The sequence below is a fragment of the Lynx canadensis genome, chromosome E2 (genome assembly GCF_007474595.2).
Source record: "Lynx canadensis isolate LIC74 chromosome E2, mLynCan4.pri.v2, whole genome shotgun sequence".
NCBI lineage: Eukaryota > Metazoa > Chordata > Mammalia > Carnivora > Felidae > Lynx > Lynx canadensis.
The window spans coordinates 41,156,966-41,445,323 of record NC_044317.1 but is presented as its reverse complement, the minus strand read 5'-3'; the positions used below and the strand labels follow the sequence as shown (position 1 = coordinate 41,445,323).

Sequence of the window (288,358 nt, the reverse complement as noted above, 5' to 3'; positions counted from 1 at the left end):
TTCTTCATGATTCAGTATTTGGTAGGTTGTGTGTTTCTAGGAATTTAAACATTTCCTCTAAGTTACCCATTTTGTTCGTGTACAGTTGTTCATAGTACTCTCTTATAATCCTTTTTATTTCTGTAAAATCACTAGATATGTCCCCTCTTCCATTTCTGACTTTAGTTATTTGAATCTTTAAGTTAGTTAATCTAGCTAATAGTTCTTAAATTTTGATCTTTTCAAAGACCAAGCTGTTGGTTTTATTGATCTTCTCTACTGTTTTTCTGTTCTCTATTTTATTTACGTTTGCTGTAATCTTTATTATCTCCTAACTGTTGCTAGCTTTGGGGTTAGTTTGTTCTTTTTCTACTTCATCGAGGTGTTGATTTGAGACGTTTCTTATTTTTAAATGTGTTTATGGCTGTAAATTTCCATCTTAGCACTGCTTTTCTTTTTCTTATTTATTTATTTATTAAATATAATTAAAACATTTTTTAACACTTATTTATTTTTGAGAGACAGAGTGCCAGTGGGGGAGGGGCAGGGAGAGGGGGAGACACAGAATCTGAAGAAGGCTCCAGGTTCTGAGCTGTCAGCACAGAGCCCGATGTGGGGCTTGAACCCACAAATGGTGAGATCATGACCCAAGCCAGTCGAATGCTCAACAGACTGAACCAGCCAGGTGCCCCTGTTAAATATAATTTTTTGTCAAGTTAGCTAACATACAGGGTGCTCTTGGCTTCGGGAGTAGATTCCTGTGGTTCATCGCTTACATACAGCACCCAGTGCTCATCCCAACAAGTGCCCTCCTCAATGCCCATCACCCATTTCCCCCTCTTCCCCGCCCTCCCCAACAACCGTCAGTTTGTTCTTTGTATTTAAGAGTCTCTTATGGTTTGACTCCCTCTCTGAGACTATTTTTTCCCCTTTCCTTCTCCCATGGTCCTCTGTTAAGTTTCTCAAATTTCACATATGATTGAAAACATATAATATCTGTCTTTCTCTGACTGACTTATTTCACTTAGCACAATACCCTCCAGTTCTGTCCATGTTGTTGCAAATGGCAAGATTTCATTCCTTCTCAGCACTGCTTTTCTTGCATCCCGTAAGTTTTGGTTTTCATTTTGATTTTTCTGAAGATATTTTCTACTTTGCGATTTCTTCTTTGCCCTATTGGTTGCTTAACGATGCACTGTTTGAGGGGCGCCTGGGTGGCTCAGTCGGTTAAGTGTCTGACTTCGGCTTGGGTCATGATCTCACAGTTTGTGAGTTCGAGCCCCACGTTGGGCTCTGTACTGACAGCACAGAGCCTGGAGCCTGCTTTGGATTCTGTGTCTCCCTCTCTCTCTGCCCCTCCCGCCCGCCACTCGTGCTCTGTCTGTCTCTTTTTCTCTCTCAATAAATAAAAACATTAAAAAACAAAAGAGAGAATGCATTGTTTGGGGTGCCTGGGTCAGTCAGTTGAGCATCCAACTCTTGATTTTGGCTCAGTTCATGATCCCAGGGTCCTGGGATCGAGTGCTGTGTTGGGCTCCAAACTGAGTGTGGAGCCTGCTTAAGATTCTCTTTCTCTGCCCTTCTTCCCTGCTTACACACACGCTCCCTCTCTAAAAAAATGTGTTGTTTAATTTCCACATATTTGTGGACTTTCCAGTTTTCCTTCTGCTGTTGTTTTCTAGTTTCATTCTATTGTGATCAGAAAAGATATTTTGTATTATGTCAGTCTTTTGAATGTATTAAGACTTGTTTTGTGGCCTAACATATGGTCTATCCCGAGAATGTCCTGGGTGCACTTGAGAAGAATGTGTTCTCTGCTCTTACTGGCTAGAGTATTCTGTATCTCTCTGTTAGGTCCAGCTGGTCTGTAGTGTTGTTCAGGTACTCTATTTTCTTATTGATCTTCTGTCTGACTGTTACTTCCATTATGCAGAATGGGATATTGAAGTGTACCATTCTTGTAGAGCTATCTCCCTTCAATTCTGTCAATGTGTGCTTCAAATATTCAGGAGCTCTCGGGTTTGACACATGTATTTTTATAATTGTTATTTCTTCTTGGTGAATTGACCCTTTTATCATCGTGTTATGCCCTTCTCTGTCTCTTGTAACAGTTTTTGACTTCAAGTCTATTTTGTCTGATAGCCACTCCTGTTCCTTTTTGGTTACTATTTATATGGGATGTATTTTTTCATCATTTCATTTTCAACCTGTTTATGTCCTCAGCTCTAAAGTGACTCTCTTACAGGTAGCATAGAGTTGAGTCCTGCTTTTTATTTAGCACTTACTTTTACATTTTATTTGTTTCATGTATGTTTTACAACATTTTTGTTTCTTATTTTCTCCATGACTGCTTTCCTTTGTGCTTAGTTGATTTTTTTTGTAGTGACACATTTTGTTTCCCTCAGTTATGATTTTAAAATATTGTTCAACACAGAGCCAAGTAGTGTACTATTTTTCTTGTTCAAATTTTTGCATTTGCTAGAGTTTCTAATTGTGTCTATTTTCCTTTTCTTTTTTTAAGCTTTGCCTATTATTTTTTTTTAAGTTTATTTATTTTGAGAGAGACAGAGCAAGTGGGGGGGCAGGGAGAGAGGGGAATTAATTAATAATTAAAAATGAGTTATTTGATATTTTCCTTTCCATATTTGTTATGTATTGGTAGTATTTTTTAAATTCCTTACTTTTCTGGGTAATGAAAAAGTGCCTGGATGGCTCAGTTGATTAAGTGTCTGAATTTGGCTCGGGTCATGATCTCATGGTTTGTGCATTCAAGCCTTGCATCAGGCTCTCTACTGCTCTCTCTGTCTGTCTCTCTCTCTCTCTCTCTCTTCCTCTGACAGCCCGGAGCCCTCTTTGGATCCTCTGTCTCCCTCTCTCTCTGCCCCTTCCTTGCTCACTTTTCCTGTCTCTCTCTTCCTCAAAAATAAACACTTAAATAAAAGTCCTTACTTTTTTGTTTGAAAAATATCAAATCTGTAAAAAATGGAAGGAGTGATACAAAGAACACATGTATCTGTCACATAGATTCACTAATCTATAAGATTAAGGTTTTACCAAATTTCTTTATCTTTTTCTGTCTACACACACATGAGTGCATTTGTGTGCATGTGTACACACACACACATACACACACACACACACACACACACACACACACAGTTTTTCTGCACCATTTAACGTATCTAGCAGGGGGTGCCTGGGTGGCTCAGTTGGTTAAGCATCTGACTCTTGATTTTAGCTCAGATCATGATCTCACAGTTTGAGTTCAAGTCCCATGTTGGACTCTGCACTGGCAGTGTGGGGCCTGCTTGAAATTCTTTCTCTCTTTCTCTTTCTGCTTTCTCCCCCACCCCACCCCCCGCCTTCTTTCTCTCTCCAAAATAAATAAATTAAAAAAAAAAAAAAGGAACTGGAGCACCTGAGTGGCTCAGTCGGTTGAGCATCTGACTTTGGCTCAGATCATGATATCATTGGTTCGTGGGTTTCAGCCCCATGTCAGCTGTGCTGACAGCTCGGAGCCTGGAGCCTGCTTCGGATTCTGTGACTCCCTTTCTCCCTGCCCCTCCCCTGTTCACGCTCTGTCTCTGTCTCTCTCAAAAATAAATAAACATAAAAAAAAAAAACCACTACCTTGCAGATATCATGTCACGTCACTCCTGTGTATGCATATCCCAAAAACAAAGACATCTCATACATAACTAAAGTACAATTATTGTACCCAGTAAATCAATATAGATAAAACAATATCTTCTACTTGGTGTACAACCCACCTTCATATCTCTCCGGTTGTTCAAGTGGCCTTCACGAGAGGTGTTTCTTTTCTTGTCAATCCATGACTCAGTGGTGTGCGGCAGTCAGTTCCCCTGAAGTATGAAAGTATGGCTCCTCTGTTTTCTAACAGTTGGTGTTGGTGATAAAAGACAACCTGATGTATGTTCCTTCAGAAGTGGTGTTTTTTTCTTGAGTTGTTAGGATCCTCTCCTTTTTTCCCAATGTTCTAACATTTTACAAAGATACGGGTCTACTACAAGTACTTAGACTGTTTGCTTGGTGGGTCTTTTAAACCTGGACCTTTGCAAGGGCGCCTGGGTGGCTTGGTCGGTTAAGCGTCCGACTTCAGCTCAGGTCATGATCTCACGGTCCGTGAGTTCGAGCCCCGTGTTGGGCTCTGTGCTAACAGCTCAGAGCCTGGAGCCTGTTTCAGATTCTGTGTCTCCCTCTCTCTCTGCTCCTCCCCTGTTCATGCTCTGTCTCTCTCTGTCTCAAAAATAAATAAATGTTAAAAAAAAAAAATTAAAAAAAAAACCCTGGACCTTTGCAGAATTTTGTCATATTGTTCATCTGATGATTTTCTTTTCTTTCTTTCTTTCTTTTTTTTTTTTGTTTATTTATTTTTGAGAGAGACAGAGTGTGAGTGGGGGAAGAGCAGAGAGAGAGGGAGACACAGAATCGGAAGCAGGCTCCAGGCTCTGGGCTGTCAGCACAGAGCCCGATGCAGGGCTCGAACTCAAACCACGAGATCATGACCTGAACCAAACAAAGTCAGACGCTTAACTGACTGAGCCACTCAGGTGCCCCTTCTTCTTTCTGATTTCCGCTTTTCTGGAGCGCTTGTCAAACCGGACCTCCGGGATAGATCTTCTGTGTCTCTTTTCTTTCATGTCTTCCGTCTCTTGGTCTCTACATTCTGGCAGATTTCTGCTGCTTTATCTTCTGAACCTTCTGGTCAATTTATTTCAGCATATTTTTATTTTATAAGAGCCCTTTCTTGTTCTCTGCACCATTTCCAGAGTGTTTTATTCTTGATTTTGAATGCAATAACATTGAATATAGTTACAATAATAATTGGAAAATATGTTTATTTTATTTATTATTTTATGTATTATTATGCCATTTCTTGAATAAGTTCTCTTTCCTTAGTTGAATTTGTTTTTGCTTTTAGTGGAACTGTTTTTTATGGCACCCCTTATTAAACTAATACACATTTGTCTCTTTCTCTTTTTCCTTCTCCCTTCTTCCCCCTCCTCCTCCTTTTTTCCTTTTCTTCTCCTTTTTTCTTGAGTTATTACATTTCCTCATGGAGGGACTCTCTGATGTTTCATGGCCCTGCATTCTGAACAAGGGGAGGAGGGGACGGGACTGGACTGTTGAAGGCAGTCTTTCAAGTAACCCCCATATTTCTGACCCAGTGTCTTGTACCCCGTGTCTTGTGCTTCTCCAGAATTCCATAGGGAAGATCAGCAACCCCCTCAGCGGTGTTTCATCTGTTGTCCCTTCTGTATCTGCCTGACGTGGTCTCAGAAACTTCTTTTAAGCTCCTTCCACAGATTGACAACTTTCTGTTATTCTTTGTCATTACGGATGTTATTTCCGTTTTAGTTCTTTACCACCATCTGTGTAGGGTCTGAGGAGGGAGAGGGGAAAAATCGAGTGGTCAGTCCATCGTTTTGAAAATAGCACCAATTTTCTAGTCTCTTGCTCACAGTTTTGATGTTCTTGGCTGAGGGCTCACTTAGGAGCCCCGTTATCAGTTGAGACGGGCTGGCTATGCTGTAGTGACAAAACTCTCAAAATCCGAATGGCTTAAAACAGTAGAAGTTTCTTTCTTGCTCATTCTGTCTGTGCACCGACATTGGCTGGGGGCTCTGCTCCACGTCCCCCCACTCCGAGACCCTGGCCAACCGAGCGGCTGTATCGTGGTGATACCGGTTGCTGTGGTGGAGACAGCCTGGGGAATGAACGGCTCACTGTCCCCTTCAGGCTCTGCCCCAAATGATGTCCATGATTTTTTTCGCTCCACGTTTCATTGACCAAATCATTAGATGGTGCCCATGAAAGGGGGGTAACATGCAGTCCTACTCTATGCCTGGAAAATGGAAAGCTGGGAACGTTTGTTGAAAAATACTATGGCCCACCAGAAGATTTCAAGGGACTGAATTCTTTTAACTCTTGGGTTGTTTTTTTTTTTTAAATGGCATTGGAGTCAGAGAATGTAAGCTTGTATAAAATCCTGAGGGTGTTTTTTCCCCACTGTCTTATTTATCATTAATTTTGATGAATGTTTTATGGGATTGAATGTTTTATGGGATTGGAAAACAAGAAGGATTCTTTTATTGGTTGTGGACAGGTTTGATACAAAATAGGAAGCTATTTATATCTTCTATATATCTATTAATTTTTAATTACTAGATCTATCAAAGACTAAAGAAGTAGGAAGTACTGAAAATTCTTACGATAGAGTTGTGTTTCTATAGATTTCTCCTTGTTTTTTTTATTAATTTTTTTAATGTTTATTTTTAAGAGAGAGAGAGACAATGTGAGCAGGGGGAGGGGCAGAGAGAGGGAGACACAGAATCTGAAGCAGGCTCCAGGCTCTGTGCTGTCAGCACAGAGCGTAATGCTGGGCTTGAACTCACGGACCGTGAGATCATGACCTGAGTGGAAGTCAGACAGACACTTAAGCGACTGAGCCACTCAGGCACCCCTCTCCTTGTTTTTATAAATAGTTTTACACCTTTTTTACTTTGTAGCAGTTCATAGTAGATGTGCATTTTCTATTTTGTTTAAATAACCTTCTTTGTCCCAATTAATAGGACTTAAAAAATTTTTGTTCCATTGACTACGTGCCTTCCGTACTCTATTAGCATCTCCAACTGCTTCTTAATTATTTTTCTGGATTCTGCAGCAGCTAATTTTCAGAGCAATGGATGAACTAACTGTTGCTACTCCTACTTAGACCAACTCCTCCCCCTGACTTGAATGTGTTAAAGAAAAAATAATTCTGATACTTGTTAAAATGGTAAGGACTTTATTATTGCAAATTCGAGCTCAACCCTGAATACAACAAAGACTAGTGGGGATTTATAGCCAAGGAGCTATGTGAGGAGGTCAATGGATGGGAATTCTTAAGAGGAAACAATGAGGGTGGGGGATTTTTACTAAACTGGCCTGACAGGATTCTGGCTAAGTGCAGGTCAAGGGCTTAGACAGCAAGGATGGGAGATGAGGAATTTGGTAAGATAGGTAAGTGATGACTTAGCAGGGTTCTTTGCTAAGACTGGGCTGGGCAGGTCAAAGACAGGAAGGGGGCCAAGCTCAAGACCTAGTCAAAAAGAGGGCTCAGAGGAGCCTGACTAACACGTGCTCAGGGAGAGAGTCTTTTTTTTTTTTTTTTTAATTTTTTTTTTTTCAACGTTTATTTATTTTTGGGACAGAGAGAGACAGAGCATGAATGGGGGAGGGGCAGAGAGAGAGGGAGACACAGAATCGGAAACAGGCTCCAGGCTCCGAGCCATCAGCCCAGAGCCTGACGCGGGGCTCGAACTCACGGACCGCGAGATCGTGACCTGGCTGAAGTCGGACGCTTAACCGACTGCGCCACCCAGGCGCCCCAAGAGAGTCTTTGTTAAACGCTGCATTGCATCCTCTCTCACCCACTCCAGAACTTTTCTTCTACAAACACTCCCCTTTCTCCTGCATATAGTTTTTCTCTCTACTCGGTCACTTCCGTCAGCACAGAGACATTCTATAATACGTTCCTTCTTTAAAAAAACAAAAACAGGGGCGCCTGGGTGGCCCAGTTGGTTAAGTGTCCAACTTCGGCTCAGGTCATGATCTCACAGTTCGTGAGTTTGAGCCCTCCATCGGGCTCTGTGCTGACAGCTTGGAGCCTGGAGCCTGCTTTGGATTCTGTGTCTCCCCCTCTCTCTCTCTGCCCCTCCACCCCTCCGCCCCTCCCCGCCGCTTTCAAAAATAAACATTAAAAAAGTTAAAAAAAAAAAAAAAAGCAAAAGGGTGCCTGGGTGGCTCAGTCAGTTAAGCGTCCGACTTTGGCTCAGGTCATGATCTCACGGTTCATGAGTTTGAGACCCGCATTGGGCTCTCGGCTGTCAGTGTAGAGCCCAGTTCATATCCTCTGTCTCCCTCTCTCTCTGCCCCTCCCCCCTTCTCTCTCTTCCCCCCACCAAACCAAAACCTATCTTTACCTTACTCCAGATAACAAAAACTAACTCAAAATTCATCCAAAAACCAAACATAAGAGTTAAAACTATAGAACTTTTAGAAGAAAACTTAGGGGGAAAGCTGCAGGATATTGGATTTGATAATGATTCTTAGATCTGACACCAAAAGCATAGCCAACAAAAGTAAAAATAGATACACTGGACTTCATCAAAATTAAAATCTGTGCATCAAGGGGCGCCTGGGTGGCTCAGTTGGTTGGGCGTCCGGCTTCGGCTCGGGTCATGATCTCATGGTTTGTGGGTTCAAGCCCTGCATCGGGCTCTGTGCTGACAGCTCAGAGCCTGGAGCCTGTTTCAGATTCTGTGTCTCCCTCTCTCTCTGCCCCTCCCCTGTTCATGCTCTGTCTGTCTCTCTCTCAAAAATAAATGAACATTAAAAAAAATTTTTTTTTTAAATCTGTGCATCAAGGGACACTATCAACAGAATGAAAAGACAGCCTGCAGAATGGGAGAAAATGTTTGCAAATCATATGTCAGATGAGAGGTTGATATCTAGACTTCAGAAAGAACTGTAACTCAACAGCAAAAAAAACCCAAACAACCCAGTTCCAAAATGGGCAAAGTACTTGAATAGGCATTTCTACAAAGATATGCAAATAGCCAACAAACATATGGGAAGATGCTCAGTACCACTAATCATTAGGGAGATGCAAATCAAAACTGTAATAAGATACCATCTCACACCCATTGGGATGGCTGCTATGAAAACAAACAAATAACAAAACCCAGAAGATAACAAGTGTTGGTGAGAATGTGGAAAAATTGGAACCCTTGTGTACTGTTGGTGGGAACGTAAAATGCTGCTGCTGCTATGGAAAGCAGCTATGGACAAAATTAAACACAGGATTACCATATGATCCAGCAACTCACTTTTGCGTATATACCCAAAAGAATTGAAAGCAGGGTCTCAAAAAGATATCTGTACGCCCATGTTAATAGGAACATTATTCATAATAGCCAAAAATGGAAGCAATGCAAGTGTCCATTGATGAACGAATGGGTAAACAAAATGTGCTATGTACATGCGATGGAGTATATTTAGTTGTAAAAAGGAAAGGAATTCTGACACATGCTACAATATGGATGAACCTTGAGGACATTATGCGGAGTGAAATAAATTAGTCACGAAAAGACAAATACAGGATGATACTGCTTATAAAAGATGTTATGGACTGAATTGTGTCCCCCTTGAATTCATATGTGGAAGTGCAATCCTCAATATGACCGTATGTGGAGATAGGTTCTTTAAAGAGGTAATTAAGATTAACCGAGGTCTTATTAGTGGGGACCTAATCCAGTATGATGAACGTCCTTCTAATAAGAAGAGACACTGAAGAGGCATACACACAGAGGGAAGACTGTGTGAGGCCACAGCGAGAAGGCAGCCAAGGGAGAGACCTCAGGAGAACCCAACACTTCAAACACCTTGATTGTGGACTTGTTGCCTTCAGAACTATTAGATAATGAATTTCTATTGTTTAAGCACCCCCCCCCCAGCCTGTGGTAATTTGTTATGGCAGCGTGAGCAGACACATACACTAGAGTAGTCGAATTTCTAGAGACAGAAAGTAGAATGCTGGTTTTCAGGGGCTGAGGGGAGAAAGGAATGGGAGCTGTTTAGGGGGTATTTAAGTTTTGCAAGACGAAAAGAGTTCTGGACATTGATTGCCCAACCATGCAAATGTACTTAACACTATAGAACTGTACGTTTAAAAATGGTTAAGATTGTACATTTTATGTATGTTTTACCACAGTTAAAACAGAACACCGCCCTTGATGCGACACACCCCTCCTACCGTGGCACTATTCTTCCGCCCTGCTTGAGAGCAAAACTCCTGGAAAGAGTAGTTTGTTTGCTGTCTCTACTTCTTCACTTCTCATTTTTTCCTTGAATCCATTCCAGTCAGGATTTTCTGAAACTGCTGTGTTGTGAGTCATTGCCGAAACTCCCACCCATCAGCATTTTTTTGGATCCCTCGTTTCTCGAAATACTTGCCCCTTGGCTTCTTGATTTTCCTCTTCCTTCTGCCTTGTTGGTTGTGGTTGGCTCTTCCTCCTGATTCTGTCTGTGAGATACCCCAGGGCTCTGCCTCAGACTTTGCACACTCACTCTGTGGCAGCCTCACCCAGCGCTGGCTGTACCCTGGTGAGTTTCAAGTCCCATCTCCAGCCCTACCCACCTTTGGAACTTAATGCTGGGACAGCCACCTGCCCACTCAACATTGTCATGAGGATGTCTAACTGGCATCCAAAAGTTAGCATGTCCAAAGTAAACCCTTGACTTCTTTAGAATCTGCCACGTCCATTGTTCGCTCTCTCAGTAAATGGCACCACCTTGCAGCCAGGTCAAAAAGTAGGCACCCCCATCATTGCACACCTGACTCCCCTCTTCCCATCTCACCCCACATCCAACTCACTTGAATATCCTGTGTTCTCTCTCTTTAAAAATCTCTCCAGAATCCTACCCCTCCTCACCTCCTCCTGCATTACCTGCCTTGGCCAAGCCACCTTCTTCTCTCTTCTGGATGATTGTGGTGGCTTCCTTCCCAAATAAACAAATGAATAAATGCTATAGGTGTTGGAATTAATGATACAAGATATAAATGTACATTCCTGAGGACACCATCAGCAATGTAATTGAACATTTTTCTATGCAGGTTGCAGGTGAGAACGGGTGTCATGTGTCAGCATATATATGTGTATATATATATACACACACACACACACAAATATGATGTATATATATATGTATATATATACACACATGCAAATATGTATGTGTATATATACATATATTTATGCACAGGTTTTATATATATATATACGCATATATATATGCACAGGTTATATATGTCAGCATATATACCCCAGAGAACTAGCCAGTATCTCTGCTCCCCTGTCACCCAGCATCTAATTATGTCCAGTAAAATAGTGCTGGTATCACCAGGAAGTCTGCAAACACACATGGCATCTCTACTGACTAACTGAAAGGAAATTAGCATGGCCATTGTAAGAGGGAAATCAGAGAATTCCAGATACCGACCATGCAAATAACCAACTATCAGAGAAGTAGCCGTTTTGCTTAGGATGGTTGACAGTTCTCGGAGGAGCGAGCGTGGTCCTGTTTCAAAGGGTATGTCTGCCCCCACCCCTGAGCGCATCCACTTACCCCACGCCAGTCCATCTCCTGGGGTCAGGGTTTGTGATCTGTCACTTACCTCGTGCTGATAGGAACAGCTGGAGTTTAAGCGTTTATTTTTGGTTTGGCCAAAACGGACACATCAAAGGTGTGGCATTAAAATGTTTCTGACCCACAGGGGCGCCTGGCTGGCTTAGTCGGTGGAGCATGCAACTCTTGATCCCCGGGTGGTGAGTTGGAGCCCCATGTTGGGTGGATGGATTACATGAAATTAATTAATTAATTTAAAAAAATAACACGTTTCTGCTCTCCTGGAGTTACTGATGCATTAAAGTGTCCTGTTGCCAAGGGGCGCCTGGCTGGCTCCGTCGGAGGAACACACGACTTTTAATCTCGGGGTCATCAGTTGGAGCCCCACATTGGGGCTTTAGTGTTTAAATAAGACATTAAAACAAATAAAAGTCATGTTGCTGAGAAGCGACCATTGAAGTGGAACCATGGTGGGGGCTGGGAGGGAGCGGGCCAGGCTCTCTGGGACACATCCCCTGCTGCTGTGTGGAAGGCGATAAACCTGGGTGGTGCAGTCTCCTTGGTGCAGTGAGGCAGTCCTCCTCGGACAAAGCAGAACGCAGGGAACTAGCAGAAGTATCGGCAGCAGTCTGAAACAGAACCGGAGGGGCTCCTGGTAAGGCCATGTGGAGAGACAAGAAGAGAGAGAGAGAACGGGATAGAGGGGCCACCCTGGCTGGGTACCATGTCTTCACTTCTGTGCCACATTTCACTAGGGTCACAGGTGATGTGGTCAGTACAGCTGATGGCTCCTTTGTGTTTTTCTGTTGTGCCCTCTTCTTGCTCCTCCTTGCGGGAGCTGCACCGATAGTCCTGATCTCCCATTGAATGGAGTCTGTCCCTCCGCAACGTTCAGCCCCCTCCTTTCTCCTGCCAGGACAGGCCACCTGCTCTGCTGCAGTCCCCAAGGATTCCCCGTGTGCCTGGAGTCCTGGTGTCTCCTGTCAGCAGCAGAGGGAGCCCACACTCTACGGAAAGGGATTGAGTTCCTCATCATAATACAAAGCAGAAAATACAATAATTGTTGTTTTTTTGCCACGCAGTATGTCCTTACAGATGATGCTTTAATCTCCCTCGTACATCTCTGTTGCTGTAAATTCATGCTCCATTATGGCACCATATGCCCGGATTCGCTTGGAGAAAGCCACAGCGAGCTTGACGGCAAGCTTGGGCTCCAGAGCTGTTTATGCCTCATGTTGGATTGCACATTGTTACTCACACATTTAAGGGTTATGTCTTAATAAGTTCTTTTATACCAGTGTATTAGCCACGATCCTACAGTTGATTAGTTATATCATGGGACGGTACCACCAGACTCACTGACAATTACAAGATGCCAGAGGCAGAAGGAAAGTGGGGCCCATTAAAAAAAATCTAAAGGCACGAAACACAACAGAGTGGGGTTTCATCTCATTGCCTAGCAGCTGCCGATTTGCCTTCTCATCTGTTTCTAAGTAATAGATATTGATGCTTCTTTGCTCAGCGCAGGCCTATTTTACATACAATTGCATGTGGTACATGGAATGGCATTTTTTCAGACCCCTTTCGGGGGAACTGTTAAAGCTAGGCTTGATGTCAGAAATCAGGATTCGGGGTTATTGCTGTAACCAAGCCGCACCGCGGGTGTTCCTCACACTGCGCTCTTCCTGGGCAAAGGAAAACGTTCGCTTTTTAAATGAAACACTCCTGCCACTTCATCTCCTTCCCAGAATGACGGGCCAAGTTCTGAAAGCACTCTTAGGAGGGAAAAAAAAAAAAAACCCTCAGCTCCTGTATCCTGAGCCACAGAGCAGCTGTGGCCATACCTGGTGGGGACGGGGGGCGGGGGTGGGCAACAGGAAATGTTTAGAAAAGCATTTCTCATCTAAAGCCTGTTGTAGAGCCCTTTCCTGCAGGAGTGGGTCCCCCTCAGGCTTTTGTGACCACTTGCTGAATGGCAGCTTCCTTCTTAGCAGGAAATCTCTGTGCTGGAGGCCTCGGCTGTGTCACCCTATCTAGGACGCTCTTCATAGCTGGAAAGCTAAAAGGCACAGGACCAATCTAAGAGCCTCCTGGGCCCCAGGGGCTTTTATTTGGGACACAAAATGTCAAAAATGTAGAAATGCACTGCCATCCCACAGCAAGATAGTGATATATGAGTGAATAATAGGTGACAATACATGGGTGTGGAAACTAGTTGACATATTATGTGTCATCAAGTGCCTTCATCTTGACATTGAATTCTTTCCTCTGTGGTTCTGCCCCAGTACATTATTTCCTCCCAGGCTGTGTATACCCCCTTGGGTCTTTGGAGAGCTCTGGGTTCTGGGTCCTACTTCTTGGGGATTTGATGCAGATGGTGGGGCCTGAATGGTCGGAGGCCCTAGTCCTCACCTCTCTGATCCAGAATGAACCAACCTTAGAGGAAATGAAGAAAACCCTTACCTGCCCTTCAGTAAACCGGAAGGACTCTCACCTGTGTGCAAAAACGTACTGAGAAGGAGATTCCTTTTCTTTCTCTGTCAGCAAGCTCACTCACTTATTGACTCACTCATTCAAGAAACATTTCATTGAAAAACTACCAAGTGCTAGTTATAGTGCTGGGCATTCAAGAAACAAAGGCAGATAGGACATAGTGCCTCCCCTGAGGAGCCCAGAGTCCCTCAGTCCCTCTCTCCCAGAGCTGGCTGCTCTCAGTCAGCCCTCAGGATCCCACCTATGCCTCCAGAGTCTTCTCGGACACCCTTAGCTATTGGCTGATTTGTATCCTCCAGAATTCATATGTTTGAGTCCTAACTCCCAGTACCTCAGAATGTGACTGTATTTGGAAATAGGGCCTTTAAAGAGAATTATGGTGGGGCGCCTGGGTGGCTCAGTCGGTTAAGCTCCCGACTTCGGCTCAGGTCATGATCTTGCGCTCCATGAGTTCTAGCCCCGCGTCGGGCTCTGTGCTGACAGCTCAGAGCCCGGAGCCTGCTTCGGATTCTGTGTCTCCCTCTCTCTCTGGCCCTACCCCCGTTCATGCTCTGTTTCTCTCTGTCTCAAAAATAAACGTTAAAAAAATTTTTTTAAAAAGATAATTAAGGTTAAATGATGTCATCACGTGGCCCCTAATCTAACAAAAGTGGTGTCCTTAGGAGGAGAAATTAGGACAGACCCATCTACAAACCAAAGAGAGAGACCTCAGAAGGAAGGCATCCTGTGGACACGTTGATCTTAGATTTGTAGACTTCAGAATCGTGAGAAGTAAATTTCTGTTATTGAAACCACTTGGTCTGTGGTGCTCACAACAGTGAGTTGCCTCACACACCAGCCCACTCGGAGGCCCAGAAGACACTGGGGTGTTTCTCAAGAGAAGGAGGATGCTCAGCCAGCTCCCCCTCCATCTGGCAAGAGCTTCTGCCGGAGGGCAACCCCATGGTGCCCTTGCCCACACCTTCTTCAGCCTCATTCCTTCTCGGTCTGCTTCCTGCAGGTGTAGACAGACAGATTAGTAGTGCTTGGGGGATTTTGCTGAGGATACTGGGTTGGGTCCGGGTACCCTTTCCTTGGCGACAGTCATGGTTCTCTCTAGAGCTTCCTCTTTGTTATTCCTTGAGGGGAGGGGGCTGCCCTCCCCTGCAGCTGAGGCTGGGAGGAACTTTCACTTCTCATTTTCCTTGACCCCCCAGGTAGTGCTCGGGTTCTGTAAAGCTCTCAGGCTGGCTCCTGCCCTTTGCTGCCTCTTGCTGCTCCGAGGGTCTCTTCAGACTGTCCCCTCTGCTATGAGTGTCTTCTGCCGTTCACCAGCCTATCAGCTGCTCAGCCAGCGCCTGTCCCATGAGAGATACGCCTAAGGCCCAACAGGCTGGTGGATGTGTGACAAAGGCTCTTCAAAAAACCAAGCAAAATAAAACCCCAAGTTGTCTCCTTTGGCACTTTTCATGGTGTAAATACACCCATCGTGGCCAATGTGAGGTCACTGAACGGGGAGCTGAATTGGGAAGAGAAGTCTAGTAGCTGTGACAACAGTCATAAGTGGCCTCAAGAGGAAAGGACTTCGTGAAACATGGTAACTAGGGATGATGTTTGGGGTCTTTCTTACCTTTGTATTTTAATACAATTTAATTGTACGCTCATATGAGCGTATTAATTTTTAATAATGACCGTGTTTAACAACCAGCTCGTAAACTTTCCAGAAATTTAACAGTTGACTCTTCCAAGCCAGTAGGGGCTGGGTCCAGCACTCAGCTAGGGGAACAGCCCTCTGGGTGAAATAGAATGGTATGTGGATGCAGCAGAAGGGGCGGGCATGGTGAGCAAATGACCCTGGTCTTGTAAGACTGTGCGTTGTGAATAAACAAACGAACCATCTGGAAGCTTCCAGTGGGACAGAGTGAGGAGACAGTGCCAGGGACATGAAACAGTTGCTGGGTTTTTTTTTTTTTTTTTTAATGTTTATTTTTGTAAGAGAGAAAGAGAGACAGAGAGAGAGCACGAGTGGGGGAGGGACAGAGAGAGGGAGACACAGAATCCAAAGCAGGCTCCAGGCTCTAAGCTGTCAGCACAGAGCCGGATGAAGGGCTCAAACTCACGAACCACGAGATCACGAACCGAGCTAAGTCCGACACTTCACCGACTGAGCCACTCAGGCACCCCAACAGTGGCTGTTTTGAACGAGCCCTATGGCCACAGCCTGATACCTAGACAGCTCTAAGCCCTGTCACCATGCCCTGATGGTGCGTTTTTCCGCGTAGTTCTAGGTGGACTCCTGGGTGCACGTCTCTATCCAGGTGGCCATAGGACAGCCTGGGCTTTGTCCGGGGCCTGTGTGAGTTTACGGGCCCAGGGAACACATGGGACACTGTGCAGGACTGGTTTTGAACCATAAGGAGCAGCAACGCTCTGTGTTGGGCTCTCCCACTCTCCTGTGTGATGCCACAGAGCAGGGTCACTTCCGGACTGACTTGTCTCCCAGCAGTCCACCCATCTGCTTCTTCCCGGGCTTGCATTAAAATGCTTTATTCAGGATAAATCTATCCCTTACTCCTTACATAACAGAGCATTTACTAAAATTGGCTATTGTAAATTCACCAAATTCATAATTGTATATTAAATCATTACTATTAATTAAAAATATAAAGATTCCTTTGTGATAGAATTGTGTCACAGTGAAAATCCAAAGAGCAGCCCATAATTAAAATGTATATATATGTATATATAAACCAGTCTTAGCCAGTATGTATTAATAGCAATAAAGCCACAATTTCAAGGCCCGTACTTCTGCTGGGTCTAGAAAAGAAATATGATGGAAACAATAGGCTGGGATTACCTGCGTCAATTAAAGAAGCACAAAGCCATAAATGCCCATCTTTCCAGGAAGGCATCATAAACATGTAGCCTGTATTCTATAAATGCCTGCTGATTGATTAACTGATACTAAACCTCAAGCCCCTCAGCTTGGGCTGCTGGGGACAAGTGTAGGATTTTAATTCACAGGGACCGTGGGCAAACCAATTTGTCTTCTTTCCCAACAAGCATTTATCTTGATACGTGTGCTTACACGTATGATATGGATCATATGTATGCTTACATACACATGTATATGACATATAGGTCACATATGTACAAACATGTAGGACAGAGGGTTGGGGGCAGTGAAATATCTGGCTGAAAAAAGGAAAGCTTCAGTGAGCCGACTCTTGACAAACACACTGTGAACGTTTCACTTCGTGAAGACAGAGCATCCAGATCTGTGGCTTTGACCTTCAGACTCAGCTTTCCTGTCCGTGCGGTGGCCACGGCACCTCCATGGTGAACGGGCTCGTGCCTGTTCACCCCCTGCACCATGTGCTGGGACCAGAGGGCCGCTCTGTGGGTGATTCATAAAGACCCAGATAAAAGAGGCTTTGGAAAGTGCAACACACACATTTCCTTTACTCCCAACTCCTGCAAAGGCATTCCTCTCAGGAGTTATTTTATTTTTTATTTTTTATTCCGGTATCCTTTTAATAGACGAGTGAGTTCCTGGATATTTCCAGAGGATGAGGCGAAGGTGTGCTGGGCCGGACCAAACGACCCAGGGTCCCAGCAACGTGTAGGCCTCGGGACCAGTAGGTGGTGGGAGGAGCAGTTTCCGACTCTTGTCTCTTCTTTTTTTTTTTTTTTTCTAAATGTTTGTTTATTTTTGAAAGAGAGTGCCAGCAGAGGAGGGGCGGAGAAAGAGGGGGACAGAGGATCCGAAGCAGGCTCTGCGCTGATAGCAGAGAGCCAGCTACTGGGTTCGAACTCACAAACCAGGAGATCGTGACCTGAGCTGCAGTAAGACGCTAAACCGACTGAGCCACCTAGGCGCCCCTTGACTTTTGTCTCTTCTAGGCGTCAAGTTAAGAAATAAAGTGTGTTATGACCCCTGAAATGTTTTCTCAAGGACCAGCTACTATGGAATTCGCTGAGGTTCATGAGTTTATCAGTCAGTAGTCCTCATTTTGTGTTACTTTTCAAGAATCAAATTTATTGAGGTACAATTTACATACAATAAAATGGACACTTTTTTTTTTTTTTTAGTTTTTATTTAAGTTGCAGTTATTTAACAGAGTGTGATATTAGTTTCAGGTGTACGATACAGTGATTCAACACTTCCCTCCGGTGCTCATCACAGAAGTGCACTCCTTAATCCCCATCACCTAATTTACCCATCCCCCCACCCACCTCCTCTCTGGTTGGAACCATCGCTTCTGTATAGTTAAGAGTCCGTTTCTTGGTTTGCCTCTCTCTTGCTTCCACCCTCCCCATGATTGTTTTGTTTCTCAAATTTCACGTATGAGTGGGTGCCTGGGTGGCTCAGTCATTAAGCATCTGACTTTGGCTCAGGTCATGATCTCATGGCTCATGAGTTCGAGTCCCACATCGGGTGAGCTCATGCCCCACTTGGGGTGAGCTGGAGCCCCGCTTTGGGTGAGCACGAGCCCCGCTTCCCTCTCTCTCCCTCCCTCTTTCTCTGTCCCTCACTTAGTTGCACGCTCTCTCTCTCAAAAAAAATTCCACCTATGACTGAAATAAATCATATGGTATTTGTCTTTCCGTGACTTACTTCACTTGCTGTTATCCAGTCTAGCTCCATCCATGTCGTTGCAAATGGCAAGATTTCATTCTCTTTTATGGCTGAATAATATGCCATTGTACACACACCACATCTTTATCCATTCATCTATCGGTGAACACTTGAGCTGTTTCCATAGTTTCGCTATTGTAGACACTGCTGGTATAAACATCGGGGTACATGTATCCCTTCATATTAGTGTTTTTGTATTCTTTGGGTAAATACCTAGAGGTACAATTGCTGGGTCATAGGGTAGTTTCATCTTTAACTTTTTGAGGAAACTGTATACTGTTTTCCAGAGTGGCTGCACCAGTTTGAAAATGCACACATTTAAAATACATGGTTCGGTGAGTTTTGGCAAATGCATCTACCATGAAACCATCACTCTAATCAATATATAGATCACTTCCATCGCCTAAAATATGCCTTGTGTCCAGTGGTATACTGGTAAATATTTAACAGCAGGCTCTGGGAAAAAATGTTTTACTTTAACATCTGTTTATTTAACATAAACAATTGAACATACTAAAAGTATAAACTTTACTGATGTAGAGGATGTTTGTTACATAACTGATAAATAGTAATAAACTGTATGATATTCTTTATTGTAAATTGTACGTATTCAGTTGATTATCACAAACTGTTTTCACTGAGTTTTGCCAGAGTCTTGTATCTCTAGCCAACCAGTGGTTGCAGGGAACTGGTGTAGTTGCTACTTTCATTTACTTTGAGGAGGAGTAAGACAAAAGGGAAACACAACGTTTGTTGGAAAAATCGCTTGTCTGTCAATGACATAAGCTACTTCTTTGCTGAATCAGATTATAAGTTCTGAACGTTGGAAGACTATTTTCTCAATTTTGTGGTGCAAGTCACAATGTAACAGCTATACACACTACTCACTTTTAAGTTCAAATGGCATGATTAGCATTTTTCCCATCGCTTTGTTTGGTCTAGACAATTTTATAAATTAAATCAAGGCATGATTTGTAAAGCTTGCCCGTTTCCAGGCAGAGAGATTTCTGTGTATCAGAAATCTTTGCCTACTCCATGGTCCCAAAGGTTCTTCCTGTATTTTCTTCTAGAAACTTTCTAGTTTCAGCTTTTACATGCAGGTCTCTGATGCGTTTCAAGTCAGTTTTTATGGACAATGTGAGGTAAGGATAGAGCTTCAGATACCCAATTTTATCAACATCATGTGGGTCTATGTCTGGATTTCTGTTATGTTCCATTTATCTATACATCTATCTTTATGCCTCCATAAATCCTCCAACTTTGTTCTTTTTCAAAATTATTTTGGCTCTTCTAGATCCTTTGAATATCCACATAAATTTTTGAATCAGCTTATAAATTTCTACATAAAGGCCCTGTTGGGGTTTTGACTTGGATTGCATGAGTCTGTAAATCAATTTGGGCAGAATGGACATCTTAACAAATATTGGGTCTCCCCATCCATTAGAGGTAGGGATTTCTGCATGTATTCCAATCTTCTTTGAATGTTGCAGTTTTCAATGTAGGTGTCCAGCACAAATTTCATTCCTAAGTATTTTATGTTATCTTGATCTGATTTCTGTCACTATAGATTATTTTTGATGCTATTTTAAAATATCGTTTCCCAGTTATTTGTTGTTAGGTCCTAGAATGGGACATGGTGACGGTAAGAAGACAGAGAGTCATATTCACCTTTGTGGGTTTCCATTAAGCACGGCGTCTGTAGTGGATGGCAATAATGTCTGTAAAGCGAGTTAAATTCTGCTCTTGTGTGTATGCATGTGTCAGACACGTTCTGTGATTTCAAGAATTTTGTTCGGTAAGACTGCTTATAAAGAGTGACTTTCCAAGAAAGTGGATCCTCTCTCTTTTCATTCTCCTCTTTCCTGAAGGCAAGAGATGCTTGGATGGACCCAGTTCTTCTGTCCCTTTATCTGTTTCTGAGCAAAATGAATGTGAATGGAGTATTACAAAGAAAAACCGGGATATTCTCAGTTGAACCAGAGCACTGGAAATATGCGCAGACTTTTCTTTATCCTGTGTTTTTCTGATAGGCTCCGGGTCTTATTCCAGGAACTCAGCCTAGCAGGACAGCCAGCTTTCAGAGGGCTTTCTCTGGCCCTTGCCTGAGGTCATTGGATATCCTACCATTTGAACACGTTATGTGATAAAATCTTTCAGGAGCGATAGTTCACATCTATCACCTGGAACCCTTTCTGTCTGCCATAGTGGAGGCTCCAGGATGTGTTTACCCTTTGTTATGGTTTCCAATATGCAGGGAGGTCAGTGCTCTGTGTGCCTGGAATGCTGGGCTGGTGTTCTCAGAACATCTTGAAGACATTGGAGAGTCATCCCATGATAAGAACTTGATTAGGGGTTGGAGATAGCCCAGGAAGCTTCCCAGGTACCAGTCCAAAAGCAATGGGAAGATATTACTGAAACACATCAGAAATGTGCTGCCAGCGAACTTAATTCTTCACATTACTGGCAACATGTAAATTGCTTCTGTCGTGGAGGGAATCCGCCTGATGCAGGGGCAGCCTCCCATTATGCAGCTGTCGGTGCAGAGCCCCCTGAGGCCAGCTGGACGGTGCCTGCACTCATCTGGGATCATGCCAGATGGGGCCCCTTTCGCTGGAAACAAATGAGTTATTTATGATCCACATTTTAATTGGTATAATAAGCCTCCAAAGAAGTTGTGTGGTTTGGAAATAGACATGAACTTATTTCTGTTTCTACAGAAATTTCGTATTTTTTATTTAAAAATCAGAGAGGGCTCCTGGGCGACTCAGTCAGTTGAGCATCCAACTCTTGATTTCGGCTCAGGGCATGATCCCAGGATCATGGGTTCGAGCCCCGTGTGGGGTTCTGTGCTGAGTGTGGAGCCTGCTTAAGATTCTCTCTCTCTCTCTCTCTCTCTCTCTCTCTCTCTCTCTCTCTCTCTCTCCCCCCCTCCCCCTCTACCTCCCTCCCTCCCTCCCTCCCTCCCTGCCTCCCTCTCTCCCTCTCTCCCTCTCTCCCTCTCTCCCTCTCTCTCTCCTCCACTGCCCCTCTGCCCTGCTCCCACACTCTCTAAAAATAAAAAATAATAAAAATAAAAGAGTATCAGTTTGGAAAGCTACCTATTTATCCACCACGCCCAGGTGCTCAAGAAAGGTGACGTCTGGTGTGGGTCTCCTGCCTGCCCTAGTCTTCAGGTCCCCGAAAAGGGAAGCGGTAGGTTACACGGCCAAAGGGGTGGGGCCTGAGGAGTCACCACAGTCTTTCTCACTGTCCACTTCTGCCTGGAGGCCCCCTCTCATCTTCCCTTCGCCTCCCACCCACTGAGGACAGGGAAGCAAGTGCTGAATGAGGGACAAAAGGTCTCAGATCCTTGGCTCTCCTGCTTTCTGGCTACTGGACAGGAGAGCTCAGTGCATGCCAGGCCAGAGACCCCACTGGGAGTTAGTTTCCTCTGTGGTAAGGACTCTTTCCCCCAGGGGTCACATGGTATTGGGCAGGGGCGGTGCCTAGCAGTTCCCTGGACTCTGCCCAGGGCACGTAGGTGTGTGGTCTAGGACTCTGGCAAGGCCTGGAAGAGGGAAGGGGCCGGGACCCTTGGCCAGGTGCTGGAAGTGGTGGGATGTGGACTGAGGGGACTGGGAACAAGCAGACACCCCCCAAGTTGCACAGTGACATAAAGCGCTGGTGTCACTTACCTGGAAGGCACGCTCAGCACTTCTCTTTACCAGCCATTTTTGGGATTAATTTTGTAACAGAGGCATTGGCACAGTAGACAGCACGTTGGGGGGCACCTGGGTGGCTCAGGCGGTTAAGTGTCTGACTTTTGATTTCGGCTCAGGTCATGATCTCAAGGTTCGTGGGTTTGAGCCCTGCCTCGGGCTCTGCACTGAAGCCTGAAACCTGCTTGGGATTCTCTCTCTCTCCCTGTCTCTCTGCCCCTCCCCCGCTTGTTCTCCAAACAAACAAACAAACGTTGGGGCGGGGGGGTGGGGGGGAGAAAGCACATTAAGTTTTATGTAGCACCTGTTACTCTCCCAAGTCATAAGATCCAAAATGTCCAGTGGTTAATCCAGACCTCTCAAATGAATGGGGGTTAACAAACTCTCTGCGGACAGAATCTCCAGAATGTGGGTGGTGCTCAGTTTTCCGTGTTCAGCCCTCCCTCCGCCAAGTGGGGGTCAGAGGTTCTGCACAATGCCCCCTCCCTCCAGTGGGAACCCCAGCTCACCAAGTTGGGGAGCCAGGCTCTGTGGGTGCCACCCCGATTCTGTCCTGGGCTCAGCATCTGCAGTTCTCTGCAGGAACGGGCAGGAGAGGCTAGAGACCTTAACACACAGAAATGTCCAAAGGTCTGTCTTTGTTTAAATAATTTTTAAAAATTTATTTGTTATTGGGGCACCTGGGTGGCGCAGTCGGTTAAGCGTCCGACTTCAGCCAGGTCACGATCTCGCGGTCCGTGAGTTCGAGCCCCGCGTCAGGCTCTGGGCTGATGGCTCGGAGCCTGGAGCCTGTTTCCGATTCTGTGTCTCCCTCTCTCTCTGCCCCTCCCCCGTTCATGCTCTGTCTCTCTCTGTCCCAAAAATAAATAAAAACGTTGAAAAAAAAATTAAAAAAAAATTTATTTGTTATTGAGAGAGCGAGAGGGAGAACAAGCTGGGGAGGGGCAGAGAAAATGGAGACACAGAATCCTAAACGGCTCCAGGCTCTGAGCTGTCAGCACAGAGCCCAATGCAGGACTGGAACCCACAAACCAAGAGATTGTGACCTGAGCCGAAGTTGGACGCTTAACTGACTGAGCCACCCTGGTGCCCCCAAAGGTCTCTCTTTAACATCGGGGCTAACCTTCTCTGGCCAAACTCTTGTTTCTGAGTTGCCCTCAGAATTATGGCTCCTGCCAGTCTTTCTTCTTCTCCAGGCTTCTGCTGTGGTCGGGGAAGCAGAGGCTGGGCAGGTGAGTGGGTGCCCCCCTCCCACAGCCCTGCCGCACACAGGGGGACCATCTTCTTGCTCTTTGAGGAGCCTTCAGCCATATGGGGCACAGGCTCGTCTGTAAGGAGACTGAGACAGGGAGGAAACCCAGAGAGAGGCAGTATTATTTGGCTGCTTGGTAGCTACATAAACATCCTTTTCGGAAGGAAAAAGAAAAGAAAAAGACAAAAGTATTTTTCCCAGTACATCTGCATTTTAGAGATAGCAGTTATTTGTCTAGGAATTGTTTTACCAGAAGTGGAGTGATGACATCCACCATGTAAGTCCCGTGTCCCAGCCCCCAGAGAGGTAAAAGTCAGGGACGCGTTGAAAGGGACCTCCTTGTTGCCTGGAAAACCAACAAAGTGTTTTCCAGGTAGTAAGATCATATAGATAATAATACATGGTGAAAATGTATAGACCTAAAACTCAGTAAAATGGAGCAGCGAGGCTGGGAGGGGGAGCCTTACCACAACATCAATTACAGGAAGAATTGTCAATTATAGAGCCCCACAGAAAAATCCTCAACAGGAAAGAATGATCAATTACAGGTCCCATCAGGGAAAGATGTACATGGCATCTCTTACAGATTCTGTTATTCCCAAATAAACCCATTTTTTTTTTTTTTGCTAGTAAAATAACTGTTCTTATTTATTTATTTAGCCTGACTATTTCACTATTAAGGTCAACTACTTGATGGGCTGTGAGCTAAGAACTCCACCCTCAACTCCAGGAGTGCACAGAGCCTAGGACTGAGCTAGCCTGCAGGTGTCCAGGCCACAGGGACCCTCCTGGGGCCAAGGAGGAAAGGTGAGGCTTTCCTGAACTTGGGAGGGCTGCACCTGCTGCAGCCCTCTTGCCCTAAGGTGAAGCCAGATGCTAGGAAGTGTCCAGAAAAGTTTCAGGATTCACTGGTTGGACCAACTTGGGTTATTGGCCAAAGCAGCAGATGTCCACCGTAATTCTTGGAATCTCCATAATTTATAATAGAAACAGAGTTCTCACTTGTTTAACTATTACTGTAAAACTTACGGCTTAAACTTTCAATAGTTTATTATGTCTTATAATTTTTTAGGTTGACTACTTGGTACTTTCGCTGATTTCACTTGAGATCATTTATGGGGCTGTATTCAGCTGGTGAGTCAGGTGTGCTGATGGCCAGCAGGTGTCAGGCAGTTAGTGCTGGCCCCTCGGTTCTTTTCCAGTGGCCCCATCCAGTGGCTTGTCTTTCTTAAGTGGCAGTGTTGAAACTACCTTCCAGGAGAACAAATATTGAAATTGCTGTGCTCAAGAATCACACAATGTCCCTCCCACACATTCTATTAGCCAAAGTAAGTTAGAGGACAGCCCAGGTATTAGGAGCTGAGCAAATGAACACTACCTCTTTATGGAAGGAGGTATAAAATATTGTGGCTTTGCTTTTAGTCTGGACAGCTATTTTTTTCGAAGTATAGCTGTGTTCCCAAATTTTGACATATAATGCTCTTACTGTCCTCTCTTTATAGCTGGTGACTTTTGTTGATTTCCAGTTGGACCAGGGAAGTGACTGTATGTTTACAGGTTACTGGTATTTTTGTTGGTTTAACTAATCATTTTGCTATTTTTTTTTCATAGTGGTAAGAGCATGAGCCCTGTTATTTGGGGGAATTAATTTAGGTGTTTTTGTTTTTGGTAGCATAGTATATGGTTATTTTTTTTTCAACGTTTATTTATTTTTGGGACAGAGAGAGACAGAGCATGAACGGGGGAAGGGCAGAGAGAGAGGGAGACACAGAATTGGAAACAGGCTCCAGGCTCTGAGCTATCAGCCCAGAGCCCGACGCGGGGCTCGAACTCACAGACCGCGAGATCGTGACCTGGCTGAAGTCGGACGCTTAACCGACTGTGCCACCCAGGCGCCCCAGTATATGGTTATTTTTTGTCTAGTACCATGGACTTTTGAAAAGATTGTGGGTCTTTTGTTGTTGTTGAAGAGATAAGGAAATTGATAGATTTATCACTTTGTATTTTTCAAATATCCTATATCTACTTGTCTAGTGTATCCTGGCACTTTCCTACAGGACTCTTGGGATGCATTACGTCGGGTAGGTGAGGAGGAGCTAAAAGGAATCAAGAAATGGTTTCCATTTGGGGGATGGAGGAGGATCTCTAGAGTAGAGGGGAGGTACGTGTGTTTTATACTCTTAACAGTGATCACAGCTGGGGCACCTGGGTGGCTTAGTCGATTAAGCGTCCGACTTCGGCTCAAGGCATGATCTCACGGTTCGTGGGTTCGAGCCCCGCGTTGGGCTCTGTGCTGACAGCTCAGAGCCTGAAGCCTGTGTCAGATTCTGTGTCTCCCTCTCTCTCTGCCCCTCCCCCACTCGTGCTCTGTCTCTCTCTGTCTCAAAACTAAACATTAAAAAAAAATTTTTTTTAAAACAGTGATCACAACCAGTGTAATAGGAGGGCTTATTTCCAAAGAGATAAGCTGGGTGGCTCGGTTGGGCATCCGACTCTTGGTTTTAGCCCAGGTCATGATCTCCTGGTTCATGGGATCGAGCCCCACGTTGGTCTCCATGCTGACATTGAGGAGCCTGCTTGGGATTCTCTGTCTCCCTCTCTCTGCTTCCCCCCTGCTCATGCACACACTCTTTGAAAAGAAAGAAAAGGAGGGAGGGAGGGAGGGAAGGAAGGAAGGAACGGACCCAACAGTCATTTGTAACATACTGCTCTAAGTAGAAAAGACAGTTCATGAATGACTGGTAGAAAGAATTTCAATGTCAAACTTAGAGCTGCCTTAAAAAAATCCGCATTGAGACAGTGAGTTGATGCAAACATTCTGTATCTGGGAAGAATAATCTTCTTGTGACTTCTAACACTCAACAAAATAAAATTGTGCTTTTGAGAGGGACCATCCTGTGCTGGACTTGTGCCAAGGTTCGGGTTAGGTTGACTGGAGGGAGGGCTTCAGGCAGGAGAAGGAATGGGACTTAGAGGTGGGATAACTTGGCAAATGCTACAGGCAACGAGACCTTGTTGGGAGCACAGTTACATACCAGAATAGTAGGGATTCTTAAGGGTGAGCTACTCTATTGTGTGGACAATGGAATGCTGGTGACTTTTTCAAAAGCAGAACCACTTATTTATAATGAATAGTATTAGTTCAAATATTTGGCCAGATAATACCTCTTCAGCATCACATGGGCTTTCAGGTCTATATCTCAAGTATTCATAAGAAAGAGTGAGGAATCATTTCTAATTCTTTCTTATTATTTCTTAGATTTCTTCACATTATAAGAAAAATTCTTTTTCAGAGGTTGCTCACTTTTCTAGATTAAATACGTAGGCAATACTGCAGCTGCAGGAGAAACCAAGGGATCGCTTCCCACGTAAGCCGAGTGGGACGAAAACCTATAACGATCTGCTACGAACTGCAAGGCAAAAAACCAAAGAGCGCCGTGCACGGTACCCTCACTAAGTGAAGTGTAAGGTGTCATTACCCACTTGACATTCCCACTATGTCATGAGAGCAATTCAAGTTTGGGGAAAATAGTTTAATGTATTGCTCAGAAACAAAAGTTGTTTCTATCTTCCCATCTCCAACAAGGCGGTGGCTCTGAGGTCCAGCGCCACCATGCAGCCTCCATTCTGTCCCACACTCACGAGAGAGGGTCCAGAGCGGGCCGGGCGTCCAGGGTGGTGAACTGGTAGTCCTGTTTGACCTCACCGCCATCGCAGTAGCCGATGACCTATCTGACTTCTGGCCCACAAGGGTGGATGTTCCAATCGTGCCTGTCAAAAGGCAACTTGTACCCCATCCAGGAATGAATTCTTGCCCTTGGTGAATACTCTTTCTCTTTACCTCCGAACCGGATGAGTGATGGAGCACGAAGGATGTTCGGCGGCATGAATGGCTTCCTACTTCCGGATCTCCTTCCGGGCTTGCTCATTATTCTGATTGTGAATTCTGATGATATTATGCTATCTTTCTGACTAATATCCTCATCCTTCCATTTCCACCCTTCCCATACCATCGCATTCCAGAGCATCTGTTCTGAAGGATAAACCCACTTATTCTCTGAATCTGCTCTCGGAATGGATGAGTCCTCTCTCACAGTAAACAGTGCAAATGGCTGATCGGTGGGCGGGGTGGGGGGGGGCAGCGTCCGATCAGGTGGTGGCATCAGATGAGAATCTAGGTGCTCCTTATTCTCGGCCACAGCGCCCGTAACAGGACATCCCATGGACTCACACACGTGATCCTGCCCTGGTGAGCAGGCACGGGGCTCATTTTGTTCTCACAAGATGGGTCACATGCTCTGCACTGGACAGCCTTTCATTTTCCCTTCATGCATGGGACATCCTGATGGTGGGGATGCCATCCGATGATCTGAAGCATGTGAGGTCTGATCTGTAACAGTGGGGGTAGATGCAGACAAATCCGCGATTGGAACCGTGGCGCTGAATCCAAACAATTCTGACTCCTGTCCTGGGCCGCTGTCGGGAGCCTCTAACTGCCTTCTCTCTCGGTCACCGTTGTCGCAGTCACTGCTGGCACTCGAGTACACCTCTCCAGAGTTTAGTTTTCACAGGAGAGGGACCGCATGGCTTGTCCTTGGTCCTGTGTCATGATTTCTGTGGTGTCCCCGGACTCTTCATGAGTGAAGAACCTTTTATGGAAACACTGGAGCACCGCTCCAGTTGTGGCAAACCGTAATTCATTTTTTTGTTTTCTGAAAATGTTGGCTCATTGATGGTTCAATTTGACCTGTTTACTTGCCAGAGAGATGCAAATCTTAGGCCGCTTAAGAATTCAAGAATGAATTCCCTGGGGGATGTCTTTCTGTGGTCAAGGTAATGACCAGTTCAATAAAGGGCCAAGCATAATCATGATGTAGAATAAAATGCATTATGCAGGGTGGTCCAAACCCTGAAGGTCTTGAACTACTGTGCACATCTTGATTGCTAATTGGAAAAAGGTGTTTCAGCCCAGAAACCATTGAAATATGCGAACTGAGAGGCATCGGTTATGGAAATTAAAATCAAAGGCATCGAGCTTCACATTTCTGATTACATATTCAAACCACAAAATTACAGTGTATAAAATCAATTTTTATTATAGTCATAAGTAGTAATTAGACATAGACTTTTAAAATTCAAATCATATTTGTATTAGGCGAAATTTCTCTACTTCTTTACCCCCATGCAGAAAAAGATCTGAATGGGAAACGGCTGCCAGAGGCTGCTTATCTTACAGGTAGTCCTTAAAATAGCTCAGCTGTAACCCACTCAGTTTGATGGGGACACACTGGGGAAAAAAATGAAGAGGTTGTCTCCCTTCAAATATTGTACCATGTATGTTCGCAGCTGCTAGTTTTTCGAGCTTCCGACGTTTCGTCAAGGAACTGATGCCAGAGAAAGGGGAAAAGAAAATGAGGGTGGGGTAGAGAAGGGGTAGAGAGGTAAAACAGCAAAGACCAGTTCTTCACCAGAGTAAGTAAGAGGGGCCGGGAAGCAGTGAAAACCCTAGCACCCAGATTGTGGTCTCTAAATACCATTCCCTACCTAAAGGAAACAAGGCTACTTGGAAAATAGTGGATTCCAGTTCTGGAGCAGAAAAGGTACAAACAAAACCTGGAATGCCTTGTTCCCAAATGCAAGGACATGCCCCAGGATTGATGGGAACATGGCAAAAGGACACAGGAACTAGCTTTGGAGACATCCCCCCTGGGCAGATCTGGGGGTTGTAACACATTGGATGAAAAATAGTTTGAGTCGTACTAATACTGATCCTCATGCCCCTAAAATGAATGACAATGAATAAATGTAGAAGAAATGGTAAAACTAGGAAATCACTCTTTTGCAACAAGTTTTTGTCGTAATTGATTCATAGAAAACTTACTGGTGGATGCTAAACCACTGAGTTTAGAGAGGGAGAGAGAGAGAGAGAGAGAAAGAGAAAGGGAGAGAGAGAATCCCAAGGAGGCTCCACAGCCAGAGCCAGCGTGAGGCCTGAAGCAGGGCTTGATCCTATGAGCCTGGGATCGTGACCGGAGCCGAAATCAAAAGTCAGATACTCAACTGTCCTTTGTTCTTAGGATTCACAGGCTGAAGTCCTTAGGAGTAAAGGGTCGTGGATGTCTGCAACTCATATTGGATACTCTAGCCTCCCTAAAAATGTGTGGGTGCTTGGGTGCACATGTGTACAAACACAGAGAGAGTGATGAAGCAAATGTGAAACATTAACAAGTGGTGAACCTAAGCGAAGGATATGTGGCTGATCATGATACTATTATTTCAATTTTCTGAAGGTTTGAAGATGGTTAAAAGTAAAGATTGAGGGAGAAAAGTGAGCCGAATCAATGGGATTCTATGTTAGATGAGTTTTAAGTAAAAAGAATGAATTTCGTGGCGCCTGGGTGGCTCAGTCGGTTAAGCGACCGACTTCAGCTCGGGTCATGATCTCACAGTTTGTGAGTTTGAGCCCCGAGTCGGGCTCTGTGCTGCTTCAGATTCTGTGTCTCCTTCTCTCTCTCTGCCCCTCCCCCACTTGTGCTCTCTCAAAAATAAATAAAGGTAAAAAAATTTTTAAAAAAAGAATGAATTTAGGTGCAATCACATTTTTAAACTAATGTCAATAGGATTGCAATTCATTCTTATTTTTCTTAAATGAACAAATTTTTAGGCATGTTAAATTTAAAAAAAATTTTTTGTAACTTTATTTTTGAGAGAGAGAGAGAGAGGGCAGCAGAGAGAGCGGGAGACAGGATCCGACGCAGGGTCTGCACTGTCAGCAGAGAGCCCAGCACAGGGCTCAAACCCACGAACCCTGCGATCATGACCTGAGCCGTAGCTGGATGCTTACCTGACTGAGCCACTCAGGCGTCTCTAGGCATGTTAAATTTTAGAGCAAAAATATGCTCACCTGATTTACAAAAAGGTACATAGAGAAATTTCCTTCCATCCTTACCCCCAACTCCTCTGTTTCTGCCTCAGTTGCCCCTCTGCCTTTGGTTTCTTATGGACCCTTTTAGAGATTGGGTATACATAAATACGAAACATAAATTTTGCTTTTCTTCCTTTGCTGTTCAGGATAGCTCATTCTACGTATAGTTCTGGATCTTACCCCTCACCTAACAGTATCTTAGATATTGGGTCACCTGAGTGGCTCAGTCAGTTAAACATCTGACTTTGGCTCAGGTCGTGATCTCACGGGGTTTGTGAGTTCAAGCCCCACATGGGGCTCTGTGCCGACAGCTCAGAGCCTGGAGCCTGCTTCGCATTCTGTGTCTCCCTCTCTCTCTGCCCCTCCCCCACTTGCGCTCTATCTCTGTCTCTCGCTCTCAAAAATAAACATTAAAAAAAATTTGTTTAGACCTTAGATATCATTCCGTGTAAATAGAGAGCTTTGTCATCTGCATCTTTTACTGTAGCTGCGTAGCATCCACTGTACGAACATACCGTCATCTGTTTCGCTCTTGACCGACTCTAGATGGCTTCTTGTCTTGTGCCATTTCAAACAATACTACAGTCAGCACCGGTGCACGGACACCTTTTCACACACACTTGCTGGCACGAATATCCTCAGAAGGGAACAATCAGATGGGAACTGGCAAAGGATGTGCTGTTACAACTTTGGTGGCTATCGCTAACGGAGACACGGCGCTCCTTCACGTACGGTTCCACCCCCAGTGCAGAAAATTGTCTTCCCCGCAGCCTTGTCAACAGCCTGTGCTGCCAAAGCTGTGGAGTTTGGCCAGTTGGATGGAGGAAAAATGTATCTCAGGGCAACGTTCATTTGCTTTGCTGTAAGGTTGAGCATCGTGTCCTGTGTGGAAGAAGCACTTGGCAGTACCTTTTCTGTGAGCTGTTTGCTCGCATCTTTTGCCTCTTTGTTATCTGATTATATTTTATGGGAACGAGGAGTTTATTAGAGGAATTAGAACTTCCTCAAATGTGTGGGAAGATAAAGGCCTGGACCAGAGGTGTTGAAAGCCTCTAATGGCGACAGGCAGAAACGCTGGTGCAGCCGGGGGATCAGAGCCTGCGGGAAAGTGCTTGGAGCTGGGTGCGTGAAGGAGGAGGTCTGAGAGAGCCAGGCTGTGCGGGCACTGTAGCCCAGCACTCTGCAACGGGCTGGCCTTTGGCTGATGGTGCCCGAAACCGGCAAGTGTTTCACCAACGACACCTTTCAAGGGAAATGGCGTCTGCTTCACTTCCGTCCTTTCGAACCTCTCTTGGCCACCATTAACCCTGAGCCATGCAGGAAACTGGTTTCCCAGCCTTGGACCAGACTGGTGGTTTCAAGTTGAGAATATCCAGCACGTTCCGCCCCTTTGTCATCTTGGCATCCATACGCACTTCCTTTCCCTACACTTAAGTCTCAAAGAGGAACAGAACCACAGTCACCCAGCAACTATCCCTCATGTACCCATCTTTAGGTGATGTTCGTTCCTCTTCTCTCTGAGTCACAATCCACCTTTGGTGCCCTGTAACTGAAGTACTGAGATACAAGGTTCACTGCTTATTGTAGTCAGTTCCTGCTGCTCTAATGGAATAGTCATAGATGGGGTGGCTTAAACAACACACGTTTATTTCCCATATTCTAGAGGCTGGAAGGCCAGGATCAAGGCACCGGCAGATCTGGTGCCTGGTGAGGCCCCTCTTCCTGGTTTATAGATGACTGCCTTCATGCTGTGTCCTCAAGTGGTGGAGAGAAAGGGACAGAGAACCAGAGCGGGAGGGGGATAGGAGGGAGAGGAGGAGGGAGAAGGAGAAAAGGAAGGGGAGGGGAAGGAGGGGGAGGGAGAGGGAGCCTGGGAGAGCTTGGTGTCTCTTCTTACATAATCCTATTCATGAGGGTGGAGCCTCGAAAAGTCTCCACCTCCAAATACTGTCACACTGGGCATGGAGTTTCAGCATAGGAATTTTGGTGAGACCCACTGTGAAAAGTCTAAAGGTCTGGCTTTCTCTTGGGAATCTGTAGTTCATTTATAGTTCTTTCCAGTCCAGATGCAGTTTACCCACCAGGGATCATTCTTATTGTAAGCAATGTTGCCTAGAAGCATAGTTAACAGACCATCATATCAGGCTTCCTCAGCGAATCAGTTATAATGAACCACCCCCAAACGTGGTGGCTTAGAACAACAGCCTTTTATTTGCTCATGATTCTGTGGATTAGCAACTGGGCTGGCCTCCCCTGTGTGGTTCTTCTGTGGGTCACTCAAGTGGTTGTAGTTATCTGGTGTTCCACTGAGGCTGGATGGTCTAAGATGACCTCGTTCTCGCATAGCTGGTAGGTGCTTATTGAATTCTTATAGTTTTCAATGAATTCCCTTGAAATTTCCAATTATGCCATCTACAAATAGTGATAGTATACATCTTCCTTTCTAACTTTTATGCTTCAGATTTCTTTCTCTTAACTAATTGCATTGGCTAGTACTGCCAAGACAATGCTATGTGACAGCAGTGATGGTATATTCTTCATGATTCTAGTGGGAATGTTCTCAGTGCATCCGCACTATGTTGATACTTGGGTTGGCTTTGGGTTGAGATTTAAAAAAAATCACTTTGGAAGTAGATGGATATCCCCTTGTTTCAGTTGTTTATTAAGAATGGCATTCTGGGGCGCCTGGGTGGCGCAGTCGGTTAAGCGTCCGACTTCAGCCAGGTCACGATCTCGCGGTCCGTGAGTTCAAGCCCCGCGTCAGGCTCTGGGCTGATGGCTCAGAGCCTGGAGCCTGCTTCCGATTCTGTGTCTCCCTCTCTCTCTGCCCCTCCCCCGTTCATGCTCTGTCTCTCTCTGTCCCAAAAAATAAATAAATGTTGAAAAAAAAAATTAAAAAAAAAAAAGAATGGCATTCATTGAATGTATCTTTTCAGCATTTAGGAAACAATCATAATTTCTCCTTAGGTTCAATGACATGAAAACAATTCCCATGGTCAGAAATCTATTCACAGAATTCAAATCAATTTCCCATTTGATATTGGCTATAGAGTATCTTCTAGGGAGCTAAGTCCAGGGTGTCCAGGATCAGGATAATAGGAGAAATAGATGACTTTGAGTCACATTTTGGAAATAAAACCAATGATGGATTCAGTGTGACAATGTGGGGTGTGAAGGATAAGGAGGAACTAAGGATGATTCCTGGGTTTGTTCTTGAGAAATGGCTCAGGCTGAGGTCCCCACCTTTCTCACCTTGCCCGACACCTGAGATCTGTGAGTCCGCTGACCACTGTCTCCACTTTCTGTTCTGCAACCTTAGGGCCTCTTCCTTCACTGTTTCTTCTCTGTCTCTTGGTGGGCTCTTCTCGACCTGCTTTCACCTGGATGCCCAGGTGGAAACCCCCACCTTGGCTCTGTTCTTAGCTGCCTTCTCTCCCTGAACAGACTTGGAAAATCTCATCTCTAACACAGGGTATCGCCTATGATGTACCACTTGTGATGCTGATGGCTTCCACACCTGTGCCTGTAGCTCTGTCTTGCTCCTGGTTCCCAGCTGAAGATCCACTTGCCCGTGGGACTTCTCTCTACATGGATCTTCTGCAGGTGTCTCAAAGCCTTCAAGTCTAGAACCACATTCCTTACCTGCCCCGATTCTTGGTTCTGATTGCGTTTTTGTCCACACCACCAAGCAATTCTTCGACACCAGCTGAGTGTCCTAAAATTCAACTCCATTCAGACACTGTCTACCTGGACACAGCATCAGACCCCACAGGTTAAGGGCTCAGTCCCACAAGACTGCCTCCTGACTCCTTCAGACACAATCGAGAGTTCAGGGTGTCACCTGTGCTTCTGACTGGCTGTAGATCAGAGGTCCCACGCCCTCCCTCCTTGGGTTTGATTAACTTACCAGAGTGGCTCACGGAATGCAGAGAAGCATTTTACTTAACGGATTACCAGTTTACGATAAAAGGATAGAACTCAGGAACAGCCAGATGGAGGAGACGCATAGGGCAAGGTATGGGGATGGGTGTGCCGCTCTCCCCAAATCTCCACTTGTTCACCAACCCAGAAGCTTCCTGAACCCCATCCTTTTAGGGTTTTTATGGAGGCTTCATTACATAGGCAAGATTGGTGAAATCATTGACCATTGGGTATTGATTCAACACCCAGCCCCGCCCCTTCCTCTCCTGGAAGGTCAGAGGGTGGGGCTGAAAGTTCCAACCCTCTCACCAGAGTGGTTCCCTTGGCAACCAGCTTCCAGCCTCAGGCGTTTCCCCCAAATTGCCTCATTAGCATAACAAAAGACACCTTTATTTCTCTCAGCACTTAGGAAATTCTAAGAATTTTAGGAGCTCTGAGGCAGAAAAGGGAAGAAGACCAGTATGTTTTCCTTATTACAAATCACAGTATCACATCTACCTTTCCCCAGACATGATGTGGGGGGCCGGTGTATCCTAGGTTCCTTTCCCTCCTTCCTTTTTCCTGATCACGAAACAAATCCTGAAGATTCTACCATCTGTGATCTGTTCCTTCCAGCTTCTTAGTCCTGGGCATCTGTGTTGGGACGCCCCTGACAGCATCCTCCGTGCCCTCTCCACTCCCTTCCTGCATTCCTAACTTCTTTGTTTTCCTCAAGTGTCTTTAAAAAATCTGTTCAGAGGAGCACCTGGGTGGATTAGTGGGTTGAGTATCTGACTCTTGATTTTGGCTAAGGTCATGATCTCACGGTTCGTGGGTTTGAGCCCCACATGGGGCTCTGCTCTGACAGTGTGGAGCCTGCTTGGAATTCTCTCTTCCTGTCTGCCCCTTACCCTCTCTCTCTAACTGAAAATAAACATAAATAAACTTAAAAAAAAGAAGCATATTCCATACATTTATAATATATAGTATTACATAATATATTCATACATATTATATATATGTGTGTATATATACTTATATATGTGTATATGTACTTATATATATGTGTATATGTATGTATACATATGTATATATATACATGTATACATATATATGTCTATGTATACATATATACTTTATATATACATATATACACATATATACGTGTATATATACATATGTATGTATGTATATGTATGTATGTGTACATATATATGCACATATATATACATATATATACTTTACCAGTCTAGAATGATTCAATACACATTTTTTTTCCTATTTGTATATTCATAGAAGATACCTAACGTTTATTGAAGGCTCTGTGGGCCTTCTGTGTGGTGTGCTTCCGGAGCCTTTATTTCCTTAATCCTATCACAGTCCCATTTTACAGATGAGGAAGTGGAGTCCAGAGAGGCTGAGCAGCTGGCGATAGGAGAAGCTGGTATTGCCTCTAGGGGCTGAGATGTTTACAGCTTCTCTGGACAAAGAGCAGTGGCTGATGTTTCGCTAGTTGTGCAGGTTATTCAGGGGTACTTTTGACAGTCCTGTTCAGTTTCTGATGGTGATGAGTTTGGAAAAAAAATGATTCACGGAGGCGGCGGCTGATTGCTCTCCTGTCCTTGCTGCTTATGTTGTACGTGGGGCTGTGACGGTGAAGCCTGTTGAGCAGGTGGCCAGACAGTAAGTAGGTTACAGACATTTTAAAATAAGGTGTTCAATCCGGTGTGAGACACGACATCCTCACCCCTCCAAGGAGCTTCTGATTAAACTCACTTGAGGGATCAGCTCTTGATAGGAAGCCAATAGCCATCTTTTTCTCTCCATCAGTGAGCTGGAATTAGGAAATGGGACTTAAAATCACTAGTGAACTTTATAAGATTTTAATGTCTGAGAATCCAAATTAGCATGTCTCTGTCCAAAGGGTATGAAAAACTAATCTGAGCATAATTATCATATAATGTGGTACCTGGGAGGGACCTGCTGCCGGCTGCCTGAGATCTGGAGTTATTAACGAGGAGGGGGCGTGGATGCCTCCTGACTCCCATCAGTCGGACCCCACCTGCAGCCACTTAACAGAGCAGCTCAAGGGTGACCCCTGCAAGGTCTGAGAGTTCGAGGCCGCTGAAGGTTGACATCGTTAGAGCAGGGCCACAGAGTGGTTGTGTGCTTGGAGTCCTGGAAGAAAATGCACATTTAAAATTCAGATTTGGGAGGCTGTCAGGGGGAACGTGCTTGTACACAGGAGGGGAGGGGCCGTGCACGGTGGGTGGAATGATACCTGCCTCCCTTCCATTTGATTCTAAGGGGTGGGGCCACTTCTAATAGGGCATCAATAAAGCTTCAGGATAATTGAATGCCCAATTGAGTGTCTAAATTCACCTGAAGCAATTCGTTCGGAATTGTGCCGTGTCTGCGATGCATTGATGTCTAAGAAGTCACATTTTTGATTTTTTATTTCGTTTCTTAAATTCCTTCAATATGATTGTGGCTGCCTTGTGCATATTTATGACATTGGGTAGTTTGCTGTGGCCACACCGTGCAAGTCAACAAATAAATGCGGTAGAAAAATAATATGGAAAATCTGAAAGGTAAACAATGAGAAATGAGTTTAGACAAGAGCCCCAGAAATTCCTTTAAGGAAAATTCACTCAGAGAAGTGACAGTGTATTTGGATTATTGACACTCACTCCTGCCAGGGAACCCTTGGCTTTTTGCTAGAAATGATGTAGATTTTTTTTTATGGCTTTTCTCGACAGACCTCTTCGTTCACCTCTGGGAGAATGTTACTGCCTTTCTTCAGTATCTGCGCTTTGGGTTCCCATCCCCTCTGGCAAAACATTTATTAAGTGCCTACTGTATGCACTGTTGCACCCTGGTTCTTGCTCCCAAATTTTGCCCCTCACCCTCTCCTATTCTTTTTCCTCTCCTCACCCAGAGAGGCATACTGGCCCTACACAGCCAGCCGGGCAGACAAGTGAATCGAGCTGGACCCTAGGGGTAGGGGTGAGGTGGGGGGACTTGGGCTATTTCAGGAGGCTCCTTGGAGCTTTGGTCTCTGTTCCACATTATCCAAGAGCCAGAGTACTGCCAGTGAAGCCCACACTTCAAGCCTTCAGTTCAGAAATTTATGTGCAAATCCCTCAGAAGGGGAGAATCTGCCCCAATTAGGGCTTTATCTTAAAACTCAGCATGCATTTATTTATTTATTTATTTATTTAGAAAGAGAGAGAGAGAGCATGCCTGCAAGCAGGGGAGAGGCAGAGAGAGAGAGAGGGAGAGAGAGAATCCCAAGCAGGCTCTGCACTGTCAGTGCAGAGCCTGATGTGGGGCTTGATCCCAAGAATCTGACCAAAATCAAGACTTGGACATTCAACCAACTGAGCCACCCAGGTGCCCCTATTATTATTATTATTGTTTTTTAAATTTTGGAAATAGTGCAAGTGAGAGACGGGGGCAGAGGGAGAGAGCAAGAATCTTAAGCAGGCTCCACATTCAGTGCAGAGCCCAACATAGGGCTCAATTCCATGACCGTGGGATCATGACCTGAGCCAAAATGGAAATCAAGATTCGGATGCTTAACTGACTGAACCACCCAGGAGCCCCTCGAGCATTATATTTAAAAAAACTTTTTTCATGTTTATTAATTTATTTTGAGAGAGGGAGATACAGAACATGAGCAGCTAAGGGGCAGAGAGAGAAGAAGAGAGAGAATCCCAAGCAGGCTCTGCACTGACAGCTGCCCGCTGTTTGGGCTCGAACCCACAAACTGTGAGATCATGACCTGAACAGAAATCAAGAGTAGGACACTTAACTGACTGAGCCATTGAGGTGCCCTCTCCAAGCATTATTATTTTTTTAATGTTTATTTATTTTTGAGAGAGCAAGAGAGGGAATACAGAGTCCAAAGCAGGCTCCAGGCTCTGAGCTGTCAGCACAGAGCCCGACACGGGGCTTGAACCCAAGAACCGCGAGATCATGACCTGAGCCGAAGTTGGCCGCTTAACCGACTGAGCCACCCAAGTGCCCCTATATATATATTTTTTTAATTTTTTTTTCAACGTTTATTTATTTTTGGGACAGAGGGAGACAGAGCATGAATGGGGGAGGGGCAGAGAGAGAGGGAGACAGAGAATCGGAAACAGGCTCCAGGCTCTGAGCCGTCAGCCCAGAGCCTGACGCGGGGCTCGAACTCACGGACCGCGAGATCGTGACCTGGCTGAAGTCGGACGCTTAACCGACTGCGCCACCCAGGCGCCCCGCCCCTATATTTTTTAATAAGAAGTATAAAATGTGAAGATGTGTCTGATGCTCAGTGTACATATGCCTATTCTGTGTCTGTCTTTAACATGGGAGATTTCACACATACACACAAGTTAAGAAAATAGGATGAGCCCCACATTTCAGTAACTATTAGCTTTCAGCCGGTTTGGTTTCATCTGTACCCTCTTCTCCCTGGATGATTTGGGAGCAATCTCAGACATCGTGTAATTTCATCTGTAAGTATTTCAATATGTAATTCTAAAAAAGAAGGGCTTGTAAACAAAAATTCACAGAACCATCATTCCATTAATCCCCTTCTGCCATTTCTTAAGATCAAATATCTAATTAGCACATGCTCAGATGATTCAAGTGCTTTTTTTAGTTCATCCGTCGTAACTGGTTTCCAGATAAGGTCCATGCGTTGGAGCTCACATTTGAGTACTTCCGATCGGAACAGTGCTAACCACGGTTCCAAGTGTTTTAATGAGTATCAGATTTAATCCTTTGTCCTGTGAAGTGTGTGATATTATTATCCACATGGTACAGAGCTGTGTTGCTCATCCAGGCAGGATCTGAGCCCCTGGACATGCATTCTGAAGACAACCTTTTACTCAAGGCGACAGCTCCTGCCGAGGACCCCTCACCTACAGCCCGATTCTCACAGGGTTCCAGAAAGACCACTCCCTCCCCTGCCCTCTTCGGGCCCCGGAATAACAGCTTCCTAGTGTTGCTGGTTCCCCATACTTTCACCACTACCCCCCCTTCTCCCCCCACCCCCTGCCCCCTGCCCTGCTTGCTCTGCACAACCCAGCTCACACCTCTGTAAAGAGTTCATTAAACTGCTTTCCTTAAACTCTTTGAGCACCCAGCAGGGATTGTGACTGATGCTGTCACGTCTGGGGAGGGCCAGGGCTTGGATTCAGCTTGTTTCTGGCAGGCTCTGCCTGCCTGTTACCCAGAAATAGGTTAAAGACATAAGAAGACAATAGTTGAGAAGCTATAGAAGATGAGGATCGAGAAAGTTTAGGTTGGTGTATTTTTTTTTTTAAGTTTAGTTATTTAGGGGCGCCTGTGTGGCTCAGTCTGTTGTGTCCAACTTTGGCTCAGGTCATGATCTCACAGTTCATGAGTTCGAGCCCTGCATCGGGCTCTGTGCTGACAGTGCAGAAATAAAAATTAAAAAAATTAAAATAAAGTTTATTTATTGAGGGGGGAGAGAGAGTGCATGGGGAGGGGAGGGGGAGAGAGAGGGAGAGAGAGAGAGAGAGAGAGAGAGAGAGAGAGAGAGAGACTCTCAAGCAAGCTCTGCACTAACAGTGCAGAGCCCAATGTGGGGCTTGAACTCATGAACTGTGAGATCGTGACCTGAGTCAAAATCCAGAGTCGGACACTTAGCTGACTGAGCCACCCAGGTGCCCCTAGTTGGGTGTATTTTAATTTAGTATTGAATATCCCCTTGTTTTAAAAAAGAAAAAAAGTTGTTCTAACATTGTTATAATTATCACACTATTCATTGTGCCATTTTATCTATTACCACTTCATATCAGTGTAGTAAAATAGTTGATCTAAGCAACTATCTTTTTCAAACGGTGTCATAGAACTTTAAGTTCTTGTTGTACCACTGTTGAAGTGTTTTGAAAACCAGCGAGGCTCTCTGTGGTTCCCCCTGGGGGCTGCCAGCTTCAGCCTCCCCATTGGGTTTTTAATTGTCATCACAGAGGAGAATGCTTATTCTCCAGAGTTTAGACAGCTGGTCCATGGTGAGGACATTGTCTTTGAAAGAGTTACCATGACAACCTCCCTCTTCAAGGTAAGCATTTGAGCTTTATCAAAACGAAGGACTTGGCTTTGTGTTAAATTGGTCCCCATGGCAGTGTTCATCACAGCATGCATGCTTTATCAGCCGCCTTTGCTCCTGGGGTATATTTTTCCCAAGATCAGGGGGCTCAGCTCATGACTGGGTGGCCACCTCCTTGCATGTTTGACTCAGGCCAGAAGCCTGGTGTCTTCCATGAAACAAGAGCTGTCTTCCCTAAATAAAGCTTTCTGTCTGTTGGCTGGGTATGGCTCATTATGTCATTACCACTTCCCCTTGGACTATATGCTCTTAGAGTGGAAAGAAAATATAATGCACTGGGACAAACAGTTGTTTTTTCCTCTCTTCCTTCTCCTTTCCCCCTTTCTCTGGGAATAGTATTTCACTTCTCTTGGTGGACTGGTCCATTGGTTATTCAGCGATTTTCTTGGGACAGCTGGTTCCCCATTGGGGAGAAGTCATTTCTCTGCTTTCATGTTATTCACAAAAGTCTGTCTGGGTTAAAAATCCAAACATAAAAGAACTAGGGGCACCTGGGTGGCTCAGTCGATTAAGCATCTGACTGTTGGTTTGGGTTCAGGTCATGATCTCATGGTTTGTGGGTTTGAGCCCTGCATCCGTGCTGTGCTGACAGCACGGAGCCTGCTTGGGATTCTCTCTCCCTCTCTGCACCCCCCCCCCAATAAATAAACATTTAAACATAAAATAACTAAAGTGCCAAAGAATATCTAGAAGGATGTTTTCATAATCTGAGAGTTGGAAAGAAATCTAGAAGCAACAGAAGAAAAAAAGAGGGGAATCCCATATTTTAAAACTTGTGTACACAACCACGTTATAAAGTTAATAAATAACAAAACTGAAAACATACTTGTGATACTTGGCAACGTAGTAGTATCCATAATGTCTGAAGGGCTTCTTTTTTTTTATTAAAAAATTTAAAAAATATTTATTTATTTTTGAGACAAAGAGTGTGAGCGGGGGAAGGGCAGAGAGAGGGAGACACAGAATCTGAAGCAGGCTTCAGGCTCTGAGCTGTTGGCACAGAGCCCGACGTGGGGCTCGAACTCGTGAACTGTGAGATCGTGACCTCAGCTGAAGCTGGACGCTTGACCGACTGAGCCACCCAGGCACCCCTGAAGGGCTTCTGAATATAGATAAGACAAATATGTGGTAAAAGGTACTTACATTTATGAATCAAATATGAATAAACTAGCAAAAATATGATTGTCACCTCTTGGGCCAGCTTAAATGTCAAAATCTAGAGAATTTCCCATCTTTGGGGATGGTAAATGTGGCAGGTTGTATCCATTTAAAATGCCCCTGACTGTCAACTCCCAAATTCCCTTCCTAATAATACAGGAATCCTCTTACAGATTGGAGTGTGTGAGGATGTGTGAGTGTGTGCATGCAAGTGTGAATCTAACATCGTTGGTAAATTTGCTCACGAGTCTCTCTCCTCTACTAGAAGCAGGGACCCTGTTGGTGGTGTTCAGCCCTTTGTCCCCAGCACTAGGTTTGGTGCCTGGCAAATGGTGGGTGCTCAGATATTTGAATGAATGACACTCAGACAGATGCAACTAAAAATAACTGGGATTGTGTTATTAATATGTGATATGGATTTGGATCAATGTCCGAATGATACAGAAGGTATGATTCATGATGACGATCATACCCCTCCCACAGATGTAGCAAAGTACTGAAGTTGAAATACATAAAGCAAAAGTGCAAGAAATTCAAGAATAAATTGTCATAAGGAAAATCAGAGTGAGACTCTGGAACACACTGTTCTCAGTCTTTGACAGGTCAAACAGGAAAGACAGAAGAGTCAGACGGGCACCCAAGTGGCTCAGTCGGTTGAGCATCTGACTTGATTTTGGCTCAGGTCATGATCCCAGGATCCTGTGATCCCATGCTGAGCGTGGAGTCTGCTTGAGATTCTCTCTTTCTCTCTCTCTGTCCCTCTCCCCCGCTCACACACTCTCTCTCTCTAACAAAACAAAACAAAACAAAAACAAAAAACCAGAGTCCGAGGCTTCATAATAGTCTGACTTACAGATCCACAGATTTTGTGCCCTGTGCATAATCACCTTCTTGCCTCAGAACCCATGAAACTCCCCAGTTCCACACAGCGGGAGCAGGACAGGGCACATGTTCTCACAACGATGTAATAAAACTAGCAATCAATTACAAAAAGTTTATTAAAAAAATTCAAGACCTGGAAGTTAAACAAACAAGGGTTAACCTCTGCCAACAAGCAGTTAGGGGCTCCTATAGAGAAGTTAGGAACATGGAAAGCACGGAGCCCCCAGACCTAGGAGAAGTGCGGCCAACACTTAGCTCTGAGTAAGAGAATGAAAGGTCTCCATTATCAGGCAAGAAAGGGTGAAAATCAATGAACGATTCAACATAAGCCTAGGAAAGCACTAAAGCCAAGAAGAATACAAAGGTAACTACTGGAGACAAAGTGAGAGGAGAGATTAAAGAACTAGAGTAGAATTTTTTTTTAAGATTTTCTTTATTTTTTCTTTACTTTTTAATTTTAAAGTTTTTAAAAAATTTACTTTGAGAGAGACAGAGACAGCGTGAGTGGGGAAGGGCAGAGAGAGGGAGAGAGGGAAGCCCAAGCAGGCTCTGCCCGACATGGGGCTCAAACACATGAACCGTGAGATCATGACCTACATTGAAATCAAGAGTCGGACACTTAGAACTGACTGAGCCACCCAGGCGCCCCTAAGATTTTATTTTTTTAAAGCAGTCTCCACACCCAACATGGGGCTTGAACCTACAACCCCGAAATCAAGAGTCGCATGCTCCAGTGACGGAGCCAGCCAGGTGCCCAAGAGTAGAATTTTTAATACAGGGAATGGTTCTCTGGAAAAGATAAAAGGGACTCAAATTTTGGCAATGCTAATCAAGGAAAAGAAAGCGAAAGCACTGTGATTGGTGGAGGGGCATGAACCACAGCAATAAAGGGGAATGAATGGCATTTCAACACAGTCTTGGTCCCTGTCCTCATTCTGTACTCGGGCCTGGCTCTGGCGCATGGGCAGAGAGAGAGAGCTCTGGGGCGCCTCCGCTGCTCTGGGGGGAGGTCCACTCCCGTATGTCATAATGCATAGGCAGGGACAGCAGTGTCTTCATCTTCCAGTCGTCACAGACCACAGGCTGGAGTAGAACTGGAGAGGACACAGCCTCCCTACTGGAAGTGAATTTAAGATTCTGTGGCTCAGGTCAGTCTGGGTTCTTCCTGGAAATTGAGAACATGCAAACTGGAGAGCCGTGGATGGCCATTTTCCATAAGGGTGTGGAGGGAGCCATTCTTCCCAGGGGAGATGGCAGCAGGTGTGGGGACCACAGGGAGAGACAGACAGACAGACAGACATGATGTCTCAGAGTGACCCAGACAGAGGCTGCTTCTGGAGGCAGAGTGGTTCCTCCCATCCTTGGGTTGTCTGATACCCATTTTCACCATATGTTAACATATCATTTATGAAAGATCAAATAATAGAATAACAGTAAAAAGAACAGTGTCAAAGATTTTCTTTAACACCTTAATTAGTGTAGTGACCAGGAAGATGCTAAAAGTGACTCAAAGTGTATTTGAGGAACCAGGTACTTTAGGCATTTTCTTTTTCTTTCTTTCTTTCTTTCTTTCTTTCTTTCTTTCTTTCTTTCTTTCTTTCTTTCTTTCTTTCTCTCTCTCTCTCTCTCTCTCTTTCCCTCTCTTTCCCTCTCTCTCTTTCCCTCTCTCTCTCTCTCTTTCCCCTCTCTCTCTCTCTTTCCCTCTCTCTCTTTCCCTCTCTTTCCCTCTCTCTCTCTCTTTCCCTCTCTCTCTTTTCTTTTCTTTCTTTAAGGTAGGCTCCATGCCCAGCGTGGAGCCCAACATAGGGCTTGAACTCACGACCCTGAAATCGAGACCTGAGCTGATCAAGAGTTGGACCGACTCTTAACTGATTGAGCCACCCAGGCTCCCCTGGGTGATTTTAATAACGGAATTAGGGTAGGATTGCTGGTTTAGATAGTTATCTGGTTAATTTCTTACTGGGCCATAGCCATATCACCTGGGATGATTTTTCCACTGGTCAGCAATTATTTGCGTATCTAACTGAGAAAAGTCTCTGAGTTCACATCTGCCCGAGCAGAGCTGTAAAATAGTCAAGTTCAATAGAAAGGCAATAGAAGGACATCTAGCAAATCTCTTTCATCTATTTTCAAGTTTTGAGTAGCTTTCATAGTGCTTAAAAATAAATCCCCCCTTTAATCTTACCTGAGAGGACTTTGGGTGCTCAGAGCCTACAGGACTGGTGGGACAGAAGGGGAGCCAGCAGCCAAGCACGAAAGACTTTCTGAAGGGAGAGGGATTCTCAGCTGACCCAGCACCAGCCCCAAGAGAACATTCAGACAAATATCAGTGGTTTTTAGGTCATTATAAATTAACCCATCAAAGTATCAAGCAACTGGTGTATTTGAGAATGCGCCTCGTGTTTACAGCCAGGTTGGAAGTGCAGTTGGTCCTTGAACAACACGGGGGCAGGGGCTCTGACCCTCATGCGGTTGCAAATCCACGTATGACTTGTGGCTCCCCCGCACGTAACTGCTAATCGCCTACTGTTGACTGGAAGCCTTACCGATGAGGCATAAACAGTCCATGTACACATATTGCGTATGTTACGTACTGTATTATGACAATAAGGTGAGCTGAAGAAAATGTTGTTAAGAAAATCATAAAGAACAGAAAGAAAATGCATTTACAGGACTGTACCGTATTTATTTTAAAAAATCCGGGGGCGCCTGGGTGGTTCAGTCGGTTAAGTGGCCGACTTCAGCTCAGGTCGTGATCTCGAAGTTCGTGGGTTCCAGCCCCGCACCGGGCTCTGTGCCGACAGCTCAGAGCCTGGAGCCTGCTTCGGATTCTATGTCTCCCTCTCTCCCTGTCCCTCCCCCGCTTGTCCTCTGTCTTTCGCTGTCTCTCAAAACTGAATGGAAAAAAAAAAAAGAAAGAAAGAAAAGAAAAAAATCCTAGTAGGACGGACCCATGCTGTTCAAATCTGCATTAAGGGTCAACTGTGTACCTGTGTGGAAGTTCTCTAAGACGGCTCTGCAGGACTTCACCAGTGTAAACAAACACCCTGAAATTCATTCTGCCCGTATCGCCCCATCTGCAGGCAGCGAATGGCAAGGAGGTTGTGGAAATGGACCAGACCTCCACCACCTGGACTCCACGGATGATACTTTCTGTGGCCAGTTTGCTACAGGCTCTGTCTCCATCCCCTGGCAGAACGAGATGATCGAACCGGGTTGCTGTAAGGACATCAACGAAAGTGACACTGAAGAGTATGTGGCCTTAGAGCTAGAAGAGAAACTGTGTCACCCAGTTCCCAAACCAAAGAGAGGCTTCTTCTACAGAGTCCTCAGTAGAGGGGCCCCAGGAGCGCGCGCTCGGTGTATGGCCCCATCTGTGAACAGCAATAAACATGTGACACCTCATAAACGTAAAAAAAGAGAAAAAAAGTGTGTTGCTTTGTCCTAGAAATCTTTATAATCATAGAGGTTATTGTAACTTAGGGAGAGAATGAGATACTTTATGAGAACTAGCAGCAATAATGACTAGGGCAAAAATAAAAAGAGAAAGAGGCACATTTGTGCTTTCAGAGATTATTTTTAAAATTTTATTTACTTATCTTAAATTTGTTTTACTGTTTATTTTTGAGACAGAGAGGCAGAGCGTGAGCAGGGGAGGGGCAGAGAGAGAGGGAGACAGAATCTGAAGCAGGCCCCAGGCTCTGAGCCGTCAGCACAGCACCAACCATGAGATGGTGAGCTGAGCGGAAGCGGGGCGCTCAACCACTGAGCCACCCAGGCGCCCCTATTCTTTTTTTTTTTTAAGTTTATTTATTTATTTTGAGAGACAGAGTGAGCGGGGTTGGGGCAGAGAGGGGGACAGAGGATCCGAAGTGGGCTCTATGCTGACAGAAGAGAGCCCACTATGGGGCTCAGACTCAGGAACCATGCGATCATGACCTGAGCCGAAGTCAGATGTTTAACGGACTGAGCCGCGCATGCGCCCCCATAAATTATTCTTGATAGTCATACCCAGTGTGGTGGTTTCTCCTACCACAGAGACTCTCTCCTGGAAACCGGGCATTATGGGATGGTGTCAGTTACCACGGCGGCTTCACAAACCAGCCCCCAACACTATGACTTCCTATTTCTCATAGTTCCAGGGGTCGGCTGCGTTCAGAGGGGGGATTCTTCTCCAGGTGTCACCGGGGCTTTCCCACGTGCTGTAGTTCTCTGGCAGCTGGAGGGTCCCAGATGGCCTCCTCAGCGGCTGGGGCCTCGGTGTTGGCTGTCAGCGGGGGTCTCGCTCCACTGGGTCCCGCGTCGCTTGGGAGTCTCGTGCAGACTTGCTCACGTGGCAGCAGGAGCGTCCCAAGAATTGAAGAGGAAGCTGCAAGGCATCTCCCCCACCGCCCCCTCCCCCTACAGCTGCTGCATTCCATCAGCCAAGCTTGCAAAACCAGCCTAGGTCTCAGTGGTGGAAAAATAGACCCCACCGCTTGATGGGAGGAGCCACGAAGTCACATGGAAAGGGGGCGTGGCCCCAGGGAGGAAGACCCGGTTCTCAGGGTTGGAGGGGGGGGGTCTCATCCTCGCCAGTTGGTGGTTATGGGGTTGAGCATGAACCAGGCATTAGGCACTTAGGCTACTGCTTAATTCAGTCAGGGCCACATATATGGGAGGATTTTAATAAACCTTTACTGTACTGAACCAGACTGAATGAATTTAGACCCAAACCGAGTGTTTCTTCTTGTTTTCTAACCTCCAGAACCTTACCTTGCACCCTCGATGGACCACGAGCCCTGGAAAAGGTATTTAAAGGACTGGGTAAAACCCTTTCCAGAATTTTTCATTCTACTTAATTTTAACAAATAGTATATATCTCAGCTAATGAATATTTCAGTCTTTCACATATGAACCAAAAATGTAATTATGGATTTGATTTTACCCACGTTTGCTGCCTGCAGTAGTCAGTGATCACAAATCGCATTAAATGAAAGGTGAACTCCATTATAGTATCTGCAAAATGGAGCTTAATAAGTTTTGTAATTATGGGGCAAATCTATGCAAATTGCAATTTTTATTAGGCAATTTTCCATCTTCATCTAGACTCTAATAGTCTATTAGACTGGTGGCAGTTCAGTGCTTTTATTAAAGAAGTTCTTTAACTTCCTTTGTGTTTGGTTCCTTATAATGAAGAAATTGCATTTTGGGGTAAAATGGTCACAGGCCTGATTTACTTATCTTTTTCAATCTTATTACAAATAGGAAACTGAATTCTATGTTAATTATTCAGCTAAAACTCTATAGAGCCAATTCAGGTCCATCTTATACAGAGACTAAGAACTTAAGAGAATTTTGTGCCAAAAAGAAAAAAAAAAGAAATCTTACAATCAAGGTCTTTTCCATTTATTGTTCCATGTCGGAATGTTGGCCAAAAGAAAAGGACTTAATTTTAAAATCTTAACCAGGTCAACTTTTTTTGTCTTAAAAGTGCTTCACCTGTTTGGTGATTATGAAGCTATAAATCCTTTTATAAACTGGAAATTCAAAGTTGACAGATAAAATTCACCATCACACTACCCTTTTCTGTACTACTTTATGGCTGTGCTAAGGTTTTATGATACATCAGATCCAGAAATTCTATGTTTAGCTATTGGCTATTTCTATGTGCAGTATGGGAGGTGGCTGAGGTAGGACAGGGCTGGGCTCTGTCCCGTGCTCAGTTCAAGATTTAGAGCATGAACCTGGTCTAGAAACAGAGAGCATGACAGATGGGGCTCATACTGAATAACTCCCAATGCCGCAGAGCTCACCTGACTGGGCACATTCATGTGCATACTCTTGGTTTAACTTAAAGAAGATTTTGTGCCAGGGGCCGATGTCTCCGTAGCGCTTCAGGCTTTCAGTATGACTGTCTCATTCAACAGAAGACTGTGCAGACAACCTCTCCCTTGGTGATCTGGGCTTCCTTGGGATCCATGATCCAAGAGAATTATTAAATTCACCAGTATCCATATTGTTCCCTCTTTCAAGCTACGACTCTTGGAAGCTTTTGCTTCCTCCTTCCTGTCCTGTTAAGGTCATAGGGAACATTAATTTAATTGAGACTTAACTCGACGTGTGTTAGTGTATTAGTATTGTGTGTTAGTATCTTTCTTCACTGATGTGTTCGCTAATTTCAGCTGGTCTAAAATTTCACTAGTGAATTCTACCAAACATTTAAGGAAGAAATTAATACCAGTTTTCAACAATCTCTTCCAGAATACAGAAGTAGTGGAAACACTGTAATTCATTCTACGAGGCCAGCATTAACTTCATATCAAAACCAGGTCTGCGGAGCCTGGGTGGCTTAGTTGCTTAAGTGTCTGACTCTTGATTTTGGCTCAGATCATGATCTTACAGTTGTGAAACTGAGCCCCAAGTTGGGCTTTGCGCTAGGCATGGAGTCTGCTTAAGATTCTCTCTCTCCCTCTCCGTCTGCCCCTCCCCCGCTTGAGCTCATTCGAAAACAAAATAAACCAGGTGAAACATTACAAAACAGGAAAACTGTAGGCCAATATTTCTCATGCTTATGGACTTAAAAATCCTTAACCAAATACTAGCAAGTCAAATTCAGCGATAAATAAAAAAAGTTATACGGCACAACGAAGCGGGGCTTACTCCAGGTATGCAAGGCTGGTTCCACATTTGAAAGGAAATCAACGGTATTTACCATATCGAGAGTCTAAAGAAAACAAAATCATGTGATCATATCCACAGATGCAGAAAAAGCATTTCACAAAATCTAACACCCTTTCATGATGAAAATTCTCAGCAAATTAGTAGAGGATAACTCCCTCCCCCAATGAAAGACATCTACCAAAAAACCTACAGATGACATGATACTTATGACGCTGGAGAAACTGGACACCTGCCCCCTTAAAATGGGGAACAGGGCAAGGGTACCTCATTCATCACTCCTATTCTACAGCATATTGGAAGTCCTAGCTAGTGCAATAAGACCCAAATGGAAAAAAGGATACAGATTGGAAAGGAAGATATGAGATGATCTTTATTCACACATGATATGATTGTCTATGTAGAAAACCCTACAGGGGCACCTGGATGGCTCAGTCGGTTAAGCATCTGATTTCAGCTCAGGTCATGATCTCTGAGTCTGTGAGTTCGAGCCCCGCGTTGGGCTCTGTGCTGACAGCTCAGAGCCTGGAGCCCGCATCAGGTTCTGTGTCTCCCTGTCTCTCTGAACTTCCCCTATTAATGCTCTGTCTCTCTCTCTGTCTCAAAAATAAATAAACATTAAAAAAAAAAAGAAAATCCTACAGAATTTACAAAAAACAAAAACAAAGCAACATAGACCATACGATCCAGTAATCGTGCTGCTAGGTGTTTCCCCAAATGACTCGAGAATGGATGCCCGCACAGAGGCTGGCACACTGATGTTTATAGCACACTGTAATCATAATCACTCAAAACTGGAAGCAACCCACTTGGAATACTTTCTGTTCACCGGTAAAAGGGAACGTACTATCCAGCCACACAAAGCTATGGCTGAATCTTAAAGGCTTATCACTGAGAGAAGACAGTCTGCAAAGGCTACATACTGAATGAGCCCAATTGCGTGACGTTCTGAAGGAAGCAAAGCTATAGAAATGGTGAGCAGATCGGTGGTCGCCAGGGGTTTGAGTGGGGGTTGGACGGGTGAAGCACAGGGGATTTTTAGGGCGTGACACTCTTCTGTGTGACACTGTAATGGTAGTGGGTGGATATATGACACTCTGCATTTATCAAAAACCACCAGGTGGTTTCTGTCCACTTTTAAGTTTGAAAAGTGCAGGTTCACCATGACCCACATCCCCAGAGCGCCCTGCCCCTCTTTTGCAGCCCCAGGACAGAGGGAGAAGGGTCCTGTCCAACCATCAACTGTCACATCCCTCCAATCCTTGTCACCCCAGTTTGGGTCAATGGCACATCAAGGACAGGAACCCTTCAGGTGATCAGTCTAAAAGCCAACCTGTGCTTTTTAGAGATCTTGCTTAGGCGGGAAGCCGGTTTGCATGTTAGTCCAACTACTCGGAGACCACCGAACGGCCAGAAAGCCCATGAGCCATGTGGAGCCTCTCAGCCACTTGGAGAGAGAAGTGCCCCACCAGCGCCTGGCTGCCGTAGCCATCCTGGCCCAGGTTTGCCACACACGCGAGTGGAGAAGTCCTCACAAGATGCCAGCCCGAGACATCACCTCATGCAGCAGCGTGGGGCTAGAGGACCAGGCAGCTGAGCTCAGTCAGCCCACAGACTGTGAGACATAGAAATAAATAGTTGTTCACTGCACTTCAGTACTGGGGGGATCTGTAAGGCCGCATCGGATAACCAGGCCAGGGCTCTCAGCCTTTACCGCGTTCTGGGGACACCTGCAGAGTTGCTCTGCTTCCCCCAAAGAGAGAAATGCCTGAAATATCAGAGAGCAGTGGAAAACATCTGCAGGCGGCACTCGCAGGTCACCGCCGACCGTCGCTCCAGGCCACTCCTCGTCCCCCGCGCCCGTGCTCCGGCAGCGGAAGGAATGAACAGCTATTTCATTGTCAGTGGCCCGTAGCTAGTTCTTCACCTCTCTTTCTGCCGGAAGAGGGAAAACAGTGCTGTGGTTATCGGGGAAAGAAGGGTGACGACGTCATGCGGTTCTGGGGCAGGCGCAGATAGAGCCACCTGTTCGGCGAGGACCAGAAAGGACCCCACGTGGGTCGTAGGCATGCATGTTATGAAAATGGGGGCGGGGAGTGCAGATCGAGGACGCACCCTTGAACAGGAATTAGATCACACGACTGAAGAGACACTGAGATGAAACCTCCCCAAACCCTCCAAGAAATTAAGCAAGGCACATGCGTCTGTGTAGCAGGAGTTCAAACAAGAGAGGGAACAATACAAGAGCATCAAACAGCAGAGAGAGAAGGAAAGCAGATCTTGGAGAATGAGTTGGGAGGGGGGTAGCTTTATGAGGTGAAAACTGCCTCGGGAGCGCCTCGGAATCACATCAGTGCGGCTGCCACGGGGATGCAGGGGAAACCCAGGAAGGGCAAGGGGCCAAGGCGGGGCAGGCGTATGGGTGGCCGGCCTAGAAGCTGATGTGATGAGACAACAGCCCTAGGTTTTCCTGGACAGAGAAGGACACGTGTAGCAAAACCAAACGTACAGATAAGACGAAAGGAAGGAACGTAGTTCGCACACTAGAAAGGATTCTCTTCCTGTAATGAGACAAATCAGCATAAAGCCATCGCGCCCAGCGCAAATTCTATAAGCATCAGGGCAGGATAAGGTCAGCTCGTCGTGGGGCATTTCCGGCGGGCTCCAGACTTCCCTCCGAAACTCAAGATGCCAGAAGAGGATGGAACCGTCGTCTGCAGACTAGGGCGGGGCAAGGCCTTCGAGCTGGCAACTCGCAAATGCTCCTTAAACGACATGCTTGCGTTGATGGAATACATATTAGAAGAGGAATCAAAATAAAGAACTTATGAATTTGGAGAATGAAGTTTGTGGTGAGGCTTGAACAGAAATAAACAAAATGACTAGGTTAACATGACTGGCGGTCATGGCCATAAACTGGCGTCTCCTATGAAAATGTTACCAGCTTTACATTCTGTCACTTAATTCAAGAAACAGAAGAGATCACAGAATTCCCTGCTGGTGCCGTCAGGAGTAGTGGAAGGAGAGAGAATGGGAAGAGCTTAGCCTCTTTGCTTTTTCTAGGAGGGGAGTGTCTTGTCTGTTTAGGCTGCCATAGCAAAGTACCACATACTGGGTAGTTTATAAACAACAGACATTTTTTTGGTCACAGTTCTGGAGGCTGGAAATCTGAGGTGAGCGCACCAGCATGGTTGGGTGAAGGCTCTCTTCTCCCTGTGTCCCCACATGGTTGGAGGGGCTGGGGAGCTCTCGGATGTCCCTTTGATAAGAACCCGAATCCCACTCATGGGGGCTCCACCCTGATGACTTAGTCACCTCCCAAAGTTCTCATCTACTAATACGTTAATCTCGGGGGGCTAGGATTGCAGCACAGGAATCTGGGAGGACACAAACATTCATGCCAGAGCAGGGAATCCAAAGCTAGTAGTTGGTTTTGAAAGCTAATAAATATGCGTTGACTTTTTCATACCTACCCCTAATTTTATTTTATTAAAACAAATTTTTTTAAAGATTTTATTTTTAAATAATCTCTGCACCCAACGTGGGGGTCAAACTCACAACCCCGAGATCAAGAGTCACGGGCTCTACCGACTGAGCCAGCCAGGCTCCCCTCAAACCCTAATTTTAGACAATCATAAACTTTAAGAAGTTCCTTCCACATATGTAGAAATAATAGAAGAAAATCACTTCTCCATCTTCATATGCATTTATGTACTCGGCCTGACTGGTTTTGAGAGAGATAAATTGTCCCTGTCTGCTGCTATCCTCATCACTCTCCACTGTCTCCTTGTGGATTTTCTTCATACATTCCAATGCTGTTATTTGGTGCCCGAAAGTACATGATGGTGGGGGCGCCTGGGCGGCTCAGTCAGTTAGGTGTCCAGCACTTAATATGGGCTCAGATCATGATCTTGTGGTCTGTAAGATCTAGCTCTGTATCAGGCTCTCCGCTGACAGTACAGAGCCTGCTTAGGATTCTCTTTCTCTCTCTGCCCCTTCCCTGCTTGCTCACTCTCCAAACAAACAAACAAACAAACAAACATTAAAAAAAATTAAAGTAGAGAGCAATTCTACTTTTGGGATCATGCTCTTGACGTAGTCAATCATGCTCAAAGAACAAGAAAGTTTTTCAAGCATTATTTGCATGAGCAAAAACATTAGAAAAATTGAAAGATCGGTTAACTGAATTGTGGTATAGCTACCATTTTGATGGCAAGGGGAAGAATTCCAGCTTGAAGGAACTTTAGAAGGAAAGGGTCCACCACCCTGTGGGGGTCGCCAGGTGGGACTGGAACCTGGGTCACAAATGCAGCTAGGATTCTCTCACTCCTCCTCCTCTCTGCATGCTGGCTCTGACTTCTCCCCGGTTTCCTTCCCTTGGACGACAGCGTGGGCTCAGGCAGCACTGGGCTCGTGCCTTCGAAGCCAGCAGCCAAGGGCTACGTATGAGGTCCGTCTTCAAAACCAACTTCCTGGTTTGGATCCAGAATTTCCATTTCCGTTTCTACTCATGCCAGTGCTCGCGCCTTTGCGGTCATTTTACTCTGCCGGCAACACACCAGTGCAGCCTGTGCTCCCTACGTGGGGGCTCTCTGACCGCAAAAAGCAGGAATGTTCCATCTGTGTTCCAGCCGACAGCAAGACCCCTCTGTGAGAGGTCCGAGCGTCTGACCAGCTCATCCTGGGTGGAGACAACGGCAGGAAGGAGTAGTAGGGAATGGTGATTCCAATGACAAATCTGTTCCCTTCAAAGTCTAAGACGTTCTTCTTACAACAAACATCTCTCCGCTCAGAGGTTGCAAGTTTAATTCAGAATTTGTACTCGTAAAGGAATCTCGAAAGATGCAGATGTCCTGCAAAGGCAATGCAGCGTAATGGTTAACGGCGGACTCTGGAGTCAAGCCGCTTGAGTGGGAACCCCAGCCCCAGCCCGGACTAGCTGCGGGACCTTGAACAAATGAAGTGGTTGAGTTTTCTCATCTGAAAATGGGATTTATAATAGCACCTTTGTCATAGAGTTGTGGTGAGGATTAAATCAGTTAATATATGTACGGTGCTTAGAAGGATCCCTGGCAGATAAATGATGCCATGTGAATGTTAAATGCAGTAAATACAACAGAGAAGAGGAAATAGAATTAGTGCCTGAGTGCCCTCCATTTTTCTCCTCACCGGAGGGTGTGTTGATTTCCATCAGCCTGTGGCTGTTCTATCTTTATATACCGAGAGTGAAGGAATAACTTTGGAGACGAGATAGAGAACCTGGTGTTTAGTTCCTAATTCTCTGGATGGAGACAGTGCCTCTTTTGACCCAATTTAGAAATTCCTGCGCACCACGCGTAGGTTCTGGACTTGATTGGATGGAACTTTTGGATTCCACATCTTCCCCCTTTCCAGGCACACTGTAAGGTGCACTTTGGGGCCTCCTGGTGGTTGAATGGGGCCGTGGCACTATTCTGGCCAGTGAGTTGTGAGCAGAAGAAACATGGGCAGAGCATTTATTCCTAGTGTAATCACCCCCCCCCCCACCACCGAAGCCCCTCTCCCTCTACCAAAGTGACCAGCCACATCCCCACAGGACCTTTTCATCGACTGGTCTAGGAGGAGGGACAGCATGATGGAAAGTAGTCAACCTGCTGGATATATAGCAAGAATGGGAAATAACCATTCGTCGCTTTAAGTCACTGAGAGTTTAGGGTTGTTTGCTTCTGCAGCAGAATCAACTCTATCCTGAAGACGTAGAAATTGTGAAGGGAGCATTCCACTTGTATAAGATTACCTTGCTCTCCATTTCCCCGTTTTGGGGCCCAAACCCTCGCCAGAGTGGAATTCGCACAGTGGTGAACACACTGTGGACACCCAGAAGCTGGTGTATTATTGGTGGACGTCATATATTTTATGCTTGAGATTTGCTTCCGTTGGACCTCTAAGGTCTCCACTTAGCTATTATTAGAACATAAATTGGAATAGGCTGCTTTGCGGTGACAAGGAATATAAAAGTTGGTAACTTAGAGGCACTTCATTTTGAAGCCATTCGGACAGCTCCCATTCAGGTGTTACAGCAGAAGAGTTATAAGAAGTGATGGGGAGGAGGGGGCGGAAAGCACACGTGATGAGTTTAAATTCTGCTGGCGTCACCCTGAGGGGACCCCAGCCATCATTTACTACATGATGAGTGTTGAAGGAAGGCAGATGCTTTTTAGTGTCCAGGGATGGTTTTCTTGTAGACTACAGAAGGGGCTGAGTAAGGTCATGGTGTAGCCCATTGTTGGGTGTGGAGCCGGCCAAGTTCAAAGTCATCAATTTTTGTAGTGACTCCTCTCAGCTGCCTTACAAAATGTTTCTTTGCCTGCTATGCACCATCTTCTTAAAGGCTTCACTCTGTAAAGTCGATGCTCTTACTGCATGTGGTTTAAAATTTTTTTTTAATGTTTATTTATTTTTGAAAGCGAGAGAGAGCACAATCGAGGGAGGGGCAGAGAGAGAAGGAGACACAGAATACGAAGCGGGCTCCAGGCTCTGAGCTGTCAGCAGAGGCTGATGCGGGCCTGGAACTCACGAGCCTGGAGATCATGACCTGAGCCCAAGTTGGACACCCAACTGACTGAGCCACCCAGGTGCCCCTGCATGTGGTTTTTAATAAAGAGAATGTTCCTAAGAGCAGTGAAAGGTTGGAGAAGAAGCTGGAGAGGCAGCGTGATCAGATTTGCATTTAGAAACAGCTCTGCAGTGTGGAGGCTGGATGGTGGACTCAGGAGTAGGTGCAGACAGACAGAAGGCTGCTGTAGAACTCCAGGCAAGAGGGGATACTAGTCTGGTAAAGAGGATTCTAAGTTGTGGTGAAGAGGGAGAAGTGGATGGATACCAGAGATGCAGAGGAAGGAAAGTGACTTATGGGTACATTGGATCCTGGGAACAAGGATGGTCATATGGTTTCTGGCTTGGACAAAAGGATGGATGAAGGCGCCATTCACAGAGCTGGATGCGGTGGGTTGCATGTGACCTGTGAATGGGATCTCATTTGGACAAAAGGTCTTTGCAGGTGTAATTAAGTTAGGATCTTAATTTTTTTTTGAATGTTTATTTTTGAGAGAGAGACAGAGACAGAGCATGAGCGGGAGAGGGGCAGAGAGAGAGGGAGACACAGAATCCGAAGCAGGCTCCAGGCTCTGAGCTGTCAGCACAGAGCCTGACATGGGGCTCGAACCCACCAGCCGTGAGATCATGACCTGAGCCGAAGTCGGACACTCAACCGACTGAGCCACCCAGGTGCCCCAAGTTAGGATCTTTTTTTTAAATTTTCTTTTCTTTTTTTTTTTTTTTTAACGTTTATTTATTTTTGGGACAGAGAGAGACAGAGCATGAACAGGGGAGGGGCAGAGAGAGAGGGAGACACAGAATCGGAAACAGGCTCCAGGCTCTGAGCCATCAGCCCAGAGCCCGATGCGGGGCTCGAACCCACGGACCGCGAGATCGTGACCTGGCTGAAGTCGGACACTTAACCGACTGCGCCACCCAGGCGCCCCCCAAGTTAGGATCTTAAGATGAGATCCTCCTGGGTTTTCCCAGGTCCTTCTACGAGGAAGGCAGAAGGAGATTTGAGACATGTAAGGAGGAGAGGAGAAAGCCATGTGACGATGGAAGGAGCAGCTGTAAGCCGAGAGCACGCTGGAGCCACCTGCAGTGGGAGGAGGCAAGGAAGGATTGTCCCCCCTTCCCCGCCCCCACCCCGATCTAGTCTGTGGAAGGAGGCTTGATTTCGGACTTCTGTCCTCTGAAGCCATCAGGGAATAAACTCCTATTGTTTTAAGCCACCAAATTTGTGGCTTTGTTACAACGGCCCCAGGAAACAATACACTCTACACTAGAGAACACTGAAAAAGAAACAGGTTGGTGGAAGAAATAATGAGCTTGGTTTTGGAAATGTTGAACTTGAAATGTTGAGACATCAGGGAAGAGACGTCAAACGGGCCAGTACGGATGCAAGTCTGGGCTGGAGCAGCCAGTCTGTGAGCCAGGATGTGGAAGGGCACCAAGGGAGAGGAAACGCAGAGTGAGAAGGGAGGCCCTAGGACCACGGCCTGAAGGACTCCAACACGTGAAGGAGTAGTAGAAAATACACCTGCACAAGAGCTGGAGAAGGGGAGGCCAGAGAGGTAAGAAGACTCAGAATAGCATGGTCTTAGAAATAGAAGGGAAGGGGTGTTTCAGAAAGGATGGAGTGGTGCCAGCGTTTTAAATGACGAGAACACGGGGCACCTGGGTGGCCCAGTTGGCTACACGTGCGACTTTGGCTCAGGTCACGATCTCACCGTTGGTGGGTTCAAGCCCGGGCTCTGTGCTGACAGCTCAGAGCCTGGAGCCTGCTTCGGATTCTGTGTCTCCCTCTTTCTGCCCCTCCCCTACTTGCTCTCTCTCTCTCTCTCTCTCTCAAAAAAAAAAAAACAAAAACACAAGAGAACACAAAGATTTAAAATGGTCACTAGATCTCATAAAGTCGTTGGTGACACCAGCAAGATCTCTGCTGGTCAAGTAATGCTGCCATCTTGCAGCGGTTTGAAAGTGACAACAGGCAGGCCCTCTGCGGGGAGAGAGAGGACATTCGGACCATTAAATAAAGGTTCGAAAGAGATAGATGTTGGAGACAGAGGATAAGTGAGGGTTTAGATTGGTTTGTGGTTTCTGTTTGTTTGTTTCCGCGGGAAGAGTCATGAGCACGTGGAAAAGCTGACGGAGAAGATCCCAGCTGACTTGAGGGGCTGACTGTGTAACAAAAGAGGGATAATCGATTATGCCGGCGTCCTGAGAGGAAGGATCCAAACGGGAACTGCACCACAGGTGGAAGGAAGGGCAGCTCCTGCCGCAGGAGGAAAGCACAGTAGGTTGGTGGTGCAGAGGAGCAAGGAGGAGAGGAGAACGTTCTCGGGCCGAGGCTCCTGTCTTCTCTGTGAAATAGGAAGTGAGGCATGGGAGGCCCCCAGTGAGGCCTCCGGGCGCTGTGGGCCCGTCTGATCCCTCCCTGGAGTGTGGGCTGCACCTAGTGACTTGCTCCCACCAAATACAGTGTGGGAGGGTAATGGCTGCCACTTCCGACGGCAGGTAGTCTACAAGGGGGGGGCTTCTGTCTCCGACTCTGTCACATGCATGTGCGCTTGAGGAAAGCCAGCCACCGTGTCGTAAGCTGCCCTGTGGAAAGGCTCACATGGCGAGGAACTGACGGCGACTTCTCGCCAGCAGCCTGCAAGGAGCGCAAGACTGCCAAACACCATGGGATCGAGCGCGGAAGAGGATCCTACCCCAGAAGAGACCTTCGGCGGAGACCACGGACCCCAACAGCTTGGCTGAAACTCGTGAGCCCTTGGCCGGGGGCGTCCAGCTAATCCAGGCCTGGGCTCGTGAAGGACAGAAACTATGAGACGACAAGGTGATTTTTATGTGTTAAGCCATTAAGTTTTAGGGTCATTTGTTACACAGCAATAGATAACTGCTACACAGTTTTATCTCCTGGGAGTGTAGGATGGAGTGGGGTCAGGGGGGCAGCAGTGGTGGCTAGAAGTTTAAAGAGGGGAGACTTGAAGGGTGCCTGGCTGGCTCAGTCAATAGGGCTTGTGGCTCTTGATCTCAGGGTCGTGAGTTTGAGCCCCATGTTGGGGGTAGAGTTTACTTAAAATAAAATTAAGTTTAAAAAAAAAGAGGGGAGACTTGAAATGGTTGTGCAAAGTGAGACAAAGTGTAACACAATCGGATTTCTCGGCTGTAAGGAGATTCCATATGCGCTTAGCCATCACGGCTTTTGGGTCGAACCAGCTTGCCATGTCAGATATCATGGGTTGCTATTAAGTTTTTTCTAACGGGAACTTCTGCTATGCCTTGGTGGGCCACGGGAAATACAGCCCCCTTAGTCCTTCCGTGACCTCTTTAGGGACATCTATTCATTCAGCACATTCACTGAGGACCTATTATGTACCAGACCCTCTTTATTCATCAAGAAGTACTATGGAGTGTCTAACCGGTGCCAGGCATTCTGGACACCATTCTAGCATGGGGCATGGAAAATAGCTCAGGAAGCAAGATGGTAATGCATGCTAAAAAGAAAAGGAGAATAAGGGATAAAGTGAGGGGGGGCGGTCTTGTGTACTCGGGGGCCAGGACAGCCCACAGTGGGATCCGGAAACAGACAAAAGAGCAGTGAACAAGACAAAGTCCTTGGCCTGCTGAAACTTACATTCTAGAAGAGGAAACAGAAAATAGAACAAGCCAAGCGGACTCGTAGGCGCTGAGCAGGGGGCCGACTTGGGCTGAGCAGGGCGGGCCTCTCCCAGAAGGCGGGTGTCTGAGCAGAGGTGAGTGCAGCAGGGGAAGGAGCCGGCAAGTGAGAGGGAAGGTAATCACAGGTTGGAGGGGTCGGCCCGTGGAAGTGCTCTCGGATGGGGCCAGGCTTGGAGGGCTCCCGTGGTGGCCAGTGCTCTGGGAAGTCAGATTTGCTCTGCGCTAGTGGCACGAGGCGCTTCAGAGTGGTCGTGGGGTAGGAAGAGGGGGGCAGAAGTGTCTATGCCACATGAGGGGTAAACATTTTATACCATGGTGTGAAAAGAATAATCACACGAGCCAGGCTGCCTTTTAAGAAGTGTCAAAATTGCATTAATAACAGCAATAAATATTTATTAGGTGCTTAGTCCGTGCCTGGCACTGTTCTAGGAGCTTTAAATTATTAACTAATTTAATCCTTTCAAAAACCTTATGGGATGAGACTATTGATCTAATCTATTTACAATTCAGGAAACTGAGACACAGATAGTGTGCCCAAGGTCACCGGGACCTTGCTGGCAAGAGACCATGCAGGGCAGAATCCTTCACCATTGCATTGCCTTCCTCCAAATCTCTTGGGATAATATTAGAAAATATTAGCAAATAATGTGCATTATAACTTTGAGGGAGTGCATTATATATGTGAAGGGAAACCTAATTTCAAATATCTTAATGTAACAAGTACTGTTAGATTCTTGGTAGTCAGAAGGCAGCTTAGATTTTCCAGACGACTCACTACTTGTTTTGTGTTAGAATTCTTAAAATATCACACGCTGAGTTTCCATATTACACTAAAAGATTAGGTTATTAATGGGCTAATGATTTATGTCGAAATCTCAGCTAATATGCTGAATCCTTTAAAATACTGCCAATCTGGAAGAACTCAAACTGAGGATAGATGGCAGTAATTCTTTATGCTTTATAGTTTTTGCTGTTACCTATCAGGTTCCAGTACCGTGCATTTTATTTTCTCGGTTAGTTTTGAGCTCAGTCTGTTAATGACTGATTTTCATTTAACTTTAAAAAAAAAAAATAGACTTCACTTTTTTCGAGCCGTTTGAGGTTCATGGTGAAAGTGAACAGAAAGTACAGATTTCCCGTATGCGCCTCCCCTGGCCAGCACCCCCTCCCCCCCCCACCCCCCCCCCCCCCCCCCCCCCCCCGCTTCCTCAGCCGTCAACATCCCCCACCAGAGAGGTGCGCTTGTTACACAAGGTGAACCTCTACCGACACATCACCACCACCCAGGGATCACCCTGAGTCCATAGTTTACATTGGGGTTCAGTCTTGGTGTTGTGCATTTGTGGGTTTGGACAAATGTGTAATGACAAGTATCCACCATTATGGCATCGTGCAGGAGTCTCACTGCCCTAAACCTTCCCTGTGTTCTTCCTATTCATCCTTCCTCCCCACCTGCTTTCTGGCAAACACGGATCCCTTTTGCTGTTTCCGTAGTTTTGCCTTTTCCAGCATGTCATATAGTTGGAATCATACAGTATGTAACCTTTTAAGACTGGCTTCTTTTTCTTAGTAACATGCATTAAAGTTCCTTCATGTTTTTTATGGCTTGATAACTCATTTCTTTTTTTTTTTCATTTTCTTTAATTTTTTAATGTTTATTTATTTTTGAGAGAGAGACAGAGCACGATCTGGGAGGGGCAGAAAGAGAGGGAGACACTGAATCCGAAGCAGGCTCCAGGCTCTGAGCTGTCAGCACAGAGCCCGACGTGGGGCTCGAACCCATGAACCATGAGATCATGCCCTGAGCCGAAGTCGAATGCTTAACTGACTGAGCCATCCAGGTGTCCCAATTTTATTTTATTTTTAGACAGAGAGAGAGAGAGCACGAGCAGGAGAAGGGCAAAGAGAGAGGGAGAGAAAGAGAGAGAATCTCAAGCAGGTTCCCCACTGTCAGCATGGAGCCTGATGTGGGGCTCGAACTCATGAACTGTGAGATCATGACCTGAGCCAAAACCGAGAGTCAAATGCTGAACTGACCTAGCCACCCAGGTGCCCCTCTTTTTTAAGAAGCCTCCCTCCACGAGCAACGTGGGACTTGAAATCGCCACCCTGAGATTACAAGTCACGTGCTCTACTGATGCAGCCAGCCAGGCACCCCAACAGTTCACTTCTTAGCGCTGAATAGTCTTCCATTGGCTGGATGTGCCTCTCTTGATGTCGGTTGCTTCCGGGTTTTGGCAACTACGAATATAGCTGCTGGAAACTTCCACGCACAGGTTTGTGCATGGACATAAGTTGCCGACACATCTGGGTAAACACCGAGGCGCATGTGCGCTGGGTGGTGCGGACTGGGAGGCAGAGAGAGAGCGGCCCACTTTGGAGTGACACCCCTGCGTTAGGAGCAGGACACCGGGTAAGGGGAGTAGCTTCTGGTCTTCCCAGCCTGCCCTTCCTGGTATGGAACCTCTGCCTGTAAACAGGGCCTGGTGTTTTGTGTGCCGTCCTGAGCCTCCACCCTCTTGGCCACGCTTGCCTGGAACTTCAACTCTGCAACCTGTCACTGGGGCTGCAGGTGAGAAATCCTGGTGAGCTGCCCCTCCTGGAAAGACACGCGGCAGGAAGGGAGCCGGAGGACAAGGGGCCCCGCGGTCTTGGCGGCACCTGCCTGGAGCGGCTTCTGTCACTCTGAACTGGGAGGGAGGAGGGGGAACCGGCTGTGGCTCAAACGCCAAGTTTCAATAGATTTTCTCAAATGAATCTTTGTTTTCTGTAGGCCCTTAAGATAATCCCCTTAAGATACAGGTAAGACTTTAAAAGGTTGGTTTTTAAAAATAACGTTCCCAGTTACGCTCGTGTCACTGAGCAGCAGGTTCGCAGATTCCTCCTGCTGCCACTGTGGGATTAGAACCCTCTGGAGAGGTTGTTAATAACACATGCAATTTTATGAAGACACTGATTCTCAAAGTATGGTACATAGCTACGTCTGCATCCATCCATCCATCCATCATCTATCTATATCATCTGTCTATCGAGAGGGAGAGAGAAATTGCTCTAAGGTTTACACTATGCATCTTTACACCTTCAAATAATACTATATCACTTCAGGTGAATTATAAGAACCTTACAACAGGTGGAGACATGGGTGGAGAAAGAGCAGTAAACGGAATATGTTGTGGCAAAGTAGAAAGACCAACAGCTAAATATTGGAAGAGAAAGAAGAAAGGGAAAAGTAGGATATGATCACTGATTGGTGAGTAGATAATGGGTGAGGATCAACATGTATCTTCTTTATTTTTTTATTTTTTAGGGGGAGAGAGAGAGAGAGAGCGTGTGCGTGAGCAGGGTAGAGGGGCAGAGAGAGAGAATCTAGGCAGGTTCCACGCCCTGTGCGGAGCCTGACATGGGGCTCGATCCCATGACCCTGGGATCGTGACCTGAGCTGAGATCCAGAGTCAGACGCTCAACTGACTGAGCCACCCAGGCGCCCCGACACAAATCTTTAAAACTGAGTTACTGGATAGCAAAAGTTCAATGAGTTTTTCTCACTTACGCCTAATAAACAGCACCAAAGGTACAAACACCAAGGTAACCAGTGGACCCAAACGCAAGTTTTCCTAAATATAGAAAATAATTTTAGAAGCTGACACACCACGTAATGAAACACAGTAAATACGATACACACAGTAATAACAAAACAACATGAGAGCATTAGACAAAACATATCAGTAAATGTTAATGAGTTTAATTTGACTAAACAGCTATTAAAAAGAATGAGTAAAATCTGAGAAGATACGGGATGATTTCTAGGATATACTGTTACACAAAAAGTGTGGGGGCCGGGCCCCGGTGCCAGGCTGAGACCGGGTCGAGCAATGTTCCCTGTTGACCCAAGCCAACCCGGTGGTTCCCCCTCCCATTCCCCCACTTTCAAGGGCATACGAAAGCCTTGTCAAGGCTGAGAAAGTTAATTCCTGAAGCCTGTGGTCTGCAGGTGTTGGCAGTAATGCTACCTCCCTTTTTCTACCCCGAGTCAGATAGAAACAAACATGGGAATTGTGTTTTGCTAGCAATCTTATCAACAAGGTCTTGTGACCCGTCTAGAAAATGCACAAGAAACACAGAACTAAATGTTTTGATTGGCAGCGATTATGTGAAACCTGTTTATTCTTAGAATGGCCTGACCCATAAGAGTCTGGATATAAAAGATTGTGTACAGCAACAATAAAGCCGTCACTTGGGCCATCAGCCCAGGGGACCCTCCTGTTCCCAAACTTTCTCTTCTCTCTTTTTTTCTTGCATTCCCCTACCCTCAGGACCCTGACCTCGGTGTTTGTCGCGCCGGTCGTGACAAAAAAGCAAAGTGCAAAATAATATATACTCACTTTGTGGAAAGAAAAATGGAAAATAAGAAAATATACATGCATCTACTTGTTTTTGCAAAAAGAAACAAAGGATAAACCAGAAATTTGTAAAATGGATTGTGTACAAGGAGGGCAGAGTGGGATGGAAGGGGTAATGGAGGGACTGACGCTTTTCTGAGTATACTGTTTTGATTGTTTTTGACTTTTAATGTTCTCAATATTAAATAATTAGATGAAGTGGGGGGAGTAGAATTAATTCAAGTTACATTTAAACATAGTACTTTGACTATATACCCTCACTTCGAAAAAAAAAAAAAAGGAGAAGAAGAAATAATAGAAGAAATGCAGGGGTGCCCTGGTGGCTCAGTCGGTTAAGTGTCCGACTTCAGCTTAGGTCATGATCTCGCGGTTCATGAGTTTGAGCCCGTGTCAGGCTCTGTGCTGACAGCTCGGAGCCTGGAGCCTGCTTCCGATTCTGTGTCTCCCTCTCTCTCTGCCCCTCCCCTGCTGTGTTCTCTCTCTCTCTGTCTCTCTGAAAAATAAATAAGTAAACTTAAAAAAAAAAAGAGATACAAAATATTGAACTCTTTTGAGTAGGTGTGATCTTTTTTTTTTTACATTTATTTATTTTTGAGAAACAGAGTGAGACAAAGCGTGAGTGGGGGAGGGGCAGAGAGAGAAGGAGACACAGAATCTGAAGCAGGCTCCAGGCTCCTAGCAAGCGGTCAGCACAGAGCCTGATGTGGGGCTTGAACCCACAAACTGTGAGATCACGACCTGAGCCGAAGTTGGATGCTCAACCGACTGAGCCACCCAGGTGCCCCTAGTAGGTGTGATTTTCATAATGATTTATAAGGATAGCAATTATGAAACTATTTTGTGACTTTTTAAAAAAAAATTTTTTTTTTCAACGTTTATTTTTGGGACAGAGAGAGACAGAGCATGAACGGGGGAGGGGCAGAGAGAGAGGGAGACACAGAATCGGAAACAGGCTCCAGGCTCTGAGCCGTCAGCCCAGAGCCCGACGCGGGGCTCGAACTCACGGACCGCGAGATCGTGACCTGGCTGAAGTCGGACGCTTAACCGACTGCGCCACCCAGGAGCCCCTATTTTGTGACTTTTTAAGAAAGACATTAAAAAATATTTTTTTCTATTTTAGAGAGAGAGAGCACGAGTGGGAGAGAGGGGCAGAGGGAAAGAGAGAGAATCTCAAGTGGGCTCCACGCTGCTGAGCACAGAGCCTGATGCGGGGCTTGATCCCACGATCCTGGGATTATGACCTCAGCCAAAATGAAGAGTCAGACACCCAACTGAGCCCCCCACCACCAAAAATTTTTTAAAGTAGTCTCTACACCCAACATGGGGCTCGAACTCATGACCCTGAGATCAAGGGTCATCTGCTGTGCTGAGCCAGCCAGGCGCCCCTATTTTGTGTGATTTTGAATTGATAGTATTGGGAGCCAGGGTTCCCGATGTGGAAATAGGGAGACATAAATAGAGATTTTTTTATTTAGAGAAGTCAAGGAAGAATCTTGTGGAGTTGCATCAACGCAAACTTAGGTGTGTGCATGTGTGTGTGTATATGCATGTATGTATCCACGTGGACGCATACACGTGTACAAATGTTCTTGTGCTTGCATGTATGTCTCTGTCAATTTCCTCACATCGTCCACCAAGATGCCTAGAACCCCAGGACACTTAATAGCAATGAGCCATCTAGCACTCAGATTTTGATTTCTAAATATTATTTCCCACTAAAATGGTGAGGCTTCTTGGAGAAATGGTTGATTACAGGGCTAGAGAAGGGAATATACGAAATAAGCATGGGAGGTCTTGTACCGGAAAGAGAGGAAAGGCTAAGATAAATGATGCAAAAAAGACACGAGAGCCAGCTTGAAGGACTCCCACTGTTCAAATCTGGGAGAATGTGAACATGGCAGTAATAAGATCAGTGATGGGTGGTAAATCTAGTAGGAGGAGCTGGGCTTGGCGAAGCACAGGGGTTTTGATCTCAAAATCTGTCTCCACACACCACTTAACTACTGATCCTCTTGTAATTAATAACTATATAGTAAGTAATTGGGCAACCTTAATTAAGTGATCAAAGTCGGTATCATCGAAAAGGCAAAAATGGATCTCACATTACTCCAGATGGGATAACCTGAGGACATAACCTTACTATATAGTAGCAATGTATCTACCCCCAATGTATCGATCCATGATTACATTAAAATCTAAACAGACCTACCACTCCTATTAAAGGGAAAAATAATCAGAATGGAGATCCCCTCCAGCTACATGTTTATGAGACATACCACAAATATAGGAATACAGAAGAGTTCCAGGAAGAAGGGTAGAAATATATATATTTCTACATGCAGACTACTGGTATGGCTCTGCTAATGTCAGACCAAGTGAGCTAAGGTAGTTAAGCACTCCTTAGACATTAAGTGGAGCATTTCACAATGTTAAAGAGATTTGTCCACCATTAAGTAATAGCAGTTCTAAATCTTAATGTATCCAATAGCTTTGCTTCAAGACATATAAAGCAAATTAATGGGACTAAGGCAAGAAATATGCAAATCCATAATCACAATGGGAGGTTCTAACACCTTTCTCAACAACTGACCAGAAATAAGAAATAATAAAGAAATAAGTAATTATATAAGTATATATAAGTATATAAAATATAAAAATTAAATTTGGCCTAATTAATAAATATTAGAGCAGTGCACCCAATCATGACATAATAGATCTCCTATTTAAGTGGATAGATAGTCTGTCACCAGCAGGTGTGGTTCTTTTTGCCGACTGTTGGCTTGAATGCCTGGATAATTTTTGAGTGGAACTTCCACGTCATACAATCCTCTTGGAACGTGTGGTGGATCGGTTTCTTGAGGTGGTAGCGAAAAAGGAAAGTTAGCTTGCCAGGCATCATGGCTCATGCTCTCATTCCGTTTCTCTCCCTGGGAGGAGTCGGCTGACTATAGCTCACTGAATATTATTTAATCAGATGACCCTTACCTCCACCGCGGAATCCAATGCAACAAGCCTTTATGACACACTCGTTCTAAGCGTCCATTGGGAACTTGAAGATGAAAAAGAAATAGCCCTGTCCTCAGGAAGTTGACAGCACAGGGAGAAGGGTAGAAACGTGTGTAATTGACCAGCATTCAGGGTGGTAAGTGCCAGGAGAAACAGGTGGAAAGGGTGTTATGAGAATAAAGAACATGAAAAAAAGATGTCTGCCTCAAGAAAACCAGACTCGTGAGACCTCTTGGCCTTGATTAGTGTCTTCATCAGGGATCATTTGGTTATAAAGAATGGACACTCACATTAGGTCAAGTCAAAGAAATAGTGTATTGGAAAGGTAACGGGTGCTTCACGGAACCCAAGAACAGTGAGGGAGGCCAGCCTCAGAAGGGGATGTGAGTAGGTGCTGGGAGTGTGCAACTTTGGAGTTCTCTTTCTTCTAGGGGGTGGGGGTGGGTAGGGAACGACACATGGCTTCTTCTCACTAGTTCTTTGTGTCTGCTTCTCGCATTCAGCAGGCTGGCTTTGTTTGCTTTGGCATGCACACAGCTGCTCCAGTCTTGTGATTTGGTAATGCACGTTGCCACCAGAGAGTGATCAGGGTCCTTAAGTCTTATGCCAAAGGCCAAAAGAAGAGTCTGGGTAAGATTCTTTGGGGAAGACAGCTGTGGGCAGGGATCATGAATGTGGTCTCTCGCCTATTAGGCAGAGGCTGAGGGGACAAACTCTTTGGGAAGGAGATATGGGCCATGCAGGCAACACACACTTGCTACAGACGGGCAGGCCCTGGGTTTGCAGGGTCTCCATAGGGCTGTTACAGTCATGACAGTGGGAGAAAAATTACTTATTTTCACAGCTTCTACCTTGAGCTTGTCAAGATAAATCTGTGGGCGAATAAAGGCTACATGCGTGGCATCTCTGTCAATTTTAGCTGAGATTACCAGTGTTCATATGGATTCCATGAAGGATGGGATTACCAATAAAATGATACATGCAAAGTACCAAGGATGGTGCTAGACCTGTAACAGGAACTTGAAAATGGATGTGCATTTCCAGCATCAATTCCCACCTTCTCTCTTCCCAATAATACTCTGGTTTTCCTAGCCATGTGAGTTACGTGGGGTTGGCCTCACATTCAACTCCAAAGGGAGAAATTGGCCTAAATTGTCAACATAACTCATCCCCATGGTCTTAGTGATTGGCTGTAAGGTGGACACATGAAGGAGGTCACGTCAGAAAGATTCTCTGAGACCTTTGAGTTATCTGGGAAGTACGCTCTCTCCCCTCTGAACCTGGACCATGGAGCATATAGACCTTGAGAGCAGCTGGCAGCTATTCTAGAAACAGGAACAAGTCTGTGAGAATGGAGGGAGTATGTTAATACTCACTGAAGCAGAGCAGTGAACTGGGCAGAGACACACACACGTCCTGGACACACTATTGATTAAGCATCTCACCTTTCTTCTTTTTTTAATTTTGAGAGAGAGAGAGAAGGGACAAAGGGCAGGGGGAGAGAGAGAGAGAGGGAGAGAGAATCCTAAGCTGACGCCTTGCTCAGCGCAGGGCCCGATGTGGGGCTCGATCACGACGTGAGCCAAAATCAAGAGTCAAAGAAGCAATTTATTGGAAAGGTAACAGGGGTACTTGATGGAACCAACTGACTGAGCCACCCAGCACCCTGACATCTCAAATTTAACATGCAAATCCATAACACTTGATTCCTGTTCCTGTAAAAAGGCCTGCTCCTCCTCCATATGTTAGGTCAGGATAAGCAAGGTTGAGGTACAATAACAGTCTTGAATCTCAGTTACTTAAAACAGAGGTTAATGTTTAAATTGCATGTTGAATGCAAATTAGCAGGAAGTTCTCTGTTCCACGTCACCCTTCCTCCAGGACCCAGGCTGATGGAGAAGCAGCCACCATCTGGGAGAGAAAGAATCTTGAGGATTTTGAGCCATTCTGACCAGAAGTGACATATCCCATTGGCCAGAACTAGTCATAAGTTCACATTCAACCAGAAAGAGGAAGGAAGAGAGAACCTGAAATACTTGTTGAACACCAATAATGACTCCCAGGCCAATCCTCTCCATCTCAAGAAAAGGCACTACCATCATATACCCAGTTACCCAAGTTAAAACAAATCGAGGTGCTACCCTTGATCTCACTTTCCCTTATTCCCAGTGTATAACCCTCTAGCAAGTTCTATCAACCCTGGTTCTCTTCCTTCTTCGCCCCTACCATTCTGCTCCCCAAACCATAACCTTTTACTTGGATGACTGAGAGACCCTTAATGCAATCTTACCCTCTGCCCACCCAAGTCTAATTTCCACACAGCATCTGTGGGAGACTGAATCTGTCCCCGTCCCCAATCTCCACTTCCGAATCTCCAGAACCTGTGACTCTGTCATGTTACTTGGGAGAAGGGTCTTTGCAGATGTGACAAAAGTTACAAACCTTGAGATGAGGAGATCACCCCGTCTTTGTTGGTGGGTCCAATCTAATGCTACATGCCCTTAAAAGTGGAGAACTTCTCCCAGCTGTACTTAAAAAGATACAGCGGGGTGGGGGGGTGGTAAGAAGAGGTGCAGCAGGTGGGTACCCGATCCCTGTTGCTGGTCTGAGAGGTCGAGGGCTGTGTGCCAGGACCCCGGGAAGGCTTCTAGGAACTAAGAATGGTCCCCAGCTGAGAGCAAAGAAACGAGAACCTTGGCTCCACAAACACCTAGAACTGAGTTCTGCCAGTGACCTGAATGAGGCTGGAAGTAGACTCATCCCCCCAGTCCTCAGAGCGGGGCTAGTTTTCCTCCTCATGAGACTCCGGGCAGAGACACAGCTGAGCCATGCTGACTTCTGGCTACAAGATGGAGAGACAATATATCTGTAATGTCTTAGCACAGGAGCTTTTGGTATTTGATATGGCAGCAATAGAAAATGAATGAATACAGCATCCACCGCCATGTTTTATGAAACATAAATAATGCCACTACTCTGCTCAAAATCCCCCAGTGTTGTTCTATTACATTTGGAGTAAAATTCAACCTATTTACTGAGGCACATGTGGTCTGACTTCTGCATACTTCGACTCCTCTCTCCCTTCCCCATATTCTTATTTCTGACCCTTAATTGCACCAAGCTCCTCCCACTTACTTGCAACCCTTCTCCCCTTGGGTTTTAGCATGGCGACCTCCTTCTTGCCAGTCAGCTTAGAGCCCAAAGGTCTGGGAAGCCTTTCTGAGCACTTAGAACCAAGTAACCACTGAGTTACACTCGGTCACAGTGCCTTATTTTAATTCCCTTCAAACATTTGGTGTTTTCTTATGTGTTTGTCTGTTGTCTGTATCCTCCACTAAAACGTGAGTTCAATGAGCCTATGGACCTTGTCTGTCTTGTACACTGATGTGTTCCCAGGGCCTAGAGGTCTCAATAAATATTGCGTGAATGAATTCAGTCAGTCGGACATTAGATTAAGTCTTACCTGAAGGCCTAAAAAAATAGTGAAACATGCTAATAAATCCTTTTATGATTTTAACCAATTTGAGTTAGGTATTCTGGAACTCCCAACGTGAAAATTCCTAATTGGCACATCCTTTCTTTTTCTGTTAGAGGAGTTTTTAGAACTCTGTCAAAACACCTCACCATAACATTTGTATTCAATATAATGACAGAAATTTTAAAATTTGTGTTTATAGCCAGGGCCTTTCCTATCCTCCGGTCTCACCCTTCTGTAGAGTAGGTGCTCCGTAAGTTCTCCTGGAAGGAATCGCTGAGCTGAATGACACAGGGAGGGTTGTGTTTGTGATGTTTGTCATTCACCAGGCTCTTACAGATACTCAGATTCTGAAACATATTGTATTAAAGAAACAAAAATGCTGCCCACAAAGACAGAGCAAAATAATTGGACGGTAGGTCCCCTGATAATGGTCTTAACTATTTGTCCTACACCATTAATTATCAATAATCCCAAAGTACTTCTCTAGCCAGAGGGAATCTACTGTGAGATCAGGTGTTGTAAAAAAAATAATTAACAGCAGTGAATGCTAAATGAGCACAACTTATGTAAATAATCTTAATAGCAATGATAAGAGAGATAATTGTTTACAGGTGTCATTTCCTGGGGAAGAAAATCCGCCTTTTCTCACAGGAGGAAATGCTAATAGTTTCATTAAATGTATGAGCCCTAATTAGCACACTGCTGCTCTAATTACTGTGCCAGCCCTGAAATCACGTTATTTTATTCTTCCTCTTCTCTAAAGCAGATCAGATGCTTCTACATTCTTTATATGTGTATCTTGGCAGGGCTTTGACATTTATCTTCAACAATGATAACGTCTCTTCCAAAACCATTCAGTCAACAGCCTTAGTCTTTGTCCATGGCTCCCCCGCCCACCCCCCCATATACACACGCACAGAGACACAGACACATCTCTCTTTGTCATGTAAATACATACCTGAAAGATTACTAAGAAGTTGGTGTCCTGACAACTGTTCTTGTTAATCTTCTAAGCCTGTAAAGGGTTTTATTTATTTTTTAATATCTTTTCTACAGCAAGAACAGTTCACATAAAATTACTAAGGGCCCTTTAGTATCTGTATGACTCATATAAGTTTACTCTTCAGACAGTTTTCCTTGACGTTCTAATTTTGATGATAAGGAGGACAATGATGATATCCTATGGCTCCCACTACTGTACTTACCACGGGCAAAGTATTGGGCCTAGTGTTTTAAGTGTTAGCTCATTCAATCCACTCATTGAACCCCATCTGTAGATTATTATTGCACTTGCATTTGCAAAAAAAAAAGAAACTGGAGCTGAGTATAAGTAGCTTGCCCAAAGTCATATAGATCCATTCTCTTTCCTTCCCTTGTGGGACTTCAGTTACACTTCCAGGATAAAGTGACATGCTCTAATACAACTCATGCTCTTTCCATTTTCATCTTTTCCTCCCAGGCTTTGGTCTGCATATTTTCTTCTAACCTATTGTCCAATTGATCAATTCTCTCTTCGGCTGCATCTAATTTGCTATTACTGATTAACTTATTACTTTTTTCAAAGTTTATTTGAGAGAGAGTGCACATGCAAAAGTGTGGGAGGGGCAGAGAGAGAGAGAGGGAGAGAGAGAGAATCCCAAGCAGGCTCAGCTCTGTCAGTGCAGGGTCCCATGTGGGGCTTGAACTCATGAACCAGCTCATGACCTGAGCCAAAGTCAGATGCTTCACTGAGCCACCCAGGTGCCCCAATTTATTACGCTTTTCAGTTTTAGTATTTCCATTTTGTTCTTTTTTCATGGTTTTCAGTTCACCTCAATTCTCTTGTCATTTAATTTCTTAAATATAGTAAGCGTAGTTATTTTACAGTCTGTGCTTTAATCTCCAATATCTGATTAGACTGTGGCTGTTTCTATTTCAATTCTGTTTGTCTTGTTTTTTTATTCCTGTTTTTTTATAATGTTTTTTAATGTTTATTTTTGGGAGAGAGAGTGCTAGTGGGGGAGGGGCAGAGAGAAAGGGGGACAGATGACCGGAGCAGTCTCTGTGCTGACAACAGGGAGCCTGATGTGGGGCTCGAATTCATAAACCATGAGATCATGACCTGAGCCGAAATCAGACAGTATCTGCAAAGCACATATTCCTTGTTGTTTTTGATTGAGTGCTATATATTATATATTTGGAAACGTAGAGATAACTTGAGGTGATTAGCTTATCACCCTTCAAGGCTTACATTTGCTTTTGACAGGCAGGATAACAGCTTCTATTCCTAGGGTAAGGTATAGCCTTTCTGGTGTGTCAGTTCACTGGCTAGAGAGGTTCACCATAATCTCTCCACACTGGTTGGACCACAATTCTAATGTTTCCTCAGCACCGTGGAACCTCTGAAACCTCTGTTCAGCTTCTCTGCTAAGCCACACATGTGAAGGTTAGGAATTACCAGAGGACCTAAAGGGAACTTCTCAGATTTTTTTTTCCCTGCAACTCCCTCCTCCCTGGTGCCCTGCTCCTCCAACTCCTACCAAATCCCACCAAATCCCAGCCATCTTAGCTGTGAACTCCAATCCATTTGCCACTCTCTGCTTGAGCTCCATTTCCTTGTGCCATGGCTTGAAAGACTCCAAGGAAGAAAGCCAGGGTGAGATTGGCACTCTCCTGTGTGCCTCCCTTCTCTTAAAGTTTGTAGTCCTGGGTTAGGTGCTATCAAATGCTCAGTTTTGGCTAGACCCTAGTTTTCTTTTTAACTTTCTGGTAGGCAGCATCCTAAGATCGCCCCCAACATCCCCCCCCCACCCCCCAGTAACATGCTTTATATAATGTCCTCCCCTTGAAGAGGAGTGGGTCCTGTGAATATGATGGATGTCATTCTCATGATCATGTTACACTGTATGGCAAAAATGAAGGGAGTTTGCTGATGATGTAATTCAGGTCCCAAGTCCGTTGATTTTGAGTTAATAAAAATGGGGATTATCCTGGGGGGTGTGATTTACTCAAGTGAAAGGCCTCAGAGGAAACCAGCCATGTGTAAACTGAATGAAGAGGAGTGGCCTCCAGGCGCTCCTGGCCTCCTGCCACCACCGTAATCCAAGTAATTCTGCTACCGATTCATTTTTTGCCACAGAATTGCAGACATTTCATATAATTCTTTTACAATTCTGATTCTGGGATTGTATCTTCTTACACATTTTTTTTTTTTTTAATGTGTATTTACTTTTGAGAGAGCAAGAGCTGGGGAGGGGCAGAGAGAGAGGGAGGGAGAGAATCTCAAGCAGGCTCTGTGCTGTCAGCACAGGGCCTGATGTGGGGTTCGATCTCATGGACCGTATGAACCTTGAGACCATGACCTGAGCTGGAACCCAAGAGTCACTTAACTGAGCCACCCAGGTGCCCCTCCTTTCACATTCTTAAATCATATATTTTTTATCTTTCTTAATCAGATTTACCAGGTGTTTATTAGTCTTTTCAATCTGTGAATATTTGAGTATAGGCCCACCTCGTTTTATTGAGCTTGCTTTATTGTACTTTGCAGATACTTTTTTTTTTTTTTTTTAACAAATTGAAGGTTTGTGGCAACCCTGCTTTGGGCAATTCTATTGGCACCATTTTTCCAACAGCATTAGCTCACTTTGTGTCTCTGTGTCACGTTGATAATTCTTGCAATATTAAAAACTTTTCATTGTATTTTTTATGATGATCTGTGATCAATGATTAGGACTTGATGAAAGTTCAGATCGCACTGCTTTCTTAGACATAATACTGTTGCACATTTAGTAGACTACAGTATGATGTAAACTTAACATTTATATGCAGTAGGAAACCAAAAAATTTATTTGACTTGCTTTATTGCAATGTTCACTTTATTGTGGTGGTCTGGACCCCAATCCAGAGTATCTCCAAGGTATGGCTGTATATATTCTAAAAGATAAGGACTTTAAGAAAATAACAATGTCCATTTCACACCTAAAAATATATAATAATTCTTCAATATCATCACTGTTCGAAGGGTTTTACTAGAGTTGGGGGGACAAGGACAGAGCCAAATTCAAGATGCAATCCTCTCAGATTGCTCTGTGCTGTAAGGGTGTGGCTTTCAATCAGTAAGAAATACATTTTATATGGCACCTCAGTACAATAATGCTTTCACGTATAACAAACAACTACTGGGACTCCTGGGTGGCTCAGTCGGTTAAGCGTCCAACTTCAGCTCGGGTCATGACCTCGCGATTCATGGGTTCAAGCCCCAGATTGGGCTCTGTGCTGACAGCTCAGAGCCTGGAGCCTGCTTTGTAGTCTGTGTCTCCCTCTCTCTCTGCTCCTCCCCTGCTTGCACTTTGTCTCTCTCTCAAAAATATATAAACATTAAGAAAATTAAAAAAACAAACTACTTCACAAAGCAATCCTTACACTTCCCACATGGACTGTGCCTTCCCCTTCTCCTCTCCCTTTCTTTTCTTTCTCTCAATCTTCTGATGCTGGTTGCAACCCACTAAGCTGATTTCACATTACACTATAGTTTACTATCTGCACTTTGAAAAACAATCCTATAAAGCAAATGGCTAAGTATTAAATTAGATGAAAAGGTTTGAGATGAGTTTCAGATACCGCTTTTGAAAGAAGAGGCAAGAGAAACAGCATTTCGACTGCTGCATGCCTGGTGTCACGTGCCAAACCATTACACTTGCTCCGTTCACTTGGATCCTGAGTCTCTCACTTATCTATACTGTTTGTAGCGCTTCCAGTGCTAGAGGCCATTCCCACGGGGTGTACTCAATAGCTTAAGAGCTTAAGAGCTTTCTAAGAGTCAGCACAGAGTATTTGAGGCCCCACGGACAGTTTCTTCTATTCGGAAGTGTACTGGCCTATTTCTGTTTGGAATTTCAGTATCTGCTCTGGACAATGTAACAGTCAAGCACATTTGTTATCTATAAACTCTGACCAAAATGGACTACCACCAATCTTCCCGAATTACTAAAGATTGACAATTTAATCAAGAAGTACACGTGATTCAAAAATGAAAACAAACAGCATTTATCTCTTTGAGGATAAATTCTGCTGACAGCAGCCTTCTCTTTAGAAATCTAAACTATAACCCTGAGGTTCAAGTAAAACAAGTAAGCAGCTATGAAACCAAATTCCATGAAAAAATAAACTCCTTCCACGTTAGCAAGTCCAGTCGAGACCTTGCCACATCCCTCCAGTGACTAGACTCCATTTAGCATATATTTAATACACTTCAATAAGCTGGTTCCTTGGTTTCTGACCTTCAAAGAAAGGAAAAACACTCATCTTGTGTATTTTAAAAGAGCTTTATTTAGTATATAATCTCCGTACAACTCAGTACAACAAATTATAAAGGCTCTTTGTAAGATTTTACCCTTAGGATGTTAAATACAGAAAATCAATTGCCACAACACAGCAAGCCACTCTCATCTTAAAAGCTTTTTTCCATCAGATCAGCACTCTCTTCTAGGCCAAAAGGTTGTCATATACAAAGCCTTTGGGAGAATACTAACCAACATACGTGATCTGAGAACATTTTAATATCTTCCTAACAATCCCAAGGTTTGAATGAAATTTAAAAAAATGGAATATTTCTATGTTAACTCAGGGAGGTTTTGGCCAAAGATGAGCTAAAACTGGTACATCTTAAACTAAGTTCATACGGAATCAGAATAAACATTTTTAGTTAATCATGAAGTAAAGATGCAGACTGGATGAAATATTACGCATGTCTTTGCCATCTGGCGGCACCTGCCCCAAACACACACACACACGCACACACGCACATCTGGCTGACCTCACAAAGTTCAAGAAAATCATCTTTAAGTGGACAATAAACACCGAATTATGCTTCTGGCTAATATATCTGAAATTAATCCCTATTTTTTAAGTCTGTAATAAAAGTGACTGTAACCTTTCAACTATAGTAGAATCTCTGTTAGCCACTGTGATCAGGATCAGTCATTTAATGAAATAAGTAGATTTATGCAGGGAATCATCATTTTAAATGTGTAATTGTCCACTCATTTACTAACCTTCTGCTGGGAAGCCAAGGCCTTTCCTTTGCAATAGGGGTTCAATGACTGCAGTTCTATTCTTGAATAAATCACACCAATAATATGATTTGGGTACATTTTAACACCTTCTGATCAGTCTAGATATTTTTAAAGGTGGAATAAGTACTTAAATCGATAAAGCAATCTAAGCTTAGAAATGTCCCTGAATTTTACGTTTTCCCAATATTTTATAATTTTTCCAACCACGCCTAATGTATTTAAAAGCAATTTTGACTAGCAACTCAACCTTTATCAAATCTTACCAAAGCATTCAAGTTAAATTTCACAGAAATAACCCTTTCTTTTCCACACCCGTATCTCCTAGGTTTGTGTTGAACTGTGTACTCACAGTAGGAAGTAGAACTTGCAGAGAAGCTGCGTACGGGCACAGAGCTCACGGGACAGAGCACATGCCGTGGGCGGACACTGGGCAGCAGCCTGGGCAGTCAGCTTACAGGAGGGATGGAGTCCGTCGGGGAGTCCGGTGAGTCACGTTAAGTAGAGGATGATTAAGAGCACTTATTGTACGTAGACGTTCTTCCGAATGCTAACTCCGAAGCAAGATCAAGTGGTTATTCTACCCATGAAAACCAGCCACAGTATGAGGCTATTACCAAATATTAACAGAGCCACTGAGATCTGCATGGCGGGGAGCAAGGACGGCCCCAGGTGACGTGCTTTGGCCTGGTAGAGAGCCAGGAGTCAGTCACTTTTCCTCTTTCCTCCCGTGGACTCCAACGAGAAGGTCATAAAAGAGACAACTGATGAGCACTAAGAAGATTTAACATGATTTGTTGGCAGATTTGGTCATCAGGACATAAAAATGTCAACTCTACAAGGTCACAGTGTCTTGGAAAGAGCATATGTATGGATTCTGTCTTGCAAGACCTTTTCTTTTTTTTTTGGCACTTTATTTTTTTCACAGAAGACTGAGCGCTATGTTTTGGCAACAATGGCACGTAGACTGTGAGAAAAAGATTACTGTGTGCCATCACGGCGGTGAGGAGAAGCATAAAAATTGAAGTACATGTTTCTTATACTGAAACTGCACATACCCAAATGGTTAGATGAACGCATATAGAAACATTTAAAATAAAACTGAAACATATCTGGAAGGTAACAGAGGACTTTAAAAACAAAACTACATAGTCTAACATGTACCTTACATGTGCTTCGTCGTTTCAATTAAGAGTAAGGCACTCGCTGAAGGATGTACTGACCCATGCTGTCAGCCACACCGGGCATGCATCATTACTGGCTTAATTAAAGTTTTAGTACTGATTAAAGTGTTTTATTATTGTATTATCCTAAACTGCAGTGGTCTCCAACCTTATTAAGGGATACAGGAAAGACATAATTCAGGAGTTTCAGCTGCATAATTTAGTAACCCAGCCAGTGTCATTTTTTTTATTTGAATAAGTTTTGATTAAAAAAGCTGAGTATCCTTGAGTCCAACATGACAGTGTAAAATTTCTTTTTGAATACTGTTTAATAATAGTAACTGAATAGAACATCATTTAAACATGCGATAGATCTATCTTGATGCTGAGGGTAATTTACTTCAATACAACTGCAAGGAGAAACCTTTAAATCATTTCCAACTGGCAAGTACAGGGGAGAAAGTTAATTTCATTAGCCATCTTGATTTAATTAAACACGCAATATGCTTTTATCAGCAACTTTTACATGTCCCCATCATTAGAAATTAATTATAAAAGCAATTATCAAAAAATTTTTGAACAGGTATACATAATCTCTTTGTTGTTTACAAATAAGCATGACTTAGAGGCACTTGGTTACCTTTGAGTAAGAAAAAGAATCACACTACCTGGGCCCTCACAGCAAGATTGGAGACCACAAATCAAATTTGGTATGAAAATGCTCTCTGCCAAAAATATTGTATTAGTGAATTAGTTAAGATATAACCTTTTAAAAATATTCAGACTTTGCAAGGTTCTAGGCTGTAAAAAATACAAAGGCTAAAAACAAAAAGTTTACAAAATTTTGCAAACCCAGTAAATTTAAATGAGTAAGAAATGAAGAAAAATTTTCTTACTTGCAGGATAGGTTAAGTAGTATCAATAGGTTTTAAAATAACACTAAACAGTAACAAATTCTGCTTGGCTACGTAACATTTTTGCTCCTTTAAGGACTTACAATAAGGAATTTGCCACACTTTTCTGTATCCGGCATTAAAACATGCACCCACATGCGCATACAGACACAGACAGACACACACAGACAGGATGCATACGCTGAAGTGCGAAACATTACATTTCAGACATGGCACAACACAAGGTTTTAGGTATATATACAAAGACTTAACGTGATTTAAAAAAAAATATTAAAAGCATGACAGTCGGAAAACATTATAAAAGTTTTTAGGTGAAACAGGTCGATCAAGGGCTTTTAAAAAACCACCAGGTGTTCTTTGCTAGGGAAACAACATTAAAGAATTGCGTTATGCATCCCCTTGATTCAATTCAACCGTAGCTGTCTGAAGTCAATCAGCTCAGTCAAATCCTGAAGAGCCTCTTGATTTCCAACAAGAGGGGTGTCTGTCCAGGCTCCTGTGGAACACTTCCTGTTCTCCCCCACCTCCCCCAAAATTTCCAGACCACTCTTAGAAAGTGGAGAATGTTTAGGCTACAGAACATTAATGAAACAAGATAAAAAAGACTGAAGCTTGTGTGAGATACTTCCCAGGACGGTAATGCTTGTGTAAACATCCCTACAACTTACTTATATCACAGCTTTGTGGTACAGGCTACCTAACGACAGATGAAATGTTACCTGTTGAGTTTCATTAGGATGGAGTTTCACGTATCAAAAATAGAGACTGGCCAAAGAGCTCGGCTACTTGTTTCTAGAGAGCTTGTAAACATGGAACGTTTTGTTCTGGAACACTCTGGTGAAGTATGCCGTGTAGGGCGGCAGGTTTCTCTTTATCTCTTCGCAGAAGCGAGGGTGGCCTGCGAGTTTCAAATCAGGATCGTTCTCTCCTGGGCCATCCATCATCTAAAGCCAAAACAAAACCGAATACAATTTGGGAAAAAAATAATTACATTTACAAGAGAAGAAGGAACAGGTGACGGGCTCCTCTGAGACTGGTACGTTAGGTGAGCGTAAATCGTCCAATTTCAATGTCAGTGGCTGCTTAAAGACGATCTGGCCCACCTCTTTCCCCTGCGGAGGTGTAAACCACAGCTGGAGAGGGGAGTTCTGCCACTCGATCATCCCCTCTAATGGCAAAGCCAGAAGCAGAACTTGGGTCCCCTTGTTCTTAGGAATGTAACACGCTGTGGCTCTCACAAGAATAAAATACTGAGAAGAATGACTATGATCAGAGGAAATCCTCCAACTCAGTAGGTGGCCTCGTTAGAAAAAGTTACACACAAATTAAGATTTAAATGCGCGTCTTTGGTCTTTACCTCCTGTGAATTCAAGATGGTTAGGGACAGTTACTTTCCTCCAGCAAAAATCTGAAGCTCATGTTTGTCCCCGCCACCCCCCGCCAAGCTTTACCGAGGCATAGCTGACAGACAAAACTGTATAGATTTATGACGATCTGATACACATGGACATGGTCAAATGATCACCACCATCAAGTTAATTAAAACATCCATGTTCCGGGGCGCCTGGGTGGCTTGGTCGGTTACGCGTCCGACTTCAGCTCAGGTCATGATCTCACGGGCCATGAGTTCGAGCCCCGCGTTGGGCTCTGTGCTGACAGCTCAGAGCCTGGAGCCTGTTTCAGATTCTGTGTCTCCCTCTCTCTCTGCCCCTCCCCTGTTCATACTCTCTCTCTGTCTCAAAAATAAATAAACGTTTAAAAAAAAATTAAAAAAAAAAACATCCATGTTCCTTAAAGGAACAAACCTGCAGTTACAAGGTGAATGAGTTCTGAGGCCCGACTGTACAGCATGGGGAGAACAGTCAATAATACCACAGACTTGAGATTTGCTGAGAGGAGACTTAAGGGTCCTGAATCTCAAAATCTGCACAGTCAAGTTTTTCTCCCCCTACTTGTTTCTTAAATATCTATCAGCTTTTATACCAAATAATTACAGCACCTCTACAGGGTGAAAAGCTTCTGCTTGTGCTAATCTGAGGCCTGGCATAGGTCCGAGAACATTTTTCTCAGAAGGCTGGAGGGAGCAATAGCTTGTTCTTCTGCTCTGGAAGACTTGGCCGCAGAAAGCCATCTTGGTGGCATGGTGCCAGTAGGCAAAGGGGACGCTGGTGGGAGTGGTGCCTGGAAGGGGAGATGGGGGCCCTGCTGTCACGGTCATACTCACGTGCCAGCCAAAACAATGCTCTGGGGCAGTGGTGTTAAGAGGCTGAGGTTCTGCTTTTAACGGCAAAACCTTTAAAAATGAGTTTTATACATAGCCTCATGATACAAATCAGCTAAAGACAGAGTTGTTCTATTTAATGTGAAGTTGGGGTCTGAACCCCCCTACCTGTCCCCTTGCCCGGCCCGCACAGCTGTCACTGATGTGCCAGAGCCGGGAATTGTGTGGGATGCTGTGAAGATGGTGAACTGATTCCCGACATCATTCTCTAACGTACAGAGAGTGAGACTGGACCCCCCCCCCACCACTCCAGGAGCCCCGCACGGGGCGAGGGGACACGCTTACGTGCCCATTGGCGATGTCCAGCAGGTCCCGCAGCCGGCAGCCCCGCTGGTGTCTTCGCTCGTAGCAGATGCTGTCTTCCAGGATGACATAGTCAGCGCCGAAGGACCTCAGGAGGGTGTGCACGTCCTCTGGAGACCTCTTTGCGTAGATCTGATAAACCTGCAAAACGAGATGAAAGTGGAATAGCGAAAAATACCACTCAACTGCCAGGAAGTTAGCGGACGAGTATCTAATAAGGTAACGTCCCACAGGGGTTATGGCTAAGATCCGACACCCAGCTCCCCGACCCCTTCCCGTGCAGGCCACTCACTCATCTGCAGTCCTGGGGTGTGTGGGGGAAATTTCCAAAAGAATGCAAGTCACAATCACTCAGCTTTGGGAAGAAGAGAGTGAGTCGTGCTGAATACATTGGGCTTTAGACACCAATTTAGATACGGATTTAGAATGTATTGTTGGGAGCTATGTATCCGTAGATGCCCGTTCTAAGGATACTTCCCTGAGGTAAATAAACAGTGGAGTAAAGAAGACACAATCTCTACGTTTAAAAAGGGGTTCTTTGCACGAAAAGGTCCATCAGGCATGACGGTACAGCTTGGGGGCACCTCTACTTGTAAGGATCCTCAGCTTCTGACAATGGCGGTTGGAGAAAAGCACCGCCACAGGGTCCTCGGTGCTAGGCTGCCCTCGGCTTGACCAGGAGACCCCGTGCTTCGCTCTCAAGCTTCCTGGAGCACGAACAACCTGCAGCACCAGTGGCAGTTCAGTGGGAGGCGCCTCCTCCCTGTTCATCACCAGTGTCACATACCTTAAGTGACTGCAGTGTGTGTGTGTGTGTGTGTGTGTGTGTGTGCATGTGTGTGCACGTGGGCGGGGGGATGGAAAGGGGTGCCGACTCCTTCCCTGCACACTGATGTCTAATGATGCCTTTCTGACTAAAGAGACTGGGCCCTGAGGGCCAGCGTGCCTGTACTGATAGGTGAAATGCCAAGAGGTGGTCTCCTTCTGTGACTTGAAGCCAGAGGCCATCCTCGCTGTAGTTTAGCAGCGGCCTCACACCAAAGCCATTCCCAGGATTTGAAGGTCATGACTGAAGAAGGGCACCAGAACCTTAAGGATGTGTTTGGTTAGAGCACAAAACTCAGTCCCTAGACAAGGGCTGGATATCGGAGAGGGTGGTGCGAGGAGGAGCCCCCGTGTGCCTGACATGTCCCTTCTGCACCTTCTGCCAAGTCTGAGCCGCACCAGCCACCTCCCGCCTGGACTCCGGTTCTGTGGAGCCGGTGCCCTCCCTGCTTCCTCCAGCTAACCTGGGGTGATCTCAGGTACTTGCACCAACTGAAAAATCCCCATTTTAGTAGGAATCTAGGTTCAGATGATTCTCATAAAAAACAGGGGACTTAGTAAAAAATCATTTGCTTTTAGGCTAGTTAAATCTCCTGCCAAAACAAGACTTTTCAGCAACTTTTCAGCCGCTAAGATTATGAAGTGACTGACATAAAACATTAAAAAGTTTGAGCCCACTGCTGGAGAGGACTGGGGGAAAGGGGTACCTCTCTGCACTGCTGACTGGAATGTATGTGGTATAATCTGTACAGAGGGCAACTTAGGACTATCTGTCTAGCTCAATTACAAATGCCCGTACTTTCTGTCCCACAAGTTCATCTCTAAGAATCTGATGTACAGACAAACACTTGTATTTGTGCACAGTGATGCGCATACAAGTTTACCATTTGGAACATTGTTTACATCATTACAAAAGACAGGGAAACAACCTAAATGGTTAAATAAAATATGCTATGTCTGCATAACAAAATTTTTGTAGATTCAAAAATACAATGCTGTCAATAACAGATATGGGGGGGGCGCCTGGTGGCTCAGTCAGTTGAGCATCCAACTCTCAGTTTCGGCTCAGGTTATGATCTCGTGGTCGTGAGATCAAGCTCTGTGCTGGGTTCTGCACTTAAGATTCTATCTCTCCCTCTGCCCCTCTCTCCCACTCACGCTCACTCTCTAAAATATAAAATTAAAAAAAAAAGGAAGTGACTAGTTAAAAAAAATAACTGATATGGAACGAGCTGCGAAGTATATGAAATGCCAAAGAAACCAAGATTTAGTATGTTCTTTTGTAAAAGAGGGGGAAAGAATGTGAATACAGTGTGTGTACATTTGTATATGCACAAAATGCCTGTGGAAAGATACACAACGAAGCATTTGTCTCCTGTGAGGGGAGACAGTAGCTGGGAGAGGGTGAGATGTAGACTTTTCACTAAGTTCCCCTTTATTTTGAAATTTGAACTATGTAGCTATATTACCAACTAATACACACACACACACACACACACACACACACACACACACACACAATGGTCCATAAAATAAGTTACTAGCGTGTCTCTACTCCTTTTCTTTCCCTAATTCAAAAGCTCTGAGGGTTTTGTTCTTAAATGCTCTTTTCTGTACATCTCAAGCCGTTTCTCTTGTTATTTTAATCCAGAGGAATATATACATTGCCTTTAATGGATGTGGGGGGCAGGGCAAACTCAGGAGACAAAGGCCTGTGGCCTTCAGGTCCGACTGCCCCTGATAACATACACACGACAGCAAGCCACTGCTGGCCCACCAGAAGCCATGAGCCCTCACCGCTTTGGTCCGCTCTCTCAGGCTGTTGTCTTCGTAGTGCGGGTGGTTGGTTAAGGTCCTTCCTGTGCACAGCTTAACTCCGGCCAGCAACTGCATGCTCCCGGCAAACACGGCCTTTCTTGGGGTGTTGGAGCTAGAAGATTCAGAGTCTGAATTAACTCCACCGCTAAGATTTCCTCAAAGACAACAAGAAAACAACATCATGTTCCCAGAATCACCCAGCTGCGTCAGGAAGGGCTGAGACTTTGGGAAAAACACAGGAGGCTGCTTGACATTTGCCTTCAAACTGTTTCATGAAACTTCTCCTGTCTGTTTTTGACAATGGTTGGGAAACTTCTAATTTACTGTTTTGATGGGTTTACCCTTATAATGAATGGGCTTAGGATGTGGGCATCTCCTGGCTCTAAGCCTTCTGGGCTAAATCCCATAATCCTCTCCCTCTCTTGCTCCAGAGGGTCAGATTCTGACAAAAAAGAACTTACAAGACTGTCATCCTGTTCTGTATTAAACTTAACTAAAGAGCTGCCTAGAGTAAAACAAATTATAAAGCCAGAAACTGCAGCTAATCACGAGTCAATTCCAACGGTTTTCATTTGAAACAAGAAAAAAGATCACAGATATTATGATAAATAGCTTTCCAGAAAAAAAAAAAGAAACCAGAATCAGTAGAAACAAAAGAACACAGAAGATTTTGAAAAGGCAAATAATTTATTACTCAGTATGGGGACGTACACTGTTTTTGATGTGGAAACACAAGCATTTCCCATACTCCTCTCCTTGGCCCTGATTATGAAAGTCTGAAAAATCTGGAGGAATACGGGCACTCTCGTATCATTAAGTGGTGGCTAAGTGCCACCAAGCTGCGATTCCCTGCCTCCCTGTGGGGTGTGACGGACACTGACAGAGGATCAAGGAAAGAGTCCCTGATTCCAGTGAACTCATTTTTCCTTTTCCCCCTGAAAGAAAAGAATCTTAGTGGTTGATTTTAATTCCCTTCCATTTTTTGGAGTGCCTTGCAAATCAACAAGGTGTCAGTTCCCCGGGACGACCCCGAGCGCCTTTGTGCAGACTGCTCAGCACACTGCTTCCTGCGGGGGCCACTGGGGGCCCCGCGAGCCCTGCCTGTGCTAAGAAAAGAGCAGCCTGGGCTTGCCAGGGGGAGGTAAAGGACGCAGATAATTTCGAGAAGAAGTCTCACTGAATATTAAAACTCGAAATACTCTAGAGAAAGAGCAGGCTGTTCTCCTTGCGTTTTGGGAGATCAGGGCAGAAACTTACCCTGGTGCTAAGTTTCTAAGAGAAGCCGCCATCATATTCCTGCATCACATGCGGATGTTCTATTTCCTTCAGTGCAATGCTAAGACCAGAGTGTGAACGCCATCTGACAAAGGCCTTACGGTACATCCTACAGTTCAAGTTGTAACGCTCACAACTTACTTGAAGAACTCAGATTTTCTACCAATGACCCTCTCACTTGGATTTCAATGGGCTTTCTCAAGTGACAAGACATGGACAGAAGGACGATGGGCAACAGGAACGACGTGTGACCTGTGTCCTCCCTTATGGACGCCACAGGCTAGAGTGTGGACTAGCACAGAACCAGGTTTTCTGTGAGCCTGACTGCTGGGTGGGTGGTCATCGTTCCAACAAGCAGACCCAAGAGTGCAAGAACAAACGAATGTTTGCCCCGTCCCCTTGAGCTGGCAATTTACAGGGAACTCTTGACTTCTGTCCCATGTGGTGGGTGGGACAGGTGGGTTTCAATGACAACTTGTGAAGGTGTAGCATTCCTTAGCAGGAGATTCTACAAATATTTAGTTTAATTCAACTGACACTTACTAAGCACTTAGTCTGGGCCGCCTACCCTGAGCCACCCTCATCACCGCGCGCCAGACTTGCAAAAGAGTCTCTAATGGAAACACACCACAAGAGACTCCTAACAATGGGGAACAAACCGAGGGGTGCTCGAGAACAAACCGAGGGAGGTGGCTGGGGGACGGGCTAGATGGGTGATGGACATCAAGGAGGGCACTTGTGGTGAGCACTGGGTGTTGTGAGTGATGAATCACTGAATTCTACTCCTGAAACCAATAGCAATACTGAAACCAATACCGATACGGATTTAAATGAAAATGTAAAAAGAAAAAGGGCATCTGGATGGCTCAGTGGGTTAAATGTCCAACTCTTGGTTTCGGCTCAGGCCATGCTCTCAGTTTGGGAGTTCAAGCCCCACATCAGGCTCTGTGCTAACAGCACAAAGCCTGCTTGGGATTCTCTCTCTCTCTCTTTCTCTCCCTCAAAATAAATAAATAAACTTAAAAAAAAAAAACAAGAAAAAAAAAGAAAAAGAAAAAAATGGAAAGCTTAAAAAAAAAAAAAAGAATTGTAAGGAATAAGTATGGACAAATATTAATTAAAGAAAAGTATCATCGTTTTCCCAAGCCAGTCTTCTTTTCTTTTGTATACTCTTAACTGGCTTAAACCATTCCACCGCAGTAAATAATATAATCATGTCCCATATTAAATAATGCCCAAAAGTGGCTGTCTCTGGGGCCTCTGAACTGAAGATATGAAGTCTGGTCTCCACGTCTGGCAGAGGCGAGGGCTGGCTGTGGGTGAGCTGTCCTGGTTTACACGGTCTTACTGCCTAAAGAGTGCCCAACTGGTCTTTGTACACAGATGACAAATCCGGCAGCTGAGCTGATAACATCCATCCAGATCTCAAGACTGTCTTAACATCCCCATTTCGAATTAGAACAGGAGCCAGCGTCAGGGAGATGCACAGAGCTGTTTCTAGTATATATTTTATAACTGTGGCAGACACAGATGACTGATCTAGGACTGATCTCTTATCTATTCATGGCTAATGACCCAGGTTTCATCTCCCTTCCTAGACTATAATCATACTACTTGGATGAATTACATAGTTCTCAAAGGTTTAAAATGTCCAAAGTCCTGAACTGCTTGCTGGGAAGCTACAAAGCTATTCTTTATTCAGTCAAAATCTATTGCTGAGGGCCTACTGTGTGCTGGGCTGGCAAACGTGGTATGATGGTAACCTGGCTTCAAGAAGCCTTCTAGCTAATAAGCTAATAGAGCCAGACTCAGCTCCCACTATAGGCAGACACTTCCATACAAACCAGTCATTAGTCTAGCACATATTTACTAGTGCTTTCTGTGGGCCTTGAGCGATCCTGGGAACGAAACACATCAGACTTGGCTCACCCTGGCAAATCCCGCCTCTCCCCACTGGGTGCTCAGGGAGCACTGGAGCGCCCCGCCCCCATAGCGGTGCAGCCACGTGCCGCAGGACTGCTCAGAGGCACGGAGAGAAAAATGAACTAAACCACATTCTTCTGTGATGTGTGTTTTTTTTTAAACGTTTATTTATTTTTGAGACAGAGAGAGAGCATGAACGGGGGAGGGTCAGAGAGAGAGAGGGAGACACAGAATCGGAAACAGGCTCCAGGCTCTGAGCTGTCAGCACAGAGCCCGACGCAGGGCTTGAACTCACGAACCACGAGATCATGACCTGAGCCGAAGTTGGACGCTTAACTGACCGAGCCACCCAGGCGCCCCTTCTGTGATGTGTTTTAATGTTTGGCCTCATTAGCAAAGAGTCAGAAAGTTGAAAAGTAAAGGTATCTGTCTCAGCCGCTGGCACAACAATCCTGTGGCCTGTTAGCAGTCTTTCATTGGTTTTACTTTATTTTTTTTAAACTTTAAAAATTTGTTTATTATTGAGAAACAGAGAGAGACAGAGCATGAACATGGGAGGGGCAAAGAGAAGGGGAGACAGAATCTGAAGCAAGCTCTAAGCTCTGAGCCATCAGCACAGACCCTGACGTGGGGCTCAAACTCACAAACTGCAAGATCACTACCTGAGCCAAAGTTGGATGCTCAACCGACTGAGCCACCCAGGCACCCCCTTGGTTTTACTTTAAAGCAGCAAATACAAGTACCCCAACGCCTATAAAATAAACTAGAAGTAATACTTCCTTGAAAACCAGGGACTTCCGAGCATAGCAGAGACGATGTTTATTCGCTTTCTTCTAGTGACTTGGTTTCATAAGCTAGCCCCGTTGCAAACCTGGGACATTTCACATTTTAAAGATTCAAGTTTACCCATAAAGCCAATGCAAAGCAAAACAAACAAGCAAAGTGGAACAAAAGGAAAAGCAATCACACGTTTTCTGAACTTTAAAAACCTAGCTAGCTTCACCGTGGTTTATATTTTCTGTGGTGAACTCAGCAGGCAAAGGGAAAAGGCATTTTTTTGTCCTTAACTTAAAATATGCAGTATGACAGGTGTAATGCTGGGTATTCTGCCTTCACAGATACTTCTGCTGACACAGTCTGTGGTCTGTGTCTAAAACAGCTAATGTGCTTTTAACCATTGAATGACACTTCTCTATTATAGAAAAGCAAAGCAATTTTTACCAATGTTTGAACAAATGATGTATAAAATGAAAGGATAATTTGTTTTTATAGCCCTCTGCCAAGCTCTATAGCGGGCTGCCCAACCTGCAAACAATTTATTCTGCAAGAAATGTCACTAAATAATGACAAGGACTCACAGGTCAAACGGATTTACATTACATAATTTAAATGTCATTCCAGGAAGACCTGATGGCATTTTGAACAAATAATCTCATTTACTTTTGAAGCTCTAAGCTTCAACAAGTTAATTACTGTTGAACTAATGGGTAAACTGAGCATTATAATATAATGTGCGAACATTTGCTTTATCTACCCCTCAAAAATTTATAGAATTATGCAAATACCACAAAATGATTCATTAAATATAAAAGAGGCTTATAGGCATTTAAGGTCTCAACTTAACCTTCATCATACTTAAGATACACAGTAATTCTTTCTGCTTTGATAAAATGCTAAGGAAGTGTGGTCCATTTTCTCAGTCCCATTGAGAATATATTGCACATGCAGGCTTCATCACTGAAAAGGGACTACCGTTAGTGAAAAATCTTCTAAAGCCCCGTGGTTAAAATGTCACATCTCAGAATATTCAAATCTGCGGGAGTGTCTTCATTGCACAACGTCAAAGAAGAATTTCAGGAACAAGAATGAAACACTTACGGGTCACAAAGGAACGAGGTCTGAAGCACCACTGCCGTGGCGTTTGGCCTCGTGGAAGTAAAAGTGCTTCCTAGTCACACACACGGCACAGCAAGTACCACCTGGGTCTTGCTGAAAGAGCTGCCAGAGACTAAAATCAATCAATCAATCAATCAATCAATCAATCGTGTTTTTAATCTCTGCGTTTGGGAGACCCTCAATCTACTGGGAAGCGAGCATGCGGCAATGAGCGCCGTGCGGAGGGCAGGCGGCCAGGGGAGCACACAGGCCGGCCCCGAGGAAGGATCGGGGGTATAAGCGGCCTCCTGGTTCTCCCAGGGAAGATTCTGGGGCTGACTTCAACACAATGTCCTCGCTGATTAACGAGGGATCGACTCTCAAAGTTCTACTAGTTTTCTACTTACAGTGAAATCTCGAAGGAACTAAAGATAGGACATTTCTATTACTAATATAAAAAAGTTTTCAGTTGAAACCTGATAAGGCTCTAAAAACCTTAAACTGGAGTCAACAGTAAGAATATGGAAAAAAGGCATGAAGACAGCAGTGCTGAGAAGAGACTCAACTCTAGCGGAGAGGTGGTGAGAGTGGGCGGCCACGTGATGTCCTATGTGTCGCTGGTGCTCAATAAGTATCTGTTAAATCCTATCAGTAAGTACAAGTTCAGATATAACTTTACGCATTAAGGTGTTAAACAGTCTCTCAGAAACCGAATCCCTTCAGAACGGCCCCTCTCCTATTAATATGTGGTGTCCTAAAGCCATGCCCTTTATCTTCCCCGGAGGCTGTCTGGTTGGCCAATAAAGGGTCATAACCGAGCCCTCCAGAAGAGGAGGAAATAACTAACTCCTGCTGAGGTGATGGAATCCTTCGATTCATCCTCCAAGCCCGAGAAGCCCAAGTGAATACTCGGCCAGCCCTGATCTCCAAACGGAGGCCCAGTGTCCCGGAGCACAACGGTGATGCGTAAGGCAGGCGTGCGGTTTGCCCCAGCATCAACTATACAGAACAGAGACCGGGACGTGCTGGGTAGGCTTCTTCTCAACACTTCACAGAGGAGGGGCCCTGTGCCATCACGGAGGGTCACTTGAGGTGTCCCCGAGGGTTCCTGTAGGTCATGGCTTCTCATCCCGACTTGTCCCGCAGCCGTCCTGTGACGGAAGCTACATCCCGCCCCGTACACGCTGCCATGACCTCCTTGACGAAAGACAGACATGGCGCCACTGTGCCGGCTGTCCGAGAACAGCAGCAGACGACGTGGGAAGAAGGGGGCCGAGTCCCCGCCGGAGCTCTGCCGGCTGCTCTCAGACAACTTCAGACCGACTCCCAGGTACAGTCCATGCCATCCTTCGGCCACAGCCTGCTTCCAGCACAGCTCAGACCTGCTAGTATCCCGGGCACAGGGACTCATCAGAGTAGTAAAATGGAAGCGGAAGGTCATATGTTACGTTTCAGAAACAGAAGAAATCAAGGCGAGTTCAAAGAATATGAAGTGTGTTTTCCCTTGTGTTTGGAACCGAAGGCTACAGACCAGAGCTGATTTCAATGTTGATTTAAACAAATACATTTTGCGTCTAACTAGACCCAATTTTGGCATATATTCATCATCACTTAAGCTTATTTCACAAACATGCCCAGCAGCTATTTTTACAAAAACAATAATTAAGATTTGAAGAATTTTAAGGGAAAACGAGCAAGATTAGATCACAATGGGGCCAATATTTTGGAACAATACAAAGCTTTCCAGTTGCTGAGGATTTTTTAAAAAGTAGAAAGAATGTGCTTCCATACAGGGAGAGGACCATGTTAGTAAGAGGATGATAAAGTAAGGAACAAAGATCGCTTTCGCAAAGGAGAGAAGTAGCAGACTAACAGACTGTCTTCTTTGTGCTCGGAATATAACCTCTCATCTGCCATCTCTCAGAACCAGAAATGTCACTGTAAGTAATCTTGCCTGAGGACAAGCACGGAGACACAGGCACTGTAGTAAGCGCAGTAGCCTGACACTGCCACGGACCGCCTGGCCTCCGCCAGGACACGTTCTTACCGAGGCTCCATTCATTCCCCAGGGACCGGGGAGCGGAGGCGGGCTGCTCACAGGAATGACCGAGGCAGGCCCGCCAGCTTCAGGGCTCTACCAGGAGGGGGCGCCCTGCGCTCTTCCGATCAATAGTGTGACTTTGAAACCAGAACACCACCAGCCTCACCTTCACAGGTACGTGCCATAAATTTCCGGGTGACTATAGTTAATGCAAAAGTAATTAGCTTTTCTTTACACGAATAACCCTCTTTTCCCATACACAATAAATACGGAAGGAATTATTTACTCTATAATCGTCTGCCGTGATTTAAAGTTAAATAAATAAAGACAAAGCACTGCTTACTAATCTCAGCACTGGAAGTACATGAAAAATTATACTCACTGCATCTAGTCAAAGCCAGTCCGACATTGGGACCAAAGCCACATATATATTTTAGACATAAATCTCTATAAAATCCATGTATTGCACTCAAGAGACCGAAGCTATCAAACGTTTACCATCTCTTAATACACAAGCGGTGCTAAACTGTACTGGTTAGTAAACATTAGTCATGAGCAAGTGCCAATATGGCTACTAAAACCCTAAGTGATGGAGACGATACCGCCGATGCCTTCAGAATATGTCACACAAGATTTGCGACGTCTATTTACATGTGAATAATCACACTGCTGCTTTTTGGTTACAAAGTAGGGAAATGCAGTACTACAGGGCACAGGAATGCTGCTCTGGGTAACAAAGTTTATTTCCGGTGGGAGGCAGGTTCCATTAACAAAGCTTTCGAACACATGACTTTCAAGCTGACACTGAGTGCTGGGGGCAAAGCAACAGAACGCAGGCAACAGTAGGCACCAAGAGAATGCTAAACAGGACGATGTTCAAGAGAGAAAGAGTCTGGATTTTTAGTTTTCTTTAGGCCTGGGCTCGGGCAGTGTGTTTCATTGAAATCAAATGTGCACGCAGCTAGTAGGACTCCGTCGTTTACGGTATAACTTTTCAATGATTAACAAGGAAAGAATACTTTCATGTGTCAGCAGTAACAGAAAATCTGAATGGTACCAAAATGGAAGACACGCTAAAGGTAAAATTGGCCTAGACCACGAAGCTTCCTTTCCACTGCTGCCAGTGGCCTGGGGAGCATCCTCCAGCTCTGACTTCCTCTCCTTACAGTTATTTTCCCTTCTTCCCGAGTTTGTGGTTGGAGAGAATATTTCTTGAATGGGGAGAAATTATTTCCAAATATAGAGCTTTAAAGAAAAACTCGGAAATGAATGTATCTTCACAGTTAGATTTCAGAAAAAAAGAAAACACCAAATGAGGTCTATGGTGACTCTTAAAAGGCACTTTAAATTTTAAAGGTTAAAAAAAAATCCTCTTACTTAATCCAGTTCATCAGCTCCACTGTATCTGGATCATAGAATTCTCTCAACTCGGAGAGTTCATCCATCATTCCTGGCCAGAACTGAAATTAAAAACAAAACAAAACAAAAACAAAATCCACCCCCACACCCACAACTGTCACTAAGATTAAAACGAAAGGGGACAAACGGCATATAGCCTGTGAACTAAATAAACACGCAACCGCAGCATCTGAACGACTTCACTGCGGCAGTGGACCCTCCTAGCAGAAGCCAGCCAAAGTCCGAAAAAGGTTCCCCGAGTTATTCTGAGCCAAAGCTAATCAGGGCTAGAGGGGTTGTCAACTTTTTACAATGAGCTTTTATTTTACTCTAATAAAAAACCTGTTGTATGTGGTGTTAGTATCTAGTGAAACATTCATTTGGATAGGACAGGAAATGGCAACCGCGAGAAGGTTCCCAGTATGTTAGAAAAATAGATCTTCCATCATGCAATCTACCCTTCGATGCGGAATGTGCCCTTACAAGACAGCGCCACATTAGAGCTGCAGAAACGCTCTGGGACAGAATCTCCTCTCATCCCCACAGTTACCCAGGGAGGAAGTGGACGCAAGAGGGCACCATCCCTACTGCTGTTCACGGTTCATTTTGTTGGTGTGGAGACGCTGGCTGGAGAGGTAGCCTGACTTGACCAGCTCACGGACTGGCAGAGCTATGGCCTGAAACCTGACTCCAAATCCAAATCCAGGATAGCCTGGCATATTTTAATATAATTACAGGTACAATGGGAGAGAAGAATATTTGAAAGTACGACTCTCCAGGAAATCAGGAACATTTTATGCCACTGGTGCCTCCTACTCAACTCAAGGTAGTGAAGGGGAAGCAGAGTGCGAACATCACACTCTGAGCTTACTGCTTTTCTACCACAATTCCCTATTTAATCCAACAATTAATTAAATGTTCACTGCTGTATCGAATGATAATCGGCTAAGAAGCCTCGATAATCTACATACGTCCTAAGGTGAACAGCAGAACTCCCATGTTGGAAGAAGGCCAATGACAAAGTGCCCGTGCTTCGTTAATTTTGAAAATACAGGAATTTTATTTAGGAACCGCTAACTAGAACCCGAGTGAAACCTGACTGCTTGGAGGCTGTGTTTTCAGCCCTGTCACTTTCTTATCATCTCATCTTTGGCCATTTTTACTGCTCATTCTCATCTAGTGTTGTGGGTGGGTGAAGCCGGAAAACTGTTGGTGAGGGAAAACCAAGACAGCACTACTGTCTGAAAGTTTTAGAAGAGATGTAATCATAGTGATTCAATGATACCTTTGTAATATTTCAATTATCCCTATTAATTTGGATAATCAATAGAATACCAACTTTTTAATGATAGGTCCAAATTATGTGGGTATAAAACATATTTTAAAATCTATCAATTCAATGGATAGTAGATATTTTTCTAGCTTGAAAGTTGCTGTTAATTCTGAAAATGTTAAAATCTAGTAACACTGTCTTGTGGCAGACTTCTTAAACAGTGTGTAACTAAATGCTGTTTCTAAATGACTAGCAATACTGTGAGAATGCAGCGATGCAAATAAATTAATCAACGTGAGCGTAATAACTCCTGATTTTAGAGTGAAGTGCATGCTTTTTCCCTTTTAAATAGGATTGTCCTAAAGAGACATATAGCAAAATTGCTACTATGGACAAGAAAATCTGAAATCCTCATTACAATTGTTCTGTGAAACTCAAATGAGGCTTTGAAGTAGAGGAGTTCATTTTACTTATCAGTAAATCTGTTCAATAGTTGGAAAACAGATTCAGTTTCAGGGTAATTCTTAATATACATAACACCTTTATTTTCTTTGTGATTTTAAATGTGGAGAGGTTGGAATATCTCAACGGTTTTGTACCGTGGAAGCTGGACGCATGAAGATTTCTCCTGAAGTCCGATACTGAGAAGGGCTACGCTGATTCTAGGCAAGTCTTCGGAAGGATTCTTCCGAGTTACTAACTCTCTCACTCAAAGAATATCAACATAGACTTCCTGGAAATGATGGCTTTTTTGGTGCTCTCACTGGTTTTTCTATAGTAATGGTTTTCACGAGAGGTGGGGAGAGGGATTTTGCCCCACCCCCAGAGGGATGTTTTGCAATGTCTGGAGGTTTTTGATTGTCCCAACAGGAGAGAAGTGCTATTGGCATCTAGGGGGTCGAAATTAGGGATGTTGCTAAACATCCTACAACACACAGGACAGCCCCCTATGACAAGGAATTACCTAGCCAAAATGTCAATAGTGCAGGGAAGCCCTGTTCTGTGCGTAAGTGCCACCTGGAGGGCCGGGGAAACACATTTCTGGACTCCACTCCAGAGGTTCTGATTCGGTAGGTCTGGTCCGGAGTGGGACCCAAACATCTGTATTTCTAACAAGTTCCCAGGTGATGCTGATGTTGCTTGTCTGGGGACCACACTTTGAGACCCAATGCCATATAGCGTAGTTTATTTCTTCTAGAATGCCCTTCCTCAGTTTTGCCAAGAACAAGAGACTGAAGTCCTCAAATAGCTGTAAAAAATGAACACAATTCCAAATACACAGCTGAGACATGGAAGAACTCAGCCTACACACAGAGAGGCTGTGGAAAAAAGACTGCTACCGTGTGCATACATCTTTAGCGTGAGACCAGAAACGTGGTGAGCTCTGTCTTCTCTGGGAGGAGGGGGTTTATCACCCAGAACCAACGTGCAGAGGGGAAGTTACCTCATTCCTTATTAAACGTAAATTCTACTTAATCTTCCGTTTTTGCTTTCCAGATGTTTTAAAGAAGTTTCATTTATTTACATCAGAGCAAGAAAATTCCCAGGGGCAGGGTGGTAGAAATAACCTATTTCTAGGTTTTCTAGTATCTGAGTTAGCACAGTGCTCTGCCTATGACAATAAATGTCTTGATGGATAGGAACATGATAGAGCATGATTTTTTGAAATATTTACAGCAGAATCATCCAAGAGTGTGATTATCACATATTATTTTTAGCCTAAAACCTCTGGCTTTGAGTAAAATCTTACATGAAAGGATAAGCCAAACCCAAAGCTGAGCTGCAATCGCTAATCCTCCCCGTGGCTGAGCCCCCTCCTCCCTTGAGACTCCCTCCCAAATGAGGGGCGATACACAGTAGAGGATGAGATCTACTGTTCGTTCTGACATAAAACCAAATTTGAAGGAAAAAATCTAAACTTAAGAATATGTGTAAGATTGTTTAAAAAGAGAGGGTAAAAGCTCAGTTGGATGGCGTAGTCTGGGCTCCCTGCCCGGGTACTGATTCAAGCCTCTAAATCTCAAAGATGTGTCAAGAGTCACCAAATCGTCCGTCTGACTGGCGACTCCCTGTCTCTTACGAAGGATTCTCAGAACTGAAGCACAGTTAAAGCTATTTCAGAAGTTAGTCAACTGAGAATATGAGGAATTTCCTTATTTCCTATTGAAACTGAAGGACAGATAACGAGGCTAGCCTGGGACTGTACTTACTTACATATGCCCAGCCTCTTACAAAGTGATTTTAAGCATCTAATAAAATATGTAGGTTAAAGTAAGATGCATTTTAGGATCTCTTACTCTCTCTAAAGCAGGTAACAGGGAATTATTTTTCTACTTAATTTACCTCAACATAGGTCTGAAAACATCTTTCGGAATTTGCATCAGCGGAATAGTAAGTCAAAACCAAAGTTAATCAGAAAAATTAACCTGTAGTCGTTTTTGCTACAATGTTTTTACTTGTTAAATACTATTTGGGAAATAGATGGGTTTTCCTATCAATGCCAGGTGGCTTCATAAGAAGCCAAGGAGAGGTCTGTAACCTCCACAAACCATTCTATTTGCCAGTAACATACAGAGTACAGAGTCAAAGCAATTATTCTGCTAAACTGATTAATGGCAACAATGAGGAAAATCAGTCTTACCTTATAGCACAGATACAGCAGTATTAATATCGGTACTGAATATCGCATTATACATATCTATATAAGAAAGACATTATTTAGATCACAGGTATTTTGAACACTTTGGCCTTACAGTTTTGTTTTGTAAACATAGGACCCATTCTTTTTAAAGCAACAAAAATGTGATTTCACGGAGCATGAGTCTCCAATATGCCAGACAACTGGGTCAACGTAAGGGTCCCAATCACTCATGAGATACTTGTAGCTTCTACTCCATTGCCACCTTGTGAGTTCACACGGGAGAACAATTCAAAACTGCAGCTATAGGCTATTAACCATAACCATATGCTTATTCATATTTGTGTTTTCCTATCCCCCGTTATTAATATTTGTTTTAAGGATAATTTATTATAATAATAGTGATAACTGGATAATGGAGTTCTTGAGGATTTGTAATTTTTCCTTGTGTGCTTTACAGTATTTCCAAGTTCAGTATAATAAGCAAATCTAGCCAATGGTTTGGGAAAAAATAAATAATTTAAAAACTAAAATTAAGAATAAAATTATTTTAGAAATAACTCCTTAGAAAATCCTAAGGTCTACGGCCACGCCAGCCTGAATGCGCCCGATCTCGTCTGATCTTGGAAGCTAAGCAGGGTTGGGCCTGGTTAGTACTTAGACGGGAGAAAACCATAAGGTGCCAGTTATCTATTTTCTGCCTCAAATTTTAGTATCTGTTTCATTGGACCGATGGAGGGGCAACTACTGAAAACAACAATAATTGGTAGGAAAGAAATCCTGAAAGTCATCAAACTAAAAGGGATAATAGCACTGACCCTCTTTGGGTTATAAAGATGGATCAACTTCAGGAGTAACTCCCATATTTCAGGGCTGCATAAGCCAAACGATGCAAACACACACATGTGTGACGTCCAGAGGTACTTCATTCTGTAGGAAAAGAAACAGGCAAAGGTCAGCAAGTGCCAGCCAGCCGTGGAGAGACCCGCGGTGTGAGACAGTTGCACCGTCTGGGACAGGAAAATCTAACTGAGGCTGTGCAGGAACCGTCTGCCAAAGGATCAGTTACGAGTTTCACTGCCTTTTGAGAACCATCATATAGGTAAGAATAGACGAATCTGGGTAATTAGGAAAAAAGTGGTTATTAATAATATTTTGTACTGGAAAAGGTAGCAAACAAGAAAAATTTTATGGCAACCATAATTATCAATGAAGATGCCCGTCAGTTTCCAAGTTACATTGCTAAAATATGTCAGGTAAAGAATGGTCACATAAAAACATTAATCAAGCAAACAGATAAGACAAAATACCTCATCGTACTCAATGCCAAGAATCCAAACAGAATGGTATGTATTAAGTTGTAGGCAGTTTCTGGTTTCAGGATGATCGTGCACTTTCCCATTTGACCCATGGATTGTTGATTTGCGGAATCACTGAATAAAACAGCACACATACAAAATTGAAACTGGATACATAACTGTAAGTTAGGTAAATCTTTTTAAAAGATTTACGCTTTCATATATATACAAATGTATTTAGAAACTCATCCCTTCATATATTTAGAAATGTATTATTGCTCTAAGACAAAATGAGTCAGCATTAATCAATTTTGAATTTGTGAAGCTAAAAGTGTTAAAATGCATCACTAACTAAAATTTAACAAATTTCATTGTAAGTAAAAATTTAGAGTACTTCAACCCTTTATAAGAAAATAGGAAAAATAGTCTTCTGGAGTCAAAAAGATAAAGATATCTTTAAAGATATTTCATGAGTTGCTAGTATTTTGTAAGTTTTCATAAATAAGAAAAAATAAAAATGTGTCCATAAACTTGGAATTCAGTTCCTTTATGAACAAATGATCACATTTTAACCTATCAATACCTCATTACAGATGTCTGACGTGATTTTTTAAAATCAAATATGGCCATGTTAAAGTAATTACACCCATAATATTAACAATAATTCCTTATCACGTAACACCCACTTTGTATTCTATTTCCCATGTGCTGCCATTGCTTTTTTCAGGTGGTTTCTTTGAATTAGGACCCTAAGCTTTCACACTGCATTTCATCAACGTCTCTTTAAGTTATCTCTCAGTCAAAACAAGGATCCTCTGCTTTGAGGCTGTTTATTGGCCGAAAGAAATGTCATTTGTCCTGTAACTACTTCCACCTTCTGGATTTGGCTGATTTTCTCCTTGTGGTGGTGTTTAATATGTTTCTCTATGCCCACCCTGCTTATAAACTTATAATTAGATCTAGAGGTTAATTATTAGAGTCAGGTTCATTTATTTTGGCAAGAATACTCCATGGGGGACCTGCTGTACTCTAAACTGGGTCACACCGGGGAGGCACATACTGTCATCTCTGGTGGTCCCCACTTTAGAGATGCTGAGATGGACGAGTGGGTTTGGATGTCGTCCAGTGTGTTGTCAAGGGCATAAGGAAACAACAGGAAGTGCCATCAGTTTCAGATAAAAGCAATGCCTTGTAAAGGCCCCACTTAGCCTTCATAAAATCCAACACACCTGGATACGTAGGAGGCTTCCATGTAACTAGAAAACTATTCTTCCCTAGAAATCCTGTCAACCACCCTAGATACATATGAAAATTAAACTGGTATTCTAAGGTAATTTTCACCACTGGTAGTAATCTTTACTTAGGTGTCATATATTACAACCCAAACCCTGGCTTCTATGTTGCTACTAAAAGGTTGCTCCAGACAAGAACATATGTTCTCATTTTCCCCTGATACCTGAGAGAATTCTGCAACACTTCTCCCCATCTCCCTGGCCAAGCTGGAAAGCTCATATTAATCCCATGAATATAGAGCCCATGAGTTAATTCCTTTTCAGTCGTAGCCTTTACACCAACACAGATGTGTTGCATGAACAGAATAGTATCATCCTTCCTAGTATTAAGATGGTAGAAATATTTTAAATACTTGGCATTGATAAAATATCCTTCAAATTACTTAGAAGTTCATCTTAAGATACCATTATTCTTAAATTACTTTAATTAATGTAGTACTTTTCCTCTAATAAGGTTCTAATACCCCTACGTCGTAGATGAGGATGTTCTAAAACCTCACCCACAATCATACACCAAGTCAGCCTGCAGAGACGGCTCCTAGATTCACACTGAGCATGGCAGACATTTTCACAAAATACTGCAGGCCAACTCAACTTCCTGCTTTGCATGCAGTCTAGAGTCCTGCCGACACTTGGCGTGTCTGGAATAATATTAAATTACACTGTCTAGAATAATTTCCATCTATTTTCACAGGGCTGGATTTTATCTTGGGCTAGAGATCAGGCTAAGAACACTTCTGAAAGATACTAAAATAGTTTATAGTCAATGAAGTATTTTCATGGTTCAATGTTGCTTCACTCTCTTAATAATCATAAAACATCTCAACTGATCTGGACTCATTTTAATGCCCTTCTCCAGCACAGCTCTCCGGTGGCTGCGAATCACAGCCCACCAGCACCTTAATTGGCAAGATAACTATGGAGAAAAAGGGCTTCCTTCTGAGCTTCATTAAGTTTTCACAAATGACAGCAGCTTCAATTTCTTACACTTAATTTTCTTTCAATTTAACACGGACAGTAAATGCAGAAGCCCTCCATCAGCCTTGTAGGTAGGTATTCCACACGTTTTTAAAAAGTCTTTATACTCCCTGGCTCTTTCTTTTAGCAGATTAGTAGACATGTTAAATTTTTAGAAACAGCCAATTATTGCTGAAGACTTTGGTGGACTCCAACTTTACAAGCCTTTAACAACATGCAACAAAACAACAGTTAACTCTTGATACTTCATGAGAAATAAAAAAGGCAGCTAGACAAAGAAAGGCAGAAAAACAACAGGAAAACTAACAATGAGAACCAAAGAGAGACTATGAGTCACTAATAGTAATATGAGCTAATGACATATAAAATGTACAGAATGTTCCAGGCGTGAGGCACCATTCTAAGCACTGTATGTCATTTTAACTTATTTACTTCCCACAAACCCTGAAGAGTAAGTCCTCTGAGTATCCTGTGTCTATAGAAAGGGGCATACGGGAAGGGCTCAAAGGGGACAGCCTGTTCGGTGTTGCCTGCTTTTTGCTATCTCTTAGCTGGTCCATCGTTAATGACTGAGTGGAGTCCAATCTAAACTGGCTACGTCCCCCCTTTCAGCTGCACAATACCGCATCTGTGTCTGATAGATTGATTTTCAACCGAGCACTTTTTCGGCAACAGAGAGCAAGTTCATTAAAGCACAGCATAGGCTTCCGAAACACGCCATACCTGAGATTATGGAAGGCGACTGCTAACGCTGCCATCACTGTGATGGACAGAACAAATATGTAAGCGTAAAAAAGTAGAGTATCTGAGAGCCTTCCAAATGTATTAAAAGGTAAGAGGCCAAATGCTTCTTCACACAGATACAGATTTGCATCAAAATCTCTAGGGAACAAATGAAAAGGCAAAATATTAAATTCAAAACAAGATAAGTAAACCACACATTTTTCCTCAAAATGAGCCTGGAATTAATAGTTCAAGGCACTATGAAGTTTGAAAGTCCCTGCTGTAATAGTAGCAAGGCACTATGAAGTTTGAAAGTCCCTGCTGATTTAATATAAAAAAGCAAACATAATTTAAATTCAGCCATACCTTGTTGCTCCAAACCCAAATTTTGCCTTCAGAAATTTAAATATGTGTTCGTCTGACTTCAGATTAAGAATTTTCTATCAGGGAGGGAGAAAACGAAAATTACTATTAGCGCCTTATGCATGATTTCCTGATAATTTCCCAATGAATACATACATCTGGTGTCCAGTTTCACAGGACTGCGTGCGTGTGTGTGTGTGTGTGTGTGTGTGTGTGTGTGTGTGTTTATAGCAAATGTTCTCAATAGTTGTCAGAAATGAGGAATTCTGAGTGACTTTTACACTCCTTCATTCTGCCCCCCCTTTTTATAAGCAGAATCACTTTTTTCAACCTTATAAAGAAGTTCAACACGTAAAATAGATAAAAGATGAGCTTCTTTGGTCTCAGGGAGGAGATGGCTGAAGCCAGGTGAGTACAATTTTTTTTTTTATCAGAAAACCAATAATTTGATGATCTGAGACCTCAAACAGGTATAGAGCCCACAGGGCCTCTCTGGCTTTGGGGTCTCTGTCTGGAGACACAATTGATAGAAGACTCATTCACGCAATGACAACTGAAGGCTCAGTGGTGGCCCCCAGAGTGAACAAATGCCAGCGCATATCATTAGTGGTTAGGATTTTAATTCACATCATTTTATTTTTAACATACGCTTTACAAAAATCCATATAACATAAATCGGTCAAGAAAGTCTATCAAAAGGAAAATGAAGATAGAAAAGAAAGTAAAATGAATCCAGAAGTGAGGTTAGTACATAAAATACATTTGCTAGAGATGAGCTGCAAATCTGGGCTTACACATTCTACTAGCAAATGCAGAGGGAGATAAAAGCACAGGTCATAAGATTAAAACAAACTAGTTGCTCAAAACAGATCCTAACACTCCTAAGACTGAGACTCAAGAGAAATTTTCCCCATGGGTACAGTAAAAACAGCAGGAGTCTCAAAGACGAATTTTTTCTAATTCCTCTCATTGTATGTAGCTGGCAAGACATCAAGTATGACTCAATAGATGGTATTCTTTGGGAAGTCAAGAATCAATGGTCCAGGCATGCAGCGCTCTACTGGCTTCACTCAGGCACGGATGACTAAATGTCTAGAGTGGGGGAATGGGTGAACCGAATATCTTTCAGCCAATCTTTCGGAAACGCTGATTGCTCAGCTCAAGTAAGCTTTTGATAAGTACTGAACTGTGTGGGGTTTAAGAACTAGCGACAAGGACCTGGAGTGGAAGTGTTTAATGTGGCCGGATGAGTGAGAGTCTCTGAGAGTCAACAGACAGGAAGAGGGACTGCCAACGTACATGCGGATGTCTCCTGCCCTGAAACCAGCCTGCCAGGAGGGGCAAAATCGTTTCAATAAATCACTGTGGTTCCAACAGTCAAGCTAGTTTCTCTCTCTTCTTTTCTTTTGTTTTAAGTAATCTTCTATACCTACCGTGGGGCTCGAACTGACGACCCCGAGACCAAGAGTTGCACGCTTCACCAGCTGAGACAGCCAGGCGCCCTGCCTGTTCATCTATCAACTTAACCCAGTGAAAATCATGTCACCTTTTTCTTTGTACCGTAGTGCAAGAAAACGCTCTCTAAAAAGTAGAATTTTTTAAAATTAGAGAGACACTCGTTTAATGCCTTTAAAGTTGAGCTTTTAAAAAGTGTAGTAACTCAAAAAGTGAGTTCAAGTTAGAACATATTTAAAAAATGAGCAGAAATCAATGACTGAGATAGAGAATAACTGTTTCAGAAACAAAGTGAAAACTGAGCTTGTTAAAAGGAGAACTGGTCATTCTTTAGGTAACTTTAATTCATAAATTAAATGTCATTTTATTAACCTACCTTAATAATGTTGTTGAGAAAAAGTGTCAAGCATAAAACTGCAAATAAATGTAATAATAGTTTCCCCAGCCTATTAAGGAAGCTTCCAGTTTTCAGATTTTTCTAGAAATGAAAACAGCTGAGTCTTAATTCTTAAATTACTTCAGAGACATTTAAGATGAGATTACTTAAGGATTTAAAACATGAGATCATGCAACATACTGGGAAAATATGTGGAAAATATCACCTACTTTTCACGAGGTTATATACTGTCTTAATGTTTGTAAATGTCTAATATAAATGTAAATGAATCCCTTAATAAGCTTCATAATGTCAGAAAACTGTCCTAGTCTCTTTTTTTAGACCTTTGCAACTAGAGTATGGAGTCTGCCAGGAGGTACTCAGGATACACTGACTGAACAAATCTTGTGGTCATTTAACCATTAATTCATGTATCACAGACGACACAGCAAATTAAAGACCTACCAGTATAATAAAAGATAAACTGTGCTCTTTATAATAGTCTTCTTATAACTGTCAGATTAACTTTACAGATCATCAAATATAATAATATCTAATAATTTTGAAGAATTAAATAGGCATGATGTTTATTTATAACTAAAGTTAGAAGGATGAATGAGAACTACTGTTTTAGATCATCAACTGAAGCCTTTTTAAAAAAAATCTTTGTGACAGCTTGTCCATGACAGGATATTTTCTTCCTAAAGCAGAAGGTAAAACAGCTTCTTGATATAAAAGTACTTATGAGAAATGTTTCTCATATGCTTATGAAAAAGAAAACAGGCCTTGTGACGTCATGTGAAGAAAAACAAATCTCATGTAACTTTAAGAGATTTGAATTCTTTAACAAAACCAAAATATCAGGTCAGTGTTTCCAAATGTGACACTCTAGGAATGTCCCCTTATTTCTGAATGTATGTATCTGGATTCTCAAAATTCTCAGAGTTAATCTAAATTCACTTAAAAATCAATACCATGATATGGAACGCTGCGGTAGGGAGTAGTGCTACCGTGTCACCAATAATAAGGCATCCCGCAACTCGAAAGACACTGGGATGAACATACATCCCCCAGCAACAGGTTCTTCTTACTCTTGAATTCACACACCCCAGAAGTAAAAAAGTTTTTCTTCTTCGTTTCAGGTTTAAATCAATGGCATGCATTCAAATAAGCATCTCTGGCTAATCCCTGAACTGAGATTCCAATTCTCTAAGACAAAAGTAAATGTCAAAACAAGGGGTGGCACATCAGAAGGCGTGAAAACAGAGATGCTACACCGTGCACATAAAAACAACAAACAAACAAACAAAACCAAAAACCAAACCAAAACAAAAAACCCCTAAATAATGGGTCCGGTGCTTTTCAGTGGGAATCTGGTCATACATTTTCCTTTGTGTGCTGTATAAAAATAAGGCCCAAGCAACCACACAATTTAAAAAAGAGTTCGCTTAAAGGACAAAAATAATGTCCTACCTGAAGTTTTCTTGCAATTAATACTGAAAGATTAAAACTGATCAGCAATGATCCAAGAATCATAGAATTAAAAAACTGAAGAATGCACACCAAGAGCAAGCCTGTCATTTGTATGCCATACAGCCATGTCGCCTGCAACAAGCAAAGATTAGGTGGTTAAAGACTTTATCAGAAGCCTACCGCATGCTGGCACGTGGGTAACTAGCCGGCTGGATACATTTCAAGTTACAAATAAAGCAGAAAGCACACCTAGCTTCAAGCAATTCCATCTAAAAACCAAAATCATACACATCATGCTTATTTACCTTTTAATATACTGCATTTTATTTATTTATTTTTTATTTTTTTTAAATTTTTTTTAACATTTATTTATTTTTGAGACAGAGAGACAGAGCATAAACAGGGGAGGGGCAGAGAGAGAGGGAGACACAGAATCAGAAGCAGGCTCCAGGATCCAAGCCGTCAGCCCAGAGCCCGACGCGGGGCTCGAACTCACGGACCGTGAGATCGTGACCTGCGCTGAAGTCGGACGCTTAACCGACTGAGCCACCCAGGCGCCCCATAATATACTGCATTTTAAACCTTGTAACATTAGTTAAAGAAGAAACAAACAGATAATATGAAGTAGAGGAAGCAGACAATGGCATAAACATATTCTGGAAATGGGCAAATGCAGTCCGCAATTTCCTTCTAAATTCTCTTACAGTTACTATGTACAGAATCTTCTGGTGTTCTGTTATTTCCGAATTTTCCACACTCCAGACTATCCTATTGCTTCCTTTTCTCTGTGTGTGCACCTGATTCCATCAGGCTGAAAAGCCCTCCTGGAGCAAGGCCTTCGACTTTCCACTTCGGGGGGTCTCTAGCAGGTGGCACAGCGCAGCAGTCAAGAACACGACTGGGGTCGGGGCACCTGGGTGGCTCAGTGAGTTAAGCGTCTGACTTGCACTCAGGTTGTGATTTCGCAGTCGGCAGGTTCGAGCCCCACGTCGGGCTCTGTCCTGACAGCTGAGCCTGGAGCCTGTTTTGGATTCTGGGTCTCTCCCTCTCGCTCATGCTCTGTCTCTCTCTCAAAAATAAATAAACATTAAAAAAAAAAAACCAAAACCCACAACTGGGGTCAATAGCATCTGTGCTAGCTTGCGGATTCTGACATAAACCAGCTGTGTGACCTTCATGTGCTGGAACTGGTTCATGTGCAAAAGAGGGATGTTTACACCTTCCTCAGAGTTGCCGTGAGGCCTGGCGGAAGGACCGGATGTGGTACTGTTTTAAAATGCCTAGCACATAATGAGCACTCGCTAACGACAGCTCTCGGTGTGTAAGAATTGTTGACAGGTGGATACTGAAAGAAGCAAAACTCCACCAACTTGAACACAGAAAATATGCCACAAAGAAAAACTGACAGCCTCTAATAACGAGTTGATACTTTCTCTCCTCTTTGAGATTGGACAATTCCATATTCATATCGGCATATGAAAAATCCCACTTTCATTCAGCAGCAAACCAGATTTCCCTCATAGCTTTGTTTTCTTAACTTCAAAGGAAACAAACCTATAACAAGCATTTAGAAGGCAACACCTGCAACGGTTCAGTGCTTTTGCTTGGTTGTTCACAGAAATGTGGATTTTAGGATTATAAAGGCACAATATTTCATTATAGGAGATTTAGGAAAACATAAAAAAAGAAACAATAATGGATAGAAAAGTGGGCATTACCTACAGAAATAATATTGATTTCATAGTGGTGGTAGGATATTTCATGTGGCATTTTCCTTATTTCACATTATATTGTATCATTTTCTCACATCAATGACTGTTCTGTGAAAACTTAATTTTAAATGGTTACATAACATTCTACCATATGCCGTAATTTGTCTGCCAGTGGATCATTTGTTCCCAGCTTTTTATTATTGTTGAAGTTAATGTTATTATGGACATCCTTTTGAAAAAGTCCTCAAATCATTGTATCTGATTACACTCCTCCACCCTTATCTGCGAGGGATCTGTTCCAAGATCCCAGTGGGCTCCTGCCTAGTCGTGCCTGAAACCATGAATGCACTGAATGGATGGATACATAGTATGTTTTCTCCTGTACATGATGATAAAGTTTAACTTATAAATTAGGCACAGTAAGAGATTAACAACAGTAACCAATAATAAAATAGACCCATTGTAACAATATACTGTACAAGATTTATGGGAATGTAGTCTCTCTCAAAATATCTTCTTAAACTGCACTCACCCTTTTTCTTGTGATATGATAAAATGCCTACGTGATGAGATGAATGAAATAAGGTGAGTGATGCAGGCATGTGACATTGAATCGGGCTACTACTGTCATTCTGGCTATAGGTCAGAGGTGGATTATCTGCTTCTCACCGTGGCTGACCTCACATAACTGAAAACATGGATAAGGTGTGGGGGTGGGGAGGCTTCCGTAGCTCCTTAATTTGTTCATTGTTGTATAGCTAGCACCTAAAACAACACCCACTAGGACAGTGACACTCAATAAATATTGGAGGGACAAATGAATGAATGCATTTCCTTAGGACAGATTCCTAAAAGTACAATTACTAGATAGCGAAGGAATAGTTATTCTTTTTTAATAGCTTTACTGAGATAGAATTCACATGCCATAAAATTCACCTTTTTAAAGGGCACAATTCCTGACTTTTAGTATTAACAGTTGTGCAAACATCACCAAAATCTAATTTTAAGATATCCTCATCATCTCCCCAGTCCCCCCAAATTCCATAGCCATTAGCTGTAACTCCTTTTTTTTTTTTTTGTAGGTCCTCACTCCTTATTTCCTTCCCATCATTCCTATCCAACACCAATCTACTTTCTGCCTCTAAGGATTGGCATATTTTGACATTCCATACAAGTGGAACCACACAATATTTGTTTTTGTGTGACTGGCTTCGTAGCACAGTGTTTTTTCAAGGTTCCTTCATGTTGTAGCATGTATCAGTGCTTCATTCTAAATTTTGACAGTTGAATAATATTCCGTTGTACCACATTTTGTTTACCCCATTCATCAAGTGATGGGCATTTTGGTAGTTTCCACTTTCTGGCCATTCTGAATCACGCTGCTATGAACATTCAGGTACAAATTTTTATGCGGATATAGGTTTTCATTGCTCTTGGGTATGTTACCTAGCAGTGGAATTGCTGATCGTGTGGCAACTCTATGTTTAACATGTGAGCCAGTGCTAAATTGTTTTCCAAAGAGGCTGCACCCTTCTATATATCCCTCCAGCAATGAGAGTTCTAACATCTTCACATCCTTGCCAATGCTTATCATCTGTCTTTGTTGCTGTTTTTAGGTTTTAGCCATGTGAGTGGGGGTGAAAGTGTATCTTATTTTGGTTTTGACTTATTTCCCTAGTGAGTAATGATGCTGAGCATCTTTTCATGTGCTTACTGGACATTTACATATCTTCTCGAATTGTCTATCCAATCTTTTGCCCGTATTTATTATTGAAAGAGCTGAAAGAGTTCTTTATATATCCTGGAAGTGCATTATCAGATAGAGGATTTGCAAATATTCTCTCCCATTTTGTGAGCTGTCTTTTCACTTCGATGATTTGTTTTGAAACACAAAAGTTTTTAAGTTTGATGAAGTCCAATTCACCCATGTTCTTTAGTCACTCATGCTTTTGGTGCTGATCCTTGTAAGAAGGCTTGGCCTACTCCAAGGTCATGAAGAATTTTTCCTGTCTTCTCCATGTTTTATAGCTTTAGCTCTTAAAGTAGGTCTTTGCTGTACTTTGAGTTAATTATTGTATGTGGGGGGGGGGGGTTGGGAGGGAGGGATCTGACTTAATTCTTTCACATGTGGATATCCAGTTATTCCAGCACCATTTGCTGAAAAGATTATTCTTTCTCCATAATTATCTTGGCTCCCTTGTTGAAAATCAATTGACTGTTTATTTTTGGTGAAGACTTATTTCTGGTCTTTCAATTTTATTCCACTGATTTATGTCTGTCCTCCTACCAGTATCACACTGTCTCAATTACTGTAGCTTGGAAATAAGTTCTGAAATTGGAAAGTGTGAGTCTCCCAACTTTATTCCTCTTTTTCATGGCTGCTTCAACTATTCTGGGTCCCTTGGTTTTTCCCATGAATTTTAAGATTGGCTTGTCAATTTCTGCAAAAAAAAAAAAAAATCACCTGGGATTCTGAGAGAAATTGTGTTGAATCTGTACATCAATTTAGGAGTACTGTCATTTTAAAAATAGTAAGCCTTCCAATCCATAAACATGAGTATCCTTCTAACTTATGTTGGTCTTTAAAACTTTCAATGTTTTGTAGCTTGCAGTGTAGAAGAAAGTTTGCAATTCTTTTGTTCAAGTTATATCAAAGTATTTTATTCTTTTTGCTGCTTTTCCTTCTAGGAAGTATTTGTATTTTTTGCTCTCTTTCCTACTGGAGTGCAAATATTTTTCTCATTATCCTCTTTAAGGATAACAAATCACTCACGAATACATTTTAAAAAAAGAAAACAATTTTTTGTTTGCCTTTTTGAGTTATGGTGTTTTCTGGTATTGCCAGTTTTTGGGTCAAATAGGCATACTTCTAGAAAAAAGAACAGTTTGTGTTACAACAAGGTTGTATGGTTTTATAAATGTAATGATATTCAAGGTTCGTAAGAAACATTGCTAGTGAGCCGCCGGAATGTAACATTGAGTAGTACTGCATATTAGAAAGTCCTAAATTATCAGTGGTAGATCTGATGTTTGTTCTCAGATTTTATTAGTCCAGTAGAGTTTAGAAACGAGGTAGCAGTAATATATTCTTTCTATGTAGAGTAACTGGAATTTTCTTCAGTGGGTCTTGCTCCTGCTCTCTATAATCATTTAAAAAAAATTTTTTTTAATGTTTATTTTTGAGACAGAGAGACAGAGCATGAGTGGGGGACAGGCAGAGAGAGAGACACACACAGAATCCGAAGCAGGCTCCAGGCTCTGAGCTGTAAGCACAGAGCCCGATGCAGGACTAGAACTCACGAACTGCGAGATCGTGACCTGAGTTGAAGTCAGACACTTAACTGACTGAGCCACCCAGGTGCCCCTCTCCATAATCATTTTGAATTAGCCATGGTTAACATTTGTGTAACATTCATAAAATACCAGGCAGTTTTGTTCTAAATGATTCAAATATATCAACTCACTCAAACCTAGGTGGTCCGGTTCCAGAATCTGTGCTCTTAATTAACTATGCTATAATACAGGCTAGAACAGAGACTCAAACTTTGGTATCAAAATGAGTTGAGATTGAGTTTCTAATGCTCCAAGGCCATTATGAGGTCTGGCTAGAGGTTTGTAATTTTGCTTTTGAAAGAACTAGCTTTTAAGATTTTTTTAAAAAATAATCTCTACACCTAGCGTGGGGCTTGAACCCACAACCCCGAGATTAAGAGTTGCATACTACACCAACTGAGCCAGCCAGGCACCCCAAGAACTAGCTTTTTATTTCACGGATTTTCTCTATTGCTTTTATGTTTCAATTTCACGGATTTCTGCTTTTATTATTTTCTTCCTTTTGCTTGTCTCGGGTTTATTTTGCTCTTCTTTTTCTAATTTCTTAAGGTAGGAGCTTACTGATTTCAGATGTTTCCTCTTTTCTAATGTGATACATTTCTCTTTATTGTTGCTTTAGCTGTATCCTACAGGTTTGATATGACAAGGTTGCCTTTTGTCACTGAGTTCAGTGTCATCTCAAGGCTTTGAGACCATAGATATTGATGTTCTTTGACCCATAGGTTATTTAGAAGTGTGTTGTTTAGTTTCTAAGTATTAGAATTTTTTTTTTAACCTTTCTGTACTGATTTCTAGTTTGACTCTATTGATTCAATCCATTGGCTCTTCTGCTGTTATTGGGTGTGGTGTTCTATAAATGTTGATTACATCCTGTTCCTTGATGGTGTTAAGTACTATATCCTTAATGATCTTCTGTTTTATCAGTTGTTGAAAGAGGGGTGTTGAGGTCCTCAACTTATTTGTGGATTTGTCTAGTTCTCCTTTCGGCTGCCAGTTTTTGCTTCACATATTTTGTAGCTCTACTGTTCAGTGCACACATATTTAGGATTGCTATGTCTTCTTGGTAGATTAACCTTTTGTTATAATAACCCTTTTGTCCTGGTAATTTTCTCTGCTCTGACACCTACTTTATCTCATATTAATATAGCTACTACTACTTTCTTTTGATTAATGTTTGCACAGTGTTATCTTTCCCAATTTGTTTTACTTTCAATCTTCTTAATGTTGTGTTTGAAATAAGTTCTTGTGCTTCTTTAACCCACTCTACCGATCTCTGTCTTTAAGTAGTTGTAGTTAGATCATTTATCTTTAATGTAATTATTGATTTGTTAGGTTGTACCTGTCATTTTGTTTTCTGTTTGCTCACTGTTTTTCATCTGTTTTCTTTTTCTGACCTTCCTGTTGGTTACTTGAACATTCTTAGAATTCCATTTTTATTTATTTATAGTATTTTTGAATTTATCTTTTTGTACAGATTTTTTAATGGTCGTTCTGGGTTATTACATTATACATTCATAACTTACCACAGTCTACTGGTGTGGCTATTTTACCAGTTTGAATCAAGTATAGAAACTTTACTTAAATCCCTTTTTTCTTCCCATTTATAACACAATTATCTTAGATATTTCCTCTACATACAATGAGAACCACATTCAACATGACAATTTTTGCTTCAGCCATCAAACATACATTAGAAAACTCAAGAGGAGATGGCAAGTCTGTTTTATTAATAGTTTTACTCTTTTGCCTTTTCTTTGTTCCTGATGTCCCAACATTTCTTCTTTATCATTTCGTGTTTCAAGAACTTCTTTTAGCCATTTTTTAGGGTAGTTCCATGAGCAACAAACTCTTTTCCTTCATCTGAGAATGTTTTCATTTCTCCCCCTTCTGTGAAGGATATTTTTGCTGGGCATAGGATTCTGGGTTAACCATTCTTTTCTTTCAGCACCATTGTTTCTGATGAGAAACCTGCTGTCACTCAACTTAGTTTTCCCCTTTGGATAAGTATTGTTTTTCTCTGCTTTTAAGATTTCTTATTTATTTATTTATTTATTTATTTATTTATTTATTTATTTAATGTTATTTTATCTTTTTATTTATTTTTATTTTTTTAAAGTAAGCTTCATGCCCAGTGTGGAACCCAATGCTGGGCTTGAACTAATGACTCTGAGATCAAGACCTGAGCTGAGACCAAGAGTTGGATGCTTAACTGACTCTGCCACTCAGACACCCCTCTTTATCTTTAGTCTTCAGAAGTTTGATTGTTATGTGTCTTGGCATGTATTTGTTTGGGTTTATCCTATTTGACATTAGCTCAGCTTCTTGATTCTGTAAGTTTCCATCTTTTGTGAAATTTGGGAAATTCTCAAACACCTTCAAAAAGTACTTTTTCAAATACTTTTTTTCAGTCTTAACTCGATCTCTCCTTTGGGGATTTTGATTCGAAGAATATTAGAGTTTTTGTTATAGTCCCACAGGAACCTGAGGCTGCTCTTTTTTTTTTTCCCCACTCTATTTTCTCTTGTTCAAATTAGGTAATTTCTAACCTGTTCTATCTTCAAGTTCACTGGTTCTTTCTTCTTAAAAAAATTTTTTTTAATGTTTATTTTTTTTTAAGAGACAGAGATAGACAGAGAATGAGCAGGGGAGGGGCAGAGAGACACACACAGAATCTGAAGTAGGCTTTAGGCTCTGAGCTGTCAGCACAGAACCTGATGTGGGGCTCGAATCCACGAGCTATGAGATCATGAACTGAGCCGAAGTCGGGCGCTTAACCAACTGAGCCACCCAAGTGCCCCTCATTGGTTCTTTCTTCTGACCACTCCATTTTGCTGTTGGGCCCATCTACTGAGTTTTTAAATTTTCATTACTGGAGTTTTTCAGCAAAAATATTTCTTATTTGCTCCTTATTTGTATCTTCTGTATGTTGTGAGTTTATATTTTTCATTTGTTTCAAGTGTTTGTATGTGCTCAATGAAAATTTTTTATAATGGCTGCTTTAAATTCCTCGTGAGATAATCCAACTTCTGTGTGTTGGTGTTGGGATCTGGTGATTGTTTCTTTTCACTCAAGAGAGATTTTCCCAGTTCTTAGTATAAGAAGTGATCTTCAATTGCACTGTATTATGTTACTGGACTCTGGATCTTATTTAAGTTTCTGTATCAGGAGGCGTCCTCTGTGCCATGCCAGTGGGGGAAGAAGGATGCAGTCTCATTATTTCCAGATGGGGTTAGATCTAGGTTTTCCACTTGGCCTCTGTTGACTTTTGGGAGACAGGGGAGGGGGGTGTCTCATGGCTGGGAGACAATGAAACTTCAGGCTCCCTACAAGGCTTCTGCTGATACCATCCCGGCTGGGAAGGGAAGGGATGCCTCCATACTGCTCCTCACATGGCCCTTCACTGACACTGTTGGGGGTCGGGGGGAGGGTGAAGGGAGCCAAGGAGGTTTGTTACTTTAAACAAAAATGTTTTTTTCACGTTTATATATTTGAGAGAGAGAGAAAGAGTGGGAGCACAAGTTGGGGAGGAACAGAGATAGAAGGAGAGAGAGAGAATCCCAAGCAGTGTCTGCACTGTCAGCACAGAGCTTGATGTGGAGCTTAAACTCACAAACGGTGAGATCATGAACTGAACAGAAATCAAGAGTCAGACGTCCAACCGACCGAGCCACCCACGTGCCCCAAGGCTTATGGTGGTTAAAAGTCTGGCTTCCCTGTTGGTCTTTTCCGACACCATCCTGTCAGGGAGAGGAAGGAATATGTCACTACTACTGGATGAAGGGAAGGGATATCTCACTAACCACTGGATGTGGCCCTCACTGACGCTTCTGGGAGACAGTGAAAGCGCTGCCTCCCCAATAGATTTCTTCTGACATAGCCCCAGCAGGAAGTGAGGACTATCTTGTTACAGCTGGGCGAGGGCGGAAGTCCAGCTTCCCCACTGAACTTCTGCCGATGGAGGTGGGAGTGAAGCTTTTTCCGTGGTGTTTGGCTAAGTACACAATCAATGTCTAAAGGTTTTCTATCTTGCTAGAGATATCCCGCCTCCCCTTTTCTGGTCCTTTGGCTTATCTTGGGACTTCTGATGGAGTCCATTGGGGTTTCCTGGTTGCTGACTTTTCCAGCACCTACTCTGGGATACATGAGGCAAAAGGAAAATCCAAGGACCCCACTGCCACGTTCTTCTTCCAGTCGCCAGGGCTCTAAGCAGCCTGCTTTCTTTTCTTCGCCCCTTAAAATCTTCTCATGTTTCTTTGATATATATTGTCCAGGGCTTTTAGTTGTACTTAGTGGGAGGAATAGAGAGGAGTGCATTTACTCCATCTTGTCTGGAACCACATGGAGTACTTTAAAATTTCTTCTTAGGTAGTGATCATTAATGCGTCTTGTTGTTTTCACAATGGGTTAATAAAACTTTATCAGCCTCCATATTCTTGGGCTTTAATATAAAAAAGTATATGCTTTATAATACCATCTACTGTTCTGCTCTATAATTTCAAAGCCTATACACATTTCTAAGTGAAACTTGAGCTTTTGATGGTTAGAGAGTTTCTTTCTTTCCATCGACCATGAAAAGATGACACACACTGAAGAGGCTACTCTTTCTTGTCACCACATCAGGCTCTGAATCTGCATTACCTTTTTCTCTCCCAACTATTCTGACTCTCCCATTTTGGCATGATTAGAGATCAGTGATTCCAATTTATAAAGACACTGAGGCTGCAAGAAGTTAAACCACTTGCCAAAATTTAAAGAGCTAGTTATTTTCATACTTGATAAAAGCAGCTTGGTTTTGCAACTCAGGATTCTTTCCTTACTAAGCTGCCCCTCCTTAAATTTTCATACTTACAATGACCACCACTAACACTGACACAGTTTCAATGATAAAAGTTTAGCAAAGTTTAGAACCAAATCAGACATAAATGAACTGTTATTCTTTGGTTTTGTGTGTGTGTGTGCACGCGCACACGTCAAAACTGTGTCAAAACTGTATCTTTTATTCTGTTTTCTAGTTTAAAAGAAAACAGAAAAAGAAACACGTGTTCTTTACAGAAAAATTAAAAAGATTTAAAGGACAAAAGGAATTTAAGAACATCAATCACACAGCTGATTGCTAATACTTGGATGTATATCTTTCCAGAAACCTTTCTCACTTTCCCTATATGTGTTTTACTTTTAAAAACCAGATAGGGAAAATAAAGGTTATGTAATACTCTGTTGCACTAATATACCATATTTATTTAACAATATTCTATTGCCATTGACTTAGACTGTTTCCAGCTAGGGTTTTCTTATTACGGCACAACTTAAATGGACATGGTTGATTATTTCCTAAGGATAAATCTCTAGAAGTGAAAGTGTCAGTGAAAGGGAAAGCACATTTTTAGGCTTTTCTGTGAAATTACACTACAGAAAAATTTTATGTATTTGTTTTCAAAATAGCTCAACGTATTTTTTTTTATATGAAAACGTACAGAGTTCTTTTGAAAAGTACTTGCTGGAAAGGGAGGAAACGTGGTATTACATACAAAGAGAGAAAGGCAGACCAGCTGGCCTAGGAATGCGGCCCAGGAGGGACAGAGGCACCAGGCACCCCTTCCCCGGAGCCTACAGGTCACCATGACCAAAGTACACAGGTTACAAAACAGGAAAAGCAAATATAAACAGACTCACTTCACTTGTACACGAGGCTTTTTGAGGCACGTGGAGCTCTATAACCATGATTTAGTATCACGTACACGTACTTTCCACACTCAAACCCTGCTTTACCTTTGCTCCACCGACTTGCTTTCCCTCCTGTATTTTACCTTCATAACCTGCCCCCTCACACTCCATCCAAATTCTACTCTTCTCATTTGTGGCCCGGCCCTAGCCTCCCATTTCTGTGGAAACTTTCTGGCCTGAAAAGAACCTTCTTCTACACTTCAGCACTCCCTATTACTACAAATTAACATTACAGACATACAGACATCTAGTTGTTCTAGCTGTCTCTATCTTTATATCCCAGGCTGCAGCAACACCCGTGCGGATGGGACAATGTCTTACGTGGGTGGTGACGCCCAGTTGTGCCTATCCTGTCCTAGCTGCCTAGGACAATGTCCACTTGCTGGCTGGCTTTAATGTTTCCTAATTCAATTCAGTCAGTCTCTAAAGACCGTTGGTCTCTCTGGACATGGAATAAATGAACACGACTCTTCTGTATTCAACTCTATTGCTGCCTTAGACTTGGAGAGAATATTTTATTACACTGGGAGAATACTTAGTTACTGTTACTTTACTAATGATGAACAAATTTTAAAACATACACAATACATTAAAACACATTTCTGCACGTGAAAAACGCCTTGCAATTAAATAATAGCGGCACATACCACCGTCACACATGGTGAGACAAACAACGGCTTCCTTAAAATTGCCGTTTCCTATGTGACCTCTGGCCAGGCAGCAGGGATTCCCACGCTTGTTAAACGTCACTATGAGAATTTTACGAAGTACCACAGAAAGGTGTCGCCTACCCACTGATTTCCTTGGGGGGAAAAGGCAGTATATCATAAGACATTTTACAAGAGCTAGCTTCTATTTTAAAGTTTAAGTCATCTCTACAAAGGACAATTGATCGAGACCGAATAAAAGTTAAGCTGGTCAAACAAGGCTGCACAGATTACTCAACTTCAGTTGGCCACAGCAGATTTATACTGTAGCTAAGAAGCAGCTTCAACTTCACTGCTCAGCATGTGCACCTCTGGAGCTCGCGCTATGACCTACGGCGCTAAATGACGACTGCCCCACCGAAAGGAGAAAGCGCGGCTCACCTTCGCTGCCGGCAGCATGTCCAGGGAGTCCAGTGTGAACAGCACTAATGCTTGCATCAGCATCATAAACTGATTAAATTGCCACGTCAGACTAAAGAGAAAAGTTGATACGAAAATGGCAAGAAGTGTCAGCCTCTGTGAAAAGAAAACCTGAGTATAATTTACATGTCTCTAGGAAGAAAAAGCCTTGCAGATAAGTTTTCTCAAAAGCAGCCAATGTCTATATAAACCAAATAGAAAAATCATAAACTGTTGCTCTGAAAACCCTTGCACTTGTTATTTGAGCTCTAACTGTCCTAAAGTGACACTGTGCACGGAAACATCCACGCAAGGAACGTGTACACTGTGCACGGAAAGAGTTACATAAGGAACGTGTACACTGTGCACGGAAACATTCACGCAAGGAACGTGTACACTGTGCACGGAAACATCCACGTAAGGAACGTGTACCCTGTGCACGGAAATAGTTACATAAGGAACGTGTACACTGTGCACGGAAATATCCACATAAGGAATATGTACACTGTGCATAGAAACATTCATGTAAGGAACGTGTACACTGTGCATGGGAACATCCACGCAAGGAACGTGTACACTGTGCACGGAAAGAGTTACATAAGGAACGTGTACACTGTGCACGGAAATATCCACATAAGGAACGTGTACACTGTGCATGGAAACATCCACGCAAGGAACGTGTACACTGTGCACAGAAATAGTTACATAAGGAACGTGTACACCGTGCATGGAAATATCCACATAAGGAACGTGTACAGTGTGCATAGAAACATCCACATAAGGAATGTGTACACTGTGCATAGAAACATCCACATAGGGAACGTGTACCCCACAGTCTTATGGAGGCGCTAATGCTCTAACTCACATCTCAAGAGCAACAGCTTCAGGACTCTGACAGTTTCGCAGACATTGTGTGTGGGTTTGCTGCAGCTATTTAAGGGCAGATTATGTAGAGTACATTTTTAACATCAAAAAGGAAAACATTTTCTTTGCAAAGTAGGAGAGGGCTCAGGAAGAGGAAACTTCGTTCAACTCAAGTTAAAAACTGGTCACGGAATAAGAACTATTCCCGTGCAGTGCGACACTATGCATGTCACATCTTTCGAAGTTTCTGAGACAAAACTGGAGAATTAAAAATATATATAAAGTATTATAAAAACTTACCTCAGAAAGAGGCTGTAAGTTTGGTCTCAGGAAATATGTAATTGCTGCTATCTGAATTGCAAAGAATGGCAGAGCCCAATTCTCTCTCAAGGGGATGGTAAACTCAACTCTCGTAGTATCTATCCTGCACAGAGAAAACACAAATGGCCAAAGGAATCATTTTTACTATAATTAGCTGAAAGCTTTCCTAAAGGGAAAGATATAGGACATTAACTATACTTAGATTCTGGTTGTCAGTTCTCGACAGTCATGATATGTCCTCATCATTATCATCCCTGTAATACCAAGTTGCACTGGGAAAATGTAAGGAACCTGTCCCCAGGTATGCAGCTAGCTAAGTGGTGGAACTGGGGTCCAATCCACGGTGGTGATTCCAAACCCCATGGTTAACTGTCTCGCACGTTTATTTCCTTCCAACTTCATTAGTGCAAACTGGCATTGTTTTGCATTCTCCCTCTCCGTGTTTCTCTAGTGCTTAAATCTGAATCTTAAATTTGTCACTGGTAATAATTTTTGAAAGAGCCTCTTGTCCCTCTGGAACAGAAACCGCCAGAGGGCAAGTACAGTTGAGCCTTCACCTTTAGTTACCCAGTACCAAAAGCATCCCCACACATACTGGGCACTCAATACATGTCTTTTATTTACTTTAATAGAACAACAAATTTGCCTTTCATTTACTCGTAGCAAGAATAATATGTTAAAATGTTAAGACGCAGTATACTCTTGGGTGTTTTCATACCCTGCATTTGAATTCTGACCGAGACTTAGCTGGGTGTATGTGTCTATGACTTTATCAGTATATAAAAAGACACAATTTTGTAAGTAATATGTGTGTTTGTGTGTGTGTGTGTGTGTGTGTGTGTGTGTGTGTGTAAGCTTAACCTTTTAAGCTTTAATTTTCTCATCTCTAAAATGTTAATAGTATCTACCCTATAGGGTTGTTAAAAGAATATAAATAAAGCATTTTGTAAAGTGGTTGGCATACAGTAAGCACTCAATAAGGTTATATTAAAAAGTAATTTGCTTAGGATTATAAAGTAAAATCAATATTAGAACTTGTGCTCAAGTTTTAAGACTCGTACTGAACATTGGTGTTGCTACTGTAGATCAGGAAATTAATCAATACATCTTGACTATGTTTTTTAAAAACTGCTATTTAGTGCTCTTGTATTTAGAATGATAGATATTAACTAAGTAACATAAGAACTTCCCTGCATCTGAACAGTCCTTTATGCTTTGTTAATTATGAACGACACACAGCCCTATTAAGGTTAACAGTAAAGATATCATTAAACGTCTTTAAGAGATGAGATATGTGGCCGAAGAAATATTGATCACACATCAAACTGTAGTACGAATGGAATTATCATGGTGATTCTCCTGACCTATAATTCAATGTTCTGTTCCTCAACTGGAAATATACATAAGAAGAACTTTCTACCTTGCTAAAGAAGACAAGTACACAGCACTACGTAAACCAAAGAGAAAATACTCCTACATAAACAAACGTGGCAGAACAACTTCCTTTGAACTGGAAATGAGGTAACTGTGTTTTAACCTACGTCTTCAAAAGGGAGATGGGAAAACGGATTCCAACTCACCTATTCGTGACATACCAGAAAGCTGCCAGCAGTCCTGACAGCCACGTGCCACTAAGGAGCCAGCTGGTTATGTAAAGGGCTGTGACATAGATCGCCTGCAGTCCAAACAAGGTGTAAATATAAAAATAAACTGGCTCCAAATATTTCTGAAAGGAACAAGAAAAAATATTTGTTACGGAAGCCCTAATCCTTTTCACTGTCACTTAAAAAATATGATAGCAGAGGGGTGCCTGGCTGGCTCAGTCAACAGAGCAATGTGACTCTTTTTTTTTTAATTTATTTTTTTGATGTTTATTTATTTATTTGAGAGAGAGAGAGAGAGAGAGAGAGAGAGAGAGAGAGAGAGAGAATATCCCAAGCAGGCTCTGTGATGTCAGCATTGGAGCCTGACGTGGGGCTCAATCTCATGAACTGTGAGATCATGACCTGAGCCAAAAGCAAGAGCTGGCCACTTAACCGACTGAGCCGCCCAGATGCCCCAGAGCATGTTGACTCTTAATCTCAGGGTCACAAGTTTAAGCCCTAAATTGGACGTGGAGCCTACTTAAAAAAAAATTGAAAAAATACATGACACTGGAAATGTAATATTTGGAATCTTGGTGTTAATTACAAGCAATAAACATACATCATCAGTCCTTTTTGTGCAAAAGTGTGTGGGCAGGCAGCCTTTCTTCCCCCCAGCAGAGTAGAAGAGGGAAAGGAGCCCTCGAGGGCTCTGGCTTCATTCTTTAGACAAACTGTACGTCTACCTTTGCCCAGGATTGCCTTATTCACACGAAGCGGTCATTGTGATTTGCTAATTTCCAGTTTTTAAATTTCAAGGATAACTGAGGAGTGACTGATTACACGTTTCTAAATGAAAATATGTACCAGTCTCTAGACTGCACACATATATGATAAGCCAGGAAGTATCTACGTAAAAAATACCTTATAAAAACAAGTAAAAAGCAAAGTTCACAACATATCTGGAGAACACTGGGATACTGTTGCTTTTTTACCAAGCCAGCTGAATATCAGAATAACATATGTGAAAGTTTCAACTTAAGAGAGCAGATTTTGGCTTTCATGTGATATTAACAATTCAGTGTCACAGAACATAACATACCTGTATGGGTAGAACTCTATATAAAATACTGAGAAAAACTTCTTGGTAAATATTCATTCGTTGGAGAAGGTTAATTGTCTTCATAGACTCAGTTTTGTTATCATATATTAAGCCATGAAAACCTAAGGTTGATATTTGAAAGATCAGGAAAAAATAATTATAAATTATTCATTCATTTAAAACCATCCATAGATTCTTTAGTGTGTGCCAGAGAATGTGCTAGGCATTGGGGATATAATAGTAAGCCAAAAACACAGTCCCACCCTCAAAGAGCTTACTGTATATTAGATGGACATTTACATGTTTACACAAACATAGGTAAATTATAATTCTCGTGCATACAATGAAAAAGAAAAGCTCCTATGTTCTGTTATAATAATGTAGGCAAGAGGATTTTATATCCCTGCTCTGTCCTCCTGCCATGAGGCCTACAATACCTCTTTTGGGGGTGTAAGTAGCCTCCCCCGCTTCCCTGGGATAGGTTTGGCCATTTGACTTGCTCTGACCAATGGCATATGTGAGAGGATGTGACATCTTTTAATAAAAGATGATGCATGTTTCCACCAGCAGTGTGGCTATTTCCCTCTGTCATGACAACAGCAGGTTCCAAACGGGGGCTGGATAATAAAAGCAAGAGATAAACCTGTTGTTGCAGAATTCTATGGCTATATCGAGGTCATATACCACTGCAACCAAGCTGAGTAATTAATAGAAGGCATGAAGAGAGAGTTCATAGAAGAAAATATGCATATAGTCCTTACACATATGAAAAGACGCTCAACCTTGCTCCTACTGTAAGTGCAAATTAACACTACACTGAGATACCATTTCTCACCTATCAGCTTGGAAAAAAAATTCAGTCTGACAACAGGGGCACCTGGGTGGCTCAGTCGTTTTAAGCGTCTGACTCTTGATCTCGGCTCAGGTCCTGATCTCATGATTTGCAAGATGGAGCCCTGCACTGGGTCCTGTTTGGGATTCTCTCTCTCCGGCTCTCTCTCCCCCTCCCCGGCACGCTCTTTCTCAAAAAAAAAAACTTAAAAAAAGAAGTCTGACGACATACTCAGTGTGGTTCTAAGGAAGTAAGGTCTCTCATACGCTACAGTTGGGAAAACAATTTTAGCACCACCAAGCAAAATTACATGTGCATTTACCTTTTGATCTGGCCTAGAAATCAGTCCTAAAGACAGACTGGCAAAAACACAAAAGAACACAGGCCTCAGATCATTCCTGCAGTGCCCTCTTTAAAAGCAAAAGATCAGAAGCAACCAGATGTCCATCAGCAGGAGGTGTTCTGGACTGAACTGTATCCCTCCAAATTTCTGTATTAAGGCCCAATCCCAATGCGTATTTGGATAGGGTCTATAAGGAGGTAATGAAGGTTAAGAGACGTCATAAAGATAGGGCCATAATATGATAGGACTGGTGTCCTCAGAAGAGGAACAGACAAGAGAGAGCTCTTTTGCTTTCTCTGTGCACACATACAGGGGAAAGGCCAAGTGAGGACACGGCAAGAAGGTGGCCATCTACAAGCCAGGAAGAGAGGCTTTACCAGAAACCAACCCTGGCAGTACCTTGATCTTGGACTTCAGCCTTCAGACCTGAGAGAAAATCAATTTGTGTTGTTTAAGCCACCTGGTCTGTTATGGCAGTCTTGCCAGACCAACAGAGGCGTGCTACAGACTGTGTGTGTCCCACCAGAACTCATAAGCTGAAGCCCTAACCCCTAACGTGATGGTATTTGAAGGTGTGGCCTTTGGGAGGTAATTAGGGTTAGACAAGGTCATGACAGTGGGGCCCTCGTGACGGGACTAGTGACCTTGTGGGAAGAGACACCAGAGCTGGCTCTCTGTCTCTGTCTTCCACGTGAGGGTGCAGCGAGAGGTGGCTAACCGCAAGCCAAGAAGAGACCCTTCACCAGAACCAGGATTGGAACTCTAACCTCAGACTTCCTGCTTCCAGAACTCTAGGAAGCTAAATTAGTTTTTTTAAGCCACCCAGTCCATGGTATTTTGTTATGGCAGCCTGAGCAGATGAAGACAAGAAAGCTACCTGAATAAACTATGGTTATCCACACAAACGGAGTACTATGCAATTACAAAAAGAATTAGGAGTATCTTCATGTTATATTATAGCGTGATCAAGATTTTTGACAAATGAAAAAGCAAAAAGAGGAGAACAGTATATACAGTAATAAACGAGATATATGAATATATAAAGTATTTGTTTATATTAAAAATACTGAGACTAGGGGGAAAATACTGATAGTAGAATAAAACAAAATCTAAAAAAAATGGTTACTTAAAGAGTGTAGAAGGAAATAAGATGGAAGGGGTGGGGGGGGGAAGGACACCTCCCTGAATGCTCCCTGTTTTACTGTTTGACTTTGGAACCATGTAAAATAAACTTTTTTTAGAAGTATAAAAAACCAAAATAAAATTTTTTTACAAAACAATCCTGGAAAAAACAAAAGAAATATAAAACAAACCTATTAAGTTGGTGGCTTGGTCACACAGAAAGAACTCTTACCAATGACAGAGGAACGTGAAAAAAAATTGTATATATATACACACACAGACATACACACGTAGTTGGTTTTATCTTAAGGACAAAAAGAACTACGAAGACAGCCTGAATTGTTTTCAGGTAATCATATTAGAAGCAACATAATTACTACTGCACTGAAAGTATTGTTGTGTGTGTGTGTGTGTGTGTGTGTGTGTATACACACACTGTGTGTATATGCATAGTCGTACACAACAGCTAAATGATGTTAATATTGTAAGAAACCAAAATTTTCAACCTAAGAAGAGATACAAATAGAAAATCAAAAAAAGTAAAAACCCTGTTATACTAACTTTGAACTGACAATAACTATATTCCTATTTTCTCCTAGGAAAAAAAATTCACATCTCCTGCCTCTTCTCACTAAAAAGGACTGGAAACAAGGACCAATCTAGTAGTAAAAAGTATCCCTACCATCGATCCAAACTGTGGGCTCTAAATAGCCACTAAAGAGAACTGAGTTCCTTGGAGAAATGGTGGATCCTAGGTCAGGGTGGAGATACACAAAGTGGATAAGAAATATCTTGTCATGCCAAAAAGCGAGGGAGTTTTCAACGACTCCTGGAATCATGTCAAAAAGACAGCAGCCAATCTGAAGGGCATCCCGCTGACCAAAGATTGGACAATTTAAATAAGAAGAATAATGCAAAAGATCGAAACACATCAAAGATGTTAAAAACCCATGCTTTCTGAGGATATATAAAAGGCAAAACCTTTAGCGGATGCAAGAGGGCAACTCATGCTAAAACACAGGGAAAGGAGCAATCCAACCTTTTCTTTAAGAACTGAAATTCCGAGTTACCAAACAGTTGATGAGAAATCATTGTTCTCTAGAGACGAATTCCCTCTGATAATGACGGAAGGAATTATAGAATTCAAATATTACTGTCCTTAGGAAGTTAATGGCTTTAGGTAATGGTCACCAATGGTGCTAACCCATCAGAGGAAAGGCTAAATGAGAACTTAGTATTGGATCAGTCTAAACCCTAAAAGAGATGGTGCACATTATGTGCCCCACTATGGAAGTGGGCACCACGTGTTTGACAGAACCTAGACCTGAGCACGCCTCCAGACCCAACTACCAATTCATAGGAGATACAGGCAACAGAGAATCATGAAATGACACCACGGGGCTCCTGCAATATCCAGAAAGTGAAAAACTATCAGACAGATGAATCTGGGGTTTCAACAAAAAATTACAAGAAAAAAAGATGGAAAGAAACCTACAGATTAAAGGAAACAAGGAGACAGAGCAAATGACTGCAATGTGTGGACTTTATTTGGATCTCAAAAACTGTATTAAAAATCTGCAAGACAATCAGGAAAATGAGAACACTGACTGGGTATTTGATAGTAAGAAATTTCCCAATTGTTTAAGTGTGATAATGGTAACATGGTAATACTTATGAAAGGGGTTGCCACCCTTTAAAGAAATACACTGATATATTTACAAATGCGGAATATGACGTCTTGGGGTTTTTCCAAAATAATCCAGCTTGAAGATGGCGGGTAGAGAGGAGACAAGATTGGTCATGAGTTGGTAACTGCGGTAGCTGGTGACAGACAGGTGGAAATCCATCAGAGGAGTCTCTCTACCCTTTTATATGTTTGGAATTTTCTAGAAGGAAGATCTTAACAAATGACTTAGATGAAATGAAACAGAGGAACCAATGAGTTTGTGGTGATAGAAAATACTCATATTTACCTTTAAGAGCAACTCTGAACTTTAACACTATTGGTATTTTCACAGTTGGGGCCTGATAATTCTTTGTTCTAGGGACATTGTAGGATGTTTAGCAATATCTGTCGCAGTTCCGTCCATTCCAGTAGCACGATCTTCCCAATCTACCCCAGCTGTCACAACCAAAAATGTATCTGCATGTTTCAGATGTCTCCTAGGGACACAACTGACCCTCCATAAGAACCACCACTTTAGAGGATGCTAGAGAAGCAAATCACAACTTTGAGAACTCACGGACTCATTTTTCTCAGTAGTCACATTCTATTAAGTTGCAGTGAAAACTGAATTAGCAATACTGAGCCCTGTAGGAAATACAGGGTTATATTCTTATGAGCCTCTGGTCATGAAGTGATCGACATATCACCTTGATTTACGTGTTTCTGTTTAAAGACGTCTTCTTTAACGTATACTAGCAATTCATTAACATTGAACACATGGCCAACAGTATCTAACTCATAACTGAACAAAGCTTATCTGACAAACATGTTTTCTCGGTGTGCCTTCTTCACAGCCTGCTTGCACTCAGGAACTCCAGACAGTGATTTAGCACTACGCTGGGGGCCGTTTTAAACCACAAAATCACCAACAAAAGCCACAAAAATGCAAAAAACATGGCCCCAGGTGGACTGTGAACAGGATGCTGTAGTATGAGAGCTGAACACAACAGCAGGGCTCCACCTTGTGGGACCTCAGCTGGGAACGTGCCCGTCAGGTGGTGAAAACTTTTCGCTGCTCTGCACAAGCCTGCGAATGACTGCAAAAGCACCACAGATACTGATTCTGGGGTCACAAATACGTGTTAGTGCGTGAGTTTGGAAATATGGACTCTATGAATAACGAAGATCAACTGTATGGGGAAAGGAAATCAGCACTTAGCCTGCCTTTTTGTATAAACCGTACCTCAGGGTCACCAAATAGTTGATGAGGAAGAGGTTTCTTAAGTAACAGAGTTCCAGCTAACAAATACAAGAGGAATGCAGAATGTCACTTTTGTTAACTACTGAAATAGTGGGTATAGGCAGTGAGCATCAGTGGCTGCTAAAACCACTTAGTGAAAGGCTGATGGGTAATTAGCCTTATTGCATAGGAACCAACTGGTTATATTTATGGCACAAAAAGAAAGATAACATTTCATGTCTCCCACTGTAATAAAATTAGGAGAAGTACAAAACATCACCTGTGAAGAATTCTTGCCAAAAATGTATCTGAATCCAAGTAAAACCTAGCAAATGTCCAAATATGCATTTGGGGCATATCTGTCAGGTGGAGCATATCAAACATAGACGAAGTAGGAGAGATCCTTTTTGGGGTTCTATTAGATGGAGTAAAGGTAACGGGTACGGGCTCTAAACCACTTACAAACAGTGAAAATGTGGGAAAATGGCAACTGCAAGGTAAGGGACTGAATGGGAACATTGGGGACAAGGACAACTGTAATTTTTGTTTGTATTACCAAAACGCTTCCTGTTTTTAGACACTACTCCTTCACCTGCGAAGACTTTTTCCAAAATGATCAGGAGAAAAACCAGCAGCAAAACCAGGAAATCAGAAACAGATGAATTCAGAGATGGAGTAGAGCTGAGGAGAGGAGAGTTACATTAAGTATCACATAACTGCTTCCAGAGCCAAACACTGATGATGTTGGCAGGGAAAAACTACACAAGTTCACAGAAAAGCTACACAAGTTCTATAAAGCATTCTAAATGCCTTAGTGCAAAAGTATGTTTGGCGGAAATAGCGGAAGGGGTGAAGCAGATCCCACTAAAGTCATCAGCTATAATTACCTTGCATGAGGGTCGGAGCCTGCAGCATTTGCTTGTAGTAGGAGTAATACAGTCCACATTCTGTTCTGAATGAGATCTCTCGCTCCACTTCCTGAAATAAAGTGAGGTCTACTGGGTTTACATGACCTAGTTTGTTTTTTTTAAATCTATCGTCACTGTAGAAACGGGATCCAGAACTACAACTTAAAAGGAAAACAAACAAACACACAAAACCTCTCAAAATATAATCTTAAGAAATTCTGGCAAACAAGAACAATAGAAGGCTGATGATTGGTGAAGCTGGGCATGTATTACAGGAGTTTATTATACAATTCTCTCTGCCTTTGTGGATGTTTAAATTTTCCATAACAAACCATTAAAAATTGTTTTTTAACATTTATTTATTTTTCAGAGACAGAGCACAAGTGGCGGGGGGGCAGAGAGAGAGGGAGACTCAGAATCTGAAGCAGGCTCCAGGCTCTGAGCTGTTAGCACAGAGCCCCATGCGGGGCTTGAACTCACAAACCGTGAGACCACGACCTGAGCTGAAGTCAGATGCTTAACCGACGGAGCCACCCAGGCACCCCTATAACAAACCATTTTAAAACATGGAGACAACTGATTCCATCTGCATTGATGTTTCAGAGTTAAGGTTTTTCTTTTATTTCACACAAATTAAAACTTAAAAAAAAAAAATACCACCAATTCTTATGTAATATTAGAATCAAAATAGGGACAGTGTAAAAAAATCTCCCAAGTGAAAAGAACTATAATTGCGTTAGACACCTACCTAAAAGCTAACAGTATTATGTAAGATTAATAATTTTCTTTTTATTCTAAGAACATAAGGTACTCTTAGTAAAATGAGGCAGACCTTTTACATGTGAATTTCAGTTTGACAAATATAACCTTGGTGGAAAGACACTCTTGTAGGGAAACAGATACAAAGAAATATTCAATTTTGTAAAACTGAAAATTTAAAGTGATACCTATTAGTCAATTTGGTTGTAAGGTGCCATCAAGAAATTTAAAATTTAAATTAACAAAATACGGAGGCAACTGGTAAGGAAGATGGGGAAGACATTCTGGACTAGTCATATTACTATTCTTAGATACTGTAGTTCATATATGTAAAAAACAGTGTAAGTGAATGAAAATTATAACTTATGTCATTATAGATTCTCTTACACCAACGTTCAAAGAGCCAGGTCCTGGAATCTGGCACACACTGTCTGAAATGTATTTCCATCTATGTGCTTCCTACCGCAACAGATCCCTATTCCACAAACCCAATTTTATTGGGGGAGGATGATAAACACGAAACATGGTATGTTCTAGAGGATAAGCTGCTTCTAATACATCTTTGTTTTCCCCTATCTCTAACTATTTTTCAAATCATAATAAACATCTCATGAAAAGAGCCACCCAAGCTATTTATCTTCAGACCTGAAATTATTTAATGTACTCCTTCTACCCTTTAAATATTTCTCCTACCCTTAAAAAATATATAAATTGATTCATGAATAAAGCATTGAATAAGTACTCAGTTATCCGAGTATAAATGTCCAATTATTGACCTTCAGAAACAAACTTATGTTTTATCATTGTTAACCCTTCTTTAAAAAAACAAGAGGAGGGGCGCCTGGGTGGCTCAGTCGGTTGAGCGTCCAACTTCGGCTCAGGTCATGATCTCGCAGTAGTTCGAGCCCCACGTCGGGCTGTGTGCTGACAGCTCAGAGCCTGGAGCCTGCTTCGAATTCTGTGTCTCCCTCTCTTCCCGCCCCTCCCCCCACTCATGCTGTCTCTCTCTCTCTCTCTCAAAAATAAACAAACATTAAAAAAAATAAAAAAATAAAAAACAAGAGGAGGGTGGAGTAGCAAACCTTATTTACTGGGCTTCCTTCTGTAGAAAACAAATTTATCTTGGGGAAATCAAACATGGAAAACAAGGACCGGGAGGGTTCTGAAATTCACTTTCACTGGCACCCTCGCTTTATAAAAAGGACAATATGGGGCGCCTGGGTGGCGCAGTCGGTTGAGCGTCCGACTTCGGCCAGGTCACGATCTCGCGGTCTGAGTTCGAGCCCCGCGTCGGGCTCTGGGCTGATGGCTCAGAGCCTGGAGCCTGTTTCCGATTCTGTGTCTCCCTCTCTCTCTGCCCCTCCCCCGTTCATGCTCTGTCTCTCTCTGTCCCAAAAATAAATAAACATTGAAAAAAAAAAAAAAAAAGGACAATATGTGATAGAGCTCTTTTAGCTTCTGCATTTGCTACTGATTTGTGTTGTTATCTGTCATAGCAGTAAAGGCGATTCTTAGCAGTCATGTTAATCTGTTCATCTTTAATTTTTGAGAAAAACTGCTCTATTGCTTTTCATAACACAAAACTAAACTGGTATCGCCTGTTTCTACAATGTTCACACTCCTACTAGGTCAAGTAGCCATAGAGGCTGTGAATTGATGTTAACTGAGCAAATGTTAGCTTTCGTTCATGCATATCAGGGAAAAAACCCACAAAGTTTAATTACATTCGGTTTCTTCTCTCCAGCTGCCTTTCAGTGTTCAAAGCACGGCTGTCTTCAATGGAATACTCTTAATGTCAAACCTACATCCCCAAATCAAACTGGAGAGCCAGATCAATCACTCACGTGAAGGGGGCTTCATATCCAACATGGCTCAAGAATACAGGAAGAGTGACTTCATAAAGATGGAAAAACAGAAAAAACCCACCACTCCAGGTACAAAGGTAGAAAGCTTTTGTGCCCCACCCCTCTCTTTAATACACCCAGAAAGCGTAAGGAACAGAGGGGGTCCTAATTAGTAAAAAAGCATTCACACATGATTAATTGGTAATCTTGGCACCAGCTGTATGGAACCAAATGCTATACTTCATGAGACAGACACTTGCAAGCTTTACATCTGCTTCATGCTAAGAGAACATCTGCTTTACTCATTCAAACACTTTTCCAGTTTTACAGCAATTTACACTTTGCCTGGTGGATTGTGCCAATGAAAATGTACACCAATAGAAGTCACCCTCTAAAGAATGCAACATGAACAAATACTTCATATTTTCATTTCCATCAGTTCCACAGGGAAAGTGATGTCGGGAGAATGAAAACATTTCTTCTGGAGATAATGACAGAAAGAAACAGACAAAAGCGGTGTTATTTTTAAGGAGCTGTACAACGAAAACCATTTAATAGTAGTTTATATAGTAATTTGACAAAAATACTAAAAGGAAAAAGCATTAAAACAATGACTGCTCACAATGAGTGATCTGGGTCCCCTAGAAACACACAAAATGTAACAGCGCCTTTTAGGCCAAATGACACCACATCTGCCAAAGGAAACCTCGCGTTAGTTTTTAAGACTCTTCATGTAAATAACTTTTGTTTACAAAAACTGTGTCCAAACTGAGTAGGCTGCTGGTGGTGGGGAAGCCACGGAAAGACTAACTTTACAAATGCAGTCTGTTTCAGGAGCGGGTAACAAATCATCTCACCAAGAAACAGTAGCTCACGATAAGACAGCTGTTCTTGAAGTTTCGTACTGGGAACCATGCCCTTAGCAGACATTCTTCAACGTTTATTTATTTTTGGGACAGAGAGAGACAGAGCATGAACGGGGGAGGGGCAGAGAGAGAGGGAGACACAGAATCGGAAACAGGCTCCAGGCTCTGAGCCATCAGCCCAGAGTCTGACGTGGGGCTCGAACTCATGGACCGCGAGATCGTGACCTGAGCTGAAGTCGGACGCTTAACCGACTGCGCCACCTAGGCACCCAGCAGACATTCTTAAGGCATGTACTCTGTTCATTGTCTGGTGAGCCCCCTGTCCATCTGTCAGATGGAATGATCTTGCCCTAGGGCTGAGAGCTTCGTGTGGGGGCAGGCTGGGGACAGGCTGGGCTACTGCTGACAGCACACCCCCCCGCACCCCCGGCACCCACCGGGCTCACACAGAAGCATCCACCGCTCTTGGTACCACTGGACTTACCACTTGGCTAGTTAACTACGTATTCTAGAGAGTCCTTGCTGAGCGAGAGTATTCAGTGGGAAGATATGCAAATTCCGTAACATCAAACGAATATGAGAATAACAGTGGAAAATATTAGCATAAGAAAAGACTGAAAAAAACTGGTAAAAATTGAGTGACATGAGTGGTTTTTTAGCTAAATGAGAATTATTTTTCCTTATCACTGAACATTTCTTTGCTGGGGAAACAAAGGTACAAAACTTTAGTCCTCGACCCCAAGGGGTTTAGGTTTCAATGAGAAAGAATAATGCATTTTTGTAAGGAAAATGACTATTGAAGGAAAGGTATCAATTAGAAGGGATGAAGAGCCTTTTGCCTTCACTATTTTTTTTAAATGTTTATTTTAAGAGAGAAAGAGCGAGCACGCACACGAGGGAGAGAGTCAGAGAAAGAGGGAGAGAATCCCAAGCAGGCTCTGTGCTGTCAGCGCAAAGCCTGATGTGGGGTTCCTTCCCACAAACAATGAGATCATGACCTGAGCTGAAATCAAGAGTCGAACGCCCAACTGACAGGGCCACCCAGGTGCCCCTGCCTGAACTATTAAACCAGCTCCCACTGGATTCTGGGTTTCTAATTGGTCTCTTTTTCCTCTATCTTCCTCATTCATTCATTCATTCATTCATTCAACAAACAGCTACTGACCAAAAAGTGACAAGCGTTCTCTTGCTGAGATTCAGCAGGGAACAAAGGAGACGCAAATCTTTGTCTTCATGGAATTTATAATCTAGAACAGAGGGAGAACAAATAAACGTGTAAAATATAAAAAGCAGAAGAGGGGGATGGCGAGGGGTCGGGTGTTGTGATCTTGCAGTTGGGTGGGGAAGGCCGCACCGATGAAGTGACTACTGAACAGAGATCTGAAGAGGCGGGGCAGTGAGCCATGTGGAGGAGAGCCTGTGGGTCGCACAGGACAGCTCATGTACACCTTGAAGAATGAGGAAGGCAGTGTGGTTTGAGGTGGAGGGAGCAAGGAAGGTCGGGGGCGGTAGGGTAGAGTGGTGTGAAATAACATGGGGTTGGACACCCAGTCCTGCTAGCTAACTAGGACTCCAGGCTTGTACTCTGAGCTAGGTGTGTGCATGGGGAGGTGAAGGAGGTCAGGAGTGTGGTTTCAGACCTGCTGAGCTGGACTGTGAAGGGCTCTGAGCTGCTGTAATAATCCCGGTGGGGATATGGGTTGTGAGAGGTGATCACGTCCTACACATTGTTAAAGGGAAACGGACAGGGCTTCACTTGAGAGAACCAGGACTGTTCAAGGGCAGGAGCCCCGAGCCACCGGAGGACGAAGCTGCAATGTACAGAGATGGAGGTGTCAGGAGAAACACCTGAGGGCAGGTACAGTCAGGCGTTTGATGTGGACTTGTTAAGTTCGAAATGCCTGTTGGACATCCCAACTCAGGTGGTCAAGCAGGCGGCTGTATATACAAGTCTGGAGTTCAGGGGAAGGTATGAGCAGGGGACAGACATTCGGGGGCCATGAGCGTAGAGATGGTATTTAAAGCTACAGGTAAGATTGTTCTTAGAAATGACAAATGGACAGAAAAGTACAGAGCTGAGCCCTGGATTCTCTGCCAACAAGAGGTCAGAAGGCTGAGGGGTAGCCTGTGAAGGAGCCAAAGAACCACCCGGAGAGGGAGGAGTAAATCCAGGAGAACCTGCGTCCTGGAGTCCAGGAAAAATGAGGACTGAGACATGACCACTAAACTGAACAACAGGAACTTTTAGAGAGCAGTGCCATGGCTGAAGCCTGCCTGGGGTGGGCTCAAGATAGAGATCGAGAAGAGAGGAATAGAGACTGTGGGACTGCACACTTTCTGGGTGTGTTTGGGTGTTAAGGTGAGCAGAGCAACGGACAGTAGCTGAAAGAGAAGATGGGGACAGAAGAGCCTTCCCGACCCCAGGACGGGAGAAGGCAGGGGAGACTCAACTGCCAGAGGGATGTAACTTGGCCGAAGGCAGGGGAGCAGATGCCACCCACAGGGTGACAAGTCGGTGCACACGGGCACAGATCCAGGCAGATGTGGGGCTGAAGCACGTGGGAGGTCTCTTCAGCTTGCTCCTCCTTCCTCAGTCGACAGGGTTCCCGAAATGCTACCTCCAAATACGGCACCTTGACTTACTGAGTATCTTAAGCTGAAGGAATGTGAGAAATGGCAGGTGCAGGAAGGCTCTCTGCCTCTCCCTGGTCCCCTGAAGCAGGTCCTAAGACTGTCTTGTGAAAGGTGCACTCCCTCTACCCGGAGGAAAAGAAATCCTTATCTCCGAAGGTGGACGGGCATGGAGAGGAATCTGAACAAACAGGCTTTGCTGAGTTCAGCCCCTTTTCTTCCTCTGATATTTTCCACGTTCTACTCTTTGTCAAATTTAGTATTAAAACGCTCAGGTTTAACCATTTCTTCACATCTTCATTTCCTTATGAAGGTTCTAGTGTCACGTAAAACTTGTCTTAAGTAAATTTGTACACTTTTCTCTTGTTAATCTGTCTTTTGTCAGTTCACCTGACAGAACCCCAGCCAGAGGACGCAGGAGGGCAGTGGGTTCCCCTCCACAGTGAAACAGGAAGCAATGTAACCCTGGGGAAGGTCTGGGGGGAAAAGCAGGGAACAACAGGTTAGAACGGTCGTCTAGGAGAGCTGGGGGGTTAATGGACAAAGGAAGTGTAACAGGACTGCCAGGCAGCACTTTTAAAAACTGACAAATTTGGGGGCGCCTGGGTAGCTCAGTCGGTTGAGCATCCGACTTCAGCTCAGGTCATGATCTCGCGGTCCACGAGTTCAAGCCCCACGTCGGGCTCTATGTGGACAGCTCAGAGCCCGCAGCCTGCTTTGGATTCTGTCTCCCTCTCTCTCTGCCCCTCCCCTGCTCATGCTCTGTCTCTGTCTCAAGAATAAATAAAAGCATTAAAATTTTTTTTTAAATCTGACAAGTTTTAAAATAAAGTATTTTGGTTTCTGTATATTTAAATGTGTATTTAGTCCCTGCTACTGAGTTTTCTTATTGCTTGTAATAATTTTTCAGATTCTCTTGTGGTTTCCAGGTATATAATGACATGACCTACAAGTAATTTTACCTCCTCCTTTCCAATTTTTATACTTTTTACTTCTCCTGTTTATATTGCTGGTACCTCCAAAGCAATGTTAAACAATAGTACTAACAGCTTTGGCTTGGGACACGCCTCTAGCCACATGTGCCTACTTAAATTTAATTAAAACTAAAAATTCAGTTTCTCAGTTTTTGAACACAAATGGCTAACGGCTAGAGTATTAGTAATACAGCCTGAAGAACTTTTCATCATCACAGAAAGTTCTGCTAGATAGATAGCACTGTTCTAGTGTTTCCCTATGGGGAAGGTCTTAGCATCTGGTCTGAAATGTATTCATGCTATATTAAAAAAAAAAGGATGCATCTATTTTTTTAAGTTTTACCGAGACAGAATTCACATGCCATACAATTCACCCATTTAAAGTGTACAATTCAATGGCTTTTACTGTACTCACAAAGTTATACGTGCATGACTACAATCAATTTTAGACCATTTCATTACCCCTAAAAAGAATCACCACTCAGAGTCATCACCCTACAAATCCCCCATGCTTTGTAGCACTGGGCAACACTAATCTACTTTCTATCTCTTTAGGTTGGCTTCTCCGGGACAGTCCGTAAAATGAAATGATACAATATGTGGTCCTTTGGGCCTGATTTCATTCGTTCGGCATGTTTTCGAGGCTCCTCTAATGCTGCGGCATGTATCACTCATTGCAAAATCGCCAAATAATATTGCATTGTATGGATGTACCACATTTTACTTACCCATTCCTCCCTTAGTGGACACTGAGGTTGTTTCCTCTTTGGGCCATTATGAAAAACGCTACTATGAGTATTCATGTACAAGTTTTTGTGTGGGTATGTTTTCCTTTTTCTTGGGTATTTCCTTAGGAATGGGACGGCTAAGATCATTTGAGAACTGTTTCACTGTTTGAGGGTTGCTAGACTGCTTACCAAAGTGGTTGCATCATTTTACATTCCAATCAGCACTGTAAAACATTCCAATTTCTCCACATCCTTGTCAACACTTGTTATTATGTGTCTTCTTATTACAGCCCTGCCAGTCGATGTGAAGTGTTATCTCATTGTGGGTTTGAGTAGAACTTCCTGACAGGCTAATGATGTTGAGCATCTTTTTTGCATGTGCTTTTTTTAGCCATTTGTATATCATCTTTTGAAAAATGTCTATTCAAGTCCTTTTTTCATAAAAAAAAAAAATTGGGCTGTGTTTTTATTATTGAATTGTTATAGTTCTCTCTATATTCCAGATTCAGATCCCTTATCAGGCATATGATCTGTAAATATTTTCTCCGAGTGGTGTCTTTTCGTTTTGATTGTATGCTTTGGGGCACAAAACTTTCTAATGCTGAAGAAGTCCAATGTAACTATTTTTCCTTTCCTTTAGTCACTTGTGCTTTTGGTGTATCTAGGATGGCCGAGCCTAACCCAAAGCCATGATGACTTATTCATGTTTTCTTTGCATTTTACTTTTTTAAATATAATTTACTGTCAAATTGGCCAACATACAGGGTGTACAGTGTGCTCTTAGAAGCTTCAGAGTTACATTTAGGTCTCTGACCCACTTTGAGTTCAAGTGTGTGTGTGTACGAGGAAGGGGTCCAATTTCCTTATTTTACACATGAATATCCATTTGTCCTCTGATCACCTGTTGCAAAGACTATTCTTTCTTCATTTAACTGTCTTGGCATCTTTGTTGAAAATCAATTGGTCATAAATGTAACGGTTTATTTCTGGACTCTCAATGCTATTTCGTCTACCCTAATGCCAGTCCCACACTGTCTTGATTATTGTTGTGAGTCTTCTAACGTTGTTTTGTTTTTTTTTTCAAAACTGCTTTGGCTATTCTGGGTCCTTTCAGTTTCCATATAAATGTTAGGGTCAGCTTGTCAACATTTGCAAAAACATCCCATTTTGAGAGGGATCAATCAAATCTGTACACCAACTTGGGGAGTATTGCTATGTTAACAATCTTGTCTTCCAATTCATGAACATGGTTTAAATTTTATACTTCTTTTGTTCAATTTATTCCTAAGTATCTTATTATCTTCTTGCTATTGTAAAAGAAACTCTTGTTAATTTAATTTTGGTTTGCTCATTGCTACTGTATAAAAATACAATTAGCTTTTGTGTATTGATATTGTATCCTGCAACCTGGATAAACTCATTTATTAGTTCTAATAGTTTTTTTTAGTGGGTTCTATATAGAAGATCATGTTTTCTACGGAGCCAGTTTTACTTCTTCCTTTCCAATTTGGAGGTCTTTTATTTCATTTTCTTGCCCGATTTTCCTGATTAGGGCCTCTAGTATAGTGCTGAATAGAAATGGCTAGAGCAGACATTCTTGTCTTGTTCCTAATCTTAGGGGGAAAACTTCCAATTTATCACCATTAAATATGATGTTAGTTGTTGGATTTTTGGCAGACGTCCTTTCTGAAGCTAAAGATCCCTTCTATTTCTAGTCTGTTGAGTGTTTTTTTATTATGAAGAGTTGGTGAGGGGTTCCTGGGTGGCTTAGTTGGTTGAGCATCTGACTTTGGCTCAAGTCATGATCTTGCGGTTCGTGGGTTCAAGCCCTGCGCTGGGCTTTGAGCTGACAATGTGGAGACTGCTTCAGATTCTCTATCACCCTCTCTGTCTGTGCCTCCCCCTCTCACTCTCTCTCTCTTTCAAAAATAAACATTAAAAAAAAATGAAGAGTTGTTGAATTCTGTTAAATACTTTTTTAATGTCTTTTAAGATAATCACATGGTTTTTATGTTTTATTCCATTGATGTCGTGGGCTCATCTGGCCAATTCTTATTTTGTTACATGTGTTACAAGAAAATGATACTATATTTTTTCCAAATACCATTTCTTGCATCTTTTGAAGTACTAACAGAACAAACAAGTGTATGACTAGATTTCTCCGCAATTGCCTTTAGTTTCCTGGTAGAAAAATGACTTTTTCATGGAGCGTTTTACTTTGAACGTGCAACCAGATTCTCTTTATTAGTATTAATTAGAAGTTTTGGTTCAACATATATATAAGTGGGATTAGTCTCTGAGCTTTGTTTTTTTATATTACCTACATTACATACAGTTGATTCTCATCATTCACAGATTTCTGATTTGCAAACCTGCCTACTAACTAAAATCTGTAACGACAAGATTGACAAAAAGTACTCGCTGTGCTTTTGCAGTCATGTGCAGAGCAGTGACATTCTGAGTTGCCTCATGCGCACGGTTCCGACTGTGCTCTGCCTCTTGCTCCAGCTGTCATACAGAAGTGATCCGAAGGTGACTGCGCTAAGGGGCAGTGCAGCACAGTGCCAGAAGCTCTGCGCCCAGGTGGATGGGGTTTCTATCCAACTCTGGTACCTGTTAGTGGGACGGCCTTAGGCAAGTCACTTAACAATTCTGAACCTCATTTTCTCTTTTATAAAATGAAGAAAACAGAATCTACCAGGAGTTCTTAGAACTTAAGACCTATGTGTGACACACATGCACACGTACACGCGCGCGCGCACACACACACACACACACACACGCACGCGCGCGATTTCCCCAGGAGCAATGACTAGTATTCTCTAATTCAGTGTTCTCGGTGACTTTTAGAATATAACTGCTGGGAATAAGAAAAATCAACTGTAGTTATATTCTGATCCTCAGTTTTGGTGTGTTATGCCTGACTCATAAAAATAATCTAGAAGTTTTCTTTCTCTTTGGTGTTCTAGAATGGCTGAAATAGTACTGGAATATTTTGGTTCTTCGGTAAGAGTTTGGTAAAATTCCTCCAGAAAATCAACAGGGTCTGCTGTTTTGGGGAGTGCAGGATGGGTAGTTCTTTATTGTCTTCTCTATCACATCTGCAGAAATAATTATATTTTCTGAGGCTAGTGTTGCCAATTTATATCCTAGAAAAGCATCCATTTCACCCATCCATCTAATTTGCACGGAATCAAACAGAACAGACCATGTGGCTCCTTCCTATTTCATAGTCTCTATAGTTATTTCTCTGCTCCCACATTTCATCATCTCTGCAATTATTTCTGGTATTTATCTTGGGTATTTGTACTCCCTACCCTATCTTCATCCTTCTTATTTTTTACTCCCCAAATAATCACTCATTTATTAATTATTTTCTTACTTTCTAACTCATCAATTTCTTGTTTTACTTTTATCCTTCCTTCTGTTGCTAGATTTTGTTTACTTTCCAACTATGTAAGTGGAATAATGAATTCATTTGTTTACTCATTCTTATTTCATAATACAATATTTAAAGCTACAAATTCTTCTGAATACTGCTTTAGTTGTATTCCATAATCCTGAAACATTGTTTTCATCGTTTTCTAGATTTTGTTTATAATTTCTATAAGTTCAGTTTTAATGTGAACAAAAAATTATTTATGAAGTTGTTTTTACATTTGCAGAAAGTGAGCTTTTTCTTTTTAATTAGTTATCTCCAGTTTTCATTTAAATGAATGAATAAATTAAAAGGGCATACTGTGAGTCTATGACCATTATCCCCAAAGCCGAGAACAAGACAACTCTATGCGCTACCACAACGTGATAAGGAAATACTGTATTTCTGGGTCTGAGATTTTTCTCTAGGGCTGAACATATGAATATTTTAGTTAATGTTCTGTGGATATTTAAAAAGAACATACATTCTGTCATTAGATATTTATAAATTAGATCTTACTATTTTCTCTAGGTCTTCTATATTCTCATTTTTGACCACCTGCTTTTTTTATGGACTAAGAATTAAAACTCAACAGTAATGGGTTTCTCTATTACTTCTTGTATTTCCTGTAGTTTTTGCTTTATAAATTTTGTTAAGTTATTTGACACATAGATAGTCCTATCTGTGGTCGGCATCTTTATCACTGAAAAACTGCCCTTCTTTGCCTCATTTTTCTGTCTGAGACTTTCTTTCCCTTTTTTTGCAGTATTTCAAGAAGTTCTCATCTACACCTTAGATCTAATCCTTCTAAGAAACTGTTCTGGGAGAATCTTATGCATGCATATAGTAAGTGATTTGATTTTGCTCTGTGACACAGAGTTTTCATCAGGTGAGTAAAGCAGACATATATTGATTTATACAAAAATATTTTGACATTTTTGTGTTAACACGTTTTCTGTCGCAGTTTTTGTTATTTTTTAGAACAAATCCTCTACTATATTGCCTGTGTCTGCTTGTGTGTGTCTTTTAATTTCGAAGGTTTATGTTTTTATTGTAGGAGTTACCTCTAGAACTGTAACTTTCAAGGATGACTTAATTCTTTATTTCTATAGATAGTATCTACTGAGTTCCTCTAACGAGTGATTATAATCTCATGAAATTTGTATTTCTCCCCTGCCCAATTTTACTTGATATTTTCTTGGCATTTTCTTTTATATACATCTGTTTCTTATCATTTTTAAATGAAACTTGACTTCTAGCTATAAAAAATAAATGGATACCTCCACCATCTTCTACCTTCTCTTTTCCTTCCTCTTCTTTTTACTACATCGTTATTGCTACTATTTCATAGTTATAACATCGCTGAGTATTACTACATTGTGTTACATCATATATATCTTGTCTATAAATATTTGGTGCTAGTCCTACAGTTAAATACGTTTGTACTTCACCAATAGGCTTTCTGCCACTGTTTTGCCTTTTATCTCTTGGCCGGATAAAGTTTTCCCTCTAACAATTTCTTCAGGTGTTAAAAAAAATAGATTTCTCAGAATCAAAACAATTTGTTGGGTGCTTTATGCAGGATGGAATGACTGCATTAAAACATATAAATCACATTCTCTTGTCTTCTGCAGACATCATTCAAGATCTTTTAAGCATTAAATGTCACCATGGAAAAGTTGGAAGCCAGATTGACTTGTCTCCCTTTTGTTTGGATGTCCAGGGGTTTCTTACTGTTGAAGGCCACCAATTTCACAGAACTATACCCTGCTGATGATCTGTCGAGGCCAAGTTTTCCTGACGCCCCTCAACTTGTAGATTCAATTCATCTTTCATTTTTCAAGTTTTCTTGAATTATATCTTTAAACACGATTCTCCCTTGTTTCATTGTTTTGGTTCTTTTCTTTTGGGACACAAATTATGTGTGTTTGCTGCTGTCTTCCTCAGCTGTCAGCTTCTCCCTACTACCGTAACTGTACAAATTCCATTTCATTTTGTTTACTTTTTTTTTTTTTTTTTTGCTTTTTATTCATTTTGTTTACTTTTATCAGTCCAACATTTCTCTTTCTGTGCCTTCTGCAGAGTCTAGTCTTGTGTGTTGCTTCCAACACCGTTGTCATTGTTATGGTTTTATCTTTGGATTCTACTTCTTGCCTAAGTTCTGCCAGTTCACGTTTCAGTTCTTTCTGTTGTCTTCCTAGACGGTATAGACTTTCTTACATCTGTGCTTTGAATCCATCTTCTATGGTGGCAAATGCTTATTATTATTTTTTATTTGTTTATTTTTGAGAGAGAGAGAGAGAGACAGAGACAGAGACACAGCATTAGCAGGGGAGAGGCAGGGAGAGAGGGAGAGAGACTGAATCCCAAGCAGGCTCTGCACTGACAGACGGGCTCCATCTCACGAAGGTGAGATCATGTCCTGAACTAAAATCAAGAATCAGGAGCTTGACTGACAGAACTACCCAGGTGCCCCCTATTGTGTCTGTTTTTTGTTTGTTTTTATTGTGCCTGGTTTTTAATGGGACCTGTTTGGTCACAATTTTCATGTCCCTGCTATAAATTTTTTCTGGTGACTGCTCTTCAACACTTGTTCTTGGTTCTTCTCTTCCTTTTTTTCTTCCAGTTTCATTGTACAGATCCTGTGCTAGTTCCCTTCTGTATGTGACAAGTTCTTACCAAACCAACTTCTTGCGGGAAGTTCATGTGGGGGACAGGCCAGGGCCACAAGGCAGGCCAGCGAGAATCTTCCTTGTGATTCAGCGTGGTTTACAACAGTGAGCTCTTTAGTCTTTTCCTCATTTTAGCCAACCAAGATTGGCAGCCTCAGAGCTGTGCAACACGCAAGTTCTCTCTCTTTATCCTGGTCTTCTGAAATTCCACTTGTACAAAAATGGCTTGTCTCTGTGATTACTCCTTTCAGCCTGCCTAGCTTACTTCTCTTTCATACCAGGGCGTCTCCAGCAAAGTTTCCATCATTACTGCTCACATCTGGCCCCGTGGTTCTCCACAGCGGACCTCGGCCTCACCCCTCAGGATATGCCAGTAACCTTGGAGAACTTGGCTTTGGAGGCTTCCTCCAAAATCTGCAGCTCCGAGAGTCCTCTCTCCCTACCTTTCCATGCTCCTCTGAGTTTCACGTGGTTAGGCGGCCTTTCCTCATACACTATGGTTCCAGATCAGAGACCACTCTTAGTTCTGTCAAGTAACCATCTCTTTTTCATTTTCCTTATTGCTTTGAGGTAATTCTAAAGAAAGAAGGAACTGACATCTTTACACGGCCATTTTAAAACAAGAAGTTGGGGGCGCCTGGGTGGCGCAGTCGGTTGAGCGTCCGACTTCAGCCAGGTCACGATCTCGCGGTCCGTGAGTTCGAGCCCCGCGTCGGGCTCTGGGCTGATGGCTCAGAGCCTGGAGCCTGTTTCCGATTCTCTGTCTCCCTCTCTCTCTGCCCCTCCCCCCGTTCATGCTCTGTCTCTCTCTGTCCCAAAAATAAATAAACGTTGAAAAAAAAAAAAAAAAAAAATTTTAAAACAAGAAGTTGATTAACAAGCAATTTTAGGGGTTTTACCCACACAGTTAGGAACAATCTAACTACCCCAAAATTGGGGAGCTTAGAAACAGTGAAATAACTAAGAGTATAATTTTTTTTTAAATTTTGAGTTATATAAACAATCATGTCCATAATAATTGTGGAAGTTGGTATACCTATGTACATATGGAAAAAAGCGTATGATGTAACATCAGAGAAGTCTGATTTTGAAAACTATGTTGGAGTCATAAATAAGTAAAATATATACACATGTAGGATGCAGAATGGAAGGGAAAACTGAAAACTGGTTTTTGATGAGGTAATGAAAACTGAGTAATGTCTTTTACTTAAAAGTTTTTTGTTGTTGTCACAATATAGTTTGTGCAATAAGTAACACAATACATGTTCAAAAACTAAAAGGAATCAGTGTTATGTGTATTTTCACTCCAGCGTCTACTAAACACAAATCATGACAAACACACTGATGGGCTCCCCACTTGCCAGCACTTCTGTGTCCTCTGCCTGAAGGCAGCTCCCAAAGCTGCATCCCCCTGCTCGCTCTAGTGCTGGCCCAGATCTTTTACAGCAGCCGTTGTCCCCATCCCCCCTCCCCCTGCCTAGACCACTTCCCTCACCTGTAGAGGTGAACTACTCCAAACAGACCACTATCACTCAGCACTGATGATGTGCTAGGCACCATAGGGTGCTAGGCATGGGCGTTGAACCCTTTCAGTTTGTTTTGTTTATAATAAAGGGCAACAAAAAAGCAGGTTGCATTTAAGGGACAATTTAGAAGGGCACCTGGGTGGCTCAGTCAGTTAAATGTCCGGCTTCGGCTCAGGTCATGATCTCATGGTTCATGAGTTCGAGCCACGCATCGGGCTCTGTGCTGACAGCTCGGGGCCTGGAGCCTGCTTCGGATTCTGTGTCTCCCTCTCTGTCTGCCCCTCCCCCACTCATGCTCTGTCTCTCTCTCTCTCTCTCAAAAATAAATAGACATTAACAAAAAAAAATTTTTTTTAAATAAAGGACAATTTAGAGTTAGAATGTTTGGTCCTTGGAGACAGCCAGATTAAATATGCTCAAAATGCACCTAAAACAGTGCTAAGCACATAGCAGACATTCAATAAAAGCTATTTTTAAAAACTTTATACTTTCAATTTCCCAGCAAGGAAAATAGAACACAGTTGTTAACACAGTAGGAGAAGAACTTTTAATTTAAAAAATATGCTACGAAAACCAAAACTACAATGAGCCGTCACCTCACACCTGTCAGAATGGCTAAAATCAGTAACACAAGAAACAACATGCTCTGGCGAGGATGTGGAGAAAGGAGAACCCCAGTGCACTGCTGGTGGGAGTGCAAACTGGTGCAGCCACTCTGGAAAACAGTATGGACATTCCTCAAAAAATTAAGAACAGAACTACCCTATGATCCAGCAATTGCACTATTAAACTTTGTATTAAGTAATACAAAGCTACGAACTCAAAGGGACACATGCACTCCATTGTTTACAGCAGCACTACTGACAACGGCCAGATTATGGAAAGAGCCCAAATGTCCACTGACCGAGGAATGGATAAGAAGAGGTGGTGCATACATACAACAGAATACCACTCAACCATAAACGAGACCGAAGTCTTGCCATTTCCAATGACATGAATGGAGGTGGAGGGTATTATGCTAAGTGAAGTAAGTCAGAGAAAGATAAATACCCTATAATTTCAGTCCTATGTGGAATTTAAGAAACAAAACAAATGATCACAGGGGTTAAAAAAGAGAGAAGCAAACCAAGAAACAGACTCTTAACTATGGAGAAGAAACTGATGGTTACCAGAGGGGAGGGGAGGGGATGAATGAAACAGGTGATGGGGATTAAGGAGCACATTTGTTGTGATGAGCACTGGGTGTTGGTATGAAAGTGATGAATCACTATACCATACACCTGAAACTAATATTACACTGTATGTTAACTAACTGGAATTTAAATAAAAACTAAAAATAAAATTTAAAAATATGCCAAGAAAGGATAGTATATATACATTTCCCATGACCACTTAAAACCAACATCTTCTCCTTCGTTCAAATACTAATGCTGTTATGATCAGCAACTAACATTTAAAATATCATTCTGGGGGCGCCTGGGTGGCTGAGCCAGTTAAGCATCTGACTTTGGCTCAGGTCATGATCTCGTGATTCTTGGGTTCCAGCCCTGCGTCAGGCTTGGTGCCGACAATGGAAAGCCTGCTTGGGATTCTCATTCTCTCCGTCTCTCTCTGCCCCTCTCCCATCACACTTTCTCTCTCTCTCAAAATAAATAAACTTAAAAAAAAATCATTCCGAACACATAAACTCTATGATTTGCCTGTTTCAATATGTTTTTTAATATTTATTTATTTATTTTGGGGACAGAGCTGGTTCATGCTTGCTTAGTGCAAAGCCTGACGTAGGGGCTCGATCTCACAACTGTGAGATCATGACCTCAGCCTAAATCAAGAGCCGGATGCTTAACTGACTAAGCCACCCAGGTGCCCCTGTCTATATTATAAGCAATGTTTTTACTCTCTGAATAATTACAATGAATTCAAAGTATTCAGAGATCAAAGTATTTTCATGAAAATTAGCCTAGCCAGGGCACTTGGGTGGCCCAGTCAGTTAGGCATTTGACTTCTGATTTCAGCTCAGGTCATGATCTTGTGGTTGGTTCACTGGGTTCAAGTCCCACATTAGGCTCTGCACTGACAGTGCGGAGCCTGCTTGGGATTATCTCTCAAAACAAATAAATAAACTTAAAAAAAAAAAGTAGCCTAGCAATTTTAAGTTATAACCCACAAGTACAAAAGGAAAACAGATTTACACTTCTCAAGTATTCCCATAATCCCCCAATATGAAAATGGTGTAAGTTACAGGAGTAAAATTTATGAAGGCATATATAAACTCGGAAAATGAGCTTTTCCTCTGACTGAGCAATGTCTTTGATCATTAATGGTTACCAGCTTCATGGTTTATTCACAGAAAATGTTTACACATTTTAAAATTCAGTAAAATGTAAAATTCAGCTCCTCGGTTGCAACAGCCACAGATCAAGTGTTTAGCAGCTCCATTTGGCTCGTGGCCACTGTACTGAACAGTGTGGAAAAAGATCATTTCCTTCACTGCACAGAGTTCCACTGGACGGCACTGGGTCTATGTGATCGAAGATGAAAAACAAGCCAAATGCCCACGCAGAGGTACCATCAGGTTTGCATAACAGTCGAAACATCTGAGGATTCCTCTTGTGATGCAGAGAAAACAAGTCTGTGCTATAAGCCATTGCTTGAATAAAGAGAAGAAGATGCAATAAGACTGAGCTCAACTGTACATTTCAGGGATGGAGGTGTCGGTGGGAAGAAACCTGTTAGATTCGAGTACGTTCCTGTTTTATAGCTTCTTCCAGATGGTATCTGAGGCAGAGACAAGAAACTAGCCTAGGGTCTCTTTCTCACTCTGCACACTCCTCCAACAATCTTGCCCACACGTCTATAAGCTGGTAATATGAAAATGTCCATTTCCAACACAGATGGAACTCCTGCCTCCACATCCGTGGATCCAGCTCCCTTTACTCCATATCTCCCTCCTTGGACTGTTTCGAAAGTGACTCATAACGTATCCAAACATGGATTATCATTTGCTGTCTCACCGTCCCCTCTAAAGAATTTGGCTGGCCTTTGTCTCTGGTTCCTGGGAGGTAGCCAATAAATCCTCGAATTTCCCAAGTGATAACAGCATCTTTGTCATTCACAGTTGGTTCCTCAGGACCACCTCTGATAGCGTGTTCTAAGGAGATGACTCAGGATGGGGGCTGGCCAAGCCAGAAAGACCAGAAATGTGTGATCAGAGGGTTGGGGCTTGGAGCCAGCTGACACCGACCCAACCTCTGGGGAGGAGAGGGAGCTGGAGATTGAATTCAACATTGTGGCCAAATGGTTCAATCACACCTACATGATAAAACTCCAGTAAAAACTCTGGACACCAGAGGCCAGGTGAGCTTTCTTGGTTGACAATAGTCAACACACTGTCATACACTGATGTGCCAGGAGAACAACATGTCCTGACTCCACAAGGAAAGGACAATGGAAAGTCTGAATTTGGGGACCTCCCCCCACTGTCGACTTTCAATGAGTCTCTGCCTTTCACTGATTCTGATTTGTATCCCATTGTTGTATTAAAGCTATCATCATACGTGTAACGCTTTCCTGAGTTCTGTGAGTCATTCTAGTGAATTACTGAACCTGGGGGATAGTGGGTATCCCAAAATTTATAGCCTACTTATGGTCAGAAGTCAGGTGGCCTGAGAATCCCCAAACTTGTGACTGGTATCTGAAGTGAGGGCGGTGTTGTAGTGGGCTGTGCCCTTAGCCTGTCAAGTCTGGCTTAACTCTGGGTAGCTGGTGTCAGAAGTTACTCCACTGCCCAGACCTGTTCCTCCCAACAGGGTTCAGCATCACAGTGAATGGTATGTCCATCCAACTATTCAGCTGCTAATGGGAGAAAGTAGATCACCACTGATGATTCCTTCCTCCCAATCACCATCCACACAAATGATGAATCGATAGATCCTTCTAAATCCACCTTCTAATAAACTCTGAGTTCATCCACTTCTCTCCAGCATGATCTGGTCTTTTCCTCTCTGGTCCTGTTCTCCTTGTGCTCCTAGAGTTCTGGCCACATGTGCCTTCTCTCTGATACTCGGGCTGGACGAGTTCTGTCCTACCTTGCGGCTTTTCCGGTTGTTGTTCCCTCCGCTTAGGACGTTTTCACAGATCTTAGCTTGGCTGTTCTTCTTAGGATTTAAGTGTTGATGTATGTCTGGTCTTCAAAATGGTCTGCTTTCCCTCCCCATAACTATGTCACCACCCTGTTTGGTTTCTACCATAGGACTTATTTCTTGTTGGTTCCTGTTTCTTCCCTCCTCTTTCAACAGAATTCAAAGGCTGTTTTCTCAGGGCCTAGATCTGTGTCTGGTGCACAGATGGCGTGCGTTTACTGACATCCAGGTATTACCGAATCCACTGAATTGGATTTTCTTGGTGGTTGCCTCTTCCCACAGTGCTGTCCTCCTCAGATCCACTCTCCACGCTGCAGCCTGAGCCATCTTTCTAGCACGCCAAGACAATGACACTGCTGTACCTTCATGATCTCTGTTTATCATCCCTGTACATTCTCTCTTCCCATCTGTTCTCCAGTCAGGCTGACTACTGCCAACACCTTCAACGCTCTCAACGTTCTTGCCTCTCAAAGTTCCTGCACATGTCCCTTCCCTATGACATTCACTTCTCCTCCCCAATTTGACTGGTTAACCTTTCTCATCCTTCAGGTCTCCTTAACCATCACTTCTTCCAGAAAACCTTCCCTGAGCGTCCAAAATTGGGTTAGGCTACCCCTCCTCTGTGCTCCCGCAATGTCTTTCCCCAGCAAGGTATTGATTTTGGATGGGCTGTAATGTCTGCCAACTTGCCTGTACCCTCAAGGGTGTGAACTCCCTGCAGGCAGGGGCCTTGTTGCAGTTGGAGGTATCGCTACAACTGAACGCAGTCCCTGCAGGTATACTATAGGTGCTTAATATGCATTTACTGGATCAATTTATTACACTGGAAAACCTGCTGGCAAATTCATTAGTCTCTGTTATTCTTTCCACGTTCCCCATGGTGTTTCAATAAATGCTACCCACAGAAGGGGTGTTCCATAAACACTAGGTAAAAGTATAATGACTTCTTTAACCTGGTGAGAATAAAAAGGAAAATCAAGGGTGCTCAGGTTTCTTGATGATGGGGTGTATTTATTTAAGGTTACTAGCAAGGCCACCTAAAAACTTTAAAGAGCTAAAATTACAATTTGAAATTAAGCCATGTGACCTCTTTTAGCATCTTCTCCTTACTTACCACACAGTTACTAACATTTAATTTTAGCTATATGCCCACACAGGGATATTTCTGTCTTTATTCAAAATGTTGGTGTTGATAAATAAGCATAAGATTGTTTAGTTATAGGGAATCTGTTTACAAGCACTCTATTAAAGAGATATAGGCGAGGGACGCCTGGGTGGCTTAGTTGGTTAAGAGTCTAACTCTTGGTTTTGATTTCGGCTTAGGCTTTGAGCATCGAATGTGCTTGGGATTCTCTCTCTCTCTCTCTCTCTCTCTCTCTCTCTCTCTCTCCCTCCCTCCCTCCCTCTGCCTCTCCCTGACTAGCGCATGCTCTCTCTCTTAAAATAAATAAACATTTAAAAAAAAACAAATAAAAAAAGTAAAGAGATATAGGTGAGTGAAATTTTTCTTGACAAGAAAAACTACCCACTGTTCCTGAAAGGTAAGGATTATTCTTTGTACCATGACATTTTTGTGTAAAAATATATACATAGATACATTCTACACCTATAGAGTAAGAAGGACAGGTTTTTAAAATAAACATACTATAAGTTATCTGTATAAATTAAATTTGTCATTCAAAGTAGTTCTCTTTGGTTTTGTTCTTTTTTTTAAAAATTTTTTAGTATTTATTTTGAGCGAGAGAGAGACAGAGCATGAGCAGGGGAGGGGCAGAGAGAGAGGGAGACACAGAATCCGAAGCAGGTTCCAGGATCCGAGCCATCAGCACAGAGCCTGACATGGGGCCCGAACCCATGAGTGAGATCATGATCTGAGCCGAAGTCAGATGCTCAAGTGACTGAGCCACCCAGGCGCCCCTAAAGTAGTCCCCTTTGGAGACTCATTTCAGTAATGGAACCAAAGTTCAAAATATTTTGGAAAACTCTCTTTGAGAACCATTTTACTTTTTTTATTAAAATTTTTTGTAACGTTTATTTATTTTGAGAGAGAGAGAGAGAGCGTGTGCGCTCATGTGTATGAGCAGGGGAGGGGCAGAGAGAGAGAGAGAATCCCAAGTAGACTCTATGCTGTCAGTGCAAAGCCTGAGACAGAGCACGATTTCATGAACTATGAGATCATGACCTGAGCCGAAATCAAGAGTCAGATGCTTAACTGACTGAGCCACCCAGGTACCCCGAGAACTGTTTTAGATTCTGCATTGATTCTTTTGAATATTCACCTATAAATATTTGACCTTTGATAGTGAATTTTACCTTTATAACAACTAGTCATAAGAAGCCACAATAGTAAACAGGGTCAAAGATGATGACGCTTGGGATAAAAAAACAAAGTATATTTGGATTGAAAACCCCTGGTGATATAAAAGTTTCCTTGCTTAAGTGATATGCTTGTTTTGAAAACAATGGCAAATTAAAAGACATCTAGAAATGTTTAAAAAGAGAAAAGAAGAGAACAAGGAAATTGGTGTTTAAGAAGTCACAGACCCTCCTGAGAATGTGATGAAAATAATGGTTCCCCGACCCTCTAACCACTGCATGTACAATTAGAAAGGTAGGAACACACTGAGGTCGTCTATGGAACCAGATTAACACTCCATGGTTTAGAGGACTGGCTTTTGATTTTTTTATTGTGCCCAACAGAAAAAAATATATATATACTGTGAGCCAGCTTGTACATACATACATATAATTAACAGTTACACAAACAATTCTCAACCCTAGTGTATATGATAATATCCTCTTGTATCTTATTTTAATTACGAACGTTACTCATGATTTACTGCACCAATTTCACAACGTACAGTGGGAAAATACTGGTTTAGAGTTACTGTCCCATAACCTAGAGCAAGTTCATGAAATGAGAAAACTCACTGATGACAAACATTCTGATGTTATTTTAAATAACAAAGTCTACGCTATAGGCAAACCTTTTAAGACGTTAGATTCTTTACAGCAAAGCAGCATTATCTTGGTCCTTCATCTACACACTTAACTACTGGAGATACTGATGAGTAAATCATACAACAGTAATAGGATGCCATACCTTAATATTAGAAAACCATAAGTCATTTTCATGTAAAGTGGCCAGGTAGACAGATGTAAGAAGTCCAATGCAAAGGGCAATGGTTCCACCAACCATAAATGACAGAAGCTTCCATAATCTTCTACTGGTACCACCTTTTAGAAAAAATAAATAACTAAGTCAGTAAACAATGTAGAATTTAATAGTGCCACTTCAGACTATCAAGTATGCTAACTTCCAACTGCCTGTCACTGGCGAAGCTTCTATTGCCAGGAGACAGTTAGGAACTCCTTTCTGTGACTCCGGAGACCTGTTTTCATACTTCATTACGGTTTTTACCCAACGGTATCTAATTGCTCACTTGTCCATTTTGGCAGAAATTGTGAGCTTATTCATTACCTTAGTTATCTTAGTACCTACGGTCTGTGTTTGGCATAGTTTAATAACTGTAGTTCAACTGTGAAGTTTGTCAAATGGAGGAGTAAAGTGGGGTGCAGGTCTAGGATATAGAAAATCTTTCAGATGATCTATGTATAATTTGTGATTTATTCATTAAAAGCTACCAAAAAGCTTGACTACTTAAAATTCAACAACCCATCGGGAGAAAAACATCCAAGTTAAAGGACACAAATTAGGAAAAAAATATTCATGGCACGTATAAGAAAGCTTAAGTATCCTCAATATGGGATGAACACCTTCAGGATTAAAAAACTAAATATTTCGGGGCGCCTGGGTGGCGCAGTCGGTTAAGCGTCCGACTTCAGCCAGGTCACGATCTCGCGGTCCGTGAGTTCGAGCCCCACGTCAGGCTCTGGGCTGATGGCTCAGAGCCTGGAGCCTGTTTCCGATTCTGTGTCTCCCTCTCTCTCTGCCCCTCCCCCGTTCATGCTCTGTCTCTCTCTGCCCCCCAAAAAAATAAACGTTGAAAAAAAAATTAAAAAAAAAAAAAACTAAATATTTCAGTTGGAAAGAGATTACAGAGACAAACAGGCAATGCACAGAAAAAAAAAAGGGCCAACAGACAGACAAAAATATTCACATTCATTAGTATTAAAGAAATGCAAATCAAAACAATGGGCTACAATTTTTTAGATGCTGGTCAATTTGACAGCTTAAAAATGTTAACGCTGTTTTAACAAGGGTACAAAATGAGTAGTTTTCAAACACTGCTAGTAGGAGAATAACATGGCAGCTCTCTGGAACACGAGAGGGCAGGAAGTTGGAAAAGCTACCAAAACGAGCATACCATTTGACCAGCAATTCCAAATCTTGGCATATAACCCCAAATAAAGTTTAAACAAACATTTGGCCACAAGAACATTTACTCTAGTTCTGTTCGTATAAGTGAAAGGTTTAAAACCACTTATTCAACCAGGAATTCTTAAATCAGTTATGCTATAGCCACACAGTGACTACACCAGTAACATTTTTAAAACACATTGACTGACTTGTGACATGATTGGAACATAATAAAAGAAATGTAGCAAATTACAAAACAGCCAGGATCCCAACATTGTAAAACCATGTGACTGCTTGAAGGTGTGCCTAGGCAAGAACACCATCTCCACAGCAACATCAAGTTTCATGGATGACAGTCTCAGGATGGGTTTGTTTGTGGGAATACTTTCTTTCTTTCCTTTTTTTTTTTTTTTGCTTTTCTTTAGTTTTCAGGGTGTTTTTTTTTTTTTTCTGACATGAATAAATATTGCCTCAGTAAAATGAAGAATCCTCAAGTTATGTTTTAATCTTAAAAAAAGCAAACTTGGGGGCACCTGGGTGGCACAGTTGGTTAAGTGTCTGACTCTTGATTTCGGCTCAGGTCATGATCTCACGGTTCATGGGACTGAACCCCATGTCAGGCTCTATGCTGACAGTGCAGAGAATGCTTGAGATTCTCTCTTTCAAAATAAATAAGCATATAAAAATAAAAAGGCAAACGTGAAGTTACATTGTGTAAGTCTTCAGAAAGTACTCTATCTTGTCCAAAACTGCTTATTTATCGGATGGTTGAATGGTTTGACTTCTCAGTACAGATTTATTTTATAAAACTGCTCCCCCCAAATTACTAGCTCTGGCTGATAAGAATTAACATGGCTGAGTTAATATGAATTCTGTCAGATATCCAAAATGGTGAAGAGACAAGGAATTTTTCATGCTTATTTTTAAAAATCCTTGACCATGCTTAGTTAAGAAAGCAACTCTGGACTGGGGAAGTTCATAATTAAGGTCATTTGATGTACACTTAGCAAGAATCTTCAGCATTACGTAAACAACTTAACCAAGTTCTGACCACCGCTCCCTCACAAACCAAAGGAGAAAATGTCAGGAATTCAAATAAGGAATAAAAAAATGTTTGATTCATCTTTCAATACCTTAACGAAATGAGAAAGTCACCCAAGCTAATGCCGTCTAGAGTGAACAGCATACACAAACCAGAAAAATTAGAAACAGACTAAAATCTGAAGCATGGGGGAAAGCATTACTTTAGAAAGTCAAAGATTGGCAAAACCAGAACCCACTGCACAGACAGGTGACAAACAAGGGGTTCCAATCAGAGCTCTGTGACCTTTTATCTGGTCACAACTGTGAAACCAGGATCATCAAACTGCAGTCAAATCATCTGTCAAACTAAAACATCAGGGTATTAGAACAAGTTTCCTCAAATGTTAGGGCTCACCAAATCTGTACCCTATTGGAGAGTGATATTTTAATATTGAAGAAATAATAGCAATCCAAAATGCTGCTTTAATTAAGTCACCTACCAGATGGCAATTTATTTTCCAACTTCACATTTGCTTCTTGCGCTGCATAATCCTCAGGAACTTCCGTGGGTTTTACTCCTTTTCTTTGCCTGATGGATATCATGGTGTCAAAGACTTACGTGCATTGTTCTTCCAACCACTCCTACAAACAACATAAAAGTAAACCGCCCATCCATACGCCAGTACCGTCTCCCCAACACACGCTTTGCTCCTCCTCTGTGACTTGGAGCCTTGTCCCTGGCTTAGCATGCCCTCCCACTTTCCCATCAAATCTTTACCAGCCTTCAAAGCTACTGTCAAGGCACAACACAAATATTTACTTAAAACCTATTATTAAGAGTTAAGAATACAGGTAAGCATCCCAGACAAGCCCCTGCCCTTCCTCCAAGAAACCTTCCTCTCTCGGTTGTGCCAGCCACTGCTGATCTTTCTCCTTCCTGAGCCACTGCAGTTACCACGCAATTGGTCACATAATTATGCAGTTTTATATTATGTTCCACAGTTCCATACTATTCGGTAGTAAATCTGTTGATAGCCTGATTCTGAAGAAGTGAAATATTGTTTCGTCTTAGGTATCTGAATTTATATACCGACGTTCTTTAAAACAATTCACACTGGAAACTTTACGAATATGCCTGAGTGGTGATGGCAGCGGGGGTGTGCCAATCAGGGCAGCTGCTATCCCAGGGAGCAACAGTGGGAGTAAAGGCAGGGTGCAGGAGCCTGGTTTGGAAGCAGTGAGTGGGAGGCGAGGGAGTGGTGGCAGTGAGTAAGCTGGCGACGGTCCCCAGGAACATCTTGCTTCACTCCTCTGAATAACGAACAGCGTTTTACTAATTACTATTAAATATGACCAGTTACCGGACACGATTGTTTGGGCAGTTTATTAATAACCAACTTGCTCTAGAGAAAGAACAATCCAACCAACCAACATTATACAATTTATTCATTCATTCATAAAAAAAAAATGTGAGACGCAAAAACAGTACAAGCACCGAAAATGAATCTGGAGCAGCGAGGCAGGAAAAAGGAGTGTTAGGCAAAGCCGTACTGCATTCATTAGATGGACTTATCCCCCAACTGGATAACTTGGATTCTTAGCCAAGAATCACGTCCTCCTAAGGGCTCAGGAAGGAGTTGTAAATATCCCACATCGGATACACTCTAACAAGTCAGGACAGAAGGGCAACAAACATTTCCGCGCCAACTCTGTGTCGGGCAATGCGACAATAGCACCAACTGGGGAAACAAAAGTTTCCCCATAATGAAAGGGAATGCCATCTTCGACGTTGGAAAAGGGAAGTGAGAGCGATGCTCGTCCTCTACTCAGAAGGACCAGCACGCACAGAGCGACCGGCCACTGCAGGGCACGACACTCAGCTTCCCGCCGCACCCCAGCCTCACAGCGCCGAGTGTCCCCACCGGGGACAGCGGCCGCCCAAGTTCAGACACTTGCTCCAGCTCGGCAGAGCCGCGCGGCCGCGGAGGTCAGCACCAACCAGGCCCTCCCTCCGCCCGCGCGGCAGGAGCCCGAAGTGGCCCGCGAGCGCCGCCCCGCCCCGCCCTCGGCAAACTTCCTCACTCCCGACCTGCCGCCCCCCGCCCCGCAGTTCGAGCGGACCCGCGAGCGCCGCGTCCCCCACCCTGGCGCCCCAGGGCGCCGCGGGGCCCGGGCCGCGCCCCCCGACTGCACGACGCGGCGGGCGACCCGTAGGCTCCCGCTCGTTGCGGCTGATTCGGCGAAACATCGCAACGCAGGGCGCAGCCCGACCAGCCGCCGAAGCCTCGCACCCGCGCGTCCCCTCGCTCCGCCCGCGGCCCGACACGCAGTCACAGACCTGCGGCCTCAGCCGTCCTGGCGCGCAGCTCCGGGCGGGGAAAGAGGCCGGCCGGCCGGGGGTGCCGAGGGCCGCGCAACTGCCCGCGATGCACCGTGAGGGCAGGGAGGACCAAGCAGCGGCCACCGTGCAGCGACGGAGCTTTGCGCGACACTAGAGAAATGGGGGACTGGGGGGCGTCCGCGGCCCCGAGGAAGGGGCGCGCCAGGGAGGCCGGGCCGCCGCGGGCGCGCCCATAGGTCCCGGGAACCGTCCGTCAGCTCGAGTCCCCGCCCTCTCCAGGGGCGCCCCGCCCAGTCTCGTGCGGCGCCGGCCGGAAGGAAGCGGCACACTTCCGCTCGCCCCGTCCGCCCCGCCCGCCCCGCGCCCAGCCCCTGCGTGCCCCGAGCACACAGACCCCTGACCCGCGCGGCGCTGCCGCGAGCGTACGCTGCTGCTCTACTCAGCCGCGGGGACGCCCGCCAGCCCCAGGGCAGAGCGAGAGGTGGCCACCCGGGGGAGGAGGGGCCCGTCTCCGAGGAAGGGTCGCCTCAGGTGTGCTTGCAAGAGACCGCGAAACCTTTTGCTTGTTCCCGTAGCTTCCTGCTCCCGGGTGCTGGTGGATGCGGGGGGCTCGGTGAAGGGTCTGGCGGACTGAAGCAGTTGACCGCTCGGGCCTCTCCCGCCTCCCGCGTCTCAGGCCTGTGGCGCCCTGTTTGCAGGTCTTGGCAGCCCCCCAGCACCCAGTGGCCGCCGGTGTGTGCTTGGAAGGCGCTTCCACTGCGGTAGAGAGCACCCGCAGAGACACTTTGGCCTCTCCGGAGACTCCCCCCACCCCTGCCGTTGGGGTGGGGGCGGCGCGCCCCTTCCTTAATCTTGCCTTCAAGGATATGCTTCTCTTGGTCTCCAGGACTAGAGTGAAGCCTTTTTTGAGGGCAGGTACTGTGCTTTTACCTGGGTATCTTTTCTTTTTATTTTTTTTCTTTTTTTTTTTTTTAATTTTGGTTATTTATTTTGAGAGAGAGCATGAGCAGGGGAGGGGCAGAGAAAGAGAGAGAGAATCCCAAGCAGGCCCTGTATTGTCGGCTTAGAGCCTGACTCTGGGCTCGAAGTCACGAAGCACGAGACCTTGACCTGAGCGGAAGTGGGACCTTTCACAGACTGAGCCACCCACGCGCCCCTACCTGGCTACGTTTCTTAATCACACTGCATAGAAGGGTAGATGAAGCCTTCTGTCAGCAGATGCCCAGGCCACATGTTTAATTGATTTTTGTTAAGGAATGGTCGTCTGGGTCCTCCACCTGTGAAAAGACTGTCCATCTGTCTAATTCCAGCACGAAATTATTTTATCCAGGAAGTCAGTCACCCCTGTTGGGTATTTTCTCCTCCTCGGTGCGTCTGTTGCTATTAATAACAAACACACATTCTGTGCGAATGGATTGAGGTATCTGCTGGGTGGCTTTAAGAAAAATAAGTGTCAGCTGTTTTTTCAGATGGCATTTGTCATGTTTTAACTTGATTGCTGGTGTCTTTGATGTTCCAGACTTGAGAGCAGAGCTTGTATTTGTAATCCATCTTTTTCGCGTTTAGATGCCTTCCATAAAATACTTTTGGGTGCTTAATAAATACATATGTGACCTGATTCCTCCTTAAATAGAATTTTCCCCCCTCTTATTGTATATGGGGTTTTTTCTAAGATTGTGTATTTCTAAAATTGTATGCTCTGGGGAAGAATGTGTCTGTGGTGCAGTGTATGCCCCTTGAGTAAAGGAAACAGTCCTCAATAACAGCTTTTTGTTTTAGTATTAATGAAATGGTTTTTCCAGCAAGATAAAGCTTTGAGACTTACTTTTAAAAAGTATCTACTGCTGAGGGTTAAGTCTTCAGAATTAATAAATCAGTTAAGAATGAGTCCTGGGGCGCCTGAGTGGCTTAGTCAGGTAAGCATCCAACTTCAGCTCAGGTCATGATCTCGAAGTTTATGAGTTGGAGTCCCGCATTGGGCTCTCTATTGACAGCATAGAGCCTGCTTTGGATCCTCTGTCTTCTTCTCTCTGCCCCTCCCCTGCTTGTGCATGCGTCTGCGCGGTCAAAAATAAACATTAAAAAACATTAAAAAAAAAAAAAAGGATGAGTACTTAGCTTTGATACAGTAACCCTGGGGGTGATGGGTAACTAGCAGGCCCTGCCCTCAATGAGCTCTGGTCATGGACTGACTCCAGTGGTGTTCAGGAATACTTCTTGTTTGCATTATTTCTTGAAATCCATATGGGTTTCTCCCTGTTGTGGCCCGCAGTAGTTAAGCTGTGGTCTTGTAGAATGGTGCAATTCAAACTGTGGTCTTGGGGACCTGTGGCATCACTGTCACCATCTCCAGGGAGGTTGTTGGAAATGCAGATTATCAGATCCTGCCCCAGACCCACTGAATCATAATCTGTAGGGATGGGGTCCAATAATCTTTTAAAATGTTCTCCGTGTGAGTCTGTGCTCAGTAAAGTTTGAAAGCCACAGCAGAACCTCGCTATTCAAAATGTTTGTGGGCCAGGGGTATCAGTATCGCCGGGGACTTTCTTAGAAACACAGGCTCTCAGGCCCTCCCCTACTGAGACCTACTGAGCCAGAATCTGCATTTTACTATAGTCCCCAGGTTATTTGTACATCACACTTGGAGAAGCACCACACCAGAAGTCTTGACATCCTTCCTATAAAAGTACTCCACCTTGGGACCGAGGGAGAGCGCTCTTTTTCCTATCTGATATACAATGTTCTGTTTTAAATTGCTTGGCTTAGTGGTGTGACCACTGTTGATCACGGTGGTATCTTCTGTGACAGTAGACTCCTGGTGTTCCTATTAACCTTTCTGGCATTCCTTTTCAGTCTCTTGTAAACTCTTCCTTTTCAAAGCAACAGTTCTCTGGTTCATGGCTCCATTGTCCACTAATGTCCTGATGGCTCATACGTTTTTATGTCCAGGCATATATTCCCTGACCTCCAGGTCCCATGTGCCCACTGACTATTCAACGTTTCCATGTGTGTAAGCATCTCAAACTCATTAAAACCTTTTTCTAATCCCCAACCTGCTCTTCATCCCATGTGCCCCATTCACCTAATTGCTCAAGTCACAACCCCAGGAGCCAAACGTGGTTCCTTCCTGTTGTGTAATCCACGTATCTAAACATGGAGTCCTATTGGACTTTTTCCTAATCTCTCAGAAGCTCCCTGATTTTTCTCCCCCTCTATTGCCATCCCCCCTAATCCAAGTTACCGTTCCTTGTCAGGATCACTTTAATGGTCTCCTAACTGATGGCCTGACCTCCATCCCTGCCCCCTGTCCTTGTCTATTCATTCCACCCTCCTTGTAATAACCAGAGCGATCTTACCGGCTTCATATAAAAATCAAGCTCCTTAACACAGCTTGGAATGACTGCCATGAATCGGCCTCCATTTATCTCTCCAGCCTCATCTCACTTTCCATTCATAAATTTCTGTTGGAGGTTTTGCAAGTGTCTCCTTGCACTCTCTCTGACCTGACTAACATGCCAGTCAGTCTTCAAATTTCCCAGTTTCAGCAGTAGCCCCTCTTGGATCGGTCACTTAGGGGCCCCCAGCCACCACATTGTGAGGACATTCAGCCAGTGGAGAAGGCCACTTGGGCAGCAACCGACCTCCAGCCAACAACCAGCACCCCTTTGCCAGCCATGTGAGTGAGCCACCTTAGAGGAAGGGTCTGCCAGCTCCAGGGCAACCTTCAGACACTGCAGCCTCATGAGAGGTCCCGAGCCAGAAATGCCCGCCTGCCACTCCCAAATATCTGACATGGAAATAACAGGAAAAGAAATGTTTACTGTTTTAAGCCATTCAGTTTTGGGGTAATTTTGTTACACAATGATAGGTGATCAATCCCGTAATATTCTTCTGTCGGGGTGGGGGGGGGAGGCGCCTGGGTCGCTCAGTCGCTAAAGTGTCCAACTCGATTTTGGCTCAGGTCATGATCTCACGGGCGTAGGATTGAGCCCTGAGTTAGGCTCCGTGCTGATAGTGTGGAACCTGCTTGGGATTCTCTCTCTCTCTCTCTCTCTCTCTCTCTCTCTCCCTCCCTCCCTCCCTCCCGTTTGTGTGCTCTCTCTCTCTAAGTAAATAAATAAACCTAAAAACAATTGCTCTGCATGGATATATCATAATTTTATTTAACTATTCCCCTCTGATTGGACATATAGGTTATTTTTTAGTTTTATCCTATTACAAGCAATGCTGTCAAGAATATCCTTATATTTATGTAATTCTTTAGGACATATTTCTGGAAGTAGAATTGCTAGAATTCCTGTTTTAAATTATGATAGGGCACCTGGGTAGCTTAGTCAGTTGAGCATCCGACTTTGGCTCAGGTCATGATCTCGTGGTTTGTGAGTTCGAGCCCCAAGTCGGGCTTGTTGCTGTCAGTGCAGAGCCCGCTTCAGATCCTCTGTTCCCCCTCTCTCTTCCCCTGCCCTGCTTGTGTTCAGTCTCTCTCAAAAATAAACATTTGAAAATACTATGATAAACATTGGCAAACTACTTTCCAAAAAGGTTAACGATTCTACACGTCCACCAATGCGTGCTCCCTGCTTATCTCTTTGTGCCTTTGCCAACAATCCAACAACGGATATTTTTAGTCATTGCCGATCTTATGTGACAAGTGAGGTCTCACTTTTGTTATTATTATTACTAAGTAGGCTTCACACCCATCTCAGAGCCCAACATATGGGGCTCAAACTCACGACTCTGCGATCAAGACCTGAGCTGAGGTCGAGTTGAGCACTTAATCGACTGAGCCACCCCGTATCCTATCAGGTGCCCCGAGGTATCATTTAAATGCTATTTGTGAGATGGAGACAGTTGTATCAGGGGTTTATTGGCTGTTTGTGTTTCTTTTTCTATGATTTGTCTTTTTGTGTTCTTTGACCAGTCATGGATTTAATCTTGACGTGAAGGGATTATTTACAGATTATAGAAATGAACTTTTGGTCACATACCCTGCAGAGGTTTCCTCCTTATTGTATGCCTCGTCAGGTGTCTTTTGTTATGTAGCAGTTTTTCCATTTTTATATTGTCAAATCTATCACCTTTCCCTTTATAGCTTCTGGGTTTTTCTATCATGCTTAGGAAAACCTTTCTCACTGCAAGATTGTAAAATTTTAAAAATACTTTCTTCCAGTTTTTAAAAATATGGCATCTTTTTAATATGGGGTGAGATGGCGGTCTGATATAATTTCTTTCTGGCTGGTTGGTCAGCTGTTTCCCCATTATTCTTCGAATTACCTGTATCACATACTAATTCCTGTATGTATATGGCCTGTTTGTTAACTATTATGTTTAAGTGACTTTAAAAAGGAACTCTGTGCAACAGTTCCACATATTTGTAACTACTGTTTCTTTATAGAAAGCCTTTCATACTTGCGAGAACAAGTGCCCCCTTTATTATATTTCTTTTCTTTTTTTAAAAAAATTTTTAAAAAAAATCTTTATTTATTTTTGAGAGAGAGACAGAGTGTGAGCAGGGGAGGAGCAGAGAGAGAGGGAGACCCAGAATCCGAAGCAGGCTCCAGGCTCTGAGCTGTCAGCACAGAGCCTGATGCGGGGCTTGAACTCATGAGCTGTGAGGTCATGACCTGAACCAAAGTCAGATGCTCAACCGACTGAGTCACCCAGGCGCCCGCAGTATATTTCTTTTAAACACATGTCAGGGCATCTGGGTGGCTCAGTTAGGTAAGCATCCGACTCTTGATTTTGACGCAGGTCATGATCTCACGGTTCATGGGTTCGAGCCCTGCATCGGGTTCTGTGCTTGTCAGCCCAGAGCCTGCTGGGGATTCAATCTCTCCCTCTCTTTCTCTGCCTCTCCTCTGCTCTTTCTTTCTCTCTCAAAAATAAACACTTCTTAAAAAGTCACATGTTTTGGCAAGTTTTACATATCTGTTGGCTCAGATGAACTCCAGCCATTTATCAGTTTCCAACAAAGAATCTATGGAGGTTTTTACTAGAATTGTATACAATTGATAGGAACGTTTGGGCAAAGTGAGATCTTTTTAACACTGTATGCTATTATAGGAACACCTATTCATTTGGAGACAGTTTGGCCAACCACATATGTTTTTCTAACAGTGCTCTCATGCACTTCGTGTTTTTCCCTCTTGTCCACAAGGGTTGGCTTTTCACGTGTCTTGATAAAGGAGCAGACTTTTGCTCGCATACCTTTATCAGATAAAAAAGTTTGTCCTCTCTGTGTCAGTGTATACACATACATATATTTAACTGAGGTAAATACAAAGGGAAGTCCTAATATGTTCTGCCTGCATTCCACTGGATTGTTCTATACACCCCTTATGTACAACCCACACCAGAGGCTGCAGACAGGCTGTGCCTGCAGCATCCTTTGGAGCCTGGCTCGGTGTGCTTCGTCTTGGGGAACCTGTGCCGAGTCAAGGGTCCACTTCCTCAGTGCACACAGATCATTACAGAGTTGCACAGGCATTGACGTTACACTGGAGTCCTTCCCTGTGAGATTCTTTAAAAAAGGCATTATGGAATATTGTTAGTGTTGATTTTTTTTTTCTTCCTTTGATCAACTTTGTATTAGATTTGTAGTGGTTTACATAGCGGAATTCAGGGGTGCTCGGCTGGCTCAGTTGGTAAAATGTATCACTTGATCTCAGGGTCATGAGTTCAAGCCCTGCATTGGGTGTGGAGCCTACTTAAAATTAAATTAGATCAAATTAAAAATGGTGAAATTCATAGGCAGATTAGCTAGGTGCACAATTATCTGACTTTTAAAGTTAACAGTATTTTTTTTTATGTTGATTTTTGAGAGAGAGAGCATGAGCAGGGGAGGGAGCAGAGAGAGGGAGGGAGACACAGAATCTGAAGCAGGCTTCAGGCTCTGAGCTGTCAGCAACAGAGGCCAACGCAGGGGTCAAATGCACGAGCTGTAAGATCATGACCTGAGCCGAAGTTGGACGTTTAACCGACTGAGCCACCCAGGCGTCCCTAAACTTAACAGTGTTTAAGCATTACCAATTTGGTTTCATTTGCCTTAATACCCAATACTCTTAGCTCTACTTGTCTGTTATTCCTACCTACACCCCCCTTTTTTTTAAGTTTATTTATTTTGAAAGAGAGAGAGAAAGAGCATTTATAAGCAGGGGAAAGGTGGAGAGAGGGAGAGAGAATTCCAAGCAGGCTTCTAGCTGTCAGTGCATAGCCCGACCTGGGGCTCAATCCCACGAACCGTGAGATCATGATCTGAGCCAAAATCAAGAGTTGGACGCTTAACCGACTGAGCCGCCCAGGGTCCCCATCCCCTTACACCTTCTTTTCTAATTTCCATGGTTAGAATAATGTCGTACTTGTATATTTCAAATGAGGACATGAATAGTCAAGTTATTCAATTAAAGCAGATGGTGATGCTTTATCACATAAGCTTCTTGCCAAATGTGATGATTCCTAGATGTTGGCGGTTCTAGTCCAGTGGCCTTGGCTGGTCTTCCCAGTTTGTTCCTTTGGACTGCTCTAATGTCATCCCCTGCAACAGGCATAACACAACAGGTGTCTAAAACTCCTAGAAGTACACATTTCCTACCAACAGATGCCAAAGCGTATTGTCTGGCTTGGGAGTTCTGTTTTTTTCTGTAGGAAGAAGTAGGAGTTTGAGCCAGAAATGTATATGTTTCTAACACTCTCAAACTAAGATATTTTATTCTGCCTTAAATTGTGGCTAATCTAGCACTGGGTTGGATTTTCATGAAGTGTTCTTCTGCGACCCTCCTGGGTCCCCCCATGAACATTGGTAAGTCAGCTTGAAGGACTCCTTATGCATAAGAATTCACAGGTGGGACTGTCAGCCAGGACTCACTGGACCCCCAGCAGCTGTGTAGACTGTACTGGGTGGATTCAGTGCTTTTGTGATCCTCACATGATGGAAGAGCAGATAAAGCCATCTTGGAGAGGGTTTTTAATCAAAATCTCTTGACGACCTTTTGCATTTTTAGTCTGGACCAGAAACCAGAAAGCTGAGTTGGTCATAGTATCTTACTCTCCCCACAACTATCATCAACCAGGTCATTTACATAAGCGCATGCATTCTCCATGGTAATACCCACCCCCCCACCCCCACCCCACCCCACCCCACCCCACCCCCCCCCCCCCCCCCCCCGCCATGGGGAGGCAATTGGTCTGGGGAGGGGTTGAAAAAAAAAATCCTACCCTTTTTATGTATCAAGCACAGATACACAGTATATCTAAGGTATTCAAATTTCAGGGGTTGGGGAGCTGATTAGGAAAACCATAAAAAGGGCTCCTTAGGGTGGTGATAATGAAAAAAAAAAAGGTTGAATCACTGGTATGGATTAAGTTTTGGTGGCTGGAGCACTACCTACACCCTGGAGATACACTTTCCCCCTCTTTATTTGTTTTGAGAGAGATCGAGGAAGGGGGAGAGAGGGGGTAGAGAGAATCCCAAGCGGGCTCCTTGTCTGCTCAGAGTCTGATGCAGGGCTCTGTCCCATGACACTGGGATCAGGACCTGAGCTGAAACCAAAGTTAGATGCTCAACCGACTGAGCCACCCAGGAGCCCCGCTGTGCTTTTCCCTTTAATGGATTTTTTTTTTTTTTTGGCACGGGGCGGGGGGAGGGAGCAAATAATTTAAAATTTTTATCAAATTAAAAATCTTTTTTTTGTTTTTGAGAGACAGACAGAAACAGAGCACGAGCAGGGAAGGGGCAGAGGGAGAGGGAGACACAGAACCTGAAGCGGGCCCGTGAGATCATGACCTAACATGAAGTTGGACGCTTCACCGACCGAGCCACCCATGCGCCCCATTAAAAAAAATTTGTTTTGATACACCAAAAAATCGTGCAATGCTGCCAGCATTGGATGCAGTCCTGGCCCACAAGTCTTCATGGTCCTTTGCAGCTGGTCCTGTGATAGCAGAACCCTTCATTTCGCCTTTGTTGTTTACTATGATTTCTGTGATATCCTTAGAGAAACATGCCATCTTTTCTCCGGTATGACTCTCGTCGAATTACCACCACTGGATGTACCTTCTTCCTGAGCTCTGGCTTGCCTTTCTTCACTGTGGCCATCACTGTGTCCCCCACAGCAGCAGCAGGAAGTCTGTTCAGTCGCCCCTTGATCCCCCATCACAGAGATGACGCACAGATTTTTGGCTCCTGTGCTGTCAGCACAGTTGATATCGCCTCCTACTGGAAGACCCGGGGAAGCTCGGAATTTCCCACCAGACCACCCACCACGTCCGCGTTTTGACATCTTGAACGCTGGACTGTCTTTTAGATGTGACGTGACCTGTCTACAATATTCTAGGGACTGGGAAATAGGTTTTGACTTTTTTGGCGTCTTTGGAGGGATAGGATGTTTTGTTTTGAGTGCTCTTCCTCAAGACACAAGCCAGCATGGTTCTTCGGTTCCTTCCAAGGTTGTAAGAAGAACAAGGTTGTCACAGAACGCATCAACTGAAGCAACCACTGCTGAGCCCCTAGACGGCCAGGCCCTATATACACATGGTTATGAACTTTCACAGCAACCCCACAGGGCTTACGTATTACCACCTGTTCTACCGAAGAAGAAACGGAGTCTCAAAAATGCTTGAATGCCTTAGGATCACGTGGCTTGGAACCAAGCATGGTCCAGAACTGCCAGGACTTGACGAAGTATTTTGTAGACCATCTCATTTAATCCCCGCAACTCTATGAGGTAGGTATTACTGTCAGCTTTACAGGTCAGAAAAAAAAAAGAATAACTGACCTTAAAAGACACTCAAAAGGGTAAAGCCAGACTGTATCCCAAACCACCCGAGGTAGCAGTACCCACTTCGTGGGCAGCCCTGGGGCGCTGTCTCCTAGACATTCCTCTGCTTGTCGCAGATGGGATGTGGTGACTGCTTTCCCGTTAGGAAGATTCCTACTTGTGTTTTCTTCCCGCTGCTACAAAGTTCCGTTTTAAAAATTGCCAGGCAGTACGCTGGAGCCTCTGAATCAGCAGTTGCACACTGAGCACAGGGTGGGCACAGATTCCAAAAAGCCCTAGATTTCTTGACCTCTACGGTGATTCTCCGCACGGACCCCAGTATCACCATTGTAGACAGACACTACCTCACCGTGTTCTCCTGCTTCCCAGTGGAGAAGGGCTTAAAAACATGAAGGTAACCTTGAAACCACTGGTTTAATTATTCCAGCATAACTTTTTTTGTACATTAGCTGCAGAAGATCAGAAATAAATACAGCTTAAGGTTTGAGCCACGTCCTGCTGTACTTTTTCTCATAAGCCTGAAATAGAATTTTCTAACACCTTTTGTGGTTGGAAATACTGAATTTAAATAGGGCTGGAGATATAAACAGAAAGCAAGATGTGGATCGATGTGCCTATTTCAGTAAAAGGCAGCCACATTGTTTCTGAAATGCAGATACCAGAATTGATAAAATGACAAGTAGAAAATACAGAAATCTGGAGATGTGCACTGTAGTGACAATGAGCCTTTAAATAACGTGGTTCGGTACTAATAAAAGACCTGAAAAATGAACAACTTTATTTTGCTGAGGGTCTCTTCAGGTCACAGTTTTTTTAAGATTAATAATTTAAAAAGCCATTTCATTATTATTCGATACCAATGGTAATGACATGGGCAAGTATCCTTTTTCTTTAAAAAAATTTTTTTATGTTTATTTACTTCTGAGAGAGAGAGAGAGAGAGAGAGAAAGAGAACAAGCGGGAGGCAGATAGACACAGAATCTGAAGCAGGCTCCAGGTTCTGAGCTGACAGCACAGAGACCGACACGGGGCTCAAACCCACGTACTGTGAGATCATGACGTGAACCAAAGTCAGACGCTCAACCGACTGAGCCACCCAGGCATGCCTCCTTTTTATTTCCTGAACAAAGGATAAAGCCGAGGAATCGGAAAGATGGAATGGTTGAGTCTCAGCTTATGGTCAAGGATTCATTATTTTCGGATTTGTCTATCTCAAACTCCAGCTACCTATGTAATGTCCTTCCCAAAGGCCCCACGTACCTCAGTATTATCCTAGAAGCTTCTGTCATACATCCAGTTTTGCCAACTTTTACAGGATGGTGCCTTTACTATCTGCATTCAGCGACACTTGGCGTAAACGTGGCTGGGTTAGGAAGCAAAAAGACACCAGCATTTGCTAATTTTGTCATATACATCTAAGAATTTATGAGATGCCTAAAATTAAACTCTTTAATTCCAGAGAAGATCTACTATGATCTACTTTTGTAAGGCAAACAAGTGAACATGATTACCCATTACTGGAAGAAATAACTCAGTAAATGAGAAAATCAAGTAGGTCATCATCTCACAAACACTTCATGGTTCGATGAGAAAACGAGACACAGCACATTAATGTGCCATCACAAAAGTGGGGTCGAGTCCCCCAACACAATATACAAAGAAGTGGATTCTGCTGCACAGGTAGGACTCTGGCAATGGCTCAAGCACCTTACAGTCATTTGGATCCTGAGATATAAACCAAAACACATGACCTGAGTAAGCCTGTCATATGGCCCCAGTTAAAAACTTTTCAAAGAATTTACGGGGCCGAAAATGTTCATTTTATGTCTTTGCTGACAGATCTGGAGGACATGTAGGTCAAAAAGTACTGTTGACTGTTTCTTCACTTGGCCGGTTTAGTCAATAGATCTACACGAAAGCCAACTACCACCTCCATGAATCTGGCTTTTATCCGTTACAAAGCGGTGCATCAAAGACTCTTTTCTGTGTGTCCGGGATTACTGAAGTCAGTTGTCACCCCAGTTGAGTGGATTAGCTGCCATGGTTGCCGTGCACCGCAGTGAGACATGTCCCTGGAACTGCCACACTATCGGCGATGGTGCCCACGGCACCGAAAGGGCGAGGCAGGGAGGGCACCAGCAACACCGCAAGGTTGGCAGGAGGAAAACAAGACAGTACTTTTTATAGCAGCATTATTTAATCGTGCACTGTTTTTTTAAACAAATTGTGTTTGGCTTTAAAGAGCAGAGACGATGAAACAGGTTAAAGTCATAAATTATGGATAAGGGCTGTGGAAAAACAGGAAGACTTTATAAAAATTACGGGGGGAGAAATAATACAACTTAGCTAGAAAACAGTGCTATAAAAAGCTTTCTTTATAAAAAGCTTTTTTTCTTTCTGGTAGCTTTAAAGCACGGATCACACCATTATTCCTCCAGGTCAGAGGTCAGCAGACAGAAATTTTCTATGGAACTATTTACTATCAAACAAACAGTAAGTAATCTGGGCTTTGTGGGCCATCCGGTCTCTGTCACCACTGCTCAATGCTGCTGTTGTACCTTGAAGATAACCACATGCAACATGTAAACCAATAAATAAATACAGCTATATTCCAAGAAAACTTTATTATTATCATTAATGTTTATTTTTGAGAGCAAGAGAGCGAGAGTGTGTGAGCAGGGGAGGGGTGGAGAGACAGGGAGACAGAATCCAAAGCAGGCTCTAGGCTCTGAGCTGTCAGCGCAGAGCCTGACGCGGGGCTCGAACTCACGGACCGTGAGATCATGACCTGAGCCGAAGTCAGACACTTAACCGACCGAGCCACCCAGGTGCCCCCCAATAAAACTTTACTGGTTTTTACCAGTGGCAGGCTTGAACTGAAGCAAGGGATGTAGTTTACTAATCCCTCTTCTAGACTAGCACCGTCCAGCAGAAACATTACATTAGCCACCTGCGTAATTAAAATTCTTCTAGTAGCTACATTGGGAAAAAAGTGAATTTTAATAGTATGTTTTATTTAACCCCAAATATCATTTCAACATGTAATTAATATAAAGCTATTAATAAGATACTTCACTTTTTGTTCTAAGCCTTCAAAACGGTCGTGCATTGTATACTCACTGCATGCCAATCGTATTTTTTTTTTTTTCAACGTTTATTTATTTTTGGGACAGAGAGAGACAGAGCATGAACGGGGGAGGGGCAGAGAGAGAGGGAGACACAGAATCGGAAACAGGCTCCAGGCTCTGAGCCATCAGCCCAGAGCCCGACGCGGGGCTCGAACTCACGGACCGCGAGATCGTGACCTGGCTGAAGTCAGCCGCTTAACCGACTGCGCCACCCAGGCGCCCCCCCAATCGTATTTCAAGTGCTCACTGGAAACAGCGGCTAACCAACTGCAGCCGATGTTCTAGAAGTTCCATGATGGGATTTCTACAACTAACCTGGAGTTTAGTGACAAAGTGTTGGCATTTGGGTCTTAAAAGATAGGGGGTATAATTACGTTGCCTCTAGGGAGACAGGACAGCGGATTATAGCTGTTGGGAAGAAACACTTGGCCTCTCGACTCTAAGCTGAGGTGGCCCGGGATAACCAGACCAATGACACAGTGAGACGATGTCAGCTTTACCTCTCAATGCAGCCAACAAAGCTAACTGGAGAATGTATCTGATGTAGACCACAAAACGATCAGGTGTGAACACATGATTGTCGTTTCGGGCCTTCCATAAAGAATGCTAATTGTCATGAATACAGCTAGTCTCCAGCACTGTCACTGTAGTAGAACTGAGAGCACAGAAAAATGCGATTCGGGAGAGAAAATGAAGAACCGAGTAGTAAGGGCAAAAAGCTTCAAAACCAGAGTGAATGTTTACAGTGATTAAAACAATCTAAATACTTTTTCAGTCATCTCTGTGTCACAGAGTTGCATGCTAGCCAGCAATAGCTGAAGAAGTCACCAAAGGGTAATCAGAAGCCATAATCGTAAGTTCAACCCTTGGGAGGCTCTTCAGTATTTAAACCCCACTTTCCAAGTGACCAAATCAACATTTCCAAGATAAAAATGATAAAAACCTTTGGTGATAAAACTTCAGAGGCGAGTGTTTTTAACAAAAAATTTATTACCAAAATACAATATTAAAGTCAATACATGACAAACTCCTGTAAAGCAAAATAAATTATTCTAACATTGTACAGTATTTCCAAAGGTAGTTAAAGAAGCACTATAGACCTTGCTTCACTGTTTGTTGAACAGATGAACTGTTCTACCATGAACACGATCCTAGAGTTTTAGGCTTTAAGGCATGCAGCTCGATGTGCAGGATAATTTTACAAAATGCAAATCATCCTATTTTAATAAGATACAGTGTCAGAATTAACTGTAGTCTTTACATGTCAGTGTTCCAGAAATTTTTAGACTTTGGCTATAGAAGCAATGCCATAGTGTTACACAATACTTATTTCTTAAAAAAATACATGTATTCATGTCCATGAATATCAAACTCAAATTTCTATTAAATATATTTTATAGAATATTACTTAGAGCACCTTGCTGTACAATAAAAAAAGATTAAATAAGTGTCTATGAAAACTAAAAATATAATAAGTCTCAATAGAGAAGCCTGCTTGTCTTTGTCAAGCCAAGTACATTGTGGGAAGATACAATGTAAACATGGGTGCCCACCATCTGCTTTGTGAGAAAAGACAGAAAATAATAATGAAGCCACCAACAGCTACCTCGAATAGGATGAGAGGATCTAGAACAAAAGCTTCTGCCAGTGTCGTTGCAACGCACTGGCTGCACACAGAACTAACGTCTAGAGATCCACTGGAGTACACGCATGGGACTGTTAGAACGCTGGGGACACCAACCACATTCTTGACTAGTAGTGAGTGAGAGAAAATGCTGACCCTTGGAAAGTATTACTTGTGATGATCAGAACGCAATGCACCGTCTTCCGCCCTCCCCGCCTTTGCCTTATCCAGTCAGTTTCTTTTAAAAACTAGTTTTACTATCAAATCTTACAACTGGCAGGTGTTCAGAGTGGGAAACAAATACTATGATCTTTATATGGCAAAAGATCTAGTACCACTAAATAGTTATTCCTATGAAGGGAGTTCCTGATGATTATTCCAATACCTATCTCTTTTACAATTAACACTGCATACTCAGCCTTCATTATTACTTTTAGAAACACTCAATTGTTCTTGGTGGAGACACTGTTAACTTCAAGCTCGCCACAAAATGGTCACAGGAAGGTACAGAACACCCATGGCATATGGTTCTTCCCAAAGCCCCACAGAAAGCTTTTGAGGGCATTTTAGGCCAGAGTCAGATGAGCGTTGAAAGGTTTGGAACTTCTGGGTGAATTTTTTCCCACGAGCTAGGGAAATTTTAAATTCATGATTCCAAATGGAAAGTTTAAGTAACAATCAACAGAAATGGGTTAGGGAACTGAAGGTTATTTAAAAACTCACTACAAATGCTTTTGGGATTTTTTTTTTTTGGTTATTAGTATTTTCCAAATGATTACATGAAATTAAAACCAAGGAACCTTTATAAAACAAAATTCTGCTAATAAGGGTTGTTAATTTTCAGAATGAGCAGTAAGAATGGAACCATTTAAAATATTTACTTAAACATGAAATGAAATAGAATTGTCTTTTAATTCTGAAAACAGGAGAAAATGAACATAAATCCACAGGCAGTGAATTTGGAAAATATATAGAATTGGTATATATAAATTCATTTTATGTTTTTAAAAACCACCTATCAGAAACGGATTAACTCTCATAAATAAAGCTACCTAAATCAAACAGCTGGCAATTACAATCGATTGTTTGTTTAAATATCATCATCAAAATAAGATGTAGAAAAAAATGAACAATGTTTCAAGATGGCCTGGCCCCACGTAATAGTTCCTGATGCTATCTTAAAAATATTAATTCATTCAGTCCATACCTGGACTTGGGGAAGGGAATTCTTTCCTAAAATGTGTCTACAGAGTAATCAGTGTCTTCTAAACTTATCAGACTCACAGCCTCAGCTCTAGAACATGTTAGAGATCAAGTTCAGAAAGAGCACCATGAAGATAGTGCACTGCTCGGTGCACCAGCCTTTGACTCGTATGCAGAATTTACTTCAACAAAACAACACAAAAATAAATGATCAGTACTACAGAAGCAAAACCAAAACCACCCCTGTTCTCTTCACTTTGAAATACATTATAATACAAAATGTGTAATTAATGAGAAGATTACATGTATTTGATGGCGAGTTTTAATGCAAAAGCACTTGTAGTTGGTTGTCCATATGTCCTATTGCACACTAACAAAATGGAACATCCTAGATAGGAGAAACCCTGTAGACTTGCGCCAAATCGCCTGTTACTAAAAGTTTTATAAACAACCTGAATTTTTACTATAGTTTAGCCACATTTGATTATACCTCTTATGCTAAGTATAACTAGATTAATAAACTCCAGGCAGTAAAATCTCAATAGCAGTACTCATTTTAAGGGGCCTCTGAATTTCACCTCTTGTCCCTCAAATGATTTTTATTTAAGAGTTCCAAAGATTTCCGAGGTCTGATGATCAAATGCCAATCCTCACACTTGGCTGCTTGAACAGACCTTTGAGATGAGACACTTGGTCTAGTTCAGAAGAGAGGGTCAGCCTGTGTAACTACGGAGAAAAGTGCGGTATTCCGTCAAACCTGGAAAGGGCCTCTGGGAAGGGTGCTGTGCTAAATGAGTCCCCGTTTTCACACACCTTGAGATTTGGTTTGAGGCTGGTGGGAATTCACCTATTTTCTCCTTTGCCCACAAGACATTCACTGTAAATTTAAGACAACAATTTACTTCTTAAATGCCTATTTACAATCTAGATTTGGATTCAGAGGTCTCTTTCTGTTTTAGGGAGAAATATATCCTAGATTGAGTGTATGATTCATTCCTATCGATTTGGGAAAAGATTTGGGTAGATCATTTCACAGCCCTCTGGTGATCTTTTCCTTGTTGACTCTGCTGGTCACAGTGAAAAGCCCTCAGAGAGCTGCCTCCCGCCCCTCGTGAGAGGCCCGGCCCTCCAGAGCTGGCGTGTCCGAGTTCACAACAAAGAGAACTAAGCTCTGCTTAAGATGTGACACCTTTGGAACAAGAAGTTTTAGAAGTTCCGGAAAAGCTGTTTAACTCTTTTGTTTGCATTTCTACACTACATTAAGCTTTGAATAATAAATACACCCACCACTAAGCAGAGGTGACAGGGCAAACACAGGGTTACATTTTTGCTTCCTCCTCAACCTACCTCCCCTCACTCACGATACTTGAATAGCATTCCCACTTATCCATTTGGAATTCTTTTTATTACACTGCAAATTTGATTCCAAAGTCACATCTGTCTTTTCCTCAAAACAAACAAACAAGCAAACAAAAACCCCACACCAACTATTTCTTCTGTGTCTAGTAAGTTATTTGATAGCGCAAAGGTGAACCTGTGGTTTAAAGGGTTTCTCTTCTACCGTGTCCCTCTTCAAGGAGTTACTCAACCTAATTTGTGTTTAGAGTTGTGTTGTGGTCCTTACTTAGGATGATGTTTACGATCTCACCCTCATGCTCTTTCATATGATCCAAGAGATTTTCTTTGCTGGTAGATTCAAAACCGCAAATACAACAACAGAAGAGTAAAACACAATACTCCATGCCAGGAGGGGCCAAACTGGAGTTTTTTTCTAAACTGTATGAGGTATTACTCGTAGGGCTCAGTTTCTCGTTGTCGTTGGAACCTACAACTTCGCCGGGGGCCTGGGAAATCAGCTCTGAGGCTGACACCAAGTTTTCAGAACTTCCAGTGACAGGATCGGCTCGATCGGGTCTGTCCTCACTGCTGTTTAAGAGCATCTTTCCAGGGGATCTCCCCAGAACTCTTAAAAACAAAAACAGAACACACCACACCTTGAGTTGGTTATCATGTAAGCCTGGCAGATTCAACCCTCACTTTGGTTTACATACAGCAACAAGGAAAGGGACAGGATAAATACCTGCCGCTCTGTGAAATGGCATCATTGATAGCCTTGTTTACTTGTTCGTAGTTGTAATTCTGGTCACTTGCATGCTTCCACATGTGAGACTTCAAAGAAGGAGGATGGCTGCACACGTACCCACACAGAGAACATCTGAAAGACACGAGTGAGTCAGAACCATCCCCAGCATCAGTTAAAGACAATTAAGGAATTCCTTCCCTGAAGCCTTATGAGACATGGTATTTCACTAAACCTAAGATGTTACTGATTGTAAGTGACATATTGATTTCAGAGGCTAACGTGTCCTAGAACAGATATCCTAGAATCGATAAAATTAGGGATTTTATATTGTAAAAAAATTATTAGAATCATGACAAACATCCCAGATTACTTTGGCTATTACAGTATTTGGAAAGCTTTCTAATATACTAACATACAAAATCTTTGCTCTAAATTATTTAACCACACACAGAAAGAAAAATACACAAAATCGATACTCTCTATACCACTCTATTTCTCAAGAAAGCAAAAAGGAATTAGATAATTTTAACAAGAACTCTGCTTGTTTACAGATCCACACAAAATGGAAGTAGCAGTCCTGAAAAGCATCAACAATTTAAGTTTCATAAATAAAATGGATAATTAATCATCTTAAAAACGTTTTCTATTCAAAATAACATTTTGTTCCCACATAATTGGCTACACTTGGTAAAATCTGAACTGAATGAAACATTTAAAAACAAGTAAAAAAAGGAACAGACTCTCTTTTTGAATAGACTCTTCCAGAACGCTTGTAGGTTTATGCCCCCTTTCTCCAGCACCCAGTTCCCCATCTTAGTAACGTCTTGCATCAGCGTGGAGTATTTGCTACAAATGGTGAACCAATATGGGAACATCATCCATCATTAACAAGTCTACAGTTTACACTAGGGTTCACTGTTTGTGTTACATGGTTCTCTGTGTTCTGACAAGTGCATAATGTCACGTATCCACCATGATAAATCATGAAGAGTAATTTCTCTGCTTGAAATATCCTCGGCGCTCTGCGTGTTCACCCCTCCCAATCCCTGAATCCCTGCAACCACTGATCCTTTGCCTCTTCCAGAATGTCCCACAGATGGAATCATACAGTATGTAGTTTTTCTAGACCGGTTTCTCTCATTTAACCATACACATTTAAAGTTCCTCATCTCTTTTCACGGCCCAATAGCTCTTTTCTTATCGCCAAATAATACCCCACTGTCCAGATGTACCACAATTTGTTTATCCATTCACCTACTGAAGGATATCTTGGCTGCTTCCCCATTTTGGCAATTACGAATAAAGTTGCTATAAATATATACATGCAGGTTTTTGTATGGATAGGAGTTTTCATCTTTTGGGTAAATACCTAGGAGCAGAACTGCTGAATTGTATGATAAAATTATATTTATCTTTTTGGACAACTGCAAATGTTTTTAAAGATTTTATTTTTAAGTAATCTCTACACCCAACTCGGGGCTCGAACTCACGACTCTGAGATCAAGAGTCTCAAGCTCTAATGAATGAGCAAGCCGGGTGCCCTGTAAATACTTAAGTAGAAGCCTAACAAATCAGGTAACTTACTTGAACCCTTCACAGTAAGAGACACGGTCACTGATAATGAAGCACAAAGAAAATAAAAAGCACAATAGGGAATAAATAAGACAACTAAATACGGCAAGGACTAAATTCTTCCTCTAACCCACCTTCCGCTTTATGGTGGGTTCAGCAGTGTTATCTTTTAATACAGGTCCTGAGACATCAGATCCAAGGCCAGGGAAGGGCCTTTTACCTCAGCAAACACCAAGCTACTTAAGGGCAATAAATGTGCATTTCTTAGAAGAATTTCCATAAATTCAAACATAAAGAAGATATACGATTTTCATTAATACGCAGACAAATGCATCACACCCATAAGCCTGAAAGATGAGTAAGCCTGATAATGCCATTTCTGTACAGGTGTGAAGAAGGGGAAACGCACAGACGGCGTGCAGAGTACAAACTCTGGAGAGCAACCTGGTAGCATCTGTTAAGGCTGAAGAGGCACACACCTGTGACCCTGGATTTTAGTTCTAGGTGGCTACGTGTTCACAAGGACACATATACAAGAAGCCTCACTGTAGCCATGAACATTAAAAAAAAAAAAAAAGACAAAAAAGGATGCAACTCACAACCACTGTTTTGCCACAGCACAGTGGAAATAAAACGGTTTATTTTCATATAATGGAACATTATGCTCTGCTTAAAATAGAAGAACTGGATGTACACTTATTACCATGAACTGATGTCAATAATGGTCAGTGAGAAGAAAAAGTGAAAAAAAAGATTTCTCTGGTGTATCATTTAAATAAACTGTTAAAACATCAAACCAGTATATATTATTAATACATACATACATGTGTAAACACACACACACATAATAAAGTTTTAAAAAATGGTAGGAAATGATATCTATTAGCATCAGCACAACAGGAAGGAAGGGCAGAACAAGTTTTAGCTGTCCCTGTTTTATTTCTTCAAAATGTGGTAAAATGTTTGAAATGTTTTATTATTGGAAATATTTTTAAGACCATTATCCCATTCTCTTCAAGACTTTGTAGCCTGGGGGCGCCTGGGTGGCTCAGTCGGTTGAGTGTCTGAATTCGGCTCAGGTCATGATCTCGTGGTTTTTGAGTCCAAGCCCCGCGTCGGGCTCTGTGCTGACAGCTCAGAGCCTGGAGCCTGCTTCGGATTCTGTTGTCTCCCTCTCTCTCTCTCTCTGCCCCTCCCCCATTTGTGCACATACTCTCTCTCTCGCTCCCAGAAATAACAAATAAATAAACATGAAAAAATCATTAAAAAGAAAGACTTTATAGCTTGCACAATAATTTTATTACTGGCCACACACAGAAAACTAATTTTAATTCATTTTATTTTGCCCATTTATATATATCTTTGGACCCATCCATCTCAATAAATCTGTTTCACTAACATCTAGAAAAGGGCCACAGTTGGTGATCACGCCCCCCTCCGTGCCATTCAGCTCAGTGTCCCTATGCGACTGCACTAGTTACACCATGTGATGAATGTGCTGAGTCCCTGGCTCAAGCGTTTCTGCACTGGTCCCTTGAAAGCAGAGACTGCCCTTCGGGGCGCCTGGGTGGCTCAGTCGGTTGAGTGTCCGACTTTGGCTCAGGTCACGATCTCGCGGTGAGTTCGAGCCCCACGTCGGGCTCTGTGCTGACAGCTCAGAGCCTGGAGCCTGCTTCAGATTCCTTGTCTCCCTCTCTCTCTCTTGCCCCTCCCCCACTCATGCTCTGTCTCTGTCAAAAATAAATAAACGTTAAAAAAAAAATTTTTTTTTTTTAAAGAAAGTAGAGACTGCCCTGCACCACAGTGGCCTGGCACTCAGGTCTACACTGAGCAAGTAGGAGTGAATAGTCAAGGCCAACAGATGCCCATTCGTTCCTTCCCCCTCAGGACTTTCACCAAGTACAATGCCTTCATACATGTCAAACACCTATGTGGTAACTGATAATACGAACACCTTTATGTTTATATTAAAGAAAGGAGAAATATAAACTCTTGACTCTTCAGATTACTTTGGATTCAGGATCTGCCCTGAAACCTCACTGGAAAACTCTGTACCCGGAATGAACCACACAATGCTGCACATCAAAGCGTCCTCTGAATGGAAAGTCAGGCTTATGCAATGAGAATTTCATACTTCTGAGAAAAATGGGTCAAAAAACAAATGTCAGAAATTGCAAATTTATCCCATGGAACATCTCCATTATTACTCAAAACTTTTCAAAGTAAGAGTAAATTGTTCAATTAAATAATTATCTTTTTTTTTTTTTTAAAGCAAACTAACTTCAGAATAGTTTTAGAGTTTTATAAAAAAGCTGAGCTTCTCCTATTATTAAAATCTTTTATTGCTAAGGTATATCTATCATAAACAAGGAGCCAAAGTTGATACGTTATTATTAACTAAAGTCCATACTTTATTCAGGTTTCCTTCGTTTTGTCCTTCAATTCTAGTCATCACATATCCTTAGGATCTTCTAGACTTTAACGTTTCTCTGACTTTCTTTGTTTTTAATAACTTGACAGATTTGAAGAATACTGGCCAGGTATTTTGTAGAATGTCCCTCAATTTGGGTATGTCTGAGGTTTTTCTCAGTTTAGACTAGGGTAATGGGCTCCTGGGAGGAAGACCCCAGAGGTACAGTGCCATCCTCGAGCCTCGGCACAGAATACCGTCACAACATGACTTAGCGCTATTGATGCTGATCTTGAGATCGAGTTTCTCCACAGGGAAGTTACACTTTCTTATCCCCTCTTTCCACACTGTATATACTTTGGAAGAAAGTTACCACCTACTGACAGTAGAGTTATCTATATAAATCACTGGGAATTCTGCACAGGGATTTCCTCTATTCTCACCCATTTATTATTCAATCATTAATGTCAGTATGGACTCCTGGATATGTATTTTACACTTTCGGATATAATTTAATACTACATTATTTATCTTATTGCTGAGGTTACTGAGGGCTCCTCCAGGTCCCATGTCCTGCTGACATACTCCCATCTTTTGTTTGTCGAGCACTTTCCTTACTTTCTGGCACCGTAAGATGTTCCAGGTTCACTTATTTACCTAGAGATCAATCATTTCTCTAAGCCATTTCTCTTGTTACTTTTATTAGTATTAGAAACCAAGATTTAGGTGTTGAATGAATTGCTTTATTTCCATAAATAATTTAGTTTCCGGATTTCAAAAATTCACTGTAGGAAATTAGAAACCTACAAAGAAAACAAAAATCACCTATAACCTAACCACTAGATGTAACCAATATTATCATTTTGATGTTTATTTCCCAGTCTTTTTTTTTTAATGTTTACTTATTTATTTTGAGAGAGAGGGAGAGTGAGAGAGGGGGAGAGAGAGGGGGAGAGAGAGGGGGAGAGAGAGAGAGAGAGAGAGAGAGGAAGGACACACGCATGGGGGGGGGGGCAGAGAGAAAAGGGAGAGAATCCCAAGCAGGTTCCATGCTATCTATCAACATAGAGCCTGACACAGTTCTCGATCTCACGAACTGTAAGATCATGGCCTGAGCCGAAATCAGAAGTTGGACATTTAACTGACCGAGCCAACCAGGTGCCCCTTTCCCAGTCTTAAAATGCATATATTTATAAAACTGTGATCATGCAAGTTGACTATTTTGTTAATATTCCCCGATGTAACTTAAATTTTCTATGATAAAATATTTTACAGCTGCCCACAATTCTATTCCTGGAAGCAATTGGTGACATTCAATCCACAATTCCCTATAATTTTATGCAAAAAAAAAATATAATTCTAAACATGACAATCAGGAACTTCTGGTTTCTGGTTTAGCATATAAGACTGGAAAGTGCCACTCAGTCCTAACAAGTAAAACACTGAACACACTGAAAAGTCAACAACCCATCTTAGATCTGTAAGAAAACCGAGGTTACAGGACACACCCCTGCACCCCAAACTGGAAAGACCTTTTACTCCTAAAGGAAGTAGGGCCGGAACAGGGCGACCTGAACAGTAATTGATGATTTGCTGGCAGCTAAGTGTAGACAATTAGGGGAAGTAAACATGTGAAGGGAGGAGCACCTGGGTGCTGGCTCAGCTGGTTGAGCATCCAACTCTTGATTTTGGCTCAGGTCATGATCCCAGGATTGTGAGATCGAGCCCTGTGTTGGGCTCCACGCTGAGCATGGAACCTGCCTTAGAGTCTCATTCTCCCTCTCATTCTCTCTCTTTCTCCCTCCCTCTCCCTCCCTCTCTGCCACTCTCCCCTGCTCTAAATTAAAAAAATAAAAATTAAAAAATGTGAAGGGATGCAATCATAGAGGATCCTCCACACTTTTCTGAGTTTATCTCCTATAGTTCTACCAAATTCTTACTGAATGTTGGAGAAAAATCCAGGTGGAGGGATAAAACAACCACTTTGAAATATGCTACAGCATTCTGTCTTTAACAAGGTCTACCCCTAGGACAAACATTTAACCAGAGCTTAACCTGCTTGAGTTTATTGGAGCCTCACCGACCTGAAGAAAAGGAAATGCCCAATTCCAGCCCATTCCAGCTGTCTTGTCTCGCCAAAGGGATGGGGGACTCAGTAGCACAAGTAAAGGTCAGTCTAGAGGCACAGACTCACTAAAACGCTGAGACCTACTAATCACAGGACAGTAGACTACTTGCTCTCCCCTCACAGGTTACCCACTACTAAAGTGCTATTCACAGCAGTGCCTTTTACCTAATACATCATGCCTGGCTATCAAGAAAAAATTACAAGATACATTAAAAGGTAAAAACCAAACTTTAAAGAGAGACAGCAAGCATCAGAACAAGACTCACATATGGTAGGATATTGGAATGATCAGATTGGTGATATAAAACAACTAAGATTAATATGCAAAGAGTGCTAATGAATAAAACACACAGTGTGCAATAACAGATGGGTAATGAAAACAGAGATGGAAAGTCTAACAAAGAACCAAAAAAAATGCTAGAGATAAATATGTAACAGAAATGAAGAGTGCCTTTAATGGTCTTATTAGTAGACTGGACTTGACTGAAGAAAGAATTTCTGAGCTTGACGGTATCTCCATAGAAATCTCCAAAATTGGAAAGCAAACAGAAAAAAGACTGGAATACAAAATTTACAACCCAAAGGGGCATAACATATGTGTAACAGGAAGAAGAAAAGAGAAGGAACAGAAGAAATATTTGAAAGAACAATTACTGGAAATTTCCCCAAATTAATGTCAGATACCAAACTACAGGTCCCGTGAAGCCCAGAAAACACGAAGCAGAATAAATGGCAGAAAAACTACACCTAGACATATCATTTTTGAACTACAAAAAATAGAAGAAAAAGAAAAAAATCCTGAAAGAAGCCAGAGGGGGAAAATACTTTAGATAATGGAGCAGAAAGAATTACATCTGACTTCTCAGAAACCAGGCAAGCAAGAAAGAGTAAAATATTTCAAGTATGAAGGGAAAAAAACAACCAACCTAGAATCTGCAGCCAGTAAAACTATTCTTCTAAAGTAAAGCAGAAATAAAGACTTTTTCAGACAAACAACCTGAAACAATTTATTGCCAGTAGACCTGTCTTGCAAAAAATGTTAGAAGTACTTTAGAAAGAAAAATGATATAGGTCAGAAACCTGGATATACATAAAGAAAGAGCATCAGAGAAGGCATGAGAAGATTAAAAAAGAAAAACTTTCTTCTTATTCTTAACTGATCTAAGAAATACAAGTTTGTTTAAAATAACAGCAACAATGTATCTGATTACTGATTACGTATGCTCGTGTATGTGTACACACACACACACACACTTATGTTTAAATGAAATTAACGGCAGAAATGATACAAGGGATGGTAGAGAAAAATTAGGATTATTTTAATATAAGGTACTTGTACTACCCATGAAGCTGGTATAATGTTATTTGAATGTGGATCTGAACTAGTTGTAAATGTACATTCCAAACTCTAGGGAAACCACCAAGAAAAGAAGTGTAACTGATCCGCTGAGAAAGGAAAGAAAATGAAATCATATAACATGCTCAATTAAAACCACAAAAGGCAGAAAAAGAGCAGAAGAGAAAAACAGGAACAAAGAATGAGGGAAAGAAATAGAAAATAGTATCAAATATGGTAGATACAAATTCAACTGTATCAATAATAATTCTGAATGTCAGTAGTCTTACAACACCAATTAAAAGACAGAAGTTGAAGTGGATTAAAAACAAGAACTACATGCTATCTATAAGAAACTCATTTTAAATATAAATACACATAGAGATGAAAAGTAGATGGAGATACATATACCACACTAATATTAATCAAAAGAAAGCAAGAGTAGCTATATTAATTTTAGACTAGGCAGACTTCAGAGTATGGAAAGTGATCAAGGAAAAAGAGGGCCATTACATAATGATAAATGGGTCAATTCTCCAAGACAGATGATACTTAACACGAATGTGTCAAACAACAAAGGATAAAACTATATGAGGCATAAATAAACTGACAGAACTGCAAGGAGAAACAGATGAATCCATTATTGTAGTTGGAGACTTAAACACCTCTCTATCATAAATAGACAGATCCAGCAGACATAACTGAACTCAACACCACCATCAATTAGCTGGATATAACTGACAACTGTAGACTACTTCACCCAACAACAGAATACACATGGAATGTTCACGAAGAAATACCATATTTTGGGCTGTAACACAGCTGAACAAATTTAACAGAAGAAAAACCATGCAATGTCTGTTCTCAAATCACAATGGAATTAAGGTAGAACAACACAGATAGTAGAAAATCTCAAAATACTTGGCGATTAAACAAATACTTACAAATAACACATGGGTCAAAGGAGAAATATGAAGAAAAATTTTACTGTATTTTGAACTAATGAAAAAACAACCCATCAAAATGTATGGAATGCAGCAAAAGCAGTACCTGAAGGGAAGTTTATAGAACTGAATGCATATATTAGAAAAGAAGGAATATCTAAAATCAGTCACTAAGTTTTCACCTGAGGAAAGAAACTAGGGGGAAAAAAGAGCATATTAAATCCAAATAAGTAGGAAAAAAAAGAAATAATAAAAAGAGCAGAAATCAATGAAACTGAAATCAGGAAGTCAAGAAATCAATTGAGAATATCAAGAAAACCAAAAGCTGATTCTTTGAAAAGATGGATGATATCAATAAGCCAGTAAGTAACTAGGCTACTTCACCAGGAAGAGAGGACACCACTACAGATCTCATAGACATTAGAAGGGTACTCAAGGAATAAGTGAACCGTGCTATGCCCATAAATTTGATAACCCAGGTAAAACAGACCAATTCCTTGAAAGACACAATCTGTTAAAACTCACACAAGAACTAAAGAGGTTCTGAAGAGGTTCTGTATCTATTAAAAAATTAAATCAATAATTTGGAGCACCTGGCTGGCTCAGTTAGTAGAGCACATGACTCTTAATCTCAGGGTCATGAGTTTAAGCCCTGCATTGGGCATGGAGCCTACTTAAAAATAAATAATAAAATAAAATTAAAAAAAAGAAATTAAATCACTAATTAATAATAACTCTTCCAAAACAGAAAGCACCATGTACACATGGGATCACTGGTGAATTCTATCAAACATTTAGGAAGAAATTATACCAACTTTTTTTCTTTTAAAACAGGTTTTTATTATTTATTTATTAAAAAAAATTTTTTTAACGTTCATTCATTTTTGAGAGACAGAGAGAGACAGAGTATGAGCAGGGAAGGGGCAGAGAGAGGGAGACACAGAATCTGAAGCAGGCTTCAGGCTCCAAGCTGTCAGCACAGAGCCCGACGCGGGGCTTGAACTCACGAACTGTGAGATCATGACCGGAGCTGAAGTCGGATGCTCAACCGACTGAGCCACCCAAGCGCCCCTAAAACAGGTTTTTAATGTTTATTTATTTTTGAGAAAGACAGCATGAGTGGGAAAAGGGCAGAGAGAGAGGGAGACACAGAATCCAAAGCAGGCTCCAGGTTCTGAGCTGTCAGCACAGAGCCCGACGCGAGGCTCAAACTCATGAATTGTGAGATGACTGAGCCGAAGTTGGATGCCCAACTGACTGAGCCACCCAGGCGCCCTGAAATTATACCAATTCTTTACAATTTCTTTCAGAAGATAGAAGCAGAGCAAATACTTCCTACCTCATTCTATGAGGTCAGCATTACTCTTAATACCCAAACCAGACAAAGATATTACAAGAAAAAGCAAACAAAGCGATAGCCCGGTATCTCTCATGAACACAGATGCAACAATCCTCAACAAAGTATTAGCAAACTGAATTCAACAATGTGTAAAAAAAATATTCTAGACCACAACCAAGTGAGATTTATCCCAGCCATGCCAGCCTGATTCAGCATCTGAAAATCAATGTAATCTACCATATTAACAAGTAAAGAAAAATCTTATGATCGTATCAATAGACGCTGAAAAAGCATTTGACAAAATCCAATACTCATTCATGTTAAAAATTTTCAGCAAACTAGGAACTTCTTCAAATGAATAAAGAATATCCACAGTAAATATACAGCTAACATCATACTTGATGAGAAACTGGAAGCTTTCCTACTAAGTTTAGGAATAAGAGATGAATATCCCCTCTCACCACTCCTTTCCAACATTGTACTTGAAGTCCTAGCTAATGTAGTAAAAAAAAGAAATAAAAGATACACAGATTGGGAAAGAAAAAAACAAACTGTCTTGGCAGACAACATTATTGTCTATATAGAAAATCCAAAAGAACTGACAAAAAAACTCCTGGAACTAATAAACAATTAAAGCAAGATTGCAGGACACACGGTTAATATAAATAAAAGTCAATCACTTTTCCATATTCCTGTAATTAACATGTGGTATTTGAAATTAAAAACACAATCCCATTTACATTACCACTCTCCAAATATAATACCTAATTTTAACAATATATATATAAAATCTGTATGAGGAAAACTACAAAACTGTGACAAAAGAAGTCAAAGAAGAACTAAATAAATGGAGATATTCTATATTAAGAAGACTCAATATTGTTAAGATGTCAGTTCTTTCTAACTTGATCTATATATTCAATGTGATCCCATTAAAAATCCCAGCAAGTTATTTTGTTGTTTTTGCCTCTCAAGTTTATATGGATAGGCAAAAGATCTAGAATAGCCAATACAATACTGAAGGAGAAGAACAAAGCTGAAGAAGTGACAATACACAGCTATGGAATCAGTAAAAAGATGAGTGGTCACCGGGAGTCTGGATGTGCGTATGGGAGGGATGAACAGGTAGAGCACAGGGCGTTTTGAGGGCTGTGAAACTACTCCGCATGATACCATATTACTACAATGGTGGATACATGCCATTATAAATTTGTCCAAACCCACAGAACGTACGGTACCCAGGGTGAACCCTCATGTAAACTATGGACTTTGGGTGATAATGATTCGTCAGTGCAGGTTCATCAACTGTAATGAGTATGCCACTTTGGTGGAGAATGCTGATAACGGAAGAGGCCATAAGTGAGTGGGGTAGGGAGTATATGGGAAGTCTTTGTACTTCTGCCCAACGCTGAACCCAATGAACCCAAACTGCTCTAAAAAATTAAAGACTATTAAAAGTTGACAGTCATCTTATATAATAAGAATTTTAGGCACTTAAAGCTTTTGATGCAAAAAAGTCATTGAGAATACTGCCCATAAGCTCTAATGTTTGCAACAGTATATGTTCATTCTTTTGGAAGACACTTAGAGTAGAAATTAGGAAAAGAAACGAGTTATCAATGTTTTCAAAGGACTATCAGTGGAATATTTAAAGTGAATAGAAAATAGCCAGTTTCTTTGTATTCAAATTAGCTTGTGTCTTCCAGTTCCAGGGAGTTTAAAAGAAAAAAAGTCGTTCTAAGTCTTTTTATGAAGTTAGAATTACACTGATACTGAAACTTGGCAAAGGCAACAGAAAAAAGAAAACTAAACACCAAATCTCAGTTACGGATATCAATGTAGATTATCCTGAATAAAATGCTGGCAAAGAGATTCTCAAGTATATTAAAGAATAATATACCATGACGAAAGGAGGCTTATTCTAGGAATACAGAGAATTCAGTGTTAGGAAATTTATCATGATGATTCACCATTTGAAAGGATCAGAGAAGTCATATTTTCACTGTTATTGCTGAAACTTAATCTAAAATTCAATATCCATTTAAACGAAGCTTTTTACTACGGCAATCTTTTTTTTTTTTTTTTTTTTTTTTTTTTTTTTTTTTTAAGAGAGAGAGTGTGCATGTGCAGAAGTTGGGGAGGGGCAGAGAGAAAGAGAGACAGAATCCAAAGCAGTCTCCGTGCCATCCGCACAGAGCCTGACCCGGGGCTTGAACTCACAAATTGTGAGATCATGACCTGAGGTAAGATCAAGAGTTGGATGCTTAAACGACTGAGCACCCAGGCACCCCTACTATGGAAATCTTTAAACAAAGACCAAAGTAGGAAATTATAATGAAATTCCATCACCCAGCTTCAATTATGACTGACACTTTACCAGTCTTGTTTCATGTAACCCCCACTTAAAATTTCCCTAATTTCTGCAGGAATGTTTTGTTCAAATGAGGATCAAAACAAGATCTATATATTGCATTTGGTTGGTATATATCTTAAGTCTCTTAATCTGTAACAGTTCTTTCTTTCCCAATCCCCTTCATGTGTTTATGTGCTAAAGAAACCAGGTCATCTGCCTTGTAGAATTTTTCATATCATGTGCTGCACTGATTACTTTCTGATGTTACAGTATATGTTCCTGTATCCCTCACATTTCTTATAATCTGACAGTGAGACCTAGAAAAGGCTTTCTCAACCTCAGCACTCCTGACATTTTGGGCTAGATAATTCTTCATTGTGGGAGCTGTTCTGGGCACTGTAGGATGTTTATCTGCATCACTGGCCTCTACCCACTAAGTCTTTTTTTTTTTTTTTTTTTTTTTTTTTTTTAACGTTTATTTTTGAGACAGAGAGAGACGCAGCATGAACGGGGGAGGGTCAGAGAAAGGGAGACACAGAATCCGAAACAGGCTCCAGACTCTGAGCTGTCAGCACAGAGCCCGACGCGGGGCTCGAACCTACGGACTGCGAGATCACGACCTGAGCCGAAGTCGGACGCCCAACTGACTGAGCCACCCAGGTGCCCCTACCCACTAAGTCTTAGTAGCACCTTCTCTCCCCCTTATGACAACCAATAATGTCTCTAGACACCGTGAGATGTCCTTTGTGGGGGGATGAGGGAGAAAAGCCTTCTCCCTGGTTAAGAACTACTGACATAAAGGTTTCATTAGATTCAGGATCAAATTTTTTTCCCCACTTTTTCTTTTTTGCAAATATACTTCCTAGGGACAGCTGTGTATTCCCTACCACCATATTTTAGGAGGCACTTACATCAGGCTGACAATACCTATACCCGATATACATTCTTAATAAAATTTCTCCACAGAATAGGGTAGGTGAATAATTCTTCATGAAAAAACATATCTATCTTAACCCCAAAACTAGTCTAAAGCTTTATGAGAAAACACTAGAAGCATATCCATTCAGCCCAAGAACAAAATAAGGATTTTCACTATCCCCACTATTATTTAGTATGCGGCAGAAACACTAGCCAGTACAGTTGGGTAAGAGACAGAAATAAGAGGTGTAAATATCATATAGGAAAGGTTGAGAAAATTATTTGCAGATAATATAATTATATATCTACACAAACACCAATTAAAAACTGTTAAAAGTAATAAGAAGTTCAGTAAGAGAAAAAAAAAATTCAGTAAGGGCATAAAGTGAACGTTCTGTATAGATCAACAGCTTTCCTATATAAAAACAATATTGAACTGAAAACTAGGAAAGGAAGGAAAAGACCCACGTTATAGCAGCAACAGAAAAAATGAAATACATAAGCATATGCCTCACAACCAGTGTGTGCGTGTGGGGGGTGAGCAGGCAGTCCTTGCTTTGTATGGTTCTGCCATGCACGGATCCTGGTTACTATGGTTTAGTTAAATGTCACCACTCCTCCCTAACAACTGTTCAAATTTCAGTTATCAAAATATATTAACTGTGTAATTGTAGAGTACAGACTTCACTGGTAGCTTTTGAGTCCACTAGGCAAAGACATGCTTCGGGATCAGTGACCAATCATGTCATTTCTTTCAGTCAGTAATTGGTCACTCACAGACAGCAAAGCATTAAGTTGTGGTGCCTCCTAATCTCCCACTGATAAAATGTCCCGTGTGCCTTTTTACAAAAATGTAGACTCCAAAAGAAGGAATTGGCCAACAAAATGGAAATACAGGAGAAACCTGTAACCCTGTAAGTGAAATCAGGCTCAAATGTAAATGCATTTATAGAACAAATAGGGGACCACAGGAATGTTGACACGGCCACCAATGAAGAAACTCTGGATACGCAGCCAGAGGATCTACGTGAAGGTGAACTTGATGACATGCATGAAGAAAGTGGGTTCCCGGAAGAAGTTATTCCTGTGAAAAATAGCAGTACAGAAACTCTCTGTAATCAAATTGAATTGAAAGAGCAAAGGATAAAATGGTGAAAGCTGATCCATACCCAGAAAGGAGTATGACAAATGGCCAAGGCACCGAAAACATGCTCACCTATAATACTGTAAGGAGAAGCAAGCACTGAGCAGACTATTCTGGGTAAGTTTCCCACAAAAGAAGTAAAATACTTTAATTCTTAATGTTTTTAAGCACTAAGTTACAGTGTGCTATATATCTTACAGTATTTTTCATTTCCCTATACATTTATAACAGTAAGAGAGTTTTTAAATGCTTTAAGAAAAAAAATTAAGGATCACAGAATAACTGTGATTGACTACCTGCGTACTTCTATATACACAAATGTGTGCGTGGATTTACACACATATGAAAACAGGAAATGTACACAATATACAGGGACAAAACTTAAATGCTACTGAGGAACACAAGAGATGATTTGAACAAATGAGTAAAGTCCATACCTTGTTTGTAGAAAGTTGTGAATTCTTTCTAAATTAATCTAGAAGCTTAACATGATCCCAACACAAATAAGAGAATTATTATTACTTTTAAAGTTTATTTAAGAGTGTGCATGTGTAAGTGAGAGAGGGGTAGAGAGAAATGGGGGGGGGAGAGAGAGAAAAAGAGAGAGAGAGAGAGAGAGAGAGAGAGAGAGAGAGAGAGAGAGAGAGAAAGAGAGAGGGAGAGGGAGAGAGAATCCCAAGCAGGTTCCACACGGTCAGGGCAGAGCCTGATGTAGGGCCTCATCTCACAAACTGTGAGATCATGACCTGAGCTGAAATTAAGAGTCAGACACTTAATCGACTGAGCCACCCACGTGCCCCAAGAGAATTTTTAGAGGAAACTAGATAAGCTGATTCTGAAGTTCATATGTGTTACCCAATTAAAACAACAAATAAAAAAATGAAGTACCTACAAAATCCACACACTTAACTTCATTTCCTTACTATCACTTCTCTCATAGAATGTGGTTTAATTTGTACATTCAATTGAAAAAATGTTTTTGTGTGTGTGTATGAAACTCATCATATAAAAGGAGAATAAGGTGTATACATGGAATTAAAAAAATAATGTATACATCATACTTGCTTGAGAACGTTCCCTCTATCTTAAGAGCTCTTTGTGTGTTCCTCCAAGATCTCATCTTCCTCCCCAAAAGAAGCATCATGTTTCTGAATTTTGTAGTGTATTCCTAAATAATTGTTTATCTGCATGATTCTGAGCATATAAATAGAATCATACTTTATGTATTCTTGTGTGACTTACCGTACCTTAGTTCAGTGTTTCTGAGATTCATCCATGCTGACAGGTACAGCTCAATTACCTCACAGAGTACCTGATTTATTGTTACCTGTAAAGTTTCTTGATTTCCCTGCTAGATGAGCTATACATTTAAACACTGACCCAGCATGTTAGTTAACTTCACTGGGAGACTTGTTCAGGCTACCTAGTTCGCTGTGCTGTCTGAAATGGGGGCCCCCTGCTTAAAGATGTTTAAACTGCTACGCCAATTTCTGTCTTACTCAACTGGTGAGCAAATGCTGTTTTTATTTTAAAATTTTTCCTGATTATATATATATACATTTTTTTAATTTTATTTTAGAGAAAAAGAGAGCATGAGCAGAGGAGGGGGAGAGAGAATTTCAAGCAGGCCCCATGCTTAGTGCAGAACCCAGCACAGGGCTCGATCCCACGACTCTGGGATCATGACCTAAGCTGAAATCAAGAGTTGGATGCTCAACTGACTGAGCCACCTAGATGCCCCTATAATCTTTATTTCTCTCTTTTTTAAAATGTTTGCTTACTTTGAGAGAGAGAAAAGGAGGGAAGGAATGAGTGGGGGAGGGGCAGAGAGAAAGGGAGAGAAAGAGAATCCCAAGCAAGCTCCAGGCTGGGCACGGAGCCCAATTTGTGGTTCAGTCTCAAAAACCATGAGATCATGACCTAAGCCGAGATCAAGGGTTGGACACTTAACCAACTGAACCACCCAGGCACCCCTATAATAATCTATATTCCTTATACAAAGATGGAATTTACAGGTAAGTACAAATACAAATTCTAAAAAATTATCTAGAAAATTCCCACTCTTTTTAATGTACGTATGTAGATCTGAAGCAAAAGTGGAATCTTATGAAAGATTTTTCATCGTATTTTTGACAGTGCTCCGTAAGTATTTTCTCAAGTTAAAAGTTATGTATTTTCAGTGGGGCATGATGTTCCATCCTATGCAAGTATCATAAGTTAATCACTGTACTATTATTATTAAGAATTAGAATATTCAAAAATAAAGTAGAACGTTTTTGTATCTTTTTAACATTTTAAACAATCTACATGCATCACTGATTATTCTGTAGGATACAGTCTATTTTCCTCCACCAGAATCTTTTAAGAGAGAAGAAAAAATAAACACTCACAGTTAAGACATAGAATATAACCAATACATCTTTGAAACTCCCTGTGTGCCTCTCGATTGCCTCTTCTTCCTTTCCCAGAGGTAAGAACATTCCTGAACTGTGGGATACAGCCATTTTTAAGGCTTTTGAACTGTCATCATTTACTACTCGAGGTAGAAATGAGGAATGATAAAGTACATTTAAATTAATAATGTATATTTATGTAAGCAGTAAATCACATATTCCAGAAGTAAATGCTAAAATTATTTTTAGAATAGTTTACAGAGGACAAGGCCACTTTGAAGAGTTTGAGAATAGCTAAAATTTACAGTGAAATATTATTCACTATCAGAAATGCTCTTTCCTTTTTTTTTTTTTTAATGTTTATTTATTTTGGGGAGACAGAGAGAGAGAGCGTGAGTGGAGTTGGGGCAGACAGAGAGGGAGACACAGATTTCAAAGCAGGCTCCAGGCTCCGAGCTGTCAGCGCAGAGCCTGACACAGGGCTCAAACTCACAAACCAAGAGATCATGACCCGAGCTGAAGTCGGAGCTTAACCAGCTGAGCCACTCAGGTGTCCCAGAAATGCTCTTTCCTAATAGAGTGATCTAGAAGCTCACCTAGAGTCTATCACTTTCATTAGTTCTCCTATGCAAACAACACACACAGATGAAGCCTTTTTGCTTTCCTGCTCTATCTAGCCTTTTAAAATTGCTCTCTCCCATCCTATTGGACAAGAACTTCTATAAATTCTGCTGATTTGGTTACTCAATATCTTTTAATATGAAGAACTCCCTAAAATCTTTCCTGACAGAGGAAGATAAAGAAAGCAAGAGCAGTATATGAAACAACTGAGCCCTAATTCTAGGAGCATCAAACTTAGCTTGGTGGAAAGGTTATTCTGAAGAGACACTTGCAATGCAAATTATTCATTAAAAGATCTAAGTGTGAAGAGTGTGGAAAAAAATTGACAAGATTAAGCACTTATTAAAGTGATTTTCAACTGAGTAGAGGACAAGAGATACTATAAAAGAACCTCAACTTCAGAGTTATGTAAAGGCGGCTTATATGTATTTCTACTTCCTTTTTCGGAGTAAGCTTCCTTTAGCTGAAGCATTATTCTCTCACCTTCCATTCCCTCTGCATTCTCCCTTTACAATTCCATGGAGCAAACCAAATTCTCTTAGTTTAAAACATGAGAGTAAACTATTATTGTACCGTCATCTTGTTTTATTCACCTTACTATACACTTATTTTCTGAAATTGTTGTTTGTCTATCTTCTTTCATGAAGGTATTGTTAACCTAAATAAAAAAAATAAAGCTGCCAGTTATTTTATCATCAAAAAAAAAAAAAAATGGGTTTATTGCAATCTGGGACAAGAAGTTTGGGAAAACCACTGGCAAGAGTTCCAAACAAAGATAGGAATGTTCTTTTACAGAGGAAAGCAGGAGGTTAGGAGGGTTGTTATAAACAGTCTCTGACTGGCTGAGCTGTTGGAGGCCTGTAAGCCTTTCTTTCTCCTGCCGGGATGGTAAAGTAGTATCCACCTGCAAGGTCCTCCTCTTCCTGCTGGGGTGTGCAACTGACAATGAGTGGCAGGGCAGGAGAGCTCCCCTTGCTGAACCTCCAACTGCATTCTAATGAGGATTCCCTTTATTAATCTTCATAGCGTATATGCCATGAGTCAGAAAATGAACAGGTAACACCGACCTGACCAAAATACATGTAATGTAGTACCTAGAAAAAACATAAAAAATGTTTCGAAACAGAGGATTATGTCTAACAGATCATTTCTAACCATGTTACCAGCAGACCGTCAACATCCCTATTTCCAAATACCCTGCACACTGGGCAAAAAAAAGATAATAAAAACCCAAAAGCAAACCCTAGTGACATAAGAATAACAGCAGCACATTTACAGGACATCACCTGTCACAATTTTGTTTTGTTTTTCATTTTATAAGAGAGAGAGAGAGAGAGAGAGAAAGAGAGAATGAGCGCGCAAGCAGGGAAGGGGCAGAGAGAGAGAGGGAGACACAGAATCTGAAGCAGGCTCCAGGCTCTGAGCCGTCAGCACAGAGCCTGATGCAGGGCTTGAACCCACGAACTGTGAGATCATGACCTGAGCTGAAGTCGGACACCCCACGACTGAGCCACCCAGGCGCCCCTGTTTTGCTTTTTTCTTCCCATGACAATCCCATTTGGTACTTCAATTATTCAAATCTGTCAAGGCAAAGTATACGTGACATGAGGAAACACATGAGCATCCTAACAGACCAAGTGCTGGTTTCCTGGTGTAATCTCTACAGAAGGTTGGACGGAAGCTTTGGAATGCCAGAATGAACACTGCCTCTGTCAACCAATAAAGTCCTATCCATATCTGTATGAAAAATGAGATTTCTTCCCAATGCAAGAAAACTATTTTGGCAACCAAAAGAAAGCCGATGGAGAAACCTGGGATATTATGATTTCTAACAAGAAATATATATTTGGTTTTTGCCCCCATTCCTGGCACTGAACTCCAAAATCCCTTGGAATTGCCATACGTGAGGAGAGCAAACAATGTGTTTTTGTCATGTTAATGAGGTGACCTTTCGAACCCCTCTGGGTAACCTAAGGATGGGGGCTGGTTGCTAGAGGAACCAATCACAGGATCAGAGGGTTGGAACTTTCTGTCTCACCCTCTAGGGGAGGTGAGGGGCTGGAGATGTAATTAATCACGGCTACATAATGAAGCCTCCATAAAAACCCAAAGGATGTTCAGAGAGCTTCTGGGTTGGTGACCAGGTGAAGGTGCTGAGAGGGTGGTGACCCAGAGAGGGCATGGGCGTTCTGCTCCTCCAGGGCCTTGCCCTTTGAACCTCTCCTCTGGCTGCTCATCCGTATCCTTTACAACATCCTTCACGACAAACTGGTGAATATTGGTACACTGGTTTCCTGAGTTTTGTGAGCAGGTCTAGCAAACCTCTGCTTTATGGTCAGTTGGTTAGGAGCACAGGTGACAGCCTAGAAGTGGGGACAGTCTTGTGGAACTGAGCCCTTAACCAGTGGGATCCAATGCTATCTCCTGGTAGTGTTAGAATAGGATTAAATTTGCAGGACCCCCAGTTAGTATCTGCTGATGACTGAGTCAACTGCTTGATGGTGGAGAAAAAACATCAGAAAACCCAGTGCTTCTCAAACAAAGAAACAAACCAACCAACAAACAACAAGAAAACCCAATGCTTTTCTTGGCTAAAAAAAACCCCTAAGACTGAATTTTTCTATAGGCTTCCTCCTACTGCTCATGGGTCAGTTACTTTATAGTCCCAGAACCCCAGAAAAATAGGAATGTGGCTCAAACACCCTATTCCCCTGACCTGGGACCTTACTTGGACCTTACTCCAGGTCTCTTCAACTGGGAATGACTGCCTTGGGGGATTAGGTAAAAGAAAGCAGAACCTGGATGTTCTGTAAGATCTGAAGTGACCTGAGAAGGATTTGAACGTGCATAAAAAGATTTCAATAAAAATTCTGCAGTAGGGTTTGTCTTACCACATTTAATTTGTTTCCTGTGCTTTCAAAGGAGTAAATAACTAAGGTCCAGAGAAATGGCCACTTCAGATTTTGTGAAGAACCCAAGAAATCTTTGTGCCACTGTGAAAAACAAACTCCTTTGGTTCATCCCTTAGAAACAACACATATTGTTTTCCTCCAAATTAAACTATCTGCTAAACTGTTTCCTTAAAATAAATTCAAGTTTTTCAAAGACTTGAGTCTTCCCCCAAGCCAAGAAAAATAACTGAAACTCAACATGCCTCCAGATTGAGAGAGACTTAAGAAATCTATAACTATGGTAGAAGTGATGGTATGTGGCTTCCCAGAACAGGTCATAAGAGGTGATACAGTGCTTGCCTACTTAATTTTTTTTTTTTTTTTAACATTCTTGACTACTTTTCTACTTTTTTTTTTTAATTTTTTAATGTTTATTTATTTTTCTGAGACAGTGAGTGCATACACACGCCCGCTCGGGGGAGGGGCAGAGAGGGAGACAGAAGATCCAAGCAAGCTCTACACTGTCAGCACAGAGCCCGCTGTGGGGCTTGAACTCACGAACCATGAGATCGTGACCTGAGACAAAGTTGTACGCCTAACCAACTGAGCCACCCAGGCACCCCAGTGCTTGCCTACTTCTAATCCAAGCATTCACTTTGGGGCACTAGCGTAGCTGGAAGGACCTCGTGGAGAAATGGTGTATGTGCTCCAGCTGAGATCCCCAGCTGAGGGTCCGGCCAACAGCCAGCATCAACCACCAGTCAGGCTGGTGAGGGAGCCTTCAGCCTTCAAGTCTTCCCTGCAAAGGCCCAGACCTTATGGAATAGAGACAAGCCATCCCTACAGTAGCCTTCCCCAATTCCCGATCCACAGAAACCCTGAGCTTAATAAAACTTCTGCTGCATTATAATATACCACTAAATTGGGGATAGTATGGCATGCAGTGGCAGTAGGCCTCACAAAGAGTTCTTTCTGGCATAACAGAGACACACAGCCGGTAGAAGCAAAGGTTCAAACCCTGGCTCTGCCATTTGGGAGACCTGGGGAAAGTAGTTTCATCTACCCAGTCTCTCTTTCCACATCTATGAAATTGGGATAGCAACATTCCTAAGTAACGGTTAAGTAAGCTGATACAAATCAAGTGCTTAGCACACTGTCTGGTCCATGCAGAATGTCTAAAAAATGTTAACGGTTATTATTACTCGTAATATTTTTTATATTAAACAAAGACTAGACTTTATTTAATGACTGACCACACTGAGTGGCAACCCCTGTCATTCCAAAATGTGATTCGCGCTGCTTAAAACTTTTCTGGATTTAAAAAATTTTTCTCTTAGTGTTTGTGCTATATTAGAACAAAATATAGGCTCATTAACATATAAGTACACAATATTTTTGACCCAGCTGATGTGCATCCCTAAAATCAGAATCCTTACTTTATAAGCACACATTTTTCTTCGAATCATGTATCTTACAAGGGTATTTCAAAGACATCAACATCAGTTTCAGAGTATAAAGACACAAAAGCCGTAATCACAAGAAAAAGATTCATAAATCTGACTACATTAAATATTAGAATTTCTGTTTGTCAGAAACAAAACTGAGAGAGTAGAAAGACAAACCATGGTTTAGCAGATACGTGCAATATACATAATAGACAAGGAACTTGTATTCAGAACAGACTGTTGCAAGTCAGTAAGAAAAAGGCAGACAACCAATAAGGGAATGGGCAATAGTACACAAACAGGCAAAAAAGATACTCAACCTCATAAATCATCAGGAAAATGCAAATCAGAACCACAACAACATACCTCTACACACCTACCAGAATGATCGAAATTAAAGACTGACAATATGAAGTGTTGGTCAGACTATGAGCTGGTACAGTCACTGTAAACTGGTATAACCATTTTGGGTAATTGTTGAGATCTACCAAAGCTGAATATATATGCAGGCCCTATTACCCAGATATTTCACTCCTAGGTATAAACCCAATGAAAATGGACTCAATTTCATATACACACCAAAAACACGTAAAAGAATGTTCAAGAGGCATTATTCACAATAGCGGGAAAATCTGGCAATAATCCCAATACCTATCACTAGTAGAGTGAATGAATAAATTGCCAGTCTCACAATGGAATACTATATGGCAATGAAAAGGACGGTGTTAGTTCTACATTACATTACACACAATGATGATGAGCCTGATATAAAAGAATATGCACCAGGGCGCCAGGCTGGCTTAGTTGGAAGAACATGTGAACATGTGACTCAGTCTCAGGGTTGTGAGTTCCAGCCCTGTGCTGGGTATACAGCTTACTTAAATGAATAAACTTAAAAAAAAAAAAAAGACTATGTACTGCATGATATCATTTCTGTTAAGTCAAAAAAAAAGGCAAAAACATGATGTTAGAAGTCAAGATGGTTGGAGGGGCAGAGGAGAAAGGGAGCTGGTGCCTGGGGGCCCGGAGAAGAGTGCTGCAGAGGGGCTGGCAATGGCTTATTTCATGGTCTGAGTAGTTAAGAGGAGGAGTGAATGTGACCCATTGGCCAAGCTGCACACTTATAATTTATGCAATTTTCAGGACATATACCACCTTAAATTATAAAGTATTAAAAATTTTAAAGAGAGAGAAAGGCTTAAGAGAGTTTTCAATCAAATGCAACATTTGGACCTTGTTTAGCTTCTGATATGAACAAACTAACTCTAAAAGTATATTAAAAATGTTTTTTAGGGGCGCCTGGGTGGCTCAGTCGGTTAAGTGGCCGACCTCGGCACAGGTCATGATCTCGCGGTCCGTGAGTTCGAGCCCTGTGTCGGGCTCTGTGCTGACAGCTCAGAGCCTGGAGCCTGTTTTGGATTCTGTGTCTCCCTCTCTCTGACCCTCCCCCGTTCATGCTGTCTCTGTCTCAAAAAAAAAAAAAAAAAAAAAAGTTAAAAAAAATTAAAAAAAAATGTTTTTTAATGTTTTTATTTATTTTTGAGAGAGAAAGAGAGACAGAGCACGAGCAAGGGAGGGGCAGAAAGAGGGAGACACAGAATCCAAAGCAGGCTCCAGGCTCTGAGCTGTCAGTGCAGAGCCCAATGTGGGGCTTGAACCCATGAACCACGAGATCATGATCTGAAGCAAAGTTGGACACCTAATGCACTAAGCCACCCAGGTGCCCCTAAAAGTACATTTTTGAAACATTTAGGGAAACATTGGGTATTTTTGGCCTAGGTATTAAAACAGGACTCTTAAAAAATTCAACATACTTATGTGGGTAGCTTTTCTACTTAAAGAAGAAAAAGCATAGTAACACCATTATACATTTTTTTTTCAAAGTACAAAAAACTTACAGAACCAGAGCTATTTCCTAGATAAGGCAAACTGAGGTATACAGATAACTATCAGTGACCATTTCCTGAGCACCTAATACATGCCAGGTCATATACCAAGTGCTTTACGCCAAAGCCCATTTCCTTCTTCGTCATGTTGTCGCACCTACCCCTCACCGTGCCATGGTAGAGTTTCAGAACGGAAGTACCAACACAACTGTGTTTCTAAGGGAAAATGGTTCAATGTCATATAGTTAGAAGGAAACTCGGTAACTTGAGGAAAATATTTTGTCATCCCATCTTCCATCTCCAGCCAGTCACAAAAGTGATACTGGGGGATATAAACCAGGGGGAATTCTAGAACTGCAATATTAACACTAAACTGAGGATGATCTAATGTTTGAAAATCCTGAAAGGAACCTTTTAGTAACTGTGGGGCCAATGTCCTAAACATCAGGTATAACTATAATGGGTATGTGCTTTACATAGAACATTCCTTACTAAAGCACTGAAAAACAAAGTTTGCTGATTTGGTAGGACTGAGGCGGGATGATGCCTTTTTCATCTTTCCCTGTCCTCACACAAGAATGGAAAATAGCTCTCCTTCTGTAATGAGGACAGAGTTTCTGAGATGCCTGTACAACTGCATGAGCAGCAGGGGAAAACCAGCCCCTTTGATGCACCAGGAAATATGCTGGGTGCTTAATACACATAACCTCATCCAATCCTCACAGAGCTTCATGAGCTAGGCAGTATTCTCCCGTTTTGTATGGGAAAGGAGGCTTAGCTTGGAATAACCTCCACAAGGTCACCCAGTTGGGCAAAGGAGGTCCGTGGCCCAGGCCTGAGACTATAAAGCAGAAGTGCTACACAGGACACTAGGTTGCCTTCAAGGCAGGCAACACGGCACGGAGACCTCAGCTGTGACAATACTTCTACCTGGGGATAGCATCCCTTTTGTAAAATAAATAAGCTATGTCTGTCTGTCCAGGAACAGGATTATGCTTTGTTTTCCAAAATGAGAGGTAAACAGCATTTTTAGGGGGTTGGTGGGGGGTGGTGTTAGACAATGAATCAGTGGGAGGGGACGAGGACAGAAGCCAGGCCAATGAGTATTAGATGGCCACCACTTACTGGGTGCTTAGTTTGTGCCAGTACATCACGTATGCTGTTTAGTTTAGTCCTCACATCTACCCTGTAAAGCAGGTGTCTTAATTATCCTCATTTTAGAAAAGACAAGACCAAGCATAGCAGGGTGAAATTGTTTGCTCAAGGTAACAAATGCCATAAGTCAGAGAGCTCAGATTCAATCCCGAGACTATCTGTCCCCAGAACCAGGGTTCTTATACATGAAAATGTACTGCCCAGATCACACAACAAGTTCTGTGAAGGATTGGAATGGCAACATAAAAAGTAAAGGCATGACCAAAGAACAGTTATAAATATTGCAGAAAATCTATTACAAAGCAGGCACATTCAAACACACACCACACCTGTTCTGCCTTTGTGCAAAGACTACAAGTTGTGCAATAAGGCACTCTAACTCTGAAGAGTTCACCATTGCTCCCGGTGAGTATGTTCCTTAACAAAAAGTAGGTAATCAGAAATGTGTAGGGTATGGATTCTGAGAAAAATAAGCCCAAACTCTGACCAGTAAGTGTACCAGGCAGCAAAACTGAATGAAGCCTATGTGCAATAAGCCAGAAAAACTACTGTGATAACTTAGATCAAATTAGATCTCAAGAAGGCTATGCTTACTAGCTTAGCTTAAAACGAAGTTTATGACCAGGAACAGAAAATCCTAGAAGCATACTGTAATACAGTGTGTTAATTCACAGTGCTCTGTAGACTGCAAATCCTATGTGGATTTAAAGTATTTAGGGGCGCCTGGGTGGCGCAGTCGGTTAAGCGTCCGGCTTCAGCCAGGTCACGATCTCGCGGTCCGTGAGTTCGAGCCCCGCGTCGGGCTCTGGGCTGATGGCTCAGAGCCTGGAGCCTGTTTCCGATTCTGTGTCTCCCTCTCTCTCTGCCCCTCCCCCGTTCATGCTCTGTCTCTCTCTGTCCCAAAAATAAATAAAAAAAAACGTTGAAAAAAAAAATTTTAAAGTATTTAAAAAAGGAGTCACAAGATTTGACAGTTGGAAAATAAGACTTATGAGAAAAAGCTGGTTATATTTACAGGCAATGGGGATGTATGACATTTCTTCTGAGACATAAACACTCAGCCAAACCCAGTGACAAAGTGTAGTGTGTATAAACTTGGAAAATAACACGCTGAGACTTCTCTGCTTTAAGAGGAAAAGGGTTCTCAGAGTGCACTGCCCACTGGCAGGAAGACTTTAGGACAATTACAACCAATCCTAGGAGTCTGTGAATGTTTTAAGAACATAAGAAAACACACACCCCAGGACACCAAAAACTGTCAAGATAAATCTTTAAGCTATAAGACTAACCTACTCAAGTAGATGTGGACTTTCCTCAACAGACTTGGAATCAATCATTAACCTCTTTTATCCTAATTGTATTCTTGAGAGTTTACTTGTTTATTGTTTGTCTACAGGGTTCGTGACAGAGGGATGATATCCCTTTTATCATGACTACAGTCTAAGAGCCTAGCACAGCTCCTGGAACACAATTATCTGCTCAATAAATTTTTCTCAATGAATTTGAATGAAGAGTCTATATCTAATTTTATTCTTGCCTGGATCACATGAATTGGCATGGTATGCCATTGAATTTAAAAATAAAGACACCCAAAATATAAAGGCAAAGCTTTCTCCTATCAGATGAACTAGCGTCCCCTGTTTTCATAATGTTCTCCTAAATACTTTCTAGTGCGAATCATAAATGATACATGCAAATACCACCTATCACTCTCATATGTATTTTCTGGCACTGAGTTACTATTAATAATGGTTAATGGCCTTCATTGTACTCTGGGAAAACTAGGGATCCTAGTTTTAACAGTGTTTGAAATAAACACAGACACACTGAGGCAAGGCCAAACACCTTCCACAGAATTACGAGTCTTTGCAAATGGACATACTGTCTGAAGAAGAGTGATTATAAACAAGTCTGCTGCTTAGGAAATTAAGCACATGTTATATATTAAAAGCCATATATACAGAGAGAGAGATACACACTTAGAGCGTCAAACAATGGCATTTTCAGGCATAGTCCGTCAAGTCTTCATTTAGCTACTAATACTGTGACTCCCCCACACCTACTTGTGTCATACCCATACCATGGCTGGGGACACAAGTTAAAATGTGAAGCAGATTTTGATAAGCAGTTGAAACAGTTCATGCCCGTGGCCTAGCACAGTTAGTCATGGTGACTATGTCAGTTTTGAGTAGGAACCTGACATTCCATCATGGCTGCAAGCGCAACAGATTGCTCTGTGGCAGCTGGACACGCTTCCGCAGAAACGTCTGTACCTTTACCAGACATAAACAACACGCAGTGCGTTCTCTCAAGAGGCAAAGTTTACTTAAGAAATGATTTCTACTTTTCTATTCGATCACCTGACAAGGCCTGTATTTCCTGAAAATATGTGTTAGAATTGGCTTTTGTGAAAAATCACGTAACAAAATTCTATTAAATGACAGCTTAATTTTCAAACACAGAGTTTTTCATAGGGAATTTTAGCTTTAAGCATCTTTTCTGAAATACTGACTACTTAACCCACCAAATTACTGAACTGTAGTCTAAGCACTGAAAATCTGCTACGATAATTTATACCCAACTGAAACTGAAAACATATCTGACCGAAGTAGACATTTTCCTACATTTTAACTAGACAAAATGCCTATTGTCCTAAGACCCAAGCTTAAAGTTCATGTTCCTTAACAAACACTCATGAAACCAGTAGTGAGTTTCTTTGCACACAATCTGTGTTTAAATAAGTGTTATGAATCTTTAACTATTTCTACTTGTTTCCTTTACTATAAGATATTCTAACACAAGCATTAAAGCTCTATGACCGTCACACTTACCTGTATGGCTTGTCAGAGTTATGGATTCGCCGGTGGTTTCTGACACCAACGTAGGTTGTACTTGTATAATCGCACACGTCACATCTATACTGTTTCTGTACTGAAGACTTACTCCCTAGACAAGGGATTGGAGAGCTTTAGTGACATACTTAGATAGAAATGACAGCATCTCCACTGTAAATGAATATTTACAGCGCATTGTACCAACATTTCCCACAAGGCTTTCTCTTTTAATAAAGTTAACAAGTTTGAACATGGTTTTCCAGTTTCTCCTGCAACTGGACTATCAGCAGATACAAAGTGAACATCATCTCACCTGCAAATATAGATACATTGGCTTGGTTTCTGCATGACCTTGTACAAAATGCTACAATAAAATAAGCTGATGCCAGATGCCCTGTTGACTGTGCAGCAGCTGAATTAACCAGAGATATACTGTTAATTTGAAAAGTGTTAGTCTAATTGATATTGGATAAACTGTCTTAAGGAAACACTGATTTGCCAACAAGCTGTGATCTAACACTATAAGACAATATTACACAGTACGGCTACATAGCATATATAACAAAACTCAACATAAAAAGCCTAAAGCTTGGGGCACCTGGGTAGCTCAATTGGTTAAGCCACCAACTCTTGATTTCGGCTCAGGTCATGATCTCATGGTTTGTGGGATCGAGACCGGTGTTGGGCTCAGCATGGAGTTTGGAGCCTGCTTGGGATTCTCCCTCTCTCTCTCTGCCCCTGCCCCGCTTACACTCTCTCTCTCAAAATAAATAAATAAAAAAGCCTAAAGCTTTTCCACCCTATGGGTTTCCTTTGTTTATAAAAATGTCAGGTACCAGTGCAACAATGGAAGGAAAAACAACTGCAAATATTAAGTGCTATATATTAAAACTGCAAATATTAAGTGCTATATAATGTAGCAAATGCCTGGCAAACTGACACATTACAAGGACAAATGTTATCACTAACATGAATCTGAAGCCCTCTGAAATTCAGAATATATGGATCCGATTGGAAACAGGCCATGTCACCACACTTACTCTGCACCAACAAGGCTGGGTAATTTAAATCAGGGTAAGCCTGAGACAACACAAGCTGAATGATTTGATCATGTAAAACTGTTCCTGAAGATATTCAACACCTTCTTTACTCTTCTGTAAGCACAAAGTCTGTGGGCCATTCACAGGCTGATGGCTTTACATTCAGAAACAAAGCAAGCATGGAAACCTGAAGAATAAGGCAGAGCCGCGAGGAAGCTTAGGTAGAATATTAGCGCACAGTGCATAAACGTAAAATTGGTGGCAGAAGAGAATCCCACGCTGAAATTTTAACAAAGAAAATTCTTAAGTTAAATTTAAGCTTTCTAAAATTGAAATTCTCTTTCGCCTGTAACTACTTTTGTCAGGCAGAACAAAATGTCCTAATTTCCTGGTATACATCTACAACATTAATATACACTCTAATCATAATTATAATGTAAGTATCGCTCTTAATTGCTAGGTTAAAAACTTGGACTTGATTATAAGTGGCATTGTTCCAAATACAGTTTTTTTTAAAACCCTGAAAAAAATGAGGTGTGAAATATTGGATAATGGTTTTGTGTGAGAAATATTACAGATCAATGACAACTAATAAAAATGACAGATGGAAAAACTTAATATAGCACAGAACGAGAGCCTGTGCTACTTCGAGCAACTGTTTCCAATGGAAAGAATACACGATTTAAAGTTCAACAATTTGGGCTTCATCCTTGCTCTTCTACCTAGTACCAGGATGATTGTGGGCAAAGCATTTCACCTCCTGAAGACTTGGTTTTCTCATCTACAGGATGGAAATTCTAGAATCTCCCAGCATGGTTTATTGGGTAAGCTTTAGGAGAACTCTATTCTTCCTTCGCTGCAGTCTGTACGTCACATGCAGGTCTGTGTCAGGCCTCTGACCTGTCCCTTGCTGTAGACTCCCTGAAGACAGGGATCTGTGCGTTTTGTCTACATTGCATCCCCCGGGGTTCATGAATCGTATGTTTGCAATAACGAATGATTTCATTAATGATGTCTGCGAAGGAACATCATATGAGAATGCTTTGCCCGTGGCTCTAACACAGCACGTGTGCTCTCTGCCGACACAGCCGTCATACGGTTCTGTCTTCCTCCGGGGCTGGGTTTCTTACAGGCAGTGAGGCCTTCGCCGTACTCCCTGCACCTAGCTTGGTATCCAGCTCGGAATGGGTGCGCCATGCCTTCTGGCAGAACAATGTCTGAAGTGCTGTTACACTGGGTCTCTGAGTCAAAAACCTGTCCCAAGTTATCTGTGCCATCATAATGGGCAGTGGCTGGGGACCACTGAGGCACACTTCCCCCAACTTGTCCAGTAAGTTTACTACAAGGCTAAAAAATCTAGAGTAAAACACGAATTGTTTGTGAGCTAAACACTTGTTTTTTGGCTCAACAACCAGATTTCAAAAGTGCTAATACTGAATTCATCAAGTATCGGTGTAAGTGTGCAGGCGGTAATCAGTCACCTGAATTGTTGGACCACTATGACAGAGAAAAGCAAATGGAGTGAAGTGAGAGAAAAACAGACATGGCAGCAATTTAAAACCCATACATTCAACCACAAGAAACAGCAGGACGCACAAAGAAAAGATGCCGTAAAATGGAATATGGTGGACAGATGCCGCCACGGTAAAGCTCAAACTGGTTACTTTAATTTTGAGCTGACATTTTAATCTTTTTTATTAAAATTGTGAGTTCTGATTTGTTAACCCATTTGGACAGTTTTATAAATTACCGCTTTTGAAGACGGTGCTAGAAAAGACACATTCCACCGCTAGTGTTAAGCGCACGCAGGTGGTGCCGCTGAGTAGTATTTACTTTATTCCTTCATTAGGGATTTATGGTCCAATGACATCAAATGTTTTAATGTCTCCTTTAAGGGGATATGGAAACATAATGAATTAAAATAAAAGGAGGCATTTAGGGCTATTTTGTAAAAAGGAAACAAAACGGTTTTAGCTCAGCCATCTCTTGCAGAAACAGATGCTGTGTCATAAACTCCTTTTGTTTTGGGTAGTTTTACAGGGATGACATCTGTCTGACAAGGGAATTTTGGTGCTACAGTGGTGTCAAAATCAGTTCTTTCAGAAACATTCTTGAATCAGTTATGCTTTCTGGGGTATAATTTAATGAACCATTATGGTAAAACATTTTACTCTGCAGTTGTTTCTAACTTTAATTCTTAGGAAATCTAAAAAGGAAAGTCACCCCAATATGTTTTATTTCCCATAAACACTATGTACCGCACTTGAGACATTTAGAGTATATCAATTTAAGAGAGCTGATGCAAGGAAGCACAGCTTATTACACTTTATCCCTCATTCTCCGGATGTGGCATCCGCTTTTTCATGGAACTCTAATTAAATCTTTTGATTCTAATATTCCTATTAGCAGAAACTCAGCCGACTGGTACCTAACTAGTACACAAAAAGATCTTCTGTTTTTTTGGCTTTTTTTTTTTTTTCTTAAATAATGCAGATGAAATCTGGCAGTCATACTTGGATAAGAATAAGATCACAGCAGGAAGCCTCACTTACAGTTTGAGGTGGGGGCCCTGCCATCTGCAAAAGCTGCTATATTCTCAGTGGGTCAACTGGTACTGAGAGAGGGGAGGGCTTGCTTTCCACACTGCAGCTTCCCTGGCTTGCTGGGGTGTCACCCAAGGGTTCGTGATGTACTTGGCTCTTATAGGGCAGCATAAATTTCAACGTGTTATCTACCTACACAGTTGACTACTTACTAATATAGCATTTCATTTAGTGCTCAGAATTACCTCAGGAACACAGGTAAGATTCATTCACATCCACAGTATGAAAATAGAGAACATATGCGGCTTTAGTCCTGAAAATAACCCACATGACAACTAAGGGCTTTTTAAAAAACCTAATACGCTAGTCAAAAAAATGCAGATACCTTCTTGAACACCTTTTCCATCAGCTGTATCACTGGAAATTCTTGACTCATTAGAAGCTGCTACTGACAAGGTATCTGGAAGGCTGTGTTGCTCTCTCTCATGGTTCCTCAGTTGACTCTAAAAAATTGAGAAATAGTCCCACGTAACTTTCAATAAATATACTTGCACTGTTACTAAGAGACTGCTGAAGCAGTTAATTGCTTTCATGGCCTGGTACCTAGAACACACTACCAATATTTTAAAACCAAATGTGCTAAAAGATTATCTGATTTATTCGACAGTTTACGGAAAGAAATACACTGGAGAAATCACAATCTCATCAAAAAGGCAGTTCTTTTTGCATTCTCCAAAAGCAAGCCCCCACTATCTTCAGAGGGGTTTCTGCACGGCACGTGCGTGCTTACTGAACCACTGGCAGGCCCGGAGGAGGGAAGAGCAGAACGTTTGGAATAACCCGATGCTTTCACAAAAATAAATCCAACCAGTAACTGCTGGACTCCTGCTAATTCTTGCCTTTCAACACCAGCTAACGTGTTGATGGATATCTTCTTCCTTCACCGCCACCCCCACAAATCAAGAGTGCAGGAACAAAAGAAACTTCTGGAACTTGCTTTTACAGCCCATTTGGATGTGCTGCTTGTCTAGCAGCCTGAGACCACTTCAGAACACCATGAGGGCAATCCAAGGAGGCAGTGAATCTCAGACTCAAAGGCTGAGAGAAGTCTACATCCCAGTTAGCCTTTTAGGACACTTTTTTCTTTTTTTTTTTTGCCCTCCAGACAGTCAACTGGCAACACTGGAGAAGAAAAGTTCTAAACTAATGATCAATGAATCCTGTTTCCTTTAGGAAAACAGCATTTCATGCTGGTTGTTGGTTTTAAGGTAGTACATAGGATGAAAATCACGGTCAAAATCCTTACAGTCCCTTAAACTGCCCATTAAACACATGTGGCTCTATTTCCACTTTACTGTCTGTCATGAAGTCCAACATAGCACACTTTCCCTCTCGCAAGGACACAGATTACTGTTGGCTGGTTGTGTGGCTGAAGCGAGCAACCTGCATTTTGGGGACATGGAAGATGGAGTTTGTTTGCATCGATGTAGGATTACATCTGGGTAAATCAACTGTTAAGTCCTTCCCCTGTACATTCTCTTGAAATTACCTTGCAATTTAAAATCAACACGTTTAAAAAAAGATATACACGCTAAAACACTAAAAGCAATAAACACAGACACTGTTAAGGAGGAAGCAGACGGGAAAACAATCCTACACCAATCCTGATGACCTAGATTTCAGTCCCAATTTTAATACTAATTAGTTGGGATCCCCTGGGCAAATTGCCAAACTTTCCTAGGCCTCACCTCAGTTTCCTTATCTATAAAATGAGATGGCTGGACTCTCTGCCAAGTTCCCTCTTTGCTCTAAAAAGCCTAAGGTTCTCCGAATGATTTCACGAACTGATGCTTACCTTATAATGAAACGATTCTTCACACTGCTTGCACTGGTATATTCTTGTTTTGCAGTGGTTGATCATGTGGTTCTCCAAATCTTTGCTGTCGTCAGCTATGTGCTCACAGATAGGACACTGATAGGGCTGTCTCTGTCGATGGACCCGCAAGTGCTGCTTGATGTAGCCCTTGTTACCACTTGCGTAGTGACACAGGCGGCAGCGGTAGGGTCGATCAGCATTAGGGATGTATTCCACCACGTTGCTTCCCGATAAACCTGCGTCACTGTTGGGTTGGCACTGGGCGTTGTCCTGCAGCTCTTTCAAAATGTCATCGTCGGAAGCATTTTGGTCTGTCCTTTCCCTCAACTTTTCGATCACAGTCAGTAAGGACATGCTGATACCCGTCTTCACTTGCCCATCTGACAACTCCTGCCTACCCTCTGGGAGTGCTACCAACGTAGAGTTGCTCTGGTCAAAACCAGTTAATCCATCTGAAGAGTTTTTAAGTGGCGACATCATTTTAGAATAAGCCGCCAACGTACTGTCCACTTGCCTTTGTCCGGTATCTGGATCTAAAAGGTTTATATTCCCGTAGTGCCCAAGGTTGGCCCTTGTCAGTTCTGCAGCTCTTATGGGCATTGTGACGAGGGCTTCTGCAGCTAACGAGTGTAGTCGGAGAGACTCAGAATTTGTCCTTCTTCGGCCTGGTGGGGCATTCTCATCAGTAGCCAGTCCTTTGGTTATTAACTCACTGTCTTTCTTCTCTGGATTGCTCCAGCCTATGATCAGCCCCCCAATATCAACAGTACATTTATCAGCATGATAAACTTCATCTCTTCCTTCACCCCCAATCTGGGATTCTGTCGGGCTCAGGTTTTTTCCCTCTTCGATTTCAGCATTCATGAGGAAATGTTTCTGTGAAAGAGTTTCTTCAGCACTTGGCAAACGTTCTACTATCACGTTAACGTGACCTTTTTTATTGGGACTACTACTAATGATTTTCTGTGCGGATGAAAGCAGACTATCAGCGATCAGGTTCTCCTCCACATCAGATATCACCTCTAGCATCTCTTCCTCACTGGGGTCAAGGGTAACTGACTGAGTCAGATGAACTCCACCTTCTGCACTCTGTCCTAAAGGAGACGAAGAGGATAACGGTTCTGAGCTGCAAATCTGTACTTGTACTGAAGGCCCATTGTGGATACTCAGTTCGTTGTCTCCAATAGCAATGACGACTGCATCCACCCCACCAGGTTCAGCAGCCACTGAAGAATCCAGCAGGCCTAGGGGCTCATTTTCATTTTCAAAGATCGGATAGGAGCAGTCAACCTCCCCAGCATGTTTCCAAGCATGTGTTTTCAACATTCTCTGCTGGCCACAGGTGTAACTACAAAACAAGCATCGGTACATGCCATACTGTTCATACGCATACCATTTCCTCTTACCCATTTTTGCCATGGGTGCGTTTTGGGCAGCGTGCGTTTGGCCATCAGAAATGGTTTCATGGTTTCTTTCTGTGGGCCTCTGACACAAAGAGTTGGAGGGGCTTACACACTGCTGGGCTTTGGATTGAGTGTGACCGTTGGCATCGTTTTCGTGGTCGTTTACCACGTGAGCTTCAAGTTCCTCTTGGCTTTTAGATGTAATGTGGCACTCTGAGCACATTAATATCACTTCATTTTGCTGACCATGCTGCTTGATATGATCTTTTAACACAGAAAACGATGATGACAGAAACTTGCAAAGGCTACACTGGTAAGACATAGTCTTCCCATCGTTCTGGGCAAGAGAGCCAGGGGTAAAATGTATCTGAGACATCTCAGCCCTTCTGATCCCAGCAGGGGACTGGGTTACTTTAGCTGGAATCTCACAAAGTTCTTGGGTTTCAAAAGAGTGCGTTGCAGCACTTGAACGTGAGCGTTTTTTCCCGATCAAAAGACATTTTTGTGACTTTTCATGTTCTACTATCTTGCTTAACTTCTGGATAACATGGATCAATGGATCTGTTTTAACTTTTCTTTGTTCATCAATTTCCAGTGATGAACTGATGACAGTTTCAGCAGTCAATATAGCTTCCTGTTCCCCAATATCTGGCACCAACATGGCAACACTGCTGCTTTCTTCCATATCTAGAAAGGATAATATACAACAGAAAGAAATATCGGGTTAGAGGTATTATAAGAATGCAATTATAGGAAACCTGAGCTACTCTTAAGAGTTTAAGCTAATCTCAGTTATTTTCTAACCTGGGAGCTCCATTATCAGCATACCTGTATCCCCAGCAGAGACTTAAACTGCTTGGAACTTCTCTAGAGAATGTCATCCCCTATCAAGACTGAGGATGATCTTTCCATCTATTTCTTTCTTTGGAAATGACTTTAACAATATGCATATCCTTTTTTCTTCACTTTCTTTCCCCCAGACATCTAGCTGGACCCAATTAGTATGCCCTCTCTTTCGTGCAATGCCAAAAAAACAAAAAACAAAAAAACAGGACTGCTATTCCTTGACTGAAGGGACACAAGCATTCCCAGGGTATGTGGAACCACCTCAAGTTACCACAAAACCAACAAACAAAACTAACACATGACTGACACAATTCTTGGGAGACAACTACTTATATCAAAAATAATTATAGTCTTATTATTAAAATCATAAATTTGTTTTTTTCACTCCAAATCTTTGGAGTTATGAAAAGATAGTCTGGTAACCTCTTGTAAATGGCAGAGTGAATTTTGAGAAGTACAATGCAAACGAAAGTACATAAAAGCAATGATCCAGTTCCTTCTTTTACTTCCTTCTATTGATTTCCCTGAAGACAAACCACAAACAACGCTGTGGTTTTTTCCTAGAGGCCATATTAGTGGTCAACTATTACTCATGCACGGATATATGTAATTTCATTTTCCTGAAAGGGAAAGGGGCATCAGAGAAGGAAAAAGACCTGACATTCTAGTTGTGTTTCAGGTCTAAATATTCAGAGTCCTTAAAAGGGGTTCTCTGTAAGTTCCAGCAATGCATTACAGCCAAGGAAGTCATAAAACAAAAAATACTCACAATATCTTTCTCCCTAAATCTTGAATCCTCTATTTCCTGGCAGTACTTTCATTTCAAACATTTCCTTTGGCTCAAAGTGAGATTAATTTGTTGACTTGGATCACATTTTTCAGTTTAGGCTTTTTTCCAGCAACAAGTTTTGTTTTTCCACATTTTAGGTGCATTCTGGAGTCCTACTCACAACATTCAATAAATGCCAGCAAAATTTTTAGTGGCACCAGCTATAGACCAAAGACCATACTATTCTTAAACCTCAATCACAGGCTCTGAATTCTTATTTTAGGAGGTGAATCATGGCTTCCCTCCCCCCAGGTGGCTGAATCAACATGGAAGGGCCCTTGAGCCCCTGCCAAGATCACACCGAACTCCTGCTGGACCTACCAGCACTCTGACCAGCTGCAGTGCCAGCCCTCCCGTATCTACTCTTGGCAGCAGTTAGAGCTTTTCCTCTTATTTTCTGCTCTTTCTGGCACACAAACTTTCTATATCTAGGGCCACATCAGGCAAAAATGCAAACATTTTACTCTCGGCTTTAGTACTGCTTCTTCCCTCCTTCTTGATACTCTGTCCAATGGGATCAGCTTTCGTTTCTTTTCCGTGTCCAACTGTGCTCGTGGCAGGGAATGCACCCAACAGCCATTACAACGATGACCACTACCCCAGCTCCCACAGACCTAGAAGTCTGGGTGACTGCGGCCCTTTAGCCGCTCTCTTCTCTAAACAACCTGAGGTCATTACCTCTCAAAAGACTATGTAGTTCCTCTCCATCTTTCTCAAACAGAAAAAACAGTATTTTTAAATCTCTACACTCATCTTAAATCACTAAAGAGGGACCAGTGTGGGAACAACTTGTTTCTTTAGGAAAATCCTTTGTGACGTCTTAAGTCACCTTATTGCCTGAGAATTCCACAATTTTTCGGCCAAGGGGAGCTGTGGCTGTTTCTGTGACTAATGATTTCACTTTAGGACCATTCACTTAAGGCTTTATTTCTTTCAGTTCAATTGTTAAATGGGAATTAGTTAAATCATTGTTAATAACAGAAATCCTCGAACATTCAATTTCTTGCCCAAGATTTGGTGGTCTACTGTAGATCTAAGGTCTCCTCCTCCATGAAATATGACATCCATATAGGCTGATTGATAGTCCGCAGGTTAACGAGTGAAGATTTGCTCAACAGACTTTGCGTACCCACAGGGTTACAAAGGTGACTCACGTGGTCCCTCTTTTACCTAATGACAGAATAGGAAAGAGAGCAGTGCAACTACTCCCTGTGGATATTTCAGTGCACACCTTAAAAAGAGTGTGGAATGAAGAGGAGGAGGAGTTCAAGTTATCTCAAGAAAAAAACTAATACAAAAGAAACTGACAAAACATTCAGATTTGAAAAGCTGTGTCTGCTCAGGCATTAAGAGCTAATGGAAATTTGCAGCAGATGCTCCAATTTTCCCTGAACATTTATGTAAGTATCTCATTTTAGAGGCTGCATACATTTGGGGATAAGTACAGAAATGGCAGCTATAAAACAGATATGACAACATAAAATACATCAAGAAACACCTGAAAAACCAGTTTGGGTCCACATGGCAGAATCGATATATGAGTTAAATCTCATTAAAACAAAAGTCTCTCTTAGAAAGGGTTAGATGAACAGTTCATAGTAAAGTATACACAGGGAGGAAGGCCTGTGACCTTAAGGCCAACTCTTTAAATTTTCACAAAAAATTCTCTTAGGCCACCAATGTGCATACATATGGGATCCTATGTCAAGTGAAGTAAAATTTATTTGGAAAAAAAAAGAGAGATGAAAATAAGGGTACAAACACAATCCCAGTGGCTCAATAATGACGACAACACAGATTATGATCATCAGCATACTATCGATGGCCTTCACGTGATCAATACAAGTACATGGTCAGGGTGGGTGAAGAGGGTAGGAATAAAGCAAGAATAGCAAATTTTGTAATTAAAGTTTAGTAATAAGTGTCTAGGAGTTCCTTACACTATTCTTTCTACTTGTGTAAATATTTACAACTTTTCATACTAAAAAGTTACAGAAAAAATGGTTATGTGTCAGGGTGCCTGGGTGGCTCAGCTGGTTAACTGTCTGACTTTGGTTCAGGATGTGATCTCACAGCTCATGAGTTCAAGTCCTGAGTCGGGCTCTGTGCTGACAGCTCAGAGCCTGGAGTCTGCTTCGGATTCTGTGTCTCCCTCTCTCTCTGCCCTTCCCCTGCTTGTGCTCTCTCTCTCAAAAATAGATAAACATTTTTTAAAAAAACAGTATGGAAAAAAATTTAAAATCACAGTACTAATGGTTTAAAACGGAGTTGAATAGATAGGACAAACATGTTTAGAAGTTAAAAAGAAGTTAACAGCTTTTATATACTGTAACAACAGTACACAAAGTAAAACAGAAGGCAACAGTCAATGACCAAATCCTAACAAACCGAAAAGCTAGTTTTGGTCTAGGAAAGTAAGCAAAAGGTTTTTGAAGAGGTAAGACGTATACTGTATTCTAAAAGACGGCCGCGCCAGATGTCAACCATTTGTCCCTCTGGGCTCACTGCCTCCTTTCCTCCACTCTGCTCTCTGCCCCAGGAGGTATATTACATCAGTAGGCTCCTATGCCCTCTGGTTTCTGATTGCGTTATGCCAATGGGGAGCCATGAGAGGAGATCAGAAGGAGGCAGCATAGTGAAATCAGGATATTCATTCCCCTAATTCCCTCCCTCTAGGTCAGCTTGGACTGGCCATGTTTCTCAATGGAAGACCATTCTCTTCAGGCAGGGGGCTCTACAAAACTCTCCTGGTTCTGATACCTCTCTTCCTTCTGATGCTGCTACCTCCAGATAACTGCATTATCCTTGTGGTTTGTCTATACAAGTCCAACGCCTTTATTATGAGTATTTTTGTAAATACGTCCTCCTTGAATTATCTTAATTAGAATGCATCGTTTTCTCTTTTGGAATTCTGTCAACACAAGGGTAAGACTGACAAGGAAAAGAGCCACAACATTATCACGTTTCCAAAAGTGAGAATAAACCTTCCATCTAGCAGTTAGTGAAAAGATCAACATGGCTGAACAAGAAGGTTTACAGAAAGAGTAAAGCCTAGAGGCATTACCAAAGTAGGAAGCTTCTTATTTGGAATCTTTAGACATAACCACATTACACAAAATATATCAAACTATTACAAATAAATAAATATAAGTTGTATCCCAAACCAGAAAAGTTCTAGAATCTTTCCCACTGAGTCCTAACTCTTTCCTAGACAACAGGACAGGTTTCTCTGGCCATCTGAAAGTAGAACCTTCCTATGGAATCTTTCAGAAGCTGAAATGATGTAAAGTGAAAAAGGAATTACCATTTATTTATATGGAAAAAAAAAAACCCAAAATAACCTTTCTTAGGCTTTTCTGATATTTTAGAACACATCTTGCTAATAATGAGCGCACACGATAAAATGAGATAAAGCACAGATGCTCACAGACGCAGTTCAAAGCTCTGGCGCCTTGGTGCAGAGATTCCGAGTACAGTTCCTGGGCAGGAAAGGAGCTTGGTGGGGCCACGCTTGCTGCTTGGGTTACGTGCTGCCTCTATTAATGGCTCGCTGCAAAACAAACATTGGAAACTATTTTTGCCTTTGGTGTAAGACTGAAATCTTTAGATTTCTTTCAGTTAGAGAAATCAGGTTCTAACGTATGTCTTTCATAAAAGCAAAGTGGCAGGGGCTACCTGGGTGGCTCAGTTGGTTGAGCGTCTGACTCTTGATTTTGGTTCAGGTCATGATCCCAGGGTTGTGAGATTGGGTCCTGTGTCAGGCTCCATGTTCAGCATGGATTCTCTCTCTCTCTTCCCCACTTCCCCTCTCGTCCTCTCTCTCCCCCACCGCCCCAAAAAAGCACAAAGTGGCAGAAGGCAAACTGTAAAAAGTGGGGGAGACCTGTATTCCAAAGGCAAAAGCTTATAATTAATGTCTTTCCCAAGAAAAGAACCAAATTATTTCAGTTGTCTTTATTTCCTGATAATTACTACTAGGTTTCTTTGTATATCTAATTAGTTCCTTTCAGTTATAGAGTATGGTTATCATAAGTAAAATCAAGTTGAACAATTCATGTGAGCCTGAGTAGGGCTGGAGAAAGGCTGTAATTTTCTGTGCATGTGCAAAGGCAGTTCAGTGTTATAAAAAACCTTTTCTTTCAGACTAAAAATTTGTTCTTTCCCAACTAGGCAAAGATATGAACTGTTATGTCCCTGAATTGTAAACTGCCTACAAAAAATCACCTTTAGATTGCTTACACATTATTTATAGATTTATCTTGTTAATGTCAGCTATGATTCATTTGAATTAAAATCTCCTTAGCTTAATGTGATTAACTGCCACTAAGAAAAATATAGTGTAAATATCGCAAGAACATGAATTTTATAATCTAAAATTTCTTAGCTGGCATCTAGCCTGGGAGAATATTCTAATTTGGCAGCTAATTTGGCAGACCACGAAGACATAAGGTCTAACTAACATTAACCAGTATTAAGATTTAACATTTATTGAGCACCTATAATGTGCCAAGCACAGTGCTGGAGACTACACAAGTAAGAAGGAATCCTTGTCCTTGAAGTGCTCACCATCCAGGGGGCAGTGCCTATGTAGACTTTGTGTATTATTCATGAATTTCTGGTAATACTAGCCTCTTTTTTGCAGGTAAGGAACCTGAGGATCACAGATGTAAAGCAATAACTGGTTTAAGAACTGGAATCCAGGACTATCTGATTCTAAATCCCCTTTCTTAAGACACCAATTTCTTTCTTATATCTCAATGAGGACAAATACATAAAATCAATACTGAAAAGAATTGGCCCCTTACAGCCCGGCTATATCAAACGTTTTAGCCTGTTTGATCTTCGTAACTCTGGAACAGGCCAGGTGGGTGTTACACAATTTTACAAATAAGGAAACACTCAGTGTGGTTTCAGTGACTTACCCAAGGTTACATGGCTGTTAAGAGGCAGAGCCAATGTCTTTCAAATCAATTCCTGAAATTAACACAGTCCCTTGGACCAATCTTCAGAATTCAGCTGTGGCCAAGAATGAAAGTACATAGTATCAAACATTTCTCTTTCTTGGTGAAACAAAGTAATGATTTCTTTTGGCAGTGAGAAATTCCCCAATATTCTATGTCAAAAAGACATTCAGAGGAATGTTCATGCAACCCAATCATGTGTTGCAATTTTACATAATTTATCTAGCAAGCAGACTTTACCACTTTGTACAAGTTAGAAAAAAAAATTGCTCTGGAAACTTCTCTCAATAATTGTGTTTTGTTTTAGCTCAGAATTTAACTGACTCAAAATACTACTGTTTACTGATAACACTTTCTAATGAATAAGGAACAATAAATTGCATATCGCCATTTTAATCTTAACCCAAAAAGCCATCTAAAGGATGATTTTGCAAGCACAGTGGGCAGGAAAAGATAGGACACAGTAGCTTGACCTATATATCTTCCAACGCAGTTTCCTGCTCTGGTCTTACATTTCTTTGCAGTTTCCTATACTAGCTAGGATGAATCTAAAAGATCAAATAAAGCCTATTCCTTTCACCTAGAATGCAGCTATCTTATCGATTACGGTTAAGTAAACAGTTCGTTGCCAGGGCAGAAAGCACGTCTCCGGTCCTCCCTTCGAGTTAATTTCAAACGAGTTGGTAAGGTAAAGGAATGAAGGGCCAGGCTCTCTCTTTTAATCAATAACGCAATCCAAACACTGAGTCAAAGCGGAGTACTGAAGAAAGTACAAGCTCAAGCAGGTGATAAATCCAGTAATTGCCTGATAAAAGAGATGCAGACTGATAGTAAATTACAGCCCACCACAGTAACTAAAAAGATCGCCTACGGGTTGGGATGACGGCCTCCGCCTAATTAATCATCCAAGCCTTCCACACAAACCATTCCCTCCGGATGCCCGTAGGTCTGAAGAGTGGGAGATTTTCCCACTGATCTCAGTGATCGAGAGACCAGTTCATCGAAAAGGTTCGTAATAGGGTCAGAAGGCTAGGATTTTCTGTACTAGCTTTTCCTACATCAAGAATTGGTTAAAGGGCTGGGGCGATCAGGGGTTGAGAAAAGTAACCAACAGATGTGGTGAGGACCTAAGCGGTTGGCCTAAGCGCTTTCACAACTGCAGAGGAGAAGGAAGCAACGCCTCGGCAGGCCCGCCTGCAGACCAGGCTGGTGACAGTATGCGGAGAGCGGCAGGTTCCCCCCACCCCCCGCGGCAGGGCAAGCCAGGGGTCTCCGCAGGCCTCGCCGTGGGCTGCGTGGGCTGCGCAGAGCACTGGAAAGGGACGCGGAACTTGGGGCAAGTGGCGAGCGCCGGGCGGTGTCGGCCCGCTGAAGAGGAAGCAGGCGCCGGTAGAGGCCTGAGGGGAGGACGCACATGGCCGGCGGCGGCGCTACCTGCGGGCGGAGGGGCGGCCCCGGGGCGCTGTACCTGCGGTCGGGCGGCGGCTGCTGCTTCCGCGAGCCTCCTTTGGCCGGCTAGGAGCCCGGCCGTGCCCTCGCCCTCGTCCTCTCCCACCTCTCTCCCGGCTCTTTTCCCTCTTTTCCCCCGCTTTTCCCCTCCTCATCCGGAGCTCCAAAATGGCGGCGCTGGGAACGGATCACGTGAGCCGCGGGCAGGTCAGGTGACCCGAGTGGCGGGCGGCGGGGCGGGGCGATGCTCAGGCCCCGCCCATGGGCATCCCGGGGCTCTCGGGCTGGGCGGGCACGAAGGTACCCCAGCGGCCCGGGCTACCCAGTCTTGGGCGGGTACGGGTCTGGGTAGACGACTTCCCAAGGCCTCTGCGTTGCCCTCTCAATGGTCACCTGGGCCTAGAAGTCAGTGTCTCTCCCCACGTCGCCCAAATCTTCCGTGGGCTAGCTTCTTCACCCCATCCCCTCCCTAACTGGCTTTTCACCTACAGCACTGGCATTCTGTCAGCCTTATGCTCAGGAATATGTTACTGTGCTTGTTGGGCATGTTTTTTGTGGTGTTCTTGGCTAAAATGTAGAGGTCCTAGCTAGGTTTGTGACTGGACTTCAGGTGTGACTGGTGAGGGGCAGGGCTAGCCTTGGGTCATCTGTTTACTTGAGAGCGAGAAGATTTTCAGGGAAAGAAGACATCCTAGGGGTTGTGGCCTGACACAAGCTCAGTCTTTCTGAGGGCACCATCGTGTTGGTCATTTGGCTCTTGTTTTTATGGGTGGCATACACACCAGGGTTATAAGCAGCCTTGTTTGAGTTCCACTGTGAACAGAGTAAAATACAAAGGGAGGGAAGCATTTCCTCCAGCTTCACAGAGAACACTGGACTGTTTGGTACATTAAGAACTACACAGCAGGGAGTTTGGGTCTGGACTCACTAGGTGGGCCAGGAGCAGTAGGAAGGGAGCAAGCCCAATGGAGATAGTCCTTCATTGTTCATTGAGATAGCCCTTGGGGACTTCCAGATACATTTAGAGGCTTTTGCAGCAGGCTGGGCTTTCACTTATCAAGTGGGAGAAATATCTAGCAAAACTTAGTCACTGTTGAGACAGGTCAGTAATTCTCCTTACTGTGTCTCAGGATTCAAATTCACCTGAATTGGGGGGTTGGGAAACCAGCAAAGTTAGCATTCTGCTATTCTACAGACTCCTTTGCTGATTGGGCCAAAGAGCTAAGGAAGGAGAAGAAAAAATAAAGTGTTGAGCAATTTTTTTTTCAATAAAAGAGATTGAATAGGAGACTACCATGGAAGGGTGAAAGAAAAAAAAAAAAACAAGGAAAACCAGAAATACATGAAAAGGGGAAAGCGAGAACAAGCAATTAATGTGCAAATTTCTTTCCTTTCCTTGAGCTATACATATAATCTTAGTTTATAACCATCTGAAGAGGACGTTTTCTTCAGCAATAACTGTAATGTCCATGAATCTGAAAGTGGACACAAGTCAGGGAATTATTTGATCGGGGAAGAGTTTAAACACAAAGCGGAGGAATTGTAATCTAGGGAAAATAAGGAACTTCTAAAGAAGGGGAAGAAGATAAATTGGTTTGTCTGAAGTTTCTGTGGTATTCTTTTCCAGTATACGCCAGTTGTTTCCCAATGTCCCTCATGCAGAGCAAGGTTCGACAGAACTTCCTGGCTCAGAGGTGTGGCCAGTGACTGGTGCCGTCTAATGAATTGCGTGTGGTGGATGTGTCACCCCCATCCTGGAGCATTTAGTTGCCAGTGCACTCACATCCAGAGCACCATTTTCCTGCTGCCTTGATGACTGGCAATGTTCACAATGGTGGCCACCCTATCAGCGTACATTCTAGAGTAGCAATGACAAGCTGAGCCCCCAGCCGCCCCCCAATGGATATGTAGGGTGAGGAGGTCACTGAGGTTTGGAGCTGTTTGTTACTGCAGCATGATGTAGCCACACTGCTGACTGGCATTCTTCCTCCCTACACCGAAGTAGCAGGAAGAGGCAGAACCAATAGAAAGACACCATTACAGGGGCGCCTGGGTGGCGCAGTCGGTTAAGCGTCCGACTTCAGCCAGGTCACGATCTCGCGGTCCGTGAGTTCGAGCCCCGCGTCAGGCTCTGGGCTGATGGCTTGGAGCCTGGAGCCTGTTTCCGATTCTGTGTCTCCCTCTCTCTCTGCCCCTCCCCCGTTCATGCTCTGTCTCTCTCTGTCCCAAAAATAAATAAACGTTGAAAAAAAAATTTAAAGAAAGACACCATTACAGTCAGACGGCAATGCTGATGAAAGAATTAGAACCTTCATTCCTGAAGACAGAGAAGGTATGAGACGCAGAATCCAATAGGAAAACGTGGGCAACTTCAAAAAGCCAGTGGAGAAAAACCTCAGTAGTTTTCTTTCCTGTACGAGAGCTCTCCAGAAAATTACAGGGGACGTTTTAAGTCAGAGGACTGCAAAGACATTCAGAGGTGGTTCCATTGAACTTGTGGTCATCCCACCCAACTCTTTTGAGCACCTTCCACTTGCCACGGGATGTTATTTATCATGATTTAATTAACCAGTCCTAGTAAGATTTGGTGTTGCAGATAGGAAATTTGCTCACTCAGTTCTCCAGCGCCTACTCACTGGAATCGGATTCTGTCTCCAGATGAGAGATGACCCGGATAACTGGATCTTATCTCTACATATCTCATTATTCCACTTTGCGATTGTTAATTAGTGGATGAGGTTAAGGTTTTGCTTCTAACAAGTAGCCTGGGAAGTGACCAGGGGGTCTGCTTGACAACTTACACTGGAGCACCATTTAAACTTTGGGAGAGCTAAGGGCAGCGCAGTAGCGAGTTGCCGAGGTGATGACTGGCTGTAAACTGAGTGAGACACGGAACCCGTTGAAACTTGAGGAGACAGGGGCATCTGTGTGGCTCAGTCGGTTAAGCATCTGACTCTTGGTTTCACCTCAGGTCAGGATCTCATGGTTTTGTGAGTTTGAGCCCCGCCTTGGGCTCTGTGCTGACAGTGCGGGGCCTGCTTGGGATTCTCCCTCTCCCCTTCTCTTTCTGTTCCTCCCCTGCTCGCATTGTCTCTGTCTCTGTCAACAATAAATAAATAAACTTAAAAAAAAAAAAAGAATCTTGAGAAGACCAACTTGTTCCCAGCCAGGATACTTACAAAGGACACCTTGTCTTTGGTGTAATAAGATTAGATTAGATTCCTTTTGACAGGATTAATCGTGTAAGTCTTTGGCACAGCATAGAAAATTGGAGGAGACGTGTTAGCCTGTATTTCTTTTAGTTGCAATTTTTATCATGACCTTAAAAAAAATTCTTTGAATATACTGCCTCAAAAAAGGAAAGATTGTGGAGGTGTGGCGGGGGGCTGAGAGGAGGAAAAATCAGAGTGGTGGCGTGAACTGAGATAAACACAAACATTTCCCCTGACTTTCTGTTTAGCTCCACTGGGACCGTGGGCAGGTGGGCTCCATGTTTCTGATGTGTTCGTCCTGCCCGTAAAACAAGTTCAATTTATCTTTTTTTTTTTTTTTTTTGAGCTTCAGATGTCTGGTATATGGAAGCATGGAGTTTAATTATAGGAGTCCTCTGGATTCAAAATGGGACTTCATCATTAAGAATAATGGCAAGGCTTGATTTTATTAATGAATGAAAGGATTGCTTGATGTAAGTCAGAAGGAATGTAAGATTAAAAGACATGATAGATTATTATATATACAGCTGTCAGTAATAAATTAACATTAGCTCTAGGTTCCTTACACTTTGCATCCTGAATATACACCTAGAAATACTTCATAATTATAGTTCAGATCTCAAGAATCATCATAAATTATCTATCTGTCATTCATTCTCTGCTAAAAGCCAACAGACCTACATTATTTCCGCAGCACATTGACATCTAAAATCTCTGGTGCTACGAGGCACACATATTAATTTATTTCTTCCTGAGGACCTGAATAAGCCAGATGGGTACCCAGTGACCGATGGTGGCTAGGAAGGATTGGAGGTAGAGCGGGGGGGGGAGGGGGGGGCATCTGTCATGAGAGTGAGGAGTGGCTCTGGCTAACGTTGTCCACACTTTGCTTTCGGCTCAGCTGTTTGGGGTCTGAGCCGCAAACTGGTTTCGGAGAGGCCCGCTGAAGGAGCTTCAGACTGCCCCGGCATCTAAGGCAGCCCTGAGGTCCCAGTGGTGGTGGTGGAATTCTGTATAGACTTCCCTTAGCCCCTGGGACTGCCTTATTTGCAGGACCTGGGAAGAAGGACAAGAATCAACGGTGGTGACATCTAGTGGCTTACCTGGAATGTGCAGTCAAGCCACAGAGCACTCCAGTGGGAATGTCGAGCTAGCCCAGGTCCCACCTCCAGGCCCCTGAATCGGTCTGTGAGTTTGGTTTCTGGCAGAGATTGCCTGAATTCGTGTTGATTTATGGTTGGGATCCAGGAAAGGCCCCAGCCGGCTGGGAGTGGAGGTGGAGATGGGCTGCGTTTGAGGACGGCTGGAGGCTCCTTCCAGTCTGGTCCGCATATGCACAGGCTGGTGAGGCGGCCCGGCTGGGCTCGATGGAGCTGCTGCGGAGCAGGGCGCTCGCCTCCGCCACACTGTCTCTCTGCTTCAGCGCAGACTGGGTATTGGAACGCTCAAGCAATTTTCAGTCGTCTTTGTCAATAAAGTCAGTCTCTTTTCCACAAGGGGAATGAAAATGAGATTTTGAGGCCTCCAGAGGGCTGTCTCCTTTGGTCACTTTATCTGCCCGGGAGCCTCAGCTGAGGTGGGTGGCAGTTATTTGCTAAGTCCAAAACCCTGTTGACAGGTAATACCACCTGCTTCTGAACAAGACGATGTGATTATAATAGGATACTGTTAAATTCTTCCCAGAGAAGCGGTTTCCTTGACGCGGTGACCTTTATTGATGAGAGGGGCAGAGGAAGAAAATGAAAAGAAGGGGAAGAAGATGAAGAAAGACACTAAGAGGAAAAGCAACTGCTAATCAAACCGAGAGGGCCTGGCTAAGGGGTAATCCTGTGACCTAAAAATGTGTCGTTTGTTACTTTGACAGCTCCTCTTGAGGTGATAGACTGGGGGAGGCCACTGGCATCGTCATTAGCTGGCTGGGAGCTCTGCGTCTTGCTTCCTTAAGTCATCAGTACATGGACGCCCATAGCTAGCGAGTAGTCTACCTTCTAGGCCCTTCCAGCTCTGAGCTCCTCACGTGCTGGGGAAAACCAAGCATAAAAAACATTGTTTAGTTTTTGATCTCCTGCGATGTTTCTTTCATCGATGAAGCGACATGAGCGGGAAACCGAAGATGCACGTGGCACCCGGGGATGGTCTACGCTGCAGTTCTCATGCCCTTTCTGGCCACGAACCTCCAGCAAGTCGTCAGGTTGGGAGGGCCCGGTGGAAATCTGTTGTGAGTTCGAAGAGACACATCCAGAATCAGGCACGAGTGGGGCTTTAGTGCACGTGCCAGCTCCGTCCCTCTCTCACAGGCACCTCTCCCTCAGCTCACATGTCTGGGCCACACAAGGAGGGAGATCCCAACGACTGCCTGAATGGGGTGTTGGGGGGGTGGGGTGGAAGCTTGAGCTAAGTCTATGAATGGATCAGCTTGGTATGTGGAAGGAGATGGACCGACATGGATGGACGTGTGGAGTGAGAGTGGGCACTAGGCATCTGTCTGGGTCATGGAGACAACCCTGCCTGGCATGGAGGCCTGGCCATTGAGGGGCAGGGAGAGCTTTGGCCAGAAAGGCAGGCCGGGGATGGGGCTGGGGCTGGGGCTGGGACTGGGGTTAGGGCTGGGGTGGGACTGGAATGGGGCTGGGGTGGGGGTGGGGCTAGGGTGGGACTGGGGTGGGGGTGGGGCTGGAACTGGGGCTGGGGTAGGGGTGGGGCTGGGGCTAGGGTGGAGGTGGGGCTGGGGTGGGGCTGGGGGTGGGGCTGCGGCTATGGTGGAGGTGGGGCTGGGGTGGGGGTGGGGCTGGAACTGGGGCTGGGGTAGGGGGTGGGGCTGGGGCTAGGGTGGAGGTGGGGGTGGGGCTGGGGGTGGGGCTGCGGCTATGGTGGAGGTGGGGCTGGGGTGGGGGTGGGGCTGGAACTGGGGCTGGGGTAGGGGGTGGGGCTGGGGCTAGGGTGGAGGTGAGGCTGGGGTGGGGCTGGGGGTGGGGCGGGGGTGGGACTGGGGGTGGGGCTGGGACCCGGACTGTGGTGGGGGTGGGACTGGGACTGTGGTGTGAGCGGGGCTAGGGCTTGCCCAGGCAGAGACAGGCATCAGGCATCTATGGAGGGCCCTCCTGGTGCAGGGCCCTGTGTTATGGACTCTGCTTGTCTTATTTCGCACATCTTTGTGGACTTAGCTCTCTGGTCATTAATTACCTATGTAATCCCTGCCTTACCATCTGTCTAGGCTGGTGGAGAATGAGTTCCAAGAGCCCAGGGATCTTGTGAGTCTTGTTCACTCATATTCCCCTCCTGGCCTAGAATAGGGCTGGGAATATAGGTACACTGAATAAGTATTCATTGATGGGATGAAAAAGCGATTTCACTCAGCAGACACACTTCTAGGCGTGGACTTTATTTAAGGAGCTACTTGAAAGCAGTCTTTTGGGAAGATCCAACATCAGATTGAGAACTGAGGGCTAGGAGATAGAAGAAAGATGGCATCCAGTTAAGGACCTGAGAGCTGGCCTCAGAGAAGTCCTAGGAATCCAGGCTGTAGCCTGGGTTTCACCCCAAGCTTCAAAACCCGTTAGTGTTCACTAGCTGTGTGTGTTAAGGCAAGTTACTTAGCCTCTCTGTGCCTCTGTGACTTTATCTGTAAAATGGGGGAAATGACACCGATCTCCTAGGGCTGTTGAAAAGTTTAAGGGGCATGATGTATATGAAGCACTGATACACTTGACCCATAGTAAATGATTAACAGACGATACATATTATTTACTTATTTGCTTATTTATTATTTTTTTAAGTTTATTTTTATTTTTATTTATTTATGTTTATTTACTTTTGAGACACACACACATACACACACAATCAGAACACACGCAGAATCTGAAGCAGGCTGCAGGCTCTGAGCTGTCAGCACAGAGCCTGATGTGGGGCTCGAACTCACGAACTGTGAGATCATGACCTGAGCCAACGTTGGATGCTCAACCGACTGAGCCATCCAGGCGCCCAGCGAGGAATATTATTATCGCAAAGGTTCAGATTGGAATGGTACAAAATGGAAGGGAGAGAGGGAGACAGGGACACTGAGCTAAGAACATGTAGCTTGTGAGGCTAATTGGAAACAGGGTGCGAAGTGGAGGGCCCGCGAGCATCTCTGTTCATTCAGTGTGCCCTCGATGGGAGGCACAGACAGCTCTTGGCTCCAATACCAATGACAGAGGCAAGCACAGAAGTCAGGGGACACACGGAAAAGATGAGGCCAGAATCATCCAGCTACTCTAAAATCAGCTCATCAGTTGTGGAAGTTGATGTGAGCCCAGTTAGTCATGTCACATATGACTACGTGGGTTTTAAGCCTATTTTTCCTAAACGCGGATTTTCTTGGCAACTGAATGCGTGCTAACACCCTAAGTTTTAGTTACATTTTGGTTAAGAAGTCCAGAAGACTTTGGACTTGGCTTTGAAAAATTGAAAGTGAATTGAATTTGCATTATTTAAATGGCTTATTCAGATTAACACTGCTATCTCTTCAGATTTAAAATTTCAAAGACTCAAAGATTTGATATTTTAGCAGCAACAATGACATCTAGGGGTTGGTTTCTACAGGTTTAATCTTAGATATCTATCCTCTGCATTTTGAAAAAATAAGGGTGCTAACATGTTGATTCAATCCAAAATGTCTGGACTGTGTGAACTTGGTTGAGGGCTAGGGCAACATTGATGGATCAGAGAAAAGAAAAATCTGGAAGTGGTTTCTGCTGTCATCTAAGAAAGCTACTTTCCTTCTAAAATTGCAAAACCTCTCATTTTGCTTAATATACTCATCTATATATTCATTTCCCTCCCCGCCCCCCCCCCCCCCGACCTTTTCACCAGAAATATGCCATATTCCACTCTTTCTGTGGATGACAGAATTGCCTTCCTTGCATGGAGAGGGGCTGGGGTCTCAGGTTCTAGCTCCTTCCAGTTTTTTCCATTTCCTTTCGTTGATGAGCCAGTGGAAGGAATTTTTGACAGTTCACCTCATCTCTACCTTATGTTTTTACCAGATTCTTTTAAATGAGGGCTACATCATTCTCTTGACTATGGCTTTGACTGTTAGATTCAGAGGCAGCCTTTTGTCTGTTGTCAGCCAGTCAGTCAGTCAGTCAGTAAACTAATGCTGTTGATTGAGCACCTTCTGGGTACGGTCTTGTGTGCGCGCGTGCGTGTGTGTGTGTGTGTGTGTGCGCGCGCGCCCCACTGGGGTTCAGGTGGGAATGAGAGGGAACTGTAAGGCAATATACATAGGTTTAAGCCCATGAAAAGCAATTTATTTAGAGGACACCAAACATACATGTTAATAGGAAATAAATTATACATGAAAACATCTATGAACATACTGGAAAAATTCACAAATATTCAGATGATATTTAAAGTTCCTTTCAGCATGAAATTTCTGTGATTTTTGTGCAGATCAAAATTAGTACCCTGTTATACTGATGCATAATAATGTTGGTGTCAGCACAAGAATTATAGTTTTTTTTTTCTTTTTTTTTATGTTCGACTGAAAGTAATGCAAATAGAACCCATTCCTTGCATGGGTACGAGTTGACCCTCAATGTTACCAAGCTGTAAGGGTCATTTCTGGTTTGCAGGATTGTACAGAGTGGCCTGAGGGTAGTGAGACCTAACTGTACCCCTCTGGGGACAAACGCCCCACCATTTAACTTTCTGATCATCTTAAGATGGGCCAGGAAATCCTTTTAGTTTCCACCCCTGCTGTTGTCCTTTCCTTTTCTCTCCTTAGCATGTCTGCCCAGTTTCCTGCCTTAGCCGGCAGACTGAACAGAAGTAATGCGTCGCCAGGCTGTCAGTGTCACCTTCTGAACAGTTCTTGGATCTTTCCCTTTCTGGTGGTGTCCAAAGTCTCCAATGTCTTCTAGCAAAGATCACCGGCCTCTGTGGTCCAGCCTGACATTCCTGCATTCCTGGTCGCAGCCCCAGCCTCAGCCCCTCCCCCCCCATTCCTGGGGGTGCTTTTCGGTTTCCCAGTTGCACCAAGCCTGGTGTCCTCCTCCCTCTTCCCAGGCCTCTCTTGGTCTCCGCAGAGAGCCATTTTCTCAGGCAAGCCTTCCCTGACCTCCATGACCAAATGAAATGCCTTTGCCCTCCCTTTGCTGACTTGTGCCCTCTGGCTACAGCTCCTACCATGGCTACAGGGTATCTGCGTGGTTATTGCGTCAACGCCAACCCCCTTCCATGAATGGCACATTCTGTGAGGTCAGCTGATGCGTGGGGTCAGCGAGGTGCCTGGTGCTGGTAGATGCCGATGAGGAAACAGACAGTGGATGGATGAATGAGTGAGTGAGTGAGTGAGTGAATGATGAATATAGTGGGGTTTGTCTTAGGTGACTGAGATCAAATCACTCTGTGACTTAGTGGTTCAGGCTGCTGTAACAGAAACCATAGACTAGGAGGCTTATGAGCATCAGACGTTTATTTCTCACGTGTCTGGAGGCTGGGACGTTCCAGATAAGGCGTTGGCGGGTTCAGTGTCTGGTGAGGGCCTGCTTCCTGGTTCATAGACAGTTGTCTTCTTGCTGTGTCTTTGCATGGTAGAAGGGGCGAGGGAGCTCCCTGGCGTCTCTTCTGTAAGGGCACTAATCTCATTCACGAGGGCTCCACCCTGATGACCTCATGACCTCCCCCAAATCCCACCTCTTAATACCATCATCTCGAGGCTAAGTTTCAGCATATGAATTTGGGGGGTAACATGACATTCGGTTTGTAGCATTGTGTCTGATTGTGTCATCTGTGTAGATGACAGACAACATGGGTTACGTTTCTGTGGGTTCTAGGACCTACTGAGGAGATTTTGATTTAGACGAATACTTCCAGTTACATTACTGGGCCCTAGTGTTGAGTATAGAAAGTTCCAGTTCTTTGAGTAGTCTCATTAGCCAAAGGTCCTCCTGCACATTAACGCTGAAATTATGTAGAATGAAAGGGCCCCTGGTGGGGCCCATTTGGCACTGATGGAGGAGTTCGTCTGTGTTAGCTGTATGCTCTTATAATCCAAACCCAGGCAGAGCCCCAGAATGGGGTTGCCCTTCTCAGCTCTAGGCAGGAACTGTATTCCACTCTCCCACAGAAGGAATTTTCTGAATCATTTGCCTCACTATCCTCAGGTAAAGTATAGTCTTGATGTTTAATCTATAAGGGAAAGATTATCAAGTGACATCTTGATTTGGAGCAGAGGTTTGTAATTTGTAATCTAGTTTGAATGAAAAATAGGAATCAACTCAAGGAGACCTAGTGTTAGTGCCCAGAGACCTCTCTCGAGGTATTTTTCTAATTATTTTTTGTACTTATCCTAGATTCCAAAGTCAAGAGAAATAGCAGAACATAGAGCACAGATTCTGGGCTGGACTCTCTGTGTCTCTTTCCTGGCTCCCTCACTTACTTAGCTGTGTGACCTTGGGCTTATCACTTTACCTCTCTGTGTCCTAATTCTTGGTCGCTAACAGGCAAAGAATAACGTTCCAGACCCACAGGCCTATCGTGTGGGTTTTATGGATGAATACCCTGGAGGGTCGTTTGAATAGTGCCCCTGCAGAAAGCACTATTTCAATGCTAGCTCTGATTATTCCTTGAAAAGTGGTAGGAGATGTGCTTTTGCCTTTTCCAAGGCAGGGATTGGATTTGTGGCTTGCAACCTCTCTCATCCACTTGTGCAAGTTCTAAAGCACCTAAGGTGTACTCAGTGCTGAATAAGATGCCATGGGAAGCATCCCTGCACTTGGGGATGTTATGATCTAGTTGAGGAGAGGAGGGCCCTCTAACCACAACTGCAGAATGTACCCACTTGATTCATTCATTCAGCGAATACTTCTTGGGCACCTACTCTGCTAGGCACCAGGAATATGGCGGTGAGAAGGGTAGACCAGGTCTCTGGCCCTGTGGACCTTAGAACTGAGTGAGGGAGACGGAAGCAGACAGGTAATCAGGCAGACGGGTAGGTAGCATGGCTGTGCTAGGAAGGAACCAGAGCGGTGAGGGGGGCGGGGCGGTGGGCAGAAGGCACGGAGGGTGGGAGTCAGTCACTGCTTTAGAGAAATGGGGTATTTAGGAGAGGCTGCCCGGCGGAAGGCGAGAAGGATAAAATCCAGGAATTGGGGGACCACAAGGTGAAAGAGCCCAGGCCGAGCTACATCCAGCTCAGGAAGGCCGAGAGGCAACGCAGAGAGTCTGGGAGAAAATGAAGGGCATGGATTGGCAGAGCGAAGGAGGAAGGCGTTCACTCCCCTCTGGGTGGGACCCAGAGGAGGGGCCTTCAGGTGGAGCAGGTCTGCTTATTGAGTGCACCCTCCCTTTCGTGAAGGGCGTGGTGGGGACCGCATAAGGTGTCTACTGCTCATGCCCTGGCACTTGCCATTTTCTGCAGCCGGTGCCATGTCAAGCTAAACCCCTGCTCTTCTCCCTCTCAGTAGTGGGAGGCTGAAGCAGGTGCGGTGACGCCAGCCGAGAGCCCAGGAGCAAATGGGATTTTAAAGTTGTTAGGGCGTTTTGGCATCCAGTTCCCCGAGATGAACAAAGTGTCTTGTCTGGTAATTGCAATTAATGGTTCTGCTATTCAAGCATATCCGTCAATAAATCTCCTCTAATAACCGATCGGGCACAGTCGTTGCCATAGTTATGTCTCTAAATTGAGCCCAGGGTAGTTGGCCACGACACTGACCTTACTGGGGTCAGGCCTGCTTCCTGACTGTATGACTCCATATCCCAGGAATTAAAGTTACCCTCCAAATGATTGGCTTTGAGCCAGCTGAAAGACAAGCTCAGCCCCTCGCCTTAACTGCCTGGAGATTTCCTGTAAATCTCTTAAATGCTGAATAAAAGTCTTCGAAGCCCCGTACCGTCAACAGTTGGAGTAATTAATCCTGTCCAATCCACTTTTGTACAATGACGGGATGTAGTCAGCAGGGGGACCACACGTCAGATATGTGATCACTAGTGTTATTTGTGGCAGGCCTCACCTCAGATTCCCTGGCTGACGAGGTCAGTGCTTCACCATGGAGTCCTTGACTTCACTTCTTCCCTTCTAGAACATTCCTTCCCCCAATTCCAAGTTCTGTCTTCAGGAGCCTTTGACTTCTCCCATGGGCCGTTATTCTGCAGCCACCAGGCTGGCTCATTGGTTAAGGGCTCGGATTCCTGAGACTCCAGCTGTTACTTCAGAAACCAGATCTGCTCCTTTTCCTCCTCAACTCATGACACACCTCATGTCCTCAGGAGATCTTGGCTTTCTAGAATGCCATCTCGAAACCAAGTTGGGAGCACCTGATGCGGTGGGGGTATTTTTAAATGTGCCTATTTATATATTTGAGTTGATTGCAGGTAATTACATAGAAGATGCAAGAAGGGATCTGGAAACAGAAACACTCCGTAAAAGGGTCTCGCTTCATTTATATCTGTGTAAAATCCCCGGGGGAAGGGGGGAGAAAACAATGGAACCTTCTTTCCTGACTCTGGCTGGGCCCAAGGCTTGACTTAAGCTTTCCAAACTCTTGTTTCCATTTCTTTCCACGTTTGCTTCCTCCCCTGCCTTCACTATTTATCTCAGAGTGAATGCTAGAGACTTTTAGAGCTGAAGGGCCTCAGAGACCTGAAGGGCAGGGAGGTGAGGCCACCGTGGGGGCTCACAGAGCAGATGTGAGGCTCTGCACAGGTCCTGCCCTGCCTTCCTTCCTGGGGGGGCTCCCTCTCACACGGCAGGCTCAGCGTGTTCACCCTCTCTCCGTGTGTCTCTGTGAGGACAAGGGAGAGGGATTTCCATATGGCATCCCTTTTTATATACCCCCTGCTTATCATTTGGCCTATAGCTTTTCCATAACCTCCGAATATAATAAAAATGATGGTGTCTTTTAAAAATGGGTGATGTTTGCAGGACTTGCTGCGTTCGTGCAGGAACACCCCTAATCTCCTGAACATTTCGAATTATTACCAAAAGAAAGCTAACCCGCCCACAAGTGGCTCTGGATGGGAAATGTGCATGCTTTTAAAATGCTGCCACTCCGTGGCTTAGTGTTTTGATGGATGTTTGATGAAATTTGAGTGATTAAACAATGTCAAATAGAATTCTGGCTTCCCTGTTAATGATGTGTCATTGAAAGGAGTTGTAAAAATAGCAAGAGGTTTGTTTTCATAAAAGAAGAAAAAGGGAAGGCAAATTAAATCCAATAAACCCATGAAGCTCAACATTGGAGGCACCCACTTCCTTTCTTTGCCTCTCTTTTCTCTAAGCTGAGGGCTCCACACTCAATCAACCGAGGTATCGACACGGCCAGCCAGTTAGCACAGGGCAACCCCAGTCCGTATCCACGAGAATCCACGAGATAGCGGGTGGACGCCCCACCCCATTGCCTTCTCCCAAGCTGTGAAATAGCTCCAGGTTTCCAGACTCTGTCCCAAATGTGTTTCCTCTGCATCCTGGCCAGGGCTGTTTAATGGGCTGATAGAGTGTTCATTGTTGCGGTACCTGGGCGTAGGGAAGGAGCTAAATGCCCACAATTCTCTGCTGAACTTTGAGTTCCAGTAGAGGGCAGATGGCCTCTGGGGCCATTCGCCACGATGCTGCTTCTTCACCCTGTGTACCTTGAGTGCACACAGCGTGGACCTGGCAAGCCCAGTCATGTACTGGCACCGGGAAGGAGAGGGCTGGCTCTCATCCTCCTCATGTTGGGGACCATGGGGGACCAAGGGGGGGAGAGGATCCCTAGAAAGAGACAGGAATCACAGAGCAATTGAAATGAGAATTGTCTAGAAGAGTCAGAGGAGAATGAAAGGAATGAGGAGACCAGGGAAGATGGCAGGTTTGGGCTGGATCAGAGCAGGGATCAATAAGGGGGAAGCAGTGCCTCCAGTAAGCCCCTGGCCCCAGTGCACCTTCCCTTAACCGCCCTTTCCTTCTGGTTCCCTTTCTCCCTCTCTCCTCGCCCTGGGGGCCTCCTTTGTCTTTTCCTCCTAGTTTTGGCTTTCCTTTTGAAGTGCAGTCTAAAGCAGTTTTTAAAACATTTTATTTCTATTTACACATTTCAAGTAGTTAATACATAGATACAGTATAAAATTCAAGACAAAAATGGGTACAAAGTGAGAATTGTCTCCCCTGCTCCTGTTATTAGCCCCCCCCCCCAATTCTCCCACGAGGGAACCATTGTTAATGGTTTATTGTATTTTTTACAAAGAGATTCTAGGCAAATACACACACACACACAAAGCATACGGTACATACAATTTTGCACATGGTTTTTTTCCCCTACTCAACCATATGATGTTGGAAATCATGCCATATTGGTATGTATAGAGCGCCTTGTTGATCTCAAAGACTGCACAGCATTCTATTTTATGGATTTACTATAATTTACTTTACAAGTCTTCTGTTGATGGACATTTAGTTTGTTTCCAATCTTCTGCTGTAATAAATTCCCTCGTACAGACATCTTTGTGTCCGTGTATGTATATATACGAAAAATAAATTTGTAGAAAGGGGATTGCTGGTCAGAGGGTATATGCATTTTAAAATTTGGGAAATGTCACCACATTTCCCTCTCCTAATTTACATACCACCTTGCCAAACCAGTGTGATCAAAAGTTGATCTTTGACAATCTGTTAGGCAAAACATGTATCTCTCTGAGTGAGTCGGCTCATTGGCATTTCCTTCTCTGTAAACTGTTTGTTCATGTTAAGGGTAGTTTTGATAAATCCACTTGGAAGAGACTCAGGTTCACAGAGGTCACCAACTGGGAAAGATTTAAGAAGGAGCGGAAAAGAGCCACGTGAGCTTTATGGAAGAAAAATAAACTCAAGGACTGTTTCTTTTTTCGAAAGAAACCACTGTGTCTAGATTATGCCCTGTCAATATGCCAGTTATGCACAGATGGCTCTTCAGTTTGATGAATTGACATTTCTTCCCCTGGACTGTGATAGAAGAGCCTTCCCTCTCGCAGACCTGGTACTCACAATGCCATCCTCCCATGGCTGGAGGATGTTTCCGTTGCAAATTGCATATAAAACCCATTGTTTCATTGCAAATAAAAGTTTAGATTTACTGTGACGTGACCACAATGTGATATTTTCCTCCATAAAGCCCTCAGTTACTTACTTGCATTAGTGCATTAGACGAAGCGAGCCACCTCGTTTTCAGTGAGTGACCTTGAGGTGGCAGCAACATTCCATTCCATTCTGTGATGCACCAAGTCCATTACAAAGTGAAAGTAAAAATGGCAATAAATCAGAATAATACTGATTGTTATAATTTTATTATCGGAGCATTAAGTCAATAAAACTTATCTGAAATGTCATTTGCATTGTATACAATTTTTACTAGTCATCCAGTATGTCTTAAAAGCATGTTTAAAACAACAAAATGAAGAAATCGGTGATAAATTCTGCAAAAGCTGGAATTTGTCTCCTGTTCTGGTAAAACTAAATTCTCTCTTGATTCCTTGAATTGTAAAATATTCTTTTTCAGGCTTTTACTATACCGTGATGCCTTATGTCTGCCCAGCTGTATTTAGTGCCCTATTGTCTGATTACTTATTTTCCTGCAGGTTGTCTGGCCCTTTTTCATTTATGATTTTATATAGGAAGGTCATCTAATATATGGTACCCTTTCAGGAGAGGAGAATGTGGTTGTTTTTTTAAATAATGAGGAATAATGAAACTTATTTATGAAGGAAGTCAGAAAAATTTATTGAAGAATCACTATAAGAGAAACATGCAAATTAAAAAAAGCTGCTTAATAGCATATTCATTACCAGGGAGCTTCCCAGTAATGAAATAGTTGTGTAAAAGGCAGGATATTAGGTGATGTACTATTGCTTATATCAGGTACAATACATGATTGCTATGCATTTTTGTCTTGTCAATTGCTATTAGATTATCATAGTATTACTGTGTAATTGCTGAAGATGCAAGGCACTAAGAATGTTTAGGCCTATGTTTTTGCAACTTCTTTTCTTTCTTTCTTTCTTTCTTTCTTTCTTTCTTTCTTTCTTTCTTTCTTTCTCTCTCCCCCCCCCCCTTTTTGTTTTGCATTTTATGCCATGGGTTACTGACATATAAGTTATAGGAAGTTGGAAACATCTGAATGTGTTCCTAGTTGATAACATTAATGATGTTGGTCTTGGTCTTTGATTAAACCTTTTTTAAGCAAAGACAAAGTTGAGGTCCTCTGCTGCAGTGGGCAGACCCTGGGCTGGAAGTCCAGAGGCTTGGATTCCCCCTTCCAGCTCTGCACCATCCTGTTTCATAGCCTTAGTTAGTAGCTTGGCCTCTCTGAACTTCAGTTACTTCGTTTGTATCGTGAGCAGGCATTGGAATAAGTGCGTATATGCAACTATTCATTCGCTCAACAGACATTCATGAGTGCCAGTGGTGGGTTGGGAATTGCTGGGGGATGTGGATCGTGAAGGAGATGAAGGAGGTGAAGGAGACACAACCCAGGCTGTGAGGGTAGAGGAGCAAAGTGTATAAACAAAGCCTCATAGCAGGTGTCATGCAGGGTGTGGTGATGGGGGTCTCAGTGGGTGATCATGGCTCATATAACAGAACTGAGCACGTACTCTATATCAGGTGCTTGGTGAGTGCTTTACATGTGTTATTTCTTAGAACCCCCTCCCTTACCCATGTTGCAGAGGAATTATGACCATCCTCATATTACAGGTGAAAAAAACTGAGGTACAGAGGATTGAACCTTATCAGGGACACAAAGTGCATAAATGATGAGCTGGGGGTTATACACAGGCACTCCTCATCCATGTGCCATACACATGCGCATGTTCCTTCCCTTATATTCTCGCTCAGAAAATGCCCTTTGTCTAAAGAATATGATGGACGGCTGCCTCATTTATTATACAGCACTCCTAGAGAAGGGGCAAACATCCTAGACAGAGGGAAACTGAAGCACTGAGAACAGTAAACAGGAGTCACTTTGGCCTTATCTGGGGACTGGGTCATCTGTTAGGTCCATTCTAGCATGACCCTCTGGTTATTGGCTAACTCAGAGCGGAATGGAAGCTTAGAGACCTCTCTGCTCGGAATTACTCGTGTCGCTTACAAGTGGAGCCAAGTAGTGGTTAGAAACAGGGCTCGCAAGTCAGACTGGCTGGGTCAAATCCTGGGGATAAGTCACTTAATGTCTCGGACCCAGTTCATCATCCCTACAATGGGGATACCAATCAGGGCTTCCGTGTAGACTTGTCTGAAAATTAAAGTGGACAATCCTAGCGATGGCTCAAGCCCAGGGTCTGGCATGTTAGAAATGCTCAATAAGTGTTTTCCATAACTATTGTTATTACTGATGGTCTTTTCCTCTTGGGCAGTTGGCATAAATAGATATGTCAGAGGAAATCCAAACCAAAATTAAATTAGAAGCTCAAATTTTATCCAAATGCAGCAGAGACAAAGATCAAAGTAATGTATAGTTAATGTAAATAATTGAGAAATGCCTTTTGGTAATGGCAACCAGCATCGTGAATCTCAAATAAGTTGATTATTAGATAAGATACTTATTCATCTTTCACAAGAAGTATTGATTTAATTTTGGTGACAGCATCAATTTGAGGGGGCTGATTGAAGATGTTGGAAAATATTTGTGTGAAATGGTCTAACAAGACAAGTTCTTTGAATTGCAGTGACAATGGTATGTATTTATAAATTTCAGGATTGACCTGCCCCCTGGATGCCCTGGGAGCTGGGAGTCTGGCCATAACCCAGTCCTATTTGTATTGGACTCCAGGGCAGCCCTTGTCTGTCAATTTTCACAAAGCCACATATTGACCTGATAAAGTTTATTTTATATGTTATGGAACCATCTCACAAACACATCACCAAACAAAAGATAAGTCCCAAATGGCTTGCTAATACTGGGTTCTTTGAGAGGGGAAAAAGGGAAATATCGTCTTTTGGAAAGTGACTTTGTTTGCCTGAAATATTAGACCACAGATATTAGATCACAAAACAGGTAAAAACAATTCACGGCTCTCCAGGGCACAACTTTTCCATATGCACATGTTGGTGTAAAACCAATGAGCTCTGGGGGCGCCTGGGTGGCGCAGTCGGTTAAGCGTCCGACTTCAGCCAGGTCACGATCTCGCGGTCCGGGAGTTTGAGCCCCGCGTCAGGCTCTGGGCTGATGGCTCAGAGCCTGGAGCCTGTTTCCGATTCTGTGTCACCCTCTCTCTCTGCCTCTCCCCCGTTCATGCTCTGTCTCTCTCTGTCCCAAAAATAAATAAACGTTGAAAAAAAAATTAAAAAACAAAACAAAAAAAACCCCACAAAAACCAATGAGCTCTGCAACTTCTGGGCTTGGCCTAAGGGGCCACAGCGATTGGGAGGATTGTCTTGCTGTCCTGGGATCAGAAATTTCACTGTGATCAATTGCCAATGTGAGTTTAATCAGGCACTTGGGGGGGCCCGGTGTGTACTTCCTGAGCTTCCTGCCAACATCTTCTAGCTCGTGGTCATCTTTCTGTTTTTGGTAGTTGAAAGGGACCATGCATCTTGTCAGAAAATCAACGGATGGTTTGACCTCTGATACTTTGAGGGTGTCACACACACACACAGACACACACACACACACACACACACACACACACATGTACACTTACGCATATAACCCTCTCAAACACATGTGTCTGTGGGTGCACACACGTTTTTCCTGTCTTCTCCAAGCTAAGAAGGCCTTTAGTTTGCATTATAAGCCAGAAACACTTGTTATTGCCACCCAAACCTTTTATTATGGGCACTGAATTTCACCCATGGATGGAGTGTTGCTTTTATCATCTTCTCTGAGCAGTCCAGTGGTTCTGATTAGCTCTATGCAGTTCTCACTGAAGTAGCATTGCGGCTGACACTCAGAACACCAAGATTCATCTTTCATAGAGACTGTGATCACCCGTTTCCTTGCCCTGACCTTGTGGCGAGGAGGTTCGAAGGTGAGCTATTTTATGCAGTAAGTTTCCCATTGCAAAAGGAGCGGGGACACCCATTACTGAGCACTTGTTGATATCAAAGCTAATGTGCGCTTTTCCCTTTTTTGGAAAGGGGTGGGAGGAATGTGGGGAGGAAAACCACAGACCTTTTAAGGTAAGTGGCATGCTCTGATGGAGCTTCAGGGAGCACGCTCAGGCTCACTCTTGGCTAGGTTTTAAGTTCGTTTGGACCAACATGAGAGAGTCTGTGAGCAGACTACTGCTGGAGATGGTGCTTTCTCTGTGTCCTACACAAGAAAATTCCTACTTTCCTAGTGCTTTCACTAGTCACAGGATGACTTTTCTTCTATAATCAGGATTAATGCAGTCTGATGTCTTTGTTCCTGAATTTTTACTCGTTACTCTCTACGCCACTGTCTCTGGCTCAGTCTGCCCCAAGCCAGACTCCCACAGGTCCTCCTCACTCTCGGGCTCTAAATGATCTTGAGCCCGAAAAGAAAGAAATGAAGAGGTCTACTTCTCCCAACAAGAACAGAGAGCAGAGAAAGGTTGAAAAATAGATTGAGCTCTTGCCTGGAATGATCCAGAAAAGATTAAAAAAAGGCCTATTATCTAGGTCATTTTAGTTCGATGAGTTCAAGATTTCAAGACGGTAACCTGATCGAACTCACTTTCTTTATCATCTTCACTACCATCATCATCACCATCACCATCACCTTCACCTTCTTTTAATTTTAGGCAAAAAGTGTTTGAAGTGCTGTAAGGGATTCTGGCTGTCCACCCAGAACCATAACTCACCAGGTTAACAGGCTGCAGTGCTTAATGCAAAACAAATCGCCACGCTGGCACTGAGCAATGTGAAATCCAACTAGCTAGAAACTGTGTCTCATTAGAGGCCATCCACGCAGCAAGCAAATGCACTTGGAAATAGTCATGTGATTCTGTCACAGGAACCACAGAAGTGATATTTGCTGCTGGGCAGCCAATCGATCCTCTTGAATCTGTTTGCAGTTTCTCTTCTTTGATATTCTGCCTCTTCTAAAATCTCATCCCTCCCCTGCATCCTCAGTTTGATTTTGCCCACTTACCTCCCCCGAACACACTAAAATCCTCCATTAAGTTGGCTTCCAGACCCACTAGGATAAGGGTAAAGTCTGAATTCTCCCCTCCCCCAAAGACCTGACTTGAGGCCTCTCCTGCACTTTACAGATTAGAAACAAACACTTTTCTGGCAGAGAAAGGACCTGCCTTTGGTGGAGTCTTCACAGAGTGGATGTTTACATTTATGCCAAGATTTGTTCCTAACCTCTGCTCAGCATTTGTTTTTCTGAAGAAGTAGGGGAAAAATCATCATATGCAAACAAAAGCTAAAACATTTCTCATGTTGCAGAGTTGAACGTAACCATACTTATATTTCTTATGAGTTAGCGCCTAACTTCCTAAAACAACAAAAACAAACTAACAACCCCCCAGTCTCCCTCCCAAGGATATGGGAAAGGGTTTATCATTAATCCTGACATACTAATAACTCAAATTCCATCAAAGAATTGGTCAAGCAAAAAAACTCCAGGAGTCACCCTGAATTTCTTTCTTGACATCCCACTTCACCCATTAACAGGACATGTTGGCTCTCATCTAAAAAAAAAAACAAAAAACAAAAAACAAAAACAAAAAGCAAACAAACCCAAGTCCAGTTACTTCTTTCCACCTTCACTGCCATCATCCGAGGCCAGCATCATCAGTTACCTAGCACCCATGAGAACCTCCTCCCTGGTGTCTCTGGTGCCATACCTGCCCCCTGCAAACACTCTTCAGACAGTGGCCAGAACCATCTTTAAAAAGCATAAAGTCAGATCATGTCACTGTTGTGCTTGAAACACCTCAGGGCTTCCTGATGCCCTTAGAATAAAATCCAAACTTTTTGCCAAGTCTCCTACCTCTTACTAATCTCATCTGGTATCCTTCTCCCCTGTGCTTTATCCACACGGACATTTTTTCTGCACTTGAAGTCACCGATGGGCCTTTGCACGGGCTGTGATGGATACTTGGAATGCTCTTTCCTTGATCTTTGCATGGCTGGCTTTGTCTAAGCCTGCACATCTCCATTTATAAGTCTCCTGAGGCCTTCTCTGACCACCCAGACTATTCTAGAGGCCTTTCCAACCCTACTGATGTCTCTCAATCCTGTTTTATTTTCTTCATAGTACTTACAGTTTTCTGAGTCGTCACGTCTGTGATATGTTGACACCTTAATTGTTGGTCTCCCCTTACCAGAAAGTGCCAGAGGAGCAGGGACCTTGTTGGTCTTTCTCCGTTATGTGGGGATTCAGCACCTAGGACAGCTCCCAGTCCTTTGTGCCACCAGTGAATGAGTCATCCCAAACCACTATGCCAATATATCAAGCTGTTGAATCTTCTTTGTGTCCCCCCCACAAGGGACCCCCACTATGGTTCCTGGACTTATTTCTTGCTCTCTTGAAAGTTTTTAGATGAGCCTGTCCTTCCAGTTTTACTTTTCATTCCTATAAAAAAATAGCCTTGGAGTTGTACACCTGTTTGCTCTGTCATGGAAGTCATTCCATGCAAAGCCACAGCAACAGTTCCCCAATGTCAGAGTCAGAGTGGTGTCCAATGTTAATTTCCTAGTGTTTGTATTTCGAGCTAATGTGCCCAGGGATGATAATGAATCAGAAGCAAAATGCTGAAAAGGGATCTCGGTCACCTGGACAGCCCTGGCAAAGTCAAGAGAAGCCTCCTTTGTTGGAAGACCACCTTGTCTGCCCTTCTGGAGAACTGGTACCACCTAAAAACTGCGCATCCCAGTTACTGCAAAGAAACATGGTCAAAAGGGCAAAATTGGTGAGATAGTGGGTACTGGAAGAGTCTCCATGGAGAAGGGCTGCTCAGCACTCCCCAGTGGGCAGCCATGGTAGAGGCAAAAAGCATTCGTGCTTTAGCAAGATAATTTTTCATAAAGAAGTTACTTTCCTTAGTATGTAAGAGCAGTGAGTATTCATGCATGATTGGTTCTTTACATTGCCATTGGACACCTAATGCTCTAGCTGGAGAAATTTCTGTTGGCTCCTGGAGGTCAGAAACCATCATCTCTCTGGAAGGAAAAAAAAAATTCTATCCAAACCAGTCTACTTCCTCAGACTCCAAAGTTCTGAGATTTTATGAACTGAGTGCTAGGAAGAAGAGGCACATTGTTCTGCTGGGTAAAATCAAGTTGGGGGATGGTTGCAGGGAACTCAGGGATGGAGAAAACGAAAATAATGAAAATCAATAGTGCGTCTGCAGTGATCTTACAGTTCAATCTAAGCAGTTCTTTGCACATGTAATTTGTGAGAAAATTCATTATGCTGTTGTGGCAGCAAACACATTCCATATGAATGCACAAATGCTCTGCTAATAACCACCACTATCCCACGTTGTGTTGTGGAAAGTGTGGAACTAAAATCAGAGTCGTAGAATGTTAGGGTTGGAAGGCTATCAGCCCATTTTAAGGTTGAGTAAATAAAGCCCACTGTGGGGAGTTTTTCCATGGTCTCAAAAATCATTGGTTGCAGAGCTTGTCCTGCACCCAAACTTCTGTCTCCTGCTCTGTGCTCTTTCTCCAGCCCAGATATCAGCTCTGCCTTCATCTGCTGGCTCCTGTGTCTAGGCATGCTGTATGCGTTTTGCTTACAAGTCAACTTAGGCATTGCCTTTACACTCCAAAATCTTCACCCATGAAGGCACTCATAAGCATTGGGATGGCAGAGAGGATCATAACACAAAGACCTTCTAGCATCCTCAGTAGGAATTTCTGCTTACCAATGACCACTACTGGTCATTTTCAACTTCCCTTTATGCAATGCCCAGCCACCTGGCTCTTCATAGCGCCAGGATGCAAAATCTCCCTCCTCTCTATGCCAAACTGCTCAGGTCTTTTCTCAGTCCTACCCTCAAACTCCCTAACCCAAATCCAATGACACAAAGCATCCTCCAGTTAACAAGATACTCTTTAGTAGGCAGTTTGCTTGCCATTTTTATTACTTGAGAATGTTCCTGGAGTTTTACCCTCAAACCACAGGCAGCTTATCAAGTATTTCCTTTACATAGATACAATTTTTCTCCAGGAGGAAATCTGAAGTGAAAAATTTCCCTCGTGTCCTATATTCCCATCACATCATGTAGATTCCTGAAGTGGCTTCCAGAGGTCACTTTCAATTCTCTTTTCTGCTCTGGAAATCTTACTGGCAACTTCCCCATTGTGTATTCAATCCGACCTCCTGAACCAGAACGATTGATAATGATAGTCAACATTTCCAACTGCCTATGTGAATGTTCCACCTTGGGACACCAATGTCCTCTAAGCTTGTCCCCACTCAGGGTTGGGACTCCTCCCTATGACCATACTTAGGTGTCCAGGGGTCCCTTTGGTTTTATAGTAGTCTTGGAAGATACTTATAGAAGATACTACAGATACTTATAGAAGTCTAAAGAACTTGTTCTTTAGGGGGAGCTTGCTGGAGACTTGCAAAGGGCTGGTTCCCACCCTCTTGGTGACTGGGCGTATGTGTGGGCTGGTCCCCACCCTCTTGGTGACTTCTGCTGCTGAAGGCCCACCATGTGAAGATTGAGGGGTGGAGACCTGCCGGTGAGGGCTCTGTCCTCTGAGTCTCCTGGGTGCCTCAATACCATCTGTCATGGTGGTCACCATCAATTCCTCTCTTTTCTAGCTGGGGGTGTGTGATGGGCATGCTTAGCATAGGGCTTTCCTCCTTTTTCCCTCAACCCAGGCCTCTGATTCTTGCCCCACACAACTTTATCACCTGCTCCCACTTCATATGACCCTGACTCTTCCTTTCCATGGTCAATCCCAAGGCTATGATCCTTTAGAGAAGCATACTGGTCTGATATCTGCTTCCTGGAGGGTCCTGGTGAAGGTTACCCTGCAGCAGAGGAAAGACCACAAGTAGATTGTTTTCTTACTCAATGGGTGACCATTAGTTTTCTCCTCCCCTTCCATGTGCTACACTCCTATTGGATACTAAGTGTTTTATATACATTGTCCTTAATCCTCACAACACATTGGATGAAGCAGATGCTATCATCCCCAATTTAAAGATTAGGAAATCACGGGGCATCTGGGTAGCTCAGTTGGTTAGGCACCCAACTTTGGCTCAGGTCATGACCTCATGGTTTGTGAGTTTGAGCCCCACGTTGGGTTCTGTGCTGACAGCTCAGAGCATAGAGTCTGCTTCGGATTCTGTCTCCCTCTCTCTCCCTCTCTCTCTCTCTGCCCCTCTCCCACTTTTGCTCTTTCTTTCAAAAATAAATAAATAAACTTAAAAAAAAAGAAATCAAAATCTCAGAGGTTCTGAAACCTGCTTGAGATCACCCAATGAGGTGGTGGAGGAAGAGGTTGAACCCAACCCCTGTGCGTTGCCAAAGTTACATTCTTTCTACAACACCTTGCCCTGGTCTCAGTAAGAGTCCCCAGGAAAGACAGCTCTTCTTCTCCTTTTTTTTAATTAAAAATTTTTTTAATGTTTATTCTTGAGAGAGAGAGAGAGAGCGCGCATGAGCGGGGCAGGGGGCAGAGAGAGAGGGAGTCACGGAATCTGAAGCACACTCCAGGCTCTGAGCTGTCAGCACAAAGCCTGATGTGGGGCTTGAACTCACTAACTGAGAGATCATGACTGGAGCCAAAGTCAGTCGTTAACTGACTGAGCCACTCAGCTGCTCCTCTTCCTCTCCTTTTAAAAACAGACAGACACAGGTGACCTGAAACAGTTCCAGAGCTGCCATCTGGTAGAAGTCCTGCTGTGGCACTTGATGGAAGATGAAATGGGTGAAAATGTGGGTCCCCCTGGAGAAGCAGTGTCGGCTCTGGGATTCACGCCTCAAGGCGCTGCCCCTCTAGAGACCAGGTCTGTGTTTTCTTTTCTTTTTTCTTTTTCTTTTTCTTTTTCTCTTTTTCCTTCCTTCCTTCCTTTATTTTTTATATATATTTTTTAAATTTACATCCGAATTAGCATACAGTGCAATAATGATTTCAGGAGTAAATTCCTTAACGTCTCTTACCCATTTACCCACCCCCCCTCCCACAACCCCTCCAGCAACCCTCAGTTTGTTCTCCATATTTAAGAATCTCTTATGTTTTGTCCCCCTCCCTGTTTTTGTATTATTTTTGCTTCCCTTCCCTTACGTTCACCTGTTTTGTATCTTGAAGTCTTCATGCGAGTGAAATCATATGATATTTGTCTTTCTCTGACTGACTAATTTTGCTTAGCATAATACTCTATAGTTCCATCCACATAGTTGCAAATGGCAAGATTTCATTCTTTTTGATTGCCGAGTAATACTCCATTGTATATCTATACCACATCTTCTTTATCCATTCATCCACCAATGGACATTTGGGCTCTTTCCATACTTTGGCTATTGTTGATAGTGCTGCTATAAACATGGGGGTGCACGTGTCCCTTTGAAACAGCATACCTGTATCCCTTGAATAAATACCTAGTAGTGCAATTGCTGGGTCGTAGGGTACTTCTATTTTTAAATTTTTGAGGAACCTCCATACTGTTTTCCAGAGTGGCTGCACCAATTTGCATTCCCACCAGCAATGCAAAAGAGATGCTCTTTCTCCACATCCTTACCAATGCCTGAGTTGTTAATGTTAGCCATTCTGACAGGTGTGAGGTGGTATCTCATTGTGGTTTTGATTTGTATTTCCCTGATGATGAGTGATGTTGAGTATTTTTTCATGTGTCGGTTGGCCATCTGGATGTCTTCTTTGGAGAAGTGTCTGTTCATGTCTTTTGCCCATTTCTTCACTGGATTATTTGTTTTTTGGGTGTTGAGTTTGATAAGTTCTTTATAGATTTTGGATACTAACCCTTTATCAGATATGTCGTTTGCAAATATCTTCTCCCATTCTGTCAGTTGCCTTTTAGTTTTGTTGATGGTTTCCTTCACTGTGCAGAAGCTTTTTATTTTGATGAGGTCCCAGTAGTTCATTTTTGCTTTTGTTTTCCTTACCTCTGGAGACATGTTGAGTAAGAAGTTGCTGCGGCCAAGGTCAAAGAGGTTTTTGCCTGCTTTCTCCTTGAGGATTTTGATGGCTTCCTGTCTTACATTGAGGTCTTTCATCCATTTTGAGTTTATTTTTGTGTATGGTGTAAGAAAGTGGTCCAGGTTCATTCTTCTGCATGTCGCTGTCCAGTTTTCTCAACACTACTTGCTGAAGAGGGTGTCTTTTTATTCCATTGGATGTTCTTTCCTCCTTTGTCAAAGATTAGTTAGCCATAGGTTTGTGGGTCAATTGCAGGGTTCTCTATTCTGTTCCATTGATCCGAGTGTCTGTTCTTGTGCCAGTACCATACTGTCTTGATGATTAAGCTTTGTAGTATAGCTTGAAGTGCAGGATTGTGATGCGTCCTGCTTTGGTTTTCTTTTTCAAGATTGCTTTGGCTATTTGGGGTCTGTTCTGCTTCCATACAAATTTTAGGATTATTTGTTCTAGCTCTGTGAAGAATGCTGGTGTTATTTTGACAGGGATTGCATTGAATATGTAGATTGCTTTGGGTAGTACCAACATTTTAACAATATTTGTTCTTCCTATCCAGGAGCATGGAATATTTTTCCATTTTTTTTTGGTGTGTCTTCTTCAGTTTCTTTTATAAGCTTTCTATAGTTTTCAGTGTATAGATTTTTCACCTCTTTGGTTAGACTTATTCCTAGGTATTTTATGGATTTTGGTGCAATTGTAAATGGGATAGATTCCTTGATTTCTCTTTCTGTTGCTTCATTGTTGGTGAATAGGAATGCAACCAATTTCTGTGCATTGATTTTATATATCCTGAAACTTTGCTGAATTCATGAATTAGTTCTAGAAGTTTTTTGGTGGAATCTTTTGGGTTTCCCATATAGAGTATCATGTCATCTGCAAAGAGTGAAAGTTTGACCTCGTCCTGACTGATTTGGATACCTTTTATTTCTTTGTGTTGTCTGATTGTGGAGGCTAAGACTTCCAATACTATGTTGAATAACAGTGGCAAGAGTGGACATCCCTGTCTTGTTCCTGACCTTAGGGGGAAAGTTCTCAGTTTTTCCCCATTGAGGATGATATTAGCACTGGTTCGTTCATATGTGGCTTTTATGATCTCAAGGTATGATCCTTCTATCCCTGCTTTCTTGAGGGTTTTTATCAAGAAAGGATGTTGTATTTTGTCAAATGCTTTCTCTGCATCTATTGAGAGGATCATATGGTTCTTGTCCTTTCTTTTATTGATGTGATGAATCACATTAATTGTTTTTGCAGATACTGAACCAGCCCTGCATCCCACGTATAAATCCCAGTTGGTCGTGGTGAATAACTTTTTTAATGTATTGTTGGATCCGGTTGGCAAATATCTTGTTGAGGATTTTTGCATCCATGTTCATCAGGGCAATTGGTCTGTAGTTCTCCTTTTTAGTGGGGCCTCAGTCTGGTTTTGGAATCAAGGTAATGCTGGCCTCATAGAAAGAGTTTGGAAGTTTTCCTTCCATTTCCATTTTTTGGAACAGCTTCAAGGGAATAGGTGTTAACTCTTCCTTAAATGTTTGGTAGAATTCCCCTGGCAAGCCATCTGGCCCTGGACTCTTGTATTTTGGGAGATTTTTGATTAGTAATTCAATTTCTTTACTGGTTATGGGTCTGTTCAAATTTTCTATTTCTTCCTGTTTCAGTTTTGGTAGTGTATATGTCTCTAGGAATTTGTCCATTTCTTCCAGATTGCCCATTTTATTGGCATATAATTGCTCATAATATTCTCTTATTATTGTTTTTATTTCTGCTGTGTTGGTTGTGATCTCTTTTCTTCCATTCTTGATTTTATTTGTTTGGGTTCTTTTCTTTTCCTTTTTGATAAAACTGGTTAGTGGTTTATCAATTGTGTTAATTCTTTCTGAGAACCAGCTTCTGGTTTCATTGATCTGTTCTACTGTTTGTTTGGTTTTGATAGCATTAATTTCTCTTCTAATCTTTATTATTTTCTGTCTTCTGCTGGTTTTGGGTTTTATTTGCTGTTCTTTTTCAAGTTCTTTAAGGTGTAAGGTTAGGTTGTGTATCTGAGATCTTTCTTCCTTCTTTAGGAAGGCCTGGATTGCTATATACTTTCCTAGTATGACCGCCTTTCCTGCGTCCCAGAGGTTTTGGGTTGTGGTGTTATCATTTTCACTGGCTTCCATGAACTTTTTATTTCCTCTTTAACTTCTTTGTTAGCCCATTCATTCTTTAGTAGGATGTTCTTTATTCTCCAAGTATTTGTTATCTTTCCAAATTTTTTCTTGTGGTTGATTTTGAGTTTCATAGTGTTGTGGTCTGAAAATATGCACGGTATGATCTCGATCTTTTTGTACTTGTTGAGGGCTGATTTGTGTCCCAGTATGTGGTCTATTCTGGAGAATGTTCCATGCGCACTGTAGAAGAATGTATATTCTGCTGCTTTAGGATGAAATGTTCTGAATATATCTGTTAAGTCCATCTGGTCCAGGGTGTCACTCAAAGCCATTGTTTTTTTATTGATTTTTTGATTAGATGCTCTGTTCATTGCTGTGAGTGGAGTGAAGTCCCCTACTATTATGGTATTACTATCAATGAGTTTCTTTATCTTTGTGATTAATTGGTTTATATTTTTGGGTGCTACCACATTTGGCACATCAATGTTTACAATTGTTAGGTCTTCTTGGTGGATAGACTCCTTAATTATGGTATAATGCCCTTCTTCATCATTTGATACAGTCTTTATTTGAAAGTCTAGATTGTCTGATGTAAGTATGGCTACTCCAGCTTTCTTTTGTTGACCATTAGCATGATAGATAGTTCTTCATCCCTTTACTTTCAATCTGAAGGTATCCTTAGGTCTAAAGTGGATATCTTGTAAACAGCATATAGATGGATCTTGTTTTCTCATCCATTCTGTTACCCTATTTTGATTGGAGCATTTAGTCCATTGACATTGGGAGTGAGTACCAAAAGATATGAATTTATTGCCATTATGTTGCTTGTAGAGTTGGAGTTTCTGGTGGTGTTCTCTGGTCCTTTCTAGTCTTTGTTGCTTTTGGTATTTATTTATTTATTTATTTATTTATTTATTTATTTTCATCTTTTCTCCCCTCAGAGAGTCCCCCTTAAAATTTCTTGCAGGGATGGTTTAGTGGTCACAAACTCCTTTAGCTTTTGTTTGTCTGGGAAACTTTTTATCTCTCCTTCTATTTTGAATGACAGCCTTGCTGGATAAAGAATTCTTCACTGCATATTTTTCTGATTCAGCACATTGAATACATCCTGCCTCTCCTTTCTGGCCTGCCAAGTTTCTGTGGATAGGTCTTCTGCAAACCTGATCTGTCTTCCCTTGTAGGTTAAGGACTGTTTTTCCCTTGCTGCTTTCATTATTCTCTCCTTGCCCGAGTATTTTGTGAATTTGACTATGATCTGCCTTGTTGATGGTTGTTTTTTGTTGAATCTAATGGGAGTCCTCTGTGCTTCCTGAATTTTGATGTCTGTGTCTTTCCCCAGGTTAGGAAAGTTTTCCTCTATGATTTGCTCACATAACCCTTCTACCCCAATTTCTCTCACTTCCTCTTCTGGGACCCCTATGATTCTGATGTTATTCGTTTTGTTTTTTTTTTTTAATTTTTTTTTCAACGTTTATTTTATTTTTGGGACAGAGAGAGACAGAGCATGAACGGGGGAGGGGCAGAGAGAGAGGGAGACACAGAATCGGAAACAGGCTCCAGGCTCTGAGCAGTCAGCACAGAGCCCGACGCGGGGCTCGAACTCACGGACCGCGAGATCGTGACCTGGCTGAAGTCGGACGCTTAACCGACTGCGCCACCCAGGCGCCCCTGATGTTATTCGTTTTAATGAGTCATTGACTTCTCTAATTCTCAAATCGTGCTCTTTGGACTTAATCTCCCTCTTTTTTTCTGTTTCATTATTCTCCACAAGTTTGTCCTCTATATCGCTGATTCTCTGTTCTGCCTCATGCATTCTTGCTGCCGTGGCATCCATTCTAGATTGCAGCTCAGTTATAGCATTTTTTATTTCATCCTGACTAGCTTTTGCTTCTTTTATCTATGCAGAAAGGGATTCCAATCTATTTTTGACTGTAGCTAGTATTCTTATTATCTTGATTCTAAATTCTGGTTCAGACATATTGCTTGTATCTGTGTTGGTTAAGTCTCTGGCTGTCATTTCTTCGTGCTCTTTCTTTTGGGGTGAATTCCTTCGTTTCGTCATTTTGAAGGGAGAAAATGAATTAATGGGGTAAAAAAAATTAAAAATTAAAATTAAAAAATAAAAAACAAACACACAGACACACACACAAAATTGAATAAATGATGCTAGATACTAGGTGTGTTTTGGTCTGGGTGTTGGAAGAGCCTTGATAGATTAGAGAAAAAAGGGGAAGGAAAAGAAAAAAAAGGAAATCATTTGAAAATTTGAAAAAATGAATACACTAGACTAAAATGAAATGATGGAAGTAAAATAGAATTTGAAAAAATTTACACAAAAGTAAAACAATATAGTAGAAAAAAATTAAAGAAAATATTTTTAATAAAAATTGAAAATAAAAATGATTTTTTTCTCTTTCTGTATTCAAGAAAAAGAAAAGAAACAAAAAAGGGAAAAACAAAAAAAGAAAAAAAAAGAAAGAAAATTGAATAGATGGACCAGTGAACAGACTGAAATATGACTGAAATTACTTCGTTTTCCCTAAAAGTCAAACTACGAAGTTTATAGCCCATAAACTAAGCAGGCGGAGAGACTGCTTGTGTTTCTGAAGAGCGAGGTTGGCCCAGTTGGGCGGGGCTTAGTGTAATGGCTCTGGTTTCCACTAGATGGCGCTGCTTAGCTTACTGTGGTGGATTGCTGTGGCGCTTATAGGTGCATATACGCATGCGCGGGAGCGGTGAAAATGGCGTCACCCAGCTACCCAGTCTCTAATATCGGAACTCTGTTCTCCCGGATCAGCAATTGTGCACCCGTCAAGACGACTTCCATCTGCTCACTGCTTTTACACAGTTTGTGACCAAGCCCCAGGCAGCACCTCCCTCCTGAGTTTTGTCTCAGAAGCGGCTTTTTTCCCCTACCACTTACTTCTGAGGGACTGCGGCTCTGACCCACTCCTCCCCTCTGCAGAGGGTCTCACCGAGCAATGGTCGGGAGCCGGCCGCACCCAGGGACGTTCGTGGGTCATGCTGCTGCTGACGCCCAGAGACTGTGGCCGGGTGCCAGCCCGCCCCAGAAAAAGTTCACGAGGTAGTGTAGCAGCAGCGTTTCAGGGATTATGGAAAATCACAACACGCCTCTGGCACCAGGCTTCCCCTTTAACGACCTTGTTCCAGCACCAGCGAATGTGGCCGTTCTCTGGGGTCCACTGGGGCCTTGCCTTTGGGGAACCCACACAGCCTCTACCAGGTGTCCTCCCAGCAGGGAAACTGCCTCTCCCCGTGTGGCCTGAAGACCCCCGGACTCCACTCCGCTCCTGGGAGAGCCTTCTCACCAGAGCACCGCCAGGTATGGAGCTGCGGAGTTTCAGACTCTGCACTCCCCCTGTTTACAGTCTTAATGAAATTTAAACCCTCTTTCTCCTTTCTCCCTTTTTTTAGTGGCTGTTTCCAATTTTCCACTTTCTCTCCTGCTGCTTTTGGGGAGGGGTGCTTTTCCCGTATTCTCCCCCACCCCAGTCTCCATCCTTTCTCCGCTGGCAAAGGTGGCTCCCCGCCTGCCGCCGGCTTCTCTCTCCCCAAGTTCACCTCTCTGCGCCGCGTACCTGCTGAGTTCTGTGGTTCAGGTTGTGCAGATCGTTGTGTTAATCCTCCAATCAGTTTTCTAGGTGTGGAGGACGGTTTAGTGTTGGTCTGGCTATATTTCATGGACGTGAGACACACAAAAAACTTCATGCTGTTCCGCCATCTTGGCTCCTCCTCTTTCTTTCTTTTTTTAGGCAGAGCAAGCACACACACACACACACACACACACACACACACACGTGAGTGGGGGAGGGGCAGAGGGAGAGGAAGAGAGAGAACCTCAAGCAGGCTCCAAGCCCAGCGCAATGCCCTGTGTGGGGCTCGATCTACGATGGTGAGATCATGGCCTGAACTGAATCAAGAGTCAGACGGTTAACTGACTGAGCCACCCAGGCACCCTTGTGCTTTCTGATACCTGATCCATTACTCAGACCCTGGACATAGGTCCCCTCACGGGAAACCCAGGCTTGAGGAAGGCACAAATGTCCGTGCGTGGTTGCAAGGTCCCCACACCATAGTGCCCAAATCCTTGGCAGACTTCGATTGGACCTTGGATCCCTTGGGGGCCAGTTGGCATCAGTCTTCAGCCAGACCCGAGTTTGTCACTCCTGGGGAGTGTCTTGTGCCATTTAAAGGTGCTGCGTTGACCATGAAGATCGACATGTGACAAATGTGTGTGTGTGTGTGTGTGTGTGTGTGTGTGTTTATGGAATTACATTATTGCAGTGTGTGGCTGAACATGTGTTAAAAACGTTGCAAAGGGGAAAGTTCTGAAGCGACAGCCATTGATCTTTCTGAGTGTTTGCATCACTGCGGGTGGAGAAGGAAGTGGCTACTGTGGGGCCGACAGCCAGCTCTGCTGTCCCAGGTTCACACTCTCCGACAGCCTGTGAAGGCAGCGCTTCTGGTCGGGATCACGCGTCTCTGAGCTCGGGCTCGGGCTGCTGGGAATCAGAGGCCCCAACGAGCCCCCGGAGTCCTCCTGGCAGTCTCTGAGGCATGGGCTGCTGCCAGATCACGGCTCCCAGACGGATGTGTGAGTGAGTGCTCTAACTCAACCCAAAAGAGCTTTTTAAAAATCAAAGGCAAATCTTTAGAAAGGAAGGAGAAGATGCTTTTGTGAATTATTGTTTTCAGCTCCTGGAAGTTACCCGAAATTTCCACTTGCATTCAACCTGCTAAGATGGCCGGCTCTGTGTACTGCACCTTGCTGAGGTCCTAGGCCTGTTTGGGCCAAGCTGCTGCCAGTGACAAACAAGTGGCAGGTTCTGGATGTGTCTGCCCTGGGTGCACGATTGTAGCATGCACAGAGAAGGCCCTCGGGATGCCATGACCTTATTCTGCCCCAAACATACCACAGTTCCTATCAGACTGATATCCAGAAAGGCCTAGTCTAATATTTATGGCTAAAAATAAATAGTGCAAAAATCTCAGCATCTTGTGATCCTTGAGTGAGACTAAGGCAGGTAGTTGATGAATGTTAAGTGAATGTATGAACCCAACACGGGGCTCCATGAGCCTATTGGATGGGGTTTCCTGGAAATCTCCACTATCCATAGGAAGTTTATTAAACACAGGAACCACACAGCATTTCTCTTCACTGTGGTTATTTGATTACCAGGTTTTCACTTTTCTACATTTTACCTAACATAATATTTTCTTACAGAGCCATGCCATGCTGAGATTCTGACAGAATCCCACAGGGAGAGGCACAATTAAGACTCTTATACAATAACACATTCCTTTGTCCTTATGATCAGCATATGTATGGACATCCACAGTGGGGAAAATAGTGCTGATGTAGGTTCTCTGAGTTTGGTTTTTTATTTTTGTAGCTCATATTTGGGGATTTTAGTTATCCTATCATAAGCCAGGGTATTATATACCTCAGCATTATGGTAACATTAAGGCATTGACTTCTAGGATAATGACTATTGCTTCTGCAGCAATCTGCTCTTAAGGACACCCTGGGAATATTTCCTACTTATCAGGTTTTTGACCTCTGAGGGTGTATCTATGTAATTCTAAAACATATTGTCATTTCGGTACAAAACTTAAAAAAAGAAAAAGCAATTAACCAGTTGCCTAGTGTTGTATAGATGAAACGATCTGGATAATCAACCTAATCTTTGATTTGGCTTGATTGATTAATTAATTAAGCACTTATTGAGCCAGGCCCACACTAGGTGCTGGCATGCTGTGTCTGACAGTCAGGGGCCTTCCAGGCAAGTGTTGATCCTGCCCGGGAAGGGGACTGGGGAGAAGAGGGGATACACGAAACCCCCCAGTCAGCCATGTGAGGAAGGTCTTTTCCTCACCTATGCCTGCACCAAAACATGTGCCCCTGGGAGGTCAGAAGGTTCAATACTTGGTCACGGCAGGGCTGTGGCAGTGGGTCTTTGTGTGGGGGGCACATTGAGTTTGGATGTGTGCACATGGACATATTTATGTGCACACACACACACGTGCAACCATGAGGATTCAGAGGACTAAGAGAGGGCAGAAATTCCACTCTTATTGTCAGTGGGAGTACGTACTCCATGGAGTGTAACACAGTCACATCTATGAAGTTATAAGATACACATACTCTTTGATGCAGCCATTCAACTTTTAGGAATTTATATTCTACAGCTATACTCATACATGTGCCAATGATGGATATTCAAAGACATTCGTTATTAATTCATTTATCAAATATTTAATGAGCTGCTGATGCACTCCAGGCACTGTTCTAGGTACTGGAGAAAGAGTAGTGAACAAACCAGACTGGTTCTTACCCTTCCAGGAGCTTGTATTCTAGAGGGCAAGTAGGCGAGAAACAAATACAGACAATGAATACATACATAGCAAGTTCAGGTAGGGTGGCCATGCAGCCCGGTTGCCTGGGACAGTCACATTTATGTTCTAGTTAGAACTGTTAATAGCGCCCCCTTCTGTTCTCAGAACTATCCCAGTCTGCACAACAAATTATATGGTCATTCTGATGTGGTGCTGGTAAGTGCTACTGGAAAAAAAAAAAAAAAAAGAGAAAAAGAGGCAAGAGTAGCAGAAGTGGGTGTGGTTGTATGTGTTATTCATTACAGATAGTTTGTAGTTGCAGAAAATTGGAAACAACCTGAGTGTCCATCAACTGGAGACCCGTTAAGAAATTGTTACATTCGTGCAGTAGAATACTATGTAGTTGTCAAAAGGAAAGACAGGATCATGTTTACTGCTTTGGAACACTCTCTAAGATATACTGTTATGTGGAAAGAGCAAGCTAGAGGACGGCATGTGTAGTTTAAACCACTGCATGTAAAGAAGGCTGTATGGATGCGGATGTGTTTGGCCATGCACAGAATAACTCCGGAAAGACCTAAAATTCTGGTAGTAGTGATCGCATTTGGAGAGGAAAATTGGAACCTGGAAGGTTAGGGATGGAGATATACTTGCTTTTCACTGTATACTAGCTTGTATTCTTGGACTTTTAAAAAGCGATGTATTTCAAAAATAACAACAGGGAAGAGAAAGCAAATATCTCAAGCTCAGCCGGATATGAAGTGCAGGAATCTCTGGGGGCCGCAGTTCCCACTCATGCCACATGAGACTCCCTTGCAGAACTTTAAAACATAACAAATGTCTGGGCCCCACCCCCAGAGGTTCTGATTCAGTTGTCTACAGAGGGGTCTGGGCATTGGTATTTAAAAACTAAACTTGCCCTGTTGCTTCTAATATGCAGCTGGGGCTGGGGACCAACACTTCCCAAACTTTAATGTGGGCACGAATCACTTGCAAATCTCAATAAATGACAGGATCGGAGCTAGTAGACCTGGGGTGGGTGTTTCTAAGAAGGTACTGCATTTCTAACAGGTCTCAGGACGGATGCAGCTGGTTCCTGGGCCACACTCTAGTAGCACAAGGCCAGAATATCTCTGGTTCAGAACAGATAATCCTTGCACCTCTGCTTACACATCTTTGGAGATGAGCTGCTCTGTTCTTTTTGGATGTTGCTGTTTCATGCAAGAGTGGGTGCAGATAATTAGCTTTCCTAAGTTGGAAGATCTGAATGCTACCGAAGTGGTACAGGATCCTGAGCTTAAATCTTGTGTTTCTATTATTCTTCTAGGTTTTCTATTCTGAGAGCACAGGGTGAAGTATAGTGTAATGATTCATTCATTCATTCATTCACTCGTACATTCATTCATTCACCCATTTGTTCATTTCAAGAGATGGGTTCCAACACTACTGCATGGGTAATCTTGGGGAAGCCCCTCCATTGTGGGGAGTTCAGAGAAGGGCACTGACGGCATGAGTGGGTGGCCTTGAGGTGCACCCCTGGAGGCCACTGGAGAGGAAAGGAAAGTGGCTAGGAGGTGGTAGGACTTCCATCTGTTGGAAGATGTGGAGTTCCTTGCCTGCTGTAGGGCAGTGGCTTAGTGCTCCTGAAGATCCCTGACACAGAGAGTCACCTTCCTGAAAGCAGAGGTGGCCCTGGCCAAGCGCCCACAAAACTGTGGCTCCCAGCATGCAGGTAAAAATTTGGGGAAGTGTCCATTGGCAGGTAGTGGCGTCTATTCCTGGACAGCATCAGTATGAGTCTCTCATGGGTTCCAGATGGTGTCCAGAGCCCCCTTCAGCCCTGGAGTTCATTGTGGCCATTGAGTGAAAACCTTAAGAAAGTGGGGATCGGTGCTTTTCTCCGTAAGTTTCACAGTCTTCAACCTGTAGCTGCCCAGAATGCCTGTCCAGTCACAGGACTTTCCCATTCTATGCGGGCAGGCGAAGCATCTGTGTTTGGACCTTTTGGACTCTGCAAAGAGGAGCAGAAACAAAATATCTGGGGGGTGGTTTGTTGCTTCAAGGAAGCAAGAAGAAAAACCACCTCTCTCTCTGTAGAGGGGCTGCCTCAACAAAGAGCCGGACTATGGCGTTGTGGAAGGGGGTGGGGAGGGCACGGGAGATACAGGAGATCATTTCCCCACAGGCCTGCTTTCGCTGCTGTCAGAAGATGCCTGCTGCGGGGCAGTGAGGGATTGGGTCACTGAAAGAGGAAATGAAATCTACAAGGTGTGGCGGTCCCAGAGCATTTTCAGCATGAATGTTCAAGGAGGGCTCCCAGGCTTCACTCCCCCGCATGCCCTGCCTGGCCCACCATCTTCTCTGCCCTGCAATGCTCCGCCCCATCCCAGCCACTCCCCTCGCTGCTTAACCCTCCCTGTGGGGAGGAGCCCTCTTCCAGCAGGCCTCCAACCCACCTCCTCCACTCCCCACCCAGCAGGAACCGGCAGAGTCGGGTTCCACCCTGAACCTTCAGGGCTTCTTGTGAGCTCAGCACTGCTGCTTTTGTCCACACATCCTCCCCACCCCGCCTGGGGCCTGAGCTCCCAGCGAAGTCCCCTACGTCAGGCTTCTTGCATCCTGAATCCCTCAGCGCCCCGCCCAGAACCCCTGTGTAAGGGCACTACCAGGATTAATCGGCAACGGGGACAAGAGACAGAAGCAAACGCTTCCGCCCGCAAATGAAGATACCAGCCGGCAGCTCCTGACTCAGGGAAAGACCTGGAGGGGACAAGGTCTTCAGTCTGCAGTTAATGGAAGAAAACTGAGCTGCCGGAGAAGTGATGGTCTGGGCCGGCCGTCGGGATTCAGTGTGCCTCTCCCTCACCTCACCCCGTGGGGCCCTACTTACCTGTGACCCAGATGGAGGCCAATCCCAGGGCAGAGGCCTGCAGGCCAGGACGGGGCTGAGGCGCAGGGTCCAGGACCAGTGCTGCCAAACCTGGAATCGGAAGCAAATTTGGACCTAGAAACTCAGAGATAAGGTCCAAACGAAACAGAAGTAGCTTTGCATCAGCAGTCAGGACAATCCTTGAGGCCCATGCCTGAATGAGCAGAACTCTCCTTTCTCAGCCTTCTTTCTGGACATGTCTGGGACCCAGTGGATTTAGAATGCCCTGTGGTAATTTCCCCACTTGGATTGTGGGCACCATGGAATCCTCTGTATGAAATTGTAGTTTGCATGTCTGTCTTCCTCGGTGGCAGTAAGCCCTTCAAGAGTGGAGACCAGATCTTACTCCTGGTATTCCTGGTGGAGACCAGGCCTTTTTCTGGCATGCAACACAGTAGAAGCTCCATTAGTATTTTTTTTTGAATGACTCTGAGTTCATAATATTTTATATCAACTCCCAGACCCCTGATTTCCTTTGCTTGATGTTGGGGGTTGCTGTTTCTGACCCTGGACTGTATGCTGGGTTTGTTTATCCCCACCAAAACGATTTAGTAGAAAGGGCCTGACATTTATCACATAGCCCAGGATGAGGCATCCAGTCCGTGCCTTCAGTAAATGCCAGTACACTCAATCTGCAAGAAAACATCGTCCGTGGTTTTCTTGGAAGAGGTCATATCCCCTTACCCAGGGTTGCTGGCTTGCTGTTAAGGAAATTACTTTTCTACCCAGTTGGAGCCCAAATCAACTAGTCCTCACTGACCCTCAGGATAGAATCGACTAAGTTACCTCGTATGGGCCCAACTCTTGAAAGATTCAATTTTCCTAATTTCCCTCCAGGTACAGAGCTGAGTCAGTGACTGATTAGCTCTAGAATAGTCATGTGCTGGTTGTATTTATAGCACTAATTAATTAATACAGGTAAAGAGCGAGGAAGATAAAGTGCTACCAGGGTGCAGTGTCTTAAAATGACTATTAGCTCACAGGCTGGGGAACCTTGGAATGTGAGCGTATGGGCAAAAAAGTGCCATCCCAGGTGGAGCCTTTTAAAAAGCATCAGCTTGATTACGGAAGACATAAATTAACCGGGGGAAGTACTGCTTTCAGTGACAGACTGTCGTCAGAATCCTGTCCCGTTTGGTTTCCATTTAAAAACGACACATATGGCGAGGGGTTGTTTAAGGGTTTCAAGCGTAGACGCGCACACTCACGCAGGAACAGGGATGCCTCGGTTGCTGTGAACTCGGTGGGCGGTGTGGTCTCTCGGACTCCCCTGCTTCTCCTGAACAACAGAGAAGGGAGTGGTGAACTCTGCACGCATTAGGGAGCCCAGTGAGGCTGGCTCGCCTCATTTAATTGCATTCACCCGAGTACCTGAAACCCTTCACAAATGTGGTGTTGTTACAGATGCCCGGAAAGCATTGGTGGCACCAAGGCCTGGCCCGAGGAACATGTGATTCGGGGAGGACTCCCAGCAGCCTTCTGGGTTCTTCCTGTAGGGAGAGGAGGCACGGAGAACGGTTTGTGGCTTGTGAGGCTCTCCGCGTCCAGGAGCTCCATGGAGGCGGGGAGGTGTCAGCTTCGTGTTTTCTCTCTGCGCCTCGCTCAGGGCCACATAAAATGGGATGGAGGCCTGGGGATGTGTTGAGCAATGGAAGACCCGCTTCAGGGGAACTTCTGCTGAGTCCTGAATCTGTTCTGTTCTGGCCTTGCCTCGCCTCTACCTGACTAGAAATGACAATCAATTCTGACCAAAATGCTTTTCCTCTGAAATGCCCCAGTCAGCCTAGAAAACAGTGTCGGGGGCTTCTTGGGAGGAAGGTGAGGGCTTTGAGCTTTTTGGGAAGGAGTTTGCCCCCACCCGGGTTTGGGCCTGGAAGTATTTCAGCGGGACTATTGCCAGCCCACATTTAATTTAGAAAAAGTAGGGCACTTTTGTGCAGTGAACAACCAGCACAACTGTACCAAGTGGCCTGTGCCCCAGGTGGTACTGGGAAGACCGTGGAACTTCCTCCTAACAGCTTTTGCTGGGCAGAGATGAAGAGGTGGCCCCACATCTTGAGTGGCCCTTGTGGAAGGGCCGCCTTAAGCCTCCTAGACATTGCTTCCAGGACGTTAACTGTGTTAGTTGGTATCCAATCAGTCAAACACTCCTGGGGATTTCAAGACAGGGAATTGAGCACAGGGAATTGCTCACAGAGGTATAGGAAGAGTGGAGGCAGAGAAAGGGCTGAGGTAAAGTTGGCCCATGATCGACAGCTGCAGGAAGTTGCTACCACCTCCGGACTTGAGGAACGATCGGGAAAACGGTGTCAGCCAGCACCCAGAGTTTGGTGCCACTGCTGGGGCTGGGAACAAGCGATTGAGCAGGAAGCCGGGCCTGCGCCTTCTGGCCCTCTGCTGCCACCACTGCTGCCGGCCAGGCCACCGTCCCCGTCCCTGCTGGCCTTCTTCCACTATTGCTGGTACCTCTGTTGGGAGAGACGCAGAAGCTGGGAGAATGGCTTCTCGCTTCCTCTTGCCTCCCACTTTTCTTCCAGTGCTTTCTGGAACCTCACCCGAGCCAGCCAGCTAGCACAGGAACGTGCACACGATGGCTTGCAGGGGTCCAGCCCCGGTGCTAGGGGGGTGACTTTTGCCGAGAGGCGGTACCTACTATGCTCTGTGTTCACCTAGGCCTGACTCATTTTCTCTTTGTGGCCAAAAATGTGAAGATTAGAAAATTCAACAAATAAGCACTGTGCGCCTGGTCAGTGTCAGGCACTCTGCTGGGCCCTGGAGCCGCAGTGATGAGCGAAGCCCACTTCCCGCTCAGAGGGAGCTGACGGGTCAGGGAGAAGTCGCCGAGACCGTGGGTGCGTTCCCGTGGCCAGGGACTGGGCTGCGTGTTGACTTGGCTGATTGCATTTAGCTCTCACAAGAGCTTGATGCATTTCCAGATGAGGTAATACAGGCTCGGGTAACTTAGGCTGCGATAGAAAACTTACACGAGATCGCATGCACTGGGAGGCTCACTGCCGTCCTTTGGGAATGCATGGGAAGTCCCTGCCGTGTGGGGGTGGGGTGGGCGTCTTGCCACCCTAGGTGAGGAGGGGCCTGAAAGGCCTGTCTTGGACCTTGTCTAATGGGGCCCCAAGATGGGTGGCCCCGGCAACAGTGATCCCTGCTGCTGTTGCACATCCTGGCACCCGCGCATCCCCCGGCGCCCCACCAGCGCACGCTAGAGGCACTCCTGTCTGGGCCTCGTGGGAGTGATGCAGCCATTATCCCTGCTCTGTCTGTGCCGGAGCCTCTTTCCCTCCTGGTGGGCGCCGGAGGAGGGCCCTAACTTATCCATCTTTGTATCCCTCGAATCTGGTATAACATCTTGCACGTAGCAAGTGCTCAGAAAGACATTATTCATGTAAATCACCTGTATAAAAAGACAAGGCCATGCAACCAACCCGTATTTGGCAGCCTTCAAAAGTAAATTCAGCCAAAAAAGTGGAAAGCAGGGACTTGAACAGATATTTGTACACCTGTGTTCATAGCAGCATTGTTCACAACAGCCAAAAAGTGGAGGCAGCCCAAGTGTCCGTCAATGGAGGCACGGATAAACAAAACGTGGTATGTACTCACCGTGGAATATTATTCAGCCTTAAGAAGGACAGAAATTCTGACAGGTGCTACAACATGGGTAAACCTCGAGGACATTATGCTCATGCTAAGTGAAATGAGCCAGTCACAAAAAGATAAGTGCTGTATGATTCCACTCACATAAGGTGCCTAGAGTAGCAGGGTGGTTTCCAAGGGCTGGGGGCGGGGGTGCGGGGGGAGGAGGGAATGGGAAGTTCTCATTTAATGGGTACAGAGTGTGAGTTGGAGAAGACCAAAAGGTTCTGGAGGCAGATGCACAAAGATGTGAATGTACTTAATGCCACAGAACTGAGCTCTTAAAAATGGCCCAAGTGGTGTATTTCATGTTACGTATATTTTACCGCGATAAAACCAAGGAAACTCAGGATTCTTCACTGTGGCATCTTGGTTTGTGATGACTCCTGACTCTTCCAACCTGAGAATCCTGTTTAGGAAGGGGTCCTTGAGAGGGTGAGTCTCTGCCTGCCTCCATGAAGACTGCCTATCAATTGCAAGTAGTGCCTTGGGCCTTTATTTGAGCCCCAGAGAGGTGCATTTGTCCTGCTAAGATACAGTCTCTGGTGACACAGTGTTTGCTTCAAGATATGACGTGTGAGCACTTCCTTGGTCGTTCTGGTAGCACATCCAGGGACGATGCCCATCTGTACTCATCAGCGGCTGAAATGAACTCTTGCAAATATCAGTACATTAGGAATTTACTGGAAGGCCCCAGATGGCTCCAGAACTGGGCTCAGAAAAAGGGGTGGAAGCGAGGTGGCCCAAGACCCTCAGGTGGTGTGATGGCTTCTGCAAGACCAGGCACCAAGGCTGGAGTGAAGGGCTTCCTTCCTTAAGATTCAGGGCCCGAGTTAAGCAGCCTGATTGGCCAACAGGACAGCAGGCCGCCTCTTGGCTTGGAGAGGGGTGGGGTGGGGAGAGGTCCTTCAAAGAGCACTGGGACCTGGGAAAAAGAGGCACTAGATGTCGAGTGGCCACAAGTGGCCAACGTGCCCTCAGACGAGGGCCCCATCCCCGCTGAGACTTCATGGGAGCACAGTCCCCCTGGTACCCCACAGTGCCCCTGCTCTGAGCTCCAGATAGGTCTGGGGAGCAGGAACAGTGCCCTCCTGCGAGGCCTGGACATGCCTGTAGCGTTTCCTAGGTCCCCGGGGCCGCAGGCTGTGGGAGGCTGTGGGCAGGTGCTGCTGTCTCCACTTGCAGAGCAATGCTGCCATCTTGCAGCTGTTGCCTCCTGGTCTGTCTTGGGGAGAACGCTTACTGTTGCCTTTCACCGAAACCCCATAAATCTCCAGGAATAACAAAACAGCAGTGTTTGGGGGGCCTTCCCGAATCTTTACAGGGCCCCGTGGAAGGGAAAACCAGCCACAAACCAGTGCATGACCTCGTTTGCCCTAGAAAAATATGAATCTTGGCTAACTTTTCCCTGCTTCCCAAACATGCAGTAAAATGTTTACTTCCACATAGACTTTTAAATGCACCACTGATGCGCTCGCTCCCCAAGTATATCAGCAGATTTAAAAGGTTCATAAAAATTCCCTTCATATGGCTACAGTAAACTTTTGTGCAATTGTTCTGTGAGATTAGTGGTTCACAGACCATCTTTTTAAGTTTGATCACTGATTTGTCTGAGAGCTCATTATCAGCAGACTGGGGAATGATGAAATTTATTTATCACCAAAGCTGGTGAGTCAACATAGCCCATTAAGCCTCCAGGGCCTTATATCTCAAGGACCTTATTCCTTTGTGGAGCATGAAGTGTGTTCTCTCTCCCTCTCCTTGTGCTCTTGTCTCTAGCACAATGCTACCAGCGAGCAGCTGTGGGTGCCTCCATCCGGGGCCCGCACGGCACTCCTGGGGCACCTCGAGTGGGACCTGTTAATCTACGATGTCATCTGCAGACACGTGTGCTGCCCAGAAGAATGTGCTTTACAAGATGCTTATTCCTCAAAACCCGACCGGTGGGGGCTTAAGCAAGTAGGTAGCAGATTGAGGCTTGTGTGTGAGGAGCTGAGGGTCTAAGACCTCCGCCCAAGTGCACCATTGCCCGTGGGCTTGAGGTCTGGGCAGAGGCTATGATTCAGCCACACCGGGCATTTGACTACTCTAGGTATTTCACACAAGTGGGAATCACACATGTGGAATTGCTGGACCCTACGATAATTTTATTTTTAACGTTTGGAGGAACCTCCATATTGTTTTCTATAATGGTTGTACCATCGTACGTTCTCACGGGCAGCACACACGGGTTCCATTTCTCCATATGCTTGCCGACACTTGTTGTTTTCTGTATTTATTTTATTTTGTTTTTTATCGTAGTCATCCTAAGGGGTATGAGGTGGCATCTCACTGTGGTTTTGACTTGTATTTCCCTAATGGTCAGTGTTGTTGAACATCTTTTCACGTGCATATTGGCCATTTGTACGTTTTCCTTGTATATCTTCTTTGGAAAAATGCCCTGTTCAAGTCCTCTGTCCCTTTGAATCTGTTTTAGTGCTTATTTATTTTTGGGAGAGAGAGAGAGAGAGAGAGAGAGAGAGAGAGAGAGACAGAGACATAGAATCTGATACAGACTCCAGGCTCTGAGCTGTCAGCGCGAAGTCTGATGCTGGGCTCGAACTCATGAACTGTGAGATCATGACCTGAGTCAGTCAGAAACTTAACCGACTAAGGCACCCAGGCGCCTTTGCCCCTCTTAAAATTGGATTGTTTGTTTTTTTTTGTTGTTGAGTTGCAGGAGTTTTTGGTTTATTCTAGATATTAACCCTGTATCGGGTATATGATTTGCGAATCTTTTCTCCCATTCTGTTGGTTGCCTTTTCACTCTATTGAGTGTGTCCCTTGATTAATTGAAGTTTTAAATTCTGACACTAATTGATCTATTTTTTCTCAATATCCAATAAGTCATTGCCAAATCTAATGTCACGAAACTTTATCTTTTTCTAAGATTTTTTTTTTTTTTATAGTTTTAGGCCTTATGTTTAAGCATTGAACTATTTGAGTTAATTTTTGTATATGCTGTGAGGTAAGGGTCCAACTTCATTCTTTTGCATGTGGTCTTCCAGTTTTCCCAGCACCATTTGTGGGAAAGACTGTCCTTTCTCCGTGGAGTGGTCTTGGCATCTTTGTTGAAAATCATTTGACTCTCTATGTGGGATGTTATTTCTGGGCTCTCTATTCCGTTGGTGTGTAGGTCCATCAGTCTATATGGTACTGTCATGATGTCTTTATCACTCTCTTTTGTTTACTATAGATTTTGTACTAAGTTTTGAAATCAGGAAATATGAGACCTCCAGCTTTGTTCTTCTTTTTCAAGGTTGGCCCAAATCTCACTTTCTCGAATAGGCCTGCACTCAGGGCCTGAGCTAGGGGGAAGTTCTAGAGGTGCCTGGGGCATGAAACATCGGGAGGGGCTCACTCAGGGCGGGCCCTGTGCTTGCACGACCCTGAGAGGGAGGGCCTCCTTACCCGTGGCACCCTGAGCACCTGCTCGCTTTCCTCACCCTGGTCCCTGCCCTGCTCTCCCATCACCCTTTTTATTTCTGCAGCCCACTCTCTCCCCTACCCAATAAGCCCCTTCGCCTTCCTCTCCTCTATGTTTTCCAAAGCACTCGGCCTCTGCTAGCCTACCATCGCATGTAATTATTTATTATGCTATTGCTGTTGTCTGACTCCCTTCACTGGAAAAGAAGCATCCCTGAGGCAGAGAAATTTCCTGGTTTGATTCTCTATGTCTGCAGTGCCTAGGGTAGGGCCTGGCACATGGTAGGCACTCAATAAATATTTACCGAATGAATGAATGGAAGAGGAGAGAATACTGCTTTCCCTAGGCCCTTGTAACCTTGCCTGGCAGGCAGGCAGGACAGAGGGTTCATCCTCAGAAGCTTTCTCCTGCCAGTGACACAGCTGATGAGTCAGGGCCTCCTGCCCCGGCCATCAGGCTGGGGAGAGTCAGGGCCTCCTGCCTCTGCCCTCAGGCTGGGGAGGGGTTGGGGGAAGTGGAGAGAAGGATGCTGGCAGCAGCAGCTGGCTTTACGACTTCATGCTGCTTAAGCATTATGATGCTCTGATGGATAGTCCGGTCTCCTCTGCCTCATAGGACGCCGCTCAGGAAGGTCCTTCCCCTGCCCTTCCCAGTTCAGAGCATAGAGCAGCTGCCCCCAAGCCAGCCTTGGCGACTCTTTGCTCGGACCACTCAGGCAGCTCCCGGGCCCATGTCCTTCCATGTGTTCCTTCCACTGTATTTCTTACTCTATGGGAAAGTAGAGCCAAGATATTGCCCTCAATTTAAGACTGCTTGACCCCAATTTCCCCATTCACCTTTCCTCCATCATTGCCTCTGATGTTATTTTATGTTGGCATGTTGAAGTTCCTGCTCATGTTGAGTAAGCTAAAAGCAGCCTTGTGTATGTATGCATATAGTCTCTCCCTCCACTGTATTAAAAATGTTCACACACTGGTGTATTACAAGGAGGTGCCCAGGTTTGGGCTTCTTCAGCTAATTTTCACCCTCTAGGTAAGGTCCTCCTTTTGAAGTCGATGAGGACAATTTTATGTAATGTTTATAATTGATGTAACAAACGTTTAAACGGCACTTACTCTGTTCCAGGCACTCTCTTAAGCCCTTTCCACGTAGTATCTCATTTAATCCTCACATCACCCCAAGAGGTATGTCCTGTTATTGTCTCTATTTTTCAGATGAGGAAAACAAGGTCACCTGTTCTAGGTCACCCAGCTGGTAAGCAGAAACCCAAGGATCCATCCCAGTTCTGGAAACCAAACCCCACGTTTCTAACTGAGAGTCTAGCTCCAATAATCTGCTTTGGTTCTGGGGCTGCAGTCATGTTAAGTGGATTGACATTGCGGCATTAAGTGGTTTCTGTTTTGTTCTGATCACTTTCTGATGCCTCTGGGCGGATCTCCATGGGTCCAGGGAGAGAGAGGATTCCAGAGAGTCCTGGCAGTCCAGTGCATCATCAGCCTGGGAGCCAGGAACCCCTGGAGGAAGGCACGGTGGTGGAATCAAGAGGTCTGGTGGCATCCAGTGGTAAAATGTTCCTTTTCCTTTTAAAAGTTCACACACAGGGCAAGGTGGACTGGAAGGGGAGGGCTCCAGCCCTCCCTCATTTCCCAAAGCCCGATGAACCTGAACTTAAGAAACTTTTACTAAAAACTGGGGCTAATGGGAGGGAATATAAGATTTTTAAGGCAAGAACAGAGAAGCTGATGGCAGTGGTCCGTGGGAAAGGCAGCAAGCACCAGGGAAGAACACGCTGGCTCTCCCCGCGTATCCACACACCTATGTGGGAGAAGGGGAGGATCTGGGATTGCCCATCTTCTCCTGAGAGGAGACAGGGCTCGGAGAGCGTCGTGCAGGAAAGGCCGTGGAAGGGGGAGAACAAAGCTGTGTAGTCCCTGTCCCAGAGGGGAATGCGATCCCCCAGGGACAGCAGCTTGTCTCCAGCATAGATCTGATTCTGGTCTAGCTCCCACATTTCCTAGGGAAGAAGGTGGATCTAAGCCAAACCTGAAAGAATGATTTTTCGGAAAAACAACACGAATAACAGCAAAATGTCTGGACCCAACAACAAAGAAAGCTGATAGGACATTGTGGCAGCTGTCCCTGGCAGGGCTGGCTTAGGAGCCTTCTAGTGAGGCCTTACTGCGTAGGATAACTACGCAGCTTCCCAGCTCGAGGGACCAGGGCAGTGTGTGGGCACCCAGCACAGAGGGAGACTGTAGAGGTGGGGAGGAGAGCCAAGCTAGGAAAGGCAGGGATGCTTGCGGTGGGGGAGGGGGTGCCCTGGAGCCTGCGGGAATCCCAATGACAGTCAGCAGCTGCGACGAAGCAGTGTTTCTTGGGAACTCCAGATATTGGTGGGCAGACGTCCCACATTAGCAAGACTCGGTGAAAATAGTATATGCCTTTATATTTTTGAAAATCGGGTAACATTTGTGTACAGCAAAATTCTCATCTTAAAAGTACGATTCCGTTAGTTTTTTAAAAAGTTTATTTATTTATTTTGAGAGAGAGAGAGAGAGAGCGTGAGAGTTCAGGGGAGGGGCAGAGAGAGGAGAGAGAGAGAATCCTAAGCAGGTTCCACACTGTCGGCACAGAACCTGACACGGGGCTCAATCGCACCAACTGTGAGATCGTGACCTGAGCTGAAATCAACAGTCATACACTTAACCAACTGAGCCACCCAGGTGCCTCATACCATTCCATTAAAAAAAATTTTTTTTAATGTTTATTTTTGAGAGAGACAGAGAGAGACAGTATGTGAGCAGGGGAGGGACAGAGAGAGGGAGACACAGAATCCGAAGCAAGCTCCAGGCTCCGAGCTGTCAGCAATGGAGCCTGACGTGGGGCTCAAACTCACAAGCTGTGAGATCATGACCTGAGCCGAAGTCGGTCGCCCAACCGACTGAGCCACCCAGGTGCCCCACAGTTCCATAAGTTTTGACAACAGTATACAACTAAAACCAACACCATAATCCAGATATAGAAAACGTCCATCATCCCAGAAAATTCCCATTCCAGTGAATGTGTACCACCCATAGCCAACTGCTGCTCTGATTTCTATCCCTTATAGATAGTTTGATCTGTGCTGAACTTAAATAAAATAAGATTACATAGCATGTACTGTTCTGTGTGTGGCCACTTTCATTCAACATGTTTTAGAGATCCGCTGTATGAACACATACCCGTTTGTTGGTCCCTTCTTCTCTTCGTGGACATTTGGGATGGTTCTTAGTTTTTGCCTATTCTGAATAAAGCTCTTAAGGGGCACCTGGGTGGCTCAGTCGGTTGGACGTCTGACTTCGGCTCGGGTCATGATCTCGTGGTTCACAAGTTCGGGCCCCGCGTCGGGCTCTGTGCTGACAGCTCAGAGCCTTAGAGCCTGCTTCAGATTCTGTGTGTGTGTGTGTGTGTGTGTGTGTGTGTGTGTGTCTGCACCTCTCCCGCTCATGCTCTGTCTCTCTCTGTCTCTCAAAAATAAACATCAAAAATGTTTAAAAAAAGGTCTTATAAACATCTGCGGACAAGTCCTATGTGTGCATACATTTTCATTTCTCTCCGGTGAATACCTAAACGTACACTTGCTGGGTCATATAATACATGTAGGTTTAAATTTCTAAGAAACTGCTGCTTTTCAGAAGTGATTGTACCTTTTTAACCCTCACTAGCAATGTATAAGAGTTCCAGTTGTTTTTTTTAACCTTGTCCACATTTGGTGGTGTTAGTCTTTTTAATTTTAGCCATTCTAGTTGTTGCAAAGTGGTGTTTCATTGTGATTTTAATTTATAGTTCCTAGGGGTGCCTGGGTGGCTCAGTTGGTTAAGTGTCCGACTTCGTCTTAGGTCATGATTTCACGGTTCCTGGGTTCGAGCCCCATGTTGGGCTCTGTGCTGACAGCTCAGAGCCTGGAACCTGCTTCGGATTCTGTGACTCCCTCTCTCTCTCTGCCCCTCCCCTGCTTGTGCTCTCTCTCTCTCTCTCTCAAAAGTAAATAAACATTAAAAAAAATTGTAGTTCCTAGAGGATTAATGATGTTGAACACCTCTCATGTGCTCATTGGACATTCATATATATATATCTATACCTTTTTTTCTTTCCTAACAATAGATAGATATTTTAATGTTTATTTATTTATTTTGAGAGAGAGAGAGAGAAATAGAGAGAGAGCATGCGGGCAGAGAGAGAGGAGAGAGAGAATCCCAAGCAGTCTATGTGCTCTTAGCGCAGAACCTGATGAGGGCTCCATCCCACGAACTGTGAGATCATGACCTGAGATCAAGACCATGATCAAGAGTCAGATGCCACCCAGGTGCCCCAGCCATTTGTGTATCTTTTGTGAAAAGTTTGTTCAAATCTTTAGTTCATTATAAAAATTGAATTGTTTAGCTTTTTGTTATTGATCAGTGTACGTTCTTTATATTGCCAGGTATTTGAATTGTGAGTATTTTCTCCCCGTTTGTGGCTTGCTTTTTTGTCTTCTTAAAGTGACTTTTGATGAGTGGAAAATGTTAGCCTTGATGAACTCCAATTTATCAATCATTTTTCTTTTAAAGTGGGTGCTTTTTGTATCTTCTCTAAGAGACCTTTTCCTACCAAGGGTCATTAAGATATTTTCTTGTGTTTTCTTCTAGAAACTTTATAGTATTGACTTTTCTAGTTAGTCTATGATCTAACTATCAAGTTAATTTTTTGTGTATTCCTGAGGTAGGAGTTGAGGTTCATTTCCCCCCATATGTTTATTCAGTTCTTCCAATGCCATTTGCTGAAAAGGCTTTTATTTCCCCCATTGGGAGGTACCTTGGTACCTTTGCTGAAAGTCAGGACATGTGGGTCTGTTTCTGGATTCTCTATTTGGTTTTATTGATGTATTCATCTGTTCTAATCCTAATACCATATTGTCTCAATGACTATTAGTGATTAATTAGGTAACATAAGTCTATCAAATTGTTCTTCCTCCCTCTCTTTCCTTCCTTCCTTCCTTCCTTCCTTCCTTCCTTCCTTCCTTCCTCCCTCCCTCCCTCCCTCCCTCCCTCTCTTTCTCTCTTTCTTTTCTTTCTTTCTTTCTTTCTTTCTTTCTTTCTTTCTTTCTTTCTTTCTTTCTTTCTTTCTTTCTTTCTTTCTTTCTTCATGCCTAGTGTGGAGCCCCTCGTGGGGCCTGAACTTACGACCTGAGATCAAGACCTGAGCTGAGAACAAGAGTTGGATGCTTAACTGACTGAGCCACTCAGGAGCCCCAAATTGCTATTCTTTTTCATTATGGTTTTGTCTTTTTATAAGTTCTTTTCATTCCCATAAAAATTTTAGAGCTTATTTATAATTCTTACAAACTCCATTGGGATTGCTTTGAATCTATTGATCATTATTGACTCTTCAATATCAAGTCTTCTAGTATCAGAAGGCTAATTAGAATATCAATCAATGTTGTGTCTTCCAAATGCTTAACCTACTGAACCAAATGCCCCAATGTTATGTCTTCCAAACCATGAACACGATATATTTTTTCCATATACTTAGGTCTTCTTTAATTTCCTCTACTGATATTTTCAGAGAATGATCTTTCTTTGTTAATGTATTTCTAAATATTTTATACATATATATTAATTTTTTGTTTAAAGTTTATTGATTTGAGAGAGAAAGCAAACAGGGAAAGACAGAGAAAGAGAGAGAGGGAGAGAGAGAGAGGGAGGGAGGGAGAGAGAGAGAGAATCCCAAGAAGGCTCTGCACTGCCAGCATGAGCCCAATTTGGGGCTCAAACTCACGAACTGCGAGATCATGACCTGATCAAGTCAAGAGTCGGACACTCAACTGATTGAGCCACCCAGACACCCCTCTAAATATTTTATATTTTTGAGGCTATTGTAAATGGCATTGTTTTAAAATTTCCTTCCCTTCCCTTCCCTTCCCTTCCCTTTCCTTTCCTTTTCTCTTTCTTTCTTTCTTTCTTTCTGCTGCCATTGTATAGGAGTGCCGTTCATTTTTGCATGCTGATTTATTTGCAACCATGCTAAATTTACTTATGTTTTTACAAGTTCTCTGTAGATACCTTAGGATTTTCTGGATAAATCATCATATTCTCTGTAAATGAATTCAATTTTATTTCTTCTTTTTTAATCCTTGTCTTTTTATTTTTTTCTTATTGCATTGGCTAAGATCTCAGGACAATGTTGAATAGAGATGGTGAGAGAGAACTTTCTTTTGCCTTATTTCCAATCTCAGGGGAAAGAAGTTAACATTTTATCAGTAAGTGTGATGCTAGCTGTAGATTTATCATAGAAGGCTTTTATCAGATTGATGCAGTTTCTTTTTACTCTTAGTTTGCATTTTTTCTTCTATGAATGGGTGTGACATCTCAATAAAGTTTTTTTGGTATGTAGTCAGATGATATTTTCATTCCCTTTTTCTGTTAATATAGTTCATTACACTAATTTATGATTGTTAAACCAATTGCATTCTGTGATAAGCTCTACTTGATCATGATGTATTATTCTTTTTATATATTAGATTTATTTGCTAATATTTTATGAGCCATTTTGTGCCTATGTTAATACAGAAGTATATTTATTGGTAATTATCCTTCGTTGTAATTTCTTTGTCAGGTTTGGAAACAGTGTTCTCTTGGCTTTATACAACTGGCTGAGGAATATTTCCTCATCCTCTCTTTTCTTTGAGAGTTTATGTAATGCTGGTATTGTTCTTAAATATTGGATAGAATCCACCAGTAGAACCATTTAGGCCTCAAGTTTGTTTTTGTTTATGAATTCAATTCCTTTGATGGAATTAAGACTTTTCATATTTTCTATTTCCTCTAATACCAGTTTTGGTAAGTTGAAATCTTCAAGGAATTTGTCCATTTCATATAAGCTGTTAAATTTACCTGCAATAAAGTTGTTCATAACATTGCCTTTTCCCCCTTTTCGTGTCTATAGAATCTGTAATGATGTTTCTTTTCTCATTTCTGATATGAATAGTTTGGATTTACTCTTTTTTTTTCCTCTCAATTGGAAAATTGATTTCTACATCACCTTTGTTAATATTATAAATTCAAATTTTGGTTTTGTTGATTTTCCTGATTATGTGTTTGCTTTTTATTTTATCAATTTCTCTTCTTTATTACTGCCTTCCTTATACTTACATTAGGTTAAATCTGATTTTTGTTTCCAGTTTGCTAAGACGGACACTTCAACCATTGACTTTAAATCTCTCCTTTTCTAGCATACCCATTAAAAGCTATACATTCATTCTAATTACTGCTCTAGTTGCATCCTCCTAATTTTGATACGTTGTGTTTTTATTATCATTCAGTTTAAAATATTTTGCAATTTACTTTGTGATTTCTTCTTGGACCCATGGGTCATTCATTCATTCATTCATTTATATTTTTTATTTTAGAGAGAGAGAATGTGAGACAGAATCTTAAGCAGGCTCCACACTCAGCACAAAGCCCAACATGGGGCTCGATCCCATGACCCTGGGATCATGACCTGAGCCCAAATCAGGAGTCAGATGCTCAACTGAATGAGCCACCAAGGCACCTCAGGGCTTTCTTCTTTGACCCATGGGTTATTTAGATGTGTGTTGTGAATTTCCATATATTTGCAGTTGTTCCATTGTGGTCAGAAAACACATTGTTTAAACTTCCAATATTTTGAAATTTATTGACACTTGAATTTGGCCCAATATAAGACTTATCTTGGTGAACATTCTAGGTGCACTTGAAACAGTGTGCCTTTTACTGTTGGGTGCAGTGTTCTAAAAATATCAATTAGGTTAAGTTCACTGAAAAGTGTTCTTAAAATATTCTATATATTTATTGATTTTCTTGTCTAGTTGTTTTATCAATTAACAAGTCATGGATGTTAAAATCTTCAACAGTTGTTGATTTACCTACTCTCTTTTGGGTTTGGTTAAATTTTGCTTCATGTATTTTGAAGCTCTGTGCACATAGTTTGGATTTTTATGTCTTCCTGATAAATTGCCTATTTATCACTATGAAATGTCCTTCTTTATATATGTTCATACTCTTGGTTGTAAAGTCTGTTTGGCTGATATTAATATACACAAGCTAGCTTTCCTATTTACTTATTGTCTTTTTTCCACTCTTTTAAATTTAAACTAGCTATTTATTTTCATTTAAAATGTTTCTTGTAGGTAGCATAGAGTTGAATCCCATCTGACTATCTATGCTTTTCGATTGGAGAGTTTTGTCCATTATATTTGTAATGTCCAATTATTTAATAATTGGTGTCTACAAGTCTACCAGCTGCAGTGTGTTTTCTAGTTGTTGCATTTGGTTTTTATTTGTCCTTCCTTTCCTGAAGACCTTTGCATTATTGTACTATTTTTTAGCATTCCATTTTAATTCTTTTTAATACAAAGAATTCTACTGATCAGTATTTTTTTAAAGTTGATCATGCTAGGGATTCCAATGTTCATTTTAAACTCATCACCATCTATTTTGGTTAATATTGTACTTCACATAAAGAGTAAGGGCATTACAATAGTAACGTCCTTTTACCTTACCATCCTTTGAGCTATTGGTGTCATATTTTTAATAGTACTTAATAAGCCCTACAACACTGTGTTGCTATTTTTTGCTTACACAATTGTCTTAAAAATAAATTAAGGGAGGAACAAAATTTTTTCATTTTTACCCACATTTTCTGTTCTGATGTTTTTCATTTTTTTTTTTTGTAGATCTGAATTCCAATCTGATGAGAAATCAGCTGTCATTCATATTGTTGCTCCTCTGTATGTTATGAGTCTTAAAAAATTTTTTTTAAATGTTTATTTTTTTAGAGAGAAAGAGAGAGAGAGAGAGAGTGAGTGGGGGAGGATCAGAAGAAGAGGGAGACCCAGAATCCAAAGCAGGCTTCTGGCCCTAAGCTGTCAGCACAGACCCTGATGTGGGGCTTGAACTCATGAACCGTGAGATCTTGACCTGAGTCGAAGTTGGACATTAACTGACTGAATCACCTAGGTGCCCCTGTATGTTGTGAGCCTTTATTGAGTGGCTCCTTTTAGTACTGTTTCTTTATATTTAGCTGTCATCAGTTTGGCTATGATGTGATCTAGGTGTGGTTCTCCACAAGGAGATTTATGTTCTTTGGGATTCACTGAGCTTGGATCTATAAGTTCATGTGTTTCACAAAATTTCTAAAAAATTTGCTTGTTATTCTGTCACATAATTTTCTCTTTATTTTCTCTCTTTCCTTTCCATCCTGGACTCTAATCACATATATGTTCAACTTATTTTTTTGCCTCACAAGTCTCTGAAGCCCTGTTCATTTTTTCTCCAATATTTTTCTCTCTGTTTTTCAGATTGAATAATTTCTGTTGATGTGTCTTCAAATTCATTAACTTTTGTGTTCAGCCCCCAATTTTCTGTTAAAGCTATGTATACAGAGCTTTCATTTCAGGCAATGCATTTTTAATTTCCAGAATTTCCATTTGGTTCTTTTTGCATGTGTGTGTGTGTGTGTGTGTGTGTGTGTGTGTGTGTATGTGTGTGTATCATTTTTTTGGATATCCCTGCTGTCACTCATGATTGCCTTTTCTTTTAAGTCCTTGATTGCATACATATTTATAAAGCTGCTTGAAAGACCTTTCCCTGATAATTTCAACATGTGGGTCATGTTAGGGTCAGTTTTTATTGAATTATTATTATTATCATTATGGATCAGATTTTCATGTTTCTTTTCATGTCTAGTAATTTTTGAGTGGCTAATAGACATTGTCAATGATGATGCTCTGTGGGGATTCCAGATTATGTTATTTTTCTCCAAAGAGTTTAACTTTTGTTCTGTCAGACAGTGATATTACTAGTGGAGACTTTCTGTCCTGTTAGGGTTGGTTTAATTTGTTAAGATCTATTTTAATTTTGAGTTTGTCTTCACTTTGGACTATGGTTCTTAATCTGAAGACATGGCCTTCTGAGATCTCAACTGGACACTGAGCTTTCAGTGAAGCTTCTCTACTTTGACTTGGCTGAAACTTTGAGGTCTTCTAACAGTGCATAACCTCTGGTATAACCATACCACTCTCAGCTCCATGGGAGGAGGTGTCTACTGGGCTTCCTGGAATGTGACTCTGTGCATGCACATCCCAGCCCTTGGTCAAGGTACCATGGTGAAACCCTAACTAGATGTACGGGGCCTCTCTTTGTGAAGTTCTTTTTTTGTTGTTGTTAATCTGCTCCACCAAATTCAGCCGCTTCAACAGCCTAGAACTCTGATCTCTACTTCTTTAGCTTAGTACAACTACTGGATTTGGATAGAAATAATGGGGTCCACACCACATGTATGCCTTCTTTCAAAATTACAGTCCTGCATCGTGTTTTTCACTGTCTGGAAACAGTTGCCTCATATAGTCATCCAGTTTTATAGTTGTTTTTGGCAGGAGGGCATGCCTCTTATCAGTTATTTTGTCATGGCTAGAAGCAGAGTTCTCCAATTTTTTAAAAGAGAGTATGTTATTAAAATATACATGCTGCTGGTTTTTGTCTATGTCAGTGCTTTAAATTTTAGCAGGACCCATTTAATGTATGGATGGATTAGATGTGATTTAATTTTTTCTCTGCTATTTGAAAGAACCAACTCTTTTATTTACAGTTGGAGATACAGATTAACATTTACACTAAGCTGCTAAAAAATGAACTTTGGGCTGGTTGTTAGGACAACTGAGCCTTAGCCCTGGGTCTGCCACTAACCAGTGGTGTTACCTTAGATTTCTGGCCTCAGCTTCACTATATGTAAAATGAATTGAATGAGTTGTATGCCCTCAGGTCCCTTCTAGCTTTGACATTCTGGAATTGTCATATTGAATTTGACATTTCACTCTTTGCTGGCAGCAAACTTTTCTTAGACAGGTGGTTGGCAGAGATGCTGGGTAGGTTGGGCCCCTGAATGGTTGAAACAGGCAGAAAACAAAAAAGGGGCATCTTGAGGCACAAAAACTAAATTTTATCAATTGGCAATTTTGCATATTCTAGCCTTAATTATGAAAGATAAGAGTATCAGTGAAAAGGATTCATGGAACCAGGTGTGTACCATATTTTCTAGACCTTTAGTAATGAAGGTAGTCATTTTTTGAGTACCTGGTGTGTTCCAGGTACTGAGATTCTCTCTTTCTCCCAACTCTGCTGTCACTCTTACTCTTTTTTGATACATTATGCCATTTTTTTCTTACAACAACTATCAGAGGAGTCTTACTATTCTTATTTCAAAGATGAAAAAACTTGAGGATCAAGGAGATTTGGCAACTCCTCAAAGGCCATGTAGTAAGTGCTGTGGACAGGACTTTAACCCAGGCTTTTCTAACGTGCTATTCGCTGCATTCCTAATATATGGGGAGATTTCTATCTTAATACCAGGTGACTGTAATATTAGCCAATAAGACCCACAGTTTCTTTCTAATCCCTAATATACGAATATAGTTTTACAGTTTGCAAAGCACTTTTGTGTATAAAATCCAATTTGATTCTTACAAGAACATTATGATTATGGTCTCTTCACAGATCAAGAGTCTGAGGTTACATGAAATTCTCCAAAGAAACACTCACGGCTTAGGCAGGTGGTGAAGCCAGGGTTTATACTGAGCTGTGGCTGCCTTGCAGGCTCTACACATGGTCACTTTAGTTGGGTCATGGTTAGGAACAGAGCTGAGCTGTTCAAGGAGGTGACAGCTAGTGGTTGAAGGTGTTCAGGGTCGTATTACTGCTGCTGGGAGCATAAATTGGTACATCCCCTTGAGAAGACTGTTTGCCTTGATCTACTAAAGATAAGCCCAAAACCCAATAGTTTCTCATATCTGCATATGTATAAAAATATTCATGATGGTAACCAAAAATAATGATCACCAATAGATTGCTTACATTGTGTCTTAGTCCTTTGAGGCTACTATAACAAACTATAGATTGGGTAGCTTATAAACAACAGAAATTTCTCTCTCATGGTTGTGGAGGCTGGAAGTCTGAGATTAGGGTGCCAGCATGGGCAGGTTCTGGTGGGCCCTCTTCTGGGTTGCAGACTGCCGACTTCCTGTATCCTTAAGTGATGCAGGAGGATGAGAGAGTGCTCTGTGGTCCTTATATAAGGTCACTAATTTCATGCATGAGGGCTTCATCCCCATGACCTAATTATCTCCCAGAGGCCTCACCTCCTAATGCCATCTCACTGGGGTTTAGGATTTCAACATGTGAATTTTGAGGGTACATAAACATTCAGTCCATTGCATACAGATTACAGGATCTATCTATCTATCTATCTATCTTTCTTTCTTTCTTTTTTTTTTTAAGTTTATTTGGGGCACCTGGGTGGCTCAGTTGGTTAAGTGTCTGATTTTGGCTCAGGTCATGATCTCATGGTTTGTGGGTTTGAGCCCCGTGACAGGCTCTGTGCTGACAGCTCAGAGCCTGGAGGCTGCTTCAGATTCTGTGTCTCCCTCTCTCTCTGCCCCTCCCCAACTCACTCTCTGTCTTTCTCTCTCTCTCAAAAATAAAAGTAAAACATTAAAATTATTTTTAAAAAGTTTATTTTGAGAGAGACAGAGACAGCACAAGTGGGGGAGGAGCAGAGAGAAGGAGAGAGAGAGAATCCCAAGCAGGCTCCACGCTGCCAGCACAGGGCCTGATCTCATGAAACTGCGAGATTATGACCTGAGCCAAAACCAAGAGCTGGACACTTAACTGACTGAGTCACCCACCCAGGCACCATCAGATTACAGGATATGAATATTAAGCATCAATGAAAACAAATGAACTACCACTACATGGGACAGCTGAGTGAATCTCTTTTGAAAAAAGAATCCCCACACAAAAGAGTATATACTGTATGATTCCATTTTTATGAAATTCAAAAGATAAGCAAGCTTCATCTATGTTGTTAGAAGTCAGATAGTTGTTAACTTTGTGTGGAAGAATTAGGGTAATGATTGGTAGGGGATCCAAAAAAGGCTCCTGGGGCTTTCTGGCTACCTCAAGAGTAGTTACTCGAACGTGTTTACTTTGGGATAATGAATTGAGATATTATGAATATTATATGAAATATAATGAATCGGGATATGACTTGTGCATTTGTCCATCCGTATGTTGTATTTCAACAAGCAAAGTTCAATGAGTGCAAAAAAAGAAGCTATCAAAGTTGAAACTAAGTGGTTTCTTTAAAAAAAAAATCTTGGTGTAGCTGTCTTTCCAGGTTTATCTATCTTCTAGAAAGCAATTACTTAATCTGACTTGTAATCTTAATTAAAATTTTAGAAAATATATAAAGCACAAGTGACTTGGTCCTACAGTTCACCTTATTACTCTACTTCTTGAATAGGGAGTTTTTAATCATTTGGTGTAAGCTTTATAACTTGAGAGTGGCAGCTATTCAAATCCTGAACACTAGTGATTGCAAAGTTCACTTCCAGGAATCATTTCGGTGAACCCATCAGATTCTGGAGATGGCAGGGGCCCTGTGCAATCTGGATGCTGACAGCTACGGGGCATTCCACACAAGTAAGTGGCTATATTCACTACTCAGACTGTGAGTAAACTCTGGCCAAGTTACCTTGGCCAATGGAAATTGGAGATTTTTGGTCCAACCGAAGATTGGGTCTTGCGATGCATTGAAGTGGGCATTTGTTGCATTTTTACTTCCGCCATCCATTCCTCCTAATTTTACTGGGTGGGGCTTACACTTCACTTCTCTGAGCCTGCATGTTTTGGCCAAGCTTTCGCCCAGGGAGATGCACGAGATCTAGTCTCAGCCAAGCAGTGCGCTCTATCTCTCTGGCTGCAGTGATTGGCACAGGCATGTGCACATGACCCAAGTCAAATGCAGTTTGGGCCAATCAGTTTCAGCTCTGAGCTCTAGTTTGGACTCATCTTCCTCTGGCCTCAGTGTCGATTTATAGACACGAACCCCAGGCTACCAGGTCTCCCCACCAAGCTGTGGAAGAGGATTACCCCAGGAAGCAGAGGCTGTGGTTGACAGCAGTAGGTCTCTGATTCATTTCTTCCCTAAGCCACCCTTTGGAACCTTCATGCGAGCCAATACGTATACTCTTTCACCTTGAGCTTTTTTGCTTGGGTTTTCTGTCACTGGCAACCACAAGTGTCCTAATTGTTACACTTACTTATTCTCTGCCTCACTTGTGTCTCTGGATCTGTTTTTCCACATGAGTGATGGAGATAGTTCTTTTTTTCCCTTCCTTCCTTCCTTCCTTCCTTCCTTCCTTCCTTCCTTCCTTCCTTCCTTCTATCCTTTCTCTTTCTCTCTCTTTCTTTTTTTCTTTCTTCTGATGGAAGTAATTCTAATGACCACTCTCTCATGGCTCTTGAGAAAAATCGTAAGCACACGTGCCTGGAAAATTTCTTTGGCCTGACGACAGTGATGACGAGGATAACAATACTGGCAAAACCCCAGGCTTTTCCAAACTTCTCAGCCATTGTGTGGCGAGTTCACACCATCTTCTGTTGGCAAGATGTGGCAAATAATTGCAGCTCAGCGGTAACAGTGAGACACCTAGGTCCTGAGCAGTTGGGTGGCTTTTCTTAGCAGCTTTAGCTGTGCTGAAGCCTCTCAAACTTTGCTCTGTGTGTGTGTGTGTGTGTGTGTGCGCGCGCGTGCACGCACATGTGTGTGTAGGTGCATGCACGCGTGGGCACGTGCATGTGTGGGCGTGTGTATGCGTGTGTGGGCGCGTGCATGTGTGGGCGTGTGCGTGTGTGGGCGTGTGTGTGCACGCGTGCGCGCTTGTGTGTGTGTGTGTGTGTGTGTGTGTGTGTGTAGGAGGGTTTGGACTCTCTTCCTCTTTTGTTATGAGGGAGAACAGGGAGCAGATGGGAACAGGTTGTAACACTTCCGCACGCCAGTGTCCTGGTGCTTATTTCATAGTGTCGTCTGCCAATTGGCGTCTGGATCCCATGCCTCTTCGATTTATGTATTTACTGTAAAGCAGCCAAATTTCAGAGAGAAGAGAGGATATTCTAATTTAATAGTAAGAGCAAGGTGTAATTTCTTATGAAGGGAGGGAAATACACCGCCTTCTTATGTGATGTCAGAAAATAAGACACTGTGCAAGCCTTTTCCCTACCCATTTAAAAATTAAGACATAGGGTGTCGTTTCACCAAATGGTTATCTCAGTGTTTTATAAGATCTGATCCTTTTATTGTGCATATGTGATTTTAAATTAGGTAGACATTGTATTACGAAATAAAGATAAGCAGAATAAAAAAAAAAAACAAAAAACCACAACCCAACCTTACAAACAAGCAGCCAAGCAAACAAATCCCCTAAATCTTCTCACCAACCATTATTTTCCCTTTTAAATTGGTTATAACTGGTACCTGAAGGCCAAGAGTTTGCATGCCGGAGCTTGAGGCTATTGCTACATGTGGGCTGAGGGGGCAAGCACCTGAGATGGCAGTTCTCGGGGGCTGGGATGGGTCTGTAGAAGGAGTTGGGGGGTGAAGAACCAACATGGCTACTGTGGCAACAGCTCCCCGAAATCCCGGGCACTGGGCTGGGTGGTTTTTGTGTGCCTGACTTGCACCAGGAGCTCCCCAGGATACGGTCCCCATTGCCCTGCAGGAATATTTTCCACCTTGGATACCGCCCTCCCAGGCTTCTCTCGACAGCAAGTAAATGCATTTGATCGGTTAAGCGATGCTGCTTAGCGTGGTGGGTGTGTGGGCATCGGGGACCACAAGCAGGGCTCGGGTCAGCAAGGGGCATTGTCTCACCTCTTCCAGCGCCGGGCGCTCAGGAGGGGCTCAGTTCACTGCGCTGCAGCCCCAGAATTCCATTTGTCTGATTTTGAAATTTGAAGTTCTGTTTGTCTCCATCCCGCCCCAACTCCTACTTCCACTGGTACTTGTTCCTTTTGTATACTGGAGTTCTCGAACCCTCCCCAGCACTTCTGGGCGGCTCAGTCTTGTCCTGGGTGTGCTGTGACTTTGATAGGGCGGTGAGGGAATCCAGACCTGGGTTCCAGCCCTGACTGATAAGGAGAGTAATCTCAAACTCACACTATGCCTCAGTTTCCCCTTCTTTCAAAATGGGTACAATAATATTTTACCTTTTTATCTCTTGCAGACCTTATGAAGTTAAAATGAGATCATGGATGTGAAAGTAATCAGGAGAAAGGGTCTATGCAAATCCATCACTGTGATTAGCATTATGGTTATTACTTTTATTCAGGCTCAGAATGATCACATACTTCTGTGAAAGACATGATCTGGGAACAGAAAAAGAAATGAAAGCTGCGTCTACCTGCAACCTTGGAGTAGAAAAATCCCTTATTCTGTTTCCTCTTTCAGAATAGGACTTGATGTGATCGGGTCATTGCATGTAAAATGCTTTAAGAATGTGATCTGCACTTCATCATTTTAAAATTCAAACATTCCTGAGCCTTTTTTTCCCCTCACCCCGTTCATATTTATCTTCTCGGTCTTGCCTTCATTGGGCACCACATTTGTATTGATAAATTGTAGGTGGTAGGAGATGTATTGATGGGATTGAGACAGTTCCGAATGTAGAGTGCTGGGGCTTTGCATATCATTACACCTAGCTAGCTTTTTGCCTCCTGAAAGCTGTCGATTTGTGCATTATTGCTATTCAGGCTGATAAATGACAGTAATTGTTCTTAAGTTGAAGAGCTGGTTTAATATGCTGTCTGGCCTGGGAATTTCCTGAGCACCAGGGTTAAACTAGTGCTCCACTCGAGCTAGCAAAATGGCCCTTTTTTCATCTCAGACTATAGAGTTAATTGAATTACTCGCTATTCATGCAGTTTGTAGCCTTGATTCTAAAGATACCATGAACGGTAGGGGGAGGGAGAGGCTTTCTAGGGGGCTCAGGGTAACCGTGGGCCCTGCTTCAAGGACATGACCTCCCTTCCCCGAGTGGAGGGCGGTTGGTATACTCTGGCACAATTTACTTTCCTGTTCCTCTGCTTGCGGCTGATTCTTCGGGGTGGGGGTGGGGGTGCCTCCAGGGCTGTCCAGATCATGGCAGTCCCGGTGCTCTGAACATGGTTTCTCCGAGGCTGTACCTGCATATTTCGAAAAAGTTGGATATCAGAACACTTGAGTTGCTCGCCTTTCATTTTGTTTACCCTCTTAGCTTCTGAGTTGGGAACGTGTGCTACGATTTAGGGAAGATCTGAAGTTTGCCACGTGTCTGTGGGGACAGCTCCTGGACACGCCTCTGGTGTCTTGGCCTCTCACTCAGCCGTTCAACCCAAAGGGCTGGCTCAAGCCATTCTGAACCCGAGAACCCCCCCCGCGCCCCCCCCCCCCCCCCCCGCCCTTCCTTTGAGCAAAGGTGGGGAAGGTCTTAACTGCAGGAAGTTGGGCAGGAGAATCTGCCCTTCAAGGAATGTCTCACCTGAACCTGGAGTGTGGGCAGAGATTTCCAGAAAAGTATCGTCTTACCGGTGGAACCAACCACCTTGTCTTCATGCTGTCTGTGGATTGGTTGTCTGGCCTCCCTTGGAAAGAATGAACCGAAGGCAAATGCAAAGCAAGTGAGAGACCCAGCCTGCCTCATTTACCCCTAGCTTTTTTTAATTTTTTTTTTTTCAACGCTTTTTATTTATTTTTGGGACAGAGAGAGACAGAGCATGAACGGGGGAGGGGCAGAGAGAGAGGGAGACACAGAATCAGAAACAGGCTCCAGGCTCCGAGCCATCAGCCCAGAGCCCGACGCGGGGCTCGAACTCCCGGACCGCGAGATCGTGACCTGGCTGAAGTCGGACGCCTAACCGACAGCGCCACCCAGGCGCCCCAACCCCTAGCTTTTAAAAACTATTTTTATTTATTTTTGAGAGAGTGCAAGCGGGGGAGGGGCACAGAGAGGGGGCCAGAGGATCCAAAGCGGACATCAGCAAGCCCGATGCGGGGCTCGAACTCCCAAACTGTGAGATCATGACCTGAGCCAAAGTCGGATGCTCAACCGACTGAGCCACCCAGGTGTCCCTACTCCTAGCTTTGAGATGACCCTTTAAAGCACCAAGGGGGTTCAAGATTCCAGATTTATTTCTGTTTGGGGACCAATGTCCAGTTTCCCCACTCGCATAGCTGTGTCTCGGCAGGGGAAAACCAAGTCATTTCTCTTATGTGTTTTTGAAGCTTTTGTACAGCTTTTGGCTTCATAAGTGGGGAACCCTCTTTCCCTCTTTCTCTGTCTCTCTGGATGGATGAGAATGTTTGGTACCAAATGGTGTTCAGTGCCCTACCTGGAAACATTTCCTCTGTTTAGATCCAACTTAAAAAAAAGTTTGAAATGCTCTTTCCACGTGCCCTTTCTCTGATCTCAGCTCTCAGATGTGCCCACTGAAGCAAGACTGAGGGATGGGACCCCCACGCCCGAACAGCTGGAGTAGGGAGAGCCTCCCATTGAGGGGCATTAATCATTTCTCATCACAGAAGCCATAAAAATCCATCTTTTGCTACCCGACAAGGTACGAGATAATGAAAGAAGATTGCTTAAAATGTAAATCATTTGGATCTGTTGGTAACACTGTTTAGAATTAAATTCATGTGTAATAGAACTTCCGATCAGAAACGAACAGTTTCCCAGACAAAGCCATCATACATCCCATAATCTCGTATAGGTGCTTCCAACGTTAATGTAGCTGGTGCAGCTCACTTGATGATGCTCTAGGCAGGAGAGGATCATTTTTCCCCGTTCTGTAACTAGCAAACATGACTGCAAATCACTCACTCCAGTTCTTCCTGTCCAGCATCCCAAAGAGTGCATCCCACACCTTTACTGGGCTAGAGAGAGGGGCCAGCTGTACCTGGGGCCTCTGTACCTGGGAGAAGACAACCCCCGAAGGTCTAAGGGTGACCTGCTGAGTCCCCCATGGCCTAACAAAGGTCAGGGTCCCTCCTCACTCTCTGGGCCTCCTACTGTCCCCCTCTGTGCTGTCCCCCACCGGGGAGGGCTGGCTTGGAGCTCAAAGGAGCAGCAGGTGTCGGTCTAATCCGGGGTTTCCCTTGGGCTCGTCCGCAAAGCCCAGTGACCTCAGGAGCATGGGATGTGTAGCGCTCGTGGCCGTAAATGCTTGTGGGTGCTGCAGGGACATGGCAATGAACGCCATTGAATCAAATGTCAGTCTTTCTTGAACCCACTTTTAAGCCTTCTCATTACATCTAAGAGAAAGGCTTATTTGGTGCAAATATATCTTTAACACTTGCCTCTCTAACATCTGGTAAATCTCCCTTTATTAAAAACAGGAGATGGGGCGCCTGGGTGGCGCAGTCGGTTAAGCGTCCGACTTCAGCCAGGTCACGATCTCGCGGTCCGTGAGTTCGAGCCCCGCGTCGGGCTCTGGGCTGATGGCTCGGAGCCTGGAGCCTGTTTCCGATTCTGTGTCTCCCTCTCTCTCTGCCCCTCCCCCGTTCATGCTCTGTCTCTCTCTGTCCCAAAAATAAATAAAAACGTTGAAAAAAAAATTAAAAAAACAAACAAACAGGAGAGATGGCCTTGGACTCACAACCTTTTTTAGGAGACAGTGTCTAGGTAGAACCCAAAAAAATGCCACTTTAAAAAAATGGTGTTTATTTTATAGTTACATTTTATTAGTGACAAATGATACTGATTTCCTTTATGGTAGTGGTAACAATTCCCTCTAAATACATTTTTTTGAAATAAAAAGGGTCAATTTAAGAATAACATTAAGTAGGGGAGTATGGGTGGCTAAGTCGGTCAAGCATCCGACTCTCGATCTCAGCTTAGGTCTTCATCTCTAGGTCGTGAGTTCAAGCCCCGCATCAGGCCCTGTGCTGCCAGTGTGGAGCCTGCTTGGGATTCTCTCTCTCTCCCTCTCTCTCTGCCCCTCCCCCACTCATGCTTTCTCTCTATTTCAAAATAAATAAACTTTAAAAAAAAATTTAAAAAGAAGGGGCACCTGAGTGGTTCAGTCGGTTGAGCATCTGACTTCAGTTCAGGTCATGATCTCACGGCTCATGGGTTAGACCCCTGCATCAGGCTCTGTACTGACGGCTCAGAGCCTGGAGCCCCGCTTTGGATTCTGTGTCTCCCTCTCTCTCTGCCCCTCCCCCGCTCATGCTTTGTCTCTCTCTCTCTCCTTCAAAAGTAAATAAACATTAAAAAAAATTAAAAACATTTAAAAAAAGGATAACATTAAGTAAACAAGAGTATAAGTGGTTCCAGTTTGTGGGGGAAATTCTGAGGGTGCCCTGAGAAGAGAGGGCTGCAATCCAGGTGACCTCCCCTTTGCTGTGAGGCCCTGGAAGCGAGAGGGCAAGGCTACTCCTCCTGGACTCCATCATTGTTCCAGAAATCACAGTAACTCAGCACAGATTCCAGAGTACTTTAAAAATACCACGGTCTTACTGTCTGTTTAAAAAGGAATAGATGTTCTTTGTAGAGAATTTGGAATATCTAGAAAACCCACACACACACAGAGGACACAAAAGAAGGGAAAAGAAGGAAAGGAATAATCCCCTAAGATCCCATTCACCAGAGACAGCCATTGCTAATGTCTTGCCTTGTTTTCCTTCAGTCTCTTAATATGCAAACATACATACATTTTTCCTTCTTTAAACAGAACTGTGGTTACGATGCACATAGTCTTGCAATCTGTTTCTCTCTTTTCACTTACGGTATTGTGAATGTTTTCCTGCATCACAATTTTCCTGTGGTGCTTAGTGTTTTATCGCTGAGTTCAAATTAATCTGATACTATTAATTGAAGCTCTTTCTAGGCCTTGGGGATACACTGATGCCCAGACAAAGACCCCAGCCTGGAAATGACATTCTAGGTACATTTGGATGGAAAGCAATCGCTTAACCAATCCCTTGTGGTTGGAGACACAGAAGCTTCCTTTTGTTGTTGTTGTTGTTGTTGTTGTTGTAAGTAAATAATGCTTCAATCAACATGCTGGATCCTGACATATTTTTCGCACAGTTCTGTTTCCTTCAGACAAATCCCTACAAGTAGAATCTCTGGACATAAAAATATGGGCCTTTCAGAGCGTTGACACGTCCATTTTTCCTTTTCGTGTGATTATTTGCCATCCGTACATCCTTGTCAGTCAAGTGTCTTTTAATGTTTTTTGCCCACTTTGTAATTGGACTGTTTGTGTTCTGTTAGCTGTTGAGCTTGAAGGTCCTTTATATATTCTAGGTACTAGCTCTTTGTTGGATGTGTGGTTTGCAACTATTTTCTGCTCTTCACATGGCTTTTGCAGGGCCAACATTTTAATTTTGATGAGGCCAATTTGTAAGTTCACGTACTTTTCTTTTAAGCCCAACTGTATGCATGACTTGCTAATAAGAATCAATGCTCCACTAAAACTATGTATTTCCCAAGGACCTACGAAGCCCCAAGTACTTGTCTGGGGTGGGAGATACCAGGCTGAGAAAAATGTACTATTCTTGCCCATATAGAGCTAGACAGGTAGTAAAAATATAAATTTTAATATATAGTAGTATATCTAACTTAATATATAGTATATTATTTATAGTATTAATACAATACTATTATATACAATATATATTTTTAGCATATATTATTTAATATACAGTAACTATGTAACTTTACTGGTGAAAAATGTCTCCAGGGGAAGGGGGAGGTGTTCCAAGAGGTTGAAGTAGATGGCAGAGACCCTTGCCTGAAGAAGCATCATGTGTGTGGAATGAAGAGAATGAGGAAAAGTTGGCCAAATGGAGACAGAGGAGCAGACCCAGGGCCTGGCCTTGAACCAGAGGGAGACTGGCATGTTGTTTGAGCATGGGAAGACCTGGGGCGGGGGACCTGGCAGACATGCCCATTGGGAGGCAGACCAAGCAGGTGCACCCCATAGGCCCTGGCGGGAGTTGGGACTTGATCCCGAGACTAATGAGAGCAGGGAGAGGTTGCATGGGTTGCAGGCCCTTGTGAGCCATTTACTGAACTTTGGGAGAGCAAGGTCATATTCTTTGTTCTACAGAAATCTCAAAGCTGCATTCGTGTGAATAAGCAGGTAGATGCTGAGATTAGTTGTTAACGTATTTACAGATCCTGAGGTCTAGAATCCAATGCAGTTAAAAAAAAAATCATCTTAGGAATTTCCACGTTACGTCTAGGATATGAAAATAGCCTCTAAATTATGAGGGAGATACACACGCCCAAAGCAGAATGAAAACAGCTCTGGCATGCTCAGGTAAGTTAGAAGACATTAAGGATTGCCAGAGACCTGAGGTTTGGTGGGCGTACGACCTGGGGATTGGGCCGCTTGTGTTCGCTACTCACCAGGTGGGGTGGGGCCTGGCTGTGGCCGACTGGTTGGCACGGATGAGGCTTGGAAGTGCACATGTTGTTGGGTCTTTGTGGGGTCACCTTCTCAAATTTGCTTCTGTGTTTAGGGACCATTTCTTAGCACCGTGGACTCAGCAAAATTCTGGAGACGCTCACTCCCTGGGAAATGGATCGCCCTCACGCATGTAGGGTTGCCAGGCTAACCCACAGTCTTAAGACTGTGTTGAGACAAAGGACAAGATTAAAGAATATACAGGGCTCTCAAGGGGCGCCTGGCTGGCTCAGTTGGTGGAGTGAATGACTCTTGATCTTGGGGTTGTACGTTTGAGCCCCGTGTTGGGTGTAGAGATTACTTAAAAAAAAAATCTTAAAAAACAAAAAGTGCTCTCAAGGCATACGGTGTGTCCAGAATTCTCATTTGTCATGCCGGTGGGACACACATGTCCTGTGTGACTACTCCTTAGTGGCACTGGCCCTTCCCTCGGGGCCTGTGGCCTGACCTATGAGGTGACGAAGGCATTCTCATGGCATAGAGTGTGTTTTGGACCCTGACAGTGTCCCCAAAGGCGTGTGTTGGAAAGTAGGGGATAAATATTTTAGTGCTGGTTCCTGTGCTGCCCCAGGACATCTCCAGGGCTGGGCGAGGCCCTCACAGCATCCTTACCTGCTTCTGCAGCCCCCGCCCCCTCCCCGAGGAGAAGGTGGCTACCAGAACATGTGCGAGCCCCGCTGACGCCATCCACCCACTAAGTTGGCTTCTCTGTGGGGGCGGAAGGGAGTAGGCCGGTTGTAACACCAGCTGTCAGCACACACACTGCTTAATTTCAAAGCCACGTCACAGACAGAATCGAAAACACCGCACTTGAGTTAAAGTAAAGCCAAAGGAAGAAAGAGAGGAACTTTTGACACAGAGCGGAGTGGCCATGTGTAGGAGGGACCCGGGAGCCCTAGAAGAGGGTCTATCTCGGCGATGCTCAGGAAGCCTATCAGACAAAACAGGTAACCCTTCGCCACCTGCCCACCGCCATCTCAGAATGACTGGTGACCGTGAGTTCTCTGACTCAGCTTTCCCCTTGCTCGTCTGTCATGTGAAATGTGGTGAATTGTTGACCCAAGGATGCTACAGATCCACCTTTATTTCAACTGTAAAATCTGAGAGGGTGGGAAAGAGAAGCATGCTGATGCCCTGTCTGCCTGCCCTCCCCTAGGAGGGACGTGCTTCTCTTCCCTCAGTGTCTCTAGGACTTGGTCCCTGCCTGTGGTTAGATGTTCAGCACGTAGCTCCAAGCAGAGTGAACTGGGAAGCATTTAGCCAGTCCACTTTACTATTATGTATATCTTTTGCAAGTAGACACAGCCTCAAGTGAAATGCAAAACAGCAGCTCTGGGTAGCTAGCGGCAGCCCCTTTCCCTGTCATGGTATCTGGGACATGTCTGAAATACCTGATGGGACGGGAGGTGTGAGTCACCAGGTGGACTTGGAGAGTTTCCTTTCATTAGCTGAGCTGGAACATGGGCCACGGCCTATGGGGCCATGACTCCTGGCCCGTAGTAAATTTCTTCCTATTCTGTGCTCCTTCGGATGCTTGATGTTTCTCCTTGGGCAGGTCGCTGCCCCTCTATCATCCACGTTCATTCCATGGGCATTTGTAGGTACCTCTTCTGCACCTGCCTAGCGTGGGTTCCTGGGGAGACCAGAAGTAAGACACGGTTCTCCTTTATTTACTTCCGTGCCTCTCCTTTCCCCTCCCCGAGGTGGGCTGTGAGCATCTTGAGGGCAGAGGAAATGTCTTATTTACCTATGTGTCCCCTGGGCAAAATAGAGCACCTAGCACCACGTGAGTGCCTGGAGAACCCTGAGTTGGAAATGGTGTTAGGAATGCTGACCTTTCTTCTTTCCCTCTTTGCTCTGCTATCATCTTGGACTCAACATCTGCTTCTTTGGCCAACCCATTCTGAGCACATCGCCAGATGCTAGGGCTAAGTCATGTGGTGGCCCCGGTGTGTATCTTGGGGTATCCTCACCATGGGTAGGATGTCTGGCTGTCTGTGACCACTCAGCAGATGTGGCCTGTTAAGCCCCCCAGATAAGATAGGAGGGGTGGTGGGAAGGGAGACTTAGGGTCCCTGCCTCTCCTGAAAGGAGGCAGTAGCCTTCTGCATTTCCAAACGCATGGGGGATCCAATGTGTATCCAGGTTTACTAGTCAGGAAAACCTCTGATGGGTGAGCCAAATGCTCAGATCTTTGACAGAAGAGTTTAGTCTAGATAGGGTATTCACAGATGGGCACAGCGATCGCTCCCAATGAGAGCTGAGTTAGTTATAATACCAGAGGTTGAAGCAAACTTCCAACATGCCTCCTGCTCTAGTCCCTCAGCCAGAGATGGGTCCCCGGGGATCCATGGGTCTATCAGGGACCAAGGCAGACCTCTAAACTCACTCTTGATCTCCCCTTTTCCTTGATGCCATACCTGGGAAGGATGAAAAGTTGTAAGAATAAGACACAGCAATGCGGGGCTGGGGGCCAGCACTGTGGGGCTGGGGGAGGTGAGCGCATATTCTGGAGTTCACGGGATTTTCAAGCTGACCTCAGGGAACATTCTGGAAACACCCAAGGCAACCCTCCAGCGTTGGCACCCAAGACCTACTCCTGGCCCGGACAGGGGTTTGCCACCCCTGGCCCCTCTCCCCAGCCCTCTTGGCCACATGGGCATGAGGCTCAGACTCTGAGCTTCCCTCCTCTCTCCCCAGGAAGCTGCTTCCAGGAATTCTCACCTTCCCCAAACCACTAGGGGAAGCCCCTCCTTGCCTCATTTGACTCGATTACATTGCTTCTTCTTTGAGACTCAAAACAGAGAAGTACACTGAGGAGGAAAACTTATTTTTTCTCTCTTCACTCTGGAAGCCAGCCTTGATCTGAATGTTCCTATAGCAACATTAATTCTCCCAAGTTGCACCTGCTGTACGATAAGTTATATATATAGAAGACCCACTGGGGTCCAAATACCCCATATGTGCAAGCGAATGAGTTAATGCTGCCGTGAGAATTAGCAATGTTCCGCTTCCTGCTTTTCTTGCTTTCAAGATACAACCCGTGTTTGCTGAGCGCTCTGGATGCAGGGTTTGGGGAGCAGTAGGTGTGGGTGCAGTACTGGCAGGGACCCGCCTTCACAGCAGAGGGAAGGGTGTCTGCAGAATGTTTGAGTCTCGAGATGGAAATAGACTTGGGGATGCCAATGTCCTTCCTAGTCACCACTGAATGATTCCTCGAGCTCAGCTCTGGCTGTTGGCCTCCACAATCCTCTGACGGTGAAGCTGCATAGCAGGGGCTTCAGGGTGAGGAAAAGAACCGGGTATGACTCACGGGCAGATGGGGGCCAGCCGGGGCCAGCGTCTGATGCTGCTTGAGTCCTGGGGGTGGGGGCGATGTAGGCAATCCTGGGCCAGTGTTTTTGCCTGTTGGTGCAAAATGTGGCTCTGGGGAAAGTTTGGGCCCTTTGTGGGTCTCTGGGCCGTTGTTTATATTGGGTAGGATAGATGCAGCGTCAGGAAGAAAGGGATGGCCGTGATGGTGGGAAAGATGGTTTACATTTCACGCCAGGGACAGGCATGGCGCTCTGCACTTTTATGCAGGGTGTCATTCGCTCTTCCAGCAAGTTCTGCGATTATCTCAATTGTGCAGGCTTCGATCCAGTAAGCCAGCAGTGCCAGAGCGGGAGTAAGATGTCCCAGGCCCGTGTTGCTGGTAACACACTGCTCACCGCGCCTTGCTCTGGCAGGGGCCTGTGCATGGCCTGAAGACCCGGTGACTCCTTGGCCTGCCCTTGCCCCCGTGAGCCTTGTCTCGCTTCCTAACCCAGAGCCCATAGCGTGTGAGAGTCCAAGGGCAGGGCGAGGTGTCCTGAGGCACGCGGTGAGAAGCAGGGAGCCCTGGGGCCTCCCCAGCACAGCGTGCAGCTTGTGGTCCCTCTGCTCCAGAGCCCGGTGGACACGAGACATAGGTCCCATGGGACATGGGCCATCAGCTGTCCCTCACCGTCCCTGCCTCTCTGGCCCTCGAGGCCTGCACACCCAGCTAGGGGGCTTAACACTTCTGCTGCGTCTCAGGCTAGAGCTTAGACGGCCATCAGCTGCCAGACAGCCTCACCCTTCCGTCTGCTGGCCGCTCGCAGGTGGAAACTCAGGGGTTCTAAAAGCATTACCTTAAACCAGAGGGTGGAGAGTCCGACTCATTTCTGGCTGTTCCTGTCTCCTGCATTTAACGAAAGGCCTTTTCTTCCTCTGCCCACAGCCGACGGATACCCTGAAGGGGTATAAAATTCAATAGACACTCACAGAGATAAAAACCCCTGTAAAAGTTCTTGGTTCTAAACCTTCTTTTATGGCCCCGTATGGGAGTGTTCCTGGAAGGCTGTTTTGGGAAATGAAACGGTCCATTTGTCCCCTTGTAAAGCCGAGCCGAGCCCTGGGATCCCCTGTCAGCCTGCTTCTGCCTCTGGCCCTAGCGCCCGGAAGAGGGCCGGGCACCGCAGTGGGGCACCTGGCCCGGGCACCGGTGTCCCCAGGATGGATGTGTAGCCGTCGGGAGCATGCAGGCTGCTCTGGGGCTCCAGAGCCCGGGCTGAGCACCCACCTAGGGGCCAGCCCCTCGCATCGCTCTGTGTCCTCCGCCTCTCACCCAGGAGGCACAACTGCCAAGAGGTGCAGATGTGTGGGGGCTGTTCACTGGGCACCAAGGGGCAGACCCGGGTGGAAAAGACAAGGCTCAGCTCAGGGGTCGTGGCCCAGTGAGCAAGCCCAGTGGATGGGACGGTGGCCGGGATGTGGGCTGAAGCCCTCGTGTCGGTCTTCTCTTCCACCTTCTCTTCCACGATGACCGCGTGGGCAGGGTGCACCTTGTGGGAGGGACGGAGTGGCAGAACACAGGAAACTGTAAGTCGCTTCCCCACTCTTGGGGCTCAGAGGTGTGCCGGTTCACCCAGGCTGCCATAACAAAATATCACAGACTGGGGGGTTCACCATCAGAAGTCTGTTTTTTTGCAGTCCTGGAGGCATAAGTCCGGGACCGAGGGGTCGGCAGGATGGCTTCTTCTGAGGCCTCTCTCCCTCTCTGGCGTGTACGTGGCCACCTTCTCACTGTGTCCTCACATGGTCTTCCCTTTGTGTCCTAGTCTTTTCTCTTTTAAAACATTTATTTATGTATTTATGAGAGTGAGTGAGTGTGCATGCATGGGAGGGGCAGAGAGAGAGGGAGAGAGAGAGAGAGAGAGAGAGAGAATCCCAAGTAGGCTCTGAGCTGTTAGCTCAGAGCCCAATGCGGGGCTTGAACCAACGAACCGTCAAAATCAAGGGGCGGATGCTTAACCGACTGAGCCACCCAGGTGCACCCTAATCTTTTCTTATAAGGACAACAGTCATATTGGATTAGGACCCACCATAAAGAGCTCATTATAACTTAATTACCTCTTTAAAGACCCCATCTCCAAATATGGTCACACTGTGAGGTCCTGGGGGCTAGGACACCAACATCTGAATTTTGGGGGCATTTAATTCAGCCCAGAATTCCTCAAGTTTGATTGGTGTAGCTTATTGAGAAAAAAATAAACCACTGCAGATCCTCACTAGTAACTTGGATTATTTTTTGCTATAATATTTATTATTATAAAATAAATAAGATTCAGTAACATTTATTGAGTACTTCCCATGTGCCAGACATGGTGCTAACCACTATCCCTGCATTATTTCACTTAATTCTTTTTTTTTTAAGTTTATTTATTTATCTTGAGAGAGACAGAGGCAGCATGAGTGGGGGAGAACAGAGAGAGGGAGAGAGAATCCCAAGCAGGCTCCATACTGACAGCATGGAACCTGATGGGGGGCTCGAACCCACGAACTGCGAGATCATGACCTGAGCTGAAATCAAGAGTCAGATTCTTAACTGACTGAGCCATCCAGGTGCCCCATGATTTCCTTTAATTCTTATAACCACTCAATGAATGAATATAGTGTTCTTGACTGCAATATTACAAAAGTAGGTCAAACTCCTTATGCTTATAACTTGTAGACAACTGTAAAACCAGGCCTCATGTACAAATTAAATACAGACACAATGATAAAACCAATGAAATTTAAAATAGCAACTTTCATTTAACGGAAAGGATGATGTTGTTTTGCTGACCCTAAATCACAACTCACAGGATGAATCTGGAACTGGCAAAGACAAGCCAGGTTCTTTCCAGATTGGTAAGATTGCATGTGTTGGGGGTGGGGTGGGGTGGGAGGAGCGCGGACTCAACTTTTCTACCATTTTTCTTCTGTTTGAACTATCACTGGTGACAGGACAGGCATTCCTTCTTTTCTTGACCCCTTCTTCTCTTACCTTCCTCATTCCTTGCCAAAGAACCAATGAAGAGAAGGTACGTGAATGGCATAACAACACATGAAAATTACACTCTAAGACCTGTCAAGATTAGGAAGAAAGGTTCATTGAGACAGTCTGAAGAATCCAAGCTATCTAAAATCTCCAAGTAATACAGCATCTGGAAAATCCGACCCTGCCCCTCCAGTGTGGGATGTGGATCCAGAGGGAAGGCGTAGGATGCAAAGAAACCAAGAGAGCTGGAGGAGACAAGAGCCACCAGAGAGTGAAGATACCAGGTGTCCACCTGGGGGACTCTGTGTGAACTGAGAGATGACTCAGAGGAGAAAAGCAGGGGCGTGTTATATGCTATCCTCTGCATTATCCTGATGGATCCTGGGTCAGTCTGTCACAGTACATGCCCCCTTTTTCCACACCGAGGTTGGAGTAACTCAGGGCTCACACTGCCATGAACAGAATTCTGGAATTAAGAAAAAAATGTATCTATTTTTGAGAGAGAGAGAGTGAGAGAGCGTACAAGCAGGGTAGGGGCAGAGAGAGAGGGAGACACAGAAATTGAAGCAGGCTCCAGGCTCCGAGCTGTCAGCACGGAGCCCGACATGGGGCCCGAACTCATGAACTGTGAGATCATGACCTGAGCCAAAGTTGGACGCTCAACCGACTGAGCCACCCAGGTGCCTCCAGGCACCTAGAATTTTATTGCTCCTTCCATCAGCCCCAGTGCACACTCAGTCCCCACCCCTTTAGTCTTTGATGATGACAAAAGTGGGCTTTGACATCTACGGGATGGAAAACACAAAACCTAGCATGGGGATGGTTACCTATGCGGTCCAGAATATTTATACTCATTGTGTCTTTTAGATGGATTTTCACCAATGTAAAAATACTAAAAAAAAAAAAAAATTAAAAGCTGCCAAAAGCAGTGAGGATATATACATGGGCCTCAGTTTTGAGAGTCAGAGTCTGTCCAAAGGAGGACGGAGGTGCTCCCCGAAGGAGCACTAGCCCCAAAGGCAGAGAAGGTGGATTTTAATTCTGTGGTGCTATTCACTAGCTGGGTGACTTTAAGATAGAGACTTCATTCCTCTGGACCTCAGTCTTCTGAAAAATGGTGGTATTTACAAGATGGTGGGGGGGGGTCAAAGTTGACCATAAGGACACCTGTAGTGTGACCTTCGTCAGCCAGGGTGGGCTGCACACCTGGATGATGGAGGGGCCTATAGGTGCCCAGTGTCTGGGGAGGATCTTCCTAGTCCCTGGGTCTAGGTGTGGGGGTGGTTGGGGCGTGCAGGGGGTTGACTCCTGTTGGGGAACCCTCTTTGGTAAAAAGGGAGGGGTAAATGGGAACCACCCCTACTATGATGTTTGACTCAAAGGACAAGGGCACTGAGTGATGGCTGCTGTAGAAGGCCAGGCTAGTCCTGAGTCAGGGCTGGGGGACAGGGCACAGGAATCCTGCCTCGTACTCAGAGACACTCCCTGCGCCCCCCCCCCCCCCGCCCCCGGCCCACCTGCCCGCAATAGAGCCCAGCCTTTCTGTAGGGCCTTTCACCTGCTAGGACACCTGGGACAGAACTCCCCAACCAAACAAGGGCCGAAGAAGGCCCAGGGAGTAGCTAGGCATGTCTCCCTGGCGGTGACCTTTGGAGACTCGACGAGCAGGGCTAATAGCTTAGGTCCCCTCCGGCGCTGGGGCACGGGCCAGAGCTGTGAGTCTACACTCCTGCATGGGCCGGGAGGGGTCTTTGGTGGGAAGTCAGGCGTCTGGAGAAGGGAGGGGGCAGGCGAGATGAGGCTGTGGAGGTGGGTGCAAGCCAGAGCCCGCTAGGCTAAGGTGGGGTCTTGCCCTCACAACAGGAGGTGGCTCACCTGGTACTCCTCGTCTCAACGTGGACGGAATAGATGTAGGTCCTGGACTGAGA

General features: G+C 43.3%; 3 protein-coding genes and 1 pseudogene across 10 annotated transcripts; all 4 read right to left on the bottom strand.

Moving 5' to 3' along the window:
* Window positions 1–26,775: 26,775 nt before the first annotated feature.
* Window positions 26,776–33,887, bottom strand: LOC115502115 (annotated as a pseudogene).
* A 41,426-nt stretch (window positions 33,888–75,313) lies between these two features.
* Window positions 75,314–153,041, bottom strand: DPY19L3 (dpy-19 like C-mannosyltransferase 3). 6 transcript variants are annotated; one of them, XM_030299626.1, is made up of 19 exons: window positions 152,860–153,041; window positions 151,022–151,163; window positions 148,281–148,414; window positions 125,597–125,687; window positions 119,507–119,628; window positions 118,417–118,547; window positions 116,801–116,924; window positions 115,619–115,753; window positions 103,762–103,893; window positions 102,289–102,390; window positions 100,461–100,534; window positions 100,095–100,253; window positions 97,114–97,236; window positions 96,622–96,733; window positions 95,807–95,863; window positions 91,872–91,954; window positions 83,360–83,492; window positions 80,720–80,878; window positions 75,314–79,097 (listed from the first exon to the last, which is right to left on the bottom strand). In XM_030299626.1, the coding sequence occupies exons 2-19, from the start codon at window positions 151,122–151,124 to the stop codon at window positions 78,936–78,938; spliced, it is 2,136 nt and encodes a 711-aa protein (XP_030155486.1). In that variant the 5' UTR covers window positions 151,125–151,163; window positions 152,860–153,041; the 3' UTR covers window positions 75,314–78,935. The 6 variants fall into 6 exon arrangements, with proteins under 6 accessions (XP_030155486.1, XP_030155485.1, XP_030155488.1 ...); XM_030299625.1 differs by having other exon boundaries at window positions 118,402–118,547; window positions 152,860–153,040; XM_030299628.1 differs by having other exon boundaries at window positions 118,402–118,547; window positions 151,022–151,110; window positions 152,860–153,040.
* Window positions 153,042–153,389: 348 nt separating this feature from the next.
* LOC115502114 (60S ribosomal protein L23-like) lies at window positions 153,390–162,534 on the bottom strand. Its single transcript, XM_030297319.1, is given in 5 exon segments — window positions 153,390–153,618; window positions 160,303–160,396; window positions 161,685–161,854; window positions 161,856–162,010; window positions 162,012–162,534. Coding segments are annotated over 5 exon segments (777 nt in total). The 5' UTR covers window positions 162,141–162,534.
* A 4,202-nt stretch (window positions 162,535–166,736) lies between these two features.
* ZNF507 (zinc finger protein 507) lies at window positions 166,737–213,193 on the bottom strand. 3 transcript variants are annotated; one of them, XM_030299623.2, is made up of 8 exons: window positions 213,012–213,186; window positions 211,505–211,598; window positions 210,010–210,132; window positions 203,484–205,594; window positions 202,014–202,131; window positions 198,043–198,157; window positions 170,674–170,808; window positions 166,737–170,558 (listed from the first exon to the last, which is right to left on the bottom strand). In XM_030299623.2, the coding sequence occupies exons 4-8, from the start codon at window positions 205,590–205,592 to the stop codon at window positions 170,183–170,185; spliced, it is 2,853 nt and encodes a 950-aa protein (XP_030155483.1). In that variant the 5' UTR covers window positions 205,593–205,594; window positions 210,010–210,132; window positions 211,505–211,598; window positions 213,012–213,186; the 3' UTR covers window positions 166,737–170,182. The 3 variants fall into 3 exon arrangements, with proteins under 3 accessions (XP_030155483.1, XP_030155484.1, XP_030155482.2); XM_030299624.1 differs by lacking the exons at window positions 211,505–211,598; window positions 213,012–213,186 and adding an exon at window positions 210,258–210,290; XM_030299622.2 differs by lacking the exons at window positions 210,010–210,132; window positions 211,505–211,598 and having other exon boundaries at window positions 213,012–213,193.
* Between the last annotated feature and the right edge of the window lie 75,165 nt (window positions 213,194–288,358).

Coding starts and splice junctions, on each gene's coding strand:
- DPY19L3 (XM_030299625.1), bottom strand. CDS start 151,124: ATGATATCCATCAGGCAAAGAAAAGGAGTAAAACCCACGGAAGTTCCT. Junction 91,955..95,806: donor TGCTGTATCTGTGCTATAAG/GTAAGACTGATT, acceptor TTTTAATTTCAG/TTCTGGCCAGGAATGATGGA. Junction 83,493..91,871: donor GAGCTGATGAACTGGATTAA/GTAAGAGGATTT, acceptor TGAATCTTCTAG/CTCCAACACCCCAAGAAAGG.
- ZNF507 (XM_030299622.2), bottom strand. CDS start 213,147: ATGAGGAGGGGAAAAGCGGGGGAAAAGAGGGAAAAGAGCCGGGAGAGA. Junction 202,132..203,483: donor AAGAATCGTTTCATTATAAG/GTAAGCATCAGT, acceptor TCAATTTTTTAG/AGTCAACTGAGGAACCATGA. Junction 198,158..202,013: donor TGGAAAAGGTGTTCAAGAAG/GTATCTGCATTT, acceptor TCCCTTGTCTAG/GGAGTAAGTCTTCAGTACAG.